Source organism: Leptodactylus fuscus, chromosome 2 (genome assembly GCF_031893055.1).
Source record: "Leptodactylus fuscus isolate aLepFus1 chromosome 2, aLepFus1.hap2, whole genome shotgun sequence".
Classification (NCBI taxonomy): domain Eukaryota; kingdom Metazoa; phylum Chordata; class Amphibia; order Anura; family Leptodactylidae; genus Leptodactylus; species Leptodactylus fuscus.
In genome coordinates, this window is record NC_134266.1 from 53,731,741 (window position 1) to 54,020,098 (window position 288,358).

Sequence of the window (288,358 nt, forward strand, 5' to 3'; positions counted from 1 at the left end):
TAGATACAATACAGATATATGTATATATATATCTTGTAAGTGCACTGACTAGATCATTCAGCTAAGTGGAGGAGTTACCGTCCTGCATAATCAAACCTGGCAGAGGCAGGGTTAATAACAGAGAACAGAAGTTAGGGAATGTCCTAGAAACCAAAAAAAAAAAAAAGTTCTATAATAAGGAAGAGAAATAAAACTGGCTTGGGTTTGTTTTCTTTTGCTTAACTACAGCAATGCGATGACGTCACCGAGAGCGGTGGGATCAACGATGACGTCATGCGGTACCAAGGTTACTGCTCTGGAGCTGCATAATGAAGTCCACTCATTATTACTGTGAGACAAGGACGCTCCATGACTCTTCTAGCACAGTCCTATAGTCTCTGGTCCTCGGCTGTGTTCCTTGCCCTCCTTTTGGTCTTGCTTGGTGATATGGGGGGAGGCCGGGCTTAGCAGACCTCTTTCCCTGTGGTGTTCCCGGGGATGATGTTGAGCTGTGTGAGCTGTGCTGCATGCTCTTTAGCTTTGAGCCTGAGGGCTGCTATACTGGACGCCCGCCTGTCGGCTGCAGCTGTGGCTGGGTCTGATAAGCCGCCAGATGGCACTGCGCTGTCCACAGCGGGGCTGGGCTGTCTGAGAAGAGCGGCGGCAGTGGAAGCACTAGTCAGGGGAGCCATGGTGGAGAAGAGCCTGCGGGGAACAGGGACATTGTGGTCAGAAATCCAGGCAGCGTAATAAGTAGATGCAACGTCAACAAATTTCAGACTAGGGGTACATGGTGACTTTGTCTATGAGCCCTGCAATTTTTTCACTAATGTTAGTGAACAGAGTCGCATTGCGTCTCCTAGTGTGCCACGACTGCAACTTCTAGCCACAAAAAGTGTTCACTCTAAGTTGCAATTGCGTCACACTAGGTCACAATGGGGCTCCAGTTACTAACCTTCGTGAAAGAATCGCATGGTGAACCAGTGATCGCACGACAGAAGTCACAGGCAAAGTCACCATATGCTCCATCCATTTTTCTGCAAATACACCACATACATGCAACGACATACCGTACCATGAACTATGAACAATTACACTATAAAATATATAGATATATATGTATTATAAATGTAGTTGTGTTGGTAAATCTCCCCAATGTTCCTAAACTATGTGTGTTTATAGCAGTGCTTATATGCTCTTAAACAAAATCTGCAATATTAAGCGCTAAACACAAAGTTTTTAGTAAGATAAATAATAATAAAAAAAGCTTTATGATAATATACAATAAATTCATAAATTCACAAATATCCTGAGGTTATCAGGGTACCCAGCTATGGGGCTCAGGCTAAATAAAGTCTTGTTCACTTTGCTGCAGAATTTTTTTCCACAAACAAAAAAGTTGCTCATCTGCAATAAGCGGCCTCAGCCTAAAGGTAAGGACACACATTCAGGTTTGGTTGATGCGGTTTATAAAGTCAAAACCAGTTGTGGATCATACAGAATGGTGTTGGTTTCAAAAATCATCAACATTCATGTGTCCTTACAAGAGCACTTTCACGCGCAGCTTTTTTTTGGGTATTTGTTTTTTAAAGAAAATTCTGCAGTTTTCCAAGCAGTATTTTTGCGCCAAAGCCAATAGCGGATTCACAACTAATGGGAAAGATGACATTCGTCTCCTTCCTGCTGAATTCACTTCTTTGGCTCAAAGAATCAAAAACTACTGTGACATTTTACTAAGAAACGCTAAGTGTGAAATCACCATTGGAGTAAATTCATATGAAACAGATTCATTGCAGAAATTTCTGCTGCTCAAAAGTCCATTTTCTACATCTGGTGTGGTTTCTGTAGCATGTACAGACATTTCGGCAACAGATATGTTGCTCATGAATATATTTTTAATAAATGGCTTTTGTTCTGTAAACTTCTGTTGCAATGTTGATGGACATGCTGCTAAATCCTATATCCCTGCTCTTTGGCCTACAATATGGCATATGATCTTATAAGTGTATCGAGCAGTTTGATAAAATTGGTTGGCCTCCCTATGTCTGACTGTCCTAAAGGAATTGTTTGCACCCTGTACAGGTTCTTCTTCCTTTAAGACTCCACATTGGGAGCTTTGCTGTATCTCCACATCGCTGGACTTTCTCTAGCTGGAAGTAATACGTATCTTTTTTCCCTTCAGCTGAATGTCAAATCCCCATGAGCATCCTGGCACCCCGGCTGAATGACAGGCGAGCAATTATACTTTGCTGTAGATGTTTTACTGCTCTCCCTACAGAAGCCTCCAAAATACAGGTGACAGGCCCAGGAGCCACGGGGAGATTTATAGACTCTCCATTAGCCAGGCTTGTGATCATCAGCTTCCTTGCTGTGATATTTGAAGACTCTTGGCTCTGCTACTGAGAGATACTATGGTGTGGGGAGCCATGAGCCGAGCAATGACAAGAGCACATGATATACACTGCTCTGTTACCAATGACAAAAACACACAGAGGGGCTCATGTATCTGTCATAGAAACATGACTAAATATTGGCCAAAAATATAATAGGGGTAATTGACATTTCATTATGTTAACATATGTATCTATACATTACACTGACTGTAATAAATATAGGTCCTCAGGATTTAATGTATAATATTCCTCCTAACTTGACTACTTGCAGATACCCCCATTTTGGGGACATCACAATACCGAATGTGACATACAATAGTCACTATACATGAATGTCGCCATCATATATTGGCTTATGGGAAATGATAGAAGACAAGTCAACTGACTAAGGAGCTGGTAGAGTTCTTCCAGTAGCACCAAGGAGGATGATTCCTTCCTTCAGTAAGACCATGCAAAGCAGCAAATAAAATTATTTCACTTATTAAGCTTCTGTTCACACCTGCATTGTTCATTTCCATCGTTCTGCTGTGTCAGAGAAATGGCAGTAGTGCCAGACCTGTCACGTGATGGACACCAATGCCCTATAGATCTCTCACTAGAATAGGCAGAGCATTATTTTATCCAGAATTGAACTGATTTTGTGATGGAGGATTATAACGGAGCCTCCAACACAGGTGTGAACACAGCCTTAGAAAAATGCATCAATTTCTGAAAGGAAACTGGTAAAAGTATAACTGGGACTTGTATTTACCAATGTAAAAGGTTGCTGTACTTGTTATTTAGTTGTAAGGTTATTGGCAGCCAACCTTGGCCTGTTGGTTCCCATACATGGCAGGCCATGGGGGGGCTCTTTGGTTACTTTGGTTAGTCATTGTTGTTTATTATTTTCTTAGTGATGAAGTAGAAGATAATAAGATAAGAAGAAGATAGATACTATGCTTAGGCAAGAGATTCATACTTGTAAAGCAACTAGGTTTTATTTATAAACTTTCTATAGAGAAAGAAACGTCTGGCAGATATAGATTCGGGACCATATTTCTCTATTCTCTACATGAAGTATTTGACATATCTGGGAGAGAATAAGTCATGGAGGAATTCATAACCACATTTGGTGACCTCACCCTGATATCCACTAATATAATCCTATGAGATAGCAATGATTGTTTTTGATGGGTAGATACCTGCCGAATGCGGGGCTGATGAAGGCCGGGTGCCGGAACACAGCTGCCCCTAGGAAAGTGCTGAGTCCTAATGGGGTACCGCTTGGAGGTAATGATGTGGAGCCGGGTGGGGGAGGTAGACTAGGAAAGGCAGCAGCAGCGGCGGCGGCAGCGGCAGTCCAGGCAGAGTCCAAGGCAGGATGGTGTGGAGGGAATGGGCTGGCATCTAGGTAGGGGCTCAGCGGATGACTGGCGGATAAAGGACCTGGGAAGGGCAAGCCTGGGGCATGGGTCTGGGCACCCGCCTTCTCCCTTTTCCTCCATTTGGCTCTTCGGTTTTGAAACCAAACCTGAAAAGAAGACAAGGCTAATATTATATAAATGTACGTAATTCTAGTTATATAGCTACTTATGTAACGTTAAAGACTGCACACTATATATACATTATAACATCTATCTATCTATCTATCTATCTATCTATCTATCTATCACATACAGTCTTGTTATTACACTGGAGAACGTCTCATATAAACCAGTGGCAGACTTAATACTATTCTCAGTAATTCATTGGTGCTATAGGGAGCTGTTTGCAGGATGGAGGCTGTAGTATACAGTATTATAGTACAGGAGAGTATAATGGCGGCTGGAGTATATTATAGTACAGTAGCCTATAATGATGACTTGAGTTATTTCTTGCTCACAGTCCCGGCAGGCTGATTAGTGTGAGCGGTGTGTGCCGCAGGTGATTGCCGGGACACGAGCTGTCATCAGATCGCTGCTGCAGCCTGCACTGTACAATAATGCTCGTACCCTGCACCTGCCTGCAGCATACATACATACGTACATAGACTTATCTATATTCATTACATAACCGTAAGGTGTGTATGTGTATTTATAGATCTAACACTATATACACCAAATATCAGTAAAATCAGGGGCCTGGCATATGTGTAATATCTCACGATATTATATCACTGTGATTAAACATAATCATTATAAAAACACACAAAATACAGACCAATGTGAAAGGACATATTCATATTTTTCCTGTAATTTTCTAATTATAAGATGCACTCTTTTTAGCAAGAAAAGTCCCTGTATCTGCTAGTCCAGAGTCAGAGGGATCCCGCAGTGCCAGATCTCTGTGACGGCTTCCTTCCTTACAAAGCTAGATCCTAGAAACAGCCTAGTGGTGCCACAGCCTTGTAGCAAGTCGTGGAGCAGGAGGGAACAATTTGCTGCCAGTCATCCCCTCCTTGCTGCCTCGGAAAGATACTGCATGGCTGTCCAGTTAACTCCACTGCTGCTGATAGACAACCAGGATCAGTCACTGACTTCATCTTTTTGGTTTCGGATTACATTTCAGACAGTTTGGTTCACAGTCTGTGTAGTGACAGTGAGGGGGTGGAGGGTGCGAGCAGGCAGCGCTGGGTACATGGACTCCTTTCTGCGGGGCTCAGTGACTGGGGACAGTCTGTAGAGGTCATAGTATACCTAAAACTGCAAGCCTCTGTGCAGGACTTAGTAGCCACTAGTGTCAGATCTGTATGGACACTCTTCTCCTACAGTCATCCTGATCTTTATACACTTATTGATGGTTTATCAACAGATATCTTCTACCATATATATCATTAGTAAAAGAACCCCAGGCTGCTGGGGAGTGAAGGGGTTAAGTAGGTGCTCTGCAAGCTGGTCATATATACTATATCATTTGATAAAATAGGCCCCAATTCTGCCCTAGAATATTATAAAAGAGGTGCTACCTTACACTAGGGACATTTTGTATAAAAATATTTTTGCCCCTATTTTCTCTGCCTAAAATATAGGTGCAACTTATAGTCCCCAAAATACAGTATATTTATTGTGTTGTGATATGATCATACTATATAACATTAATAAATGCAGCCTGATAGTGCTGCTATATAGTGTGGGCCCTGATGGCGATGTGTGGTGTATATAACAGGAGCACTGGTAGCAGGATGGCGATCAACTATTAAACCAGCTCATAAAATCCTCATTACCGCTCTATAAATACTAGACAGGACACTCTCCGCTGCAACATGTGTCATAAATGATCAGTTTATGTGTCTGTGTATATAGTGTGCGACACTATTACACCCATTTGCTCTGAAATCTCTGCAATGTCGCTCGTATGGGCAATATCACTTGCTTTATTGTTACCTTCTTATTATTTTCTAGCTGTACACTAGTAGCATTTTATTTTATTAGCATACATTTTCAGGACGCATCAAATATTAAAACGAATTTGAAATATATATATATATACATATATATATATATATATATATATATATATATATATATATATATATATATTTTAATTATTTTTAGCTCACATTGCAATAGTTTAAAACAATTGGAAATTAATTTACACATTTTCTATTTTACATTGGAAAATAAACCTTTATATAGATACAGGAATGTGTTATATAGAAATCTATACTAATTATTACACACACAGATGCAGTATATATTATTTGCATCTGTACATATATTATTTGTTATCCACGTGTGTATATTATTTTTGCCATGCATATTTATAGTACATATATTTATCTATTTGGCGCTTAATTCTGAACATATGAATATACAGGCTTAGCTATATAGCACCCACTTGTTAACACCCTGTATAATAATATTTCGGGATCCTCTCTAGTTAGGAGTGAGTTGACTTTCCCACGACTGTCCCCCTGGTGCTAGATCCTCTGGCTTTACTGTCACATCCCTGTTTGACAATGGAGAAATGTGTCAACAAAAAGAGGGGGCCCTATCACCCCCACCTAATGCTGGAAGCTGTTGTGTATTAAATGAGCCATATGGAATTTATGATGCTTTATCAGCGCCTGATTGTACCAGTAAAGTGATTTGCTCGGAGACATCTGCTTAGTGTTGGCAATCAGGGCATCCTAATGTTTATCGTCTCTGTGGTTATGAGCCCTGGCTCAGGATATGGAGAGCAAACACCTCTAATAGCATTGCACTCACTCCCAGGGCAGCCATTAGATCAATGCTATCACAAAAATGGCAAATCAAATAGCATTAGCCAGCTCCTTGGGCAAATCAAACAGCCCTCTGCCATGAAATAGCCCTGTTTGCTCTAGCACTAAGTGTGCTTTTATGGAGCCCGATTGGAGGCTTCATCACAGCCAAATACCTGCCTGGAGCTCAGCACAGTTGTCTATAACAACCAGGTCTCTATTCAAAGGTACCAACTTCTTCATTCACCCATGGTCTGGCACTACTCTTGCCACCTGCCCTCCTCCACCTACCCCAAGCATCCTATATGGGCACTTTAGTGTTCTGCCGGGGCTTCCTCCCCAGTGGCCTTCACACTTATCAGAGGTGGAATGTAATAATTGCACGTTGTTTGATTAATTAATTCCTGGACTCAGGGGAGATTGATTTGTTTTCAGTGGAGCATTTAGCCAGTGATTGCAGGCAGCAGTGACATTGGGGCTGCTATAAATAGGCTGCAAAGGGCATGCATGTGTACAGAAGGAGCTGGCGACAGAGACAAAGATAGATAGATAGATAGATAGATAGATAGATAGATAGATAGATAGATAGATAGATAGATAACTACATCAGGACTTACCTGCACTCTGGCTTCAGTCAAGTCCAGGCGCATAGCTAGCTCCTCTCTGAACACAAAAGGAACAAGACATGGTATTAGATCATACCCATAAAGAGAAACACTACACAAAACTGACTTTATATACATAGTTTATAAAACAATACTATTAACGTCACTGCTATCAATATGGAAAATTAATAATATTACAGATGTGATCGCAAATAAAAAAATATAATAAACGTGTAAATTAATAGTTGAGTATAATATATAAAATCCATACACAAATAGGCAGCTAGACAGTAAAAGTGCCTTAAATTCGTTTCAGTCAATGTAAAGAAAAATACATGAGGATAGTTTTCATTTATTTATAATATTTTTATATAGCTAATCTTATTTTATTTCGATATTTGTACATAAATATCTGTTTAACTTTCCTAAGAACAAATCATATCAGATTTATAGGATAAATACTCGATAATACTGGTATTATATAAATAGAAAATAAAATAATGATATTAGTGTTACTGCTACTAACACTAAAAATTAATAATATGAGATAAATAATAATAAAAATAAAAAGTAATATGAGATAAATAATTGAATATATATATATATATATATATATATATATATGAAATGTGTAAATAAATATGTGAATGTGATATAAAACACACACATGCAAGTGTTAAATTGTATCAAAAAAATAAAAACACGTTTTATTTTATATGTATAATTTTTATCTAGTATATTTTTATATAATCTTTTATATTATTATTTTAATATTTATAAATATTTCTTTATTCTTCCTAACAAGACAGAATATCAGATCTAAGATATTTGCAACATAAATACTATATATAAGTGTAAAAAACAACGATACTAGCTTTACTGCTACTAAAACTGAAACTGAATAATATTACATAAATAAATTCAAATAATAAATACAATAAATGTGGAAATAAATGTGAATAGAATATAAAAATATATAAACACATATTCACAAATATAGAGTAAAATTACATTAAAACACCTTTATATAAATAAAAATACATGTAGACTGTTTTATTGATATTAATTTTATATTTCTTTTACTATTTTATTTCAAGATTTATAAATAAGTATCTTTTTAACTTCCTTAATGTTTGTTTCATTTGGAGGATTTATTCAAAACTAGAACTGTATGAAGTTAATATGTAGATAGCCAGCCTCGGAGGGATACTAAATTCGTTAGAAGTGAAAGATGTGGAATACACAAATAAATATATAATCTCTAAAATGGCAGATTTTAAATATTGTTATCTAATCTGATAATACATAATATAACTGTAGCAATATTCCAAACAAGAAGGAAATTTTGAATTTAGCTTTTTTTTTTTTAATTAAATTAGGTAATTATTTCAATTATTTCCAATTTATGTGATAAGACCATTAAGCTAAGTATATATTGTTTAGTTTTTATCCCAATTAGTGTAAAATTAAGGAGCGCTTTCATACATCTCAACAATTTATAGGGTTCATTTGATGCCAAAATGGTTTCGTTTGCGTTCAGTGAGGGGCATTACAAAAAAATAAAAAATAAAAATCTGCACTTGGTATGAATTTTAGTATATGGCTTATATTAAATACAGATATCCCATTGGAAATGTTTTTTATTCTGTATGCATTCGTAGGTAGGTATGAATTTACCGTATATATGTTCATATATTTATATACACACATATATAAATATATATGTATAAATGTGTATATATATATATATATATATATATATATATATATACTGACTATATATATATATATATATATATATATATATATATATATATATATATATATATATATATATATATATGACTGTGAGCTCATTTCTAGAGCCGATAGAATAAATGACAATGATCAGGTGTCTTGGGAAGGCTCTGGATACTGATCTGGATGCGAGGATCGCCTGCACGCCACGCTGTACTATCTGCACACAATGTAACTCATCTGTGGCATCGCTGACATGAGAGATATAAATACATTGGCCAGTAGTGAAAGTAACATCACTCTGCTCTGGGAATTACAAACATTACCGGGCTCTGTGATCCTGATCATAAAAATAGGAGTCACACACAACTAAATGTCATTTAAAAGCAGGCACGGAATGAAATAATAATATAATAATAAACTGGAAAATACCATTATTAAATTTTTGCTTTGCTAACTGGAATTATTGTTTCTGTGTAACTTGGACTGATTTTTGCAGGCATAGATGTCTTTATATTTAGTATAAATCATATATGTGCACAGCCACTGACTTAATTCCCCCTTCCCCAACCACATAATAAACCCTTCTGAAGATACCTTGTGAAGACGTCTGGGTAGTGGGTCTTCTGGAAAGCCCTCTCTAGTTCTTCTAGTTGGTAGCTGGTGAAGGTGGTTCTATACCTCCTCTGTTTCCTCTTTAGCATGCCCTCCTCTGAGTCACTTCCAGCTGACAGGCATACACTGTCCTCACCATCTTTGCCATCAGCATCTGAAGTATGAAGTAGAAGTTCCTCCTTAGGAGACATGTCTCCATCAGGTCCACATCCTGCTTGCTGCTGCTGTTGCTGCTGTTGTTGTTGCTGCTGCTGTTGGAATTGGGGGTGCTGTTCCTTCAGGAGTACTCTGTTAGGATTGCTGCTGGTGTTATTACTATTGTGCTGCTTATCTGTTTCATCCTCTTCATCGTCATCTTCTTCATCTTCCTCGTCTTCCTCATCCTCTTCTTCCTCCTCTGTGGGATTTTGGGATATTACACCCAGCCTGTCCTGTAGAGAGGCACTGGTCTGGAGTGGCTGCTGTAGACCATCAGGACTACTCTGGTCTTCTCGCAGCAGGGGGGCGCTATTCTCTCTATAGGACTTGCTGCGGCTGATGCTGACCTGTGGGGCCTGGCTGATCTTCAGGCTATGGTTCTCCCAGCTGCTTTCTCCTGCACCGCCAAGTAATAGCAGCCGATCAGGTTTATCAGACCTGGGCACTGCTGACCTGGCATCGGGCAAAGTCTGAATGTGCAATCGCCCGGCTGCCCCCACAGGACCATAGAGTCTTCTCAGTTTTGGAGGTAGATGCAACTCAGCCTCAAAAGTAGAGTTGTTCTTTGGAGAACCTTCAGGGAGTTAGAAAAAGATACAGCATGTAGAAATGTTATTACACTATTCATATTGTATCAGACATTTATTATGGAGGGGATCAGGGTATTGCAATATAAATAGAAAGAACATAAAGTGACCATGAAGAACTATGAGATGATCCCCTCAGCTATCGCTTCCTCCTCTGCTGTAAAGATAACAATTTGGCAGCACACACCCTCCATAGTAGAGCCATTCTCCTGTGCACTAGATTGAATGGTGCAGTTAACATCACACATTCTGGTAATTGGATGCCTCTGGAAACGCTCTAATTACTGTCAACAAGGAATTTCAACACATGTACAAGTAGATTTCACCTCCAACCCTCCATATGTTTATTAAAGCCACAACTGAAGGGATACAGTTACATGGGCACGTTACTGAGAATAGGAGATAGCGGCTCAGGGCTCTGTACATGCCGAGGTGCCAAGACGCAATAATGTGGCAGATTGGAACTTTTGTTATCAAGCAGGCATGGCTCGCAAGCGGAATTTGTCAGACTTAAAGTATAAGATGTATCTAAATTCTGAACAACATACTGAAATTATATAGTGAACATTGTATATATAAATATATCAATAAATCATAATTATTTTTATAGAACGTAATAATATGTATTTAATCTGTCTGTCTAATTTTTATCTGAAATATAAATATTTTTATAATCATATGAATGATCTAATCCGAGATACTTTCCAATATAGATCCTTATAAAGGCATATTATTATTATTATTATTTGTTAATAATTATATTTGTGTTCTACAAACTCCTGCAGTTTTTGCTGAAAAATTGAAGTCCTTTCTCGTCTTTGTGTAAAACATAATTTCCAATCTTTCAGCCTAAAAACGTTCATTCTAAATTGTAATAATAACACAAAAAATAATGTTAATCAATGTTTTACTAATAAAAAAATAATAATGTTTTCAATAGCATCGATCCATGAATTTAAGAAATGTTCTATTTATAAAATTGAAAAGCAGTTATTATAATTTTTTTCTTGCCAGTGTCGTAGAGTTGGCAAAGTTTTTTTTAAATTTAATTCTCATGCCAGCGTAAGGCTGGGCACACAGGCCTGCATGGTACAGGAACCATTTTGGTTCCTTTCTTACCTTCCAAACTTTTGTCCTGGTCAGTCCTGGCTGTCAGCGGTGGAAGGCTCTGGGTGCCCAGGAGCCTCATCTTGCAGGGACTCCTTCTGCCCAGGATGCTGTCTATGCAGTATGAAGATAGTAGGGTGGGGGATTTACTTTTGCACTCCGGCCTCTCAGTTGCCTCCTCATGGTACTGGCTGCTCATGGTTGTGCTGTAGTGACTGATGCCCTCTGTTCCTGTTTGTGCTGCTGCTGTCGGGTGGCAGGCAAGCTGTCAGGGTGGTGGCTGTTGCTGCTGCTACTGGGTATGATAAGAGTGTGTGCAGGATCCCAGCACCACATCAGTCCCCTGTTCCCCCTGTTCCTGATCAGGGCACCAGGCAGTAGTGTAGTGAAGTGCACAGCTCTGCTCCTGAGCCCTCTCCTCCACGTGTTACACAGAGCTACTGGATTGGCTCATGCACACTCTGCTACTCTTCATACACAGATTAGCCAATGGTTGTCACCAAAGTCTGGACTGGAGCCCCTCATGACCATGGATTCCTCTGCTGCCAATACATTATAATAGACTAGGTTCAATCTTCTCACCCAAAGGGCACATCGCCGAGATGAGAAATGGTTGGAAACATCATCTCTTAGTTTATACATTTCATTTACATTCAATATTCTTCCATATAGCACTGTATGTTGCTGCTCCAGGGGAAATCACATAGACACAAGGTAACCTGCAATAGACACAATGGAAACATAGCATGATCTAAGGGTTTAATGGCTGCAATTGTTCTATATTATTAGACAATATATTTGTGTCATAAATATCTTTATTTTACTTAAATGCTGGCAATGTAGAATCCTTATTTCATATGGGTGAGAATATCTAATTCACACGTGTATTACTTCTTAATAAATAGTAATGGTTTGTCAGTGATACAACGTATAATAAACACACAGCAACAATAAATTAGAGTCAAATTCAACCTGTTAAATAAAATAAACCTGTAGATATTATCTATCTCCTATCTATCTATCTATCTATCTATCTATCTATCTATCTAATTTTTACTAAGGAATATACTGCGGTGTAATTATATTATATCTTATATATTTTTATATTGTAATAATTTCAAATAATTCAACGACATGATCTATTCCTGATGACTACATAGGACAAAAATCCTGCATATTACCCCCCTGCTCACATGCCCCTCTTGCTATGTATTTATTGATGTCTGAATTGAATTAACATGGGCTCGATGTGTTTTTCAAGGCTCTAGATGTGATATAGCATATTTAATGTTGGATCCATCCGCATAGTGATCCAGGGCAGGTTTAATGTATCATCATCTGTACCCTCCATCACCCCCCTCTCCTCCACTTCAACGTATCTAATAAAAAGAACATTTTACAAAGACGCACTTGAATCGCTTACAGTCAGTATTTAAAAATACAAGGAGTCATAATGGGAACTTCTTATGAACGTAATCCACATCTGGAGACGGATTTCACATGCTAATATGTCATAGAGTATAGCATTGTCCTCCGTCCAGTCAGAGGTGGCTCTCAATTACACTCAAGATAAGCTGTATATATTTAGCTTCATGTTTTTATAAAATAATATTAAAACATTTGACATATTTCTCTAATTTAATAAAAAGTTTCTATATTCACAATAGTGTTTTTTTTTCTTCTTGTTTGCACTGCTGATACAATTATATTATCCATCAGCAAATTCCTACTGAACTTTAAAATGTACATATATATATATATGTTATTTCTATATGTGTAAGATATATATATAAATTCAATGCATATATATATATATATATATATATATATATATATATATATATATATATATATTCGTGCACATCTTTGGTATCATTCACAGGCAGGTTTTCTACATATCAACTTTATACAGCACTGGTTCTGATAAAATCATCTCTAGATGAAGACAATATTAGGGCAGAAGTTGAAGATATCTATTTAATACTGAAAAAAATAATAAAGGTGATAAAAAAAAAAAATAATGGCAACATTAATTTACACATTTATCCTTTTTATTAGTTGTAATTATTTATGTAATATTACTTATTTTCAGCAGTTACACCAGTATGATTGATTTCTAGACTATTTCTATAAAGCCAGTCTTGTCTAGTGTTTCTCTTGTATATGCCTATGATCTGATACTATGTCTTGTTCTTTTGTGTTCACACAGGAGCTAGCCATGCATCTGGACCTGACTCAAGCCAAAGTGCAGGTGAGTCCTGATATAATATGATGCCTTTCTATGTATAATATAAAATATATAGACATATAAGATATTGTATAGGACACAGTACGTCCATAGCACTTTCACAAGCTCAGTGTGTAGGATGGTGTGAAAGGGTTCTTGTAGTAAAGTGCTTACAAGTAATAGCAGGAGATCTTGTTTAGTGCAGTAGCTGTGTCCACTCGTGACAATGTCGTGATCATGACTATATAACCAGTGAAGAGCCCTGACCACATCCCCAATCTCTGCATGATCCCTTTCACCTCACTCCTTAACCTCCCTCCCCACTACACCTTCTTACACCACAAAACCAGGAGCTGCTATAGTGAACTTCTGTAGTCAGAACAATTCACATTGTATTTGTATTAGTGATTCCAAAATACATCCAGCAAACACTACAAAGGAATACTAAGGAAATAAAGTCTATTGCTACACCACATCTAGTTTATATACCAGCACACACCAACTAAATAACAAACACTACAAGATAAAACAGAGCAAATAATATCTTCTATAGCGCACCCATTCTAAATACCAATACACAAGTAACTAAACAATACTACAACGATATTACATACATTATATATCTAAAACGCATACAAAACTAAAAAAGCGAAAACACTACATATGCACAGATATATATATCTACAATGTCTATAATAATCCCCAATGTACAGCTCCATAGCCTACAACTGTTTTACATATAATCCATAGAAAAGCATTACAGTAACATTCTTCACATAATAATAGCAGCAATAATCATATCATATAATGATATATAACAAAATCATGGAATAGTAACGTACATATCCCAAAACAGCACGTCGTCTCAAATGTAGTGTATATAATACTGTTATAAAGAAATGTAATATATTCTAGTTTTATCACATCGAATTATAAGATGATAATGATGATATAATGATAACGTGGGAACACTGTGTACTAATCTGTTATAGCTATTATTACATAATTAGTTATTTATATTGCTATATATATATATATATATATATATATATATATATATATATATATATATATACATATATATATATACATATATATATATATACATATATATATACATATATATATATATACATATATATATATATATATATATACATACAGAGAGAGAGAGATGTATGTGTATATATATATATATATATATATATATATATATATATGTATATTTATAAATAAATATTGTATATACAACCCACACATATACAATGCATATATACAACACACACACAGTGATATACGGGCATGGTGGGGGTGTATAGATATATTTTATATATAAATGTAATCAGGGGTTAATTGAATATTCTGAAAGATATCAAAGGATCTGCAAACAATGGCATCCTTCCTCATTGCACATGAATTGTGCAGCTTAACCAGTTTAGTTAAATAATATGAAATATTCCCATAAAAGAAGCAGCGAATAGGGGCTGGATGTGGCTGCGATCCGCTGGGGGCCCCATAATTAAGATCATCTTCCCTGTATTTAAACAATAGAATGCGCCTGTTGTTCTATGGCGCAGCATTGTGCGGCAGCACTAGAGACAATGCTCCCTGATTACATGGAAGAATTCTCTGCCCTGTCATAATGCTGCCAAGTTATTCCCTTATTTATTTATTTTTAACTAACTTTCATTCATTGCTGCTGTACCCGCAAGCTGCTAATTTGCCAGTGTTAGCAGAGAGAAAGAAGAACAGCAAACAACAATAGTACAATGATCCAAATGATACAGTAGAATTATAGCAATTATACATATACTTGTAGCAGAAAACCTTGCTGAGATCAGCCAAACAAAGTGATGCCTGGTAAGGATAACAAGCCTGAGGATTGACAGCCAGTGCTGGGAGAGGCAGGAGGGCACAGGCTCCAATATTAACTCCAGCCAGCCAAAATTAACCTCTTCAAATGTTACTTTTATCACAATATTAACATCAGCATCAGCCTGGGACAAACTATATTATTTTTCAACCTGTCAACCTGTGTTTAATAAATGATGCAGGCTTTGTATAGGCATTGTCACTCATATTTGGACAAATAAACATGTGAGGTTTCCTACAAAGCTTTGCCAATAATAACAGTAATGTGTTATTTCTGATCAGGCCTTTCAAACAGTATGAAAACATATGGAAATGTGTATATTTAGGAGCTCAAGTAGTGCTATGAGGAATGCGAGCGCTGCGCCTGCAAAGGTAAACATGGAACTCCAGGGTAACAGAGGTTTACAATGAATGGACCTTCCAGACAGGACAATGGCGGATAGTACGTAGGCCATAGCGACGCGCCAGCTGTGCCTCAACTTCTAGCTAGACGTCTGATCATACTGGGGGAAATATTTGTATCCATGCATCCTACCTATATCTAATAATGTGGTGATCAAAAACCTGGCAGTGCATGCTTAGATTTGTAGTTCCCCGCACGCCCATGAGCCTAGGCGCTTGCACTAAGTATTCAGTAATAGTATAGACACCCCTTATTGATAACAGACAATAAAGCTATAAAATTATACTTATTACCGCCATCTTACGTGGCACTGTACAACCTACAAGAGGAAACTACAGGTCAAAACGCACAAGAAGAGAGATCTATAAAACCTGCTTAGATGTTATATAAAGTTCTAGGATGCATTTGCCTTCTATTTATTTGGTTATCTATAGGATCGCTAACCCTATTACATTAGCTTCATACAGAAGTTATTAGAAAGGAGGCAGAGTAAATAACAAACTCAGCTCTGCTACACCACACACAGTCATGAACCAATTGCTCAGTATTAATTGATAGTAATGTGTCTAGTCTCCTAGCATGGGACAGAGCAGCTCACGAGTAAAGCAGGGCCGACCGCCTCCTCATGGCTGCTGCTGCTGCAGTTTTGTTCCTATAATGTCTTCATTATCCTCCTTTTTGTATCTTGCACTGTCCCCATGTTGTTCTTATTCATGAGGCCTGAACAACATCTCCCCATGCAGGCCACACTTCCCCAGACTAAACACTGCTCTCTCTACATGGTGATTTGTGTACTTGGTATTGATAAAGACATCCTTCACCTCATATTCTCTGCTAAGCGCTCACTCCTGGCATTTCCTTCACTCTGTCACTCTTAAGGTAGCGGGTCATTCTCACCTGTGGGGAAATGATGTATGCTGAGGCAGGTCATGTAATCTCTTCTATTTACCCAGTGGTAGCAGATAAATCCCCAAATAAGCCTATGATTTCCACAAGCCACCACTTCTTTAGAAACAGTAAAACTACTTGCTGGCTTAGGTACCGGCGACTAATACAGAACCATACAAGGCGCAGAAAATAGAACAAGGAACAGAAATGTCATTTGCAGACTAAGAAAAAAAAATAACTTTAGTTTAACTAGCTTTTCCTTTTAAATATTGATATTTATTCCACATTTACTTACATAAGTATTGATGTTTGGTCTCGATTTACTGACATATAAATATTATTTATTCCACATTTACTTACATATATATATATATATATATATATATATATATATATGTATAAATATATATATTTAAATTTTTCTTCCACCTTTACTTGAATATATATATATATATATATATATATAATTTATTCCATATATATATATATATATATATATATATATATATAAATATATATATAAATATATATATATATATATATATATATATATATATATATATATATATAAATTATTATTTATTCCACCTTTACTTGCTTATCCATGATGTAATTTATTCCACCTTTACTTGTGTGTGTATATATATATATATATATATATATTTTATTCCATATATTTATTATTATTATTTATTCCACCTTTACTTACACATGAATATTATATTCACCAGCCTATAGGACTTTGTGCCAAAATTTTTTAATGTACACTAACCAAAAATAATATTTGTCATATACTTTAATTTTGCAAACATTTGTTTTTTTTTTTACTAGACTTAACAATATTAAAAGGATTTGGAAATGTGAAGGAATTCTGCACTTTCCAGTGGTTTAGTTACTGTATCCACAATTTAATCCCCTTAATAAGTATATAATAATTTTTTGGTGAATATTTATCATGTTTTCACCATTTCTGTCCATGGGCATTGGGAAGTCACAAGTTACCTATAAAATAGTGAATAAATCTCTAGTAAATAGACTCACATTTGGACTGGACTGATAAAAAAAATAGGTGAAATCCATTCCATTGATGCTGTGACATTGTATTTGATATAGTTTATTGGAAATTCACTTGATTACTGGAGTAATTACTGAGACCAATTAATACATAATTCCATTTAATTGCACATTATTAGGGAGATTATTACTCCATTTATATTTGTCTTGCATTGGGTTAAATTTACATTGGTGTTTTTGGCAGTGTCTGTCTTCAGTGTTAAAGAAAACATCAAGGTGCTAAACTTATATTAATTGGGAGGCCTGACAGAGTGGCAGATGTAAGCACCCCCTCCCTAAAATATGGAAACTAAGTAACTCTCCACCTGCACCTTTCTGTAGTCATGTCATCCACTGAGACCTGATCCAACCCAAAACAATCCTCACACCAAAGCAATAATTACCAGCCTGGCACTGCTCCTTCTCTAGGACTTTCTCCGCAGGGCAACCATCTTTTCTTGAGTATGCTCTGCTGAGACATATTATCAAGTTAGCAGTAACCACCAGATCCAATGGATTCTAGCTAGTCTGCCGCCTCCACTGGCATCCAGGAACAGCCTGACGCTGAAGCTGCTATATGTACTGAAAGCTTTCTCCAGGGACTGGCAGATAATGATGACATTGCTTTCTTAACTAGAAAAGTGGAAGAAAAGGCATTTGCCACCACCCTAAGGTATCAGAATGCATTCAACTTCAGCTGCTTATAATAGTCCATAAAACCTAAAGAATTTATGAAAATGGATAAAACAGCAGCTGTCATCTGTCCTGGGTTTTATTTTCAGTAATCCATAGGAAAGCTACAATTGTCCATTATATTAGGCATACACTTTCTATGTGTAACAGAATCTATCCATTGCTTTCATGTCTATTTATCTCCCTATCTATCACTTTCATTTTCTATCTATGTCTCACTTTAATGTTTTACTTTAATATCTATCTATCTATCTATCTATCTATCTATCTATCTATCATCTATCTATGTATCTATCATATATCTAAGATCTCTATCTATCTATCTATCTATCTATCATCTATCTATCATCTATCTATGTATCTATCATATATCTAAGATCTCTATCTATCTATCTATCTATCTATCTATCTATCTCTCTATCTTTGTATCACTCTATCTATCTATGGTCTATCTATCTATCTATCTATCTATCTATCATCTATCTATCTCCTATCTATCTATCTATCTATCTATCTATCTCCTATCTATCTATCTATCTATCTATCTATCTCTCTATCTTTGTATCACTCTATCTATCTATGGTATATCTATCTATCTATCTATCTATCTATCTATCTATCTATCTATCTATCATCTATCTATCATCTATCTATCTATCTATCTATCTATCTATCTATCTCCTATCTATCTATCTATCTATCTATCTATCTATCTATCTATCTATGTTTCCATCACTTTATCTATCTATGGTATATCTCACATAGATATTTATTTGTCTAATATCTGTGTATTTATCTCTTTAATACCTATCTATAGCTAACTTGACATGTCAATAAATACCTACTTCCTAAACTTACTAAATGGTTGGATCACCATGAAAAATAATCGCCTCCAGATTCCTGGTATTATATTTCTATCACTGTGTACTCTTTGCATCTAACCCTTACTATAAAATGGAACTTCTCCTGGCAGTATAATAGTCACTGAGTTTCTACAAGTTCACTGTACCACAATCAATATTCCAGGAGAAAGTTGTAATTGAATATCCATTGCTTGGATAAAGATTTGTTTCACAATTTGGAAAATAATGTGTGTTCTTATGAGGGAATACAATAATCTTAATTTCCGTCTGAACGTGCACTTTCTTACAGTTCTGTAAATATTTTTTCCCAGTACCATTAAAAAATTCTAATACAATATATATATATATATATATATATATATATATATATATATATATATATATATACACATACACAAGCTATTAAGAGAAGTAGAAGGGTAGGGGAAGGTTGGATGACTAGGACACATTTTAGGGTCAGTAAAGTGAACGTGCTGAAAATGTTTCCCAGAATAATTTCCTCTTCTGTGATGGAGCGCTCCCCCTAGTGGTTGTAGATGGTAAAAAAAGCAAACACTTATTTCTCTTGTCACTTTTTATTTTTTTTAAAAAGCGGATTAGTAACGATATCTTGAACTGTGAATCAAAGGTAATGTCCCATGGTCCCCGGTCTGTAGGTCAGTGCAATATAATACTGGCTTGAAAGATTGCAATGAAACATATTTAAAATTGAGAGATATTCTATTTCTATTTCTTCTGTATGCTATACACAGTAGGCCTCTGTTTGGGCACATTTTTGTATAGTATTGTATGGTATTGCTCATTATATTGAGGTCAGTCTAGTTCTATGTGAGGTTCTGGGTTTCTCTTTGTAGTAGCAGATGCTGTCTTCTGTTCAGTAAGGCATCTCATAGAGTATAGTGTGATATTTTCTCAGTGTGGACCGTGTATCCATATAACACTGTATTTTAATAAGGTGGCATGTATCGTCTCAGTAAAACCATTACAAATGTTTTGAAAATGGATCTAGATATGCTTGTGAGAAATACCCATTTGTCACACCTTATTGGCATCCCAGGTATGTAACGTCCACATTTTTGTTGCATATGTGGTGTTTTTTTTGCAAAAACTGCAGCTTTTGTTCACTTGCTACTCTTCAAAAATGTACACGGAACATGGAGGGGATGAAGACAGGTCGGGATGGGAACCCTTTGGCCCAACAAGTTTCTTATAACTTGTACAAGATGACTGGCACAAGTTATAGCGGAGACCTGGTTTGGTTTTACATGCAGTGCACAGAACCTCCTGTATTTAATCTGAACATATTTAAAGGGATCCTATCTTTCAAACCCTTTTTTTTTCTACCACGTTGGAATAGCCTTAAGAAAGGCTATTCTTCTCCTACCTTTCGTTTTCTTCTCCGCGCCGCCGTTCGCTTGAAATGCCGTTTTTTCTTGGTATGTAAATGAGTTCTTTCACAGTACTGGGAACGTCCCCAATGCTGCCTGAAAACTCTCCAGCGCTGCCTCCATCTTCTTCCATCTGGAACGATGTCTTCACTGCGTCTTCTTCCGGCGGTGTCTTCTAACTTCTAGGCCTCGGGCAAGCAGTTTTTCTTGTGGCTGCGAGCATGCGCATAACCATCTTAGTGGTGACTAGAAATGAGCAAGTAGTACTCGATTGAGTAGGTATTCGATAGAATACTACGGTATTCGAAATACTCGTACTCGATTGAGTACCACTCGCTGTTCGAATGTAAAAGTTCGATGCAGAACCAGCATTGATTGGCCGAATGCTATACAGTCGGCCAATCAACGCTGGTTCTTCTCCTACCTTTAGAAGTCTTCTCTTTGTAGCTTCCCCGCGGCGTCTTCCGGCTCTTCATTCACTCTGCCAGGCATCGGGCCTGGGCAGAGCTGACTGCGCATGTCCGCTTGTAGTGCGGGCATGCGCAGTCAGCTCTGCCCAGGCCCGATGCCTGGCAGAGTGAATGAAGAGCTGGAAGATGCCGCGGGGAAGCTGCAAGGAGAAGACTTCTCGGAGGATCCAGCCCGACCCTCACTCGTGGACTTGGTAAGTATAATTTGATCAAACATTGCCTACCCCTGAAACGAGCATTTTCCCCCCATAGACTATAATAGGGTTCAATATTCGATTCGAGTAGTCGAATATTGAGGGGCTACTCGAAACAAATATCGAACCTAGAACATTTTACTGTTCGCTCATCTCTAGTGGTGACATCTGATCTTTTGTCTTGTTACCAAAGGATACGACCATGAATGTAGGGAACTTTCTATGGTCTGGAACTTGTCAGAGATTTAGTTATTGTGACTGGGTTGTTTTCCTGCACAAGAAGATCACCCAGGTCACAATAAGAATATCATGGCTGGGTATCTGACAAGTCCCAAAATATAAAAAGTTCCCGTATTGAAGGTCGTATCCATCAGTAACCGATCATGAAAAGACGTATTAGCATAGCACTCATACCTTTGAAGGGTAGCAGTAGAGTAAGTTCCACTTTTCCATCAAGAAGGTCTTATTTGCATATTCCTTACCCAGAATTCTTAACGGGTCATGCATGGATTAATAAATCTCTACGCCATCTCTCCCTAATGAGACATCGTACCCTCTCTGACCCCCCACTAAGATGGTTAGAGAAAATCTTTAAAGCTCTATAAAAATTGTAATTATTTATATTTGCAGAACTGTTTAACTTTTGCTGTTTACAAGTTTAAATATGGTTATGTTTGTGGGAAAACCAGTATAGGCATAAATGCAGCAAAAAAAACCTCAGCATTTTACAGTCCCTGCATAGTGGATGGGATTCTAGCGAATCCCATCCATGCATTGCAGTGGACATGCTGCGATTTCCAAAACTGTCATAGTTTTGGAAATTGCATCATGTCAATTATGCATACAGAAATGCCGTCAGTTTCCCTATAGATATAATGGAAGCAGAAAGTCTTTGAAAAGTGCTTTGGGAAAAACCGCAATGTGTTGCCACTCTGGTTTTTCCTGCAGCGCGTTTTGCTGCGTCTCGCTAGGTGGGGCCTTAAGAGGTCAGAGCTTCTTAATAATTCTGTCACGTCTTGCACCAGTATACAGAGGGATCACAACAGCTGAATAAAGCGCCAATCTACATAAAACCGCCCTGATGTTATATTTCAATTAATTACTTCAAAACATAAGAAATGAATTTTTTGCACAAAAACTTGTATTTTAAAAGTTATTGCTACATGAACGTGGCTGTAGCTACTGAAATGATATATAACATACATAATTATATGATAAACAAAAATTCTGTTTGTAAAATATGTGCAAAAATTCGTTAAACATGTTCATGGTTTACATTTCTTGGCTGTGGACTTCCGCTTATACTGATGAGTTGACAAATCAAGCTGAATCGTCCAACAGTAGTCCGCCATCATCGCTGCACTCCACCGACCCTGATAGCGCGACTCCATCACCGAAATGTCCTGGTGGTGGAAGTGCTCGCCATGTTCATCGCTGACTGTGCCTAGGTTTTCTGGGAAGAAGTCCAGATGTGAGTCGAGTAAATGAATTTTCAGAGACATATTGCAGCCAAGATGTTTGTACGCACTAATGCATTTTTGTACAACATTCACGTGGTCAGCACTTTTCTTATTTCCAAGGAAATTGATTACGACTGACCTGAATGCCACCCCCGCCATCTTTTTCAGCAGTACTTAGAATGTCTTGAACGTGTTCATCAGCCATGATTTCTTTTATTTGTGGACCTATGAATACACCTTCTTTTACCTTTGCATAACTCAGCCCTGTGAACTTGTTGCACAGGTATCGAAATGCATCAGTGTCGCTGTCTAATTTCTTGACAAAATTTTTCATAAGTCCCAAATTTATATGAGGCATGAGAATCTTGTCACGATCAACCAACGGTGGATGAAAAACGTTTTTATTTCCTGGCTACATTCTGTCTCTGATTGGCCAATTCTTCTTGATGTAGTGTTGCTTCCTATCTCTGCTGTCTCATTCGCATATGAAGCAGCAGTATTTATTATTATTATTATTATTGTTTATTTATTTAGCACCATTAATTCCATGCTGCTTTACATTTGAGGGTTTGCATACAGTACAAAAAAAGTACAAACAGATATGGTACTAACAGTGACTGGCTGACACAGTGGGGTAGAGGGCCCTGCCCGCGAGGGCTTACAATCTGTGAGGGAAGGGGGATAGAGACAGAAGGTAAGAGGGGGGAGACTGTTCAGATGGCAGTGAGGTGATAGTGTTATTGGAGGTTGTAGGCCTTCCTGAATAGGTGAGTTTTCAGGGAATTCTTGAAGCCTGTGATTGTGGGGGTCAGTCTTATATGTCTTGGTAAGGGCTCGTTCACATCTGCGCCCGGTCTCCGTTCTGCAGGTTTCCGTTTCCTGCACAAAACAGGGCAGGAGACGGAAACCTGCAGGACTCTTTCTCACCCATTCATTTAAATGGGTTTGAAAGATGTCCGGCTGTAAGCGGCGGTGAGCGTTTTATGCTCTCCACCGCAAAACCGTTTTATTAAACCGGATACAGGGTCGCACATGCAGTACTCTGTGCCCGGTTTAAAAAAAACCAGTTTCGCGGCGGAGAGCATAAAACGCTCACCGACGCTCACGGCTGGACCCGGTCTGACAGGTTTCCGTCTTCTGCATGCAGAAGACGGAAACCACAGAACAGAGACCCGAACACTAGTGTGAACCTAGCGTCAGGAGTTCTAGAGTACGGGGGATGCATGAGAGAAGTCTTGGAGACGGTTGTGTGACTTTTAAGTCACCGCAAATACTCCAGTTGTACTCGCGATAACATATTTTTTCCAGAAGTAGCGACATGTTTTCGTACATCACTTTCATGTGGGCGCAATTCATAGCACAACTGCCAACTAAACTTGTGTCATAAAATCTTATATCATCTCTTAATAAATAATTATAATGCATTATTCATATATATATATATATATATATATATATATTTATTTATTAATATATACATATATATATATATATATATATATATATATGTATATCTGTATGATATAATTTTGTATACTGTCAGAAGCTTGTAGTCCTATTCAAGCAAAATAAAAACATTTACTCGACAATATCTTAAAAATTTGACCTGATAGAGCAAAACGGTTTTCAGATTTGAAATCAGCATAAAAAACAATTTAAGAAACACCTAATGACATTTAAGATATCCACCGCGTGTTTTCGAGTGATATTTTCTTTCACCCAGCTCTTCGGATTTGATCCTGAATGACTCTCTGTACTGTATAGATAATAAAGCATTTTTCTGTCCAGCTATGCTTGGAAACATCTGATAAAATTTCAAATTTACATCACATGTCCATTACTGGCATAAAACAACTGGCTGGATACAGCTGATATATGTGAACACAGTGTTAGTCTTTAGCATAGCATAGAGCCATACGGCCTCCATATGCTGTAAACTGGCTCCAGTGTACGTATACAGAGAAGTTCTCCCCAAAATACAATTCTCCAAGGTCCAATGGAATGTGCTGCTATTATATACTTCTGTATCGGTATGAAATATGAGGGCTATAAATGTATAGCAGATATCCCATATATGTCTAATGGCAACCCTATTAAGCCGTAATATGGGTGTGTGCATATTAGAGATCCTATATCATGTGTACAAGGCTCGTCTCCTGTGAAACCTACAACATAGTTTTCTAAGGACATCTCAGAATTTAATTATTAGCCGATTATTTTTTGCTATGCAGTGATTTATATGCGAGCCTAGAAATATTTGTTTATCAGTGGTTCATGGATTTTACTTGGCAAATCTCTGTGTTTTTGAGAACATCTGGTACAATAGGATTTTGTAAAATATGCATTTAACTCCAGTTTATGATGGGAACAGGAGGAAAAAATCTCATTAATTTATTTTACAGAAATGACAATTAGGGATGATGTATAACTGGTGCAGAAGATAGAGAAATGTTCTTATCCACTTTAGAAACTACTAATGAACCGTTTTTTTCTCTTATTATTGGATAAAACAAGCCTGGAATTATTTCATCATTATCATTCAGGATTATGGAACTGAAAAGAATTAGAACTGGAGAGAAAGATTGTACGACAGCAATAATTTATCCGTTGCTTGCATTTATTTCTATGCATTGAATGATATAAAATATTTAGAATTTATTGGGGCAAAGGACAACTTGATAGATAACAATTCTTAACCTACCTGGCCACTGCCTTATTAAAATCTCATAGTGGGGTCTGCAGCTCAAGACCCCTGTCTATTAGTCAAGGAAGAAAATGGATGAAAAATAACTACTTTTGGGAAATGACAAGTATCCATTGATCTGAATGGGTGTAATACCACATGTCCCCTGTAGTGGCCACTGCAGGACAGATGTGTAACCTGTTAAATCTTCCCTGGCACAATGATCTGTTCACCAGAACTGGAATTATTTTCATCTGATGACATCTATAGCTCTAAAATTAAGGAGACCCCTTCCTGACACCCATCATCTACGTACTGTGGATTCCGTCAGAAGCTCCAACCTGGTGCTATAAAAATTAGCCGCTGTCGCACAGATACCCACCAGCAGAGATAACTCTGATAAGATCTGTGGGGTGTGAACCTGGAACCCATGGATCAGCTGTTTCAGCCAGCACCGTGTGCTCTTTGAGATCCCTTTTTGCTTCACAGCCATGTGATGTCACGTTAGTCACATGACCTAATTACAGCTCAGCCCCATTCAAATGACGGGACTGAGCTGTGATAGCAAACACCATTATACAAATGTACGGCACTGTTCTTAGAAAGTACTGTAGAGGCTGCAGCACTTCAAGACCAAAGGTTATTAATTGAAACAGCTGATCAGCCAGGGACCTGGCGTGTGAGACCCCTGCTAATCTTTAACTGAAGACGTTTCCTATGGAAGGGTTATCAAATATGAAGGCTGGAAAACCCCTTTAACCTTTCACATTTCATGATCAATAGAAACCCCGAATGTGAGAGGTCAGATCCCTGAATGCACTCTCATGATGAGATCACTAAGAGTATGTTAACACAGGCGGAATCTGCCCCAAAATCCACCTAAAAAAACACCTCCTTTTCATTTCAATTGGAGTCATTAGCAGTTTTTTTTCCAGCACTGATTTTTTTCAGCTAGGGGGAAAAAAGAGCAAAGAGCTAGTACACACGGTGGAAACCTTTTCCACCGTCGGATTTTTTGCGTCTAGCGGTAACGGGATGGGCCTAATCAGGAGGGAGTCTTGAGCCGCGGACAATCCGCGTGAAGATAGGGCATGTTGCTTCGCTAGTGGAAAAAAGCTGCTAGTGACTCCCATTGAAATGAATGGAAGGTGAATTTTCAGGTGGAATTTGAGGCAGATTCCACGTCAAAATCTGCCTGCAAAAACATCTGCCCTATCTTCAGGCAGATTCGGCTGCTCGAGACTCCCTCCTGATTAGGCCCATTCATCCAGGCCTAATCAGGAGTGGCATTCCAATCGCGGTTAGCAGCGTGAAACAACAGCCAGCGGAAAAGGTTTTCACCGTGTGAACTAGCCCTACCACCCCCCCCCCCAAAAAAAAATGATAAAAAAATTTATAGAAAAAAAAAGTCTTGTGTACCTTATAATGGTACCAATCAAACTACAGATGCTGCACAGGTCTATACATACAAATATACATAAAAATACTGAAAAGTTTTGTGTGTCAAAATATGACAATGCAGAGCAAAATCCCACAGGTGACAGGTGGTCATGTAAGAAGAAGGTGCGGGCTGAGAGATCTTATATACAGCTGGAGTGGGGCCCTTGCTATTTGCTAGTCTATGGGGTTCACGGGTTTCCCAGGTAACTGCTTTTTTTTTGTGGATAGATTTTCATTTGGGGAGTCTCCAAGCGGACTCCCCGAATGGAAACCCGAATGCAGATGTGAATTGGGCCTTATAGGGGTATACGATAGCGTGTATGATCATAAATCTGCCACACATCATGCTATATCCATTCCCGTGCCCCTCTTAGGAAGATGGTGAGGATGGTGCAAGAGAAAAGTTAAAAAAAAAATCATGCCCATGAGACATCTCCTCATTGACTGCAGAGTGAAACAGAAAGATATTATACTTACTATTGTACACCAGCATGTACCAGCTCACTACTATACAAATACATATATATATATATATATATATATATATATATATATATATATATGACATAGCACAGCCAATAGGAATGGTCTATGGAGCGTCCATGGACATGTATACAAGGAAGGTGCTGAGACTGTCCTGTGTGTAACAAGCATGGTCTCCAACTGGTAGCTAGGAGTAGGAGCTGGACAGACAATAATATGCATACACATATAAACCTGCAATGCTGCATGGTAAATTGTACATACCGCTGATGCTACTGTGGGCTGGGATGAAGAGGATGACTATAGATATTACGGCTCAACAGCAGGATCTGAGGACAATGGCAGCCGGTGAACTTTCCTGGTGATGTCACCAGAATTAGAGGTGATATATACAGAGGCTTCCTTGGGACATACAGGAAATTGTAAACTAAACTGAAAACTGTGTGCAGGAATGGCCACTAGATGGAGCAATTAAAACCTGAATCCTAAGAACAGTATATATATATATATATATATATATATATATATATATATATATATATAATAAAGACTTCTGAAGACAGTCAGTTATGGGGGTGTATGACATCCACTATTTGCTATAGACAACCCAACAGGACTGCATTCATCCAGTCCATAAACGGCTAAAATGTTATAGCTTGAGGAGTCTGACTATATGGATGTCCACTTACAAAGTAATAAGTATTTGCTTACAATTATCATTGGTAATAACCACCATGCAACAAATGTGCTGCGATCAGACAGTCTGTTAGGACTGTGCAGCAGGTGCGGACATGATATCAGAGTCGCAGCCTGTTCCACTGTTTCGACTCAGTCCAGCATCCATGGGGTTAATTCCCTTGCAGCCGATAGGCGTGGTCGGTTTGCTGACTGACACTGGTGTTAGCCTATCGGCATCTGTCTTTGAGCACCTGGGTGGACTGATCGGTCCCGCCTTCCCTCCATTTAAGGAGGCTGTTTTGGGCCGTCGGGTGCTCTTTTCTCAATTTCCACATTGTGCATGTCTGTGCAAGACTTAGTTTGGCAGTAAACTGCCTTAGCTATGTAGGGCTTTAGTTTGTATTGTTGTCCTAGTAATTGCCCAGGGAACTCCTACCTAGCTAGCCTCTAACCTCAATTGTGTGCAAGTCTGTGCAGACATTAGTTGGCAGAGTTCTCCCTTAGTTAGGCAGGTAGGGAGTATTCCCCTTTATGGGTTAAAATTATGGGTACCCTTTCCCTTAGCTAGAATTGTGGAATCTCCCACCTAGCTAGTCTGTTACCTGTGGTACTACAGCTGCAGGTGGCTGTCGTGTGACCTACTGGTGGCACGCTACCTTAGTTTGTTACGTTGTGTTTGTCTTGCAGTGCAGTAACTGCTAAGACTTTAGAATTCATTTGTGGCTGCTCTGAACTATAAGAGCTTTCTCTGAGAAGGTATCAGAGAAGCGCCCAGTTGGTGGTGAAGCCCAGCAGTGAAGATAACTGTCTGGCATTGTTCACACCGGGGTGCCCTGCGGTTCAGAGCCCAGTGGGCTCCGCAGGCTTTTGTTAATTTTGTTGTTTTTTTTAAACACGCCTGACAACTGTAACACAGTCCAGCCGACCACGTGACACTTGAGGCCTAAAATCCTTGTAGAGACTATGAATATAGCTCAGCAAACACTGATGGGTGGAGAGAGCTAATATATGGCAAATAACATAAGTATTAATGTGATTCTGGTCTACTAAACAATTAGGCCTGGTTCACATCTGCGTTCAGTATTCCGTTCAGGAAGTTCACATGGGGACCCCTGAACGGAATACCATACGCATTGACAAGCGGTGAGCTTATGAAAGCACATGGACCCCATAGACTATAATGGGGTCCGTGTGTTTTCCGCATGAGTCATGCGGAGAGAAAAGTACTTCAAGAACTACTTTCCTCTCTGCATTAGTTGTGCAGACACCGTGTGGAAAGCCTTAACATTGGACTTAGATCCAGTTACCATGTTGCGGTGTATTGGACTGCTCACTATTACTAATGGAGAGACTGGTTGTGTCATTTATTCTCTTTTAGATGGTGGCTATGTATGTATTATGAGTAGATCCATACGTATTACTTGTTACTCATAGTAGACATCCATATAGTCAGACTGCTCATAATATTTTAGCGCTCTATTAAATGGATTACTAGATTCTAGTTGGATTCTACAATAAATAGTGTACATTAAATACTAGAAGGATTAACCAATATTGCAAAAACTGAGTATTATGGATATATATATATATATATATATATATATATATATATATATATATATATATCTTTCTATAACATGTACATCAACTGACCCTTGAACCTCGCCAAAAGGAATTCTAGGAGGTTGGTGTTACAAGCAGCCAATGGGAAAACCAGGTGCAGAAATATATTCTACAAAATTGTGACATACATGCAGGTTGGGATACGATACAGTATAGTCATGACTAGAGATGAGCGAGTACTATTCGAAACTCACGTTTCGAATAGAACACACCCATATGAATGAATGGACGCAGCCGGCACGCAGGGGGTTAAGCGGCCGGCTGCCGGCAAAGTCTGCGTGCTGGCCGCTTCCATTCATTCCTATGGCTACGTGCTATTCGAAACGGCTGTTTCAAATAGTACTCGCTCATCTCTATTCATGACTAATAGTAGTGATGTCCACTCATAAAGATAGAATATATCTGGTACAACTAAGTAGTCAATGCTTTTATTTCATATTAAATATATTTTAAATACATTAAAAGAATAATTGTGGAATTATGATCATATATTACACAGTGAACCTGGAATTTTTATATATAGAAGTGAATCATCCATTAAAATGAAACAATGGTGTGATTTCTTCCGAAGCTACTCCACATTATACAAGAAATTAAATGGTGCCATTAGAAAATATAACTTATACCTCCAAAAACAATTCCTCGTACCATATAGTATGTGAGCAGAAAAAAAAGTTTTTTCGGTGGAGGGGAAAGCAAAAGAAACTAATGCAGAAAGTAGTCACCTCTCCTCTACTTACAGATTCTCCTCTACTTACTGTATGCAGCGTGTCAGTAAATTCACTGTATGTAAATGATTAGACCTCAAGTTTAGGCTAGACTTAACTGATATATGTATAAAGATCTACATTAAGATATAACTTTTAATAAATCAGCCGATAAAATAGAAAAAGATCAAAGATGTGAATAGTGCTCAAAATAAGAGTGTGAACGTTAAAGATTTGTATATTACTACTAATATAGGTTTGGTTCCTAATATTTTTTAAAGAATCAAATCCAAGTGTGATTGACCAGGGCATAAACAAGCCATTATGAGAGATCCCTACAGGACTACCGATAGATACAGTAGGAAACTAAGGCCCTATTCACATCTGCATTCGAGTTTCCATTCGGGGAGTCCGCTTAGTGACCCCCTGATGGAAACCTATATGTATTAAAAAGCAGTTACCTGGGAAACCCACGGACCCCATAGACTGTAATGGAGTCCATTTGGTTTCCACACGAAACATGCGGAGAGAAAAGTCCTGAAAGCAGCACTTTTTTCTCTGCATATTTCCCGTGGAAACCGAACGGAAACCACATGGGCCCCATTATAGTCTATAGGGTTCACAGGTTTCATTAAGTACCTGCTTATTAATGGGTATAGGTTTCTGCGCAGGGGGTCCCCAAGTAGACTCCCCGAATGGAAACCCGAACACAGACCCCCCGTTTTTAAGTTTAACCTAAAAAACATATACTTAGTGCACAGTGGGCGTTTCGTGCACTCCTCCACATCATCCATCGTTGATGCCCTCCTCTGGCTTCTTCTCCATGAGACGTCCTCCTTCTTTTGCGATGTTCCTAAATTCACTACACAAAAATGGTGCTGGCGTGGAGGAGTGCACGAAACGCCCATCGTGCATGTTAAGTATACGTTTTTTAGGTTAAACTTAAAAACGGGGGGTCTTTTATTAAATGAGTAGCGGGGCCAGAATAGCCTTTGTTGGGGACATTAAAGGGTCCTCATAAGAGTATGTTGCAGAGTTCCAAATTAAATAATTAACAGGCCTAGAGGGGCTACCACCCATTGGGCCTGGAGAAGCCACACACACACACACGCAGCTGATAGTGTATCAAGTGAGTTCTGATTTATTGTTACAGGGAGTCAATATTTATACAGACAAAAGCAGGTTGGACTTGACATGATTGGTTATAACATAAGCTGTGGCACATGACTATTGGATAAGGTCTGAATCTCATTATTACACTCCAACCTGGGATGACCTTTAAAGAAGAATTTAAAATATTTATGTATAAACCAACATCTTACACTAATTCTAGATGTATATCACAGCAAGAGAGATAATGATCACATACTGGTCCACTCCGGCCTTGGGGCTAACGATCAACAGGTTATTTGAACCGGTTTCTACACCCACCCTCAAAGATGACCACAAATAGATAAGGAGTTATAACCCAACCATCAACATTCCACACGCCTTATCCCCTAAAGGGGTCTCTTAGACTCTAAACAGACATCCTTATGAAGCTTATATAAGAAAAAGTTTACAAGATGGCTGACAGAATACAAGATGGAAGATGTGATCCTAACACCTTTTTAAAAGTTATTCAGCAATATGTCTATCGCATATTGCTGAATTTAAGTAATAGAGACCCTTTAAAGAAAGTTTTCAAAGTTCTGACCAGCAACATATTGGTAATATGACATTTTGGCTGTACAGTAAATACCATTAAATCTAAACCCAAAATGGAACAAGTGCGGCAGCTAACAAGGCGTAAGTAGACTTTTATTTATGTTTTCAGAAATCCATAGGGGCAGTGAAGGGAACAAACTGTGCAATGTACTTCACGAAAGAGAAGTGCCTGTGTCTAACTATTACTCCTGTCTTTACTTATTATCTGATTCTTTCTGTCCCTACTTGTACATAAATCAGATTTATTTATAGTGTGCTGTATGGAAAGGGAGGGGGGAAGAGGAGAAGGAGGAAGACAAAGATATAAGTTTTTATTAGGATACAACTGGATACTAATTCCTGACATCCCAGCTGTGTTGTGAAAAAGAGCTATCTCTATATATTGCTCGTGTATATCTCTGTTTGATTAGCTCTCACTTTTCTCCCCTTCCATAGACTTCTATTGTACAGAGTTGATCAGTGCCAAACATGAGGTAAATAAGTGAAGATAAAGATTTAATGAATATTACGAAGCCTGCGTCCCGGGTCATGTGACATCTGACGTCATTGAAGAATGGACTACTTCGGAGGCCGACAGTGTAGGAGACGGGAGATAGGTGAGTAATTTTTTTATGTTTTTCTCCCCCTGGGTCCCTGATTATTGTACTCTGGGGTCTGAAAAGACCCCAGAGTATAATAATTGTTTATGAGTGTCCACAGTGGGACATAATACTGTATGCAGGGGCCACTATGGGGGATTATACTGTGTGCAGGGGCCACTATGGGGCATAATACTGTGTGGAGGTGCCACTATGGGGGATAATACTGTGTGGAGGGGCTACTATGGGGGATAATACTGTGTGCAGGGGCCACTATGGGGGATAATACTGTGTGGAGGGGCTACTATGTCGGATAATACTGTGTGGAGGGGTCACTAAGGGACATAATACTGTGTGTGCAGGGGCCACTATGGGGTATAATAGAGCGCGCAGGAATGCGTAGGAGGGGGTCAGTCGAAGTCGTCGGTGTCGGTCTTGGGGGGGGGGGCATGTCAAAAGTTCGCCACAGGGCCCCACCATTCCTAGTTACGCCACTGAAGAAGATGTAGTGCTGACCGCAGCAATTCCGTAACATTGTTACTGCAACTCTTATTGCTGGTTTTTATTCACGTTATTTTATTTTTTGACACACAGGAAATGCTTGTTCAGCCAATCACAGGAAGAGGAAAGTGGAGCGTATTAGAGTATTGTGCCCCTCTTGTCACTGGGACGTGTCTGGTATTGCTGTTCAGCTCCATTCATGAAGACATGGATGAACTACAATACTAGACACGGCCTGTGGACAAAAGTCCCAGATCTTCTGGCATGAAAGGGTAAATGTGGTGTATCTTTGGTGTATGGACCTTTCTTGCATCAGAGATGATCCGCATTGTTCCTTCTTTTACGAAAGGGGGACAAAGATCAGGGTAGAGATGGGGACACCCCGAGCTGAAAAATTTACTATAACTCACTCAATAAACTTGGCACGAATTACATCTGAAATCTACGCCGGGTCCTGACATGCATAGACTTCAACTCTGGCACAAGGGACTCAAGGGGGCCAGAACCTTAATAATTCAGGCGTATCTCACTTTAAGACGAGCTTGCAGAACGCCAGCCTTCATAAATCCCCCCTCTGTTGTTTTTGCTCCTACAATGGTACATAATGGCTTCCAGAGGAATAACACAAGGGAAAATTCAAAGAGTTTGAATAGCAAATGTGAAATAGAAGTTATCTACAACAGGCCACTAACATTTACAAATATATTGGGCTAAGGAATAAAGTATACGGGGTCTGAATAACATATACATACATTCTGTATATAGGGATTTAATTCATCCCCTGTAAGTGGGAAATCCAGACGTAATAAAAATAGTTGTTTTTGTTGTGCAAAGTCATATATTCCCCATTAGAGAGTAAGTAGGTGTGCAAATGACAGTCAAATGGGTAATTTAGCAAAAAAATTATACATATTGTGCAGTTAGTGAATAAGCTCTGCAATGTGTAATGGAAATGGGACAATACAGCGGGTAGAATTGCAGCACTGCTGTAACCTGTATCAATACCAGGCTGATTGATTCTCATACCTGAGTCTCGGGATAATGATGAACATTTTCGATATGCAAAGTATTTGCCGTATTATGAGAACAAGAAAATATTTACTGCTGCTTCTACTTTACAAACACATTTTGAGCACATCTAGGTACTTCACTAGAATCGCAGAGCATTACATGAATGTTAATGTATCGTGTAATTTCTATTCAATTTTGTAATTTTCAGTTCTCACAAGCGGCTAAAATGGTAAAGAGGTACCATACATAATAAACGACTTGTGTAGTCTTATTTTACAGGTAAGCAGCAGAGATGCAGGAAAGCAATAAAAGCAATAAAGTCACATAATTGCATGATATAAAAAAAAGGCAGATGGAAAGAATAAACAGATTTCACTGCCTAGGTATGGTAATGATTGTAGTCAAGGCTGGATTATATTATATGAAGAACTATGGGACGCATTTCGGAAAGTTATCTAACAGAAAAAGTAGGCTTTATTGGATAATGTTAATTTGCCATATTGTTACCTATGTTTTTATAAAGAATCCAAAAATTCCAACTCTTGAAACCCAAAATGGTTTGTGACTTCTTTCTCCTGGTGATGGACTCTATTGACTTGTATGGGAGTGTTTTGTAAGCATGCTCTGTGACCTCTACATTGTACAGACAAATGTAAATATGGTAATGTTCATGGAACCCCCCTTTAAAATTTGCTTTTGGAGACTGTGGCTGTGGGGTCATTTAATTCCACACACTCTTTCATATGGAAGTGTTTTGGCTATACATTCCTATTGGAACATAAGCGGAATGGCTTCATTTGCATAAAACTAGTCTATATTTTCTGTACTAAATTTAGTTTTTATTATAGACAACTTTTAAAACCAGCTAAAACAGTAGATGGTACACTATCTACCAATAAATATTTGGACACCCATGCAAGAGAGGATACAGTATCTGCGGTTGTGAGGTATGTCACGCCTTCCGCTGTTAAATAGGAAACAGCATTGGCATTAGTCGCATGCAAGATGCCACGAAGAGCAGAGTTGTCCGATTTCAAGAAAGGGGTAATTGTGGGGTACCAGAGAAATGGTCAATCCTTAAGGGACATAGCAAACCGAATTACCCAACATCGACAGTGGCCTATGTGAAGTGGAAGATGAATGGTGATTGTTGGAATGTACCCCAATTCAGCAGACCCCCGAAACTGGGAGATAGAGACTGACGGGTGCTGGCCAGAGAAATTTGGTAGAATTGCACCCAACCGATGGGCCACATACACCAGGAGTTTCACCAGGCATCCGGGAGTATTGTGTTGATCTATACCATCTGTAAGGAAGAATCTGCTGGGTTCTACCTACTATTGAATGTTATTTTTCTATTCTACCACAGGTGTCCAAATACTTATTGGTAGACAATGTATAAACTTATTATACTATACAATCTAAAGATTTGCCTTGATCTGTTAACACCTTAGATCTTGCTGGGGGCCTGATACCCATATATCGTACTCCAGCGTTGTGAGACTAGTGGGTTAATATGGCACCTGTGGCCAGACAGTAGTAGCCTTGGCTGCCATGTTGTCAGAGTTAGGGCCTAATAGGTTCCTTGAAATGTTTAACTCACAGGCATAATACATTGCAGTACATGAGTATTGCAGTGTATTATACTAATGATCAAGCCCCTAATAGTGAAGTACCATAGGGGTGTTTGAATAAAATGTTATTTTTTTTTATTTATACAGAACCCCCCTAAAACATTGTTACTATTAAGAATATCTTCCTGTAAGAAAAGCTAAAAATGAAAAAGCACACATAATTGATAACGCCAAGTACGTAGAGTCCCAAACTATTGTTACTTGTTTTTTTACGGGAGTGTTAAGAGATTCTCTAGCTACTCAATGTATACCTATATACAGTGATTTCTGAGTGATAGTGTTAGTGAGTGATAACATGTTGAAGTTTATCCCCAGGCCCATATGAACGAAACACAGAGAAAATTACTTGTCACATTTAGATCAAAATAGCCAATGCCCGCCGATATTGAGGCCTCGAAGTCAGGTAAACCATATAAAAAAACCAAATAATATAACAATATTAATACGACTATACCTTTGCCCATACCTCAGTATATTGTATATTGGATTAGTTATGATGTTTTATTTTCCATCTACAGATACATTACAGGTGAAGTATTGCCTGTAGACCTACAGGTTTTGGTTGCTCTCATACAGTTTTATTGGGGGTGATAAAACACAATGGACCATGCAAGTAGGATTTTATCAGTTTTTACAAGATTATCTGCTGCACTGCAAACACTAATTGAATAAATTAGTGCCAATTAGCAACATAGCCACTGAGGGATAGAGCGCCGAGCGAGAGCTGTTACTGACATGAAGAGGAGGAAAGGAGAAATTTCATAACTTGTTTTTAATTCTAAAATAAAATAATGTTCTTGAATTCTAAATAAAATTAAAAGAATATTGGGGAAGTGAGGCTGGGTGGAGAAGGAAGCAGGAACAACCACAAAACGTAAATGGTCACATGGTTGTAACATTAATAGGAGCATATTGTTTGATAAAGACTTATACAAACTGAAATGTTGCTTAATGGTTTATAACTACCAGTATTTTGACTTGGCTTTTGTGTACGGCTTCTGTAGCTTCTTCTTTACACTGTACACTGGGGTTTACCAGGGGTGGGCAATTAATTTTCCCATGGGGCCACATGAGAATTTGAAACGGTTCTAAAGGTCTATGCAAGCCATAGCAAATTTAGCTCCACCCACTTATACATTGACTCCGCCCTTTCTCATCTATTTTTCCATGTGCCTCCACAAAGTATAATTCTTCTATAGTCACCCGTAGGTGACAAGCGCCCACATTATAATGTTCTCCTCCAAATGTCCCACAGTATAAGTCCCTCTCCTCATGTCCCAGTTTAAACTAGCAGAATCTAGAGGGGGACATTAAACTGGGGAAACTGGAGGGGGACATTAAACAGTGGGAGTAGTTGGAGGGAGACATTAAACTGGGGGCAACTAGAGGCAGATATGTCCCCCTCCAGCTACCCCCAAGGTTTAATATCCTCCTCCAGCTGCCCCCTAGTTTAATGTCCCCCTCCATCTGCCTTCAGTTTAATTGGCCCCTACATCTTCCCCCAATTCCCCCCTCTTGCGCCCACATACTGTCTCTTCTCTCCTCCTTATCTTCCACCAGTCTCCATTCCCAGCAGCTTGCTCTTCATGTGTAACACCAACTGCACTGTCCTGTGTGGCTCCGCCCACACAAGAGTCTGATCATATCCTAGTGAGCTAAAGGACCTTTGATGACCTCTTCAAAGGTCCTTTAGCTGACTTGCCATTCAGCATCTATTTTTATCCTACACCCTATGCGGGCCAGTCAGAGACAGGGGGCCGGATGTGGCCCTTGGGCCGTACAATGCCCAGGTCTGATAAAGGCTATGACCTTAGGTTGATGCGCACCAATTTAACCATATCTGAGAGTTCTGTTCTGTTCTCCATTTGGTAGTCATCCAGCATGTGTCTATGAGATGCTAGGTTGTATTTCCCATTGGTGGGCGCTTCACTGGTCTGTATATACTTTTTTTATACACTGTTGTTTCATTGTGCATTTGTTTTTTTATACTGTATAGTTTCATGTTCTATGTGATTTAACCTAGTTTGTTTGAATTTTGCACACTTATCATGACGTTATAGTAGGATTATACTTCACAAATCTTGGCATAATCTATATGGCCCAGTGTAGCATCTTTAATCTAGTGACCCTTCACTTGTTTTATTTTTATTATATTTTATATTGACTTTGTAACATATTTTTCGATTAAATAAAGATTTGTTGATGTTATAGTGTGTTTTGTGTATGGTTTGTTGTGATCTTTCCATTTATAGAGGACCAAAGGAGTTCTTATTGTCAAGCTACGTTACCTTCAGTGGCCAGCCAATGACACCAGGTAATTTTAATAATCGCTGAACCCATATTTTTCCTTCCACCAGAGGATTGCTGTAAGACTCAGTTATCATCCGTTCATCTTTGTAATAGGAACAGAAAACAAAAGCGATGCCAGTGCTAGATCTGTAACATGGTGGACACTGACTATGCCTATCAGATCCTGATGACTACAATTGGGTTCTTTGGGTTTACATGGCCGTCTTCTTTCTGCACAAAATAGATCCGAATAAAGCTCTGTTGTTTCTTGTTTTTTTCTCTCTTAAATATATTGTTTACTAGACAATTTTATTATAGAAAATGTTGGCTGCAAAAAAACTCGGAATAACAAAGTCATAGCAATAAAAGAAGATGCCCAAAAATGATTTCATTATATTACCTCCCACTCTGTTTTTCCATCCTCTCTTATTACTAGTCCTAGCATGTTTTGTTTTTTTTTTTTTTAACTTTGGGACATGACCATAATAGCTCCATTTGATATGGTTATCACTTTACTTTCCCAAACAGATATTACATGAATAATAAGCTCTAAGTATGATTCTAAATAGAATTTCTCTCTACGTTTCAGATTTTGGAGTTCCACTCACTGTATTTAGTCCTTTTGTCACTCTCCTCTGTATATTCTCAACCAGCAGGTTGGAGGCACTCATATACATTACACGCATATTCATACAGAAATACATACACACACATAACATACATAGTTACATAGTAGATGAGGTTGGATAAAGACATCAGTCCATCAAGTCCAACCTATAACCCTACAATCCCTACAGTGTTGATCCAGAGGAAGGAAAAAAAACCTCATGAGGCTCATGCCAACTGCCATATTTCAGGGGAAAAATTCCTTCCCGACTCCAATCTGGCAATCAATATAAAACCCTGGATCAACGCCTATCTATCTATCTATCTATCTATCTATCTATCTATCTATCTATCTATCTATCTATCTATCCATCCATCCATCCATCTTATGTTTCTGTATGTTTTGATAGTGCTTAGGCGGTACTCTGCCTAATTTATTTCAGCGCCTACAATATGTTCCAATACATTAGTATGTCCTTTAGAATTATGAGCAGTATGGCTGCACTATATTCAGTATAGATGGGCTCTTTTAGTAGAACAATGGAAATATTTCCGTTAAGGGAGGGGTCTTAGTTTGTTCGGTTTTGTCTACTAGTTATTGGCATACAAACTGTCTGGATAACATCAATTGTGAAAAAACTGCTGCATATAAAAGCACTGTCTGCACTAGCCCTTGCCCTTGGTTTTAGTCTGCGAATAATATTATTAACCTCTTCTGAACCCTTTCTTGCCTTTACAATATGGAGCCAGCACATGACATTCACACTGTATGATCATTGTGCATATCACAAAGTGCCATAAATGTACAATACTCTTTAATTTTCACACTGCAGAAAGTTTCTCTTGAATGTGATAGTCAGATGTTGGATAAGTAGATATTACTGGCAGTTTCTGAGGAACATAATGCCAAGCCTGCTTAGCTGATGTAAGAAGGTGCAATATTGCCAATTTAGGTATTTTAAAAGCTTTTTGACACAAAGCCATCAAACAAATGAGCGAATTACAGAAAAGATCTGATATGGATGGAGAACTGGCTAATGACAAAATGCCAAACCTTGATTTTCACGTAACCCTTTACTAATGGAGTGTCTCGGAGTTTAGCACTTGACCTGTTCCTTTTAACTATTTTAATTAATTGCGCTAGGATTTCTCTAAAAGTCCAAGCTTCAATGTTTTTGCAATTATTCTAATAAGTAAAATGCTTCAAAAACAGAATGATAAATAACTTCTATAAAACAATGAAAGTGGACCAATCCAAAACTAGGCAAAACTTTAGCACTTGTTTGGTCAAAAGTATATGGACACCTGACCGTGACAGTATATTACATGATGTCAACTTGTTGATATCCCAATTGGAAAGCAGTTATTAGGAATTTGCCCCCTTTTATGCTGTAACAACCCCTTTTCTTCTGGTTAGGCTTTTCACAATAGTATGGGGTATTTCTGGGGGAAGGTTTAGTTTGCAATCGCTCATCCAAATCATCCCAAATGCATTAGATCGTTTGAGGCCAAGGCTCTTTGTATGTACACTGAATTCACATTGACTAACATTTTTATGTATGCCATAGCACTAGCATTGCCCTTCATAAGAAATGAGTGGCTTAGCCGAAACACAGAGAAACAGCCCCAGATCATTATTTCTTTTCCACCAAATTTTATGGTAAGCCCTATTAATTTTGGTAGGCAGTGTTCACTGGGATTCCAGCAAACCAACATTCATCCACAAAATAGTGATGCTAGGATAGCAGATGCAATTCAGAACTAAAGTGAGAACCTGTACTAGATACACCCATTAAAATGGTAAACACGGCACCATGTGTCCAACACCCCCCTGAGCTGCACCAACTCCAACCCCACAATGGTGTTCACCAGAGCCCCAGATGATGGGGATGGATTTGGCTGCACTACTGGGCGGAGCGGCACGGGTCAAGAAACGTCAAACACACAGAGCACCACAAATCACAGTAAACCAGACACTGAGATCTCATGCCAACAGAAGTTTCGGGTTGCGATGTAGGTCCAGGGATTCAGAAGGCTGAAGCAAATGGTCAGCAGGTGGTGGCAGAAAGTAAATCGTAGTCGTATGGTCCGGGTTATTAGCAAGAGTGCAAAAGCAGTACATAGGGAAATCCAAATGGAACGTCAGGCAGGCTGAGTCAGTAGCAGGAGTGGCAGCGAAGTACAAAGCAGAGCTCGGAGCAGAAGCCTAGGGGCAAGTTGAGGTTGTTAACTGGAACAGGCAGAGTACGAAATCAGGAGGCAAAGGCAAGGTCCTCTTTAAATAGGCTCCTGCCTGCCAATAGGCCGAAACCACAAGATGTCCGTCTGGCTCAGGAGGAGACCTGCAACCCCTGCACAATGCTCCGGAGTACAGAGGTTCTGGTCTGCCTCCTGAGACCCGGAAGCCGGGACCTGGAAGCGCAGCGGGGAGAGGGCAGGTCCTACTCATAACAAGTGAAATGTGATTCATCATTCCAGAAAACACTACTTTTCACTATTCCATGGTTTAATGGTGGCATGCACAAGACTTGTGGGCAGCTGGTCGACTATGGACAGCCATTTAATGACACATATTGTTCTATCATGTTTATAGGCAGGATATAGGAGATGTTTGCATGACACATATTTCAGTACTCAGTGGTGCTTCTTTGTGATTTTCTATGGTCCAGCTTCGTGGCATGTCTGTTGTTCTAGATACTTCCACTTTACAATAACAACACTTATAGTTAACCAGGCAAATTTTACAAATGGACTTGTGGTGAAGCTGGCATGCATCCAATGATAGCCCTCATTTAAAGCCACTGATGCAGATTTATTCCGCTTTATGCACAAGTCACTTGTTTTGTTTAAAAAATTGCAACTTTTTTCATTTTACACCATTCTCCCCAAAGAGAGTGTACAAGAGGCATAGTATGGACAGGACCACAGTCATCCCCAGATTGTATTACCATTTCTGCTATTGGATACATTTTTGTCTTAATAAGGGCTCATTCACACGGGGCAAGAGGGAGTGGATTTTGGCGTTGAATCCATCTCAAAATCCGCCACCTCACAATAGAGGTCCATGTGCTAGCGGGAACAAACTGCCAGCGGAAAAAAGAAGCGAGCTGTTCTTTCTTCAGGTGGATTCCGAGGCTGATTCAACCACGGCGTCTGCCTCGCAGCAGCACCCTCTGGACTAGGCCTGTTCATTTGGGCCTACTCCGGAGGGGGAAGCTGCGACAGTTGTGGTAGGCGCATTTTGGTCCCATTTTGAAACGGCTTCCTGCGTCAAAATCAGGTCCCTAGCCCCGTTGAACGGGCCCTGAGACAACCCCTTTATAATACAGCAGCAGATATTGTCATTGTGACACTACTGATAATGCCACTCCGATGTTCTTTTTAGCAATGTATTTACCTTTCCTTTCCTTTGTCTGTATTATAGTTTTTAGCATACGGTATATATTATATGATGCAATTTGACATCCTTTAAGAAAAGAATACAACATACTTGTTACAAGAGATATCATAATAAGGAGAGTTCTTTGTAAAGGCCACTTTGTTAATTGCATAATTAGAAAGACTTCAAAGAGGTTCCAACAAATTAAGAAGAAGGGAAGATCTTATTTGTGGAAAAGACTATCCAAATTAGTCTTGTTTATTGGAATGTCATGGCACCCATGAGAGGATAAGATTACTTCATACAAATATATCCAAGGCCAGTACAAAGCATTCTCAAGTGAATTGTAAATCCGGGGTCAGTATACAAAGTCATCCTTTTGGGATTTTCCACAATTAAAAGTGCTAGAGAGAGAGCTGCCTTTCATCGCAAACATTTTATTTTCCTATTTATTACCCATTTTGCTGGAATATTTCATTTTAGAAACTGGACATTGAACGTTAGAGAAACAGCTTAGACCGTGGAGTCTATAAAGTCATTTGTCTTTGATACTAAACACATTATTGACCATGACCCAATAGAAGTGCGATGTGAGATCGGAGGGAGATATTGAAATATGACACATTTCTCCTTGACATGTAAAACTCATTAGCGAAGGGACATCTGGAACGTCAGAGATACAACCTCTCCTCGACATTTCCCTGAGTGTGTAAAATTATGTGGTGCTATTGGTTATTATAATAAAATAATAGTAAAAACTCGTATTAAATTAGGTGCTTATTATTTAAAATATAAATGTGTCCCCTGCCCAAATTTATCATAGTGCTTTGAACCCGGACAGTGAACATACACTGGACTTCTAGACACGACATTTACCACGTATCATTTTATTGTTGCCCTATGAAGCACCTAGAGACTTTTTTTCACACAAGTTTTTTGGTGACACATTTTTATGTTATTTTCAAGCATATTTTTTCTATATAGAAGTCTATGGAAAACACTTGGAAAAAAATAGCATATAAAAATCATGTACTGCTGACTTTCTTCATACACATTTATTTTAGCAATTGTTTTGGGACTTCTAAAAAAAAAAACCTTGAAATTTTTTGTGATTTTGGGATCTTTTTCTTGGTGGTATTTTATTGGTCATGTATTTTTGCTTAAGTTTCAGACTTTTTTTTTCTATAGAGAAGTCTGCATGGAGTTTCTACAGAATATTCTCCTTATGTTTGTGTGGGCTTCCTTCGGACACGTTGGTTTTCTCCCACAATCCAAAGACATTTTGATCAGGAATTTAGATTGTAAGCCTTACGTGGGACAGTGATTGACAATAATATCTGTAAAGCGCTGCAGAATATGTTGACATGATATTAGCAATAAGAAATTAGAAATTACTATTCTGCTGTTTTTGTTATCCGGGAGTTGGGTACTTTGGGAGTTCAGGTGACAATTCTATTGACGATGATTTATTAGACACACACAAATGTCTGGAGTGGCAACCACTACTTAAAGCCTCCTTGAGAAAATGCAGTAGTGTGACCAGAACTCCATTCACTGCTATGTGGTTGTCGGGTCGGGTAACAACCACTAACACTGCCAGGTTAGCCTGATGAAGACACCAGACCAAGTATCGAAACGTGTTGCCATTGACCTAATAAAGAATTAAAATTCACAGCAGCGCATTTTTTATTCCCGGATTCTTTTTGTTGTTCTTTGTATCTACATTTTTACCAACAGTGTTTCAGTTGCTTGGTCCCCAGGTAATGCAGCAGCTCTCCATCCAGCCACTCCAGGATTAACCACTACTTTGTTGAGGCGCCATTTTTTCTTTTATGATATATTAGAAATTATGTGGAAAAAGCATACAGTGTATTGAACCAGTTTGCTTAAAGGGATTGTCCAGGATAATTTTTAATTTTTTTTTCTAAATTAGGCTTGCACAGATGAAAAAAAAATAACAAATGCCATGCTCACCTGTCCCTGGTGCTCCAGTGTTACTTCTAGTGAAAGCCCTCCCCATTTAGCAGCCCCATTGAAGGACACAGGACACGTTTCTCTTTCCTCATATAGGACCTTTTTACCCTTTGGTATTTCAGTGGTTCTCCACTCAGATATGGTGGAATAACTTGACATGAATTCAGATGCATCTGGAGAAATGGAGAATCTCACAAGGAGACATCAGATTGGCAGTTACAGAGTTCTCAATTTGGGCAAATAGTGTGACCTTTTCAAGAGCAGTCTCATAAAAAGCAACAGATGGCTAGAACTTGAGGCATTTGGCAGACACTTGCGACAGTAGTAGTATGTAGAGATGAGCGAACAGTGTTCTATCGAACTCATGTTCGATCGGATATTAGGCTGTTCGGCATGTTCGAATCGAATCGAACACCGCGTGGTAAAGTGCGCCATTACTCGATTCCCCTCCCACCTTCCCTGGCGCCTTTTTTGCTCCAATAACAGCGCAGGGTAGGTGGGACAGGAACTACGACACCGGTGACGTTGAGAAAAGTAGGCAAAACCCATTGGCTGCCGAAAACATGTGACCTCTAATTTAAAAGAACAGCGCCGCCCAGGTTCGCGTCATTCTGAGCTTGCAATTCACCGAGGACGGAGGTTTCCGTCCAGCTAGCTAGGGCTTAGATTCTGGGTAGGCAGGGACAGGCTAGGATAGGAAGGAGAAGACAACCAACAGCTCTTGTAAGAGCTAAATTCCAGGGAGAAGCTTGTCAGTGTAACGTGGCACTGACGGGCTCAATCGCCGCAACCCAGCTTTCCCAGGATCCTGAATGGAATACACTGTCAGTGTATTCCCGTATACCCGATATATACCCCGATACCCGTTCCAACGGTGTGCCCCCCCACCTTCACCCCAGAAATACCCTGCAAGTCCCCTAGCAATAGAATTGGGGCTATATACACCCACAATTTTTACTACTGGTATACAGTGCCATTGTCTGACTGGGAATTCAAAGAATATATTGGGAATACAAATACCCTCATTTCTTGCTACTGCCATATAGTGCCAGTGTCTGACTGGGAATTCAAAGAATATATTGGGGTTACGTGCACCCACAATTTTTACTACTGGTATACAGTGCCATTGTCTGACTGGGAATTCAAAGAATATATTGGGAATACAAATACCCTCATTTCTTGCTACTGCCATATAGTGCCAGTGTCTGACTGGGAATTCAAAGAATATATTGGGGTTACGTGCACCCACAATTTTTACTACTGGTATACAGTGCCATTGTCTGACTGGGAATTCAAAGAATATATTGGGAATACAAATACCCTCATTTCTTGCTACTGCCATATAGTGCCAGTGTCTGACTGGGAATTCAAAGAATATATTGGGGTTACGTGCACCCACAATTTTTACTACTGGTATACAGTGCCATTGTCTGACTGGGAATTCAAAGAATATATTGGGGTTATAAATACCCTCATTTCTTGCTACTGCCATATAGTGCCAGTTTCTGACTGGTAATTCAAAGAATATATTGGGGTTACGTGCACCCACAATTTTTACTACTGGTATACAGTGCCATTGTCTGACTGGGAATTCAAAGAATATATTGGGAATACAAATACCCTCATTTCTTGCTACTGCCATATAGTGCCAGTGTCTGACTGGGAATTCAAAGAATATATTGGGAATACAAATACCCTCATTTCTTGCTACTGCCATATAGTGCCAGTTTCTGACTGGTAATTCAAAGAATATATTGGGGTTACGTGCACCCACAATTTTTACTACTGGTATACAGTGCCATTGTCTGACTGGGAATTCAAAGAATATATTGGGGTTATAAATACCCTCATTTCTTGCTACTGCCATATAGTGCCAGTTTCTGACTGGTAATTCAAAGAATATATTGTGGTTACATGCACCCACAATTTTTACTACTGGTATACAGTGCCATTGTCTGACTGGGAATTCAAAGAATATATTGGGGTTATAAATACCCTCATTTCTTGCTACTGCCATATAGTGCCAGTTTCTGACTGGTAATTCAAAGAATATATTGGGGTTACGTGCACCCACAATTTTTACTACTGGTATACAGTGCCATTGTCTGACTGGGAATTCAAAGAATATATTGGGAATACAAATACCCTCATTTCTTGCTACTGCCATATAGTGCCAGTGTCTGACTGGGAATTCAAAGAATATATTGGGGTTACGTGCACCCACAATTTTTACTACTGGTATACAGTGCCATTGTCTGACTGGGAATTCAAAGAATATATTGGGAATACAAATACCCTCATTTCTTGCTACTGCCATATAGTGCCAGTGTCTGACTGGGAATTCAAAGAATATATTGGGGTTACGTGCACCCACAATTTTTACTACTGGTATACAGTGCCATTGTCTGACTGGGAATTCAAAGAATATATTGGGGTTATAAATACCCTCATTTCTTGCTACTGCCATATAGTGCCAGTTTCTGACTGGTAATTCAAAGAATATATTGGGGTTACGTGCACCCACAATTTTTACTACTGGTATACAGTGCCATTGTCTGACTGGGAATTCAAAGAATATATTGGGAATACAAATACCCTCATTTCTTGCTACTGCCATATAGTGCCAGTTTCTGACTGGTAATTCAAAGAATATATTGGGGTTACGTGCACCCACAATTTTTACTACTGGTATACAGTGCCATTGTCTGACTGGGAATTCAAAGAGTATATTGGGAATACAAATACCCTCATTTCTTGCTACTGCCATATAGTGCCAGTTTCTGACTGGTAATTCAAAGAATATATTGTGGTTACGTGCACCCACAATTTTTACTACTGGTATACAGTGCCATTGTCTGACTGGGAATTCAAAGAATATATTGGGAATACAAATACCCTCATTTCTTGCTACTGCCATATAGTGCCAGTGTCTGACTGGGAATTCAAAGAATATATTGGGGTTACGTGCACCCACAATTTTTACTACTGGTATACAGTGCCATTGTCTGACTGGGAATTCAAAGAATATATTGGGGTTATAAATACCCTCATTTCTTGCTACTGCCATATAGTGCCAGTTTCTGACTGGTAATTCAAAGAATATATTGGGGTTACGTGCACCCACAATTTTTACTACTGGTATACAGTGCCATTGTCTGACTGGGAATTCAAAGAATATATTGGGGTTATAAATACCCTCATTTCTTGCTACTGCCATATAGTGCCAGTTTCTGACTGGTAATTCAAAGAATATATTGGGGTTACGTGCACCCACAATTTTTACTACTGGTATACAGTGCCATTGTCTGACTGGGAATTCAAAGAATATATTGGGGTTATAAATACCCTCATTTCTTGCTACTGCCATATAGTGCCAGTTTCTGACTGGTAATTCAAAGAATATATTGGGGTTACGTGCACCCACAATTTTTACTACTGGTATACAGTGCCATTGTCTGACTGGGAATTCAAAGAATATATTGGGAATACAAATACCCTCATTTCTTGCTACTGCCATATAGTGCCAGTGTCTGACTGGGAATTCAAAGAATATATTGGGGTTACGTGCACCCACAATTTTTACTACTGGTATACAGTGCCATTGTCTGACTGGGAATTCAAAGAATATATTGGGAATACAAATACCCTCATTTCTTGCTACTGCCATATAGTGCCAGTGTCTGACTGGGAATTCAAAGAATATATTGGGGTTACGTGCACCCACAATTTTTACTACTGGTATACAGTGCCATTGTCTGACTGGGAATTCAAAGAATATATTAGGGTTATAAATACCCTCATTTCTTGCTACTGCCATATAGTGCCAGTTTCTGACTGGTAATTCAAAGAATATATTGGGGTTACGTGCACCCACAATTTTTACTACTGGTATACAGTGCCATTGTCTGACTGGGAATTCAAAGAATATATTGGGAATACAAATACCCTCATTTCTTGCTACTGCCATATAGTGCCAGTGTCTGACTGGGAATTCAAAGAATATATTGGGAATACAAATACCCTCATTTCTTGCTACTGCCATATAGTGCCAGTTTCTGACTGGTAATTTAAAGAATATATTGGGGTTACGTGCACCCACAATTTTTACTACTGGTATACAGTGCCATTGTCTGACTGGGAATTCAAAGAATATATTGGGAATACAAATACCCTCATTTCTTGCTACTGCCATATAGTGCCAGTGTCTGACTGGGAATTCAAAGAATATATTGGGAATACAAATACCCTCATTTCTTGCTACTGCCATATAGTGCCAGTTTCTGACTGGTAATTCAAAGAATATATTGGGGTTACGTGCACCCACAATTTTTACTACTGGTATACAGTGCCATTGTCTGACTGGGAATTCAAAGAGTATATTGGGAATACAAATACCCTCATTTCTTGCTACTGCCATATAGTGCCAGTGTCTGACTGGGAATTCAAAGAATATATTGGGGTTACGTGCACCCACAATTTTTACTACTGGTATACAGTGCCATTGTCTGACTGGGAATTCAAAGAATATATTGGGGTTATAAATACCCTCATTTCTTGCTACTGCCATATAGTGCCAGTTTCTGACTGGTAATTCAAAGAATATATTGGGGTTACGTGCACCCACAATTTTTACTACTGGTATACAGTGCCATTGTCTGACTGGGAATTCAAAGAATATATTGGGAATACAAATACCCTCATTTCTTGCTACTGCCATATAGTGCCAGTGTCTGACTGGGAATTCAAAGAATATATTGGGAATACAAATACCCTCATTTCTTGCTACTGCCATATAGTGCCAGTTTCTGACTGGTAATTCAAAGAATATATTGGGGTTACGTGCACCCACAATTTTTACTACTGGTATACAGTGCCATTGTCTGACTGGGAATTCAAAGAATATATTGGGGTTATAAATACCCTCATTTCTTGCTACTGCCATATAGTGCCAGTTTCTGACTGGTAATTCAAAGAATATATTGGGGTTACGTGCACCCACAATTTTTACTACTGGTATACAGTGCCATTGTCTGACTGGGAATTCAAAGAGTATATTGGGAATACAAATACCCTCATTTCTTGCTACTGCCATATAGTGCCAGTGTCTGACTGGGAATTCAAAGAATATATTGGGGTTACGTGCACCCACAATTTTTACTACTGGTATACAGTGCCATTGTCTGACTGGGAATTCAAAGAATATATTGGGGTTATAAATACCCTCATTTCTTGCTACTGCCATATAGTGCCAGTTTCTGACTGGTAATTCAAAGAATATATTGGGGTTACGTGCACCCACAATTTTTACTACTGGTATACAGTGCCATTGTCTGACTGGGAATTCAAAGAATATATTGGGGTTATAAATACCCTCATTTCTTGCTACTGCCATATAGTGCCAGTTTCTGACTGGTAATTCAAAGAATATATTGTGGTTACGTGCACCCACAATTTTTACTACTGGTATACAGTGCCATTGTCTGACTGGGAATTCAAAGAATATATTGGGGTTATAAATACCCTCATTTCTTGCTACTGCCATATAGTGCCAGTTTCTGACTGGTAATTCAAAGAATATATTGGGGTTACGTGCACCCACAATTTTTACTACTGGTATACAGTGCCATTGTCTGACTGGGAATTCAAAGAATATATTGGGAATACAAATACCCTCATTTCTTGCTACTGCCATATAGTGCCAGTTTCTGACTGGTAATTCAAAGAATATATTGGGGTTACGTGCACTCACAATTTTTACTACTGGTATACAGTGCCATTGTCTGACTGGGAATTCAAAGAATATATTGGGAATACAAATACCCTCATTTCTTGCTACTGCCATATAGTGCCAGTTTCTGACTGGTAATTCAAAGAATATATTGGGGTTACGTGCACCCACAATTTTTACTACTGGTATACAGTGCCATTGTCTGACTGGGAATTCAAAGAGTATATTGGGAATACAAATACCCTCATTTCTTGCTACTGCCATATAGTGCCAGTGTCTGACTGGGAATTCAAAGAATATATTGGGGTTACGTGCACCCACAATTTTTACTACTGGTATACAGTGCCATTGTCTGACTGGGAATTCAAAGAATATATTGGGAATACAAATACCCTCATTTCTTGCTACTGCCATATAGTGCCAGTTTCTGACTGGTAATTCAAAGAATATATTGGGGTTACGTGCACTCACAATTTTTACTACTGGTATACAGTGCCATTGTCTGACTGGGAATTCAAAGAATATATTGGGAATACAAATACCCTCATTTCTTGCTACTGCCATATAGTGCCAGTGTCTGACTGGGAATTCAAAGAATATATTGGGAATACAAATACCCTCATTTCTTGCTACTGCCATATAGTGCCAGTTTCTGACTGGTAATTCAAAGAATATATTGGGGTTACGTGCACCCACAATTTTTACTACTGGTATACAGTGCCATTGTCTGACTGGGAATTCAAAGAATATATTGGGGTTATAAATACCCTCATTTCTTACTACTGCCATATAGTGCCAGTGTCTGACTGGGAATTCAAAGAATATATTGGGGTTACGTGCACCCACAATTTTTACTACTGGTATACAGTGCCATTGTCTGACTGGGAATTCAAAGAATATATTGGGAATACAAATACCCTCATTTCTTGCTACTGCCATATAGTGCCAGTGTCTGACTGGGAATTCAAAGAATATATTGGGGTTACGTGCACCCACAATTTTTACTACTGGTATACAGTGCCATTGTCTGACTGGGAATTCAAAGAATATATTGGGGTTATAAATACCCTCATTTCTTGCTACTGCCATATAGTGCCAGTTTCTGACTGGTAATTCAAAGAATATATTGGGGTTACGTGCACCCACAATTTTTACTACTGGTATACAGTGCCATTGTCTGACTGGGAATTCAAAGAATATATTGGGAATACAAATACCCTCATTTCTTGCTACTGCCATATAGTGCCAGTGTCTGACTGGGAATTCAAAGAATATATTGGGAATACAAATACCCTCATTTCTTGCTACTGCCATATAGTGCCAGTTTCTGACTGGTAATTCAAAGAATATATTGGGGTTACGTGCACCCACAATTTTTACTACTGGTATACAGTGCCATTGTCTGACTGGGAATTCAAAGAATATATTGGGGTTATAAATACCCTCATTTCTTGCTACTGCCATATAGTGCCAGTTTCTGACTGGTAATTCAAAGAATATATTGGGGTTACGTGCACCCACAATTTTTACTACTGGTATACAGTGCCATTGTCTGACTGGGAATTCAAAGAGTATATTGGGAATACAAATACCCTCATTTCTTGCTACTGCCATATAGTGCCAGTGTCTGACTGGGAATTCAAAGAATATATTGGGGTTACGTGCACCCACAATTTTTACTACTGGTATACAGTGCCATTGTCTGACTGGGAATTCAAAGAATATATTGGGAATACAAATACCCTCATTTCTTGCTACTGCCATATAGTGCCAGTTTCTGACTGGTAATTCAAAGAATATATTGGGGTTACGTGCACCCACAATTTTTACTACTGGTATACAGTGCCATTGTCTGACTGGGAATTCAAAGAATATATTGGGGTTATAAATACCCTCATTTCTTGCTACTGCCATATAGTGCCAGTTTCTGACTGGTAATTCAAAGAATATATTGGGGTTACGTGCACCCACAATTTTTACTACTGGTATACAGTGCCATTGTCTGACTGGGAATTCAAAGAATATATTGGGAATACAAATACCCTCATTTCTTGCTACTGCCATATAGTGCCAGTTTCTGACTGGTAATTCAAAGAATATATTGGGGTTACGTGCACCCACAATTTTTACTACTGGTATACAGTGCCATTGTCTGACTGGGAATTCAAAGAGTATATTGGGAATACAAATACCCTCATTTCTTGCTACTGCCATATAGTGCCAGTGTCTGACTGGGAATTCAAAGAATATATTGGGGTTACGTGCACCCACAATTTTTACTACTGGTATACAGTGCCATTGTCTGACTGGGAATTCAAAGAATATATTGGGGTTATAAATACCCTCATTTCTTGCTACTGCCATATAGTGCCAGTTTCTGACTGGTAATTCAAAGAATATATTGGGGTTACGTGCACCCACAATTTTTACTACTGGTATACAGTGCCATTGTCTGACTGGGAATTCAAAGAATATATTGGGGTTATAAATACCCTCATTTCTTGCTACTGCCATATAGTGCCAGTTTCTGACTGGTAATTCAAAGAATATATTGTGGTTACGTGCACCCACAATTTTTACTACTGGTATACAGTGCCATTGTCTGACTGGGAATTCAAAGAATATATTGGGAATACAAATACCCTCATTTCTTGCTACTGCCATATAGTGCCAGTTTCTGACTGGTAATTCAAAGAATATATTGGGGTTACGTGCACCCACAATTTTTACTACTGGTATACAGTGCCATTGTCTGACTGGGAATTCAAAGAATATATTGGGGTTATAAATACCCTCATTTCTTGCTACTGCCATATAGTGCCAGTTTCTGACTGGTAATTCAAAGAATATATTGGGGTTACGTGCACCCACAATTTTTACTACTGGTATACAGTGCCATTGTCTGACTGGGAATTCAAAGAGTATATTGGGAATACAAATACCCTCATTTCTTGCTACTGCCATATAGTGCCAGTGTCTGACTGGGAATTCAAAGAATATATTGGGGTTACGTGCACCCACAATTTTTACTACTGGTATACAGTGCCATTGTCTGACTGGGAATTCAAAGAATATATTGGGGTTATAAATACCCTCATTTCTTGCTACTGCCATATAGTGCCAGTTTCTGACTGGTAATTCAAAGAATATATTGGGGTTACGTGCACCCACAATTTTTACTACTGGTATACAGTGCCATTGTCTGACTGGGAATTCAAAGAATATATTGGGAATACAAATACCCTCATTTCTTGCTACTGCCATATAGTGCCAGTGTCTGACTGGGAATTCAAAGAATATATTGGGGTTACGTGCACCCACAATTTTTACTACTGGTATACAGTGCCAATTTCTAACTAGGAATTCAAAATGCGCAAGGCTCCCGGAAAGGGACGTGGACGAGGCCGTGGGCGAGGTCGGGGGAATGGTTCTGGGGAGCAAGGTAGCAGTGAAGCCACAGGGCGTCCCGTGCCTACTCCTGTGGGGCAGCAAGCATTGCGCCACTCCACAGTGCCAGGGTTGCTTGCCACATTAACTAAACTGCAGGGTACAAACCTTAGTAGGCCCGAGAACCAGGAACAGGTCTTGCAATGGCTGTCAGAGAACGCTTACAGCACATTGTCCAGCAGCCAGTCAGACTCTGCCTCCTCTCCTCCTATTACCCAACAGTCTTGTCTTCCTTCCTCCCAAAATTCCGAAGCTTTACAGAACAATAACCCAAACTGTCCCTGCTCCCCAGAGCTGTTCTCCGCTCCTTTCATTGTCCCTCAACCTGCCTCTCCACGTCACGATTCCACGAACCTAACAGAGGAGCATCTGTGTCCAGATGCTCAAACACTAGAGTCTCCTCCATCTCCGTTCGATTTGGTGGTGGATGACCAGCAACCCACCCTCATCGACGATGATGTGACGCAGTTGCCGTCAGGGCATCCAGTTGACCGGCGCATTGTGCGGGAGGAGGAGATGAGACAGGAGTTGGAAGAGGAAGTGGTGGATGATGAGGACACTGACCCGACCTGGACAGGGGGGATGTCAAGCGGGGAAAGTAGTGTGGATGTTGAGGCAGGTGCAGCACCAAAAAGGGTAGCTAGAGGCAGAGGCAGAGGTCAGCAGCTTAGGCGAAGCCAGGCCACACCCGGAATCTCCCAAGATGTTCCAGTTCGTACCCAGCCCCGAAAAACTCCCACCTCGAGGGCACGTTTCTCGAAGGTGTGGAGTTTTTTCAAGGAATGCGCCGAGGACAGATATAGTGTTGTCTGCACAATTTGCCTCTCGAAATTGATTAGGGGCTCTGAGAAGAGCAACCTGTCCACCACTTCAATGCGCCGTCATTTGGAATCCAAGCACTGGAATCAGTGGCAGGCAGCAACGGCAGGACAAAGGCCGCCTGCCGTTCACGCCACTGCCACTGCCTCTGCCACTGCCTCTGCCTCTGCCACTGCCACTGCTGACTGTGCTGGCGATGCACTCCAGAGGACGAGCCAGGACACCACTTCATCTGCCTCCGCCACTTTGTTGACTTCTACCTCATCCTCCCCTGGTCCTGTTTTATCTCCTTCTCCTGCACCATCAAAGGCACCATCAGGCGTTTCTTTACAACAACCCACCATCTCTCAGACATTGGAGCGGCTGCAGAAATACACTGCTAACCACCCACACGCGCAAGCCTTGAACGCCAACATCGCTAAACTGCTGGCCCAGGAGATGTTGGCGTTCCGGCTTGTTGAAACTCCCGCCTTCCTGGACCTGATGGCAACTGCGGCACCTCGCTATGCCGTCCCTAGCCGTCACTACTTCTCCCGGTGTGCCGTCCCCGCCTTGCACCAGCACGTGTCACTCAACATCAGGCGGGCCCTTAGTTCCGCGCTTTGCACAAAGGTCCACTTGACCACCGACGCGTGGACAAGTGCATGCGGACAGGGACGCTACATTTCACTGACGGCACACTGGGTGAATGTAGTTGAGGCTGGGACTGCTTCCCAAACTGGCCCGGTGTACCTCGTCTCCCCGCCTAACATTCCTGGCAGGGACACGAGAAGAACACCCCCCTCCTCCTCCTCCTCTACCGCCTCCTCCTCCGCCACCGCCTCCTCCTCCGCCACCGCCTCCTCCTCCGCTGTTAGATTGACCCCAGCTACGAGTTGGAAACGTTGCAGCACTGGCGTTGGTAGACGTCAGCAGGCTGTGCTGAAGCTGATCAGCTTGGGGGACAGACAGCACACTGCCTCCGAGGTGAGGGATGCCCTCCTCGATGAGACGGCAATATGGTTTGAGCCGCTGCACCTGGGCCCAGGCATGGTCGTTTGTGATAACGGCCGGAACCTGGTAGCAGCTCTGGAGCTTGCCGGACTCCAACATGTTCCATGCCTGGCCCACGTCTTCAACCTAGTGGTGCAACGTTTCCTAAAGAGCTACCCCAATGTTCCAGAGCTACTGGTGAAAGTGCGGCGCATGTGCGCCCACTTTCGCAAGTCGACAGTAGCCGCTGCTAGCTTAAAATCTCTCCAGCAACGCCTGCATGTGCCACAACACCGGCTTTTGTGCGACGTCCCCACACGCTGGAACTCAACGTTTCAGATGTTGAATAGAGTGGTTGAGCAGCAGAGACCTTTGATGGAATACCAGCTACAAAACCCTAGGGTGCCACAAAGTCAGCTGCCTCAGTTTCACATCCATGAGTGGCCATGGATGAGAGACCTTTGTGACATCCTACGGGTCTTTGAGGAGTCCACAAGGAGGGTGAGCTCTGAGGATGCGATGGTGAGCCTTACAATCCCGCTCTTGTGTGTTCTGAGAGAATCCCTGATTGACATCAGGGATAACTCAGATCACACAGAGGAGTTAGGGATAGCATCCGATCCGTCACAGCTGGAGAGGAGGTCCACACATCTGTCCGCTTCACTGCGTTTAATGGAGGAGGAGGAGGAGGAGGAGGAGGAGGAGGAAGAAGAGTTGTCCGATGATGTGATGGTGATACAGGAGGCTTCCGGGCAACTTCGAATCGTCCCATTGTTGCAGCGCGGATGGGTAGACATGGAGGATGAGGAGGAAATGGAGATTGAACTATCCGGTGGGGCCAGAGGAGTCATGCCAACTAACACTGTGGCAGACATGGCTGAGTTCATGTTGGGGTGCTTTACAACCGACAAGCGTATTGTCAAAATCATGGAGGACAACCAGTACTGGATCTTTGCTATCCTTGACCCCCGGTATAAAAACAACATCTCGTCTTTTATTCCGGTAGAGGGGAGGGCCAATCGCATCAATGCTTGCCACAGGCAATTGGTGCAGAATATGATGGAGATGTTTCCAGCATGTGACGTTGGCGGCAGGGAGGGCAGTTCCTCCAGTAGGCAACCAAGTTCTCACCGGTCCACACAAACGAGGGGCACACTGTCTAAGGTCTGGGACACCTTGATGGCACCCCCTCGCCAAAGTGCCGCCACGGAGGGTCCTAGTGTCACCAGGCGTGAGAAGTATAGGCGCATGTTGCGGGAATACCTTTCCGACCACAGCCCTGTCCTCTCCGACCCCTCTGCGCCCTACACGTATTGGGTGTCGAAGTTGGACCTGTGGCTTGAACTTGCCCTATATGCCTTGGAGGTGCTGTCCTGTCCTGCCGCCAGCGTCCTATCTGAGAGGGTGTTCAGTGCAGCCGGTGGCATCATCACTGACAAGCGCACCCGTCTGTCAGCTGAGAGTGCCGACCGGCTCACTTTGATAAAAATGAACCACCACTGGATAGAGCCTTCATTTTTGTGCCCACCTGTGTAAAGCACCCCAACATGAAACTCCATGTCTGTACTCAACCTCTCCAATTCCTCCGCATCCTCATACTCATCCACCATAAGCGTTGCACAATTCTGCTAATACTAGGCTCCCTCCAACATGATTTCCCCCAACTCTGCTGGTTAGAGGCTCCCTCCACCCTGATTTCCACCAACTCTGCTGGTTAGAGGCTCCCTCCACCCTGCTTTCCCACAACTCTGCTGGTTAGAGGCTCCCTCCACCATGAATTTGCCCAAACTGGGCTGTTTAGAGGCTCCCTCCACCATGAATTGGTCCAAACTGGGTTTTTTAGAGGCTCCCTCCACCATGAATTGGTCCAAACTGGGCTGTTTAGAGGCTCCCTCCACCATGAATTTGCCCAAACTGGGCTGTTTAGCGGCTCCCGCCACCATTAATTGGTCCAAACTGGGCTGGTTAGAGGCTCCCTCCACCATGAATTTGCCCAAACTGGGCTGTTTAGAGGCTCCCTCCACCATGAATTTGCCCAAACTGGGCTGGTTAGAGGCTCCCTCCACCATGAATTGGTCCAAACTGGGTTTTTTAGAGGCTCCCTCCACCATGAATTTGCCCAAACTGGGCTGTTTAGAGGCTCCCTCCACCATGAATTGGTCCAAACTGGGCTGTTTAGAGGCTCCCTCCACCATTAATTGGTCCAAACTGGGCTGGTTAGAGGCTCCCTCCACCATGAATTTCCCAAAACTTGGCTGTTTAGAGGCTCCCTCCACCATTAATTGGTCCAAACTGGGCTGGTTAGAGGCTCCCTCCACCATGAATTTGCCCAAACTTGGCTGTTTAGAGGCTCCCTCCACCATGAATTGGTCCAAACTGGGTTTTTTAGAGGCTCCCTCCACCATGAATTGGTCCAAACTGGGCTGTTTAGAGGCTCCCTCCACCATGAATTTGCCCAAACTGGGCTGTTTAGCGGCTCCCTCCACCATTAATTGGTCCAAACTGGGCTGGTTAGAGGCTCCCTCCACCATGAATTTGCCCAAACTGGGCTGTTTAGAGGCTCCCTCCACCATGAATTTGCCCAAACTGGGCTGGTTAGAGGCTCCCTCCACCATGAATTGGTCCAAACTGGGGTTTTTAGAGGCTCCCTCCACCATGAATTGGTCCAAACTTGGCTGTTTAGAGGCTCCCTCCACCATGAATTGGTCCAAACTGGGGTGGTTAGAGGCTCCCTCCACCATTAATTGGTCCAAACTGGGCTGGTTAGAGGCTCCCTCCACCATTAATTGGTCCAAACTGGGCTGGTTAGAGGCTCCCTCCACCATGAATTGGTCCAAACTGGGGTTTTTAGAGGCTCCCTCCACCATGAATTGGTCCAAACTTGGCTGTTTAGAGGCTCCCTCCACCATTAATTGGTCCAAACTGGGCTGGTTAGAGGCTCCCTCCACCATGAATTGGTCCAAACTGGGTTTTTTAGAGGCTCCCTCCACCATGAATTGGTCCAAACTGGGGTTTTTAGAGGCTCCCTCCACCATGAATTGGTCCAAACTGGGCTGTTTAGCGGCTCCCTCCACCATTAATTGGTCCAAACTGGGCTGGTTAGAGGCTCCCTCCACCATGAATTTGCCCAAACTGGGCTGTTTAGAGGCTCCCTCCACCATGAATTTGCCCAAACTGGGCTGGTTAGAGGCTCCCTCCACCATGAATTGGTCCAAACTGGGGTTTTTAGAGGCTCCCTCCACCATGAATTGGTCCAAACTTGGCTGTTTAGAGGCTCCCTCCACCATTAATTGGTCCAAACTGGGCTGGTTAGAGGCTCCCTCCACCATGAATTGGTCCAAACTGGGTTTTTTAGAGGCTCCCTCCACCATGAATTTGCCCAAACTGGGCTGTTTAGAGGCTCCCTCCACCATGAATTGGTCCAAACTGGGCTGGTTAGAGGCTCCCTCCACCATGAATTTCCCAAAACTTGGCTGTTTAGAGGCTCCCTCCACCATTAATTGGTCCAAACTGGGCTGGTTAGAGGCTCCCTCCACCATGAATTTGCCCAAACTGGGCTGTTTAGAGGCTCCCTCCACCATGAATTTGCCCAAACTGGGCTGTTTAGAGGCTCCCTCCACCATGAATTGGTCCAAACTGGGTTTTTTAGAGGCTCCCTCCACCATGAATTGGTCCAAACTGGGCTGTTTAGAGGCTCCCTCCACCATGAATTTGCCCAAACTGGGCTGTTTAGCGGCTCCCTCCACCATTAATTGGTCCAAACTGGGCTGGTTAGAGGCTCCCTCCACCATGAATTTGCCCAAACTGGGCTGTTTAGAGGCTCCCTCCACCATGAATTTGCCCAAACTGGGCTGGTTAGAGGCTCCCTCCACCATGAATTGGTCCAAACTGGGGTTTTTAGAGGCTCCCTCCACCATGAATTGGTCCAAACTTGGCTGTTTAGAGGCTCCCTCCACCATGAATTGGTCCAAACTGGGGTGGTTAGAGGCTCCCTCCACCATTAATTGGTCCAAACTGGGCTGGTTAGAGGCTCCCTCCACCATTAATTGGTCCAAACTGGGCTGGTTAGAGGCTCCCTCCACCATTAATTGGTCCAAACTGGGCTGGTTAGAGGCTCCCTCCACCATTAATTGGTCCAAACTGGGCTGGTTAGAGGCTCCCTCCACCATGAATTTGCCCAAACTGGGCTGGTTAGAGGCTCCCTCCACCATGAATTGGTCCAAACTGGGGTTTTTAGAGGCTCCCTCCACCATGAATTTGCCCAAACTGGGGTGTTTAGAGGCTCCCTCCACCATGAATTTGCCCAAACTCTGCTGGTTAGAGGCTCAATCCACCCTGATTTTCAAAACAAATGTTGGTGCCAACCTCAACTTACTACAAGGGCCAAATTCACTGCTGGTGACAAGCTCTCCTCACTGCAAGTGCCAAATACACATGTTTCAAGGTGTTTTCCTACTGTCAGAGAGGTGGTATTGAGTGTGTAAAGTGTGTAGTTGTTAGGCTGTGATGTTGGGGTAATAGAGGGTCTTTGGTGTGTTAGATGCCCCCAGACATGCTTCCCCTGCTGTCCCAGTGTCATTCCAGAGGTGTTGGCATCATTTCCTGGGGTGTCATAGTGGACTTGGTGACCCTCCAGACACGGATTTGGGTTTCCCCCTTAACGAGTATCTGTTCCCCATAGACTATAATGGGGTTCGAAACCCGTTCGAACACACGAACATTGAGCGGCTGTTCGAATCGAATTTCGAACCTCGAACATTTTAGTGTTCGCTCATCTCTAGTAGTATGGGCTATTTCAGCACCACCTCAGTCTTGGGCAGTCACTATTACTGCAGCTTAGTGTTATCACAATGGCTCATTCTTATTAAAAGCAGGCCTCAGCCGTTTTCTTTATGTCACCCTATACTAGGCAGCAATACATTAAAGGAATTCTACCATTAAAAACCTTTTTATTCTCGTTTCCTACCTTTAGATGTCTTCTCCCCCCCACCGTTCAGTTAAAATACCATTTTTCACTGATATGTAAATTAGTTCTCTCACAGCACTGGGGGCGGGCCCCAGCGCTCAAACAGCACTGGGGGTGTCCCCAATGCTGCGAGAGAACTCTCCAGTGCTGCCAAGAAGACGAGTCCCAAATTGTTGAAACAACACCAGGGAAGTGGGTATCTAAATAAGGCCAATTTTCCAACATTTCTGTAAAATCCAAGTGCTTTATTATAAATCTAATAAAAATACAGTTAACTTGTCCATACAGGATTGGTGGCAGCCAATGTGTTTCAGGTGGCTCTCCTGACTTTAGGTTCAGTGCACTAAATTTGGCACAGCGTAAAAGTATTGCCCCTCACTGGTGATACATCTGGGTCTTCTTAAGCTACCTATCAATACTCTGCATAATGCTTTTATTGTTCCAGGGGAATATTTCCCTATAATCCTTAGCGCCAATGTCACCACACAATCACACGGAGATGTAACTTATCCTGACAGAACAGAGCCAAAAACATCACACTGCCTCTCAGGCTTGCCTTCATCCCATAGTGCATCTTGGTGCCATGTCTTCCACAGGTAAGCAATGCACATACCATTCACATGATAGCCATCAGATCATACCCTGATACCCAGGTGCCTTTTGTTGGTCCTTTTGGTGGTAGACAAAAGAGATAACCTTCTCTGGGCAAATGTACTACAGGGTACCATACAGAACCTGTGTACCCCCATGTCAAACTAATTTCTTTAATCTTTTAATGTTATAAGTGATGTATATTCCAATATATAAATGTATACAGATTTAGCTTTTTATGGATACAGTGAAAAAAACATGATTTACGGTACAGTAAAATATATATTTTTTTTAGTATATAATGTTGAAATTTAAACCTGCACCCCTATTTTTCGAGGATTTCTTGCGGAAATCTGTTATTTCTCACGTTTTAAATAATATAAACTTTAAACATTTTGGTATTTTGTTGTAATTTATATTTGTGAGATTGTCTGCTTGCTCATGGTTACTCATGAGCTGAATGTATTGCACAAGGATATGCATTTTAGGGCTGAAAATGCATATTCCCCGCCGTTTCAGGATGATGAACACGCTTTGAAACTGCTGCCAAAACGCTTTATTTAGAATGTTTAATTAGTCATATTGTATTCTCGAGATAGATCACTTGTGTTTAATTTGTGTGATATTGATCTTTTCAATGAGCTATTGAAATGTAGTAGAAAAGTCGTGGAAAAAATCCTGTTAGTTTGTTCGAAAATTACCCCCACTTTCTACAAATGATATTAGCATTATACACGTATACAAATATGTATGCTCCATTATTTATTGATGCAGAACACAAATCATATAGCAATCTACACATTCTTATTCCATTTAACACAATGAACGTTACACATTACAGTGTTTAAAGCACTCAAAAGCCTCAAAATGTTGGTTTGCAGCAATACAACAATAACAGAGGAAAAAAATCTTGTTGTTAGAAGTGGAAAATATATATTTTTTTATGCTAACCAAGTTTACAGATGGAGGCAATTAGTAAATGGCACCATGTGTTTCCTGCTAATGGGAGCTTAGAATGTTCTTCTATTTTAGCCTAAAAAGCTTTTAAGCTAACAGTAGGGTCCACTCCAAGACCATGACAAGAGTGCGAGGATTTCAGCCACTTTAAAGAAACACAGGTTGTTAGCAGATTAGGATGCTTTGTAGCGCTTAATCCCTGCATGTGCAAATAAACCAATATTAAAACCACTGGAATGTGTGAACAGCACTAATACCCAAAACAACCTGTGCCCCTTGTCACCGCTGCTTTTTACACGGCGGTGGTAAACAGCTGACATACAGATCCAGACTGAAAAAAAACATTATTTGGCCTCCAAACTGAGGAACCTTGTAAAAATATCAGAAATAGAGTTTTCTGCTAGTAATTTATTTTCAATGCCAAGTAAACATCCAGTGAATATTATATGGCTTTAGATGTGTAATACATAACCACAAATTATATTAGACCAAACTAGTTTCTATGATGGAAGGTATGTAGGGTAAACCCGAACCATTATCTTCATTTTGCCAATGACCTTAGACTTGTGTCCTCTATTAACCAAATATTCCACACTCCTCTCTCAAGCTGCCGTGGTGCTCTGGAATGCTCTACCTGGACAATCACATTAAAGCTAAGGCCACACATTGCGGAAACGCAGCTTTTTTTGTTGCAGATTTTGCTGTAATTTTTTGAGCCAAAGCCAGGAGTGGATTAAGATGAAGATAGAAGTATGAGAACTTCCTTTATACTTTGCATTTCCTTTGTAGCCATTCTTGGCTTTGGTTCAAAAAAAAATCTGCAACAAAAAAAGTTGTGTTTCCGCAACACGGCGCCTAAGGGGCTACATTTGCAGTTTCAAATGAGCCCTAAAACACATCTTTATAAACAGGCTTTTCACACTACCTGAACATGCTTTTCTACACTTCCTCCCATTAAGCTAACCATTCTCACCCTAAGCTACCCTTTCTACTTATTCCAACCAACATTTACTCTATGCACTTAGTATCGTTTTACTCAATTTGCCCCTGAGACACCTGGGCAAGCTGTTTCTATACCTCTACATTGCCGCTAAAGCAATAATTTCCCTGCACTGGAATAATGTGTTCCCCACTACAAGTGCCGCGCTGGTGGCTCACATGGAGGATGTCTGCAGCTTAGAATTTCTGACTTTCACCCAAACAACACAATTGAAGCCTTTCAGGCTATTTGGTCACCTTGGGATACTTATTGTATATTGAGGTCTCTGACAACTACCCTTCCCCCTCTTGTCGTTGTTCCATGTTGTCTCCAATATTTTTTTTTTTTGTAATTATTCATATACTGGTTTATGCATACTTGTTTCCTGATGGTATGAAATACAAACCCTCGTAGCAATTGGATCTTTTATTGAAGCCTACGATTATATTTTACATTGGTCAAATTCTATCCATCATGATGTGATTGTTTATCACCTGTTGTGTAGATTTACACTTTTGCCATTGATTTTGTATGTTGATGTCTGTGATGACACTGACCTTTGGACTATTTTGACTAAGTTCTGTATATCAATGTCTTATTGTCCCCATTCCTTAGCCTTGCTTATTAGTGAATATTTGGGTAATGTCTTTAAACTGCATCTGCCAAAAGACAGGTGTTCTTTACAGAAGAATTTACAAGATTTCCATACACTGTGAAACTATGCGCACCCAGCCAGGCCAAGATCAGGAGTGTGCACACTACATCATCATCCTCCATCAGAAATAGTCAGCAGAGTGAAGGAATTCATTCTTGTATATTGGTTCCAGGCAAGTTAGCATCTAACATCCTCTATTACTCCTTTCCTGCCAGTCACATTTTTCAATTTTTCGAGTCCCCCTGCCTCCCAAACCCCATATGTTTTTTTTATTTTTCCATTCACAGAGCCATATGAGGGCTTAATATTTGTGGGACAAATTGTTCTTCATAGTGGTACCATTTATTATTCTGTACAATCTACTAGGAAGCTGGAAAAAAATTCAGAATGGGGGAATTGGAGAAAAAATCCATTTGGGTTTCGTTTTTACAGTGCTCACTCTGCGGCCAAAATGACATGTCACCTGTATTCTATTTTTCAGTACAATTCCAGGGATACCAAACATGTAGTTTTATTGACCCTTTAACTCCTTAACAAAATCTAAAACTTTGAAAAAATTTATTTTCTAAAAGTCGACATAAATTTTTTATATTTCCAATTACAGGGATGCATAAGGTGTATTTTTTGCAGTCAGGTGTACTTTTTAGTTATACAATTTTGGGGAATGTCTATTGCTTTGGTCACTTTTTAAAAAATTCTTAACAAAGGCAAAACTGCGACAAAACAGTTGGCACTTTTGAGTTTCTTTCCCACTACGGCATTCACCATATGGGAGAAATATTTGTATAGATTTGTAGACCGGACATTTTTGGACACAGGGATACCTAATTTCTATGTGTTTTACAGTAATGAAGTACTTTTATATGTGTTCTAGGGAAAGGGGAGGGTGATTTCAATTTTTAATATTTTTTATTTTTTTTCTTCAGTTTTTAATTTTTTTTCTTGCACTTATGGCATCTAATCATTAGTGCAATGCATTATAAAGCTAATGCATTGCAAAATATTGTTACTTCTATTGCAACCTGCATATATCAGCTTGTAATAGAAACTAATGAAAGACAGGCCTGGGAGCCTTTAAAAGGGATCTTGCTTGCAAAATGCCGTGGCTACTTTGAAGAACCTAGAATATATAAGACATATTTCACTTGTTTCACACTTTTTTGTTAAGTATATAATTCCACATGTGTTAATTCATAGTTTTGATGCCTTCAGTGTGAATCTACAATTTTCATGGTCATGAAAATACAGAAAACTCTTTGAATGAGAAGGTGTGTCCAAACTTTTGGTCTGTACTGTATGTCAGAGCAGGGACTTTACAGCTCCCTGCTCTGCCATAGCAGTCCACATATGGTGTGGATAACACACCTATACACTTATAAATGAGGCTCCCCTGATCCGAGTCAGCAGACCAAATGTCTGGTGCTGCAGATCCTGGGGGACCCTTTGAAGATGGGGCCCTGAGCATTTGCCGAGGTTGCCGCCCCCCCCCCCCCCCCAATGCCAGTCCTGATGGCAGCTGTCTGACTGCCGGGGTTTGCACAGAGCTTTATAACTGGACTTCGATTCTCCAATCCAGATGGAGCACCAGGCCTCATGCTGCTCCATTGGGAATAGAGAAACAGAGCCCCATTATTGGGATCAGTGGGGGGTCACCAATCATGAAGTTATTTCTATCATAACTTGATACAACCATAGTAACTATCATTATCATTTCAAGTATTTTTGCAAATGAATTCTTCAGGTGAATATAATAAACTTTGTAATACATCTTAACATAACAAAATACATTTGTCTCCTATTATCAGTCCTCTTCTGACTGCTAATCTGCTTAATTCACTGCTCAAACTATTCTTCGGTAAAGAAAGGCTGCAGCTCATAGAAATCTATGGATGGGGAAGGGGAAGAAATAAGAGCAGCCAAGTTAGTGAAAAGCAGAGAGATACAGATGGCCTGCTAGAAATACAGCAAGATACCTGTCTCACCAGAGCTGTATTCACATCTATAGGGCTCAGGACTGCTAAAACCTGCTATAGTTGATAAACTTCTGTAGCAGTGGTTGTTTTTGGGTTTGTGATGTCTTACTTTGAGTTTACTTTTGATACTTTCGCTCTCTGCAATTTGATAAGAATGTGATTTATCGATGCTGTATTTAATCTTTGGATAGTATACATAATACTTTGTAGACATTGCCTATTGGCGTCTTCTCTAGTTCTTTGTATTACTTAGGACAATGTGCAATGCTGTACAGTGAATTACAATATCAGTGTATCAAGAACATTTTACTTTCGGTAGTCATTGTTAAGTTTAGGAATAGCACTATTATAGTACAACTTATATTTTCTGGATTTTGTTATATAAGGAATGGCACTTCTAGCCACTGCCTTTATTTTAGCGGGAATATGGCAAAAACTTAGGAAATGTAATAATTTAAATTCATAATATTCAAATGTATTTTTTTCCTATATGTAAAGTGTTGCAAAAGGTCAAAATTAACAACAGAAAGAGTAAATGATTCCAATGGATTATAATAAAATCTTGGAGTACCAAGTATATAAGGTATTTGGATCCTATTTGAGCAGGGATACCACAGAGTACTGCACATCTTGGAAGGGTTTTTATCTACCTTACATGTTCCCCCTGATCTTGAGGTGGAGATGAATAATAGTAACGTTTTTAGAGTCACCATCGAAGCTTTACAGATACGGCTGCTGTCAGGGCCTAGACAAATAAGGGGCCGTATGTCACATGCGGGCTGTCACCCAACTGCTACATGAGTCACTTCAAGCAAATGATATAAAGTTTTTCATGATGAAATATATGGGCTGTTTCAATGGGATACCATGGACATGCTGGTTCTCAACATGGTGCCACTCATGGTTAGCATTCTGATAGGCCTCTCTGCATGGACTTAGCAGGCTGCACAGAGGCTATAGCATTCCCTTTCATTGCAAAATCTGTATGTGAAAAGAATCATAATAGCCTTCCTCAGGTGCCCACCAAATGTATGCAATAGGGTACAAGATGGAGGCTGGCGGACATAATAGGGGGTTAAGGGAACCTGACCATTTGCTCATATGGGGCTCAGATGTTTCTGATGATTTGCCTCCAAATGTTAGAGCAAAGTGGTTTTACATTTCTAAATCATAAAGTTTTCCATTAGGTGTGATTTATATCAATCAGCCCTATGGTGACATTTGTATATGAATTCTGACTGCATTCATGTATAAATGTTTACTGGGTTAAGATGCTCTTTAGATAAAAAAGAGCAAAAAGCCTATGACTTTTAAGAGCCATAAAGCATGCTAAAATAGCCGCAATCATTATTATAGACATCTGCTTTGATAAAGAACCAAGAATGGAGAAGGAGCGAAAGATTATTTTATTCACATTCTAGTATGTCATTTTGATGTAGCTTATTACGTGATTGTATTCTAATGGTATGAATGTTTCATAGAGTTCTAGAAGCTAAGAATGTGTAATGTTGGTAGATTCCTGGAAGACTTTACAGTTTCCGGCAGCAATTGTCAAATTCAAGAGTAGAACAAGTGGAATGCCTACAAAGAAAATGCTAAGAAATATTTAATGGAACTTAGAGACTGTAAGGTACAGTGAGTTTTTGTAAGGTTTAAAGAGTAAATCTGGCAATGAGCTACTGCTTCTTGTGATCTGATCTTAGACTACCCCAATATGAATTGCCTAAAAAATTGTGTCTAACTTTAGTATTTGCTTACTGAGTGAATTTGGGTTATGTTTTGTTGGTCTTCACATATGTGATATAGCAACAATTCTAACAACTCAATTTTGGCTGGAGATATGCTTTCTATATGGCCTCTCCAGCTTCCTACCTGGGAATTCAATCATTGCAGGTACATTTTTGAAGCAATTTTTGGACAATTTCATAATTCCTTGCATATCTAGGAAATTAGCATATCCCTGGAAAGTTGGGAAAGAGGATTAGATGTTGGTGTGTTGGTGGCTGTTGGTACAGAAAGTTAATACTACCTCTTTGTACAGAGTTTTTGAAACGGAATCTACCACCACCAAAACTGCTTTTACATCACGTATATGTTTTTGTAAGGCCCATTAGTGGCACAGTGAATATACCTTTCTTATATAAAGGTACAATCTTGCTGAAATTCTTGAGAAATTCAACTTTACCTCCGAATGCGGATGAGCTGTTTGGTGAACTCGGGATAAGGCCACACCTGCTAGAGCACCATGGTGCTGTCCATGGTACATGTTGGTCTTTCTGCTTTGAGGGCTACACTGGGTGGTGACCACAAAGGAAAATTGGTGCTCTGACCAGCCTCAAGTGCACCAAACAGCTAATTCGGAGGAATAAAAGTTGTATTTCTCAGCAGCAAGATTTCACTTTGGCAAAAGAGCAAAAGGAAGGTCCGTTCATGATGTCACTTAGCAGTCCTATAGCAGGATATACATGGTTTAGATGTGATTATGGTGGCTATAGACTCCATTTAAGAATTATTTTAAAATGCAAATGTTAAAGACAAAAATGAAAATGTCAGTTCATGATTTGATTATCTCAAGAGCACAGTTGTTAGATACTATTCCTACAACTCATAAACCACTTTGCAATTCACCATTTGATTCCATTCTCAATGTTGGAGCCTTCCCTTCTTTCACTGAATTAACGCTCCTCAAGGACCTCGCTTTACTAACTTCCTAACTTATCAATCACTCAGAGCCTTGTACCTAGGAGTAATAAAGTCCACACCACCTCCACCTTAGATGAAAACACCTAGTGCAGAAAACCGCTCTGAAGAAACTCCTTTCTATTTTGTACTCTAATGTCATCCACAATCTAAAACATACCCCACTCTCCTATCTGCAAGGGTCAGAAACCGAAATACAAATCACTCTTATGCCAGAGGAAATGTCCTCCATTTACAACCACATCATGTCTTCATCTCAATGTGTCCAGCTCCGCGAATCTAATTATAAGCTGCTTACCAGGTGGTACAAAACTCTGCTACAACTGCAGTACCTGAGCTTTCCCTCAGATGTTGGTGTTGTCACAAAGATAGTGGTTCCTATTTGCATATATGGTGGGACTACGACAAACTCGTAGTCTTCTGGTCACAAATCCAGCAAATCTTGACCTAGATCTTTTGTGTCTCTACGCCCCTGTCTCCTAAGGGCATCTTTCTCAATATATGGTCCAAAATTCCCTCCAAGTAGTCCCAACTACTCTCGCTGCAACTTTAGAAAAGTTTCTCAGATAGCCCAGTTTGAGGAGCTCTCGCATCTAGAACTCCAGACATACTCCATACTCCATACATACTATAGATTCCACAATATATGATCTCCCGGATTTGCATTCACCAAACATACAAACACCATACTGAGGATCCCATGGTTGTGTACTAAAATATATATTCACAAGTCCCGAACATTTCAACCTCTGCTAAAGTTTAAGAGTTAATTCTACGCCTTAACGTTGAAGGCCATAACTATTATAACTGTAGAACACGAAATGCAAAGTTGTCTTATACTCCTATTAGTGCTATCTGTGTTATGCTTGTCTTAGGGGCAGATAATCCTTCCATTCCTGAACTTTTTCTGGACAGGCCAGCAACTGTAACTCCAATTACTGACTATTATTGCTGTGGTTTGTTGTGTGTGAAACTGATACCGTCCCAGGAAGAACATACAGATATCAAGGTCACAATACACCTGTTCCATTACAAAGCCCATGAAGTAACTATGGCCAAATTAGTGTCCGTACTAGCCATAACAACTATGGAACTACATATTTAGCACCAGATTATGTAGAGATCAATTATTTTTAACACATTGTATATATACTGTATGGGGAAAAGTTCATATGTCAAACTATTAGGCTTTGGAATTTTTATGTAGCGCAATGAAGCACAACTATATGAACTTTCTGTAAACATGAATATTTAAAGGGGTTGTCCAAGATATCAGATTTTATGGCCTAAACTTAGCTATACCTAACTGATCAGCTGTACGGGCCTGCTTCTGGTGCCCGTATTATACACAACTTGGTACTAGATGCAGAAAGCTCTATGCCCTGTATAGTGGCTCAGTGCTGGTACTGCAGCTTTGCTGAGCTTCATTACCATGCTTCCTATTCATTACAGAATACAATATAAACTTACTAGCCTCTGACTTTGACTGCGTGTTGTTGGTGTCAATGATCTACTTATATTCAGCAAATTGTTGCCGTCGATGGTACACCTACTCCAGCATTTCAGCAGCTCTCAAGCTGTCCTGCTGCTGAACTTGTTCCTCACTCCGTGCCAGTGATTGTTCCGGCATCTCAGCAGCTCGCTGAGACACCATATAATGAGCGTGTGTTAGGATTGGGTCCCGCAGGTTGCTATCATAGCACACAGCGCCACCTTCAGGTCAGTCTAACCATCCAGCTTTTACCTTACTGAGCATGCTCAGACGTATTGGAGCTGCTCACAAGCTAAGTGCCATTTCTCCCCTACTGAGCATGAGCGGTGAGGTCATGGCCACTGCCCCTATTGGGCAGAGACTTCCCTTTAAATAGTGTGAGCCGACGCCCGCTGGGTGCTCACACTTTGACTAAAATTTCTTCAAAGTCTACGGAGTGAATGACAGTAGTTTACAGGGATAGGCTCCCGTACTCAGGCAGTTTTCAGACTACGCCTCTGTGTGGGGTTCCTCTGCTTCTCCTGGGTGCTGTTAGTTAGGACCTGTAAACCCTGAACTGTTAGAGCTACACCAGGGCTAGGAGCGGTAGACGCCGTTCCAGCTTGTAGATCTGCAGCAGGTATGGTCTCTGTGATAGCCTATGTGTACTGTCTGACTTCATGTATGGCTCCTATCTGTGTGCGGGAGCATGGGTGTTTGATGACTCCAAGCTGTGTGCAGGAGTATGCAAACTCCCCTGGTAACTCCAAGCTGTGTGCAGGAGAATGTTCTAAACTTCTGTGGTGGCCCCTAGCTGTCGCAGGGGTAAGTGTGTGTGTTTTCTGGCCTGGGGTGAGTGTTAACCCTTGGCAGCCGTGTGTGTTTCACTTGTTCTGGTGCACCTGGCTAGTGAGCTAAACTGGCAGGGTTTTAGTTGCACCTTGTTCACATGGAGTGTCGCACAGTATACACTGTTCACATTGACTTTCAGGCTGCAGTGTCTATGCAGTAATTCACATTGAGTTCAGGCTGCAGTGTCTTTGCAGCTGTTCACATTAAGTACCGCACTGCAGTGTCTTTGCAGTAGTTCACATTGAGTTCAGACATACAGCCACCCACCATTGGGCCTGTGGACTTCGCTGTAGTGTTCTACAGCTAAGAGTTTCTGTAGTTTAAAAAAAAAGAAAAAAAATTATATATATATATATATATATATATATATATATATATATATATATATATATACACACACAGAACCGTAACAGTGTGTTGTTGGTGTTGATGATCCACCTGCACCATTGTTTTGGCAGCTGCCAAGCTGGCCTGCCGCTGGACTCATTCCTTGCAATGTGCCTGTGATTGTTCAGGCATCTCAGCAGCTCTTTAGGATGCCATATAATGAGCATGTTGTTTGCGTTGATGATCTGCCTGGTCTGGTGTTTAGGCAGCTCTCAACCTGGCCTGCCACTGAACTTTTTCGTCATACCATGCCTGTGATTGTTCTGGCATCTCAGCAGCTTGCTTGGACGCCATATAATGAGGGTGTTGTTGGCATCAATGATCCCCCTCAGCTCCGCTTGAGGAGAACTTTATTGACTTCTGACTACTTACATAGCTCTTGTTGTTTTAGAATTTTGCAACAAATTAGATTTTTTTTTTTCCCGGCATGTTTAAAATTGGAAAACCGCCAATTTGGATTAAAGGTGTTTTCCCATCCAATGTGTCAGCACTGCCTGGAGCAGATCAGATAATGTGCAAATGCCTGTACACAATGGACTGAGGGTTAGCTGTGTGTTTACACAGAAATAACAGACCTGGTGTTATCAGCAAACCAATTAATGCTGCTGCCAAGAGCAGTTTAATATAATATAATATATGTACATAAATTCATTCACTGGGATAAAAAGTATCCTATGTTTTAATCAAGGTTACAAATTGTCTATGTGCCAAATCCAAAATGATCAGCCGTTTTTGCATGAAAGAGTAACAAACATCCAAACACACAATACTTCAGTTTTATAATATTAGTAAGATCCCCCTCATCCACAAGGCTCTCCATAATACTGCACCTCCCTACATTTCCTCCCTTTCATCTCTGTCTACCAGCCAACCCGTGCACTCCATTCACTCAATGACCTAACACTTACATCCTCTATTATCAGAACCTCCCACGTTCGTATACAAGACTTCTCCCGAGCTGCACCACTTCTCTGGAATGCTCTACCCCAGACAATCAGATTAACTCCCAATTTCTATAGCTTCAAGTGCAAACTAAAGACACATCTTTTCAGACAGGCCTATCACAATTCCTAATGTAAACCCTTCCGTACTATAATTAGAATCCCAAAAATGAACCCTCCTCTGTTCCAGCTCCCACATTACCCCACATGATATGATGCCGTTTCAGGCTAATTTTATATGTCCAGAATACAAATGGGGTAAAAACCGGGAATAGAGGGAGCGCCACTGAGTGAAGAGTGAGTCCAAGGGTTAATTGGTAACGTCCCAGTAATACACTGACTTTGTCTGCATTCAGTCTCATGTTACAAAAGATGACTGATGTTTTTTTCCGTCATGTTGTTTACATTTGAGTCTATAGGAATGGACAAAGATGGAGGCGGGTCTCTGTGTCCATCACTCTACGGCTGTAAAGTCAATGTGAATGATAGTGTGAATGTCCCCTAATTTGAGCTGCATTTAATTAGTCCGGATGGTTTTGCTGTCACTGCATGGCGAGTAATTAAATGCAATTAAAATTTGTTATTACTTTCACATACTGAGGAGTAACAGTGGCCCTGGGAGTGGCTGTGGCATTGTCGCATCCAGATGACAAGGCCATTAATGAGATAGCTTGGAATCAATGAGGGGTTCACTTACCTATAAGGGAAAGCAACTGCGTACGGTAATGCCTTCAGTACAGTATGGCATCACCCTTAGACTATCGTGAACGAGTGTCCTAAAAAAGTTTGTTCCAGACAGTTGACCTGATTATCAGGCTGTCTAAAATGGCCTTAAATCACTTTGGTTATTTTCTTAGGAAATTACATAATTTTCCTATTATACTATTTCCAAAACAATTTTGTTATCTGCGGTGCTATTCCAGTTTTAATTTACAGATTATCCTCTTTGCCGTCTCAACATGTGCAATGTTCACAGTATGCTTGAGATGTCATATGATTATTACAAAAAAAAAATAGGACTGTTTCCAGCTCGGCAAGAAGCTAATGAGCAGAACAATCTATTTTTGTTTACTAATTAACATTAGAAACCCTCTAAAAAAAAGTCAGATTAACAACAGCGTATACGTGTTTAGGTCAATAATAGTCAGAAACTTCTACGCAATGACAACATATCCTCAACAAAATAACACCCACTCAAATTGTACTTGCCTCACATTTCACATTTGTTGGACTATTTCCAGGTTCATGAAAGCTGCCATGGAGCTAAAACAGTACAAGAGTCAGCACACATAGGCTAATAATGCTTTGGCTGCTTAAACTTTAATTGCATGCTATAGATGATGCCATTAGGAAGTGATATCACTGTTAATTCCATATACATTATTATTTACACTGCTAAATGCTAACCTTATCAAGATATATTTACCAACAGCGTAGGAACCAAGTACTTAACAGCTTAAGCTAGCACTAGACACATGAGATCACGTTACTTATTATTTTTGGTCTTACTGAACAAGGAGAAAATGTAATTGTCTGAATTTGCATTAAAACAACCACAAATTTAGCAAAAAAGAAAACAAAGGCAAGAGCAAAATGTTGATCTTTTCTAAAAATAATACATGGTATTAAGAAAGGAGATTAAATGCAGAGAAATGAGAGAAAAGTCCTCCATTATAGTCTATGGGACCTTGGGGTTTCCATAGGTAACCACTTTCAAAGCAGATTGGGTTTCCGTTTTTCGGGTCCCCAACTGAAACCCAAGCTCAGATGTGAACCTAGATAGAGATGAGCGAACACTAAAATGTTCGAGGTTCGAAATTCGATTCGAACAGCCGCTCACTGTTCGAGTGTTCGAATGGGTTTCGAACCCCATTATAGTCTATGGGGAACATATACTCGTTAAGGGGGAAACCCAAATCCGTGTCTGGAGGGTCACCAAGTCCACTATGACACCCCAGGAAATGATACCAACACCCTGGAATGACACTGGGACAGCAGGGGAAGCATGTCTGGGGGCATAAAAGTCACTTTATTTCATGGAAATCCCTGTCAGTTTGCGATTTTCGCAAGCTAACTTTTCCCCATAGAAATGCATTGGCCAGTGCTGATTGGCCAGAGTACGGAACTCGACCAATCAGCGCTGGCTCTGCTGGAGGAGGCGGAGTCTAAGATCGCTCCACACCAGTCTCCATTCAGGTCCGACCTTAGACTCCGCCTCCTCCGGCAGAGCCAGCGCTGAATGGCCGAAGGCTGGCCAATGCATTCCTATGCGAATGCAGAGACTTAGCAGTGCTGAGCCAGTTCTGCTCAACTACACATCTAATGCACACTCGGCACTGCTACATCAGATGTAGCAATCTGATGTAGCAGAGCCGAGAGTGCACTAGAACCCCTGTGCAAACTCAGTTCACGCTAATAGAATGCATTGGCCAGCGCTGATTGGCCAATGCATTCTATTAGCCCGATGAAGTAGAGCTGAATGTGTGTGCTAAGCACACACATTCAGCTCTACTTCATCGGGCTAATAGAATGCATTGGCCAGCGCTGATTGGCCAGAGTACGGAACTCGACCAATCAGCGCTGGCTCTGCTGGAGGAGGCGGAGTCTAAGATCGCTCCACACCAGTCTCCATTCAGGTCCGACCTTAGACTCCGCCTCCTCCAGTAGAGCCAGCGCTGATTGGCCGAATTCCGTACTCTGGCCAATCAGCGCTGGCTAATGCATTGTATTGGCGTGATGAAGCAGTGCTGAATGTGTGTGTTTAGCTCAACTACACCGGTGGAGTAGTTGAGCTAAGCACACAGATTCAGCTCTGCTTCAATCAGCGCTGGCCAATGCATTCTATTAGCTTGATGAAGCAGAGTGTGCACAAGGGTTCAAGCGCACCCTCAGCTCTGATGTAGCAGAGCCGAGGGTGCACAAGGGTTCAAGCGCACCCTTGGCTCTGATGTAGCAGAGCCGAGGCTGCACAAGGGTTCAAGCGCACCCTCGGCTCTGATGTAGCAGAGCCGAGGGTGTACAAGGGTTCAAGCGCACCCTCGGCTCTGATGTAGCAGAGCCGAGGCTGCACAAGGGTTCAAGCGCACCCTCGGCTCTGATGTAGCAGAGCCGAGGGTGCACAAGGGTTCAAGCGCACCCTCAGCTCTGATGTAGCAGAGCCGAGGCTGCACAAGGGTTCAAGCGCACCCTCGGCTCTGATGTAGCAGAGCCGAGGGTGCACAAGGGTTCAAGCGCACCCTCGGCTCTGATGTAGCAGAGCCGAGGCTGCACAAGGGTTCAAGCGCACCCTCGGCTCTGATGTAGCAGAGCCGAGGGTGCACAAGGGTTCAAGCGCACCCTCGGCTCTGATGTAGCGCTTGAACCCTTGTGCAGCCTCGGCTCTGCTACATCAAAGCCGAGGGTGCGCTTGAACCCTTGTGCACACTCTGCTTCATCAAGCTAATAGAATGCATTGGCCAGCGCTGATTGAAGCAGAGCTGAATCTGTGTGCTTAGCTCAACTACTCCACCGGTGTAGTTGAGCTAAACACACATTCTGCACTGCTTCATCACGCCAACAGAATGCATTGGCCAGCACTGATTGGCCAGAGTACGGAATTCGGCCAATCAGCGCTGGCTCTGCTGGAGGAGGCGGAGTCTAACGTCGGACCTGAATGGAGACTGGTGTGGAGCGATCTTAGACTCCGCCTCCTCCAGCAGAGCCAGCGCTGATTGGTCGAGTTCCGTACTCTGGCCAATCAGCGCTGGCCAATGCATTCTATTAGCCCGATGAAGTAGAGCTGAATGTGTGTGCTTAGCACACACATTCAGCTCTACTTCATCAGGCTAATAGAATGCATTGGCCAATCAGCGCTGGCCAATGCATTCTATTAGCGTGAACTGAGTTTGCACAGGGGTTCTAGTGCACCCTCGGCTCTGCTACATCAGATTGCTACATCTGATGTAGCAGTGCCGAGTGTGCATTAGATGTGTAGTTGAGCAGAACTGGCTCAGCACTGCTAAGTCTCTGCATTCGCATAGGAATGCATTGGCCAGCCTTCGGCCATTCAGCGCTGGCTCTGCCGGAGGAGGCGGAGTCTAAGGTCGGACCTGAATGGAGACTGGTGTGGAGCGATCTTAGACTCTGCCTCCTCCAGCAGAGCCAGCGCTGATTGGCCGAATTCCGTACTCTGGCCAATCAGCACTGGCTAATGCATTGTATTGGCGTGATGAAGCAGTGCTGAACTTGAACTTGAACCCTTGTGCAGCCTCGGCTCTGCTACATCAGAGCCGAGGGTGCGCTTGAACCCTTGTGCACCCTCGGCTCTGCTACATCAGAGCCGAGGGTGCGCTTGAACCCTTGTGCAGCCTCGGCTCTGCTACATCAGAGCCGAGGGTGCGCTTGAACCCTTGTGCACACTCTGCTTCATCAAGCTAATAGAATGCATTGGCCAGCGCTGATTGAAGCAGAGCTGAATCTGTGTGCTTAGCTCAACTACTCCACCGGTGTAGTTGAGCTAAACACACATTCAGCACTGCTTCATCACGCCAATAGAATGCATTGGCCAGCACTGATTGGCCAGAGTACGGAATTCGGCCAATCAGCGCTGGCCAATGCATCCCTATGGGAAAAAGTTTATCTCACAAAAATCACAATTACACACCCGATAGAGCCCCAAAAAGTTATTTTTAATAACATTCCCCCCTAAATAAAGGTTATCCCTAAGCTATCCCTGCCTGTACAGCTATCCCTGTCTCATAGTCACAAAGTTCACATTCTCATATGACCCGGATTTGAAATCCACTATTCGTCTAAAATGGAGGTCACCTGATTTCGGCAGCCAATGACTTTTTCCAATTTATTCAATGCCCCCGGTGTCGTAGTTCCTGTCCCACCTCCCCTGCGCTGTTATTGGTGCAAAAAAGGCGCCAGGGAAGGTGGGAGGGGAATCGAATTTTGGCGCACTTTACCACGCGGTGTTCGATTCGATTCGAACATGGCGAACACCCTGATATCCGATCAAACATGTGTTCGATAGAACACTGTTCGCTAATCTCTAAACCTAGACTATTACTGATTAAATGCAAATGAACGAATTATGCCCTTGTAGATTTTTAATAGTCACTTTAACAAATTTGTGTATGTGGTTTATAAGACGTATTTAGAAAAGAGCCTACATCCTTGGAAAGCTACATTAGATTGCTTTATTTTGCAAAATGATATCTTCATGAATCATTATTGCAGTTGCCTCCATGTGATGATGACATTCCTTCTAGTACTGCCCCGTCTTCAAGCTCAAAATCATGTGTCCTAAAAACACTGTCTATATAAGGCTTCACATCTGCTTTTGTATTCCGTCCGGGGAGAGTCTGCGTGAAGACCCCCCCGAACGGAATACAAACACAATTGCAAGCACTATGCTGTAAAAGCACATTGAGCCAAAGACTATAATGGGGTCCATGTGCTAGGTGCCCGCTGCCCGCACAAATCATGCGGACAGGAAAATAGATGGTGAACTACTTTCCTGTTCGCAAGATCCCTGCGGAGATCTGGCAGCAAGCACTCAGACCCCATTATACTCTATGGGGTCCGTGTGCTTTTACTGCACAGCGCTTTGCACTTGCCTTTGGTATTCCATTCGGGGGGTCCCCATGCAGACTCCTCTGGATGGAATCCAATTGCTGATGTGAACAAGGGGTCAGTGTTGGTAGCTTGGGTCTGCATGTAGCAATGCTTAGTAGTCCTCATGGTAGCTTGGGTCTGCATTTAGCAATACTTAGTAGTCCTCATGTACTTCAGGACTTTAGCGAAGGCAGTATTAACCCCTTTCCACAAAATATATTATTGTATGTATTACATGGCAATGGGTAGGACTGAAGGAGACTTTAGTACCAGTTCTTTGCCCACTAGGAGGCCATGATCAGTATTGATCGTAGTATGATCAAATGGAGAAGCCACCATTTGTCCTGGAACTTCTTGATGTATTTTTTGTCAGTGGAGAGAAGGGAGTTAAATTGTTCCAGGCACCACTAATGGTGGCTTATCTTTCCTCTGAACCATAGGGTTGTCCCTGTTCCCATCACCATCTGTTAGGGAGAGTTGGTTAGCCTCTGTACAGTAGTGATGAGGGGGCATTCACATTTGCGCCCATGTCTCTGTCCTATTCCCTGGGGAAACTGGATAGGGGACGGTCTCCCAGTGGTGAGTTTTAAAATCCATTCATTTGAAAGGTTTTTTAAAGCAAACCACCGGTGTCCGTATGTGGCCTCTCCGTGGAGAAACTGGAGAAACCGTTTGCTTGGACACAAAATCAGACATGCAGGACTTCGTGTTCTTGCAAAAAAAAAAAAAAAAAAAAAAAAGGTTTCCAGGTGGAGAGGCTGAATACGGACAATGGCAGTTTGCTTTAAAAACACATTCAAATGAATGGGTTTAAAAACTGACCGCCGGCAAGCCATCCCCTATGCAGTTTATCCGGGGAATAGGAAGGAAACCCGGCGGGTATATATGGGCGCAAGTGTGAACGCCCGCTCTGTCTTATAACTAGTTGTAAACTTGTATAAAAGTTGGCTGAATCTGCTGGCCTGCTGTATATTGGAACCTCATGACTGTATACTAATAGTAAGTGTAGTCGGAGTGGTGGGGATGGAGGGATCTAATGTTGCCAGTGCCCTAAGACTACGCCTTTCTATTTATAAAGTGGAGAGATATAAAGGTGAGGTGAGCAAGTTTTTGGCCATCAGCTATGTCATGTCAAAGGCTTGCTTAAAATAGCAATTCTGCCGCTTATGTGGCCATATAGAAACAGGAAAGCTAGGCAGGGTGAAATGCCAGGAAATGCTAGACTGGGTGAAATCAACCTGGGTACAGATAAAATGTTCATATTGGTTGCCACCTACCTATCCCCAAATATAATGATTAGAATAGAATTTTGGCCAACTCCTGTGTTGTCTATTGACAGTTCTAAGTAAAGATATTGAAATGCCGCAGTACATCACGGCTTATACTTGATGGTTGGCTCAATATCTCTGCATGGGATACAGTGGTAGGTTAGTTCATCTGAAATACATCATAAATTACTTTTGCACTTAATAAAATGTCTCCTTCATTGTGGATGCATTATATAGTAATGCAAAGTAATGTCAAACAGAATTGAGCCTTGGTCTAAGCACTTTTGAAATCCATGGAAGGTCACCTACCTTCACCATACTGATGTCTATCAGTGACCACAGAAGCTAATGAGATGGACTTAGATCTCCTGCACATTTGTAGGCTTGCCATTGTGTCATATAATTATGTCACATTACACATTTTGATATTTTATTCTCTCTGTGCTGTCTATCAGTAGCGAGAAGGTGATGATCTGATCACTGTATAAATGGTGATATAACACAGTAATCAGAATCCATTAGCACATTATGATTATTAATACTTGCTCTTCTTCTCATTGCATTGATTTACTCTTTATCAAAGCCAGTAATAATACAAATACTGCTAGGACACATAAAACCACTAAAAGCGTGCAACTGTTAATTTGCATGAATTTCATAGCGATGCCTTCCTAGAGTAGAAGCTCTTCTGTAACAAGAGACACATTGACCTTGCTTTAGGAAACCTTACGTGACTGCATTTATCTTCTATTCCTCTTTTAATCAGCGAGAGATGCTGTTCCCATGGTGATACACTATATACATGGCCTTAGCATAACAACCTATGAAGACTTGAGTAGCAATGTGCAAGTATTAGACATGTAAAATGGTAGGAAAGGCTGCATTGATATTAATGGTGTTTATTGTCAAAGTCAACATCAAGATTCGTGACATTGCAGGACAACTAGAGAAGAGAAGGGAAAAGAATAAATGTCTCAAGTTGTTACTTTGCAGTTGATGTAAAAAGATGCAGATCCACTACTACTATTTCTTTCTTTTAATGTAGATTGTGAGCCCCATATAGGGATACAATGTACATTTTTTTCCCCTATCAGTATGTCTTTGTAGAATGATAGGAAATCTACTCAAACATGGGGAGAACATACAAACTCCTTGCAGATGTTGTTCCAGGTGGGATTTGAAACCAGGACTCCAGCGCTGCAAGGCTACAGTGCTAACCACTGAGCCACCGTGTTGCCCCTCCACTACTACTATTTCTATCCATCCTCTAAGGCTGGATTCACACCTGCGTTGGTATCGCCGCACCTAATCCATTAAAAGATCAAAAAACTGATCCGAACAAGTTTTTTTTTTTAAAAAAAACCCCACTGACTTTAATAGGTTTTTAAAGGGATTCTATCATTACAATTCCCTTTTTTAACTAAGTACACATCAGAATAACCTTAAGGCTAAAGCCTCATGGACCGTAATCGCAGCGCTAAGGTGCTGCAGAAAGAACCGCTGCTTGGTTCTTTCCGCAGCACTTTTAAAAGAAATTCACTGAGTTTTCCTCTGCGAACTTTCTCTTAACATTATATCTACAGGAAAGCTGCCGGTGTTTCCTTAGATATAATTGACATACTGCGATTTGCAAAGCTGCAACAGTTTTGCAAATCGCAGTGTGTCCGCACCGTGTTTTTTTCCGCAAAGTGGGCATTGGATTCGCATGAATCAATGGGCAAATCGCAGCGTTTATGTCCCGTGGGGCCCCGGCCTAAGAAAGGCTATTCTTTTCTTACCTTTCTTTTCTGATTCGCACTGTCGTTCCTGAGAAATGTCTTATAATATTATATGTAAATTGATTTTCAGACAGCACCGTCATCGGCCGCATTGTCATCCAAAAGGGCCGACTGCACATGTCCATTGACCATTTTCCTGTGGCATCTTACACGAGCACCCGACATGTGCAGTCGGTGCTTTTGGCTGCAGATGCGGCCCCAGCCCAGAGAGGTGGTCCAGAGAAGAAGACAGAGGCGTCACCGGAGAGTTTTTGGACAGCACAGGGGATGCCTTTATCTTTGTATAACCTCCCTCCCTTCCAGATATCTTAGTTTACATGGTCACCCAGCCATTTTCTCCTTCTGGGCAGCCATACCTTTCCCATTTAGGTAAACCCATCCCTGCCATAAAGCCAACAGGAGAGTCAGCCGAGTTCTTCTTAAACACAAACCTCCCCTTCCTGAACCAGTTTGTAAGTCACTTTAATCCCCTAAACTCTGAATATGTTTCTATTGATGCGCTTCTAGTTTTCTAAGATCAGTTTTAAGGGTCGCCTATCTTATGCTGACTTTGTCTCTGGTACCGATGAGTAACATGACTGCTGGGTCTTACATTATTCCATCCAACAAAATACCGAACCCATGCACCCATAAAACAATATATTTTTAATTTACAGTTTTGGTAGCATTTGATTCTGTCTTTCCACCTAATGCTAAAAAACCCATACCACAAGAATCTGTTTGACCTCTTCTAAGCTTCTATTCAGTCCATTTACAGCAGTCATTCTCCTAGTTGGTACAAGAAACACCCTGCAACATCCCTTATATTGGGCAAACAGGTCTACTGACTAGTATGTGCCATCTTAGGCCTATCCTCCCTGGTGCTTTTAGCCCTACCATTTCTTTTATTTGTTGCCCAGCTTCTTACCACTGGTATGTGAGCTTGGTCACCTCCACCCATCTTATCTTCACTGGTCACATACATGTCTGCTCATAGACCTGTAAACTTCTCTCCAGGTTTGCAATGCTTCCGAATTGTACATGTTACATACTGTATTTATATCCTAACCCTGAGATTCCAAAGACACAACCTGCTGACAGAATGCATCCAATAATGCAAAAGGAAAACTACCAAACAGCTATTTTCCCTATGTGCATGCATTGACCTAGAGTCTTGTGTTTAACTATGTGCTTCTCTGCAAACTCGTGAACCTTGCAGTCTCTATGGCTAGCAGAGTCCATTTACAATACTTCTAAGATTTTCACAAGGTCAATGCTAAGGAGTAATGTGCTTACATTGAAAAATTATGTTATTTATGAATATAAGTCAAATCTGAGGTGGTTGTAGTTGTTACACGATAGATAGATAGATAGATAGATAGATAGATAGATAGGTAGATAGATAGATAGGAAGCCATTAACTATACCTGTATAAGAAGCCATGTTAATGGAAAAACTATAAATATTTTCTGGATTAAAAATATTGATAACCTTTATTAAAGATAGGTCATCAATACTACTTTACTGGGGGTCTGATACCTGAGACCCCTGATCAATCTTCTGTTCTCAGCAGCTGATGTGCAGAGAATAGAGCAGGAAGCAGTCAGCTCTGTTCTCTCTGTAGTGGCCGGACCTTAGATCAGTTCCCATTAATTTGAATAGGATCTAAATTGCAGGGACTCCGTTCCGTCGCTACACAGAGAACAGAGCTTTCAGCTTTCTGCTCCATTCTCTACGTCTGAGATGCTGAGAACCAGTAATTGATGGGGGTGCCTATGTCAGAACCCTTAATAATTCATATTAGTGTCCTATCTTTAGGATAGGTCATCAAAACTCCTTTAAGATTTTGCTCAAAGATGAGCAGATGCCCTCAACTCTCAAACAGTAAAATAATAAAATAAGTAATGATTCCTACTGTATTTCATCACCCCCGGCTCTAGCACCTTCGCTCCATGGGCCTCCCCAGAAATCCAGGTGACTCTCCTCCAGCTCCTACCACCCAGCTCTTCACTCCCAGTTTACATAAGGGTTTTTAAGTGTGAATTCTCTTTATAATTTTCATCAGCAGATCACTTCATTTTATGACTGTTTCCTATGGTTGGACATTGAAAGTTTTCTATACTTTTATAAAACTGCAGTGTTGACTGCTTTCTCCTTCTATGAATATTGTTGTATATGAAACGCTTCGGTTAACATATGAGAAGATATGATTTGCTTTGTGTAGATTATAATCATTAGATCATGTACACACCTTAGTGAGAGCAGCTTAGTGATATGCACTCTAAATATTTAGAGCTGATGTCACCTGGGCAGGTATTAACATGTGATCTGTCAAAAAAAGAGCAGCGCTAACTGTGATAGAAATTTCAACTCCGCCAACCCTTTACTTTAGTGTCAGATTCAATATTTACTAATTATATAGCTACAAGGTGATCAGGGGAGCCGTAGTATTAACTTATCTCGCTGGTTATCACTGTGACTTTTATTTCTGGAAAAACCCCACTGAGCTACTAATAGGCCTTTCTTGAATGTATTACGTGTATGGTAATAGTTACACTGTCAGACATACTTCTAATTGTCACCGTCTAATGACGAAGATCATGAATAGTTCTACAGAGAATCTAGTCTGCTAGGTTTCATGTTTTAACAGTATCATTATATGGTGATTCTTGGATGAAATCCTTATTATTTCCAAATCTTCACATACGATGTCTTTCCTGCTAGCTTCATAATTGTTTGTTCTAGGTTGGGCACTATGGAGGAAATAATTATTATCATTTACTGCCACTTTTTGGCATAAAAGAAGTTGCAAACCAGGACAAATGGTGTTTCTGCTCTGCCTTCACCAATCTACTGAAAATGGGTTGGTGGGGGAAGAGTTTGTGGTGTAAATGATGGCAGAAATATAAACTAGTAAAACTTCAAAACATATAAAACATATTATGTATACTGATTTTGTTAAGTATTAAAAAATACATATAATTAGCATTAAAACATAGAAGTGAATACAACAGTGCAAAGGAACAGTAAGGAACTGGTGTAAATTTTAGCTGAGGCACATAGACTCCTGATTTATAGTGCTGTTTTTTCACCAGCCTTGCCAGGGTAGAGTGTGATGGGCTTGTGTCACATTCATTATCATGTTCCTGTACACCAGGAAGATTCACTGAATTCATGATGAGGCACAGAACTTCTCTCTATGCTGGTGCAGGGGACATCTACAATGCTCCAGTCTTTATTCCCCCATAATATGTTTACTTATATTACCATACACTGTCCCAAACCAATCCTCCATGTTATCTACTGTCAGGGTCTGGGGTTGCTAGGTGGGGTGGCATAGACACACAAGTCCAGTTTCTTTAGTCCAAAACAAAGGTAGAGTTTTACACTCAAAAATATAGTGCAGCAACAAAAGGAAACAATACAAAAATAAATACCTGCCCGGCTAGGCTCTAACTAAACATAGAATAGGCTACCTCACCTAGAATAACAGAAATCAAAAAGCCAGTTGAATCACTCAGGAAACAGCAACAAAAATATGACCTCTCCGTTGGCTCTCCAGCCAAGCTCTGCCCAAAGTCTGCTGCTGGAGCTGGCTTCTTAAGCTTCCTTTATGAGCGGACTCTCTGCAGCTGAGTCGCTGCCAGAAGATCCCCAAAGTGTGGACTGGAGGGGGGTGGAATGACAGGTCCCACTACCAACCTACCTGCCATTCCTAAAAATCCAGCCCAATACTGATCATTTAACAAAATGCTTATCAGACGAAAGTTGTCTGCTAAGAACAAACATTCCTTCTGGAGTTTTCTCATCTCACCCACCTTAGTAGCCTGGGTGAGATGTACACCCCCTCCATTACCTGACCAGTCATCAGCTTACACATCCCCCCCTCTTCTCCAGACAGGAGGGCTGGGCATTTGTGGCCATCATACAATGGACCCGTGACAGGGCATCAGCATTTCCCAATAATTTCCTGGGTCTATGCTCCACACTGAAAGAAAGGATAGGAACCATCTGGTTCTGTTCTTATTCATCTTCATCCATGTAAGAGGAGCATGGTCAGTTATTAACTCAAATTTTCTCCCCAGTAGGTAATACCTCAGAGCATCCAGTGCCCACTTTATGGCCAAGCATTCCCTTTCCACAATAGCATAATTTTTCACAGCGGGGGACAGCTTCCTGCTCAGGTACATTACTGGATGCTCCTCATCATTTACCACCTGGGACAGCAGCGCTCCTAAAACTGCATTTGAGGCATCTGTCTGCACCAAGAACTCTTTTTTTAAAGTCAGGTCAGCTTCTGGAATGCCTCCTCTGCCTCTGGTGTCCAGTGGATCATCACTGACTTCCCTCCTTTCGTCAGGCCAGTGAGAGGCAATAGAGGCAAAGTTTGGCACAAACCTCCGGTAGTAGCCAGCAGTGCCAAGAAACGCTTTGACTTGCTTCTTGGTCAGTGGTCTTGGCCAGTTTTGTATTGCATCCACCTTATTGATTTGGGGCTTTAGTACCCCTTTTCCAATTACATAAACCAGGTACTTGGCTTCCTCTAGCCCTAAAGCACATTTCTCAGGGTTGATAGTAAGGCCGGCCTCACTTATGGAGTCTAGTACTGCCTGCACCTTACAGAGATGACTTCCCCAGTCTGGGCTATGAATGCCCACATCATCCAGGTAAGCCGCTGTGTAGTCACAATGTGGCTGCAAGATCTGGTCCATCAACCTCTGAAAAGTAGCAGGAGCTCCATGCAGCCCAAATGGCATAACCCTGTACTGGAACAGCCCTTGTGGAACAACAAAGGCAATTTTCTCTTTGGCTTTCTTAGACAAAGGTATTTGCCAGTAACCTTTTGTAAGGTCCAGTGTTGTTATGTACCTGGCATTACCCAACTTCTCAATCAGCTCATTAACCCTGGGCATGGGATAAGTGTCAAACTTTGAAATCTCATTCAATTTTCTAAAATCATTGCAAAACCTCCAAGTACCATTGGGCTTTGGTATCAATACAATTGGGTTAGACCACTTCATTTTTGGACTCCTCAATCACTCCCAACTCCAGCATGTGTTTAACCTCAGCTACACTACCTCCCTACGTACCTCTGGTATTCTCTAGGGTTTGAGGTTTTCTTTCCTCCCAGGTTCTGTCTCTACATGGTGCTCTATCAGGTGTGTATGCCCTGGCAGGCCAGAGAGCTGGCGTCTATTTTTCTGCAGGAACTCTCTTGCCTCCTGTTGCTGGGGCACTGATAGGGTCTTATTCACATGGACTGGAGAGATTGGTGGCAACGAATCACCCACCTCTGTATTTAAGGCCACGAAGGAGGCCTCCACAGTAGGCACCAAAATAAGGACTCTGTCCCCTGGGTTAAACTCTCGGACTCTGGCAGAACGATTGTAAATTCTGCTTTGGGCCTCTTGTGCTCTTTGCAGATGTTCTTTTATAATTGGCATGACTGTTGAAATACGATCCTGCATTTGAGCTACATGCTCTATGACACTATGGTATGGTATGGTATGGTATGCTATGGTATGGGGAAGCCTCCGTTTCCCAGGTTTCTTTGGCTATATCAAGTAAGCCCCTGGGGTGTCTACCATAGACTAATTCAAAAGGGGAAAACCCTGTAGACACTTGTGGAACCTCTGTAATAGAGAACATCAGGTATGACACCAGAGTCCAACAACGCCTGGACAGAATGGCCATTCACCACAACTTGGCAGACCTGAGGCCCAGTCTCTAGTCCCAGTGCTGCAGGATAGACAGGTCTGGCAAATAATGACTGACGCCTACCAGCGTCACAGTCCATTGGCTCAGAGGTAAATGGGCACTGGGTAGCAATATGTCCCCGCTCATGGCATCTCCAACATTGTACCAGCCCTGGAGTCCCTTCTTGGGCTGGTGGACTACCTGGAAAACACATCTTGAGCTCTTTTCCCTCCACCCTCAAATATCGCAACAGTCTTACTGGGAGGTGCCCTCCACCGGTTGTTCCTGGGGGATCGTCATGCTGTAAGGTCATCACGGAGTTCCGCCTCAGTCGCCAGGTACCATGATAGGGGCAGTACAAATTCGATGCCCCGGAAGTGTTTTTGCACTGGGAGCTATGCGGCGGAGGTATTCGATCGAGTATATTCGCTCATCTCTAATGTTTATACCAGAAAACTAGCGTTCAGTTGATGTATATTTGGTGCATGACTGTGATTTACACCAAATATGCACCACTTTGATATTTCTGTAGCGAAGAAATTAGCCATTGTTGAGCAACGACATCACTGGTACCAAACATGAAGGTGCTCAGGCCAGGGATTGGTCACGTGAGTCTTAGCACTTCTGCCTTGGCCAATCCTGACACTAGAGGGAATGGGGGGCTATGCTGCCTAAAGAGAGGATCAGGGATAGGTGATAGTACCAACTAATAATGTACAGTAGTGTTTTTCTTCTGGAACAATTCTTTTGCCCCTTTTTCGGTACTCTAAATGAGTTTTATATATGTGACAAGAATCAGAAAGCGAAGAAAATCTCACATGACCAAACATAGAAGAAATATGAAAAAGGTCATAAATAGATCAAAGTATCGAGATGTCTGCTTACGGCTCATTTTGAAAATCTTGTAAATCTATTGTTGTTGAAACAATGAAAGTAAGAGAACATTTTCTTTTTTTACATTTTGACAGACACTTTGAAATTAAACATTTTTCATAAGCGGAAAATAATGTTGAATGTACCCGTTTCTTTCCGAAAGAATTTCTTTCAACCGTGGCCATTGTTTGTTAATAAGAGCTAGCTTTTGTGAGGTTAATCAGTGTGCATAATAAGGACATAAAGGTACGGAGAAGTAATACTGTAATCCTTTTGTTTGGATAATCAGACTAATGTATGCAAATTAAACCTTATTAGTACTAGGGTTCTGTGTCTGCTTATCAAAATGTGCCATTTTCATGAAAATTGGAAGTCCATTATATAAAGTTATTATTAACAATCATTTAGGAATTATATACGGTATGCAAATTAAAGTTGATTACAACTAATTAAGGGCTTTCTTTGTTATTTGACCTTGTCTGCTTTTTATGTAAATATGTTTCTTTTGGTCTGGCATATTTTTAGACTTGAAAAGTATATTAAGACAAGTTACATTATGTATTTTTTAATATATTTTTGCTATTGTATAACTGGTGTATTTCTCACAGGCACTTAAGTCGAAATGGAAGCTGGAACGGCTTCTTAGGCAGAATCTTGAGTCAGTGTCATTAATTGTGCTTTGACTCAAGACCGTGAGATTGAGTGCCAAGTGTCATGTGATGAAATAGTCAAGATCTTTGTATGTATTAATGTAAAAGTAATGTAAAGTATAGTATATATAGTATAGTATGGGTGAAACATTTAGGCAAACATATAATAGAAATGAAGGCAAAAAGTTGTTATGTCTATAATTCTTTTAAGTTTTTAGAGGGAACATATCGCCTGGTTGACGTCACTAGGCTAACGGCATACAAGTCTTAAGTTAAGCATATTAGTAAATTTAGAATTTTAGCATTTTTGTGAAGAATTTTTATGTAGTTTTTTCTAGTCCCTGAAAAACCATTTAAGCTATTATTTTTTAGTAACAAACATGAAGCGGATAGTTTTTAAAACATAATTAGGGCGGGTTCGCACCAGCACCGATCTCCCTTATGCAGGTTTCCATTTTCTGTCGGCCGAAGACGGAAATCGGCATTCAGTGTCCGCCGGTGAGTGCCTGTACAACCGGCAAAACCAGTTTTTGTTTAACCGGACATAAAGTCCTGCATGTCCGACTTTGAGTCCGGTTAAAAAAAAAATGGATTCGCCACAGAGAGCAGAAGACGCTCACAGGCGGACACCTTTCAAACCCATTCAAATGAATGGGGTTTGAAAACTGCCTGCTGGTTTCCGTCTCCTGTCCAGTTTCTCAGGCAGGAAACGGAAACCTGCAAAACGGAGATTGGGTGCTTGTGTGAACCCATCCTCAGAAAACAATTTTATGTACTATCATATTGCAATAAATTATATAGAACTGTACATTATGTTTAGTACATATTTTATCTTGATTTTATCTATCATAGGGTCCATTCACACAGAGTATACGCTCCGCTCATTCTGAACGTAAAACTCGTTCAGAATGAGCGCGTAAAAAACACATTGAAAGCAATAGGGAAGAAAGCCTCCCATTGATTTCAATGGGGAGCGCACGTATGCCGACACCCATAGAAATCAATGGGAGCTGGTTTTTACGTGCTCATTCTGAACAAGATTTACATTCAGAATGAGCGGAGCGTATACTCCATGTGAATGGACCCTTAGAATGCACTCTTCTAACAAAACAAACAAGAAAACCACTAGGATTTGCATTAACCTGAAAAATAAGCAGACATATTACAGTACCTTGGTTAGAGCAGCTTGTGACGGGGTGGCGCACCAAGGTCAGCAATACATATTTTTTATTAACCAATGTAAGTCTGGTTCCCCCTTCTTGTTACTGGCTGATCAACAGCTTACCCTATAGCAATCTGTATACAGAAAAAAAGGAAGAGAAAACTGGGCAATGACTGGGCAAGTGTGTAAAATTGCTTTCTATGTGAAAATGAGCATCAGATTTTAGGGAGTTCATCACCCTCATACTTGGAGCATAGAGAGAGACTGTATCAGTGAGAGAAGAGGGAAGTACACAGATACAAATAAGGGCAGAAATAATGGTTGTAACCAGTTACTATGCATGAATGGTTGAGTTGGCACCATGGAAGCACAATATGAATGGTCCTACTCCTTGGCAGGTAAATATTCTATTACTTTATTGTATTGCCCAATAGTAACAGTTAGCTGGTGGTGCCTTGGGCCTTTCTTGCCTATTGGCGATAGACTGTAGGAAGGTGAAGAGGTTGTGATGACTTGGGGGATAGGAGGCAAGGAGATAACTTAAGTGGTGTCACCTCACCAAGATAATGTTTTCCCTGAACCATCCTCTACCATATGTTATGCTAAGTTCACAATACTGTTTGGGTTTCCATTCTTTAGAACTGTTCGGGGGCCTAAAAAAAGGAAACCCTATCTGCTTATAAAGCGGTTACTTGCGGAAACCAAAAACACACATAGACTATAATGGAGTCCACCGGTTTCCTCTTAAAATTGGCAGATAGAAAGGTCCTGCTTGCAGGTCTTTACTTTCTGAATATTTTAAGCGGAGTGGGGGATGGAATCCCTAAATGGTTACACAACGCTGGTATGACCATAGCCTTATTTGGATATCAGCATGTGACTAGGTCTTTCTCTGCATTGTTCCCCAAAGGCTTCTTTCACTCTACCATTATTGAAGTCTATTGTTGTGATCCGTCATAGGAACTGAGCAACAGACAAGTTCAAAGAGGGCCTGGATGCTTTTCTTCAAGAGAACAATATTACAGGTTATGGACTCTAGGTTTTAAGGACACGTTGATTCAGGGTTTTTATACTGACTGCCAGATTGAAGTTGGGAAGGAATTTTTTCCCCTGAAATCGGGCAATTGGAATAAGCCTCATGGGGTTTTTTGCTTTCCTCTGGATGAACACTGTAGGGGATTGTAGGGTTATAGGTTGGACTTGATGGACTGATGTCTTCATCCAACCTCATCTACTATGTAACTATGACTGAAATGACGATGAGAAATGACTAATGGAGATAGAGAACCCTCCATCCGCATCCATCGCCTTTTGCTGTAATGCCACCTTCTTAACAGGAGAAGTTGTACCTTCTGGAATTTTCTTCTGTTATAAAAGAAAGCTTTTGTCTTGTTTTTAACATTACAGTGAATGACGATGGATGCAGATGGAGGGTCTGTATCAGACATTCTGTTTATTTTTCAGTTTATTTCTGTAATCCTAAAACGGATCTGAACAATAGACTTCAACGATGTCAATGTGTGAGCAGTCTTAGTAAGCACTTTATTCGCCTATTTCTTACTAAGTCTAACCAACTCTGTCCTGTTCTTTTGTGATAATAGGTACTTGGTAGAAGATAAATGGCACCTGCATATTTATCTTTTTGCCAACATTTTACAAGGAATTATATTTGGTTCTACGTTTAGTACTATATTTCATGTGTAGCAGTGGCGTAACTAGGAATGGCGGGACCCGAGGCAAAATTTTGACATGGGCCCCCTGACCGACGACGAAGACCTCGACTGACCCCCTCCTACGCATTCCTGTGCGCTCTATTATGCCCCATAGTGGGCCCTTCACACATTATTATCCCCCAAAGTGGCCCCTGCACACAGTATTATGTCTCTTAGTGGCCCCTGCACACAGTATTATCCCCCATAGTGGCCTCTGCACACAGTATTATGTCCCTTAGTGGCCCCTGCACACAGTATTATCCCCCATAGTGGCTCCTGCACACAATATTATACCCCATATTGTCCCCTGCACACAGTATTATCCCCCATAGTGGCTCCTGCACACAGTATTATACCCCATATTGTCCCCTGCACACAGTATTATCCCCCATAGTGGCTCCTGCACACAGTATTATACCCCATATTGTCCCCTGCACACAGTATTATCCCCCATAGTGACCCCTGCACACAGTATTATCCCCCATAGTGGCTTATGCACACAGTATTATCCGCCATAGTGGCCCCTGCACACAGTATAATGCCCCTTAGTGGCCCCTGCACACAGTATTATCCCCCATAGTGGCTTTTCAGACCCCAGAGTATAATAATCGGAGACCCAGGCGGAGAAAAACATAAAAAAACCCTCTGTTACTCACCTATCTCCCATCTCCTACGCTGTCGGCCTCCGAAGTAGTCCATCTTCAATGACGTCAGATGTCACATGACCCGGGACGCAGGCCGGGGTCATGAGACGTCAGACGACTAGGCCAAAGTCTGCACGGATCGTGGAGAGGTAAGTAACAGTGTTTTTTATGTTTCTTACCTCTCCCGGGCCGCCAATCATTATACTCGGGGCTCCGAAAAGACCCCCTCCAAGTATAATGATAGCAACGGTAGCGGCTGTCACCGGGCCCCTAATGTCCCGGGCCTTGTGGCAGCTGCCTCCGCTGCTATGGCGGTGGTTACGACACTGATGTGTAGTATTGAGATATATCCTGGTTAGATATATATACGTAGACTTGATGGCTTGATATATCCTGGTTATATACATATATATATATATATATATATACATATATATATATATATATATATATATACATATATATATATATATATATATATATATATATATACATATATATATATATACATATATATATATATATATATATACATATATATATATATATATATATATATATATATATATATACCGTATATACTCGAGTATAAGCCGAATTTTTCAGCCCAGTTTTTGTGCTGAAAAAGCCTCCCTCGGCTTATACTCGAGTCAGCAAAAAAAAAATAATTTTTTTTTTTTTTTTTAGGAGGGTGGTAGGGGTCTATGACCAGCCACAATATCAATGTGTAGAATCTCCAATAAAATAGTGCAAAAAAAAAAAAAAAAGATTTAAAAATTACGTTCTTAATCCCTCCTTTCCCTAGAATACATATAAAAGTAGAAAATGACTGTGAAACACAAACACATTAGGTCTCCCTGTGTCTGACAGTTCCCGATCTACTGAATATAGGGGATCTGCAGTGCTCTTGTTCCGTCGGGAAGGGATTAATAGGAGCACTGCAGATACCCTATATACAGCCAGGCTGAATTCCAAGTGGGGGGAGAAAAAACAGTCCTCAAGCTCAGGGAAGGGGCAGACAGACAACCAAAACACCCCTCCCCTTCCCCAGCATCCAGCAACTACTGCACCCAAAAACTCCGACCATTTTAATTTTTGAAAATTTTCCAGTAGCTGCTGCATTTCCCCCATAGGCTTATACTCGAGTCAATAAGTTTTCCCAGTTTTTTGTGGTAAAATTAGGGGGGTCGGCTTATACTCGAGTCGGCTTATACTCGAGTATATACGGTATATATATATATATATATATACACTCACCGGCCACTTTATTAGGTACACCATGCTAGTAACGGGTTGGACCCCCTTTTGCCTTCAGAACTGCCTCAATTCTTCGTGGCATAGATTCAACAAGGTGCTGGAAGCATTCCTCAGAGATTTTGGTCCATATTGACATGATGGCATCACACAGTTGCCGCAGATTTGTTGGCTGCACAACCATGATGCGAATCTCCCGTTCCACCACATCCCAAAGATGCTCTATTGGATTGAGATCTGGTGACTGTGGAGGCCATTGGAGTACAGTGAACTCATTGTCATGTTCAAGAAACCAGTCTGAGATGATTCCAGCTTTATGACATGGCATTGCATTATCCTGCTGAAAGTAGCCATCAGATGTTGGGTACATTGTGGTCATAAAGGGATGGACATGGTCAGCAACAATACTCAGGTAGGCTTTGGCGTTGCAACGATGCTCAATTGGTACCAAGGGGCCCAAAGAGTGCCAAGAAAATATTCCCCACACCATGACACCACCACCACCAGCCTGAACCGTTGATACAAGGTAGGATGGATCCATGCTTTCATGTTGTTGACGCCAAATTCTGACCCTACCATCCGAATGTCGCAGCAGAAATTGAGACTCATCAGACCAGGCAACGTTTTTCCAATCTTCAATTGTCCAATTTCGATGAGCTTGTGCAAATTGTAGCCTCAGTTTCCTGTTCTTAGCTGAAAGGAGTGGCACCCGGTGTGGTCTTCTGCTGCTGTAGCCCATCTGCCTCAAAGTTCGACGTACTGTGCGTTCAGAGATGCTCTTCTGGCTACCTTGGTTGTAACGGGTGGCTATTTGAGTCACTGTTGCCTTTCTATCAGCTCAAACCAGTCTGGCCATTCTCCTCTGACCTCTGGCATCAACAACGCATTTCCGCCCACAGAACTGCCGTTCACTGGATGTTTTTTCTTTTTCGGACCATTCTCTGTTAAACCTAGAGATGGTTGTGCGTGAAAATCCCAGTAGATCAGCAGTTTCTGAAATACTCAGACCAGCCCTTCTGGCACCAACAACCATGCCACGTTCAAAGGCACTCAAATCACCTTTCTTCCCCATACTGATGCTCGGTTTGAACTGCAGGAGATTGTCTTGACCATGTCTACATGCCTAAATGCACTGAGTTGCCGCCATGTGATTGGCTGATTAGAAATTAAGTGTTAACGAGCAGTTGGACAGGTGTACCTAATAAAGTGGCCGGTGAGTGTATATATATATATATATATATATATATATATATATATGTAGACTTAATGGCTTAATCATATTGATATAATTGTGACTAAATTAATTTACATTTCATAATAAATTCTACTATTGTTCTAGTATATGTTACATAAAACTTTCATTTAAAAGTATAAACCCCCTTAATAATTCCTTGGTATTATATGTCGCATAACATGCTAATTAATTTCACTAACAACCTAGTTGGGCAATAAAAATTGCTGCTTTTCAGATTTTCTACAATTTTCCTTAGTTGCCTGTAACTTTACTTGGTCAAAGCTGGTAATAAAAATGTCAAAATACCATCATCTTGGACAAAGTTCAGTGAGTTCATTCTCCTGGGAATTGTAACTGTGACATAAATAGGACCTGCTTTCCAATTCTACCAGCAGGAACAAGCTTAGAGCTAATTGCTTATATACTAATAGATACATTAATATAAAATGTCATCAGCTGGGTGAATGGTCAGGGCAGGTTGCAGATTTCCACCCTTTTTCCTATGCTAAGTGTACATCAGTTGAATCAATTCAATATTATAATTAACATTTATGAGTTGTCTTTTTGCTTGATTTTTTTTAACTCAAGCAAGTTTTAAAGGAAATAGGTAATTTTTGTAATAGAATATATTAGTCTTGTGATTTTCTAAAATCATCTAATATTATATGATTATTGGCGCTTTTTATATTTCCTTTACCAAGTACAATATTCAACGCTAACTATTCCACCACTGTTATTAACAGGCTAAATACATTGGTATGGTATTCATGGGCCTGCTGTGCATTTATGCCGTTACGGCCTTGATAGAAAATGTGATGTGTAGTTTGAAATGCGTTGTTCTGCATATTTGTAAGCAATAAATCTGTATGACTTAACTCACCTAGCCTCCTCCTCTGCTTCCACTGTATCACAGATCTTCCATCTTTACATTTATCTCGTATTTTTGATCTTATTGGATCAACTGGTAAATAATAGATCCTAATGGTAACTGTATGCAAAGTCAGCTCCAAATGCATTGGATCTCTGGGGCCCTGTAATGGGCAGCAAACAATGGGAACACGCTACTGGTTAGGTTTAGGGCCACCTCTGAGGAATTTAATCAGACTTCTCAACGTTTACCCTCCAATTTCCAAACAGGGACCTGGACTTCATTGTGAAGAGTCCACCAGATTGGTACCTCCTGAGGTCACCCAGACATAGTAGCAGCTGACCAAGCAGGTTAGGACTCTGGTGGAGTGCACCACAGATACTGATATAATGAAAGGTCTGAAAACTTCCAAAAAAAGGACAAATGTACATACTAAAAAGTGAGAGAGACATAGGACAGAAGCCAGGACTAAAACAGGAATCAGGTAAAAACACAAGACACTTAGCAGAAGCCCAGAGGCCACAGATAACAGAAACAGAAAGCTATAGGCCAACAGCTAACAGAAGTCAGAAGCCATATGCAATAGGCAAGTAACAGAAGCAGAAGCCATAGGCCAACAGTTAACAGAAATTTAAAACAGGCAATTCAGGCAAAAAGGAGATTTAAACATAAAAACAGGGCAAACAAAGACTCTTGCTTAAAACCACAGAAAAACATGCAGGAACCAAATCATGAGCAGGTAGGTGAACACATTACTTAGTGAGACTAAAGAAGCAGAATTGAAAAAATAAAAGCTGACAGCCATTGACAGGAGGAAGTTAGCAGGTGAGAACACTAATTCTTAAAGAGAGCATTCAGACTTAGAGAGTGCCAGCATTACAAGCTCACTGGAAGATTCTCTGGCACTCTCCAGGGCCAGTCTGACTTTGGATGGTGTAAACAATTATCTTTGCTTTTGTACAGTACTTTGAGATGAAGTCTAAAATTACAGAATCAATCCTGTATTCCAACCTACTGCTCTTGGTACATAACATGGAATTGGCACATAACAAAGAAATCATACTTTTGAGAAGTTGGACTTAGGGAGCAGCAAGACAGCATAACTAGTAATATTAACATGAGACTTTTTTTGTCATAAATCACATAAATGTACACCATAGTTATTAATGAATATATCCTTTATTTCCTATTAGTTAAATCATTATTACTAGAGATGAGCGAACAGTAAAATGTTCGAGGTTCGATATTCGTTTCGAGTAGCCCCTCAATATTCGACTACTCAAATCGAATATTGAACCCTATTATAGTCTATGGGGGGAAATACTCGTTTCAGGGGTAGGCAACATTCGATCAAATTATACTTACCAAGTCCACGAGTGAGGGTCGGGCTGGATTCTCCGAGAAGTCTTCTCCTTGCAGCGTCCCCACGGCATCTTCCGGCTCTGAATTCACTGTGCCAGGCATCGGGCCTGGGCAGAGCCGACTGCGCATGCCCGCACTACAAGCGGACATGCGCAGTCGGCTCTGCCCAGACCCGATGCCTGGCAGAGTGAATGAAGAGCCGGAAGACGCCGCAGGGAAGCTGCACGGAGAAGACTTCTAAAGGTAGGAGAAGAACTGGCGTTGATTGGCCGACTGTATAGCATTCGGCCAATCAATGCTGGTTCTGCATCGAACTTTTACATTCAAATAGCGAGTTGTACTCGATCGAGTATGAATATTTCGAATACCGTAGTATTCAATCGAATACCTACTCGATTGAATACTATTTGCTCATCTCTAATTATTACCTGTAGAATTTGTTTAATGTATTATTGCATCGGAGGTCATTTTAGGTAGTATTATTATTATTTATTTATATAGCACCATTAATTCCATGGTGCTTTACATTTGGGGGTTACATACAATACACAGAATATACAGGTAGATATAATGCTAACAATGACCGACTGGCACAGTGGGGTAGAGGGCCCTGCCCGCGAGGGCTTACAATCTATGAGGGAAGGGGAGACAGAAGGAGAGGGGGAGACTGTACAGATGGTGGTGCGGTGATAGTGTTATAGGAGGTTGTAGGCCTTCCTGAATAGATGAGTCTTCAGGGCCTTCTTGAAGCCTGTGATTGTGGGGGTCAGTCTTATGTGTCTTGGTAAGGAGTTCCAGAGTATGGGGGATGCACATACATAAGGGCTAGATATTGGGTAGGCCTAAAAGGGCAATTGCCTTGTATGGGCCTTAATGTGTTAGTAGCTTATTGCAAAAGGATTCTTCTAGCAAGTGGGGATTATATAAATGTTCATATCCCTTTTCATTGCCAGATGTTTGTTAGTAATTTTGTCATGTACTGTCTAAACAACTAAAACTTTTCTTTCTAGATATGGTTTTCTTCTGTGTTTCAGGACAGATGTGACTGTTTTTGTAGTGATTAGAGATGAGCGAGTAGTACTCGATCAAGTAGGCACTGGGGTCCAGGCGCTTCAAGTTATTCTTTCGGTTCTCCCCCTCTTCACCCCATAGACTTCATTAATAAGTCAATGAATAGGGTCAATGAATGCAAAAAAATGATATAAGAATACACACAATAAAGAAAATCTTTAAAGAAGCAGACATTTATTCTTTAATAAGGTATATTACAAAGTGTTACCTTTACCTGCACTATTGGCTTATACAATCAAAAAAGTTGTAGAAATGTAAGTACACTTTAGGTATTACTAGCTCAAACTCATACAGAAAAAATCCAAAGTGTTCAAATGAATCACAATTATCATGGAGAATATACACTGCTCAAAAAAATAAAGGGAACACTCAAATAACACGTTCTAGATCTGAATGAATGAAATAAGTTCATTGAATACTTTGTCCTGTACAAAGTTGAATGTGGTGACAACAAAATCACACAAAATTCATCAATGGAAATCAAATTTATTACCCAATGGAGGCCTGGATTGGTAGTCCCACCTAAAATTAAACTAAAGTGGAGAGACACACTACAGGCTGATCCAACTTTGATTTAATGTCCTTAAAACATATCAAAATGAGTCTCTCAGTAATGAGTGTGGCCTCCACGTGCCTGTATGACCTCCCTACAACACCTGGGCATGTTCCTGATGAGGTTTTGGATGGTCTCCTGAGGGATCTACAAACTCCTGTGGTACAACGTGACATGCTGGAGGCGCTACCAGGAGACAGGCCAGTACACCAGGAGACATGGAGGGGGCCATATGATGGCAACAACCCAGCAGCAGGACCGCTACCTCCGATTGAGCACATCTGAGACATCATGTCTTGCTCCATCCACCGTTACGTTGCACCACAGACTGTCCAGGAGTTGGCAGATGCTTTCAATCAAGCCTGGGAGGAGATCCCTCAGGAAACCATCCGCAACCTCATCAGGAGCATGCCCAGGTGTTGTAGGGAGGTCATGCCAGCACATGGAGGCCACACACACTACCAAGCCTCATTTTGACATGTTTTAAGGACATTACATCAAAGTTGGATCAGCCTTTAATATAGGGGGGACCCCAAATCCAGGCCTCCATTGGTTAATAAATTTGATTTCCATTGATGAATTTTGTGTGATTTTATTGACATCACATTCAACTTTGTACAGAACAATTATTTAATGAGAAGATTTCATTCATTCAGATCTAGGATGTGTTATTTGAGTGTTCCCTTTATTTTTTTGAGCAGTGTATATAGTTTTAGTTTATAGGGAAGGATTATAGGTAATGTTTGGGTTTCTGGATTGTGATTTTTTTTCTCTAGTTTTTGTGCTTAATTTTTTTAATTTACTTAATCTAACTAGAACAAACAATGCCAACGACTTCAATTTAACAAAATGAGTGATGTTCAATAGTATATCGCTCTTTACATATTGTATAAAGATATAGTTAGGGGGTGAAATTTGATGGAAGAAAGCAGAGCCTACACAAAGAGAGAAATCCTGATGCATCTCTTGAACATATGCTGCATACATTTAGTTTATGTGTCATGATTTGGCATAGACATTTAAAAGTGCAATTGCCACGCAATTACAGTCCTTTTACCACATAAGTCTTATGACAGACGCTGTAAAAGCCTTCTTAAAGAAGAATGTATTCATGTGCTTGTAGCTAGGTTGCGACAACAATCATTATCCCACAGAACCGGTGAATGAATGTTTAATTCTGACATATACCGCTAAAGTCATATTTTCAGTTTTTAGATATTGTAGGTGTTTCATCCTACAGGAGCGTAGTAGAAATGTCATCTTTGGTACAGGTTTTCACTTAAGAAGTCGAGAGGGTAAGATCTAAAAGCTGCCTTCAGTAAAGAAAACAAAATAAAGCTTAGCATTGCCCTGCAACCATTGCGATCGGCCTATTAGGGGAGTTTTTTATGGCCGCTAATGCATGTTTCATACTGATGACTTATCAAAAGGATTATAAGTTTCTGGACACCGCACAGATCAGCTGTTTGGACTCCCATAGTATGTAACCACATTTACATTTAGGCTTTTATGTATTTTGGTACCAGTTTATTTTTTTTTTGCAGGGGGAAAAACAGTATGGGCCTTTTCCATCATGTGACTTCTCCGCTCAGCTCGATGCAATGGGGTGCCGGTGCAGTGCATCACTATCCAATGGCGACATTCTGCTCCTGATTAAACCTGAATGAATGGGCCTAATCAGGAGGGAGTCTTGAGCCGTGGACAGGCTCGGAATGGCCCACCGGTGTACCGGGGAATTCCCAGGTGGGCCCCCGAGCCCTGACTTAAAGTTTTGATTTTTACCAATGCAGATGCATTGGTCGGTGCCCGATCGGGATGGCCAGGGGCCCCAACCGGGCACTTGGCCAATGCATCTGCCTCCACACACAGGGGCCCCCATTAGCTGATGCTGAAGAAGTACACATCGGAGTACAACGTGTCTCTTCTTCAGCATCAGCTAATGGCCTCTCCCTTCACTTACCTGCAGCTGCTATGCTTCTCTCCTGTGAGATCTCCCCTGCTGCACGCACTTCCTCCCCCTCCCCCTTACACTGAGTCCTCTTACATCGCAGCGTGTGGGGAGGACAGGAGTCGTCTGCTGAGTTCACTACTGCTGGAATAGGTGAGTAAACTCTTTTTGCAAAATCTGTATGTTTAATATGTATATATGTACATTTGTGTAAAGTATGTGACTTGCATACTGTGTGAGTACTGTATGTTTGTATACAGGTATGTGTGAGTATATACAGTATGCTATAATAATGTGTATGTATATATGTGTGTGTGTGTGTGTGTATATATAGTATTCATACAAGTATATATATGACTTATATGGTATATGAATGTATATAAATGTATATGTGCCATAGTATTGTATGTGTATATTGTATATTGTATTGTATATGTGTGAGTATATATGGTATATGTATAAGGCCTGGTTCACATCTGCGTTCGGTGATCTGTTTGGGGAGTCTGCATGGGAACCCCCTCCCCCTTCCCCCCGAACGGATTACCAAATGCATTAGCAAGCGGTGTGCAGTGAAAGTACGCGGACCCCTTAGACTATAATGGGGTCCGTGTGCTTTCCACGCGGTGTCCGCATGAGTCATGTGGACCGGAAAGTAGATTGTAAAGTACTTTTCTGTCCGCATGTTCTATGCGGACACCGCACGGAAAGCACATGGACCCCATTATAGTCTATGTGTGCTTTCACTGCACACCGCTTGCTAATGTGTTCGGTAGTCTGTTTGGGAGGGTCCCCATGTGGACTCCCCGAATGCATTACTGAACGCAGTGAGTGCAATCCCATCCACACATTGCAGAAAAACACACACGGCGGACACACTGCAATTTCCAAAACTGTCGCTGTTCACTCAGGTTCCGGACCAAAAATCGGGTAGCCGCGACTGAATGCCGGTGCACTGCACCGGCATCCAGTCACGCACTCTGCTCCAGATTAGGCCCAATAAATGGGCCTAGATGGGAGGAGGGAGTGTCTTCAGGCTGAATCGCGAGGCGAAACGACCTGAAGAATGAGCATCTCGCTTCTTTTTCTGGGAGCTGGAACAAACCGGCTCCCGGAAAAAAAAGAACTGACCAGCTCCCATTGATTTCAATGGGAGCCGTCTTTTTGGTCAGGATTTTGAGGCAGATACAGCCTCAAAATCCTGACCAAAAATCCCCGCGTGAACTTACCCTAAAGGAAACAAAGTCCTCAGAGGAAACTTCTGCGGAGTTTCTGCAATAAGCACTGCAGGAAAAACTGATGGTTTTTCCCGCAGCGCTCTTTGCTTTGTCTTGCTACATGGGGCTTTAGGCTGACGCTAGGTTCACACTAGCGTTCGGCAGTCCGTTCTCAGCTTTCCGTCTTCTGCATGTAGAAGACAGAAAGCTGTCAGACCGGGTGCGGTGGTGAGTGTTTTATGCTCTCCGCCGCAAAACCGTTTTTTTTTTAAATCGGACACAGAGTACTGCGTGTTCGACTCTGTGTCCGATTTTAAAAAATCGGTTTAATGGCGGAGAGCATAAAACGCTCACCGCCGCTCACAGCCGGACATCTTTCTCACCGATTCAAATGAATGGGTGAGAGAGCCTCCTGCAGGTTTCCATCTCCTGCCTCTGTTTTGTGCAGGAAATGGAAACCTGCAGAACGGAGACCGGGCGCAGATGTGAACGAGCCCTAAGGCTGAGTTCACATGGAGTTGTTTGGTCAGGAATCCACCTCAAAATCATCCTCCAAAAAAGCCTCCCAATAGAACTCTAACCCAATAGAACCAAATTCCTGACCAGAAAACTCTGTGTGAACTCAGCCTTATAGTATAATGCTCAGTCTATTGAGATAATAAGGATGAGGCCCAACAGTGAGACACGGCTAAAAAAATAGCTGTGGAAAAAAATAGCGGCGAATCTCAATGTATTTTTTTCCACAGTGTTTTTTTCCCCGCACTTTCTCCCAATTGCACAGCTGAAAGTAACCGGCCATGTTTTTAGAAGCGCTCACATTTTAGAGTTTGTGGCTGTTCCACATCTTTTTTCCTGCAGTGTGCGGATGAGGTAAATCTGATTATATTTCATACACTTTGCTGTTTTTTTCTGTAGTAGCCAAAGACGTTGTGTTTCTGCAATGTGGGGTTTGAGGTATTTATGGCCTATCCTGAGTATTCTCCTCTTTAAAATGCAATTGAAAGCATCAAGATATGTTGATGCAGTCCAAAGATATAGAGCTCCAAAGTGTCCCCCCCCCTCCTGTCTAAGCAAGCAATTTGCGATCTAACAAGAAAGGAAGAGGGACACGAGCAGTGCAGCAGAGGGAGAGACACACAGAAACGATCTCTCTCTCTGCATAACTTGTATGTGACAGCAGGAGGGGGGTGGCAGGGACTCTATTGTCCCTATTAACCCTTCTCCTGCCAACTAGAGCGTATACTATACATTTGTCTGATTGTCACATACAGTTATAATGTAATTCCCCCCTGAGCTTTTCTAGTGGGGTAATTCTTATGTTATACCTCCTGAACATAACCAGGAAGTTTGTTGGCACTGTGACCCAGACGTTTACCATTGTCCAGGTCGCAAGCCAAAAAAAAAAAAGTCGCACCAAACACTTGCACAACATATACATAAAGTCGCAAATAAAGTTTACATTTCACCCAATCCCTGTCCTGTCTATACCTGAGCTTTCTACAGTAAAATACGTCTCTAGTGATATCTGTTACACACTAAAATAATAGTAATAACGATTATCACTAGAGATGAACGTATAGATTGCTAAAATTATTATAGGGGGATGGAAAAATTTTTATGTAAAGTCCTATTTAATTTGCATGCACAAAATGGGATGGCGCATTTCTGCGATTTTGGCGATTCTTTAACACCCGCCCCTGTAAATATATACATGTGTGGTATGTATGAACTCCTCACATATTGCAGTTTTATGGACAGTACATTATGTTTGCAGAAAGGGATTTCTTGAGCCGCACTTTAGTGGCAAATTTGAATTTTTGCGCAATTTTTGCTAGCAATCTCTGTTTGTGGCAAAGTTGAATGAAGGTGGTTGTATATATAAACTATTAAATTGTGTTTTTATATACAGTATGCTGTGTACTCTGAAAAAAGTTAGATTTTGGTATCACAGTCACAGTTTGGTAGGTGCAGTTTAGCTTTTTAACATATTAGTGAACAACAGCAAAATCCTGCTTGTCTTCTGTATTCGTGTTTTTGGGAGTCCGAGCTCTTGTTGTAGTTGATGTTTGCGGTACATATAGTATATATACACATTGTATACACCATAAGCTATTATTTTAAAAGTATTTTGTATATGAATCTGAGATTGAACATGAGTTTTAGGTGCAAATATGTGTTTTAGCGTATTTTTTCAAAAAAATTATTTGTGTTGGTCGCAAAGTTGCATGAAGGTGGATGTGGCTATCGATGACCCATTAAGACATTTGTAATCTTCAGATTGTCTACTTTCAAAAAATATATAGGGTTTAGGGGTTCACTTACTTTTCATGGTGTGTAATCCCTACATTTTATAGGATGATACTTTTTTTAAACATTTCCAGCTTCAAAGCAGAATTTTGTTCCTTCCAGTTCTAGCGATTTTCTGAAGACACGTGCATGCTGGTGCAGGCTATAGTGCTATGTATGAACTCTGCACATGTTGAACTCTTATTTTTAGGAGGTTTGGTGCATTTAATTTTTTGTTTGGTTTCAGCTTTTAACAACTAATATACATTTATTTGCATTTTTTCATAAAACATTCACTTTAAATCAAAATTGCATGAAGGTGCCTGTTCGTATACAGTACCAAGTGGCATTCTGACAATGCTGCAGGTGTCTACTTTAAGAAAATATATAGGTATGGGGGGGGTTGGATGCTTTTTTAATGTTGCAATTTAGGTTTGATTTGTCCATCTCAAAACTGTGAAAATTGCTCTGGCTACTGGAGGTGCAAAATTTCCAGAGACCCTTGGCAGCAAAAAGGTTAAAAAGAGCCTTCTCACCTGTCCCCAGCCCCCGTTGTCCCTGCCTGTGTTTGGTCTCATGGCCTCATTTCTGGAGTTCCTGTACCTAATTGGTCTCAGCGATCACATGAGGTGCAGGACTCCCAGCAAGTAGTGCCAGTACGAGACTGAATGGACACTGGCGGCAGACAACGGAGCGCCAAGGACAGATGAGTATTCTTTTTTTATTTATTTGTTTTTTATTTTACACCTCCCTCCCAGCACATGGGTCGTTCCAATTCCTGGACAACCTCTTTAAAGGATTTATCCATCTTTCTAATATTGATGGTCTGTCCTTAGGATAGGCCATCAATATTACATCTGCGATGATACAACAGCCAGGACCTCTGCAGATCAGCTTTTCCAGGACACTTCAGCTACGAGTAATGGTAACATTTCTAGGAGCCATGCTGTTCACTTGCCATACAGGCTGTAGCAGTAGGTATATGTAGTGCACATGGTATAGTGCGTGAGTAGCATGGCTCCCAACATGTTATTACCTTTAACCGCCCTGTCTCGGTACCGCTGATCTGCAGGGTCCTGGCGGTGGGCCCCTAGAAACAATTCCACTGGTGGGCCCTAGACATCCCAGTCCGACCCTGGCCGTGGACGCCGTGGCTGACTAAGCCGTGGAATACGCGGGAAGATAGGGCATGTCGCTTCTTTTTCTTGCTAGCTGAAAAAAAAAATCACTAGCAGGAAAAAGAAATGAGCCATTTTTGCAGACGGATTTTGATGCAGATTCTGCATCAAAATCCGCCAGCAAAAGACTCTATGTGAACATACCCTAATACATTATTATTTTAGTTATGTTTTTACTATGCTCACAACCTTGGATAAATAGCATGATTATTGTATAGTTAAATGTATTGTTTATTATAAATATAATAGAACTTTTATGGGAAAAACGTAAAAAATAAAAAAACAGACATATATTATATTATAGTCCATGAGCCAAATTAGAAAACTTCTGTGCATAAGTGACTGCCATTCAGGTGGGCTTGAGCCATCTTTGTATTGCAAGTATCTGATCATCAAACGCTTGGCTGTCCTTGGCTTGCTTTGATAAAATCAGTTATTTACTAGGAGTGAAATCCGAAATGATCAGCTGATCACCCCAGCAGATGTATTCTAAAAGCAAACATCACCCTCATTCCTCCCTGCCCACTGGTCCACAGATTCCAACATGCCCCACAGGACTGGTTATCCTTCGCCTCTCCTTCCCAGTATTTGTCTCCAAATACTGCATCACCTACACTGATCAACACAAGCCAATGTAAATGTAACATCCTTCCATTGATAAGAAGGTAATATATTCCGTATCCAACTTTTTACTATAATCTCTACGGAGTTGTAGGGTGTGGGTCTCACACTTTTCCCATAACACATATGGCCAACACTTGCTAAGTAGCTATGATTGGTTTACATATTACATTACAACAGTTAGTTGAAGTTGAAGTGGACTCACCATGTGAAAATTTAGGTAGTATCCAATGTTTCTTTGCCAGAGAGCCCAGGAAATTTTTTTTTTTTTAATAAAATGCTTTAAATAATAATAAAAAAAACAAAAAAAAAAGTAATGCTCAAAGCAACGTATTAATTCAGCTCCAGTTTATTTTGATCAAGGTCACCCTTGAGTCTAAAATTAATTTGAGCTCACTTGTGCTAGAGGTGATCCAAAGGATAAAGTGAGGCCCTGAAACATGACACAGTGTGTGAACTAGATGTAAGTCGACTGGGCCCAATAGCAGTAATAATACCCCCTTTACTGGTCCTTACATGGTATAATGCCCTACTTCTGGCTCCCACACAGTGTAATGCCCCCTTTCCTAGCCCCCATACAGTATAACACTCCCTTTTCTGACCCACACATGGTATATTGCCCCGTTAGTGGTCCCAGGTGGTGTAATGCCTCCTTCACTGACCCCCAATATAGTATACTGCCCCCTTTATTGTAACCGACACAGAGTACTGCCTGTTTATTGTTCTGTATATATATATATATATATATATATATATATATATATATATATATATGTATGTGCCTCTCTCACTTTTGAGGCAGGAAGACATAATTTTATTCTTCAAAATCATACAGTTGGTATACTGCTGGCTTAATAAAAAATAAAAATTAAACATTAAATTGCTTCCTTCAATACTGCCATGTTGGTGCATTATCTGCTTCCAAAAAGGGATAATTTGGGGTTTTTATTTGTTTTTCTTACAAAAGCAACATCTGTTGGCATAATAAAAGCGAAATAAAACAGCAACAAAAAAACATTGCTTCTTCCCATAATGCTATGTTTGTTCGGCATCTGTTCAGTAAAAGTTAATAGGATTGAATAACCGATATACAGGTCACCAATAACACACCCATATATGATGGATGTCTGTAACAGTAATGATGGCCTAGGCAAAAACCATAAATACAACCCATTGGGTATTAAAGTGCTTCCATGTGGCAAGAATATCGGTGGTATAATGTTATCCACCAGACTACAGAGAGTGGCAAAGTCCAGAAAATAACACACAAAAAAAGCCAATTTGCGGGAAGAAGGAACGGGGAAATCGAAAAGAAGTGGGTAAAAAGGTAGAGATGGTAACTTCACCCTGTTAATCCCTAATAGATGCCTACTAGGCCCTCAATTCAAAACTTCAAAACTGTGGCCCTAGATCAACATGATCCAAACTATAACAAAAAAGTTCCTGTTACACCCAGCCTAACACAAGAGCAAAGAATATATACAAAAAGAGATAAACAGAAAAAATCCCCGCCAAGGGCCACCATTACAGTGGTGTTCACAAAACACACACCTGACATGTATGTTTTGTCTCCAGTGTATATAGTACTCATCAGAGAAATAAACCAAAAGGGAAATAAATAACGCCAAGATAACAAGCCAAAACCTCTACACTAAAATATAGCAATAACACATATGAATAGCAAGATAAAAGTAGAAAATAAATATTTGACAGTCAGTGAAAGAATAACAGTAAAAAATAGAAAGCCAAAAATAACAATGTCCAATATCCCAGAGGCCATTGTCCATCATACAAAAAGTCTCACTATGATGTGAATTAAAAAGTATTCAGTAAAGATGGTCTGGCCAGCAGTGTACTCTCTGTATGACTTTTGGCGGACACTCCCTTTCCGTGATGTCATTTTCGAGTAAGTTGGACTAGGCGTAAGGAACGTTAATATCATAGTGAAACGTTTTGAATTACACATGCCTTACACAAAGCTGACATAGACCAGTATAATACCCTAACTGCTAGCTATGGCAATGCAATAAAGTTGCAACGAATACATCTTAATTAGATAAAATTAATTAAAGGCATAACATCTAGATAAAGAATTGAATCTAAAGAAATGACTGGCACTCTTAAACCCTTCCCGACATCCGCTGTAATAGTATTACAGATGTCAGGTATTTAAATATGATGGTCGCTCAGGAGCTGATCGATTGCTATAGCCATTGGGTCTCTGCTGTATTATGCAGCAGAGACCCAGCGCTAATGCCCACAATCAGTGCCTGCACTGATCATGGGCATTGAAACAATCTCGTCTTTACTGACATGTTGATTAGGTAATACCTCACTCAGGATTTCCTTGAGTTGGGCTTGATATATGTCAGAAAGGTCACATGGCTTCAGTCTGGAAGCAAAGATTCAAATATAGTTTTATAATGTATACAATCCAATATTACAATATTCCCACTTTTGTCCGATGGTTTTAACCACCACAGAGGTATATTGTAGCATCTGCACACAAAACGGGATATTTTTTGGCAGTTTTTTTTTTTTTTTAATTAAAATAGTCACAAGTTAATATTTTCTTACTAAAGCAATTTTTTCTTTTATTACCAATGCCATATTGGTGCAGCTTTTGCTCCTGTTAAAAAATTTTGACATCTGTTTTTTTTTGCATTAAAATATCATTGAACCTGTTGCATTTGCAAGTCCCCAAAACAGGATTATTTTTGTAGACTTTGTAAAGGCCATTATTTCTTGCAATTTTAAGTCATGTGTCTATGAAAAGGCGTGCAGGTACCTTTCCCCCAAACTGGCAAATTTTTGCAAATAGTTTAAAAAAGTGCAGTGTATGGTTAAACAAGCAGTTGGTCTTGCCTATGTACCATCCGATGTCCCAAATATATACTTGTTACTGTCACTTTGCCTTACACATACTATGCTTTCAGCTAATTTAAATCACCGATTTGGACTGCAACAAATCATGGGACTGAATCCTACATGAAACCAAACTTCACTGGTTCGTCCATCTCTAGGCTCACCATATCAGTAGTGAACAGTCAGTAAATACTAATAGCGAAAATTCACCACGTGTAACTGAGCGTATTTCAGCATTGATAGTTATAATGAAGCCATAAAAACTCTAAGATGATTTGTTTTCTTACATGTGTCAAAATTTGGTCCTGTAAAATTTTTTAGCGCTTCCTCCAATAGTCAGTTCATATTCAAATCTAATTAATGCCATAGTGAATTGATGGGTCAAGGAGATCAATTGTATTGTTAGAGCCAGTGAACCATGATTTAATATCTCAGGATGATAAATTAATCATGTTTTACAGTATCTCAAATATATACTTACCGAAGATGAATATTTAATTGGTAATGGCTTCAAAGGCATTTAAGGACTGCTGAAAGGATAATTATGAAAACCACATATTATCTGAAAATATATGGATTTCTGATAAAAAGCCTTTTAGTTGCTATGGTGAACAAAGGCTTCATTTTCTTAACCTCTGAGTGATGACATGTTGTTGACACATTTGCTGATTGGAGCTCAATGGGTTTTCTTTCTTCCCTGCCTTCTAAGATCAAACCAACAATTCTGTATTTAAAATATATCAAATATATAATAAAAATATAATATATCTGTTTTCTGCATGACTTTCTTGACATGTGTTGATGAAAGAAAAAAAAAATAAGCCTTGAGATTCTGGCATTACATTGATATAACCTGGAGAACTAATCTATATGCATTGTAAATGCTGAACAATAGATGTGATGAGAAATGTGCATTCACATGTATGATTCTACCTAGTATAGGCATTACTGCTGCAAGGACAGGGGAATGCAAAGACAACATGGGTACGCTCGAAATTATGCAGTGGCTTCACATTCTGCCTTTATTCATCCATTGAAATGATTACATTTTCTTACTATGGCTCACTTTCTTATATGTGCAATATCTTGCATTTACCCAAATCTATAAAGATAACTGTATAATTAGGTAATGTGATCACCATCGCCTGGGTTAGCAAAAGTTACTATGAAAATTCAGTCTAAACAACAATATCCATTTATGGCTTTAATAAACTATAATTTTTTTTACATTTTTAGAGGTGTAACTTGAAGCTCTTGGACATCAACGGTAAGGGGGAATTCACACGGAGTAATCTGGTGCGCGATCTGGCATGTATACGGCATGTCAGAGTTTGCATGCTCAAAAAGATCCCATTGCAAAATTACGTGGTGTATACTCTCGTAACTCCCATTGAAATCAATGGGATCTTTTTGAGCGCGCAAACTCTGACACGCTGTATACATGCCAGATCGCGCGCCAGATTACTCCGTGTGAATTCCCCCTAAATTTGTAATGGGACCCCTTCCTATCTCCTACCATTGATAATACCAGTATATTTTACGGATCAGATAGACCTCACAGTCCTTTGCCTGGTAGCAAATGTCACCTCTGTACCCTATAGCTACACCCCTGTACATTATACAAATAACAGATAAAGTATTAAAAGGTTTTTTGGAACAATTTAACTGATGTCTTATTCTTTGAATGGGTCATGAATTGCAGATTTGTGGGGATTCGACACCCTGTACCTCTGCTGATTATATGTTTGAAGCAGTAGCAAAAGCTCACATGTCATGGTTGCTGCTGCATGCCCATGTGTCTAGGTGGTGAGAACATAAGAACCAATAGGATGGATGGAAGCACGTAGAAGGCACAGAAACCTTGTGATAGGAGCCACACAACGATTTTGGATGATGTAGCATGTGAATAAATTTGATTTATTCAATAGATCTCCATCAGAATCCAAATCGGGATACACAGACCCCTTTTTTAAACCAATAGAGAATGTGTAAATAGAATCCTACTAATATTATAAATGTGAAAGTTTAGATGTTTGGATGTTTGTTAATCAATCACGCAAAAACGGCTGAACGGATTTGAATGAAATTTGGCACATAGTTTGTAACCTCGATTAACACATAGGCTACTTTTTATTCGGTAAATGACATGGCTTCATGACTGTTATGAATTTATTTTCACATACTATATTACACTGCTCTTGCAGCAGCTTATCTCAGGTTCTGATAAAGTCAGGTCTGTTATCTCTTTATGTAAACACACGCTAACCCTCAGTCCATTCTGTACATGCATTTACATATTATCTGATCTGCTCCAGGCAGTTTGCCAATTTTAAACATGCCCGGAAAAAGAAAATTTAATTTGGCACAAAATTCTAAAACAACCAGGGCTATGAAGGTAGCCAGAAGTCACATAGTTCTCCTGAAGCGGAGCTGAGGGGGATCATCGACGCCAACAAAGCACTCATTATATGGAATGCATGGAAAAGGGTAAACATTCTTGGGTTAAAACCTGCAACTTTCTAATTAAAATTCATATATATATATATATATATATATATATATATATATATATATATATATATAAATGTCGAACTGTATACACAGGGAAAAAAATACATCTTTTGTAAATGATGGAGTATTAGAGCTAGTTAATATGGTGTATTAATTTTGGGTTTAATATTAAAATGCTCTTAAGTGTCTCATTGAGACCATACAATGAGACTGTGTTGAGCTTAAATATCAAGAACATTTCTATTTTGCGTAGTTGAAGAAATCTGTCAAGAATATTGGCCAAAATTTGTTCAATTGGCAGGATTTTGAAATCACTAAATGTATAACTCTGGATTTGTATGGCATACTTAGATAAGCTATGCATCGGATATTCCTTTGTCACGGTGTGGTTATTAATACAGGAACAGAGGTGTTGTGTGGTACGACCTAGACATTGTAAACAACTAGAACATTCAATTGAATATACCACAAAGCAGTATCACAGTTCAGAAAGGATTTGATATGGAATTTTTTCCCCATATTTTTCTGGTAAAGGATTATTGTTTATAATGAATGTTGTAACACAATTTGCATCCTCTAACTGCATTTGTAACTCCCCATCAGTTTGGGAGATAGTGAGGTATTCATATTATTCTGATCTAACTTCTTTTTCTGTAATTTACTGGGAGCTTGGATTTTCTTTAAGGTTTTCGATCTTCGGAAATTTATCCCAAGTTGAGAGTTGATCTTGAGAAAAGGGGTCCTTTAAGAGAATGAGACAGTATTTATGTAGTATTCCATGGATAGTTTCATAGTTCATGTTGTATGTTGTAATGAATTTTTGGATTCTTTGGTGTCTGGTGTTATGGGTTTCTTGAGTGAGTTTCTCTGGGTATTTTTTTTAGCTTTGAACCTTTCTTTTAATGTGTTGCTCTGAGTGTTAGGGTTGTGATGTCTGCTGTGGTCCCTTTTAAGTCTGCTGGGTCCACAGAGATGAATTCTCCTTTAAGAAACTATGCTTTAATTTATGTGCCGATCCAGGTCTTTATAATCCCCTCCATTTCTCACTTCTATGCCGGCTATTGGATTCAACCTGGTTTTGGCTTCCATCCTGTTGCTTCCTGTTTGCATTTCTCTGCGTCTGACCATCGGATTGTGTACCTCGACTTCTCTTTGAATTGCGGCTTTGCTGAACTTTCTCTCTCTGGAATTTGTCTCTGGCAATATACTGTACATCGACCTCTCCTTCCATCACTCGCTCCTGTACTTCGCTGCTATCTCTGCTGCCGACTCTGCTCTGTCATTTACTCTTTGTCTGATGAGTTTCTTGCGATTCTGCTCTCTGGCTTCTGCTCGTGGTTAAGCAATTTGTGGCACATTCCTCTGTGTTGTCAACTCTGGTCTTGGATTGCCGAGTCCATGTCCAACTGAGACTGGCTTTGGCTCATACTGGGTGTATAGCAGTTTGGTTACGGTTTCTCCACTAAGGATCACTAGGTTCAGTTCTGCTGCTTCTCTCTATCCTGACTACTCTGGATCCAGTACCCAAAAACAGATGTGGTAACCAAAAGTAGTAGAAAATTATTAAGCTTTATTATTACAAAATATCAAACAATCATATCATATTATATGGTACTTAAAGGTAAGCATACAGTGTAAAGGTCACAAAACCACAACCAATACTCCTGGAACCACACCCCCTAAATGTCTATGGAAGATTCTACATAGGCTAATGTTATATAAATGTCATGTAGTAATAAATAGATCAGCATGCAAAAAACAGTAACAGAATAATAGGCAAAACTATGTAAAAATTGCACCAGAAATGCACCTGAAATATACCTGAATTCATGATGCTAGATAGATAAAAGTGCAACACTAATGCAGGAAAATCCCAGGAAAAAGGGGGTGTAAGGCATGCTAGTATTCGGTGTGGGTGGGGAATGGGTGGGTTGAATGGGTTCAGTATCTGTATTAGTAAGTGTCTCTAGGATTGTATTAGTCTTTGGAGTATTGGAATGGGTGACCCACTGGACATTAGCCTTTTCTGTTGTTCCAGACGTGAGGAGCAGTAGTCCATAATGGATGAGGATGTCAGTGAATACGAATGATTTAGTAGAAGTCTGTAGGACTTTCATTGGTGGATTCCTTCCTAGAGCCGCTTGCTGAGAAATTCAAATGTGATTGAGATGCAATTAACCGATGGGGAACATGTAGAGAGAAACAAAACCCTCATAGAGTTATAACATTAAGGACAATAGAAGAAATTACTCCTTTATCATAAGGTTGGGTACTCATCTTTGTTAAAGGTTGCAGTTGTGTGTGAAACCACCCCAATACGTTGGCCATGTGTCCATGTGGTGAGATCATAAGTACCAGTGGGACGGATCCGGGAATCACACAGGAGGAGCATAACCTTGTAATAGGAGCCACATAAGTATGGATGAAGGGATTTACGGTAAACGGTATGTACAATTATTTTATTTACATTTTATTATAATTGTAAAGAATACTATTTGATCATTAGTAGCTTCTTGCTTTTTTTGTAATTTTCTGGGGTCACAAAAATTTTTTAATTTATTCTTGTAATTTTGGGAAATAATTTGCATTGTAAAATATACAAAGTCATTCATTATGTTTATATACTTTTAAATTTTTTATTAATATTAATTTCTATTCAGTTTTTTTTAACATTAATTTCTATTCTACACTTGTTTTGAAGTAACATCCTACTAAATGTAGCACAAGCAAAGGAAGACAAAATATTACATGGAATTTGCTTCATCTGACAGGCTTCAGTCAGTTAATCTGTTAGAAGTGTATAAAATATATAGGAAGCATATTACAAAATAACACGTAAAATGCCTTAGCAAGACAGGCATGAATGCAGTGTGAAGGATGAATATACATAAAACATATAGTAAGATATTACATATAATGACTCTTCTCAAACACAGTGCTAATGTGCCTTAACCTTTCATAGCATGGATAGGACAGAGAGTAGAGTGTTTCATGCAAACATGCTCTAGTTAGACAAGAAAATAAGGAAGTTACTTACCTGTAAAATCACAGCGTGAGGGCTAATATATCTAATGTGAACCATGATAGCTGGAACAAAACTGAAAAGGAGGGCATAGATAGACTGACATATACATACATATTATATATATATATATATATATATATATATATATATATATTTATATATATATATATATATATATATATATATATTTATATATATATATATATATATATATATTTATTTAATATATGTGATTTTGTCAAAATTAATCCTTTAAAATTAAAAAAAATAATCAGGAATTCATCGCTGTGATTTTTTTTTTTTTTTACTCTCCGCCTTCCAAAAGCCATACCATTATTTTTCTTCTGATCAAAGCCATACAAAGACTTATTTTTGAAGGACAAATGGTACTTTATAAGGGTGCCATTTAACATTCTGTACATGTACTGGAAACTTGCAAAAAAAAAAATGAGAATTGGGTCTAATTGGAGGAAAAGCACAATTGTGCAAATTCTTTTTTTTTTTTTTTACAGATTTTGTTTTTGTGACATTCACTGTGCTTTAAAAATAAAAAGTTAGCTTTATTGTTTAGGTTGCTACAATCCAGTCATACCAAATTCATGTAGATTTTCCCATATTTTAACAACTTTCCAAAAAGTCTAAATTAGAAAAAAAAAATCTTACAATCTTGCAATATTCTGACACCTGCAACATTTTTGTGCGGCAATATGTAGTTTTCATTGATCCCATTTTGGGAAATGTATGTTTTGATCACATTTTCATTTTGATTCCAATTTCTTGGGAGGTGGAGTGCAAAGAAAAAGGGCCATTCAGCCATTTGAATGTTTTTCACCAAATGGGACAATGTTTTTATATTTTAAGATTTGGGGCATTTTTGAACTTGCTGGTAATTCTAATGTGTTTCTGTTTATCTATCTATCTATCTATCTATCTATCTATCTATCTATCTATCTATCTATCTATCTATCTGATCTAGAGAATAAACCCCCAGCTTTCACTGTACTATTATAGTGCATGTCATGAAGGGGATTTTTTTTTCCACAGCATTTTTCAACTGAACTCCGCAACATAGGGGCTTTAGCTTAAGGTGAGTCAAGTCCCCACGTTACAGAAATGCAGATTTTTTTGTTGTAGATTTTGCTGCAGTTTTTTGAGCCAAAGCCAAGAATGACTGTAGAAGGAATGGGAAATATATAGGATGTTTCCATACTTGTCTATTTTGTTGAATCCACTACTGACTTTGGCTCCAAAAAAATGCAGTTAAACCTGCAACAGAAAGAGCTGCATTTTTGCAACATAGGGCCTCAGCCTGAATCACGAAAATCAGCTAAAATCTTTACCTGCACAGATCCGCTGCTGTTCCCTGTTCTTCTCGGTCTGGTCCTCTTCATTGACATGCCTTCAGAGTGCCCTGCGTGCCCCCACCTCCCTAGACTAGTGTTAGAGATGCTGGGAGAAGGCGGGGCTTGTAGCTTAGGAGTGAGTGGGCAGGTACTGGGAGGGCAGACGTGAGTGATGCACTCATGTCTCCCCGCCCACACTCTCCTAAGCCACAACAAGCCCTGCCTACTCCCATCATTTCTAACACTAGCCTAGTAAGGTGGGGGCACACACGGCGCTCTGAAGGCATGTCAATGACGAGGACCGGACCTAGAAGAATGGGGAGCGGCAACAGATCTGTGCAGGCAAGCAAACACCAGGGCTGCTAAGTAGCCGGGGGATTTTTTTTTTAATCACTACACAGCGTAGAGTCCAAAAATGTAAAAAACTTTTTGACTCCATGCTGTGTAGTGAATAGGATTGTTTAGGATTGTTTTTAAAATCTGATCTTCGATTATTAAAAAAAACCCCATTGACTTGCATTAGGATCGGAATTGGGATCGGGATCTGGTTTGAATGGAAAATGATTGAAAATCGAATTTCAAAAACGATCCTGAAACTTCAAGATCGGCTCAACCCTATTGCAGACTTTTGAGGAAGTTTTGCAAACTAGAGAACACCTAGGCCCTGGAATGAGAACTGTCAAGTTTTAACTAAAATGATAATTTTGCATATATCTACTATACTTCATTCAGACCAATCAATCCTCATGCCTAGCACATCTACCAGGAATAACCTTTTTAGATCAACTTGAATTTGCAGGCCCAGTTAGAAAATTCTGATACCAATACATCCATGGTGTGTAAAGACTATGTAAGATTTGTATTCTGTTGAATGAGAGTTCCTTTGGTAACTTCTAAGATTTGGTTGTGGTCAGCACCATATGGAAGAATAAACATAAATGAATGTCTGACTTTTTCCCATTTAGGGTTTTAAATAAGGGGAATATAAGAAGAGATGATCCCTTTAGACCAAGGCCCCACCTTGCGGAAACACAGCTTTTTTTGTTGCTGATTTTGTTGCAGTTTTTTTTAGCCAAAACCAGGACTAGATTGAGCAGAAGTTAGAAGTATAAAGACTTACTATATATTTCCTATTCCATTTGTAGCCATTCTTTGCTTTGGCTCAAAAAAACGCAACAAAATCTACAACAAAAAAAGCTGCATTTCTGCAATGTGGGGCCTCAGCCTTAGGCTAAGGTTCCACATTGCAGAAACGCAGCTTTTTTTGTTGTAAAATTTGCTGCAGTTTTTTGAGCCAAAGTCAGGATTGGATTGAGCAGAAGGTAGAAGTTTAAGGACTTCCTATATATGTCCCATTCCTTTTGTAGCCACTCTTGATTGTGGCTCAAAAAACCGCAACAAAATCTGCAACAGAAAAAGCTGCATTTCCGCAACGTGGGGCCCCAGCCTTACACAGACTAAATTCTTCTTTTTATTTCTCAATATCTAATTCTTTTCCTAAAATTTTCCATTTGGTTGACAGATTTGGCTTACAGATTGGCTATTATTAAAATAAGATTATTACTTAAAATTCTATATGTTGTTTTGCATTAATCTGGCTGAAAACCAATTCCTTCATTGGCATTAATACAATTTTTGCAGTTTTTTTATGGAAGTAAAAATCACCGTGCATTGCAATTTAGAAACTGTTCTTGGGTAAAGCAGATGGAAGGTTTGCAGTCTTAAATTTGAAGTGTTACTGTCTCACTGAATTCATGTTAAGCTTTGGGCAGATGTACCTTCAAATTTCTGCTATATTCACTAGTAAAACTTGGTTATAACTTATTTCTTGACAATTTGTTGTGATGTCTGCCTTTTACGTTGTCAATTTTATTGTTGTTGAGCTGGACTAGAATGCTACCTGGAAATGTGAAGCGGCTATGGTTAAATACATAGATGTTGCCTATCCTAGCACAACTGTAGTAGATATTGGCTTCCACCCTGAGAATGGGTATAAAGGTCTTCTCTGGTTAAAGGGGATGTTCCTGAACTCATTCTCTGCTGCTCCCTGTTGGTGTTGGTTAATGGGGCTGCAGGGGTGATGTCACGTCCGTGGTAGCTGCCATGGTTAAATACATTCATGTTGATAACTAGTGTTGCCCCTACTCTAACACAATTATAATAGATATTGTCTTTCTTCCTGAGAATGGGGATAAAGGTCTCCTCTGGTTAAAGGGGTTGTTCCTGCACTCATTCTCTGCTGCTCCCTGTTGGTGTTGGTTAATGGGGCTGCAGGGGTGATGTCACGTCCGTGGTAGCTGCCTCTGGTTAAAGGGGTTGTTCCTGCACTCAGTCTCTGTTTTCCCTGCCTGGTGTTTGTTGATGGGGCTGCAGGTGTGATATTACGTCAATGGTATGTGACAGCCACTGCAAGTAACCCACTTTAGTTGCCACCCCCAGTAATGGCCGGCAGCAGTCTTGCTCCATTGATGTGCCATCACCACTGCAGCCCTTCCAAGAAATTCCGGCAGGGAGCAATAGGAGACTCAGGAGGTAAGCACTGCTTGGATTGTATGTTTAACCCTTTCCCAGCCTGTGTCTGCTTTAAATAATGAGCTGAACAACCCCATTAACGGAACCTACAACTCCTTTAGAGCGCTGTGATTATTTTTGTTTCCAGATTTATCACGTTGCCCTGGTTAGCAACCCCAAAATATAACTTCATAGTGCCCCCCAAAAATCCTCCTCTACGTCAAGCTTCAGAATAGTGTTTCTTTGACGCTAAAGTATAGTTGTTCTATTATTAAAGTTTAGCCCTGATAATGTGGAAGTAGCAATTTTATCTTATCGTGCTCATCACTGGTCACTATGGAAGACGACTTTCAGGGTAAGGGTCATTAAGGTGACAATGACACGACACAAAAAAACATAACAAGAAAAGCATAGTAGGAGGACATTTTTATGGATATCCTTCTTGTTAAATACCGAGGGTTTCCTTTATAAAATATATTAACTGCATTTTAATATGAGGTAATTAATCAACAAAATTACAGGTAATTTTGACCTTTTTGTGCTTTTGTAACTTAACAGGAACAGTGTTGTCATCTCAGCTCTTGCAAATGACAAGGGGTTAATTTGATTGGCTTGTAGTTGTGCATACTACATGCACTGTAAGCTGTCAAAGTATTAAGATAATTGTCAGCTGCAATCTAGCAATTAGAACTCAATTATCTGAGTTATTACAGCAGCGTTATAGCTAATTTTTTGTTAAACAGTGTGAACTATATTTTACTTTCCTGAAAGTACCCTTATTGAAAGCTTATACTGATAAAACATAATAACATGAATGTACAGGGTACATGTGTGCCATAAATATATATATATTTTTTTATAAATACGTAAATGGTTTTAAAGTGCACCCGTCACCATTAACAGGTGCAATTAACATCCACCATCAGCTACATACTATATATAGTAAAGAATGTTAACACATGTATTAAGGACACGCGATCATGATTAGGTAATTACTTCTGAGTTTCCTTCCTGTTGTTCCACCTTCTCAAAGCCACTGGCATTCTCTGCAAACAGTCACAAAAGACATTTTAGTAGTCGTTTATGGAAAATGGCTCATGTATCTCAGGAGAATGGATTGCAAAATGAAATGGCTTCTGTATTTAGCACATAGTCAAATAAATAGATTTTAATTAGTCGGTTTCAAAACAAATATGTGCTTATATGTGCTGATACGAAGTCAATCTTAACATGTTGATACGCGATCTTCAGCTAATTTGTGCTAGTTTGTAGTTTCTACCGAAACCTCCAGCTGTTTCACCAAATGGAAAGCGTGTTCCATATATTCTAAAAGCAACTGTGGACGCAGAGACGTAGGCACAGTACTTATCCTAAGTGGGCACCTAATCATCTACTGTACACTTCTCGTTCCCCTGCAGTAAGTGGACAACTAGGGAATAGCAGCAGGGAAGCTTTATATTAACCGTATCCAGCAATCCAAATTGTGTAGAATTAGAATTAATTGTATTAATGTGCCAAATAAAAGTTCAAAAGTTGACCTAATGGTGTCATACGTAACCCTACTACACGAAAATAACATTCTTAAAGTATCAAACATCTCAAATATTCCTTGATACAAAGACTAAATAAATAAATAAATAAATAAATAAATGTAATAAATAAAAAAAATATTCCTTGATACAAAGACTAAATAAATAAATAAATAAATAACTAAATAAATAAAATATTCCTTGATACAAAGACTAAATAAATAAATAAATTAAATATTTTAGGGTGCATTGACATCATGTTTTTTTAGCAGATCCATTAGATACAATCCATTACATAAAATCAATGTAAAAAATAAACTAAAAAACTGATGTGTGTCTCTGCATTTTGTTAATGGACACAAAGGTTTGATATATTATATTTTTGTGACCTTCAATAAAACCAGAAAAGGATCCATTTCTGGATCTGTCTATTTGTATGTGTTTGCACGGGTGAAACGGATTTGCTAAAAACATATAGATCAGAAGAGGTCATACTGCAGTGTACAGGGACGTATTAGACCATTCTCTACTTAGAATCCTGGGGAAGTAATATGCAAATACAGTGAGTCTTTCTTGGTGAAAAAAGGAAAACTTGCCCTTGGAAGAGAGCTCCCTACAAGTCAATGCCTGGTTTTACTGAAACCTAGTGGTATAATCTGGGAATAAAACCAAACCAGAATTACTTGAATCCTTCAGTGCTACAATACAGAGCAGTGAACCATAAATAGTAAGACTGTACTACCCCGAGAGTATGTGTGTATGTGGCATCCTTAGGGGTAATTGTACAGTCCCAAAATTACAACTTAGACCAATTCATAAATCTTAGTAAATACGAGAAATTGAATGCTGAATAAATGGTGTAGAGGTCTTCTGAGCAGCGCTTCTTCCTCCTTTCTCATGGCATGGCAACTGCTAATGTTCATTAAGACCAACAGTGCATGCGCGGCTTCCATAATGTTATCCTTATACTAAGATTAGACACAGTTTATTACAGTACATGCGCAATGAAGTCACACATATATGGTATAATATTAGTGAACAAGAAAGCCGTATCTATGAGGCTTCTGTTATGATGATGCTCCATCACTAGAAAACAGCTATACTGTTTCTGTAACTGTGGAGCGCAGCCATGCTATACTGTTGTCTTATCTATAAATCATTTCTATGGGAAGTGCAGAAACAGTATAAAGCACTTTCTGGAAGCCCTGCCTTTAAAGAGTGGCATACTGGTATGCACGTTATCTGTTATCCACATAAAGTAGTAACCCGGGTCCAACAGTGGGCACATCAAATCCCACACTATTTTCCCACTAAGGGCTGGTTCACATCTGCACACAGTCTCCGTTCTGCAGGTTTCCGTTTCCTGCACAAAACAGAGGCAGGAGACGGAAACCTGCAGGACTCTTTCTCACCCATTCATTTGAATGGGTTTGAAAGCTGTCCGGCCGTGAGTGCTGGTGAGCGTTTTATGCTCTCCGCCGCAAAACGTTTTTTTTTTAATCCGGACACAGAGTCAGAAATGTAGTACTCTGTGTCCGGTTTAAAAAAAAAGGTTTTGCGGCGGAGAGCATGAAACGTTCACTGCCGCTCACGGCCGGACCCGGTCTGTGGTTTCCGTTCTTCTTGCATGCAGAAGATGGAAACCACAGAATGGAGACCCGAACGCAGGTGTGAGCCTAGCGTTACTCCTAGCAATTGGGAGGGAGGAGCCTAATTTAGTCCTGCAGTTAACCCATAACCTTTTGCTGTACCACAACATATATCATAATTTACATTCTTTGCCCTGTTACTTGGATATCGAAAGTCACTATTTGGGGGGTGTATGCCTCTGCACGTTTGCTGCAAAAATGGAACAGGAACATCTTAGACCGGGTTCACATCTGTGCCCTGGCCTCCGCTTTCAGGTTTCTGTCTTCTGCCAACAGAAGACAGAAACCTGGCAGACAGTGAGTGCCTGTGAGTGTTTTGTGCTCTCCGCGGCAAAACCGTTTTTCTTTTAACCGGACACAAAGTCCTGCATGTCCAGTTTTTGCCACGGAGAGCACAAAACGCTCACAGTTGCTCACAGCCGGACACTTTCCAAACCCATTCAAATGAATGGGTTTGAAAACTGACTTCAGTTTTTTGTCTCCTGTCCAGTTTAAAGGGCAGAAAACGGAAACATGCAAAATGGAGATCGGGTGCTGATGTGAACCCGCCCTCATGTATATATCTGTATTGTTTTTGCTTCTCTTGCAGGTCTGGCAGCTTAGCAAGCAAACATATGCTATATTTTATAATGATGTTGCTGTAATAATCTGTTAAGACACGGTATCTGAAAAGAGTAAGTAGATGGTGCTGTTACACTACTGGTTCAACATAATACACTGCTTCATGGAGCACTGAATACAATTTCCAGTCTTCTTAGATTGTCAGAATATGTGAGGGTCTTCTGTTAGATGTTAAATAGAGGGTTTGCAGCCCTCGGATACTAATGTAAGGCGGTGGCATCTTGTATCTGCGATGCCTAGATCTGGAAGGATTATGGACAAGTCCTACAGATCCTGGGCTAAAGTGAGATTAATGGTGAATGAAAACAGGCAATACCTTTCAAAACATGATGCACTATTGCATCAAATGTAAAGTAGGGGTTAAAGAGTATATATCTATACTAAGTGCATCGGGTGCAGGGTAACCTCTGGATGGATGTGTCAGATTCTGAGGAATAGAGTAGAAGAAATAACTTAGAATAAGAAACTTTAGCTTAGTGGAAATGGACATTTAGGTTTGATCAGGAAGTGTGTTAAGTCTGCCTACAAAGATGCGTTTTTAGGGTAATGGTTGAAGTTGGTTATTAATCTGATTGTCTAGGTAGAGCATTCCAGAGCACTGGTGCTGCTCAAGAAAAGTCTTGGAGGTAGAAGTGGGATGTTCGATAACAGAGGATACAAGTCTAAGGTCATTGGCAGAACAGAAAGGGCACGTAGGGTGGTAGACAGAGATAAGGGAGGAGATGTAGAGAGATTTGTAGATCAGGCATTAGTAATACATTTCCTGGAGGAGAAATCTCATGGGAAATGCAAGGGTTTACTCTAATACACATGTCAGGAAAGACAACAGCTATTCTATTAACCTGGGGAAAGTGACATGTTCTTTTATTGTAGGCAATCTCTTTCCTTTTTGTGCCCATATCCCCAACAGTTCTATGATGACTTCTTCTGATGACTGCAGGATTTGCTGCTGAAATACCTTTGGTCCTTGGATATGCAGCTACCCCAAGGCTCTAAAACAGCCAAAATAATTCTACACATCATCCCAGTCCCATAAATTATTTCAGACTTCAGAACAGATCCCTAAGAACGGTCAAAACTCAGATCAGACCCCAAAATGAATTGTAATTCCAAACCAGACTTTAAATCATTTCCAATCCCAGACTGAGCCCCATTAAAATCAATGGGAGCAGAGCTGCAGAGACTAGGCCATAAAAAAAAAAAAAAAAATCCTGGAGACCCCTTTAAGATCCCAGATTACCAAACACAGAACAAACTCAGATAATACAGTTCCCACACCTCAATAAACAAAAACAAAAAGGCCTCACAATAGACCCTTCTCAATTAATTAGGGTCATTGATTAAATATATAAAAAAAGTTCACACTCCATGAGAGAACACAAATTTTATTCAGTCCCCAAACCAAATATATTAAAAGCCCAGAACTGAAAGCCTAGACCTACGATGGGTCATCAATACTGGATTGGTGGGTATCTTATAGTCACATCCTACATCTTATCCTATCAACTGTTTTCTGCGCAGTGTATGGAGCTGGGAATAGATGACTCTGTACACTGTGCTAAAAACAGATGGGTGTTGGACCCCCATTGCTTTGATATTGATGACTTCTTTAACTATTGCAGTTCCAATCCAGATCCTTAAATTATTTCCCATCCCAGACAAGACCACTGAATTAATGTAGACTTCAGACCAGACGCCTAGTGGAGACCTCTACATTTTAATCCCAGACTAAATTCAAACAAATAATATGGTACATCAGGGTCAGGAACCCAAGGAAAAAGGTAGGACAATGTGCATACTTGAACATATGATATGTCTGAATCTGAAGGTTTGAAACCAGTTACAATATTCAGGTACCAAGTACTACGCGTTTTGGGAAATATCCCTTTTTCAAGTATATACGATAACTAGCAGATGCTGCTTCAAGTGAGAGCAGGTTTCTAAATTCAAACAAAGGACTAAATTCAGACCCCAGACAAGACCTCTCCTCTCTTCTGGGCTCCTCTAAACCTTTTATAAAATAGTAAGTATTGTAAGTTGGAATCAGACTTGCAAAAACTCTCCTAAGTGACAATAACAATTCATATATAGCCTTGCGGAGAATGTCCAAAGAATTTCCTATCCCTCCAGCTTCAGATTAAGTCGTTAATTATGACTCCCCATTAAGAAGACTTGACTTAAGTGGGATTCACATGGCAGCAGAAATATGTAAATCACTCTTACTTAAGAATCCTCTCTGCCTGATTGGTGAATTTCTTCACTCTGGAGATCAGAGTGGATTCCTATCTCTCATAATGAGGAGTTTGAAAAGCCTATGAGCTCTTACCCAACAATCTTCATGCGGATAACAGCTGGTGGTCACCCATTGTGACCCTGTCCGCATGAGATTGCTAAGAACCATTATCCAACCCGGATATATTTTTCCGTAAGTGTCCAATGAATGTTAGAAGCCTCCTCTAATCACAGTATAATATTGCATCACGTATCTAAAAGGAAATAAAAAAAATCTGATTTCAAATAGATGGAGAGAATAAATAGGATAAAATGGGGAGGAAAATTTGAAAGGTTGAGGTTGATGGTTTGAATGATTTTGCTTGGGATGACTGAATTAAGGAATAGGATCTGAATAGGTAGAAAAGGATAAAAAGTTATGCAAATTTCATTTGAAAATTATTTTGTTTTTTGTTGTTTCATTTTTTTTTTTGTATACCGAAAATTTGTGACAAACTGAATATTTAATTATACTGCGATTTCCTAGTCTTTTTTTTCTTTTTTTGAAAAAATAATATTCTTTTGTGCAAAAAGAAAAAAAACATTTCATTTTTATATAAACCAAGTAATAAAGGTAATAATTTAGATTGCGTGTTATGTAACTACTTTGGCTTCCTTTGTCTAATATTACAATGTCTTTAAAGCTTAAAACCATTTGCCTTGACAAATAGTATTGCAAATATGCGATAATGGGAGTCAATGCTTTTTGGTGTCACTGTATTTACTTACAGTAGGTTAGAGGAGACGTAACCTCAAGGGACTCTTTTAACAAGTAGACATATGTGTAGAACGGATCTGTTTAGAATGTTTAGCATGTGAGGTCAGCAAAGGCAAGCACATATTACATAGCACCTGTCTTATATGCTGTACCAGTCACTACGCGGGCATACTATACAGGAGCGTGGTGGACACACCAACACATGTACTGTATATACAAAGCATAATTATTACTTAATTAGCCAATTATCATTTATGTATATAAATTACATTTACAGCATTAATTAAACATGGAACATCTGCAAGAAAACAAATAAATTGACACCTTAAGAAATCAGGCACTTTTAATTGTAATATGGATGTATTAGATATTAATGGTAGATGGGGAGGTATCAGATATTAATGGTAGATGGGGAGGTATCAGATATTAATGGTAGATGGGGAGGTATCAGATATTAATGGTAGATGGGGAGGTATCAGATATTAATGGTAGATGGGGAGGTATCAGATATTAATGGTAGATGGGGAGGTATCAGATATTAATGGTAGATAGGAAGGTATCAGATGTTAATGCTATTGTTTTCAAAACCTTAAAAAGATTGTCTGATTGTCATAATATAGCACCATACTTGCTCAGGGGTCATTTCTGACCCTTACCAGACAAGGCCTATGGACAGGCACATTTTCTGAACAAATCTGTTATTCTAAATTTAAAACTATGCTAGAGGGCCGCGCCGCAGTAAATTTGGCTTCACCCACTTCTACATTGACTCTACCCATTCCCAATCATCTTTCCATGTGCCCCCACAAAGTATAATCCTCCTACAGTCACCCATACATTATATGTCCCCACATTATAATGTTCCCTTCCAACCGTCCCACAGTATTAAGCCCCTCTCCTGGTGCCCCAGTTTAAACTGGGGGAAACTAGAGGGGACATGAAACTGAAGCAGCTGGAGGGAGACATTAACAGTGGGGGTAGTTGGAGGGGGGCAATAAATTAATGACAGCTGGAGTGGGACATGAAACTGGGGGCAACTAGAGGGGGACATTAAAATCGGGCAGCTGGAAGCAGACATTAAACTGTAGGGGTAGCTGGAGGGTGACATTAAACTGGGGGCAACTAGAGGCAGACAGGTCCCCTCCATCTACCTCCACGGTTTAATGCCCCCTCCAGTTGTCCCCAGTTTAATGACCCCCAGTTTAAGTGCCCCCTTCATCTACCTCCAGTTTCATGCCCCCCCTCCATCTGCCATATCTGCCCTAGTATAACATTCCCCTTCCATCTCTGCCCCTAGGTTACTGAGAAACACATACACACAGACAGACAAACGCACACACACAGACAGACACATATAGACACACACACACACAGACAGACACACACACATATAGACACACACACTCCACCCTGCATCTCACATCCCCCTCTCAGTACCTTATGACACACACCACATGTCTCCATCTTCTTGCACTGTCCTGCCGACACTAAGACACGCCTCCCTAGACAAGTTATGCAGGCCAGTCTGAATCAGTCAGAGGCCCGGATATGCCCAGATGTGCTCTATACTGTCAGTTAGGCAGTGTCAGGCTGGAGCAGGAAAGGGGGCGTGATTTAAAGCTCTAATCAGAGGCAACCAGTGTCAGAGCTCAGAATCACACCCCTTGTCTGCTCCTGCCTGACATTGCCCTCCTGACAGTACAGAGCCTAAATAGAACAACATGTACCAAAACTAATAGCATTTATTGATTTTGGAATGGGAACTGCCCACAGTTAGTGGAGCCCTACTTTATATGATGCAAAGAGCTGAACTTAGTGGATATGGTTAAAGGTTAACTTGGGATCTAAGAAGTTTGACAGAGGAGGGAACTCCCTATATCAGCCCATCAGACCCCACAACTCTATCAAGGGTAGGGGGCTGATGATTTTAATGGCATCTAGGGATCTAACTCTATCTTCCACGTCCACCAGAGAAATATGTCTATTAGCCTGCTTGTTAGTGGTACCCTATCAAACAATAATGCCTTGAAATACCATGTAGTCCAAAACACTATGTAAATCAACAAAGGCTGTGGCTTCTCTTTTGCTATGGGTCCAAAAAAATCTAAGAAAATTGAATTAGTATAAAAGACCTTGCCCCTTTTTTTTAAAAAAAAATCTATATTATTTATTTAAAAATAGTAAAAAATATTCATACATGTATGGTAAACCCACTGTAGTAATGAAAAATGGTAGAAAAAAGATTTACATTATTTATCCAACATCAATAAAAAGAAGGGAAAAAAAGCAGGAATGATGTTCCTATTCCCATTGTAAAGAAATCAGTCAATAAATAATATATTCCCAAAAAATGTTACTAGGAAAAAAATAGGTTGTAAAAAAAAGCAATCCCCAAAACAGCGATATCAATGAACAAATAACAAATATATGGGTCTCAAAAAGTTAGGTCATATTAAATTTCCCCCATAAAATATATCTTTGTTTAGTAATATAAATAAAACATAACTTTTTTTTTTTATCAAACCCGTAACATGATATATATATATACAGTCCTATGAAAAAGTTTGGGCACCCCTATTAATCTTAATCATTTTTAGTTCTAAATATTTTGGTGTTTGCAACAGCCATTTCAGTTTGATATATCTAATAACTGATGGACACAGTAATATTTCAGGATTGAAATGAGGTTTATTGTACTAACAGAAAATGCGCAATATGCATTAAACCAAAATTTGACCGGTGCAAAAATATGGGCACCTCAACAGAAAAGTGACATTAATATTTAGTAGATCCTCCTTTTGCAAAGATAACAGCCTCTAGTCGCTTCCTGTAGCTGTTAATCAGTTCCTGGATCCTGGATGAAGGTATTTTGGACCATTTCTTTCTACAAAACAATTCAAGTTCAGTTAAGTTTGATGGTCGCCGAACATGGACAGCCCGCTCTCAAATGATCTGAAAACAAAGATTGTTCAACATAGTTGTTCAGGGGAAAGATACAAAACGTTGTCTCAGAGATTTAACCTGTCAGTTTCCACTGTGAGGAACATAGTAAGGAAATGGAAGACCACAGAGACAGTTCTTGTTAAGCCCAGAAGTGGCAGGCCAAGAAAAATATCAGAAAGGCAGAGAAGAAGAATGGTGAGAACAGTCAAGGACAATCCACAGACCACCTCCAAAGAGCTGCAGCATCATCTTGCTGCAGATGGTGTCACTGTGCATCGGTCAACTATACAGCGCACTTTGCACAAATAGAAGCTGTATGGGAGAGTGATGAGAAAGAAGCCGTTTCTGCACGTACGCCACAAATAGAGTTGCCTGAGGTATGAAAAAGCACATTTGGACAAGGCAGCTTCATTTTGGAAACAAAAATTGAGTTGTTTGGTTATAAAAAAAGGCGTTATGCATGGCGTCCAAAAAGAAACAGCATTCCAAGAAAAACACATGCTACCCACTGTAAAATTTGGTGGAGGTTCCATCATGCTTTGGGGCTGTGTGGCCAATGCCGGCATCGGGAATCTTGTTAAAGTTGAGAGTCGCATGGATTCCACTCAGTATCAGCAGATTCTTGAGAATAATGTTCAAGAATCAGTGACGAAGTTGAAGTTACGCCGGGGATGGATATTTCAGCAAGACAATGATCCAAAACACCGCTCCAAATCCTCAGGCATTCATGCAGAGGAACAATTACAATGTTCTGGAATGGCCATCCCAGTCCCCAGACCTGAATATCATTGAACATCTGTGGGATGATTTGAAGCGGGCTGTCCATGCTCGGCGACCATCTAACTTAACTGAACTTGAATTGTTTGTCCAAAATACCTTCAGCCAGGATCCAGGAACTGATTAAAAGCTACAGGAAGCGACTAGAGGCTGTTATCTTTGCAAAAGGAGGATGTACTAAATATTAATGTCACTTTTCTGTTGAGGTGCCCATACTTTTGCACCGGTCAAATATTGGTTTAATGCATATTGCACATTTTCTGTTAGTACAATAAACCTCATTTCAATCCTGAAATATTACTGTGTCCATCAGTTATTAGATATATCAAACTGAAATGGCTGTTGCAAATACCAAAATATTTAGAACTAAAAATGATTAAGATTAATAGGGGTGCCCAAACTTTTTCATAGGACTGTATATATACATACATATATAACACCAAGTCAATTGGCTTTAAAAAAATGCTAAAAAAAATAATGGCAATGTAGGCATTTTTTTCTATTCTCCCCTTCAAAAATAACAGCTAATAAATTGTATAAAAAAGGGCCAAACAACCCACAAAAAATTCTTGCACAATTATGCTGATGCAAAAATAAAAAAAATAATGTGCTGGTTGAAAAAATGGGGGAAAAAAAAATCTGTTTTGTGCCCCTCACCATTTATTTTGCATCCTTGTCATTTCTATTGCACCAAACTTGTCGGCCCCATAGACGCTAGGAAAACTATAGGATTTGTCATTTATCAACAGCTATTTAGTGTTTATCAGCTATTTACCCCAATAATGTATATTAATGAACCATGTATTACAATTCCTAATACAATTGTGAATATAACATTTTCTTTCATTTCCATTGATATTTTAAGATTATGTTAATTAATTTTAATATCAAATTGCGGTGATACAAAATTAAAGCAAAATATCCGTACTTCCTTCATTATCTAATTTCTGTCTGCCAGATATTAGAATTAATATTTCAGCACTGACCTTGTATTTAACTTTCAGTGCTAAAGATAGTGCTGTCCCCAGCATGTATATGCGAGTCCTCGCTGCTGTTTACTATTAATTATATCTTTCCTTGAATTGTATTTAATCTAGGGTGAAATATTCATGTTGTAACAAATCTGTTAGTTTATCATGAGCATGCTCTGCCCTCTGCTGGTGAAATGTGCTAATGCAGTGTGTGTGATTGAGCTGTTTGTCATTGACATGAAACGCGTATAACTGATCGCACTGACAAATGACTTAAATACAGAGATATTTATATAGCATGGTCTATAATCTAATAGTTCAGCGTACATACTAAATGATACACTAACTATACAATTTTAATAATGCTAACATGAACAACATTTCCATAATCCTAAATTATTTATACACTGTATAGTATAATAGTCAATATAACTGATCAATATCTTTATATATATAATATATTGCGTTTTATTATTTATATACATCATTTATTATTTTCATATATAAAATACATGTCATAAAATATACCAATTTATTAAAGTAATATATCATTATGGCAGTTAAACTGAATCATTACAAAAAAAAATTGTTAAAAATATTATAAATAATTTCAGTGTATGTTGTTACATGTATAATGCAGCATAGAATACATTAATACGTATTTTAATATTTATGATTAGCTTAATGGTGAATCTTTAAAATATTACCTGTTAGGGCAAGGGTTAAAAATGTGTCCATGAGAAAGAGCAAAACATGTCCTTAAGTGGATGATAGTGATGTCATTAAGGATATTTTAAAATCAGTGATGTCACTGGAGAGGTGTATTTTGTCAGCAGTGCATTCATTGTCAAATCATCTATTTTATCAGTTATTACGTTTGCTTATTTGTTCACCGAAACAAATAAATTTAAATTTAAATAATTAAACGCTTTGTAGAGTTTTAAAAGTTTTCTCTAACCATCTTAGGCCCGGGTCACATCTGCGCATGGGTTTCTGTTCGGGAGTTCGCTTGGGGACTGAGCCACTGTGTTGCCCCTTTCACTTCTGTTTTGTGATGAACTCATGCGGCGTTCACACTTGCTCCTTGTACCTGTTCATCGTGATTCCGCCTAAATCCTGGGAAAAACTGCTTGGGAAGCGGTCAGTTTAAAGACCATTTATTTTAAAGGGTTTTTGAAGCAAAGTCATGCATATCTGACTTTGTGTCCATGCAAAAAGACTTGTTTCAGAGCGGAGAGGCTGCATATGGGCACTGGCGGTTTGCTTTGAAAACCCATTGAAATGAAGGGGTTTTTAAAATGACCGTTGGCAAGCCGTCCTCAAAGAGTTTGTGCCAGGATTTAGGGGGAATCACAGCGGACAGGTGCAAGGCGCAAGTGTGAATGCCACATTATTTGACTTGAAACAAATCTTTGGGTTGAACTATCCAAACCTGAAATGAAACTTCAGAAGTTTGTCAATCTCTAGTCATTTCCACTTCATTATGTATATTTGTGTGTATTTGCAAAAATGTTTAACTTTTATTTGTTCACAAATTTAAACACGTTTATGTCAAAGGAAAACCCCCTTAAAAAGTCAGTGGAATTTGAATTTTTCCCCAAAAAAATTTCTTGCGAACCAAAAAAATCAAGTACACATATTTCACATACTTTTGTGAACCTATCCTGCTATATTTGTACCTAAAATCCTACATTTTGTGCAAGATTTATATACCTACCTGTTACTGATAAGCCAGTTGAGAAAATTTTGCAATGTGTTGCTGATTTAATATATATATATATATATATATATATATATATATATATATATATATATATATATATACAGTCCTATGAAAAAGTTTGGGCACCCCTATTAATCTTAATCATTTTTAGTTCTAAATATTTTGGTATTTGCAGCAGCCATTTCAGTTTGATGTATCTAATAACTGATGGACACAGTAATATTTCAGGATTGAAATGAGGTTTATTGTACTAACAGAAAATGTGCAATATGCATTAAACCAAAATTTGACCGGTGCAAAAGTATGGGCACCTCAACAGAAAAGTGACATTAATATTTAGTAGATCCTCCTTTTGCAAAGATAACAGCCTCTAGTCGCTTCCTGTAGCTTTTAATCAGTTCCTGGATCCTGGATAAAGGTATTTTGGACAAACAATTCAAGTTCAGTTAAGTTAGATGGTCGCCGAGCATGGACAGCCCGCTTCAAATCATCCCACAGATGTTCAATGATATTCAGGTCTGGGGACTGAGATGGCCATTCCAGAACATTGTAATTGTTCCTCTGCATGAATGCCTGAGGATTTGGAGCGGTGTTTTGGATCATTGTCTTGCTGAAATATCTATCCCCGGCGTAACTTCAACTTCGTCACTGATTCTTGAACATTATTCTCAAGAATCTGCTGATACTGAGTGGAATCCATGCGACCCTCAACTTTAACAAGATTCCCGATGCCGGCATTGGCCACACAGCCCCAAAGCATGATGGAACCTCCACCAAATTTTACAGTGGGTAGCATGTGTTTTTCTTGGAATGCTGTTTCTTTTTGGACGCCATGCATAACGCCTTTTTTTTTTATAACCAAACAACTCAATTTTTGTTTCCAAAATGAAGCTGCCTTGTCCAAATGTGCTTTTTCATACCTCAGGCAACTCTATTTGTGGCGTACGTGCAGAAACGGCTTCTTTCTCATCACTCTCCCATACAGCTTCTATTTGTGCAAAGTGCGCTGTATAGTTGACCGATGCACAGTGACACCATCTGCAGCAAGATGATGCTGCAGCTCTTTGGAGGTGGTCTGTGGATTGTCCTTGACTGTTCTCACCATTCTTCTTCTCTGCCTTTCTGATATTTTTCTTGGCCTGCCACTTCTGGGCTTAACAAGAACTGTCCCTGTGGTCTTCCATTTCCTTACTATGTTCCTCACAGTGGAAACTGACAGGTTAAATCTCTGAGACGTTTTGTATCCTTCCCCTGAACAACTATGTTGAACAATCTTTGTTTTCAGATCATTTGAGAGTTGTTTTGAGTAGCCCATGATGCCACTCTTCAGAGGAGATTCAAATAGGAGATCAACTTGCAATTGGCCACCTTAAATACCTTTTCTTATGATTGGATACACCTGGTTATGAAGTTCAAAGCTCACTGAGGTTACAAAACCAATTTTGTGCTTCAGTAAGTCAGTAAAAAGTAGTTAGGGGAATTCAAATCAATAAAATGATAAGGGTGCCCATACTTTTGCACCGGTCAAATTTTGGTTTAATGCATATTGCACATTTTCTGTTAGTACAATAAACCTCATTTCAATCCTGAAATATTACTGTGTCCATCAGTTATTAGATATATCAAACTGAAATGGCTGTTGCAAACACCAAAATATTTAGAACAAAAAATGATTAAGATTAATAGGGGTGCCCAAACTTTTTCATAGGACTGTATATATATATATATATATATATATATATATATATATATATATATATATATATATAAAATCAAAATATATAAAAACTAAGTCCGGGGGTTATATATGCAGAGAACAATCCTGGCACTCATATACAACATGACTCTTGACAACATGACAACAATATGACTCTTTTGCACTGGTGTGAGTCCTTGTGGCACATGGCTGGGGCTAATTTGTTGGCATAACTTTATCTTCATATTGTCTTGTAAACTTTAGTAAATGGAATGTTATATACGGTAATTATATTATATAGGAACCTATGGGTGCTGCATGTAACTGTATGGGGATTTTGATCAATGTAACGTTTTTATTATAGCTCACATGATACAGATTTCTCAAAAATGGATGATAGATTTCACATGAGGACAAATGTTGTCCCTTATGCTTCCATCAGAGATGAACTAAAGGTTCCTTGGTTCATCAATATGCTATGAGTCAATTTACCTATTATTATCTTTAATTTGCAATATGTGAATTTTGAGCACGGTAGTTTACCATACGTTCTAATTGCGAAATGATGAAACTGATCAAACCGAATATGTTGACCTTACAATGTCTATATTTTAAAGCTGATACAATTAGGAAACAAGGCAAAAAGATGGTCCTTTTATTCTACTATAGATAAATGTCTTCTGGATCTGTGTTAGAATCATGAGGATGTCCTTAAAAACTGAGCCTTCCAAAACCACACCTCCAATGTCATTTATAGAATATCTTACAGTGCAACATATGGTAGGTTCAATCAATATGTGTATAGCAGGGGTTTGATTTATATTCACACTGAGCACATGTGACAGACGTGACAAAGTCTGGAGATGCCATGGAGAGCGATCTGCTGCCTGCAACATCCTTCAGCATGACTGGTTTGGCAGTGGGTCAGTAATGGTGTGGGCTGGCATTTATTTGGAGGGCCGCACAGACCTCCATGTGCTCCCCAGAGGTAGCCTGACTGCCATTAGGTACCGAGATTAGATCCTAAGACCCCTTGTGAGATCATATGCTGGTGCGGTTGGCCCTGGGTTCCTCCTAATGCAGGACAACGCCAGACCTCATGTGGCTGGAGTGTTTCAGCAGTTCCTACAAGATGAAGGCATTAAAGCTATGGACTGGCCCACCTGTTCCCCAGACCTGAATCTGATTGAGCACATCTGGGACATCATGTCTCGCTCCATCCACCAATGTCACGTTGCACCACAGACTGTCCAGGAGTTGGCAGATGCTTTAGTCCAGGTCTGGGAGAAGATCCCTCAGGAGACCATCCACAACCTTATCAGGAGCATTCCCAGGCATTGTAGGAAGGTCATACAGGCACATGGAGGCCACGCACATTACTGAGCCTCATTTTTACATGTTTTAAAGACATTACATCAAAGTTGGATCGGCCTGTAGTGTGTTTTTCCACTTTAATTGTATGGAGGGGTTACTCCAAATGGAGGTGTTGAGGGGTTACTCCAATGGAAGCCTGGATTTGGAGTAACCCCCTCAACACCTCCATTTGGAGTAACCCCTCCATACATTTGATTTCCATTGACGATTTTTGTGTGATTTTGTTGTCATCACATTCAACTTTATACAGAACAAAGCATTCAATGAGAATATTTCATTAATTCATATTTAGGATGTGTTATTTGAGTGTTCCTTTTATTTTTTGAGTAGTGTACATAGTCATGTGTATGGGGTCATAGAAATTAATGGGTCAGTGTGCTAGCCATGAAAAACAAGGCTAGTACACAGTCGTGTGTATAAAGCCTTAGATTGTGATACCAGCTAGGGACACTGACAGTTGAGAAAGTCTTTAGAGCACTGTGGAATATGTGTGCGCTTTCTAAGAAACATAAATAAATCAATTTCCTGCTAAACTTATGCACAATACTTTTTTTTCCCCCTGGAAACCCCTTTAACTCAAATGTATGATCCTTTGGTCTCTATGGGATTCCTTTATCCTCAATTCTTCTTTGATATGTGTTGTATGATGTTTAGATTCCTCCATGTGACTCTATGGCTTGACCCTTTCACCCCGTTCCACTATCTGCTTTTTCTTTTAGCTCTTTTTGGTTCTTTCCCTATCAATTAGATGACATGTCAGATGCGTTTATGTTGTTGGATTCAGCTCATACATTGGATACTTTCAGACGTCCTAATTTGTACTCATGTTTTCTTTACAATACTTTCTATTAGTTCTGTTTTTGTTTTTTTGTTTTTTTTTAAATCTTTATTGAGTTTTTACAAAAAATGTTTTGAATACAAAAGTGAGGCAGTGTATGCAAAATAAATATAGAGTCTGGGAAGAGAAAAAGAGGAAGGAGAAAAAAATCTAGGAAGAAACATCATAGAATATTCAACTAAAAAAACAAAACAAGGGCAAACAAAACAAAGAACACAACATAGAGAGGGTGGGGAAACAATGAAGAAGAGGAAGGGAAGAGGGCAATCAGAGACCATGAAGGACCATGGGGACCAGACCACTTGGAAGTCATCTGTTGTGTTGTTGAGTGTGGCGGTAAGGAACTTCAGACTGTGCACATCATTGATACGGGTGTACACTTTTCCAGTGTCTTAGCAGCACTGCAAGCTCTTCCTGTTTTTATGTTGGAAAACCTAAAATAATTTAATAATTATTCAATGCAAAAGAAGGATACAATATATCACTGTCAGGAGCTCTGTGTGTGTGACAAGGTAGCTTCTAATCTTATTCTGCCTTGCATTTCCAGCTATACGCAATGAGGCAGCTAATTCTGCTTGTTTTCCCACATACTTGATTAGGTTGAGAACCTCCTGAGGTAGAGACCTCTCGCATTCATCTTATTTATTTGTATATTACATATTTCCTGTAATTATCTACAGCTCTTTGTACCTAGTAAGGCTTGCAAATAAACATACACATGCGTGTCTGATCTCAAAGAATAGTATCAGAGCAAAATCTATGCAGTTCATCTTTGGTCAGTGAGAAGTGTAACTATAGCTCTTGTAAAATACTCACTACTATATACTTGGTATCATGTCTCAACTCCGACCGATTAGTTGTTATCACCATGAGAAAAATGGCGGGTGCTTGGTGTCCCGGAGCTGGAGATTCTCTTAGGCTCTGTTTATACCACATTAAGGCTAGGTTCACATTTGCGATTTTCTCTTCGTTGTTTGGGTTCGTGGGAACCCGTACAATGGAGATCCAGACCGCTAAAGCAGCAGTTACCTGCGAACAGTTGTGGACCCCATAGACTATGATGCCCTTTTTGTATTGAAACTAGACTTGCACGACTTTTCTCTACACCAATTTTTGCGGTTTCTGGAGATTCCAGCTCAGATGTGAACCTAGCCTGAAGTCTTTTATCAAACGTAAACACCAGGAGGATCTCCCCACATATACTCCATTGGAAGGCTTCAGGATATCCCCTTGTACTAGCACATAGTGGAATTCATTGCCGATAGACTTCCTCAAAAGACATTATTTTGGCATCTCTTGGGGAAATGGAGCCTATAGATATTTTTGATGTTTACACTGGATGCTTTCCTGGACTCTAATGTGATGTGAATAATAGGGCAAGTACACATTGACTGTCTTAAGGAAACAAACCATTTATAACTAAATATTTATTGTTCAGAACAGAAAAAATCTTAGATTTGACAGATCATTGATATTTGTCTGCATTAGACAGCTCCTCTATACATTAGACTTGTGGTTCACCGTGAGAATAAATCAGTGTGAAACTTGGTCCGTGTGTTGGTTGGATTTACCAGTCTGAACAGTGTGCTGGGAAAGGCACCTCCTGCCACATACTGCCCCGTAGTGACTATACACTGACGAGCAAAAGGGTAACAATGTTTTGTACTTTTGACTTTCAGGTTCCATATCTCACCCTCCACTACAGCTTCCAATGTGAGACTACCATTGTTTTATAGACAGTCATCTTGGCTATCTCATACATAAACTTGACTTGCAAATAATTAGAATATAATTAGTTATGCAGATTCTTATCATGTAACTGTATTGTTACTGTTTTGTTCCTCATCGTGGAAATAAAACTTTTTCTTCTTGTATACTACATATTACAAAGTGTTCTCACATCCCTAATAGCTCAGTGTGTTTTTAGGTTCACTCCCAAGAGAAAGGTCACTGGTTCATGTGGAAGATCAGCAATGAAGATTTCCCAAGAAATGAGAAACAGCATTATCCAGCTCTTGGCCAAGAAAATTGCCAAACAGCATCATGTGAATGACATGACAGCTGGAAGTATACAAAATGAAGTCCGTCCATCCATTCAAAAGCAAGAGGTGGACATTCATGAAAAATATTGGAGTCAGCATATCTCACCATCAACTACAGCTTCAAAAGTCAAACTATCATAATTTTTTAGACAATCATCTTGGTGATCTCAGCATATAATTAGTTATGCAAATTCAAGTATTACAGTAACATTGTTACTGTTTTGTTCCTGGTGGTGGAAAATCTTTTTCTTCCTATATTATACAAATTACAACCTGTTTTCACATTCCCTAATAGCTCAGTGTATTATAGTGGATGACTATTATACTAGGAGTCCCTCTCCCCCATACTATTCCGGCCAGTAAATCCAGCCAATACATGGGTAAAACCTGGTTGTGTGAATGTGGGATAACTGTGGTGCTACAGACATGGTGTAACTCATATGTGCAATGCTGTTTTATTGGCAGCACTATTCCTACTAATGCTGGTTTGGTTATGGAGTAGTTTCCTTCTATACTCTGGTGTAGCCAATAGTTTAAATGCTCCGACATTCTATTGTAGTAACCTTTACTAGGTATAGATAGATTAGCAAGCATACATTTATTCATTTCTTTGGCTTTTAGGACTGTTTTAGCATGTATTATTAATAGAGATGAGCGAACAGCATTTGATCAAGTACATGTTTGATCGGATATCAGGCTGTTCAAGATGTTCAAGTCAAGTTGAACACCAGGTGGCAAACTCACAAAAACTTTGATTCCTCTCCCACCTTCCCTGGCGCTTTTTTTGCACCAATAACTGCGCAGGGGAGGAGGGACAGGAACTACAACAACGGAGGCATTGAAAAAAAAATTGGAAAAAGTAATTGGCTGGCTAAATCAGGTGACCTCCAATTTAGACAAACAGTGGATTTAATATCCGGTTCATATGAGACTGTGAACTATGTGATTGTGAGACAGGGACAGATGTACAGGCAGAGTTAGCTAGGGATTACCTTTATTTAGGTGGGAATGTTACTCACCCATATCTTTGGGGCTCTATCTGGTCGGGATCCCTGTCAGCTTGCGATATGCGCGAGCTGACTTTTTCCCATAGGAATGCATTGACCAGCGTTGATTGGCCGAATGCCATACAGAGTACAGCATTCGGCCAATCAACGCTAGTTCTGCCGGAGGCTCGTCTGTGAGGAGGCAGAGTCTAAGATCGGACCAGAATGGAGACTGCTGTGTACCGATCTTAGACTCTGCCTCCTCCGGCAGAACCAGCGTTGATTGGCCGAATGCTGTACTCTGTATGGCATTCAGCCAATCAACGCTGGTCAATGCATTCGTATGCCGAGATCTAGCAGCGCTGGCTGTGCGCTCAGCTTGACTACTCCGATGATACAGCCGAGCTGAGCACACGGCCAGCACTGATATACCAGAGAACCGCTGAACCCTGCTGCACACTCAGCTCTGTTGCATCAGAGATGCGCTGAACCCTGCTGCACACTCAGCTCTGCTGCATGAGCGAGGCGCTGAGTGTGCAGCAGGGTTCAGCGCATCTCTGATGCAGCAGAGCTGAGTGTGCAGCAGGGTTCAGTGTATCTCTGATACAGCAGAGCTGAGTGTGCAGCAGGGTTCAGCGGTTCTCCGGTGAGCTGAGCGCACAACCAGCACTGCTACATCTCCGGAGGCTCGTCTGTGAGGAGGCGGAGTCTAAGATCGGACCAGAATAGAGACTGCTGTGGACCGATCTTAGACTTCGCCTCTTCCGGCAGAACCAACGTTGATTGGCCGAATGCTGTACGCTGTATATAATTTGGCCAATCAAAGCTGGTCAATGCATTCCTACGCCGAGATGTAGCAGTGCTGGCCATGCGCTCAGCTCGGCTACTCCGGAGATGAACTGAACTGAGTGCACGGCCAGCACTGCTACACCGGAAATGTAGCAGTGCTGGCTGTGCGCTCAGCTTAACTACTCTGGAAATGAGCCGATCTGAGCGCACGGCCAACACTGCTACTCCGGAGATGAAGCAGTGCTGGCTGTGTGCTCAGCTTGGCTACTCCGGAGATGAGCCGATCTGAGCGCACGGCCAGCACTGCTACTCCGGAGATGAAGAAGTGCTGGCCGTGCGCTCAGCTTGGCTACTCCGGAGATGAGCCGATCTGAGCGCACGGCCAGCACTGCTACACCAGAGAACCGCTGCTACACCAGAGAACCACTGAACCCTGCTGCACACTCAGCTCTGCTGCATCAGAGATGTAGCAGTGCTGAGTGTACACTGAACCCTGCTGCACACTCAACTCTGCTGCACACTGAGCTCTGCTACATCTCTGATGCAGCAAAACTGAGTGTGCAGCAGGGTTCAGTAGTTCTCCGGTGTAGCAGCGGTTCTCCGGTGTAGCAGTGCTAGCCGTACGCTCAGCTTGGTTGTATCTCTGAAGTAGCCGAGCTGAGCGCACGGCCAGCTCTGCTTCATCTCCGGTATCTCCGGTGAAGCAGTGCTGGCCGTGCGCTCAGCTTGGCTGCATCTCCGGAGTAGTCGAGCTGAACTCATGGCCAGCACTGTTACATCTGGGCATAGGAATGCATTTGGCCAATCAATGCTGGTTCTGCATCGAACTTTTACATTCGAACAGCGAGTCGTACTCGATCGAGTACGAGTATTTCGAATACCGTAGTATTCGATCGAATACCTACTCGATCGAGTACTACTCGCTCATCTCTAATTATTAACTGTAAAGTTTTATCAAACCTTATTGTTCCTCTTTTTCGACAAATCTCACTGTTACGGTTCTGTATATATATATATATATATATATATATATATATATATATATATATATATATATATAATATATTAAACAACAGAACCTCTAGTCTGCAAGACACTGCAGCGAGGTCCACAGGCCCAATGGTGGGCGGCTGTATATCTGAATAGTCCTCTACCAGTTAAACTGCACTGGCAGATATGTGACACAATACTTAATGTGAACAAGCTGCAAGAAAGCCCTGCCAGTTAACCTCACTGGACAGGTGCAACGTACAGCTGAAACAGCAAGGCTGCCCAGGGTTAACAGTCAACCCAGGTCAGCAACTAAACATGCTCCTGCAACAGCCAGGAGAGTAAATGAAGTTTGACAGTTAAAGAGGCTATCTGAGAGCCCAAGCCTGCTGCAACTCTATGGGCTGGAACAGTGTCTAGCGCTCCTAGCCCAGGTGTAGAGATGACAGTTCAGGATTTACAGGGTACTAACTACAGAGCAGATAGAGCCTAGAGAAACCCCAGACAGAGGCCTAGTCTGAGCACCTGCCTGGATACTGGAGCCTAGCCCTGAACTATTGTCATTTAACAAACTTCAGTCAAAGTGTGAGCGCCAGGCGGGAGTCGGCTCACGTTATTTAAAGGCAAGTCCCCGCCCAATAGGGGAGGTGGTCATGACCTAACTGCTCATACTCAGTAGGGACGAAATGGCACTTAGCTTGCGAGCGGCTTCAATAGGTCTGAGCATGCTCAGTAGGCCGAAAGCTGGACTTACACTCCAGACACCTCAGTATCCGAGGCCTAGGGTGAGAGTTAGATTGACCCACAGGTGGCGCTGTGCGCTGAGCGAGAACCCTGCAGGACCCAATCCTAACACTCACATGCTCTTTCAGTGGAAAATGTATTTTATATATAATGTAGAAATGACATATAATGCAGTTCTGTGTCTAAATTCCAATACATGGATGCATCAGTGGCATAATTAGGAATGGCTGGGCCCCAAGGTGAACGTTTGAAATGGGTCCCCCCAACTCGAACCCCCTCCCTCCCCTGCACAAACCACATTCCTGTGAATACTATTATGCTCCATAGTGACCCCTACACACATTAATGTGTCCCATAGTGGCCCTTTCAACATTATTATGACCCATAGTGGCTCCTACACAGACTATTATGCCCCATAGTGACTAGTTATGAACAATTATTATACTCTGGGGTCTTTTCAGACCTCACAGTATAATGATTGGCGATCCAGGGGAGGTGACAAACATAAAACACAATCTTACTTACCTCTCCTGGGCTCCGATGCACTACCCGCTACTTTCAGCCAACTTCAATGTTGGAGCAGACGTCACGTGAGCCAGGCCTGCGTTGTGACGCATAATGATGCCGTCCTGGCCCTCGTGACATCTGGGATGTCACTAAATAGGTCTGCAGACTGCCGGAGCGCAGGAGAGGTAAGTAACAGTGTTTTTTTATGTTCCCTCAGCTCCTGAGAGCCTCCGATTATTATACTCCATGCTCTGAAAATACCCGGAGTATAATTATAGTAGTGTGTGTTGGGGTTTGTGGGGCCACAGGCTCACTTACAGATCCCCGCTCCTGATCACAGCCGCCTGCGCTTCCCCAGAAGGGGAAGCGCAGGTGGCCTTGAACAGGGGCGAGGATTGCTAAGTAAATAGGCAACTTACCTATCTGGGGTTACACTAGCAAATAACGGCCTAATGTACCCCCTAATGTACCGGTCCCTGTGGCAAAAACTACCATTACTAACCCGGTATTTACACCATTGGCATGCCTCTAAGACCGAAAAGCTAGAGAATCAAGCACATGTTTTTTAAGTAATTTATTGTTGCATAGTAGGACATGTTCCATGGACTCTTGAGTAAGTGGTCTTCAAATTATATGTTTAATATTGATTAAGCCTATAAATAATATTAATTATGATTAAAACCACCAGCAGTTAAAGATCATGTTTTATCCAATTCTCTATAAATTGTACTTTGTTATGTTTTTACATTTTAAATCGCAAATCATCAATAAAATACATTTTCCAAGTAGATTTTTTTTTTCCTGCAAACATCAATGATGTTTCCACCTCACTAGCCACAATCTCTTCCTTTTTTCTTGGATCAATACACACTGTTCTATTGAAAATTATGTTAACTTATTTTCTAAGGAAAATTGCAAATTGTTTCAAACAAGAAAATAAGTTCCATACATATGACACAGTGCCTGTCAAGAGAGAGAAATAATCGATGATCATACGTGAGAGTGACAATTGCAGCACAATGCAGAGACAGGCTACTTACAGATGGAGGTGATTTCTATTCTCTCTTGCTGACAAATAAAGTGTAGATTTGTACATGTATATTAAGCTTACATCTAAACTATAATTGGAGATACATTATGGAAAAACACTATATACACAAGGAGAGTGACATTTAATGCAGAAGAGAATGGTTTTTACATTATTGAAACACGTTTGTTAACACACATTTATCTAGTAATTTGTTAATATTTTGGTACAAAAGATTAATATATTAATTTTAATGATTAACAAATTGAAATGACAAAATCACTGAAAGAACCTGATTGTAGGATATGATGTAGGACTTGTATGATATTATATTACTTTTATTATTTTAATTCAGCTAATTCTTATTATTTCACTTAATGACCTGCATTTGGCTGTGCACCCTAATGGGCTAACATTAGAAACATCTTTACAGTAACAGACTCTTCTATGAAAAACTGGCAACTACACAGTGGCCAGTAGCTTGCAAAAGTATTCATACCCTTTTTCACATTTTGTCACCTTACAACCACAATCTTAAATGATTGTGATTTTAAGGGGATATTGTCATTCCTTGGGGAGAGACCACCATATAGGTGTGTGGAGACTTATTAAGCCTGTAGCACTCCACTTCGGAAAGGACCATGGGAAGAATATGCAAATTTGTCTTCCATGATGTAATTAGGAAGTCAGCTGCTGCCTCAGTATTGCAAACCAATAGAGGGAGCTCACTGGAATGTGCAAGCCTGTCTTCCCTGATGTAGTTAGGAAGACAGAATCCCAGTGAAATAACCCAATAAAGGTTGCTCCCTTTTGCATCATGCTCGACCTTCCAAGAGGCCTTTGTTTTGCAATGACGCTGGGATTATTACCAGGTATAGTCTCTCAATCGAGGACGGGCGTTTCGATGTACTTGCATCTCATCAGCTCGATGTAGAGAGGACTATTACCTGGTAGAGGTGAGAGGCTTAGACAGGGTTAAGGGGATATTTTCACTCCTTGGGGAGAGACCACCATATAGGTGTGTGGAGACTTATTAAGCCTTTAGCACTCCACTTCGCAAAGGACCATGGGAAGAATATGCAAATCTGTCTTCCATGATTTTAAGTGAGAGACCAACACAAAGTAGCAGATGATTGTGAAATAGATGGAAAATGAGACATGGCTTTCAAAATTCTAATCAAATAAAAATCTGGAAAGTGTGACGTGCAAAAATAGTCAGCCCCCTGTACTCTGATACCCCTGAATATAATCCAGTGCATCAATTGTCTTCAGAAGTCACTTACTTAGTTAATAGAGTCCAGCTTTGTGTAATTTAGTCTCAGTATAAAGACACCTGTTCTGTGAAGGCCTCCGTGGTCTGTTAGAGAACACTAGTGATCAAACCGCATCATGAAGATCAAGGAATTCACCAGATAGGTCAGAGATAAAGTTGTGGAGAAGTTTAGATCCCAAGGATTTCAACGGTGATTCTTGGAATGTGCCCCAAGTTAGCAGACCCCCGAAACTGCAGCTGTCCAAAATCGGTGAAAGAACTTACCTGTCTTCTCCAAGCTGAATGGAATAATATACCACTAGCTGTCATACAAGGACTTATGGAAAGTATGCCCCGGAGGATTGAGGCTGTAATTGCCGCTCGTGGAGGCTCTACCAACTATTGAATATGAATAAATGTTGTTTTCTATTCTACCACAGGTGTCCAAATACTTATTGGTAGACAGTGTATAAGTTTATTGAGAAGCTGGATGGAGAAAAATACAGGGCAATCTTTGAAGAAAACCTGTTGCAAAAGACTTTAGAGTGGGGAGGCAATAACTCGAAACATACAGCCAGAGCTACGGAGGAATGGTTTAGATCAAAGAATATTCATGTGTTAGAATGGCCCAGTCACAGTCCAGACCTAAATCCCATTGAGCATCTGTGGCATGGAAATTACTGTTCACATACGTTCTCCATCCAATCTGTATCAACTTTAGCTACTTTGTGGAGAAGAATGGGCAAAAATCTCAGTTGCAAAGCTGGCAGAGACATAACCCAAAAGACTTGCAGCGAAAGGTGGCTCCACAAAGTATTGATATAAGGGGGGGAGCTGAAGACTTTTGCATGTCAAACTTTTCAGATTTTTATTTGATTATAATTTTGTAAACCATCTATCATTTTCTTTCCACTTCAAAATAATCTGATACTTTGTGTTGGTCGATCATTTAAAATCCCAGGGAAATACATTAAAGTTTGTGGTTGTAAGGTGACAAAATGTGAAAAAGTTCAAGGGGTATGAAGACTTTTGCAATGCACTGTATTTTGAGGATGAAGAAATCAACTGAATTTCATTTAGAGATTAGGTAGGGGAAGTGTTCTTAAATTATGTATAACAGAATATATTATTCAAGTTTAACAATTATGGATGCATATAAATTGTAAAAATATTGTTTTGACACTAGAATTTACACTTGGAAGTTTCTGACGAATTTTTAATAATGTAGAATTTTAAAGTTAAAAACATTTGCTTTCTGGTATGCATTTACCACACATGATTTCCGTGTGTTCACTTCTATTATTTATTTATCTATTTATTTATTTATTTTAGTTATTTATTTAATGTATTAAAATCTGAACTTTTTTTAACCTTTTAAGTACCAGCCTAGTCAGATCTTTTTTTTTTTTTCTGTTGTCATATTTTAAAAGCCATGAGTTTTTTCACTTCATATTGGTACATGACGATTACCAGGTGAGTTTTCTATTATAATACATGGCAGTGCTTCTGCATCACCATGTATTACAGTATGAAAATGAAAGACTCATTATAAAACTTTGCTGCTGGCAAAGTTTTATAGAGAGACTTGTGAGGATGACAGGGGGCCTTCAGTAGACTTCTGTCAATGTGGTAATGTATTGTTACCCCGCAATCACATTGCAGGGGTGTTGTTTGGGGCAGCAAAAACAAAGAGACCCCTTAGATGCCACCTTCATTATTGATGGTGGCATCTAAGGGGTTAAACAACAAATGGTGTTTTCACAGCTGACATCCTCGCCCTTAACTACTGTAATGTAGGTCCTGCAATTATGATAATCTTTGCTATTTGCTATTAACAAGTGGGCATAAGTGTTTTTCGGATTCAGCACTCTTTATATTTATTCTATTAAGTATTTAGAGAGAGACTACATTATAAAACAGTTACCCTCTTTTGATAGTGGAATACAGACCATTTCTGATTAAATGGATGTTTAATGCTGGAACGCCTGGTGAGTTTTCCACAGAGGGCATTCTTGGTTAGTGGATGTTGATCCAGTATATCATTACTGTTAGCACTCCTCTACCTCTTTATATCTCCTAGTTATGTAGGTGTCCTTTCACAATTTGTTTTGTTACATTTTTTAATCACTTATTTAATAAAGATTAATTTCATTTTTATACTGTAAGTCCTAAGATTAGAGAGTGACTCTCTTAATAGCATCGCCATCTTCTTCAGTGTGGCCTACTGGGGGGAGTAGTATACCATCCAGGGATAGAAATAGACTTGACAGGTTGGTTAGAAGGGCTAGCTCTGTCCTCGGGAGCCCCCTGGACTCCTGCAGGTGGTGGGTGACAGAAGGATACTGTTCGTGGAGTGCTCCATGCTGGAGAACAACTCCCATCCCATGTATGAGTCCGTGATAGCACTGGGCAGCACTGTCAGTGACCGACTGTTTCACCCAAAGTGTGAGAAGGAGCGTTATCAGAGATCCTTCCTTCCAACTGTGGTCAGGCTGTATAATCAACATCAGGCTAAGTGAAGATCACTTCGCACAGAGAACTAAATGATCCTGAGTCTTTCTCTTCTTTTTTAGTTGCTATCACTCCTAGTATCTTTTCTATCTGCTATGAACTTGTATGTGTTCTTTCTTGTAATGTATTACTGTATATTGAGGGGCCACATGGTGCCTCAGTGGTTAGCACTGCAGCCTTGCAGCACTAGAGTCCTGATGTTCAAATCCTGCCAAGGACAAAAAAACCCATCTGTAAGGAGTTTGTATGTTCTCCCCGTGTTTGCGTGGATTTCCATCCCATATTCCAAAAAAAGACATACTGATAGGGAAAAAATGTACATTGTGAGCTCTATGTGGGGCTCACAATCCACAAAAAAAAAAAAAAAAAAAAATAAATATATATATATATATATATATATATATATATATATATATAAAAAAATATATATATATATTACTGTATATCCATGCGACTGTAACACACTGAATTACCCCCTGGTGTGACTATTAAAGGATTATCTTATGTTATCTAAAATGATTTTGGAATCTACTCTTAAGCATGTAATACTTATTTACTATCCTATCTATTGTATTTTATCATAGTATATAGTGAGTTAGAGATATGTAAAATTAAAAATATCACAAATTCTTAAAAGGATATTTATAAATGGAACATATAGTTCCTAGATAACCTCGGGATCTGCGCTTCCTCAAAATCAAATGACTGGAATGTCAATGGATAATAAATAATTCCGACCTAATTAGATAACGCGTTTTGGGGTTTACAACATTCAGAAGAACGTACCCCTTGGTCAGATCTTTGTATGTCTGTGTGTTGGCTTACTGATTTTTTAAAAAATATGTTTAATGGAAAACAGGATTTAAAAAATAGACAATTTTTTGTTGACATTTTCCACTTAACTTCACACCAACTCTAAATGTCTTTCTCGACCATTTGTCTTACTTCGAAATAAAAAACAATCCCTTCTAACTGTATTTGTAGCAACCCTCTGAACTGATTTACCCTTAGGCCAGGTTCACACCTGCACCCCGGTGTTACGGTTCTGTCTATATATATAAAAATAATATTTTTAACCACGACAGAACCGCTAGGCTGCAAGACACTGCAGTGAGGTCCACAAGCCCCCAGGAGGGCAGCCGTCTGCCTGAATGCGAACTACCAGTTAAACTGTACTGGCAGTGATGTTGCGCGGTTCTAATGTGAACAGACTGCAACATACTATCACCAGTTAACTTCACTGAGAAAGCGTGCCTGTATATAGCTGCTGGGTGAAGTTGAATGAAGCCTTGCAACAGACCTCTGCTAATTACAGCAGAGGGATAGGCACTAGCAATGATTCACCCTGCTACACAATAAAGAGTGCCAGGGGTTCAACTCCACTCCTGGTCAGTAACATAAAGGACTCCTTTAACAGCTAGGAGCTACACAGAAAGTAGACAGTTCAATAGGCTTACTGATTCCCACTGGCGGAGCCAAGGAATCCTAAATAGATCCCTAGACTGCTCCTGCCTTTCACTGGAACCTAGCCCTAACCTCCTGTCTCAAGGTATTTTAGTCAAAGTGTGAGCACCCAGCGGGCGTCGGCTCACACCATATAAAGGCAAGTCCCCGCCCACAGGGCGGCGGCAAAACTTCTCCACACATGCTCACCTTGGATAGAATGGGACTTAGCCTCTGAGCGTCTCCAAAAAGTCCGAGCATGCTCAGTAGAGGGAAAATGGGACTTAGCCTCTGAGTGTCTCCAAAAAGTCAAAGCATGGAAAACCTGTAGGACCCGATCCTAACACCTGGCCTCCATTATGCAAGTTTCCATTTCCTTCCCGAAACAGGACAGGAGACGGAAACCTGCAGTCATTCTTCAAACCCATTCATTTGAAAGGGTCTGGAAAATGTCCGGCCGTGAGCACCGGGGAGCGTTTTTTTTTTAACCGGACACAAAGTCGTACATGCAATACTTTGTGTCCGGTTAAAAAAAACTGTTTCGCTGTGGAGAGCACAAAACACTCCCTGGTGCTCACGGCCGTACACTGTCTGTCGGGTTTCCATATTCTGTGTACAGAAGACGGAAACCCGACAGATGGAGATCGGAAGCAGATATGAACGAGCCCTTAGCATGTGAAATATTACTGTATATCTAAAGCAGATATCCAGTAATATCCAGTTGCTAAAACAACCTTATGTCACAATAGAAAATACATAGACACGATGCGTAAGCAATATTGGAATAAATCGATGTCATATACTTACGCTAGGTTCACACTAGCATTCGGGTCTCCGTTCTCAGCTTTCCGTCTTTTGCGTACAGAAGACGGAAAGCTATCAGACCTGGTCCGGCCGTGAGCGGCGGTGAGCGTTTTATGCTCTCCGCCGCGAAACCGGTTCTAAAAAATCGGACACAGAGTACTGCATGTCCGACTCTGTGTCTGATTTTAAAAAACCAGTTTCACGTCGGAGAGCATAAAACGCTCACCGGCACTCACGGTCGGACATCTTTCAGACCCATTCAAATGAATGGGCATGAAAGAGTCCTGCAGGTTTCCGTCTCCTGTCTCTGTTTTGTGCAGGAAACAGAAACCTGCAGAACGGAGACCGGGAGCAGATGTGAATGAGCCCTTAGCTGTACATTACCAAATCAACTTTTAGGTGCAAATCGCCCTTAGTTCTAGGTATAACGGTGAATTGGTCATGGGCTTTCCGGATGGTACATGAATACTTATGAATGGGACAAATCTGTGGAGTTTAGTTGAACATTTAGTTTCATAAAGGATTTATACAATACTATTTATATACACATGGAGAACTTACAATGAGGTACAGGGCAATCCTTAATGGCTTAACCATGATTTTAGCAAACCCATTTTTTTTAATTTAAAGAAAAATAAAAAAGGGGATCATCACTTCAATTTTCAGAGAGAATGATAGTTTATTGCATGTTCATAGAAGTTCCATGGACCCTTCTGTGTGGAAAAAAAATACAACTAAAGATGTGGTGATTATTATAGAGGCAGTTAAAGATTTTAGCTATTTTTATCAATCAAGTCACTTTAAAAGAAAAAAAAAATCTAAAGACCCATTAACTTTCCTGTATAAATGTAATGCTTTCTAAAATGTGCACAATTTATTAAATATACTACCCATTAGAAGCTTTAACTTCTGCATTATTGACTTAATGTAGCACCTTCATTCCTTTAATGGGATTCTGTAACTGCTGAAGATGGGAAAGTCACAAAGTGAATTCTCACATATTTCTTAAGTGAAGTTTCCAGTTACACATTACAGTAACTTTGCAGCCTTGTGTCCATATTAAACATTAAACTGACCTATCAACACTTTGTTAATCGGGAGAGCTAGGCTTTTGCCTTGGGGATCAGCAGTTTTACTCATAAAAATGAGTTCACCTAAAAATATTAAGACATGACAGAATTTTAGCTAGGTTTAGCTCACGACCTTAGCCCTCTGGCTTGCTCTCCCGGACAAGTGTTTTTTTTTTTTTTTATACAATAAGTTTGGCACACATATGCCCCCTATGGCTATGCTCTTAGAAGAAGAATATGAACAGGGATTACTCTTCCCAGTAAAACATAACTTTTTACACTCTTCTTTCATTCTGCATTCAGTATTTTCTGCTCTTTGGCACGCAGCAGATTGTTCACATTCTCCCTATGGCTATGCTCCTAGACGAAGAGATTGGAGAAGGAATTACTCTTCCCAGTAAAGGATAATAACGTTTTACACTCTTCTTTCTTCTGCCTCCGACTGGTAGTTTATTTTTCTCTTTGGCACACAGCAGAAGGTGCACATACTTCCTTTAGCTATGCTCCTCAAAGAAGAGTTTAAACAAGGATTACTATTCCCCGTAAACAATAATAACTTTTTAAACACTTCTTCCTTCTGGCTTCCATTGTTAGTATGCTCTTCTTCTCGGTACCCAGCACAAGGTGCTCCTGCTCTCCTAGATTCATTTCTCTAGTGAGCAATGATAACACTTTGCACTCTTTTGTGTCTGCACATGCTCCCTACACCTACAATCCTAGAAGATGAGTCTGAGCAGTACAATTGTCACCATTCTTCCTTCCTCTTTCCTCCATTGTTAGCACATTGCCCTTCCACACCCGTTCCACCCATCAGACACTGCCTCCTTGAATGAGAGCTGAGGCTTCTGTAATCACATAACTTCATTAAATACAGTCCTATGAAAAAGTTTGGGCACCCCTATTAATCTTAATCATTTTTAGTTCTAAATATTTTGGTGTTTGCAACAGCCATTTCAGTTTGATATATCTAATAACTGATGGACACAGTAATATTTCAGGATTGAAATGAGGTTTATTGTACTAACAGAAAATGCGCAATATGCATTAAACCAAAATTTGACCGGTGCAAAAGTATGGGCACCTCAACAGAAAAGTGACATTAATATTTAGTAGATCCTCCTTTTGCAAAGATAACAGCCTCTAGTCGCTTCCTGTAGCTGTTAATCAGTTCCTGGATCCTGGATGAAGGTATTTTGGACCATTTCTTTCTACAAAACAATTCAAGTTCAGTTAAGTTTGATGGTCGCCGAACATGGACAGCCCGCTCTCAAATGATCTGAAAACAAAGATTGTTCAACATAGTTGTTCAGGGGAAAGATACAAAACGTTGTCTCAGAGATTTAACCTGTCAGTTTCCACTGTGAGGAACATAGTAAGGAAATGGAAGACCACAGGGACAGTTCTTGTTAAGCCCAGAAGTGGCAGGCCAAGAAAAATATCAGAAAGGCAGAGAAGAAGAATGGTGAGAACAGTCAAGGACAATCCACAGACCACCTCCAAAGAGCTGCAGCATCATCTTGCTGCAGATGGTGTCACTGTGCATCGGTCAACTATACAGCGCACTTTGCACAAATAGAAGCTGTATGGGAGAGTGATGAGAAAGAAGCCGTTTCTGCACGTACGCCACAAATAGAGTTGCCTGAGGTATGAAAAAGCACATTTGGACAAGGCAGCTTCATTTTGGAAACAAAAATTCAGTTGTTTGGTTATAAAAAAAGGCGTTATGCATGGCGTCCAAAAAGAAACAGCATTCCAAGAAAAAAACATGCTACCCACTGTAAAATTTGGTGGAGGTTCCATCATGCTTTGGGGCTGTGTGGCCAATGCCGGCATCGGGAATCTTGTTAAAGTTGAGGGTCGCATGGATTCCACTCAGTATCAGCAGATTCTTGAGAATAATGTTCAAGAATCAGTGACGAAGTTGAAGTTACGCCGGGTATGGATATTTCAGCAAGACAATGATCCAAAACACCGCTCCAAATCCTCAGGCATTCATGCAGAGGAACAATTACAATGTTCTGGAATGGCCATCCCAGTCCCCAGACCTGAATATCATTGAACATCTGTGGGATGATTTGAAGCGGGCTGTCCATGCTCGGCGACCATCTAACTTAACTGAACTTGAATTGTTTGTCCAAAATACCTTTATCCAGGATCCAGGAACTGATTAAAAGCTACAGGAAGCGACTAGAGGCTGTTATCTTTGCAAAAGGAGGATCTACTAAATATTAATGTCACTTTTCTGTTGAGGTGCCCATACTTTTGCACCGGTCAAATTTTGGTTTAATGCATATTGCACATTTTCTGTTAGTACAATAAACCTCATTTCAATCCTGAAATATTACTGTGTCCATCAGTTATTAGATACATCAAACTGAAATGGCTGCTGCAAATACCAAAATATTTAGAACTAAAAATGATTAAGATTAATAGGGGTGCCCAAACTTTTTCATAGGACTGTAGCTATTTCCCTATACTAACCCATACATATTTCAGTGATCTTTTTCACTTTCTTAGCAGGAATGAAGTAGAGTGCTGCTATATTAATGATACCTCATACTGTTCTCTACACTGAAATGAAGAGTGTGCAGCTTACAACCTACTGAACAGTGTAGGGCACATTTCTAAAAATTCAAGAGTACAAATTTGTTTTTACACACTGAGGTGTATATAAAGTTTTACTTACTTATTACTGGGTTTATGAGAAAAGTAAAAAGTGGAGCAGAAACTTGAAGTTTAGTTAACAAAGTTACCATTCGAGGCCAATTCTAGCAAAAAAGATGTTATAGGACATTGTCTGAATTATGTGATGATCAGTATGCGATGGTCTTAAGCATTGAGGGCTGTTTCAATCTTGCTACTTTCCACTGAACCCTACAACTCAAGATCCCTACAAATGTCACATTCTCATTGAAAGTTTTAACCCCCCGGATGAGTTTCATGCCTTCTCCATATGGAAACAAAGTTTTTTGGGGGGTTAAGCCCCAGAGTCTTATAAATGGCCTTATTGCTCCATTCTAGACTTACACAATTCTATGACTTTCTTTGTCAACTGTTACAGAATTTTGTGTGATCATAGTATATATCGTTGTAGATCTGTGATTCAAAAATTTTTAAAAAAACATTTCTACATTACATAGCCTTATTGTATGGGTTAGGGGTAAAGCAATTTTAGACGTTTTCTGTTTCCTGGCATTACTGTAGAAGTGATAGTGTAGATCTATCTGCTGCTTCCTTTGGCAGAACCTCTGACCAGGCTTTCAAGAATCCTAAATTTTCAGAGAACACTGCTTGAGAATCACTTATTGATGTATGGTATAGTAGACCCAGTAGACTCATGGCATAGTCCCCTCCATCCAGTGGCATAACTAGGACTGGCGGGGCCCGTGGCGAACTTTTGACATGGGCCCCCACCTGACTGACGCCCGCTGAAGAACCCCCCCCCCACACACACACATTCCTGCGCGCTCCATTATGTCTCATAGTGGTTCCTGTACACAGTATTATTCCCTATAGTGGTCCCTGCACACAGGATTATATTCCATAGTGGCCCCGGCACACAGTATTATGCCCAATAGTGGCCCCTGCACACAGTATTATATTCCATAGTGGCCCCTGCACACAGTATTATATTCCATAGTGGCCCCTGCACACAGTATTATGATCCACTGTGGACACCCATGTACAATTATTATACTCTGAGGTCTTTTCAGACCCCAGAGTATAATAAATATAATAAACGGAGACCGGGGGGGGGGGGGGGAGGAATAGAAACATAAAAAACCCACTGTTAGTTACCTATCTCCGGCTCCCCTGCAGTCCTCGGTGGCGTTGGCCTTCTTTAATGACGTCCGGGATGTCATATGACCCGGGACGTCACATGATCGGTCCCTGCGTCTCAGGTCATGTGACATCAGGGAGCATCTAGAAGTAAGTCCTAACCTGCCCGGAGCGTGGAAAGGTAAGTAACATGTTTTTTTATGTTCTGTTACCTTTCCTGAACCTCCGATCATTACTGTATACTCGGGGGTCTGAACAGACCCCTGAGTATAATAATGATGTCTGCGGGGCCCGTGGCCACTGCCAGGATCGGTAAGTAAGTAGGGCTCGTTACCGGTTGGAGTAACTCCACCTGGTAAAGTGGAAAAAAACCACAGCAGTAGCGGCTGTTGCCAGGCCCTGTGGTAGCCCCTTCCCCTGCTACCCCAGTAGTTATGCCACTGCCTCCATCACTATATTGTTGTAAGGTCAGTTTAGTCAAGTCACATTCAGTATAGTCGCGTGACATTTTTGGATGGTGCAAACATCTTTCATGGTTGATACTGTCTTTCTATAACTTCTCCCAATTCCAAAAGACATTTCTGAAAATTATCTACATTTGAATAATAACCAATACCATATTCCCCATAATAGCAGTGCATGAAACTGATATGGGACACTTAATGAGCAAGAACCCATTGCAGTTTGGTCTTATGCCCAATTTAATAAGTGTTGAGAACATACATAAGGAGATGGTCTCCATAGGTGCTGAATGTTTGCAAACAAGTGAAGGAAACATGAAAATGCTAGGTGGTGAGATGTTTGCTGGTATAAAGCAGCTAGCTTCATCCTTTGTATATGTCACTTGAGACAACTCAAATTATTATTTTTTTCTTTATGGATAGATTGGCACATAGGTACGTGGTAGATAGGTGGATATGCAATTCTATAAGAATGAAAGAAAGAAGATAAATAAATAGATGTGGGTAGACATATGGATAAATTGAAGCAGATACCTAGACAGTATATGAGACAGTATATAAATAGATTTGAGATGAATGACTAGATGAAGTTAGATTTATTACTGTTAGCTTACCTAGTGTCAAACATTCCACAGCACTGTACAGATATTCTCAATATTCACCTCAGTTTCTGGCTCATAATCTAATATCCTACTTTTAGGCCTCATTCACATGGACAGCACTTGTTCAGTGATTTGTATCAGTTATGGTGCGCCAAAACCAGATGCAGGTTAAAAACATAGAAAAGGTGGAAATCTTTATATTTTCCTCTATGTAGTCTCCACTACTGGTTTTGACTCAACAGCCACTGATGCAAATCACTGACCAAAACACTGACATGTAAATAAGAGCTTAGAAACAGAGGTAGAGCAGCAGTGGAAGTCACTTACCCATTTTAAGCAACAGAACCTCTAGTCTGCAAGACACTGCAGCGAGGTCCACAGGCCCAATGGTGGGCGACTGTATGTCTGAATAGTCTCCTACCAGTTAAGCTGCACTGGCAGATATGTGACGCAATACTTAATGTGAACACGCTGCAAGAAAGCCCTGCCAGTTAACCTCACTGGACAGGTGCAAGTACAGCTGAAACAGCAAGGCTGCCAAGGGTTAACAGTCACCCCAGGTCAGCAACTAAACATGCTCCTGCAACAGCCAGGAGAGTAAAGGAAGTTATGCTGTCAGTTCAGGATTTACAGGGTACTAACTATAGGCCTAGTCTGAGCCCCTGCCTGGATACTGGAGCCTAGCCCTGAACTACTGTCATTTAACAACTTCAGTCAATCTGATTCAAAGTGTGAGCGCCGGGCGGGCGTCGGCTCACACTTTTTAAAGGGAAGTCCCCGCCCATTAGGGGCGGTCGTAGTGACCTCACTGCTCATGCCCAGTGGGTGAGAAATGGCACTTAGCCTGTGAGCGGCTCCAATAGGCCTGAGCATGCTCAGTAGGCCAAAAGCTGGACTTACACTCCAGACACCTCACTACATGAGGCCGAGGGCGAGGGTTAGATTGACCCGCAGGTGGCACTGTGCGCAGAGAGTGAACCCTGCGGGACCCAATCCTAACACACAGATGTAGGTTGAATACAAAACCAGAACACTAGCACTGCAAGGCAACAGAGCTCCCTCTGCACTACCGTGCTGTCCATAGAAATAACTAAACAAATATATATTACCAATAGGGTTGAGCGATTGGGATCGGAAAAGATCGGATTCCGATTGGTGATCGAGCAAATTTCACGATCGAGATCGGCTGGAAAATTATCAGAAATCAGATTTTAAAATTGATCTTAAAATCTCAAGATCGGCTCAACCCTAATTACCAATTAATTAATTCAATCAATTGCTAGGTAAGTCATTTTCATATCCTCCTCTATGAATCTTGCCAGGTTTACAGCATACATGTTAGCAACACAAATGGAACCAACAAAGCAGAACGGGATAATAAAATAAAAGAGAAAAAAAAAATGATGAGGAAATCAGGCATGTAAATAACATAGTGTGCAAACAGATCGGTCAACAAGGGCCCATGATAGACCAATAAGACCAACAATGAGACAGGAGAACAAGAGGGGAAAATAGGGGAGGGCATCCAGGAAAAGGGGGACAATATTTCAACCAGGTCAGAGAGGCTGAGTAGCCAAAAACGCATCTCACGGTTCCTAGATTAAATGGAACTTCCCCTACTCGTTATTGAGTAAGGTTGTCAGGTACTCCAGGGAGTGGGCATCCCTAATCCTGGAATATACCTCCTCAAAGACTGGGGGGTCAGGCGGCTGCCATTGTTTAGCATTCAGGCATCTAGCGGAGGTGAGGAATAGTAGCAGAAGCTGGAGAGTGGGCTTCCACAATTTGTCAAAGGGAAGTTTAAGAAGATAAGTTTTAGGGGACAGGGAAAGACTAACACCCAGCACCGCTCCCTTAGGCCCTGGACCCGGCGCCAGTAGGATTGAAGAAGAGGGCAGGTCCAGAAAAGATGGAAAGTATTCAGGACAGTCCTGCCAATAGAGTGGAGTAGAGTATCCAAACTAAGAGAGATAGAAGATAAATATATACAGATAAAACAGTATAGGGAAATGTACTGCATATGTTAGAAAGGACTGGAGGTGGCACATGAACCACCATAGTGAGGCCTGGTTCACATATGCGTTTGCTATTCCGTTCGTGGAGTCCGCATGGGGAACCCCCCGAACAGAATACCAAACACATTGACAAGCAGTGAGCAGTGAAAGCACACGGACCCCATAGACTATAATGGGGTCCATGTGCTTTCCACGTGGAGTCCGCACGAGTCATGCGGATAGGAAAGTAGTTCATGATAGCCAGGAACTGATAGCCTTAAAAGTTGTTTTTCTCTAAATCTGCAAAAGTGGAATACATAGCAAAGGTATGTTGTTTATCACTATAATGTCCTCTGTAACATGGTGGTGGCAATTGACTATGCTTCAGGATACTGTTAGACTCATGGTGATTTGCTCATTCTCACCAAGGCCTGAGGGTATTTTAGTTGCTTAGGTTGTACTAGAGGACAAATAGAATGGACCCTTGGCTGCAGTATTGAAAGCAAGGGATGCAGAGTCATCTAGGGTGGATGACTAGGGTAGTAGTCACCCAGTCAGTTCACCTTTAATGTGAATTGAAAGTCCAGAATATAAGGGTACATTAATCCAGGGAAACTTCAATGCAAGAGCCCAGAACTGAACAGCATATTCTACTAAGAGACGGCATTGTTTTAGTCACAGGATTGATTCCACAATAGAATGGTTGTATTAAGTCTCCTTAAAAGAACTTCGGGGGTTAACTAGGGAGATGTCCACACAGCAGAATTTGGTTCTGAATTTGATTCTGTTTCAAAATCATCTATAAATTCCACCTGAAGACCTCCTCCGTGGATTTTTATTGTGAAGCAGATGCAGATTTTATCCTCTAGTTGATTTTTTCATGCTTTATTTTCAGGTGGATTCTGTATGACAACCCTCAATGAAGTGAATGGGAGATAAGAAATTGTGCCTGACAGATGCGGAATTTGACATAGAGTTTGGTTGAGTGGAAACATTCAGTTTCAATTTCCTGAAACTGAATTTATCAGCTAGGAAACATTTTGTCATATGAACATACTCTAAGTATGTGAGAGTATACACAGGCTAAGAAAGCACCAGATAAAAAGGAAAATATATAGCTTTAGACTGGTCAGAAATAAAGACGGGCAAACTGCTAAAGGTTCATTTTGTTTCAGGTTCGGATTATTAGGCCCAAAGACTCCAAACACTACCTTCAGCGTGGAACCCCGGAAGAGGACCCGGAGAGAGCCACGGATGCTGTGAGGAGGCCCAAGACAATACAGAGTATAATAATCTCACTTTTGGTTTGCAGGTGATGAACCCCAAAAGTTTGGTATTATGGTCAAACCTGAAATTGTTGGAAAGTTCAGGTCAAATCCAGTTCATTGCAAACTGATCTCTAGTCAGAAATCGATTGCTGAGAACACAATTCATAGTGGTCAGTACATTGATTGATGACACTATTACATGCTTTTAGGCCACTGTCATTGCAGAACAGGGTAGGCAAACAAGGTTAGACATCAGAAGCAGAAAGGTCCTTCTGTCAGGCCACTTGAGGTGAACAGATTGCTACAGCTAGGAACAAAAACCACCAACAGCACCCTGGGACTCTTGGACAACCAAAAAGTGAACCAGAGTATCCTGATGCAAGTCACCAAACCGTAGCCAAACTTGGAACTTTATTGACACCAAAAGCACACGAGTGGATTACAACAACAAGAATTTGCTATGATTTCACTACAATTTGGTGAGAGCGGTAACATGCATCAGCATTCCTGGTTCACCGTTTGGTTGTCCAAGAGTCCCAGGGCGCCGTTGGTCATTTTTATCTAGTTCTATACGCCATTGTGGTGACGTCACTGTTTGGTTGTCCAAGAGTCCCAGGGTGCCGTTGGTCGTTTTTATCTAGTTCTATACACAATTGTGGTGATGTCACGTATTAGACTTCAGCTGCTCCCAAGCCCTGTACCTGGATAATAGGGTGTTTAAAATACGTCTGAGGTTGTTGTGTCTATCACACATCCAACTAAGGTGAGAGTCTCACTCATGGTTTCACAAAGGCCCATTTGCATAACTTATTACTTACCATTTATACCAATTACCTGAAATAAATCACAAACACACCAAATTCTTCATTGAATAAAAATTGGCCGCGATGCCTTTATTAAGGGGTTACATGAAAAGTTAAATAACCATAAAATAAATATTTTATTAAATAATAAATAACCAATAATTAACCAAAATCAATATTAACCAATGAATGATCACCAAATCAATTAATTAAACACAGTCCCCCCAGCATTAGCTGGGGGACAATTCCCCACTAACAAAGCATCGCGACAGGTAGGAAAATAGGATCTTCAAGGGAGGGGGGGGGCGGGTGCTGCTCCATCTGGATCCTGGGTAAGCTGCCACAGATCCCTCACAAACTGCTTCTTATAAAGCTCCATTTTCGCGCCACTGAAGCCAACGGACCAATCATCTGCTGTATCCGCTACCAGGCAGAACACCCTCATAACCTGCTGATGCCTTAGAGACACAACTGACCCAATCAAAACCTCTGCCACAGCTTCCAGCTGTCCAATCAGCTGATGCTCCTGCTGCTGGGCAAACTTCAAGAAACTTCTAGAACCTGCTCATGCCATGGCACAGCTGACCCGAAAATGACCTCCCATAAGGTAAAATCACTGTGAACATAAAATAGGGAGGGAGAAACACACAGAAATACCATACCATATAATTAACATAAATTCATCATTAAGACACCGTGCCAGGGCCTGTGAAACCATGGGGCCCATTCCTTATGATTCCATGGGCCCTAACATTCTCCTTGTTTTGCCGTCTCAATTAGGACGGTATCCCGCTATGCACAGCTCGGTGCTCTCTTCTTTATTTTTTTAGATTACTACAGGTGGAATGGTTTGAGATGCAGAACATAGGATATCAGTACAAGTAGACAACCCCCGAATACCTTGAACCACCTCATGTTGACAGGCAGACAACTGATCCATTTGCATAGCCATCTCTCAGAAATGTATGTGCCTTTTTGGTGGGATGCCTATGGGCTTATTCATAGTGTTACACTTCGGGGTAGTGGTGTAGCCTCTGGATTTTGTCTCTGCTGTGTCTCAGACCCTGATATTGGTTTCTCCTTGGCTCTGATGACATCTCTATTGCTTACCTGACATATTCCTGGGTTACATATAATTATACTCTATCTGGTTTGCTTCATCAGACCTGGGGCAAAGTGAAGATCCTTGTACAGAGGTTAAGTAAAGAAAACCTGCAGTACCTTAGAGTCTGCTAATCTCAGTGTCTCTAGCCAAGTCTACCTGACAGCAGCTCTTTATAAAGCAGAACAACTGGTCATCACAGTAATATTAAAATATTATACCTATCATTAACTTACTTGTATTTAAGGTCCTTTAAAGCGCTGCAAAAAGGATAGGTGTGGATGCAAAGTTCCTGTGTGTGGCACTGTTCTCCATCATAAACCAGACACAGAACAAATTGAAACTGTCCTCCATGTCTCCGCTTCTATTTACTTGTCATGTTGACACTTTCACTCCATTTTAGTAAGCCGAGCAATTCAGAATTGAATTTCCCATTGCAAATATATTTTTCTTCTCACTAGATCTGCTATACCGGTGTGACAAGAAGGAATAGGCAATGAAAGCATTATCAGGAACAAGACCTGACAAATGGATCTGACTTGGTATTTGTACAGTTATTATTCAGATACCAGGCAATGCTTAAGTAGTATTAAAATGCATCAGCCCAAGCCGTGGTTATTTGATAATTTGTACTGTAGACAGTATATCAGCAATTGCATATATAATATATTCACATAACATATATTGTGTAATATAAAATATGGTATATAATATCATCAATCACAGATAGAACATACTGGGGGGATTTATCAAGACTGGCGGTGAGATCAAACCTGTTAGGAGGCTCCGGCCTCTTAAAAATTGAGGCCCATACTCATGTGCCAGAATTGAATTCTACACCGGTCAGGAACAGGCACAACCCATGCCAGCTTTCTGGTGTGAGTTATAGTCAAATTGCCAGGCCAAGGCACAGATGCCTCGACCCAACAAATGTATTACAACTCACTCCAGAAAGCAGGCCTTGCTTTGCCCACTTTTGTAAAAAGGGACAACATGATGTATCGTTGATGCAAGAAAGAGCTTTGTTACAAGTATGTGCCCCATTTACACCAATCCGATGTAGATGACATAGTAAGTCTCCCCCACTGTATTTACAAATGATTTTTAAAACTGAGTTAGTGAAATGACGAGAAATTTCCCAAACTATTTCCTATGTAAACCATCTTTATTGTGCTACTTATTTAAGGGTGCATTCACACGGAGTAACGTGCCGCGTGACCTGGCACATATACGCCGTGTGAGATTTTGAGCGCCGTATACGCTCCCATTGATTTCAATGGGAGTTAGTCTCGTATACGCCGCGTTATTTTGCGGCCGTGATTTTGCGGCGGCAAAATAACGCGGCGTATACGATCCAGGCTCCCATTGAAATCAATGGGAGCTTATACAGCGCTCAAAATCTCACACGGCGTATACGTGCCAGGTCACGTGGCACGTTACTCCATGTGAATGCACCCTAAGTTAAAAATGCTTTACTGGCTTTTACCATCATTTAGGTAGAATCCTAAAATAATCAGTTAATAATACAGTTGCACAAGGAGTGAGAAGAAGGGAACATGATCATCTAAATGCGTGAAATTTATTAAGGTATCGTACAGTATCTTTACTCAAAGCAAAACTCTCTTTAGGTAAAGTGGGGTTAATATTGTAAGGTGTTTTTTTTTTTTCATTTTTTTTTTTTTACTGCAATGAAACATATTGATGCAATTTCATAAATGTGTTGCAATACATTGTACCATGCCATGTTTCGTTGCTGTGGTCATGTGACATGACATCTTCATGGATAAGAAGGCATGGTACATGAAAAACTAGGATGTGCTTCCAAATTCTTTGCATGATACATACCATTGGTGCCTTATGGACTTATTGGGCTACATTTACTGACAGTCAGACTTAAAATACACCAGATTTATCACCGTGACTGATGCTGGATGATAAATCTGCTGCATATTTAGGCTACATTTATACTACCTTTTAGTTCATTCACTTTGAGGAGAGGTGAACATAAGCTAAAAGACTAATTTTTCTTACATACAGGAAACTAAAGGGTTCTACAAAAAAACTTTTTTAGGCCGGGGCCCTGTATGACATAAATGTCGCGGCTTGACCACAGCAGAAATGTCGCAGCAACAGCCACAGTGTTCTATAGTCACTGCAGACATTGCAAAAAAATACAGGCAGTGATAATGTTGCAATTCCCAAAACTTTTGCAGTTTTGGAAATCGCAGAATGTCGATTATACCTACAGAGACGCTGGCGGCTTCCCTATAACTATAATGGAAGCAGAAACCTCTGTGGACCTTTTGTGACAAGAACTGTGGGAAAAATGGCGATGCGTTGTCACCATGGTTTTTCCTACAGCGCTTTTTTGCTCTTGCCCGCTGTATGGGGCCTTAGCCTCAGGGTATGTTCACACATTGTAGATATGCTGCAGATTTCACTATTACAAACGATGTACTATGTTAAATCTACACTGTAGTACAGTAACGGGTAAGTTTATGAAATTTTACTAAATTTCATTCACACATGGAAGAAAAAACTGAAAATTCACCTTTACTGCAGAATCTTCAGCAAGTCAATTTATGCTACAGAATTTCAGTTCAGATTTCCCCCCTGGTATGTTCACACAGAGGAATTTGGCACTGAATTTGAGATGGATCCTCCCTCAAAATCAGCTCCAAATTCTGCCTGAAACCAGCCTACATTTAGCTAGCAGAAAAAATAAGCATCATGCTCGATCCTCACGTGGATTCCTCTTGATAACTCCTATTGAGGTAAAAGAGGGGCAGAATATTCCATCTGGTAGGTGAAGAATTTGACGCAGAATTTCAGCTTCAAATTCCTGAGGCTGAATTTTTCAGCTAGGAAAAATTCAGTCATATGAACATCCCCTTAGGGTGCATTCACACTAAGTAAACGCTGAGCTGATTCTGAAAGTAAAACACACGTACAAAGCAGATCCTATTCATTTCAATGGGAGCCGGCACACGAGCGCTCCCCATTGAAATGAATGGGCTGCTTTTTTCCCTATTGGTTTCAATGTGATACGCGCGTACTACATTGAAACCAATAGGGAAAAAAGCAGCCCATTCATTTCAATGGGGAGCGCTTGTGTGCCGGCTAACATTGAAATGAATGGGATCTGCTTTGTACGCACTGATTCTGACCGTGTTTTACGAATCAGCTCAGTGTATACTTAGTGTGAATGCACCCTTACAATGCAAAGTGGAATTTTGGGCCTATCCTCAGCATTTGTATAATGTTATATAAGTGGTGTTCCGCTCTTATCCTTTAAAGGTGCATATACAAAGAACTAGATGCAAACACAGTACGGGACATGTGGAGGGAGGAAGAACACAATCGCCCCTACAAAGTGTTCTTGGTCATTGAATTGCCAAAGATACAATCAAGTTCTTAAATGGATGAAGATTAAATCCAAATTGCAGGCCAATAAATATGGGACTTGGTATTTCAAAAACATGATATTAATTTTAAAAAAATGTTCTTATATTTTAATTTTTTTTCAGTGTGAAGTTAGAATCTTCCATAGTGCAGTAAACCTATAATACTGTAAGTGACAGAAAGCAGGAAAATGTAGACTAAGTACATGCAACTAAATTAATTACTCTTACAAGAACAAGCAATTAATTCTAAAGATATGCAGATATATGCGTCAACCCAACCTCTCAAATTCACAGTTCTTGTAATTGCTGCAGACATTGAGCTTGTAATCCTAATTTACTCAATACCGTTAAACATTTTCCAATAATTGAATTGACTGAGCTGGAAAGTGTTAGATTTATTGGAAACTTTGCCTGTTTGGGAACTACATGAGCCAAGTATTTGTTATGTACCTTGTTATGAACAAAGGACAGCAAATGAACGAACCATGATAAATGCACATAATATTTAATAGAAATTATTATCAATCATAAGAATATTATTATCACCAAATAAATCAATTTAAGGGATTGTTCTATCAGGATGACAGCTATTCATATGCCCTGTTCTTGGTGTATGAACGCAAAGCAGCAGAAACACGATCACCGGGATCACCTAAAAAGCAGATGGGAGATTATAAAGAGCAGATCTTATTTTTGGGAAGTCAACATTAATGTGTATCATATTCTTCAACTGTTATTTGAATAGGAGCCGTATAATATCTGTGTACATAACCATAGTATGAAGTATTTAAAGGGGCTCTATCAGCAAAATTATGCTGTATGAACCCAACATATGCGTGAATAGCCTTTAAAAAGGTCATTCAGGCACCGCTAATGTTATTTTAACCTCCCCATTTTAAAATAAAACCATAAAAACATATATGTAAATTATACTTATCATGCATTCTGGGCGGTGATGCACGGTCCGATGTCATCTCCTGGCAAGCCTTCCTCTTCTTTCTTCTTTCAGCGATGCCCTCCGGTCCTGGCTCTTCCCCGGCTACATCGTCCTCTTCTTCCGGCGGGATTGGTTCAAATCTGGCGCGTGTGCAGTATTGCTCCCTCCGGATCGCTACTGCACACAATCCGGTTCTCGCGAACTGCCATTGGGAAGAATGGCATCGGAGTGTGCGCAGTAGCACTCCGGAGGGAACGCTACTGCGCACATGCCGGATTTGAACCAAGCCCTCCAAGCCCTCATTCCTACATGGTATAGCACCCCTTTTCCTGGACCCCACATTGTATAATCCCCCATTTTACACACACTATAATGTCCCACAGTGGCCCCTTCAAACAGTATAATGTCCCAAAGGACTCCACATACTATAATGTCCCATAGTGGCCTCCACACAGTATAATGGCCTATAGTGGGGCCTCCACAAAGTATAATGTCCCATAGCAGCCATTTCATAGAGTGTAATGTCCCATAGTGGCCTCCACACAGTATAATGACCCATAGTGGTCCTGTACACAGTATAATGTCCCATAGCAGTCCCTCCACAATGCCCCATTGTGGCACCTACAGTGTTTGTTGCAAATATTTCACCCACAAACCATTATTATATATTTTCAGACCCTGAGTATAATGTTCAGAGGCCCAGGGATGGTGATCAAAGATAAAAAAAATATTACACAATTCTCCTGGGGTCTGGTGTGATTCCCTGCTGTCTTCGGGCCACTTTAATAACTTCACAGGCATGACGCCGGCCTAGCCCACGTGACATCTGTGATGTTATTGAAGAGGCCTGAAAACAGCATTGAGTCGTGCCAGAGTCCATGAAAGGTAATTAACACTGTTCTTTATGTTACTGTTATCCCTCCGATCATTATACCCTGAGGCCTGAAGAGACCCTACAGTATAATAATAGCAGTTTCGGTTCTGACATGTTTGGACCAAACAAAACCGCTAGAGTTTATACTAAATTTGAATACCTTGCTCTATAGGAATGCATGTTAGCGTCCGGCGCTTAACCCCTTGGTGTTCGGCCGCTTCCATGCATTCCTATGGGAGCGAGGTATTCTAAACTATAGTTTGGAATACTATTTGCTCATCTCTAAAATCCGCCAGGCAAACCTTGCGAGATAAATCTCATGCAGAATATATCACACAGCATATAGTTGTTTTCTCCAATAAACTTTTCCTTTAGCTCTAGTATTGTAATCACTTACGTATATCATAAATATATTCGCACATGGAAAGCTTCATTTGATTTCAATAACTTTTTTTTGGTATGTTATTTTTTTGGCAATGAGTATAAAGTAAAGTTTAAATACAATATGTTGTAGGGTTGTGGGTTAAACATTACATATTGTACTTTGATATCTGTCTGTGGACAGGGCAGGTCCTGTAGACTGAGAGATGCTCTTAGTAGCCACTTTCTATCTGTAGCTAAGACATGAGAATCCTGAGTAAAGGACCCTATTCAACAAGCCTGGCAAAATGTATGGAAACTATTAAAGTTAGCTTTTTTACTTAGTAGCAAATACACCAAATACTTGTTCTTTGCAGTGTTGGAATCCCAAGTTTGGTTCTGACCAAAGACAACATCTGCAAGGAATTTCTATGTTCCCCCCACGTTTGTGTGGGTTTCCTCCAGGTACCCCGGTTTCCTCCCATATTCCATAGACATTCTGATAGGGAATGTAGATTGTGAACCCTATATAGGACAGTGATTTACTTCGTCTATAAAGCGCTGCAGAATATGATGGCGCTATAAAGTAAGCAAAAAATAAAGAAATTAAAAAAAAATTAGAAGCTGAAATGAAATTATTCTAATTAATAGTATATGATTTCTATGTTACAAGGGTTCCACCTATCCTTGGTCCTGGTGCTGTACATGGATCTCCACTAAGGCTTTTGTTTGGATGCAGCAGTCGCCTCTTACAAACGGGACATTTCTGGTGACATCAACTAGGGGACCTGTAAACATCAGCCATTGCTGGAAACAGAGGACCGCTGTGTACATTTTTATTATTTTACTGGCCTTATTTGCAGCACCTATTAACTTTAAAGCATACCTCAAATTACAAACCAACTTTCCATAAACATATAGGACATGTGAATATACTAAACTTTATTTAGGCAATATGGCCCATTCTCCATTTATCAAGGTGAGTTACTATTTTACATATTAGAAGAGGGGAGGAAGAGGGTGCTGAAAAAGACACATCATTGCAGAGACTAAACTCTGCTAAATTGTGACTCGGGGAGCTCTTTTGACATTGGTATGTTTGAAGATAAGAGACTACTAGTGCACAGAATGAGAAAATAAATAAATTAACAACCTCCTCCCCTCTCCATAGAGTTCTGTGTCTGACACTGGATACAAAAATGGATTTTTTTGTATGAATTTAAGAAAAGGAGAGCAATCTAAGCTATGGTACAGTTTTTGTCATTTGATCGTGACCATCATATTTTTGCCTTTTTTTGGCTACTGAAACAGGCTAAGTGATTAGAAAGTCTCCAAGTGGTTGAGATTATTTACTATGAAATGATAGCATGAAGAGAGCACATAAAAGAAAGGAATATGACTGTGTATACTGCTAGTGCATTAAAGCTAAATATAACTTTAGGAAATTGAACTACTACATGTTAATTCTAATTGAGGTAAATAATGGTGATCATATTTAGAGCCGCATAATCTCTTCAATTATTTTGACTTTCAGAATTTAAATTAAATTACCTCATTAGAATTATTTGGTTCCATTAACCTATTTAATGTCTGTGAATAGATTTGGAAGATTGCCAGTGAAGCAATGTGCCCCAAATTGTCTGACCAGATTAGCATATTCAAAGTAATTGGAATTTTTATATAAGAAAGATATTTTTACATGTAGAAAGAATAGAAGTGCTTTTTATATTTCAAGCTTGTACTTATTTGAGAGTTGATACTTCTTTCAGGAATTTCACGAATAACCCTATGTCTAAGGCAGCAACCTTGTTAATATTGTATAGAATGGGTTGGCTATTTGGTGGGGTAAAGATTTACTGTAATATTGCATAATATATATGAATGTTTTACCCATACATGGTGTTTTGGCCATAAAATATACTTATTTGAAAGGAGTTATATCATAAAAAATGGCTGCCCCAATGATCAGCTCTCTGCAGTCGGTTTGGCTCCGAAAACTCTTAATACTTTTCCCCTGATAACATTAAGTCTGTCTGACCATGCATTCCCTCTGGACATGCTACAGGGTAATCATAGTAGTATCATAACATATAACCATTTAAATGGGGAACATGGGAAGACCATGTAGAAATATTATAAAAATATGCTTTTCTGTTATCCCTGTTGCATCTGCTGATCCAGGCATAAATCCACCAACAGTCATTTTAATAGGCCATCCCGTATACACACACATACAGTCATGGAGTGTGGCTCTCTAGAAGGCTTGAGGCACCATGTGAATTTCCCAACTCTCCTGAGAGTTTGGAACTTCTTTGCCCAGTCATTCTTGAGCTGTCCATGCATTCCCTTGCAGAGGCTAATACAGGTCAGAAAGGACTTCCACTGAGTTTTTGCTGGATTACTTCTATTATTATATGTGTGTCTTATTTGTCTTTAGTTACACTCTTCTTATTCGTGTATGTTCATTTGAAAACCAATAAAAACATATTGCAAAGAAATTAATTCATATTTACTAATACAATCCTAATTTATTTTTTTTAACTACTGTTAATATAGTATGTTGTACTACTACAATTTGGAGATGGTGCTGGCCAGTGGTGGAACTAAAGTATTGTGGTCCCCGCTTAAGTCTTTAGTCCGGGGCCCCTACCTCATTACTACAGCAAATTCTTGATAGTGATGGTTACGGGTGCTAAAGAGTTTAATCAACCTTAGTAGGTTTAGGGTAATCTGTGGGTCTCCTGGGCTTATGGGTCAGATGGAAGCTGCAATCTCATTACTGATGCCAGTGCTTATGGGCTTACTAAGGCTCCTGGGCTCTGATTCGACTGCATCCTCTGCACCCCCTCAAGTTGCGCCCTTGGCGCTGGCTCAGAAGAGGATGCCAGCTGTATGACATTCTTGGCATCCTGCTTTAGATTACGAGTGGTGAACACACCTTTTGTGGCCTTTAAAGGGATCCTATAATTAAATCGCAATTTTTTGTGACTAACACGTATTCTTCTCCTACCATTAGATGTCTTCTCCGCGCCACCGTTGAGTAGAAATACTGGTTTTCGTTGGTTTTCAAATGCTGTTCTCTCACAGCACTGGGGGAGGGCCACAGCACTCAAACAGGGGGTCAAACTTCTAGGCCTCGGGCAGAGCCGACTGCACATACCCACAGGCCACAAGAAAATGGCTGCTTACTTACTTTATAATTATCATATGGAATTTAACATTTATATCCTCTTCCACATTATCAACTTCTCTATAAACTGATCTCTCAACACCCGGGAGAGCTCACAGCCAAAACTCATCCAATTAAAGAATCCAGTCCATCGCCAGTTTTTGTATGATTGTGGTGCTGCAGCCCGTTTAGTTGTATTGAATGAGACAAACTTCACATGGATGAACTGTACACAATAAAAAAATTGGCCTTTTCATTGTACTGATTGTCTGGTCATTTAAGTCGGCCATCTCTAATTAAACTTTAATGAGATTTATTATTAATACATAAACCTTAGGTAGTATAAATAGTATCGCTTTAAGTTACATAAAATATAGAGCAGTAGGTAGTATAAATATTACATGTAGTGTGATAGGGAATTGCCTCTTAACCAATTCACCGGTAGCTGCTGCTGGAACCCTTGAGGAGGGGTAAAGATGAGGACAGTGAGCCCTGATGCTAGACCCACTCAGAAGTCAATTCCTACTTGCCTCAACTACCCTAAACAGTAGAGTACAACTGGGCGACGGTCCTTTCCTATTATAAGTGAAACACTGAACGCAGACAAGACAAAGAAGAATAGAAGGTCAAACTAGCCAAGGTGTCGGAATCTGATAGGCAACTAGGTATAGAAGTGGAATCAAGAATAGTCAAGAGTTCAAAGTGAAGATGAGAATACAGATATCAGAGAAGAAAGTACTAAGCTATAACATGCTCTAAGAGACTACTAGCAAGCATCCATGTGTGGACTAATGGGCTGTACATGGGAAACCCGGAACCCACCCCTGACATGATTGGGGGGTAAGATGTTTATACATTGAAGCTAAATTCCTATTAGAGTAACAAACGTTAACTCTTAGCAAACCAGAGGGAACTTAAAGAGGAAACTCAAAGTACTGACTGGACTGATAATATTGAAACAAACTCTCAGCTGTGCTAACACAGAATACAACAGGAGACCCAGGAGTAGAGGATCATGAGTGGGCACACCTCCCGCGCCGTACCATGCGGCCAGAGGATGGTGCAGAAGTCTAAACGGACAAGGATGTTACATAGTGCAGATTTTGCGTGTTTCTTTTTTGGGTTTCTTTGCAGGCCCTCTAAAAGGTATTTACTTTTTCCATAACTACTGAAAGGGCTAGCTGCATGTGTCTCCTCCACAGGAGGATGAGGTCTCACAGATACAGAAAGAAACTGCAGCTGCATATCCCTCTTCCCTAATCAATGTTTTTAGCACTAAGCTTTTTGTTTTAAAGGCTATAATATTGTTTTGTTCGGGCTATTAAAATAATTTTTGTGGTGTTTTTTTTGGTGATGAATATGGCTTTACTTTTATGTCATTTTTATTTTTTCAATTTTTTTTTTTTTTAAATGGGTGAAAATTAAAAAGAAAGAGGGCAAATGTATCTGTTTCTGTTGATAAATTTTTTTTTAATAACACACGGTGCTACTAAATTATTTTTTTTGTAACTTGTTTTATCTGTCCGCTACAATAATTTTGATAGAAAGGACACAGTTTTGTGTCACTGGGGATGGGCTCGAACCTTGATTTAAACCAGAGATGGATCTCAATATCTGTGCTCCTGCTTATTCTATTTGTATTCATCATTCTTTTCAGTCTTTTCATCATCATTGCTTGTGTATGATTATCCCCTGACCCTGGTCTATAGTCTCTCACTCTGCCAAATCAGTATCCATGTGCTGTGCTGAGGAGGCCTAAAAGACCGAAACAGCGCTGTCCATAGCTGGGAATCTGTTCCTTTTGGAATAGAAATACTAATTTGGCAATAAACTCTGCATCATGTCAGTAGGCTTATTATCATATCATGCATGATGTTAAGGATACTGCCCTCTAGAGGGCAGCATACAGAGTGCACTGTTCTAATTACATCCTGGAGAATAGATTTGCATATTTTTTACCTAGAATCCCTAGCAGAGCAGGAATGACTTGTAAGTCTCCGTACGCCTATGTAGGCACACACTCTCCCTGATGTGTATGATTATCCCCTGACCCTATATTTATACAATGAAGCTATATTCCTGTTACGCTGTGTTTTCATGTTTTCTTTGACAGCCAGCTTCATGCTCCTGCAGCTGCACAATCTTGTGATAAACAGCCATTGCCTGGACCATTGGGTGGTTGTCAAGTAGTTAATCTACCATAGTAACATTATGACATAGTTAATAAGGTTGAATAAATACACAAGTCCATCAATAATTAGATCTACCAAAGTCATATCGACGTAGTAACATAGTTGATAAGGTTGGATAAATACACCAGTCCACAAGTCCAACCTAAACTATAAACCCACCATGTTGAGCCAAAGAAAAAAGCCCATAAGGTGGATGCCAATCGCTCCATCACGGGAAAATATTCTTCGCAACTTCAATAATGCAAATCAGCCATGACAACATCCTATGGCAATGAGTTCCATGGTCCCACCACTCTTACCGTAGGAGTAAAAAGATCATTGGAAAGATCTCTGTACCGTCCAGTCATTTGTTCATTGTGATTAGGTGGCCCCTAAGCCAACCCCAAGTTTGATAACCCATCTTTGTCCTCTAATTAGTCCTTCTTAATTACCAACATTTGAAAGAAAGTTTAATTACTTTTAATGAAAAATTTTGGTACTCTAATAGACAAAGTAACAATTCTTTAAAGGGATTCTACCACTAAAACACTTTTTTTTCTAGTTACCACGTCGGAATAGCCTTTAAAAAGGCTATTCGTCTCTTACCTGTGGAAGTGCTCTCCGCCGCGCCGTTCGTTCAAAATACCGGTTTGTACTGGTATGCTAATGAGTTCTCTCGCAGCGATGGGGGCGTCCCCATTGCAGCTTGAAAACTCACCGCAGCGCCGCCTCTCTGGTCTTCGGTGTCCTCCCCTTGCTTCTTCAGCGTACTGTCGGACGCCTGCGCAGTACGCTGTGTTCGACGAAGATTGCCGAACGTACTGCGCATGCGCGAAATTGCGATCCCAGCCATAATGCGGGCATCGAACTTTCGCGCATGCGCAGTACGTTCGGCAATATTCGCCGAACAGAGAGCATACTGCGCAGGCGTCCGACAGACGCTGAAGAGGCAAGGGGAGGACACCGAAGACCGGAGAGGCGGCGCTACGGTGAGTTTTCGAGCTGCAATGGGGACGCCCCCATCGCTGCGAGAGAACTCATTAGCATACCGGTACAAACCGGTATTTTGAACGAACGGCGCGGCGGAGAGCACTTCCAGAGGTAAGAGACAAATAGCCTTTTTAAAGGCTATTCCGACGTGGTAACTAGAAAAAAAAAGTGTTTTAGTGGTAGAATCCCTTTAAACAAATTATTTTACTAATTATATCTTGAATGGGCTATGAAGTAAGATTGGAACTATCGATGATAGAGTCATAACAGATCCCACATCATTAACAATCTATGACTAATTATATTATATTTTAATGAGAATACATTATATATTATTTTATTCTAAAATTTTATTGAACATTGGATTCAGAAATGATCATCTATCACATTATTTTTGCCTTTGAAATGATTCAGCTCTTCAGATAAACCTTTTGTGAGTGCGATGAAATAGCCATGTGCCTCATTACATTTTACATTACTTATTCAATGTATTCTCAATTTTAGATGCAAATTGTACAGCATTTATCTCTAATGAAATACCCTAGTGAAGGAAAATGTTGAGACTTTCTGGTACTCTAAGAGGTTATATCACTTTTCTGTGACTCTACTGATCCACTCCATCAGTTCTACCCTAATCCAGGCAGACAAAGGGCATTTACAGAATATTAAAGTCTATGTTTTTTTCTGTGCTGTAAATGTGCTTTAAACGTTGGCAATTTATAAACCCGTGACTTTATGCAGATGTATAAAAATAGTTCCAGAAATGATGTTGAAATCATTGTAAACCGGAGCTAATTGACCTTTTTGCTGAAATGTGGCTCCAATGAACAAATTAATAATTACACTTTGCATAAACTAATGTTTTGAGTGACATATGGAAGATTTTTTTTTTATTCATTAATTTAAGGGTCACTTCGTTTAAAAGATTTAATGATGCATTGTGTGTCTGTATTTGCTCTATTTATCAACATTTAGAAAAGAAAACCGGGTAATTTAGATGTATAATTTTAATTATTTGTTTTTTATCTGTCGCTCCGACAACACCTTTATAATAAACAATGATGGTTACTAATCAGGATTCTGTGGAACCTTTGGGGTTCTTGAAACCTGGTAAGGCTGGAGTTGTTATCTTTGCAGTAAGATTTACAAGCCGATTTCAACCTTCTCATGGCTGGCTTATCTTACATGGCATGCTATTGTAGCCACATATAGTAGAGGTCGTTACACATATGACTGGTCCTTTCCATCTATATATATATATCTATATATATATATATATATATATATATATATATATATATATAAATCATGAGAGAGCCAAACCATTGATTCTTCAAAAGAATGTAAGGCTCCTCTTCATCTCTTCTTGAATGGATAGCCATATGGAAGGATGGGTGACAAAGACTTCCTGAAGCTGCTCATACAGCTACCCAACAATCCATCATGGATGACCAAGAGGTGCAGCCTTCAGCAGAGCTTATTTTCCCAATCCACCACCACTTAGCCTCTTAAAACCTGCAAATCATCCTTAAGAATACAGAAAACTGCTACCATCGACTATTAAAGTACCAGAGCCCACCAGGGCTTTGGGAACTGCCATTTTTAATGAAATTTTGTTTACTTATCTTGCTCCACTTTGTTCATCTTGCTAGCTGCCTAGACTATCTTCACTACGTCTCCCGATGAACCCCATTTTATACTTAGTGAAGAAGTGTATACAGATAATAATCTATAGTCAGACCATGTCAGATTATAGTAGATGTAGATATTAACTACATCACACACTGCTACAGCAATCTTTGCTCTGGATATGATAACTAATAGCCAGATCATGACATACTAACGCAGATATATATTATTACTCCATACACGCCTATACCGCTTTTTAGTCTTCTATATCCCTTACACCATATTTATATTGAGTAATCCCCTCACTCGCCATTGACCAGCTTCTAGCGATGAGGTTTAACACTTACTCCTATTTATTGAATTATTTTGTAGTGGCGCTGAATAGAGCTGTCTGTAGCTGTTGTTCCACTGCCATTTTTATACTAAGGCCTTGCTAACAGTCAGTGACAATATTAATACGTACAGATGGCTTGTTTGTCTCTCTCAGTGGAATTACACCAACAATAACTGATTTGACCCATATATTTTTATCCACTACTGAGTACCTTTGGGAGAGGTTTATGTGAACTCATTGGTATAATAGTGTCCACATGTTTTAGTGTTTTTGACACATTAGGCCACACGTTTTTCTAGATGTTCTATTAATGGTTATGTTTTATTTATCCACTGTTAATGTCCCAACCCTCCTGTGATTTTTAGATTAGAACAATTATTCTCAAACTTCATTTCCCATGATTCTTCTGCCTGCTCTCACTCTCATTGTTTGTTGCTCACAAGGGAGAAATTAAGCTTGCAAATGAAACATCACATCAGCATGTGACCTCAGATGTGGGAGGAATTTATTGTCTGTGATTTTATTGCAGGGGAGAGTGTAGAAGGGAGGGGCACACAGAGAGTGAGTGTAACGGTCTGGGTCTGATTCGGAGTCTAAGGTTGCTACCGCGTGGAAAGTGACTTACTTGCAAGGCAGGTAACGTAGTCAGGAGGAAGTCAGGGCTCGATGCACAACATGAGCATCAGTGTTGGTGGAAAAGGCAAATACCGTAGTCAGGAGCAAGCCAGTGGTCAATGCACAAGATAAGCGTCAGTGTTGGAGGAGAAAGCAAATACTGTAGTTAGGAGCAAGCCAGTGGTCGATAAACAAGATGAGCATCAGTGTTTGCAGGAGAGAGAAGCTAGATTACAGGCTGGAAGCACAATAATCTCACAAGGCAGGAAGTGCAAGGCTGGGTTTATATAGGAAGTTCAATTAGAGAACAGGGTGGAGCAAACCAGAGAGGCGGGAACTGAAACTAGAAGTACTGGCAACTAGTCTCAAATCAGCACAAGAGCTGTCCAGGAGTCTGAATAGCTCAGTTAGAAGAGCTGCAGCCTGGGACAATGAAGTCCCTGGGTTCAAGTCCTGACAGTGAGAGCAGGCATATGAATCACAGGAAATGTAGTTTGTCCACAGACTTACTGAAAAGAAATTACAGTGATATAAGAAGCAGCAAGTAAAATAAAGCCAAGTATAGTGTGCACAGAGGAACAGTGAGTATTAAGCACTGCTATGGATGTATCTGCAGATAACGTTTGGAAGCTAGATAACTTCTTTATTGTTAAATATTATATATTTACAATATTCTCTAGCAGACATGGGGTTAACACTCTACTGACATCATAGTCTTATATTCTGGGGACATGGGTGCGGTTAGAGTAGACCATTTTAGAAATCTCCTTACATAGCTGTAACATGGAAGGTAACACCCACTCTCATGAACATAAATGAGTGACAGACACACACGTCGGGGTCGTCATCCATGGTCTGTCTTTGGGAAGACCAGGGGAAGACCAGGAGGTCTGTCTTTGGGAACACCAGGGTGGGTGGTCCAGGCAGATGGACATCCATGGACGTCGTAACCAGCCCAAGTCCACCAACCAGATGACAAGCATGAACCAAGCTGTAACTACAAGATATCCAGATGATTTAACTTCTCTGAAGATGTAAGCTATTGACAATCGACTGATATTTGTGTTATTTGGACATTTTCCCTGTTCCTGTGTTTTCCTTCAAGATATTAATAAACCTCTACACTGTTTTATAACAAGCTGACTTCTTCCTATCGTGGATAAGGCCTACAACACGTGACATAAGTCTATCCCACAATTTCAAGGCCAGGTACGGATATTTAACAGTGGACACAAGTCTCACCGGCAAATACAAGATATTTAACATTTATACTCCTGTCTTTTCCTACACCTTTTTTTCCTGACAGGTGTTCAATATGAGAATTGCTCTGCCTGGGATATTAGTTGATGTCTGCACAGTTAATCTGATAATCTGCGTTTTACTGTTATATGTTTAGCTCTTTTGTTATTCATTTTGTACCCAATAAGCCACTTACACATTTGGCCCTGCTGTGTAGCCGTTCTAAGTAGTTCCCTTTGGTCCCCACTGTTGTCACACCTCTTAATATTCCGTCACGTGTAGAATGTTAAGCCATAAGAAGGAAAGCATTCCTTTCATACATTAACCAGTCCCCTAAGTATATCTAGAAGAATCACATTTCACACCACTTACTGCTTGAAATATTTACGACCTTTCTATATCATTTTTTAATCATCCACATTCCATGTATGGTCACCTTAATTAAGAATTCCTTCCCTTTTCAGGTTACTAATGCCTTGTGGAGCTATGTTGTACTGATAGGGTCCTTACATGACATTCAGATTTGACTGGTCAACTCATAGATCCTAAATAGTGACCCTATACTATTTTCACCAAACAATGCATGACGTATTATCTCACTCTTGATAGATCTTTACTACCCATGTCTAAGTACCTGGAAGAGAATAATAGTTTGCAAGGGGCTGTTACACTTACTTCTCTCCAGCCCATTAACTGTATATACAAATAGACAAAGACATAAATTACCACTGCATTGTCACTTTCCTTTATGACATATGCTAGATTTGTAGTTTTTGCCTACAGGTTATGAAATGCTTCTTACTGAGTTTGATTTTAGACATCGGGGTAGAACTCTACTTTCATGGAGACTGAATAGGTCTTTGATATTGAACTAGAGCTACAGAGTTTATCCAATTTTTACAAAAAAATACAATGCATGAAGCAGACCAATATTATATTCGGCTTGCTCGTAAAATGTTTATCAAAGATTGGCTTATAGCCATTTCAGCTAAACTTAGAGAATCACTCCCATGTACAATACACTGCCCAACTTGTGACAGCTAAACAGGGAATCTCTTCATTATATTTACTATGAGCTACCAAGGAAATTAAATTGCAAATAGATATGACCCTTAGGGCTCGTTCACATCTGCGGCCCGGCACTCCGTACTTAGGTTTCCGTTTCCTGCCTAAAACACAGGCAGGATACGGAAACCTGCAGGAGTCTCTCTCACCCATTCATTTGAATGGGTGAGAGAGATGTCCGGCCGTGCGCGGCGTTGAGCGTTTTAGGCTCTCCGCCGCGAAACCGGGTTTTATAATCCGGACACAGAGTCGGACATGCAGTACTCTGTGTCCGGATAAAAAAATCCGGTTTTGCGGCGGAGAGCCTAAAACGCTCACCGCCGCGCACGGCCGGACCCGGTCTATAATTTCCGTCTTCTGGCATGCAGAAGACGGAAACCATAGAACGGAGACCCCAAACGCAGGTGTGAACCCAGCGTTACTCACAAAACTGAGGAAGCCCTTTCATGGACGCAGTCTAAACTCTATTAATGGGCCAATATACCAGATAGTCTCCTCGCACAACAGCTAAAAGGTGCGTCAACAGATCACAGATCACCTGCCGCCCTAATCACATATATGCTGTTTTCTACTCCTTGTACTAGAAGTTGTATGTTACCCCAAACCATACTCTGGAATTATGGTGGGAGACTTTCTTGTGACCATCCCTATTTCACATCATATTCAGGTTTCCCTCCAAATTTTCAATAAGGAGGTTTCTGCCAAAGAGCTCAAGATTTTGACCAAATTTTTCAAAACTAGGTAAGGCCCTGGACTTGTTGCCCTACAGCCCTGTACTGTAAAAAGTTTTTCTCCTACCTAGTCCCACATATGTTTAAGTATTGTAATTGACTGATGCAGGGACACCCCACACCGGTCAAATACTTGTGTGCTATGAACACAGTAATGCAAAAATAATCACAAACCAATTTCTCTTCTTATTACTGTATTAACACAAATCTATTCACGATCATAGTTGCTGGCACATTGAATAGGCTTCTGTCTGATTTGATTTTGTAATATATTTTGTTAACATGTTTTGGCTCCTTTCTGTGAAATCCTGCATTTCTTTGTTTTTTTCTCTTGATTCTGTATTGAGATCTGTCTCTGCTTCTTACTGTGTATGGTGTATGGGCTTGCATGTGCAATGAAGAGAAAATGAGGGTGGGGATAATTTAAAGAGTTATATTCCAGGCATTATAAAACATTGAAATGTATATCTGGTGTCATATGAAAGAAGAGATTTCAATCTTTCATATGACACTAAGATTGCAGGACAGTGTTTTCAACTGATGATATCTCTGGAAATAATACAGGTAAAACAGCAATGAGATGAAAATCTCTTCTTTCTTAGCTTCTTTCTTAGGACACCAGAAGCATGTTTCTACATTTTATAATGCCCAGGATATAAGTTTGAAGTGTAACCCCCACCCTGATTTTCACTGCATTACACACAAACCTGTACACTCTATACAGTGAGAGCCAGAAACACCTCTATTTAGAGTAGCAAGGGAGAGAATAAAGAAAGAAGACAGCATTTGTTAAAGGGGCTCTATCATTGGAAAAAGTCATTTTTAGCTAAGCACATACTTGCATAGCCTTTAGAAAGTCTATTCCACACACACCTTTTGTATGTAAATCACCTCAGTAGTTTTTGAATGAGCCGTTGTTATTCATATACTAACTTGCCTTCAGCGTGCACCAGGACATCTCAGTGAGCACTATGTGCTGTATGTACAGTTGTATGTACAGCACGGGCTGCTGCTGATGACTCATCTCTCTGCTCTCACACACACATAGCAGAGAATAGCAGATAGTGCTCACTGAGACTTCCGGGGTGCAAGCTGGAGGCTAATTAGCATATGATTAAACACAAGCTCATTCAAAAACTACTGAGGTGATTTACATACAAAAAGTACGTGTGGAATAGCCTTTCTAAAGGCTATGCAAGTATGTGCTTAGCTAAAAATGACTTTTTCCAATGATATTTCCCCTTTAATAAGGTGTAATACAAACTTTATTAAAGACAATAATGCTGCCAGAAAATGAAAAGTTGTTTGAACGTTTAGTTACACTGTCAGGGTGGCACAGTCATAGGTGGTGCAGGGGCCTCAGGCACCCCCCCACCCTGCAAAAAAATACAATGATTTTGACATATTCTATAGCGCAGTCTCTATACAATACCACAGAATCTGTCAGTCATAGTATTCTTGGTGGATACTTGGACTCCCTTGAAACATCATCACAGGAATGTATCTTCTATGGTAATATTCATCAGCAAAAACACAAATAAGATTGAGTTTTGACATTGTGATCACCCCGTTTATCTGTCTAGAGTGTCAATCTCTCTACATTGACAACTAATGTGTTGTGCAATAGAACTTGGGACTAAGGAACCACAGCCTGGCACTGAGACTGGATAGACATTATACAAGGCAGATAAACATGAGACTATGTGACATATCTAGCTGATAGCTTATTGGTAAGTTATCTCATATTGTGTCATTAATAATCGTTATGATCCTGTGAAATTTTACCTCGGTGCATCTTTAAAAATATTGTAATCTACGGTGTATCTTTCAAGAGAGCAGACTGCAGTGATAATGTTGGTTTTTCATGTCCATTGTAACATATAATACATTTTTCTTAGCTTTTAGACAAGATAATTTAATTAATTAAAGCAGTAATTGCCTCATCCATGTATGAATTTGTCATACTGAATTACTTCTTCTTGAGTAACTGGTGACAAAGTATAATCTATTACTTGTCATTTATTACATAAGATTATTTATGGTGTTATATAAATAAATAAATAAATAAATAATAATAATAGTTATTATTATTATTACTATTATTATTATTTATCCAAATGTATCTAATTTTAAGTTCATGCAAATACAAAAATTTCTGCAGCAAATATTAGGCCCTATTCACATCTGTGTTGGGGTTTCCATTCAGGAAGTCCACTAGTGGACTCTCCGAATGGAAACCTATACGCATTACAAAGCGGTTACCTGGGAAATCTGTGGATCCCCATGGCACTTTTCTCTCTGCATGATTCGTGTGGAAATCGAGCAGAAACCACATGGACCCCATTGTAGTCTGTGGTTTCCTTAGGTAACCGCTTTTTAATGCGTATAGGTTTCCGTTTGGGGGTGTCCCCAAGGAGACTCCCCGAATGGAAACCCAAACGCAGATGTACCGCAAATGGTCCGCAAATGGTCGCATAATTTTCTATGAGGCCTCTTACACGATCATAGATTTTGTCAGTGGTCCGGACAGTATACCGCATGTCCGTAATGGCCGTGCTTTTACGGCACAGCACGGCATGGAAGGTCCAATAGAAGTCTATGGGCGCGTGCATTTTTGCGGATATACACTGAACATACATCAGTGTACATCCGCAATTGTGGATATCAACATGTGTGTTTTGTGGTGTGTTTTTTTTTTTGCGGATCCGCATAATACTGATACACACGAAACGTTGCGGATGCACTTTGCGGATGTCTGTGGAATTAATTTTTAAAGTGAAATTTGTGTTGCGGATCCGCAAATTGCGGACCGCAAAAACCACTATGGTCGTGTAAGACCAGCCTTAGTGCTATGTTTTCTCTATATAGTAACATACACACACTTTGATCAAACTGTGAGAGCCTACCTGCCAGCAACAAGATGACCTCTTTAGATGGGAACCTGCTACAGGAAGACTCACCTCTCTCTGGATCTAGACCTCCAAATGAATTTATGGGAAGAATATCTCACCTATATTCAGCTACGATTTAAGGCATCCTATAGTCACATAAGTGGTGAGCATGACCAAACATGGAGTCACAAACCCATATGCACAATACAACAAAGAAACACACTTGGTCAGCACTGCCAAACAATATGGCGTATCTGTGTAGGTACATGCTGCATTTGGCCACTATACACCTGCTAAAAACAGACAGCTGCAGCAGCACACTGTACAGTACTATGCAAAAGTTTTTATGTAAAAATTCTGCAAAATAATAATGCTTTCAAAAATAAAAGTGTTAATACTTTATTTTTGTTATTTAACAAAATAAAGTAAATGAAACGAAAAGAGAAATCTAAGTCAATATTTGGTGTGACCTTTACCCTTTGGAGGAGGAGTCCTGGATGTGATGATATTTTCCCCGAGGAGCCCCGATCTCAACATTATCCAGTCTGTCTGGGATTACATGACATGACAGAAGGATTTGAGTAATCCTACATCCACAGAAGATCTGTGCTTAGTTCTCTAAAATGCTTAGAACAACCTCCCTGCCGAATTGTGCAGGTGTACCCAGAAGAACTGCTGCTGTTTGAAGTCAAAGGGTGGTCACACCAAATATGGATCGTTCATGTAACTTTGTTAATTGACAAAAAATCCCTAACTATTATCTCTTCATTTATCACTTCTATTACTAGTACTCTATTATTACTATTACTAGGCTATTATTCTATTACGCACCATTTTATCCAGACCTGCCTATTATTTGTACAATATCTTATACATATGAAAATGAGGTTTTTAGTGAAATCTTCAATCAAATTGACAGTTTTTCACACGCCATTTTTCTATTATCTTTGTTATAGTACAGTCCTATGAAAAAGTTTGGGCACCCCTATTAATCTTAATCATTTTTAGTTCTAAATATTTTGGTATTTGCAACAGCCATTTCAGTTTGATATATCTAATAACTGATGGACACAGTAATATTTCAAGATTGAAATGAGGTTTATTGTACTAACAGAAAATGCGCAATATGCATTAAACCAAAATTTGACCGGTGCAAAAATATGGGCACCTCAACAGAAAAGTGACATTAATATTTAGTAGATCCTCCTTTTGCAAAGATAACAGCCTCTAGTCGCTTCCTGTAGCTTTTAATCAGTTCCTGGATCCTGGATAAAGGTATTTTGGACAAACAATTCAAGTTCAGTTAAGTTAGATGGTCGCCGAGCATGGACAGCCCGCTTCAAATCATCCCACAGATGTTCAATGATATTCAGGTCTGGGGACTGGGATGGCCATTCCAGAACATTGTAATTGTTCCTCTGCATGAATGCCTGAGGATTTGGAGCGGTGTTTTGGATCATTGTCTTGCTGAAATATCTATCCCCGGCGTAACTTCAACTTCGTCACTGATTCTTGAACATTATTCTCAAGAATCTGCTGATACTGAGTGGAATCCATGCGACCCTCAACTTTAACAAGATTCCCGATGCCGGCATTGGCCACACAGCCCCAAAGCATGATGGAACCTCCACCAAATTTTACAGTGGGTAGCATGTGTTTTTCTTGGAATGCTGTTTCTTTTTGGACGCCATGCATAACGCCTTTTTTTTTATAACCAAACAACTGAATTTTTGTTTCCAAAATGAAGCTGCCTTGTCCAAATGTGCTTTTTCATACCTCAGGCAACTCTATTTGTGGCGTACGTGCAGAAACGGCTTCTTTCTCATCACTCTCCCATACAGCTTCTATTTGTGCAAAGTGCGCTGTATAGTTGACCGATGCACAGTGACACCATCTGCAGCAAGATGATGCTGCAGCTCTTTGGAGGTGGTCTGTGGATTGTCCTTGACTGTTCTCACCATTCTTCTTCTCTGCCTTTCTGATATTTTTCTTGGCCTGCCACTTCTGGGCTTAACAAGAACTGTCCCTGTGGTCTTCCATTTCCTTACTATGTTCCTCACAGTGGAAACTGACAGGTTAAATCTCTGAGACAACGTTTTGTATCCTTCCCCTGAACAACTATGTTGAACAATCTTTGTTTTCAGATCATTTGAGAGCGGGCTGTCCATGTTCGGCGACCATCAAACTTAACTGAACTTGAATTGTTTTGTAGAAAGAAATGGTCCAAAATCCCTTCATCCAGGATCCAGGAACTGATTAACAGCTACAGGAAGCGACTAGAGGCTGTTATCTTTGCAAAAGGAGGATGTACTAAATATTAATGTCACTTTTCTGTTGAGGTGCCCATATTTTTGCACCGGTCAAATTTTGGTTTAATGCATATTGCGCATTTTCTGTTAGTACAATAAACCTCATTTCAATGCTGAAATATTACTGTGTCCATCAGTTATTAGATATATCAAACTGAAATGGCTGTTGCAAACACCAAAATATTTAGAACTAAAAATGATTAAGATTAATAGGGGTGCCCAAACTTTTTCATAGGACTGTATTTATATATCGGTGTTATGCACTGTATATGTCTTTGTAAATCGATTACTTGTTATTCATGTTTTAATATACAATGTCATGGAAAATTCCGAAACTATAAATATATATAACATAAAAAGGTTGCTAAAATGAGAAGATAATAAGTTGTATGTAAAAAAAAAAAGTGTCTGAAACACATAATAAGTGTGGTGTACGACATGCACATAAGTTTACAAGCAGAAACCAAGCCACAATTCTGACACTTCTAAATCCTTGTGTTGTTATACCTACAGTGATGGAACATAAAATATATATGACATATATATATATATAATACATAATGAAATATAAGTCTGCTCTATATAATATACCTACATGTTCAAAGATATGCTTTATGCTATTATTGTATGTACTTCAGAAAGGTTTAAGCAACATTTCAATATATTGATGTGTTTACTATATATATATATATATATATATATATATATATATATATATATATTGTATCAACCCTGCCTTAGATATATAACTAGGAGTTGTATGTACTTGTCATATTGTGACAAGTAACTACCTAAAGTGCGAGATTTAGGTACTTGCTCCGAGAAAAAAATTGCTGCGTTCCCATAAGTGGCCACCAGGTGGCCATCATCTATACACCTGCAGCATTTACATCCTGTCATCTAATGATCCTAATGTTTCTTCATGCAGATTAATCTAGGAAATCATATGTGCTCATTTTCTCCATTCAGAAGACACTTGCACATAATGCAACACTGATCTTGCTATTTCAATCAATGCCACATTTTGTGCTAATGTCTTTCAAATGAAACACGAGGAAGAACTTTCATTTCCTGTAATAATTAGCATATTCTTCAGTTCAGACGGGAACTCGGCAGGAGGCTTCATGGCTTTCATAAATACTGTCTGTATTTGTGCAACCGTAATAAATGAAGCTATTATGATGGGGAATATGTTATTATAACTCTGCAATAAACGATAGTAAAACAATATGCAAAAAAAATGTTAAATGTGCACAATGGTGATGATCGTGTGCAGGAATTAGGAAGGAATACATAAATAAATATAGTATTTCTACCAGAATGGTAACCAATGGACAATCAAGCAAACAATACATATCTTAATGTTAAATTCTCACTTCATGGCTGCGATGGGGCATCATTTTATGATAATCTCCATGCTACATAATGTCACTTTGGTAGAATTGGACGGTTAGAAGTAAAGATCCAGATGACATTTAAAGCAATTTATGCTAGGATAGATACATCAGGATTGCCGCTAGTGTGGAAATTGGTAGTGGTTACAATACTTAATTCTGTTTTGAAAAATCGCAATAGATGGCGTTCAGTTGTTCTATCACTGAATCTTATCTGCTGTCCTATCATCTTGTAAAATAGCTGAAATAAATAGACTACGTACTCACTTTCCTTCACAATTAACCTGCTGACATATGCTACACCGACATCTTAGTGTATAAGTGCTCCATCTAGAGAGAATCCTGGGGAATTGCATGGCAGATCCATCATGTAAGGGCCGAGGAGGTGGATAACAGGAACTGCTGGCTACTAGGAAATGTTCAGGTTCTAAAAAATTGAATATATTTTGGGATATGGATATGAAGAGATTACGCAAAGAGGAAAACCTGCAGTATTTGTCACTCACAGCTCACTTACATGTACAAGGTGCTTCAGTAATAGCAGCGTCTAGTTATGTAACTGTAGCCATTTACATTTAAAGCAGGAGACTATTTCCAGACATTGCTTTATGCCTACCACACACAACAGTAATTGGGCACCAATGTGGCCGCACTGTAACTAAAAGGACTCAGAGGCGTATAGACATACACAGGATTTTTTTTCTATCTGATTCCAATCAGAACATACAGTAAAAATGTGAAACTTATTTGATGGATCATATGTTTCACATTCAGCATAGTATTCAGCTCCTGGTGTGACACTGCTGTGACTATAGGGTTTGCAGTGGTCACAACTATGACTAAGCTCAGTAGCCAGGGAGACTCACAGGTCACTCTCAACACACTAAAGATGGATGAGTTCCTTGGAAAAGCCCGAGCTTGTAAATTCATGACCTTCGCCCTTTGGTGAACTGGTTTATGACACACAACCTTCTACTGTCAGAAAGGTGAAACATAACCCTTTACTGCAAAAAGAAAAATAGCACATGAGCAGAAGCAAGGAGGGATTCTGTAGGGGAGACTGTGGCACAAAAGGAGGTATGATTATCATATAGGGGGCACCAACAGGGGATGGCAATGATGGGATCAGTGTGTTCTGAACAAGTTTACTTGGTGGTCTGGATCCAAATAGAGAAGGAAAGGGAAATGTAAATGCTGCTAAAATGTACAGATGTGAATCGACTGATCACTGTGAGGAGAGGTTGGCAGAGATACCCAAGCTACTATATAACTTTCTGCACCTCTTGTAGACTTTCTGAAATTGTCTTGCATGTGGTAACTTGCAAAATTTTGGATCTCTATTAGAGATGAGCGAGTACTGTTCGGATCAGCCGATCCGAACAGCACGCTCGCATAGAAATGAATGGACGTAGCCGGCACGCGGGGGGTTAAGTGCGCCGGCTATGTCCAAGCGGAAGTACCAGGTGCATCCACTCATTTCTATGGAGCGTGCTGTTTGGATCGGCTGATCCCCACAGTACTTGCTCATCTCTAATCTCTATCTAAACAGACGCTAAAACTTTAAGGGGAGCAGCACACGACCATGTTTTCACACCGGTCCGTTTGTCAGCCAAATTTACCAGATTGAACTTCGTGGTGGGAGCAGGACTCCTAGCAGTATAGTTATCTAAGATGGTAGGAGTCCCTGCCTGTCAGCAACATACTGTCCCATGTCAGCTAGAGTACAGGACTGTAAGTTGCTGGGCGGCAGGGACTCCTACCATCATAGATAACTATACTGCTAGGAGTCCTACTCCCAAGCCGGTAAGTCTGGCTGAGACACGGACTGTGTTTCACAGGTGCAGCTCCCCAAAGATTTTGTCGGTTTTAAAAAAAACTGGTATTCTGAACAGAAAAACTGCAAGTGAAATCTAAGACAAGACATATGAACCTTAGAAGAAATCTAAGGCTGACACTTGGACTTCTGTTACACATTTGCTTAATGGTTATCCTTATTGTCATTTAATGGGGCTAATTCGCAGTTATTATCATCTTGATATAGAAGTACATAGCTTTAAATTGTCACTGCTATTGGAGTGGAAATGATATCAGCACTTCTTCACACAAGGCAAGATTCAAGAGATGCAAACACACATTTGGGGCATTTACTATGGTGACAACATCTGGAATATACAGTAAATAGATACATTTTAGACACATATTTGCTGCATCTAGTTTGAGCTTGCTAGGGGACCTTGGCTTACAAGAAGAAGTAGTAACAAAAAGTAGTAGCTAGTGGTAACATTATAGTGAATACACTTCAGTAACATTTTGTGACTTACAGGAGACGGCTCTGACTAATCGATTTCCTGTCTCTTCCCTTAGATCTGCCAAGACCACTTCTTCCAGCTGTTACTTGTTTTTGTAAAGTTTGCAACACAGACATCTTTGCCTCCTCACATTTCCACACACCCGACTCTTACACATTACCTATCCATACCTCCCAACCGTCCCGATTTCCACGGGACAGTTACGATTTGGGTGACATGTCCCGCGGTCCCGGTTGGAGGGAGGTATGTCCCGATTTCAACTCAGATCTGCGTCCAGAGGACGCAGATCTGAGTTGAACACATATGCGGCTGAAGCAAGGAGCTGACACAGGTCAGCTCCTCGCTTCGCCGCTACCCGCCTCTCTCCCTGACACATGCGGCTGAAGCTGCTCGCGTGCTCGCTTCGCCGCTGCGTCTCTCTCTCGCTGACACATGCGGCTGAAGCGAGGAGCTGACCTGTGTCAGCTCCTCGCTTCACTGCTGCCGCCGGCTCCTGGCTTGTAGACGCGATGTACAAGCCAGGAGCCGGCGGAAGCGGCGAAGCGAGGAGCTGACACAGGTCAGCTCCTCGCTTCAGCCGCATGTGTCAGCGAGAGAGAGACGCAGCGGCGAAGCAAGCACGCGAGCAGCTTCAGCCGCATGTGTCAGGGAGAGAGGCGGGCAGCGGCGAAGCGAGGAGCTGACCTGTGTCAGCTCCTTCCTTCAGCCGCATGTGTCAGCAAGAGAGGCGGGCAGAGAGCGGCGAGGGAGCGGATGAGAAGGTAAGTTTAATGTGGAGGTGGAACGTGAATCTGGGGGCAGATGAAGGAGAGGACGGCATGACACTGGGGGCAGAGATGGAGAGGACGGCATGACACTGGGGGCAGAGATGGAGAGGACATGAATCTGGGGGCAGAGATGGAGTGGACATGAATCTGAGGGCAGAGATGGGGGACATGAATCTGGGGGCAGAGATGGAGGGACATGAATCTGGGGGCAGAGATGTGGGACATGAATCTGGGGGCAGACATGTGGGGACATGAATCTGGGGGCAGAGATGGAGGGACATGAATCTGGGGGCAGAGATGGAGTGGACATGAAACTGGGGGCAGAGATGGAGAGGACATGACACTGGGGCCAGAGATGGAGAGGACATGAATCTGGGGGCAGAGATGGAGAGGACATGAATCTGAGGGCAGAGATGGGGGACATGAATCTGGGGGCAGAGATGGGAGACATGAATCTGGGGGCAGAGATGGAGAGGACATGAATCTGAGGGCAGAGATGGGGGACATGAATCTGGGGGCAGAGATGGAGGGACATGAATCTGGGGGCAGAGATGTGGGACATGAATCTGGGGGCAGACATGTGGGGACATGAATCTGGGGGCAGAGATGGAGGGACATGAATCTGGGGGCAGAGATGGAGTGGACATGAATCTGGGGGCAGAGATGGAGTGGACATGACACTGGGGCCAGAGATGGAGAGGACATGAATCTGGGGGCAGAGATGGAGAGGACATGAATCTGAGGGCAGAGATGGGGGACATGAATCTGGGGGCAGAGATGGGAGACATGAATCTGGGGGCAGAGATGGAGAGGACATGAATCTGAGGGCAGAGATGGGGGACATGAATCTGGGGGAAGAGATGGGAGACATGAATCTGGGGGCAGAGATGGAGAGGACATGAATCTGGGGGCAGAGATGGAGGGACATGAATCTGGGGGCAGAGATGGAGGGACATGAATCTGGGGGCAGAGATGTGGGACATGAATCTGGGGGCAGAGATGTGGGGACATGAATCTGGGGGCAGAGATGGAGAGGACATGAATCTGGGGGCAGAGATGGAGGGACATGAATCTGGGGGCAGAGATGGAAGAGGGACATGAAACTGGGGGCAGATGAGGGGTGTATATGAAACTGGGGGAGAGATAGAGGGGGGACATATAATTTATGGGTGACTGTAGGAGGATTATACTGTGTTCGGGCACATGAAAAATTAACGAGTGGGCGGAGTCAACACACACGTGGGTGGGGCTAAATTTGCCACGGCGCGCTACGCGCACCGCACATTTTGTCCCTCTTTCGGTTCTTCAAAAGTTGGGAGGTATATCTATCTATCTATCTATCTATCTATCTATCTATCTATCTATCTTTATAAATGATGCCCCTTTCTATTCATAATGTCCCCTAATGAACACTTTTATAAATGTCCCTTTCATGCAGAATTATGCCTCACAGTGGCCCCTGCAACCTCTATTATGCCCACAGTGGCCCCTGCAACCTCTATTATGCCCCACAGTGGTATAATAGACTGTTGGGCATAATAGAGGTTGCAGGGGCCACTGTGGAGCATAATAGAGGTTGCAGGAGCTACTGTGGGGCATAATAGAGGTTTCAGAATCCACTGTGGGGCAAAATAGAGGTTAGAGGGGCCACTGTGGGGCATAATAGAGTTTGCAGGGACCATCCACGTGACGTCTGGGACATTATCATAAAGGCCTGAAGCCTGCTAGGAGTAACACCGGATCCACGAAAGGTGAGTAACACTGTTTTTTTAAGTTTCTTCGCCTCCCCTGGGTCTCCCATTATTATTCCCTGGGGTCTGAAAAGGCCCCAGAGTATAATAATAGTGGTAGTTGTTGCTCTCCTCTTCTACGTCTTATAACAGAAGGGGAAGCGGGGGTGGCCATGAGCAGGTAGCAGCCTATTAAAAAAATAAAATAAAAAATATCCTCACCTACCTGCGATCCCTTGATGGAGCCGCCGCTGCTGCTGCCTCCTCTTCTTTTACCCACACATAAGATGTCTGCGACTCAGCGCAGGAGGTGTGACAACATCTTAGCTGCCTGCATTGAGACGCAGAGATCTAAGCCAGCCCAGGACAAGTCCGCTCAGCTTTCTTTTTTCAGATTGGCCTGCCTTAGGCTAGTTTAGTTAAAAAAAAAAAACCTGGTAAAATTGCCTAAGTAGCGGTGCGTCCCTGCAACTGATACATTACCCCAAAAATATATTTTAAAAACTGACTCATAGGCTTGCGTTGGGTCTGCCAGGCTGGAAAAGCAGACACAAGTAAGATATCTTATGTTATAACTAACAAATAAATGTATAGGCATGAACAGGGTTATAAAGTTCTCTCTCTTCCAGTCTTGTAAGTTTCTCCCTAACTAACCAGCTGAGGTCACAACTACTAGAGCAGGGGTAGGGAACCTTTAGCTCTCCAGCTGCTGTGAAACTACAACTCCCAGCATGCTCCATTCACTTCCATGGGAGTTCCCAGAACAGCAGAGCCAGTATGCATGCTGGGAGTTGTAGTTTTGCAACAGCTGGAGAGCCGTACGTTCCCTACCTCTGTACTAGAGAGTCATTTTGTACATACGTGAGTTATAAACATTCTGTTTAAAAGCTGAAAATCTAGTTGACATACATGTACCTGCTTAACCCCTTCCTGTCACAGGCGTTTTTCAATTTTGTTTTTTTGACTCAAAATCTCAGAACTTTTTATTTTTCCATTCACTAAGCAAGATGAGAACTTAATATTTATATTTACGAGACAAATTTATATAGTTTTTTATGCCTTAACCCTTTAAAATAAAACTAAAACGTTTGTAGTAGTAGCCATTAGTGTATTCAAAACTATTCATCTAATACCTCGCTCCCATAGGAATGCGTGGAAGCGGCCGAACACCAAGGGGTTAAGCACCGTCAAATATTCATGCCCGCTAACACGCATTTCTATGGGAGCGAGGTATTCGACGAATACTATTCGCTCAACCTAGTAGCCATATTTTAACAACTGTAACTTTTTTTATATATACTTGCATTTTTTTTGCACTTTTTTACATTTACTTGCATTTTATATTTACTTGCGTGTATTTTTTTTTACACGGTCAGACGTACATTTTAGTTTTACTATTTTGTCTATTGCTTTGCTTTTTATTTGAAATTTTATGAGAGGTGAAACAGCGAATAAATGGTGGTTTGTTTCTTTTCATTTTTTTCCACACTATGGCATTCACTGTACAGGAAACTATTTAGCAACGCTGTTATACAGCAGAGACCCTGTGGCTATGGTATACACACAGTCCCTGACCAAAATACCCCGTGTGAACTCGGCCTTAGCGTTGTGACGTCTGCTGTGGCCCCTTTTAGACTGCTGGGTCCACAGAGACAAATTCTCCTTTAATAAATTGTTCTTTAATTAATGGGCCGGTACTGGTCTTTATAATCACCCCCACTTCTCTTCTCCTTGCCGGCTATTGGTTTCACCCTGGTTGATTTATCTATTGTTCATGTTATCCTCTTTTTATCTATTTATTTATATATCGTGGGTCATATGTACTACGTGGTTTCTTTTGGTGGTTAGATATTATTGTGTAAATATTTTATTTTTTAGGTACATTACTATGAAATTACTATATTATGAAATTTTTTAATATATTTATTAGCCAGTTTGGACATGAAGAAAGGAGCTGTCCAAGGTATTAATAAAAGTTGGAATTCCTGATGTTTAAATAAATATGAAAAATGTCTTAGGGCCCCTTCACACTACGGATACGCTGCCTGATTCTGAATGTTAAAACACGGTCAGAATCAGCGCTTATAAAGCAGATCTCATTCATTTCAATGGGAGCCGGCATACGAGCGCTCCCCATTGAAATGAATGGGCTGCTTTTTACTCTACGAGCGCTCCCATTGAAGTGAATGGGAAGCGCTCACGTGTACAGCTTGCCGTGGAAGGGGCCCGGCGCTCGACTCAGTCCGAGCCATACACGTGAGCGCTTCCCATTCACTTCAATGGGAGCGCTCGTAGAGTAAAAAGCAGCCCATTCATTTCAATGGGGAGTGCTCGTATGCCGGCTCCCATTGAAATGAATGAGATCTGCTTTATACGCGCTGATTCTGACCGTGTTTTAATGTTCAGAATCAGGCAGCATATGCGTAGTGTGAAGGGGCCCTCAATTACATTTTCAGGAAGATAATTTTCAGAGATTTTGCTTTTGTGAAATCTATGGGTATAGTTTAGGGGTTTATTTACACTGGTGAATTATGACTCTGTAAAACTTTTTAGCTGTAAACAGCCATACTGGATTCCTCTAGTTTTGTACATAATAATGTAGAATTGTAACATAGTTAAAAAAAGACCTGTCCAGGTCTCTGTGCCACCTTCCACTTGCACAGGAGGCATGTTCAGTTTGATTCTTTACTTAGAGTTTTTCATTGCGCTATGTGAACACTGCTCTATTACCTCTTCTCTTAAATTGAATTTCCACCACACCCATTTCCTGCACCTTGTTATGCACTGTTCAGCAAATAGTTAATTCTATCCTTGCCTCCGTGATTAACAGCCTGTCTACCAATCAATCCTAGGGCTTGCTGGCTATTGTGGCTATTGTGACTCTGTCCTTGCCTTTGTCAATGCTAAGCTCCTCTTCTGCTAATATTGTATTACTGACCTCTGATCTTGACTTCCCTTGTTACTGCTCTTTGGTTTATGATTTTGTATTGCTTTGTCTCTCTGGCTTTGACCCTTGGCTTGCTGACTCCTCTTTTGTGTTGTTTGTTGTCTGCGTTCTGTGTCATCACATATATCTAGGAAGGGCTTGTCGACCAGTTGTCTTCTGTCGGCTAGGGCAGTGAGACAAGCAGGTAGGGGCAATGGTGGGTTCAGCTTAGGGCCCACTGTTGTGCTTCTTTCCCCAAGGTTCACCAACAGCTACTGGGGAATTGCTCCTCTAGCAATTCCCTTACATTATGTACATTCATTCCAGCCTATTGATCCAAAATGTTAATCTGAAGAAATGCAAACCCTAGAGAACAAATGCCAATTTTCCGAATCAGAATTGCCTTTGGATCTAAAAACTTCATCTAAGAACCTAAATGTGTGAGAACCCCCCCATTGTTACCAATAAATTCCAGATGTTAGTTTTCAGCTCCCAAATGGAAACCCAGTAGACTCAGATGAAATAAACTTGTTATGTATCAAGGCATTTGTTGCGTTCATTACCATTCAGTAAATAATAAATTTCATGCTAATCTTTTGATTGCAGGTTGAATTCATTACCAAATTACATGCCATCAGAATTTCTCGCAAAGTAACTTTCAAACTTTAGAACACAACACGGCTCCCTTCCCCATCATAAATTATATGTAACGATTGGAAACAAATTAAACTTCATTATTCAAATTACTGAAATGGAAAACACTAATGATACTGATACATCTTGGAAGAATGATGTCTTTGCCACTTTTAGACGTTGCAATATTGATAAACTGTGTTTGCAGTCTCATTATGAGCTGAATATATTTTACTCTACTTGCTCTTGGACAGCTTGACCCTATAGAAAACTATAAAAACCCCTTCGATTCATTTTGTGATTAGAAAAAAAAATCATGTATGCTAAAGTTTTATCAAGCCAATTAACATCAGTTAGGAAGTACATAGGAAAATGAATACTAATTACAAGCACAAAAAGTGTACAGGCAAATTAGTGGTACGGCATTCCAAGGCATGTGCATTGAACTTACAAGTATGCATTTATCATTCCTCCAAGGAATTTAATATGCTAATGACTTTCTACTAGAAAATCCAAAGAAATTATCATGTAAACATAAACTTTTGTAAAACATAATTTACATTTGTTTTTTTTTCTTCCACTTCAGCAAGTTTGAAATGCTGTTTAGAGTAAAACACAAAATGGTACTCAAAATAAATGGATTTATAGAGGAAATCTTTCTCCTATTTTTTGCAATCTGTATATGGCCTTATTAAAAGCACTTTAATATTTTAGATCTATTTTGATGCTCCATTAACTATTTTATTCTCACCACGGCTTGCAAGTCCAGTGCCATAAAAGCCATTGATATTGCATTCATATCCAAGATTAGGTTTACATCAGGTTTGGCATATTTGCTTCCTAGGGACCAGACATATGCCCTCAAAGTTGTCCACCTTTGACTCCTATTTTTCAATCCAGTAGAATCAACTGTAGTATAGTCCGATTTATAGCAGCTAACTTTGCTAAAAACAGGTCTTGTCTCCTACAGCAGTCAGCACAGTAAAGCCAAAGGCAAAGCGTCCTAAAGGGAGATGAAGTGCCCAATGGCGAACCTTCGTCCCTACCTGTGTTTGCAGTTCTGCAGAATGTGATACACCGCTGCTGTCACTCATCTACTTTGAATGACAAATTCCTGACTTCATATTTTTAATAGAGATGAGGGAACAGTAAAATGTTCGATATTCGATATTCGTTTCGAGTAGCTGCTCAATATTCGACTACTCGAATAGAATATTGAATCCTATTATAGTCTATGGGGGGAAACTGCTCGTTTCAGGGGTAGGCAACATTCGATCAAATTACGCTTACCAAGTCCACGAGTGAGGGTTGGGCTGGATCCTCCGAGAAGTCTCCTCCGTGCAGCGTCCCCGTGGCATCTTCCGGCTCTGAATTCACTCTGCCAGGCATCGGGCCTGGGCAGAGCTGACTGCACATGCCCGCACTACAAGAAAATGGCCGCTTACAGTCAAAGCGGCCATTTTCTTGTAGCGCGGGCATGCCAGTCGGCTCTGCCCAGGCCCGATGCCTGGCAGAGTGAATTCAGAGCCGGAAGATGCCACGGGGATGCTGCACGGAGGAGACTTCTAAAGGTAGGAGAAGAACCAGCGTTGATTGGCCGACTGTATAGCATTCGGCCAATCAATGCTGGTTCTGCATCAAACTTTTCCATTCTAATAGCGAGTGGTACTTGATCGAGTACGAGTATTTCGAATACCGTAGTATTCGATCGAATATCTACTCGATCGAATGCTACTCACTCATCTCTAATTTTTAACTAATTTATTTAAGTGCAATATATTCTGCATTGATTTACATAGTGTGCATTAGTCACATTGAACTGTAATTTCAGTTACTGTCACTTTTCATTTTCCATTGGTATTCCTCCTTTACAAAATACTTAAAAAAAATAACTGGTTCTCAATGGATGACTTTTGTCTAGAAATTGTTGAACATTTTAAAAAGCAGGCACTGAGGTGCTCATCCTTATGAAATTTGGCCCCTTTGTTCATTTGCGGGTCCAAATTAGTATTAATTGTATGGCAAATCGGAAAGAAGGTAGCACATGAGTCTAAAAGCTTGTGTATCCCCCGAAGAATCAATAATTTCTGAGAAGACAAAATATTTAGAAGTTTCGATTGCTCAAAGTACAAACAATTCGCAGTATAAAAATGGACACCCAAAGTTCACTCGTGCCTTCACACATACTAGTATACAGTATATGTGTCAATCTACTATTCTTCATAAGACTGTTATTGCTTACAAATCATGACCTTGTAAATGGGATAAAATTCATCTATATATTTAGCATATGTTTTATAATAATAAGTATTAGTAGATTATGGTCATTTACTTTGATGATATTATCTCCCAAATTTACCCAAGTTGTAAAACCACCTGACTGTTAATGTATACTCAGCGATTTTGAAGAATACAAGCATACATCATGTAATGTGTATACTTTACAAGTATCATCATACTGACATCTCTTTGAAGTTATGGTGAGTCCAAACTGAGATTACTCCACCAGGACAGTTTAGCATGTAACCTGGTATCAATATCATTGCAAAAATATTGCCAATATGTTGTTTGGTATTAATCGAGCATTTACAGCATTATCAAATGTATTTCACACCTTACCATAATCTCTCAGATGATCTTATAGCCACTGCTGATAATGTGGATAATTCCAGGGTCTATGAATCATAGGACACCCCGCATATAGATTATACAGCTGTGAATGACCAGACTGTAATGAAAGCTGCTGGCAGACGGCATTCAGTTTAGGTTGCTGAGTTGGTGGTGCTTCCCGAATTCTGCACAAATGATTGGTTACAGACTCTTTGCAGATGTTCTCCTTGGCTGGACTTCAACACTGCAAGGCAACAGTGCTAACCACTGAGCCACTATGCTGCTATCTGCCTAAGCCATGGCCACAATCACATGCTTTGCCCACATGACAAATGATTCCATCATTAAAGGGATTGTGTTTGCTTATTAGGTAGGTGTTTGAAGAAACACATTGTTAGACTGAAGCCTAACTTACACAGGACTGTTGCCTCTCACTCCATGTGAAGCAGATATTTCAGTTACATATTGCTGCCTCCTTTATATGTGAAGTAAGCAGTCCTATGTAAGTATAATAGTAGGTAGTGGGGTCAGGGTGGCAACTAAACTATACAGGTATATAGGTGCAGCAGCAACCAACAAGCTCACAGTCTACCTACTACTCAATTCAGAGGCTCTAAGGCAGGGGTGCCCAATACGTCGATCGCGATCTACCGGTCGATCGCAATGGACGTATGGATCGATCGTGGGATGCAGCCAGGGATCCCCGGTGTCTGCTTGTTCACAGTGCAAGCTGAGAGTCGACTCTCAGCCTGCGCTGTGAACAAGCACTCCGGACACTTGCAGGCCGCTCTTAGGGATGGAGGGAGCCGGGGTGCTGCTTATTCACAGCGCAGGCTGAGAGTCATTTACGGACACTGGCAGGCGGGGCACCGCCCACATGCCCGGCCCCGCCCACAGACACACCCCGTCCACCCACAGACCCGGCCACAGGCCCGCCACGGCTCCGCCCACAAGAAGTGGGTAGTAGATCTTTCGACTTTGTCATGTTATAAAGTAGCTCACATGCTGACAAAGTGTGAGCACCCCTGCTCTAAGGAATTGGGACAGATGTAACATTAAAAACAAAACAAAACAAAACAAAAACACTCCTTAGAGCTCTGGAATCTGCTGCCATCTGTTTGGCCATGCCCAATGACTCAGTCTCGAAAGCCATGGACACTGTGTGACCATTGACTCCAATTAGCAGCCTGGGCGATCTCAGGAGAGGGACCAGTGATGTATTTGAGTGACATCACTGGCTATTCTCCTTGGTCTCAGCCATCCTGAGAGGTGCAGGGCTTCTGGGGATTAAGGCGCTCTGCAGCAATAGCCGGGTTAAGGGGCCCATGTTCTATAACCCATCGACCAGCCCTTCAGGAAAACTCCCGGTGGTATACTTTGCCAATCCGCCTCTGATGCTAATAACAAGATCATTAAAAGGAGACAAAAATCTACTATGTATACTATGTATACCAATTCCAGACTTTAGCTGTACTGTTGAGACTATCAAATACTGCTCCATTTACGTCCAATAGTGAATATAAGACATAAGTGAGGTGCTTTATTTGTTGACTTTGGAAGTATATGTCTACGGTATAGTATGTGGCGTAAGTGTCAAGACATTGCTGTCATATTTGTTGTGGGAATTTTGTAATTGGATGTCAAAAATAATACTGCACATACTCAGTTGTTGACTATAATGCCACCCCCTGGAGTTCCCTTTCACAGCTTGGGCAAAAGAACACATATCACTTTCAGCCATTATCTGTGACATTTATGACAAAGGAAAAGGTTACACTGATAGATTATTTCTGCACAGGATTATCTAAAGGCATCAAAGCTATTTTACTTGACGATCAGACTGAGAAATGCTTTTTTCCCCTGTGAAAGCATTTTTCACGTACATAGATATGCTGAAGTTACCCGTATTTGCAGAAGCATAAAACAAGAACTAAATTGGAGTGACAATTGCAGTTTAACTGGTCACAAACCTGCACAGAAAAAGCAGAATAGCAGATTGAATGGAAGATGACATATAAGAAAATAGCTGGAAATTCCAAAATAAAATTGTACGAAAATAAGGCTACAAATGATACTTAAAATTGTAAGTGAAATGATTGGGAAGAAAATATGTAGAAAAGTTTAAATGTACTATTTTATTATATTACTTAAATACATATATTAATTTATCTATGTAAGTATTACTACTCGAGTGCATTAAACAGGTCATATCCCAAACTTATACCAAAACCATAGAATGAAAGATAAATGTCAGTGGTGGTCGGAATGCCAAAATCTCCACTGACCACTAGAATAAGTGATGTGAGCTCCAACATTTGAATAGAATGACTGACGTAAGAGAGCATTGATCCATTCAACATGGCTACAACTGTAGAATAAAGGGGACTACAACACTCTTTTTTCTTTGGATCAAAAACATGGAGGTCCCAGCGATTAGCATGTCACCTATCAGATACCTGTCTCCTGTCCTGTAGATTGTGGTTCAACCCCTTTACTGTTATCATGAGATTTATGAAAGTTAAAGGGATCCTATCATTGAATACCCTTTTTTTCAGACTAACACTTAAGAAAGGCTATTCTTCTCCTACCTTTAGATGTCTTCTCCATGCCGCCGTTCGGTAGAAATCCAGGTTTTCTTTGGTATGCAAATTAGTTCTCTTGCAGCATTGGGGGCTGTCCCCAGCACTCTAACAGCACTGAGGGCATCCGCAAAGCTGCAAGAGAAATCTCCAGAAATCTTCTTCTGTCCTGGGTTTCAATCTTCTAGGCATGCACAGTCGGCTCTGCTATCGGGCCTCAGGTAGAGCCGACTGTGCATGTCCACGGTCACAAAAAAATAGCCACTTAAACGAGCTTACTGTGTAAGCAGCTACAAGAAAATGGCTGCTTACACAGCTTACTGTATAAGTGGCCATTTTCTTGTGGCTGCAGGCATACACAGTCATCTCTGCCTGAGGCCCGATGGCAGAGCCGACTGCGCATGCCTAGAAGATTGACACCCAGGACGGAAGAAGACACAGGGAGAGGGCATTCCAGAAGAAGATGGATGCGGTGCTGGAGATTTCTCTTGCAGTATTGGGGATGCCCCCAGTGCTGTTTGAGCGTTGGGGACCGCCCCCATTGCTGCGAGAGAACTCATTTGCATACCAAAGAAAACCCGGATTTCTACTGAACGGCAGCGCGTACAAGACATCTAAAAGTAGGAGAAGAATAGCCTTTCTTAAGGCTATTCCTACGTGTTAGTCAGAAAAAAAAAGGTATCCAATGATAGAATCCCTTTAAAGATCCTGAGCTTGATTCAAATATAATTATATTGGTTTACTGGTTTGTCCTAATATTATTGACATTCAGAGAATTCTTAAAATGAAAATAAATAAGGAAAAAAAAAAGATAAAAATCAATCCAATCGAAATACACATTCCTTGACTATCATTCCCATTAGCAAAGCCCATGAGCATTGCTTAGTTAATTATCCTTAGTGTGGTGAAAGATACATTGTCTCTTGGCCATTTCTAATTAAAGCCCGTGGATGGATTTTCATGGCCCTTTCAGATTTGGAGCATCATCTGTATGCCATCTTCTGACATCTTTATATCACTATCTAAGCCCATAACTATCAGTACTGTTACTACTTTGAACTTGCTGCTGCTGGTTATACTGTTATTAGAAGCAATTTTCTTCTATACGAGTCATTTTATTTTCCTCCTTGAGAAGATAAATGTTTTTCTTTTCTTGAAAATCCACTGTCCATGATATCAAAAGACATCTTGCTTTATCTCTTCATAGTGTCACAAATACAGTACACATGCCATTTGCCATGAGGCCCAAATAACTAGGTAGATAAGTATACTGATACATTTTATATAGCTGTCCGCCAAATTCTCCTTCGGCCAATAGATATTCCTTCTGACCAATGCTCTCTGAATAGAGTCCCAAATACTGTATTGTATATATATATATATATATATATATATATATATATATATCACTTGCCACAAGGCCTAAATAACTAGATAGGTAATTGTATCAATAAACATTGTTTGTTACCAAGTAACAAAATAGTCAGCAGATTTTATACACACACACACACACACACACACACACACACTAGCTAATGCTATAACAGATGGGAAATGAAATGGGATTTGAGTGAGTTTTTGACTATGTAATGATTGTCAGTCTAAAGCTGGCCATTCACTTTACATGGCTGTTGACCAACAGGTACTCTTCATTATTCCTCACTATCCCATGGCTGAGTAACTGACAGTAAGATACAAAGACAGGGTGCTCCTCCCTTTCTTGACCATTCCAACTTGATTGATATATGATGTCATGACCACCCTGACGATAGAACCCATACTCATTTTTCCCTTTCTCATCTTTCCTGGTCACAATTTATCCATTTCTTCTCCCAAGGGTACTAGAAACATCGATAGAGGATCTTGTAATGTCAGATCATTCAATACTTATACTTGCAATCACCAATTCTACACCTAGAGGCCATGATATAACCCCTTTAGCCCAAACTGCCTATGTTAAAGTATTACTAAAACCAGGTAAAGATTCCCTCCATTCTGAATCGTATTGACCAATATCTTTAATTAATGTTGATATCCTGTCTAAGATTATGGCAGATCGTATGTCATTGATAATGCTCTCCTTAATAACTCCTTCCCAAGTAGGATTTATTCATAGCCGCAATTCAACAACAAATATTAGGAAGGTTCTTTCAGTCTTCAGTGATGCTAAAAGGGGGTTTGATAGCCAGGTGCAGCTCTCCCTAGTCTCCGTAGATATTGAAAAAGCTTTTCATAACATCAGATGGTGATGGCTGCAGTTGATTTTGGACCATATGGGATTATTGGGTGAACATACCTAGATAAACTATATGAACCTCCCAAAGTAAGCTTTTACAATCTTGGTTTTCTTTTTGTGCTGATCTTACTTTCAAAAGGTATGAGACAGGGTAACCATTGTACTGTTTACCACCTGTTGTTCAATCTGGCACTTGAAATGCTGGCACACATTTTAGAAAGAGGTAAGATATTTCAGGGTATACAAGTAGGGTCAAAGAGTGCGATGGAGACGCAGTTTGGTCAGTATTTGGGATTTAAAATAAATGTGTCCAAATTTGAGCTTCTGAGGCTAGAGGGGGCTCCCTTTCCAAGAGATGTCCATATGTTCCTTATCTTCCATACTTGGAAATTATAATGGGTAAAATCCTGGAATCAATCTATACCTTTAAATACCCATCTTTAATAACACGATCTGTGCGGACTTGCAACACTGGGCATTTTTACTCCTGTCTTTCTTGGGGAGATGTTATTTGATCAAAATGATCAGCTTCGGGGGCCACACGGTGGCTCAGTGGTTAGCACTGCAGCCTTGCAGCGCTGGAGTCCTGGTGTTCAAATCCCGCCAAGGGCAAAAAACCATCTGCAAGGATTTTGTATGTTCTCCCCGTGTTTGCATGGATTTCCATCCCATCTTCCAAAAAAGACATACTGATAGGGAAAAAATGTACATTGTGAGCTCTATGTGGGGCTCACAATCTACATTTAAAAAAAAAAAAAAAATGATCAGCTTCGATAGACTGTTATATCCAATGCAAACAATCTTACTTCTCTTACGACTTGCCATTGTCCGGCTCTGTTAATAGGCATTTATGGGCTTTATATGCAGAAAGAGGTTCCAGAGAATTTCTTTGAGCAAGGTGATGTTGCTGAAATGCGACGGTGGGGTTCAGTTCACAGGTATTAGAGGATAAAATTTAGTATGCATGCTTCGACATGTTTCTGAATAGATATAATCAACTAGCTAGTTTTCCCAATTATGCCTTAGAATCAGACCTGGCCTCCTCGTAGAGCCTGTGTGCCCTGCTTGGCTCCCCAGGGACGTCAGGGGGTCCCTGGTATTGAGAGACACTATTGCTACATCAAATCATAAATGATTTGGTCTACATGTCGGGTTTTGCTGTCCACTTGAAAAGTCGGACATCTTTGGGAACGGACAGTTAAGGACAGGCACGGACTGTAAAAGAACGCACCCGATCTCCATTTAAATCAATACAAAATGTCACGGACACAGCTAGTGTCCGCTGCTAATGACCGCGCAAGATTTTGAATGGACATTAGCAGCGGACACTACCTGTCGGACACCGAAGGTAGTGTGAACGCCCCCTAAGATGGCGTGCTGTGAGTATCCCAGAAACTGATAATCTCCAGGGTCTTTAACATACAAGAGAAAATCCCAGAAGATCGTTCACTCATACAGACATGTATGATAACGCAAAAAGCAAATAATGTATAACATGGGGATGAAAACATCTAGGTGATGTGAAAGGTTGGAGGCCTGGCAGGTTTATGTGAACATGTATCACTCATGAATACGTACAAGTACTTCAAGTCTTGAAGTGAAAATACCCAAAGGGATCCACTTCTGTTAGACTGTCAGTCTGAATCTGTAGATGTAGAGTATACCATATGAACCCATAGAACTATTTTGTATTGTGTCTGTTGTACTGGCTAATGCTTGTGTGTTAGAGTGGTGGAGAAGTGATTTATTGCCATAGACTAGCTGAATACCATTGCTCATTGTTTACATCGTTTTACGGCCACAGTCTACATGTTTTTAGTAAGCTATTTCTAATAGAATAACATGTCATATCATAAAGAACACAATATATTAAAGAGATCCTATCACTCAGCCACAATTTTTTGTAGGTACCATGTCGGAATAGCCTTAAAAAAGGATATTCTTCTCCTACCTTTCGTCGTCTTCTCCGCTCTGCCGTACGCCTACAATCCCATTTCTTATTGGTATGCAAATGAGCTCTCTCACAGCACTGGGGGTGGGCCCCAGTGCTCAGACAGCACTGGAGGTGTCCCCAATTCTGTGAAAGAACTCTCTCCTGTGCGCAGACTGCGCATGCCCTCAGGCCACGAGAAAATGACCACTTGCACAGTATTGTAAGTGGCCATTTTCTCGTGGCTTGTAGGCATGCGCAGTCTTCTCTGCCCAAGGCCCGTTGCCTAGAAGTTACAAGCCACTGCCGGAAGAAGAGGCTGAAGATGACGCTCCTGACGAAGATGGAGTCGGTGCTGGAGAGAGTTCTTTCGCAGCATTGGGACGCCACTAGTGCTGTTTGAACGCTGGGGCCCACCCAAAGAAGATGACGAAAGGTCAGAAGCAAATAGCCTTTCTTAAGGCTATTATTATTATTGTTTATTTATATAGCACCGTTAATTCCATGGTGCTTCATATTTGGGGTTATTCCGACATGGTACCTATAAAAAATTGTGTCTGAGTGATAGGATCCCTTTAAGATGAATTGGATATATTCCAAATACCTATATCACTTGTTTCCATAACCCTATTTGACTTTACTTGGATTTCCCATAGAGAAAACACATGCGCTGAAAACAAAAAAATTTGTACGATACTGAAATATTTCTATGCCACAAAAAAGGCACAAAGTTCTGATTGCAGAAGTATATCTATGGTATCTATGGTATATCCAGTACTATAGCACTTAACCAAATAAAGTGGCCACAGTGTACCCCCACTAGTTGCTTAGGATAGCTCTTTGCAAATCATATGATGTTTCCATGAGACTTCTTCCACACAATATATAATGTATACTGATGCATATCATGGAAATGCCACATTTTTGTGCTTAATGGGAAAATGCTTCAGTTAAAAATGCAAGGTTCATGGTGGTACCTTTGGTTAGAGGACTGATTAGTTTAAGGCCCTGGGGTCTAAATTTGTTTTGGTGTCCGATGCCTTTCCAGAGAGCGTATGGTACCACTGTATGTTTTTTTGTCTATACCCTTAATGTTATTTCTGGAGGCAGCCCACCAAACATGGAGGAACTTAGCAGAGCCTTTACAGATTGCAGTACTGAAAGAGAAAGCTTGACAAGAGTGAGTAGGGCTGGCTTGGAGGTTTGCTATTGGTAGAGGAGGAGGATAGACTGTGGCTACCAGTGTTTACACAACGGGGGTGAATAGAAAGGGACTGATGAGGGGGTAGCAAAAGAAGGGATCTTAGGGTGACCCTTTAAGTAAAATTTCTAGGTGAGCCCCTACTTTTTTAACCATTACCAGTAATGGATCCTAATAGAATGAAGAGCATAAATTAAGGATACATAAAAAGCCTCACGTTGCAGAAACACAGCTTTTTTTGTTTTTTTTTCGAACCAAAGCTAGGAGTGGATTGAGCAAAAGGTAGAAGTATAAGTGCTTTCTATATATTCTCAATTTCTTTAATAGCCATTCTTGGCTTTGGCTCAAAAAACCTGAACAAAATCTACAACAAAAAAAATCTGCATTTCGGCAAAGTGGAGCTGTAGCCCTAAAGGGGTTTCACCAAAAACATAACTATATTTAAATTTTAATACATTTTCAGGCACTGGCTGAGAACTACTCTGCCCTCTCTGGTTTAATTTCTACAGGAGCTTCTCCTAATAAGGAGAATGGAGGCCTTGATGGAGGAGGATTCCCCGACCCCTCCTTGAAGCTCTTTGGTGGCCTTGAGTGGTGTTTCAGGAATCATCCAAACTCTTCTCTTTCTTTTCTTGAACTTGAGATACTCTCCTATTTCCTACTCTCTTTTCTTTGAGGAGGTTGCTGGTTGCTTTACCATCCTCCAATGTCTTCCCTTTCCCTTCTCCCCCACATGCATCTTCCTGGTCTCTGTTCCCTCTGTGTGTTTCTCTTGTCTGTTCATTTGTCTTATACCTCTCTGAAATTGGTAGCTTTATGATTCTATATACCTAAGCCCTCGCACTCTTGCTGGTGTATTGTGCCTTGAAACGATGGGCGGGTTCTCCCCTGGCCTTTTGTATATCGGCAAGACTGGGTGCTTTTGCACCTTCTGTTTGTTTATATTGTGTTCTTCTTCTCCCTTTTATATTGTATTTGAAAAACCTTTAATAAACATTGATTACACATAAATTTGAAGACAATTAAAAGTTAGTCATTTTTACAAACATAATTAATTAAAAAATGCGCAAAATTTTAAATATTTTTTGTAAACATCTTAGTGGTTTATTTTGTATTGATTGGCTGCCAAGGGATATGACCAAGAATGCATGAACTTTCTGTGTCATGAATTCCTTATTGTGTCCCAGACCATAGAAACTTCCAGAATTCATGGACGAATCCTTCGGTAACTGATCAAGACAAGTGACTGTCAGCACTAAAAAAATTTCAACTTGTTTATATTTATACAAAAATTTAACTTTTAATTGTCTTAATTTAAATATGATTATGTTTATGGAAAAACTCCTTTAATCAAAACTATTTGCAGCTGATATAATCTGCATATCAGAAAGCATACTATATATATCTAGCATATCCACCACGCTAAATATCTAGCTGTCATACGTGTTAGTCAGGCACTAAGAGATTAAAAGCAGTAGCAATCCAAACTGCATAACTTGCATTACATGGGCAATATCTCTGAGCCACGCTTATTTATCAGTGTATACATATCACATCTGCTGATGTTCGATAACCATGTCAGCACATCTAAATAAAACATTAGGATTTCAAAGCACTTATATAGCGGCATCAGGTAACAGCTTAACTGCGTAACATTTGCTCAATACATACTGTAAGAACATGTGCTTAGAACAAAATGTAGTTGTCCTTGTTACTTTGTTGGTGTAACGTTAATGATGTTATCCAACTCATCTCAAATGCTGTTTTAATGCATCAAAGTGTCGGACTACCATATATAAAATAAACAGTCATAGCCATAAGTGTTGGTACCCCTGAAATTTTTCTAGAAAATAAAGAATTTCTACCAACAAATAATTAAAGGGGCTGTATCATTGGGAAAAGTCATTTTTAAATAAACATATGCTTGCATAGCCTTTAGAAAGGCTATTACACACATACCTTTTGTAAGTTAATCGCCTCAGTAGTTTTTTAATGAGCCTGCTTTTATCCATATGCTAATTAGGCTCCAGCATGCATCTGGAAGTTTCAGTGAGCACCGCCTGCTATTCTCTGCTATGTGTGTGAGAGCAGGGAGGCTGCTGCTGATGACTCATCTCTCTGCTCTCATACACATAGAGAATAGCAGGCGGTGCTCACAATCACTTCTGGAATGCACGGAGAAGGCTAATTAGCATATGAATAAAAACAGGCTCATTCAAAAACTACTGAGGCAATTTACATACAAAAGGTACATGTGAAATAGCATTTCTAAAGGCTATGCAAGTATATGTTTAGCTAAAAATGACCAACATCAAAGATGGTAAAATGTAATTCATTTTCAGTGTTTTCAAGATAAGGTATCTTATGTTACAACCCAGTAGAAAAATATTCCTTCAGCACAAGAGGTCTATAGTAAAACTTGACTTTTATTGGAAAAAATATAAAAAATAGGTACCAGACATAGGAAAAAAGATGTAGAAAAACTTACATGGTCAATTCCAAGTATGCATGTATGGTTGAAAACAGACAAGCCTACGCGTTTCGGGACATCCGTCCCTTACTCATGGAAAACCGAATGCATTGGCAGCCACACGGACCCCATAGACTATAATGGGGTCTGTGTGTTTTCCACGAAGTGTCCGCACTGAACATGCAGACAGAAAAGTACGCCCTACTGGCTGGGTATAGGGGTGGATGATGCCACCATCCACCTTCTTCACAGAGCTTTCTCTCACCTGGAGAAACCCGGGAACACTGTGAGAATAATGTTGTTTTATTTTTCCAACACCATTCAACCATGGCTACTGAGGGACAAGCTGGACCTTGTTGGAGTGGACCATCACCTGTCCAACTGGATACTAGACTAGCTCACAAACTGACCTCAGTATGTGAGAGCCCAGGACTGTGTGTCAGACACTGTGATGTGTAGTACAGGGGCACCACAAATACAGTTCTTGTCCCATTTCTCTTCACACTGTACACTGCTGACTTTAGGAACAACTCATCTAACTGTTACTCACAGAAGTACTCCGATGACTCTGCAATAGTAGGCCTCATCACTGATGGTGATGATAGGGAATACAGAGACTTAGACTTATTTTGTTGAATTGTGCCAGCCGAACCACCTCAATATTTAATGCTGGGAAGACCAAGATTATGGTGGTGGACTTAAGTAAATGGAAAAGTGCTCCGATCCTGGTGGAGATCCAAGGGACTTTCATTGAGATAGTCAAGACCTATAAGTACCTGGGTGTGCTCCTCAATAATAAACTGGACTAGGCTGATCACCTGGGTGTGCTGCACAGAAAGGGTCACAGCAGGCTCTACCTGCTCAGGAGGCTGAGGGCCTTTGGAGTCCAGGGACCACTTCTTAAGGCCATTTTCAACTCTGTGGTTGCTTCAGCCATCTTTTTCAGTGTAGCCTGCTGGTGGAGCAGTATATCAACCAGGGATAGAAAGAGACTTGACAGGTTGATCAGAAGGGCCAGCTCTGTCCTGAGGAGCCCCCTGGACCCAGTACAGGTGGTGGGTGACCGAAGGATACTGTCTGTGGTGAGCTCCATGCAGGAGAATAAATCCCACCCCATATATGAGACCTTGACGGCACTTAGCAGCACTGTAAGTAACCGACTGCTTCACCCCAAGTGTGATAAGGAGCACTATCGCAAGTCCTTCCTCCCAACCACGATCATGCTACATAATCTACACCAGACCCAGGGCCGCCATCAGGAATTTTGGGGCCCCATACAGCCTAAGTGTCTGGGCCCCCCCCCCCGCCCCCCGCCATTTTAAAACGACCTTATTTTGCGACATACCAATTCTGTATCACATTTCCCTTTATTTAGCAGCATTACAAGGCTTAATCAGATTCTATTTGCAGGTAACATCTACTATGTGTAGAGAGCCAGCACCATCTATAAGAGCCCTCCTAATAAATCCTCAGGGCTTATTCACATTGCGTTTTTGGCCTCCCTTGCCGGGATACGTTGGTAACCAGTCAGAATCAGCTGTCAACTTATCCCTGCACAAAGAACTGGCCATTAAAAAAAGGGGGGGCCTGCAGTTCTCCGTGCAGGGATAAGTGGGGAGCTGATTGTGACTGGTTACCAACGTATCCCGGCAAGGGAGGCCAAAAACGCAATGTGAACACTCCTTTAAAGTGAAAGTCCCACCCCCAAACAGGCTGCTATGCTAGTAGCATAGCAGCCTACATCATTATTAATACAAAGCACACATAGCTTTGGAGCTATTGTGTGCTTTGTAGTTCTCCAGCTAAAAACTTATATATTATATATTATTGCCCCAGCTTCCTCTTCGCAGTGCCGCACACCCGATGTCCCAACAATCCCCCTCCCCCCCCGTCCACCCTCTAACATCTTTCCACTGCCCCCAGTACCCATATCTCCCAACTTTTGAAGAACCAAAAGAGGGACAAAATGTGCGGCGCGCTTTGCGCGCCGCAGGAAATTTAGCCCCACCCACTGTTATGTTGACTCCGACAACTCATTAATTTTTCATGTGCCCGCACACAGTATAATCCTCCTACAGTCACCTGTAAACTATATGTCCCCCCTCCGTCTCTCCCCCAGCTTCATATACACCCTTCATCTGCCTCCAGATTCATGTCCCCTCCATCTCTGCCCCCAGATTCATGTCCCCCCAACTCTGCCCCCAGATTCATGTCCCCACATCTCTGCCCCCAGATTCATGTCCCCCACATCTCTGCCCCCAGATTCATGTCCCCTCCATCTCTGCCCCCAGATTCATGTCCCCTCCATCTCTGCCCCCAGATTCATGTCCCCTCATGTCTGCCCCAAGATTCATGTCCCCTCCATCTCTGCCCCCAGATTCATGTCTCCACATCTCTGCCCCCAGATTCATGTCCCCCCAACTCTGCCCCCAGATTCATGTCCCCCCTCCATCTCTGCCCCCAGATTCATGTCCCCTCCATCTCTGCCCCCAGATTCATGTCCCTCCATCTCTGCCCCCAGATTCATGTCCCCCCCATCTCTTCCCCCAGATTCATGTCCCCCCATCTCTGCCCCCAGATTCATGTCCCCCCTCCATCTCTGCCCCCAGATTCATGTCCCCTCCATCTCTGCCCCCAGATTCATGTCCCCCCTCCATCTCTGCCCCCAGATTCATGTCCCCTCCATCTCTGCCCCCAGATTCATGTCCCCCCTCCATCTCTGCCCCCAGATTCATGTCCCCCCAACTCTGCCCCCAGATTCATGTCCCCCCATCTCTGCCCCCAGATTCATGACCCCCCATCTCTGCCCCCAGATTCATGTCCCCATCTCTGCCCCCAGATTCATGTCCCCCATCTCTGCCCCCAGATTCATGCCCCCTCATCTCTGCCCCCAGATTCATGTGCCCCCCATCTCTGCCCCCAGATTCATGTCCCCACAGCTCTGCCCCCAGATTCATGCCCCACATCTCTGCCCCCAGATTCATGTGCCCCCCATCTCTGCCCCCAGATTCATGTCTCCACAGCTCTGCCCCCAGTGTCATGCTGTCCTCTCCTTCATCTGCCCCCAGTTTCATGTTCCACATTAGACTTACCTTCTCCTTCGTTCCCCCGCTGCTCTCTCGGCGCCTCTCTCTCTTACTGGCGCACAGTTGTAGACGCGATGTGACGTCATCACATCGCGTCTACACTGCCGGGTAGCCGGCGGCAGCGCTGAAGCGAGGAGCTGACCTGTGTCAGCTCCTCTCTTTGCTGCTGCCGCCGGTCTCGCTGACACATATGCGGCTGAAGCGAGGAGCTGACCTGTGTTTTGTTTTGTCTGCAGCTGCACCTTGGTTTCTGTAGGGGTGACCACCTTAGTATCCCCAGTCCCTAACTCTCTTGCAGCTCTTGCCCTATCTGTATGCTAGGCCTTCGTATTAGAGAGCCAGGAGTTGTCAGGGCCAAGGCTAGCTTGGGTACAGCTGACCACCACCTGCAGGCAGGGCTTAGCTAGCTGCTGTAGTGTCAGGGAAAGTCTTCTTCCCCTGTTTCCTTTAACGGTGCAGTCTGCAGTCCAGATTCTGGGTCTGGGCATAGACAAGAACGTAACATCTTCCTTCTTTCTTCTCTTCCTTAGCTGCTATGGACTCCAGGTATATCTTCTTTTTCTCAGCATATGTGTGTCTACTTCTGTAATATATTACTGTTTATTATCCTGTATCTGTATTACTATGCTGCTGTAACATACTGAAATTTCCCCACTGTGGGACTATTAAAGGATTATCTTATCTTCATGAACTACTTTCCTGTCTGCATCACAACGTGCAGACACCGCGTGGAAAGCACATGGACCCCCTTATAGTCTATGGGGTCCGTGTGCTTTCACTGCTCACTGCTTGCCAATGCGTTCAGTATTCCTATTTGGACATATCCAACCAAGAGAAAGAGTAAAGAAGGATAAATCTGTAAAATAAATCAACTTTATTTACTGAAAATGTAATATCTCTAATGACTGAAGGAAATAAAATAGAAGCTTTGCTATCACACTACAGGATATGCTTATTTGTTTTATATGTGAGCCATGTAGAGCCATTAATATAACTCGGAAGCTACACAGAGCATCAAGATGGATGAGTGGGCAGAAAAAGGTTTAATTAAATGTTAAATTATGTTAAGTAAAGGCTTAATAACACAGTGGTTAAAAATAGCCAAGAGGAGATGGGTCTAAAGTATTATGGGTTGGGAAGTTGTATTGTGTGCATTTTATATATTTAGAGAGTGTGGGTAGGCAGAGAGAAAGTGTAATTTAATATTCAATTTCATTCCCTTCACATTCATAGATATAATATGTAATTTTGCTAATACAATGTAGTTCTAAGATTTATAAATACATATAATGGGCTTAGAAAGTATGTGAATTCCATTGATCTAAATACTTGGTCCTTGTCTCCTCGGAGCACAATGCTTTTATACCATTACCATGTACTGCACAATTCTTTTTTAGACAGCAGGGAGCATGCTAATAATTAATCACTCAATTAGCAGCTCACATGACAAATGTTTAGAGGAATTAATGCACAAATGCAAATATTTCAGATAAATATTTAACTATTTTAATTTTCTGCAATCAAATACAATGAGATGAATTTTGTGATATAAACCTTAGTGATTAAAGAGCTTGTACGGGATGAAAAAAAAAACATGGCTGCTTTATCTGAGAAACATCATCATTCCTATCTACAGGTTTTAGGTTGTATTTCAGCTCCCAGCACCTGCTTCACCCGGCTACACAGGAAAGGCTGCCAGGGGTTAACCGTCATCCCTGGTCGGCAACACAAAGGACTCCATAATAGCTTGGAGCTACCAAGTTGATGGACAGTTCTGTAGGCAATTCAGGTCCCTACCGGCAGAGCCAAAGAATCCTAACTTAGATCCCTGACCTGACAACCTGCCTTTCACAGGAACCTAGCCCTGACCTCTTGTCTCAATTTTACCATTAAACTACCTTTTTTTCTAATGAACACTTTGGAATAGCCTTAAGAAAGGCTATTCGTCTCCTACCTTTAGACGTGGTCTCCGCCGCGCCGTTCCGTAGAAATACCGGTTTTAACTGATATGCAAATGAGCTCTCCGCAGCAATGAGGGCGGGCTCCAGCGCTGAAACACCGATGAGCGCGTCCCCATTGCTGCCCAGAGCTCTTTCCTGCGCTGTCTCCTTGTTCTGCAGCAACTCCGCCTCTTCTGGCTTCTCTTGCTCTTGTAGTTCTATACAGGAGCATAGAGAGGCCACCCCAAAATGGCCGCCGGCCAGCTCCTGTATTGAACTGCAAGAGCGGCTACCCCAAAATGGCCGCCGGCTGGCTCCTGTATTGAACTGCAAGAGCGGCTACCCCAAAATGGCCGCCGGCCGACTCCTGTATTGAACTGCAAGAGCGGCTACCCAAAAATGGCCGCCGGCCGCTCTTGCAGTTCAATACAGGAGCTGGCTGGCGACCATTTTGGGGTGGCCTCTCTATGCTCCTGTATAGAACTACAAGAGCAAGAGAAGCCAGAAGAGGCGGAGTTGCTGTAGAATAAGGAGGTGGCGCAGGAAAGAGCTCTCGGGCAGCAATGGGGATGCGCTCATCGGCCTTTCAGTGCTGGGGCCCGCCCTCATTGCTGCGGAGAGCTCATTTTCATACCGGTTAAAACCAGTATTTCTACAGAACGGCGCGGCGGAGACCACGTCTAAAGGTAGGAGACGAATAGCCTTTCTTAAGGCTATTCCGACGTGGTAATTAGAAAAAAAAGTAGTTTATTGGTAGAATCCCTTTAAAGTGTGAGCACCCAATGGACGTCGGCTCACACTATATAAAGGCAAGTCCCCACCCAACAGGGGTGGTGGTCATGACCTCACTGATCATGCTCAATATGGGCAAAATGGGACTTAGCTTATGAGTGGCTCCAAAAGGTCTGAGCATGCACAGTAGGCCGAAAGCTGGACTTAGACCCCAGACACCTCACTGTATGACGCTGAGGGCGAGCGTTGGATTGTCCCGCAGGTGGCGCTATGCGCTAGCCGGGAAGCCTGCAGGACCCCATCCTAACACCCATAGAGAGATGAATCATTATTTCTGGATGAATGCAGCCATGTTTTTCTAATCTAGAGCTTCACCTTAAAAGAAAACCTATTGGTTCCCTTGGCATGCATTTTCTTGTAAATATATATCTTTATTATAATATTACTGGGGCTGTTCTGGGCCGTTTTCTGTTAAAGCTCCTGTTATTCCTGTTAGAAATATATGAATGAATTCACAACTGGGTGTTATGTATTTGAGGTGTGCAGGAGCAATTACCCAGTAGCTGCTGGTGAACCTGGGGGGAGGGGCACAACAAGACAGTGAGCCCTAAGCTGAACCTGCCCCCATCCCTTCCTGATTGCCTGTCTTGTCCTAAGTGACAGGTGACAACTGGTCAACAAGCCCTTCCTAGAAATGTGTGATCAAACAGAATGCAGACAAGACAAAAAACAACAAAGGGAGGTTAGCTAGCTAAGGGTACAGTAATAGTTGAGCAATGCAGTACAAAATCAGAATCCAAGACAATAGTCAAAGGTAAGGCAGATAACAGGAATAATAATATAGGTAACAAAACAGCGAGAGTAAATAGCCAGTAAGCACAAGACAATAGCAAGCAACAATGTGAATAAAGAATAAATAGGAAGGAAGAACTCGCCCCAGACCTGATAGGAAGATAGGCTTTCAATCACACAAGTTTGCTAAAATTAACTATAAGGGTAAGTTCACACGTAGTTTTTTGGTCAGAATTTTGAGGCCGTATCCACCTCAAAATCCTGACCAAAAAGATGGCTCCCATGGAAATCAATGGGAGCTGCTGAGGAGTTTCAAGAAGCGAGATTCTCATTCTTCAGGCTGATTCACCTCGCGATTAAGCCTGAAGACAATCCCTCCTCCGGACTAGGCCCATTCATTTCAACCGCAGCTACCCGGAAATCAATGGGAGCTGCTCAGGAGTTTCAAGAAGCAAGATGCTCATTCTTCAGGCCGAGTCGCCTCACGATTCGGCCTGAAGACACTCCATCCTCTGGACTAGGCCCATTCATTTCAGCTGCGGCTACCCGGCTGAATGAATGAAGATGAACTGACCACATTTCGAAACTCAGAACTCATTCCAATGAGAGTGAACTGACGACCTTCAGAACTCAGAACAATAATCTTCCACTGAATGGCAACCTTGGCAGAGGGCAATCAGATTAGACTTTTTGACGGCTGTAAAGTGAGGTTCATCGTAGAGTAAACCCAGTGCAGCAAAAAACGGTCGAGGAAAATTTTTTCCAGAGCTTGGGGATTTAGTGAAAAGGCCCAAGGCTAAGGGTCTGGTAAATTTATTTTAGGTTTCTTGGGAACAACAGAAGCAAATGGAACTTGAGACAGAGATTTCTCCTGCTGTTGAACCCACACACATTCTGAAGGGTATATTTAGGTATATCAATCCATGAATACTTATGTAAATATTACACTATACATTTGTATATCTAAAATTTGGGATAAACGAATATTTTAAAAAAACATACAGCAAAAATGTGATCTGAACACAACCTTATAAATGTTGCCCAGTACAGGTATGAGTAAAAAAGAACGGAGTCGGAGATCAATCAGTCTGTTTGATAGGTGAAACATGTTAATGCAGTATGTTAAATAAAAATAATTGTAATTTGTATTTTTAGTAATATATAAATGTGTAATCAGAGTCTATGTACTTGAGAAAGGTCAATGTACACCTAGTTTTCTTTGTTAATTGCCTTATGTATTTTTCCATTTAATTATAAACATTTTCATTTGACTATGCACCATAATTAATAATCCACAAGAGTGCAAGCAATTATAATTAAATAAACAAATAGGTATGATTGTAGAACTGAACTAATCAGCAATTTTTACAACAGGAACAGCTGCCATAAGGAAAATAACAGATTTTCTATATATATGTCCCTGATCATTAACTTTTTGCGCAGGAAACATACTGTTTTTAATACTGTTTTCACAATCTAACAAATGGCATTATTTTTATGTTTTTTTTCTTTTAAATGAAGTGTGTGTGAGAATTTTGTTGTTTACTCTTTGCAGCCCATCAGTTTTCCAACATAAATGTATAATAAATTGTATCATAATTCTATAGGGTTTGTTGAGCTAAGAAAAATATTTATAACCAGTTCAAGACTGATCTAGCTTCCTTGATTCATGACCAGACACATTGTAGATATCTTAATGTTTGTGGTTTTAAAAGTGATAGTATTTTTTATTCAGTTATTCAAAAGATTTTTTGGTGTTTTTTCAGTGATACATAGAGGTTTATTTCTTTGTAAATTTTATTTTAGTATTTTTTTATTGTTTTAGCATGCAGGGAAATGTGAAACTTTGATTTTTTTTTAAATAGTGTAATTAAATACTTTTGTCAATTTTTTCCCCCTTTCTGTTATAGTGATAAAGAGGCTATAAAGAATTTGAATTTTTTTATTTTTTATTGCTGTGTTAGGGAACTTTGGAGGGGGCAGGGAAATGACAGAGATAGTGAATCCTAATGTTAGACCCACCCACAATCCCTAAATACATGCCTTAACTACCATAACGGTAATTGACAACTGGGTGACAGTCCCTTCCTATAACGCAAGTGAAACACAAAACGCAGACAAGGCACACAAACCAGTATAGATAATCAAGAGAGCCAAAGGTCAGAGCAAATCGGGCAGAGCAGTACAAAATCAGAACAAGAAGAATAGTCAAAGGGAAAAGCCAAGGTCAGAAATATAATTCAGTAAACAGATAATAGCAAACACACACAGAGAAGCTAATAGCAAGCAACCAACCATGAGAGGGTTGGAAAACTATATAAAGGGTAACAAGAACTCACCCCAAGCTTAATTGGAAATGCAGAATATCAATCAAAGGGCTACTAGCATTAACTCCTTAGTAACCAGAGGAACTCATAGCACTGGCTGGACTGACACAAAGCAATGAATACTCAGCTGTGCTAAACAACAGGAGTAAAGGATCACAAATGGACATGCCTCCTGCTCCATAGCATGTACTCAGAGGATGGTGAAGAGGCCCAAACAGTCAAAGATGTTACATGCTGATGCTGATTGTAGTTCCATGAGAGACACTGTGGAACTAATCTGAACCTCATGGTTAAACTTTATGAGCTTGTATCTTCATCCAGGTTCATCAGGGCCATGTTCTGCAGCTGCTGGACGAATGGGGATCACATGACCACCAGGATCAGAGCAGGGAGAAAACTTACCACTTCCTGAACAATAAGTACTGTGTATATAGCGAAGAAGGTAGGAATGGTAATAAACCATCTCTGTCTTCTCTATGGAATGTGCTGTTATCACTGTCCCCAGAAACACAGCAACAAACTTTGCAACAACTTTTTACCAATGATATTGCAAATTTTCTTTTCAGCCTGCCTAAAGTTTAAAGTTTATGATTAAAATGTTCTGACGAAACCCATTTAACCCTATACACTGTCTACCAATAAGTATTTGGACAGCCAGTAAATTTCGGCAGAGATATGGTCTGGGGGTGTTTCTCCTGGTATCGACTGGGACCCTTGATCCCAGTGCATGGTAAACTCAATGCTGACGCCTATTGCAATATTTTAGGTAACAGTGTGCTTCCTACATTATGGAGGTTCTATGGGTTGGACCAATGTTACTTCCAGGATGACAATGCCAGCTGTCATGTAGCAAGGTCTACCATGGCTTGGTACAGTGACAATCAGGTTAAATAACTGGATTGGCCTGCCCAGAGCCAAAACTTGAACCCTATCGAGCACCTCTGAGATGAGTTGAATCGCCGCAACTAAGGGGTGCAGCAGCCGACCAAAATCAGTAAAAGAACTTACGTGTCTTCTCCAAGCCAAATGGAATAAAATACCAATAGCCGTCATACAAGGACTTGTGGAAAGCCCCGGAGGGCTGAGCTGGAATTGCTGCTCGGGCCACTTGGACCACAGGTGTCCAAATACTTATTGGTAGACAGTGTATGTTACATTTTTTATATTCATTAGGTTATAAAGAAATCAATAAATTCATTACTATATTGCTGTAACATGCAGTGTATCCAGAAACAGTAGCAAACCAATTGAGGTCCAAAGACAGCAAAGCATAATATTTAGTGCTTTGTCCACTTGCAATAAAAATATAAACTATAACAATTTGCTGAGCATACTAGGGGAAATTTATCATGCCTTGTACTCCGGATATTGTGCAAAAAAATACATTTGTTTCGTTTTTTGGGTAGAATTTAGGGCAGGAGCAAAGCTCCAAACGGGAATTATCAAAACTGGCATTATTAGAGTAAAATCTCATTTGCTGCTCTTTGTTCATCTGCGGGTTCAATGTAGTATTGGCTTGTATGGTATACTAGAGAGAAGCTAACATACAGGTCTATGAGCTTGTTTATCAAGACATTTCTCTTATTATTAAAAATAAGACATCAGTATCTATACTTTCATATAATAATAACCAATAACCCTGCCAGAGCATGCCCACACTATTCCCCATTTTTAGGGAAATTAAAAAAAATTCTAAAATAGGTGTAGTGTCTTTATAAATAGCCCCAAAGTGATGGAAGTAGGTATTATATAGAATGTCTGTGTTTTCTATAAAAGGCCTGGCACATAACTGAAAGTTAATTTATTCTGACCTTCTATTCTTTCCTTAGGATAATATAATAAACATTAGGGGGCATGTTATTAATGAATTAACGCATGTGAAACAGAGTGATTACAACAGAATATTACATAATTACATACAATATTACAATAATAAACAACAGAAATGAGGAAATGTAAACTAACTTGTATCTGAACCCCAACACTGCATTCTTATAGTTTTTTGCCTTTTATTGCGTCTTTAATGACATTTTTTTCAGAGATGAGAACATTTTATTAATTGCCTATTTGAACTGTGAACGTTGCACCATTTTAAATCATCAATTTCTTTAATTAATAATAATATGTATATTAGTGCTACGGTTAATCTTAGAACAAGTGCACAGATTAATAGGATTAGGGTTAGTAAATGTGTAGTAGGGTTAGAAAATATGTACACACTCATTTATTAGAGTTAGGGTTAGGAAATGTGTGCATATTAATTTGTTTTATACATCACCTTCAGGTTAGGAAATGCGTACAGATCCTTTTCTTTTTCTCGAGCTGAATCTGCTAAATAAATCAACAGCCTGGCCCAGATAAATACCTGGAGGCTGGTGCTGGTGTTTTACTTATACAGAGTATATGAACTGTTGGTAAGGGTTAATTTTCAAATGGAACATTTGGGTCTAGTCAGGGCCATAGGGCCATACAGTAAAACACAAACACATTAGGTATCCCTATGTCTGAAAATGCCCAATCTACAAAAACATTTTTCCCCTATGGTGAATGCCGTAGCAATAGACATTCCTCAAAATGACATAACTAAAAAGTGCACCTGTCCCTGCAAAGAAGACTCCCTATACATCCCCTTACACAGAAATGTAAAAAGGTTACGGGTGTCAGAAATGGCAACTTTAACCACTTCAGTACCGGGCCAATTTGTGGTCCAGGACCAGAAACATTTTAGGTTTATTTTGTATGTGCGGTTTTGAGGTCTGTAACATTTTTCTCATATGTCTTATTCAACTAATGTTTGCGTCTTTTTTCGGGGACACATATGGCTTTATTTTTATGTTGTTTTTATTTTCAAATGTGTTTTAATTTTTTTTATATCTGGGAAAATATAAACAAAGTAGGAGGGAAATTGTGTCTGGTTTTCAATTTATTATTATTATTTTTTATTTAATAACAAAGTGTCACTGAAAAAATTTATAATATAGTTTTTCCTCTCCATTACAGTAATTTTTATTTTGTATGGTGTCGTCGGGGGTGGGGCTATAACCTTCAATAACGGCGTTTTATTAGTGTATTATTTTATTATTATTATTATTATTATTATTATTATTAATTTATTTACTTTTTTTTTTTTTTTTAAACTTTTTTATTATATTTTTATTTAATTTTTTTTTTTCAGATTGTGTCCCCATAAGGTGATAAGAGACTTTTGGGGACATCGGATCACTTTTTTTGTACTGGAGGCTGATTTCTCCTATAATTAGGGCTGGTACATTTAGCCTCAGTTACAGGAGGAATACAGCCTCCTGCACGCTGCTATACACAGTATACAGAGCTAATGTGGGTCCTGTAGGACCCAGTAGCTCTTGCAAGACGCTGCTCCTGGATCACTTGACCGCTGGGTCAGAGGGCAGCCACCCATAGCTGTGTATACAGCGCTCATTGAGCGCTGTATACACAGTGATTGAGAAGGCAGGGGAGGTAATAAATCTTCCCTGCCATCTCTGTGGCAGCTCCGGCTGAAGCTACAGCCGGCTCCCAGCTTCAGTAGCTGCACGATCTCCGTGCAGCTACTGTGTTCTGACTGGACGTCCTGGTACGTCCTTTCAGAACTAGGCAACCACTTCCCGGATGTTTATAGTCTATGGGCGGTCCGGAATAAATTTTTATTTTTTTGCAAAGCTTTAGATTTTTATTAAGGGGTTAAAATGTAAATAAAAGTATATAAATTAGGTATCCCCAGTATCGTACCAAAATATAGAATACAAGCGATATATAATTTTGGCTGCAGAGTGAACACCGTAAAAACAAAACCCGTAAGAAGGTCATACAAATGCACTTTTTCTCCAATTTCACCCATTTCTGATTTTTTTTTCCAGCTTTCTAGTACATTTCACAGAATAATAAATGGCACTACTATGAAGAACAATTCATCCCACAAACATTAAACCCTAATATGGATCTGTGAACGGAAAAATAAAAAAGTTATGGGGTTTGAGAGGAGTGGAGTCAAAAAAGAAATTCAAAAACTGAAAAATGGCACTGGCAGAAAGGGGTTAATGATAGAGATGAGCGAGTAGTATTCGATGGAATACTACGGTATTCGAAATACTCGTACTCGATCGAGTACCACTCGCTGTTCGAATGTAAAAGTTTGATGCAGAACCAGCATTGATTGGCCGAATGCTATACAGTCGGCCAATCAACGCTGGTTCTTCTCCTACCTTTAGAAGTCTTCTCCGTGCAACTTCCCCGCGGCGTCTTCCTGCTCTGAATTCACTCTGCCAGGCATCGGGCCTGGACAGAGCCGACTGCACATGTCCGCTTGTAGTGCAGACATGCGCAGTCGGCTCTGCCCAGGCCCAATGCCTGGCAGAGTTAATTCAGAGCTGGAAGATGCCGCGGGGACGCTGCATGGAGAAGACTTCTCGGAGGATCCAGCCCGACCCTCACTCGTGGACTTGGTAAGTATAATTTGATTGAACGCTGCCTACCCCTGAAACGAGCATTTTCCCCCCCTAGACTATAATAGGGTTCTATATTCGATTCGAGTAGTCGAATATTGAGGGGCTACTCGAAACGAATATCGAACCTCAAACATTTTACTGTTCGCTCATCTCTAGTTAATGACCAGGCCTCATTTTTCAAATCTGACATGTGTCACTTTAAATGGTAATAACTTGCTTTAAGCGATGAGAGTGATTCCGAGATGCTTTCAATTTTGGAAATTGCATGCCTTTCATATACATACTCGTACTACCCAAATTACTTCTTAAATATAATTTACCATGTCTCTGCTTTATGTTGCAATCAAAATTTGATCACCCTTTCATTTTTCAGACATTATAAGGCTTACAAGTCAAGCAGTAATTTTCCAAATTTTCAAGAATATTTCCAAAACACATTTTTCAAGGGACCAGCTCAGTTCTGAAGGAGCCTTGAAAGGCCTCTCTAATAGAAGCCCCCATAAATAACCCCATTCTCAAAACTGCAGTCCTGAAAGAGTACAAAACAGCATTTGGAGGTCAAACTTACACTTTTCAATTTCTGTTACTAACATATTCATTTAGACCTAGAATTTACACATTCACAAAGGGTTAAAGTAGAAAATGAAATCCACAATCTGTTAGGTAATTTCTCCCGAGCATGAAATGATCTCACATGAGGATGTAAACTGATGTACAGACAAACAGTAGGGTCAAGAACGGAAGATGCACTATTGGGATTTTGGAGAGCAGATTTGACTGTAATCTGTTTCAGGCACCATGTTACATTTGCAGAGCCCCTGAAGTGCTAGAACATTGGAAACCCTCCCAAAGTGACCCGATTTTGGAAACTGGACCCCTCAAGAAATTACTCAAGGTGTATAGTGAGCACTTTGACCCCACAGGTTTTCACAGACCCTCAACAAATGACCTCAGTTTGGAAATTACACCCCTTAAAAAATGTATCAAGGGGTGTACCAAGCATTTGGACCCCAATGGCATGACATTAATTTAATTTCCAGAAATTACTGTATAACAGAAGATGAAAGGTAAATCTGTGCAGAGTACATCAAGGTGCAAGGCGGCGATATACCATGGAAAGTAAATTCTAAAATGAATAATCCATGGATGAGTTGTACAGTCCGAAGCATTCCTACATGCACAGGCCAGGATTTTCAGGGTGAGTGTCACACTGATAAATAGTGCCTTTCCTTGTACCTCTTGTCAAACACACTCTGCACTTTTTTGACTGTCCCCTTTCTTTGCAGTTTGTGCGACTTCACTTGGAATTTGATGACCTGGTACAATATGGGCACCTTAAACTTCAGAAGTATTGGGGCCTGGCCTTTCCTGGTCCCAAATATCAGAGTTTTAATGACTGCTTCCTGAAACTCAAGCAAAAAAGTTCCTGTTCTGCCGCACATTGTGATAGTATATAAGAGTTATACATTGCAATCTGTCCGACATGCACGACCAGGTTTTTCCCAGGCACTATACAGCTCCAGGACTTGATCACCTAGATCAAACCCTCTGATGTACTTACTGTATGCTAGGACGCAGTCTGGTTTAGAGGTAAGAGTACTGGTATCACGCAGACATTGACCAACAGCATATTGTCATTGCAAACTGTCCTACTCTCACCCCTTCTGAGAGGCTGCACGATCTTCGTCCTTGGAAAGCCTCAAGACTAAGTGGGTTTATTAACCATTGCTTCAACCCTTTCTAGTTTTAGTAACTGGCTATGAATCTCAAGACTTCCATAGTCCGTGATCAGGAGTCTGACATACATAAAAAATGTTTCTTATAACTGTGATGGCTTTCAGATATATGGATTATTTGGGTGAATAGAGGACATATCACATTGTAGATTTACCAATACTGCTGGAGCAGAATTAGTGGACAGAAGTGATATCTGAAATTCTTCATAGGACTATATTTACACCTCTGGTTAAAGGTAGTGGGTTGTTTGGTTGTTTTTTACTTTAAGTTTCTTGGAAGCTTATTGGAAAAATTGCCACCACCTCTAAAACTATTTAGCTTACGGGTCAAGGCCTGGTAGTTGTAGTTGACCAAATGGTTGATACTAAATGTTTCTGGTAACTTTAAATGGAAACAGAACCTTTTACCAATAATGCCCAGACTGCCATGAAGAGCCTTGTCCTAATACCATACACTCTATTAACCCTTGTTTTAGCACTTAGATAAAATACAGAAACAGCAAATACCTTATCTTGAATATCTCATGAAAATAAGTAAATACATTGTTTAAACATGCTAATAAGAAGCTCGGCAGGTTACCATTCTATAGACATTCACTGGGTGGCTGCACATGGACAATTATTGAATAAAGTTCTCTTCACATTTTATTTTGTAAAGGTGGTGTTCTTGTGACTCACATATCTGGATATATCCAGTCAAGAGGAAAGCTAAGGTAGGACACATATGTAAAATGATGAAAAGGTCATTGCCAACTCTGCAAATTGCCACCAGGATGGGAATAACTGGTCCCCATCCAGTGCTACTCTATACTGTTCTCATAACTGCTATAGAGGAGAATAGGAGCTAAATACACAGTCCAGTCATATTAATGTGACCACCGCCTACTTTTGACGTCAACATTAAATAACCAATTGTAGAAGCCACGTGTCATCATCCATCTGGGTGCACTCATCATTGTGGAAGGCACAATGGATCAACACAAGTATGCATCTATCCTTGCGGACATTGTTCACCCCTACATGCGAATTGTTTTTCCTCAGGATGATGGCATCTACCAGCAGGACAATGCGACATGTCCTAAAGCTCGAAGTGTGGTGTGTGGTTCGAGGAGCCCAGGATGAGTTTACCGTACTCCCTTGGCCAGCAAATTCCCCGCACTTGAACTTAATCGAGAATCTGTGAGTCCACCTCAATCAGGTTGTTTGTGCCATGGATGCTCAACCGCTTAACCTAGCGCAGCTGGACACGGCACTGGAGTCGGCATGGCTCAAAATCCCAGTCAACATCAACACAACATTGCCTCTCTTCCTGCATGTCTCGCAGCGGTCCGCTCTGCCAAAGGTGGTTATTCTGGATTTTGACAGGTGGTCACATTAATGTGACTGGACTGTGTATGTAGTATAGCACAACTGTGTTAAATTTACTTGCTGTTTCTGTAGCTCGCATTCCCCTCTTTGGGGGTTTGGGATCATAAGTTGTCTTAGGATCATTTATTCCCTTTTAGGCAGAATTTAAATAACCCTTTATCCCCTGTCAGTCCCATTAAAATTTGAATAACCCTCCCAAAAATGTCAAATTTTTTATTGTAGATTTCAAAATGATGTTTCAAGTAAATATGCTTGGCCCAAAATTAAGGTGTTTAAGTGCATTTTAACCTTAAGTGGACCAAATGCCTTTAACTGGTTAAAAATTCCTCTTCTTTGTTACAGCAGTAATAACATTTTTAATTTTATTTCAATATGTACTAGAGACCTTGTATTATGCAGGATTAATGTAGTTTTATATCTTTTCCACAATGATTCCTATAATATATTTAATAGCTTTTTTGGGGGGAAGGGATAGGATTTTTTGAAAGAGGCAGATCCACAATTGCTTTTTTTGGGTTTGTTTTTACAGTGTTATATAAATTACATGCTAACCTACTTCTAGGGGTCATTACGATCACAGTGATACCATATTTATATAGGGTTTTTAAAGTATGCCCAATAAAAATATTTTATATTAAAAATTCAGTTGTTTTTCTGGTACCACATTCCAAGACCCACATTTTTTATTATTTTTCCATCAATGCAAAAAAACCCAAAGCAAACAAAACAGGATAACTTGTAATGGCTTGTAATTTTCAGTTTGATGTACACGACTTTATTTTAGCAATTTTTCTTTTACTTTTTGGGGTTAGGACAAATAAAACAGTTCTGCCACTTTAAAAAAACTTTTTTGTGAATCACCTAAATGTGTGGGATTAACAATATTCATTTATAATATGGATTATTACAGATGTGATACTAATTGTGTGTAGTTTTTATTATCTGTATTTATTTTTTCAATAATAAAAAGTTGTGTTTTTATATTTTCTACTTCTTAAAAAAATATTTGGAAATACTTTTTGACTATAAATTCAATTAAATACTATGGTCAGTATTGATGACAGCATCTGCTGGATCAATGGTCATTTTAACCTTGTAAGGGTGGGTTCACACCTGCGCCTGGTCTCCTCTTTCAGGTTTTCGTCTTTTGCCCGAGAAACTGGACAGGAGACGGAAACCGGCAGACAATTTTCAAACCCATTCATTTGAATGGGTTTGCAAAGTGTCCACCTCTGAGCGTCTTCTGTCCTCTGTGGTGAATCCATTTTTTTTTAACCGGACACAAAGTTGGACATGCAGGACTTTGTGTCCGGTTAAAAAAAAAACCAGTTTAACTGCGGAGACCAGAAGACGCTCATGGGTGCTCATGAGCAGACACTGAATGACGGGTTTCTGTCTCCTGTTGGCAGAAGACGGAAACCCACAAAGCGGAGACCGGGCGCAGGTGTGAACCCGCCCTAAACTGGTTAGAGGAAGAAGAAGAGATATAATAGAAAAAAAAATAAGAGGACAGTAATATTTATTGCATGTCCTTCTGGGCATAAACTCGAGAAGAGAAGCCAAAGGGGGCTATAATACAGAAGATATCAAGGTTAATAAATTTAATCCTGAACTCTCCTACTAGACAGCACAGACAATGCAGGGGAGACATTAAATCCATGTATAAGGAGAAGTTAAATCCTTTACATAAAGGGGGTAAGCAGATGCAGGAGGAACGTTTTATTATTGGATAGGTAAGAAGGCATAGAAGACAATAATAAATTACTTTAGTGACAGGCCAGACAAAGGTTAAGATGGTAGGCATGGCTAATAAGCACCATTCATGGAAGATAAGTTTCTCTTATAATAGAATGGAGCACAAAACAGAGAAGATGGGGACACTGCAGCTGAACCTTGGTGGAGTGGACCATCACCTGTCCAACTGGATCCTAGTCTACCTGACAAACCGCCCTCAGTATGTGAGAGCCCAGGACTGTGTGTCTGACACTGTGATCTGTAGTACGGGGGCACCACAAGGTACAGTTCTTGCCCATTTCTCTTCACACTGTACACTGCTGACTTTAGACACAACTCATCCAACTGTTACTTACAGAAGTACTCCGATGACTCTGCTATTGTAGGCCTTATCACTGATGGCAACGATAGGGAATACAGAGACTTAAACCGGGATTTTGTTGAATAGTGCCAGCAGAACCAGCTCAGGATTAATGCTGGGAAGTAAAGTGGACTTTAGTAAACGGAGAAGTGCCCCGACTCCAGTGGAGATCCAAGGAACATGTATTGAGATAATCAGGACCTATAAGTACCTGGGTGTGCTCCTCAACAATAAACTAGACTGGGATGATCACCTGGAGGCGCTGCTCAGAAAGGGCCACAGCAGGCTCTATCTGCTCAGGAGGCTGAGGGCCTTCGGAGTCCAGGGGCCACTTCTTAGGGCCTTCTTCAACTCTGTGGTTGCTTTAGCCATCTTTTTCGGTGTGGCCTGCTGGGGGAGCAGTATATCAACCAGGGACAGAAATAGACTTGACAGGCTGATCAGGAGGGCCAGCTCTGTCCTGGGGAGCCCATTGGACCCAGTACAGGTGGTGGGTGACAGAAGGATACTGTCTGTGGTGACCTCCATGCGAGAGAACAAATCCCACCCCATGTATGGGACCTTGATGGGACTTGGCAGCACTGTAAGTGACCGTCTTCTTCAGCCCAAGTGTGAGAAGGAGCGCTATGGCAGGTCCTTCCTTCCAACCGCGACCAGGCTGTATAATCTACATCAGACCAAGCGAAGATCACTCCGCACAGAGAATTAATGATTATGACTATGAAGTCTTCCTTCTTTCTCTTCCTTTCCTTAGCTGCTATGGACTCCTAGTATATCTTCTCTTCTCAGCATATGTGTGTCTACGTCTGTAATACTGTATATTACTGTGTATTATCCTGTATCTGTATTTCTATGCTGCTGTAACATACTGTAATTTCCCCACGGTGGGACTATTAAAGGATTATCTTATCTTATTTGGCCAAGCATTCCTCTGGAATACTTTTTCTAAGCTTTATTATACTTTATTATACTCCCTAATAGTCAGAAGAAGAATAGAAGTTGCAGGGAAGTTGCAGCTGTGCTCTCTGCACTTACACGTCTACTCTTTTAGGGGGTTAATTTATGTTATACTTGGACTTAAAGTTTTAGGCATTACATAGAATTCCCATATTTCACACATTGCCAGTAAGATGTACAATACATTAAAAACATCAAAAGTAATGGATTTGTTGAGACAGTATACCTAAATATATTATACCAACAATAACATGTATATGTCCTATTTGCAAATGAAATACTTTAGCTTAACACTGATACATCAATGGCACATTAACATATATGACACAAAAACTTAGCAGGAACATAGCTTTGGTGTGCTATATACTGTAATGTCTATCAAAAGAATAACCAGCCAGACATGAAATGCATAAAAAATGACTAGGAACATTGTATTATTATCTAAATAAAAGCAATAGTGATGAAATATGAGTTCTCTTTTTATTATTAACATTTGTGTTGGTTACATCTGCAATTCTGTAGATTCTGTCAAGAATAACATAGCATACAGTACTATTTGTGTGTCAAAATGATGGAAAACCACAACTAAACCCTGCCAGACCCTGCATTAAATCAAATGACGGATCCTAACAGTGCTAAGGCTTTTGTTATAAGCATTGCCTCAGTCAGCCAGTGGAAAGAAAGTACTTTCAGTTCTCTGTTTATGTTTGTATACATGCATAGAAGAATGACAAATTAAAAATGAAAGTTGACCTGAAATGTTCTTCACTTTTGAAACTTAATCTTAAAACTGTTTTCTTTTGCTCAACAGAATATGTGTCATTGTAAAATGTTGTGAAGGTTCCTTTTGTGCCACCAAAACAGCTGATATGTCAAGGTGTAAACCCCACAAGACCTCCGAGTTGGCACAATATTAATATTTTCTGCTATTTATGCATAAGTAGCCTTTCTGTAAAATTACAGTGGACAACAGCCAAGACCCTGTTACTGGTTTACCAATTGTCCTGCACTAACCACTGCAGACTGCAAGCACTTGGCAGCTATTGACATTTGTAAAATTCGCTTTGATTCTTACAGGAAACATGGGTAAACACCGTTCTTTCACCACATCATTTCCTAAACTGATTGTTTACTTGCTGCCTTCGAAAATATTCTACCTGTTTGCTGTGTCCTTACAGTATATATATATATATATATATATATATATATATATATATACAGTACAGACCAAAAGTTTGGACACACCTTCTCATTCAAAGAGTTTTCTGTATTTTCATGACTATGACAATTGTAGATTCGCACTGAAGGCATCAAAACTATGAATTGACACAAGTGGAATTATATACTTAACAAAAAAGTGTGAAACAACTGATAATATGTCTTATATATTCTAGGTTCTTCAAAGTAGCCACCTTTTGCTTTGATTCCTGTCTTGCACATTCTTGGCATTCTCTTGACGAGCTTCAAGAGGTAGTCACCTGAAATGGTCTTCCAACAGTCTTGAAGGAGTTCCCAGAGATGCTTAGCACTTGTTGGCCCTTTTGCCTTCACTCTGCAGTCCAGCTCAACCCAAACCATCTCGATTGGGTTCAGGACTGGTGACTGTGGAGGCCAAGTCATCTGGCGCAGCACCACATCACTCTCCTTCTTGGTCAAATAGCCCTTACACAGCCTGGTGGTGTTTGGGGTCATTGTCCTGTTGAAAAATAAATGATGGTCCAATTAAACGCAAACCGGATGGAATAGCATGCCGCTGCAAGATGCTGTGGTAGCCATGCTGGTTCAGTATGCCTTCAATTTTGAATAAATCCCCAACAGTGTCACCAGCAAAGCCCCCCCACACCATCACACCTTCTCCTTCATGTTTCACGGTGGGAACCAGGCATGTAGAGTCCATCCGTTCTCCTTTTCTGCGTGGCACAAAGACACGGTGGTTGGAACCAAAGATCTCAAATTTGGACTCATCAGACCAAAGCACAGATTTCCATTGGTCTAATGTCCATTCCTTGTGGTCTCTTCTGCTTGTTGCCTGTCCTTAGCAGTGGTTTTCTAGCAGCTATTTTACCATGAAGGCCTGCTGCACAAAGTCTCCTCTTAACAGTTGTTGTAGAGATGTGTCTGCTGCTAGAACTCTGTGTGGCATTGATCTGGTCTCTAATCTGAGCTGCTGTTAACCTGTGATTTCTGAAGCTGGTGACTCGGATGAACTTATCCTCCGCAGCAGAGATGACTCATATATAGAATATAATTCCACATGTGTTAATTCATAGTTTTGATGCCTTCAGTGTGAATATACAATTGTCTTAGTCATGTAAATACAGAAAACTCTTTGAATGAGAAGGTGTGTCCAAACTTTTGGTCTGTATTATATATATATATATATATATATATATATATATATATATATATATATGGACAAAATTGTTGGTACCCCTGTGAACCCAGAATGTTCACAGAAATAACTTGAATCTGAGGAAAGTAATAAATAAAAATTCCATGAAAATGAACAAATGAAATTTCTTTTCACGTCAACAGAATTTAAAAAAAAAAATAAAATTCATGAAACAGGCCCGGACAGAAATGATGTTTCTCTCAACTTAATATTTTGTTGCACAACCTTTTGAGGCAATCGCTGCAATCAAACGATACCTGTAACGGTCAATGAGACTTCTGCCCCTCTCAGTGGGTATTTTGGCCCACTCCTCATGAGTTAACTACTCCAGTTGTCTCGGGTTTGAAGGATGCCTTTTCCAGATGACATGCTTCAGCTCCTTCCAAAGATGCTCAATAAGATTTACGTGAGGGCTCATAGAAGGCCACCTCAGAATAGTCCAATGTTTTCCTCTTAGCCATTCTTGGGTGTGTTTAGCTGTGTGTTTTGGGTCATTATCCTGTTGTAAGACCGATGACCTGTGACTGAGACCAAGCTTTCTGACACTGGGCAGCACATTTCTTTCTAGAATCCCTTGATAGTCTTGAGATTTAATTGTACCCTGCACAGATTCAAGACACCCTGTGCCAGATGCAGCAAAGCAGCCACAGAACATAACAGAGCCTCCTCCATGTCTCACAGTAGGGACAGAGTGAACATAGAGCTGATGTTAGCTGAAGTAAGATTTTTGTGTCATCTGTCCATAGGACATTCTCACCAAAGCTTTGTGGCCTGTCAACATGTAGTTTGGTTATTATTAATTTTGTCAGATTCAAGTTATTTCTGTGACCATTGAGGGATTTTCTTTCTTTAAACAAGGGGTACATATATGTATATATGTCACCTATCCACAGAATAATTTCCAATTGTGGAGCAACCCTCTAAAACCTTCTCACTTATACCAAGATATATAACTAGAGAATAGATTTCCTGAATGGATCACAAACCAGCCAATATTATTTTCATTTCTTTTTCTTCTCCATCCAATTTTTTCTTGAATACCAAGACTTATAATCATATTTTGTTCCATACATAATGCAATACAATATACAGCACGTCCATTGGAAGTCATCTGAATAATTAAAATGAAATGATTATATAATTATTTAAGGATCATATGTGAATTCACTCCAAGCACCAAGTGAATAACTCTAAAGTTATCTCCGCACATCTCTCTATTTTGGTGGGCTAATGTTACTCTGATTAAATAGATTTATCAGTAAAAATTCAGCTCCTACCCCCAGAGTTCACCAGCACCTCATAGGCTGCCAATATATCCTACGGCACCTGCAGTGTGATGAGTCTGATGACAGATGGAGGAAGAACTGGAGGACAAAACGCTTCTCTTTCAATTCACATTTGGCATTACCTATCCTACACACAAATAAGATTGCATTATTTCTTGCACAATGTGTATAGTCTATCCTGATATTGCCTTACAAGCAAAACTTTTATTTCCCTTGAATTGATTTTAATTTGTGTACCGTACTATTTCTTTGACTTGGTAAAGCTCCGCCAATTTAGAATTAGACAGGAGTTAACAGTTTTGCTATTTAGCAGTCTTAAAATGATAAAAAGCAATCAACGTTCGGTACATTATCCATGGCGCAAAACAAACTGAAAACCAGCCGTGGACAGGCAACACATTTTTTTTGTAGAAAAAAAAAAATACCCTAACAAGAATGCAGCAGGGTGAAAAGATCACAGGCACTTTATACACATTGTGCTAATTACTGCAAGTATTTAAAGTTGTAATTAGCTTATTATGCTGCAGAGAACCTAACATGGCATGTCTTTTAAAAGAATTTCTCTCCAGATCATTAGTGGGAAAGCTAACAACATCTGCTTCAAATAAAATCAACCAATTAGCACCGGCAACTTCATATAGTTTGCAATCAGAGAATTATATTGTGCCAAGTGCTAATTTGAATGTGAACACTATCTTCTTTTCACATCCCACGCTTATCTGCCAGCACAGCTGGTATTTAATACGACCAACTTTAGTACAGCCTCCAAAAACTTATGTTAATTTGAAGTAACCTCTGTAATCAGAAGTGTACAATACAGGCTGGGTTGTTCTTGTCTTAATTAAAAGTGGCCTTGTTATTCCTTTGCATAGAAAGCTCCATTATCTCACCATTTAGTGAACAAATACAGTAAATATTCACATTACAAGTAAAATAAAGCACGTGTTGTATCCTCAAAGTCAATCTCACGTTTCACAAATGCAGACGGTAAGGAGTCTTGAACGTGCTTCTCGTTGGAAGAGTGAAGTTATGTTAAAGTAAAGATGTGTCCGCCCTTGGCCTAACTCAAACTTAGTTAAGAACTCATCAAACTGATTCCATGTAATAATGTGTAAATAATGAACCGTCACTCGGTGGTTAGGCAGGTTCCCGGAAATGACTCCTCACGGCCATCATAATGCAGTAAACAAAAATTTCCGGCACTCTATGAATGTGCTTCCAAAGTGAATTTTATTCCGACAAATAAACGTTTCGGTCTGAAAGACCTTCCTCAGTACGTCGGTAGGAAGAAATAGGAAGCCAAATAGAATGGATAGGGAATCCTGCTGGATTCCCTATCCATTCTGGTGGATTCCCTATCCATTCTATTTGGCTTCCTATTTCTTCCTACCGACGTACTGAGGAAGGTCTTTCAGACTGAAACGTTTATTTGTCGGAATAAAATTCACTTTGGAAGCACATTCATAGAGTGCCAGAAATTTTTGTTAACTCCATGTAATATTGTGATAGAAAAATACTTGAGAGACTGCAGTATTCAATGTTGCTATTGAGTGGCTACAGCTAGAAATGTTGGATAGACGTCTTGTGACAGAATATCACAAAATTGAGTTGTTTTAAAAAGCTGCTCATTCTGTGGCGCAGATATATGGACATGACCAGAAGAGAAAAAAGATAAAAAGGAATATATTTGTAGTTAAAGTGGTAAAAACTGCATGAGTTTTGACAGGATGGGTCATCAATATCAGATGGGTCAAGGACTGACACCTAGATCCCTTCCTGATTAGGTTTTTAAGGCTCCTGAAGCCATCAGAAGCAATATGCTAAGTATATGGAAGAAGCCCTGTTCATATTATAGTGAATGGGAGTATATTGAGCTCTGTACACAGCTTCCAGTCTGTACAATGTGTACTGGCATCTGGAACTGCAGCCGAGTTCCCATTAACTTGAATAGAAGGAGGGTTGCTTCTGGGTATGACTTCTGGTGGTTGAAACACTTGATTGGGATGGGGTCCTGGTTTTGTACCCCAATCAATCTAAAACTGATCACCTATCCTGCAAATTACCTTCATTTAATGGACAACCCCCTTAACAGTTTATATTTGCAGACAGGGGTGTAACTTGAGGGGGTGCAGAGGGTGCAGTCGCACTGGGGCTCAGAAACCTTAGGGGGCCCATAAGCCCTGGCATCAGTATTGAGATTGCAACTTCCATCTGGCCCATAAGCCAAGGAGACCCCTAGATTACTATAACTACACTAAGGTGGATTAAACTCCTTAGCACCTGTAACCATCACTATCAAGAATTCGGTGTAGGGATGAGGTAGGGCGCCCTGGACAAAAGATTGAATCGGGGTCCACAAGACTTTACTTACGTCACTGTTTGCAGAATTCAATATATGTGGAGCACCAAAAATTATTTTGATTTCCAACTTTCATTCAAAAATGAATGTTTTCATGTTTTCATTATTTTAATCTTGCTTTTTAATTCACATTGGTCTCGTGCGCAATATACCTATTTAAAAGACACTGCCACTAGCTACATACATAGCTCTTTTTGCCAATCTTATGAAGCAAACCTAATTTTGTATTGAGCATTTTTCCGTATGCTTACATCCCTTTGTATGTATTTATTCCTATATACAGTACGCAGCTCTATAACTTAAAAGTAGCTGTAGAAAAGGATTAAAATAAAGTACTCGCTAAGAGTAATATCACAAGACTGATGAAAAGGCCAGCTTTCAAGAGCAGCAATTCACTGATACATAATAATGACTGGAGACTGTGAACTAGCAATTGTGGAGTGTATAATTGCTAGTTCTGAGCCTCTACCCATTACTATGTATCAGTGCTTTTATTAGAGATTAAGTACCATGCTTAACACTGTTTTAATCGCTTTTGTGTCAGTACCCTAAGGGTAATGTCATACAGAAGCGTAAAACAACTATGCTTATGTCTAAAGAAAAAGGGATTTCATTGTTGAATTTTCCCACATATAATACATAAACTCTGAGAGCGGCCATTACGTTACAGCGGCCTCAGGATACAACATCTTTTCTGGATCATTGTAACTTGAAACCAGAAACAACTTACAATTCTTGAAATATTTATTTCACTAGTAAAACCCCTGTATTAGTGAAGTACCTGCACTGACTGAGTGATGAAGATGATACTCTATTAGTATAACATGACTTTTATGTTTGTCTCCGAACAGAGTAATATCAAATGTACTTGAGAAATGAACTAGTTAATCTAGAAATGCAAAATATACATAAACAGGCAAAATAAGAGAAAACCTAAACACAGTAGGAAAGTGGATAATAGCAGGGGAAGTTTCCCTATCACTCACTCTGACTTAGGGCTCGTTCACATCTGCGCCTGGTATCCGTACTGCAGGTTTCCATTTCCTGGACAAAACAGAGGCAGGATACGGAAACCTGCAGGATTCTTTCTCACCCATTCAAATGAATGGGTGAGAAAGCTGTCCGGCCATGAGCGGCGGTGAACGTTTTATGCTCTCCGCCACAAAATCGAAATCAGGTTTTTTTTTAATTCGGACACAGAGTCGGACATGCAGTACTCTGTGTCCGAATTTAAAAAAACAGTTTCGCGGAGGAGAGCATAAAACGCTCACTGCCGCTCACGGCCAGACCCGGTCTGTGGTTTCCGTCTTCTTGCATGCCGAATATATAGAGAACAATGGAACCGCACACTTATAGACAAGGAGTATGGGTGCTAGCAGACAAAGAGTCCTGCGACTCAAGTACAGTATAGATAAATGCTGCTGCACACCGTATAAACGTGAGTAGTGAAAAATTTATTGGTACATATACGCCATGAATAAGTTTGAAAAGCATATAGAAAGCACTAGATCATTGTAGTAAACATATAACGTTTCGGTCATAACAGACCTTCCTCAGATAGGATCTAGAGGTTAGCAGAGTGCGCAGTGGAGTCACCCACAAATACCACTATACAGACACTCACAGTTGGCCAAGGAGTAAACAGACAAAGCACGGTAAGATAAGATAGGATAAAATAAGCTAAGATAATCCTTTAATAGTTCCAAGTAACAAGACTAAACAGACAGTAGGAAAACAGGTCACAGAAGTAGCTAATCACAAGAGTATAACCAGCACTGGACTGGTGCCAGAACCCAGCTTAAATAGGACACCAGATGGTGGGGCAGAACCTCAGGGAAAAACCCCTCCCAGGGTCCATTCACATGGAGGAAAATGGTGAGGAATTTGGTGTGGAATTTCAGCACTGAAGAAAAAAAGCCTCCCATTGACTTCAACGGGTTCCTTTTTCTGCTAGCATAATTGTATTTGAAATTCAACATAGGGTGTACAGATGTAGCAAAGCTTAAGTTAATGTTAAATTGACTGTGCAGTGAGTTAAGGCACTGTAATAATTTATCAGATTCAGAGTAAACTCACAATTATGGAGGCAGCCACTTCCATTAAAACAATGCTGCTTTACAATAACCAGATGAACTGCAGAGATACATAAACTGGAAATGTTCAATGGCATCTATAGAAAAAGCATAGCTTGTGACGTGTGCTGGAGTCATTGTGTAGGAAGGGGGAGGATATAAGTTGTGACATTAACTTTTGCATTGCAATTTTGTAATGATAATGAGATGACTACTGAAAACTGATCTCTATAGAACAGGAAGTATCCACCTATCATAAGGCTCAGTAGCCAGAGTAACTACAAAGGTTTTATAGATGTTATGTTATTCATTTGGGACGGGCCAGCAACCTCCTTTGAGCTCTTTACCTCCTATTTGAATTCCAACATATGGGGTATTGAATTATTTGGGAAATCCGATACCAAACACATTGAATATCTGGACCTATTATTAAAAGGATAAACCGAACAAAATTATAAAAAAAACAAACAATTTTTTAAAGTCTGTGGACTGTAGCAGTCTTCTTGACTTCAGTAGTCTCCATTATAGTAAATGGAAACAAAATGTTCTGTTTGAAGAGATTCAGGGATAAGAAATACTGTAAAACCATTATCGCAGCAGCCCGGTCTTGGGCCACCAACCTCACTCAATCTGACTGATTTACTGATTATCCATCGCTTCGCTTACTATGATTGTCTGATGGATTTGTCCACAACATACAGGCATAAACAAGCCCCCTGTGCTAGCCAGTTTGTTCTACAAGCTAAGTGTGCAGGGACGGTTGGGTGCGCATGTGTGGCTTTTTTCCTTTTTACTCAGTAGTTGTACTTGCAGTTCCCTACTGCGCATGCGCAGAAAGTGAGCTTGAGCATGCACACACATCTAGACCACATGCCAATACCACACGGCGGTGTGACGGTCTTTGAGCTTAGTTTGTTCCCATAAGTGGTGGGCCTTCTGATAGCGGACTGCTCTCTCTGGCCCTCGTTACAAGGTATCAGTTAGCTCTCACACTATACGTATCCTGAAGGATTCTTAGGTCCGATGCTTTCATAGGTCAGATGTATTGCACTTTATATTATTACTTGCAGGACTGCCAATATGTTTAGCCCTAGGGGATACTCGGATGATTTGTAGAGATCCCCCATGTTTTAGACATGTACACCAGCAGTTCAGGTCACTGCTCTCCTATTGCCTTTCCAGGGGTACAGATATGGTTTTTTAACATTCTATGATTTTACACTCATTTTGTCCCTTAGTATGATTCATTGGGAAAACACCTACCTTCCATGTTTTCGTTTTACCAGGGGTTGTGCCTATAGATGGGCACAATCCTATGGGTCTTTGCTCCTCTGCATCTTTATAGGTTTTATGCATATATGCATTTATTTTTCATCTGTATCTACCTGTCACTGCAATGTAATTTTTACAGGGGTATTGAATTGAGTTATTATTTATAGATTTTAATTTTAGGTTTGTTTTAATTCATTTGTATTTTGTCAGTTTATGCACTTGAAAAAGGGCTATGTGACTGCCCGAAATGCATTTGAATTTTGTCGTTGTCTAGTAAAGTGTATGTTCTTTCTACTACTGCTTGTCCATCCTCATTGACTAGAGGGCGCAATCCTAATCTTTCATTTGGGGTTATTGTCTACTTCTCACCTGTTCACGTGCTGGTGTCTGGTGCTGTTAGTGGGATTTGCTGCTGCCTCTACTTTGGTTTTATATCTTACATGTGGCTGTGTCATTTACACAACCCCAAGAGGTGAGAGACCAACTGGTCATACACATCTACTTTATTCATCCATCCAATTGAATTATCACATGGATCTACACTATATGGTCGAACAGAATTTTATTTTGGCAGCTTCTCTTAACCAGCTTAATAACACGCAGCTGAGGTATTGAAATGGATGTTACATTATTGTGCCCAATTATTGGCCATTCAATTCTCAGAGCTTTTCTGATGGATATCCAGAATTTGGGAGTGGTTGAATAGCTAACCCCCAAGTGACTGTTTTGCAGAGCATTGTTAAAGCACTTTGTGCACTAGGCCGATTAGTTGCTTTGAATGCTAAGCAAAAACAGCCTAGAACTTACACATTAGAATTTTGGAATATTTTTATGCATCTCATATTTGATTATCTGGAAATTTATATATTTAACATTTATATATTTAAAGATTATATATATTAATCAAATTGTACTCCTTTAATCTCTACTTACAACTGAGGTTCTCCATGCTCCTTATCAATTTTGTGGCCCTCTATTGTACCTTTTCCAACTCTAGGACATCCTTTCTATGAACTGGTGCCCAAAGCTCAACAGCATATTCTAGATGGGACATACCAATGATTTATAAAGTGGTAATATTACATCTCTGTCCTGCGAATCCCTACCCTTTTAATACCTGACAATATACTGTTGACTTTGATATTGCATTCTATTGTTCAATTTATGTTATTGTTCACCCAGGTCCTTCTCTACCCTTCTCTATTCCCCTTAGAATACAGATTATTTTATCCAGAAGCATAATTTAGATGTATCCATATTGAACCCCATTTGCCGAGTGGATGCTTGAACACTCAGTCTGTCCAAATCTGATTCTAAACTATGGAAATACTCTATGGACTTTACTGTACTATATATCTTGGTGTTATCTGCAAAGATAGCAACAATGCTATTAATCCCCTCATCCCCTGTATCATTTGTATCATTTTTCCATCTCCTTCATTCGTCAGTTTTCTTCTTCTTCTCACTTCCTGTATTCGTCAGCATGCTGGTTGTTGGGCTTTGACGTTTTGATGGACAAGACACTATCAAATACTTCAATGTTATAGGCGTTGCCTTTACCGTGAAATATTATTTGTTATCATTACTAAACATCTGTAATAATTATAACAATATGCACAGTAAATTTATATCACATTACACAGGTTTGGAGAGAATAAGAAATACACATGCTGTCAGGACTGACAAAGGATGTGCAATAAACTTAATGTTGTCTGTGTGTTTACATAGAGAAATAACTGACACTGTCTGAGTCTTTAGCAGCAAACTGCAAATAGCTGACCTGTTTGCTTGTACTGTAAAGCAGGAGATAATCGGTTTGAGAGCAAGGCTAAGCCAATGAACTCATCCTTCTTATTTCCAGAGAGCAGTGAGTTAGGTCGCCCATCCTATAATGCTAAATAAGGAGAGATACAGGCCAGGATTCTTGACAACATTTTGTAAATAATGAGAGAAATAATTTCATTGAATTTACATAAATTATCAGTTTAGATAGAATTCTTAAGATGGGAATACCCCCTTAAATAACAGCAGACCCAGCAGTGAAGCTTGGGTAGCACCATTCATAACAGAGTACCAGTAAGAGTAGCAGTCATTGAAGTCTATGAAGGCCTATAACCAGTTTTCCAACCAATTACGAACTAAAATTTTAAGCCAATGGACTTGATTTTATCTATTAAATGTATATGAGGACCATGTCAAACACCTTTGCAAAGTTCAGGAACTTTATTTCCACCCCCCTCCTCTCCCTATCAAGGTTTCTACTCAATTCTTCATATAAAAAATTCAAGTTAGCCTGAGAAATATGTCCTTAATAAAACCATGCCGTCTACCACTTCTGTACCATCAAATACACCTGTATAATCCGCTTAAGAGCCCATCAAATAGTTTCCCCACAATGGATGATAAACTTACTGGTCTGTAATTATCTGGGGAAGAACAACAGCCCTTTTGGAAAATAGGTATTTGCCTTGAGCTAGAAAATCCCATTCACTAGAAAATCTCTAAAAATGAATAAAGGTACAGAAATAACTGGACTGGGTTCTTTAAAGTGTGCCTCCAGTTATAAATAACTATTAATAAGTGAATAATACATGTTAATTTATGAAACTTTGTAATATATCATTAAAGAAATATGTTTTCCTCTCCACTTTTCTGGCATTTACTTTTCCCATATTAGTCTATGAAGAGGGAAGGTGGAGAGAAAACACGCTCAAATAATTGCTGCTGTTCCCTGCTTTTTTAACACTGCTAGATTGTAGATAAGAGGCTACTAGTACACAAAATGGGGCAGGAAATCAATTAACTAGCTGCAGGAGAATCCTACTAAACCACTGCTCCATAGAGTCATATGTGTGAGGCTGAATACAGAGATGGATATAATACAAACAAGAAGTCACAATGACGATACAGGGCAGGAGCTTAATAAGTGCTGAAGGAAACAGATCTCCTTAATAAGATATATTACAAAGTTTCTTAATGCACTTATGAAAAGTTGTTTGATAATTTTGTGTTACAAGACAACAGTATTGTTGGTATGATACCTTTATTAACTAACCTGAAAAATCACATTTACATGCTTTCAAAGGACAGAGGCTTCTTCTTCATTTCATTTGGAAATTGCATTTTCATGTTTTCCTCTGCAGACTTTCTGCTCTTAGGGCCCCTTCACACCGCATATACGTATACACGTGTCCGAGCGCGGCGCTTCAAAACAGCCCATTGATTTCAATGGGAAGCGCATGTATATCACATATATGCTGTGTGAAGGGGCCCTTATTATGCCTATTTGGAAAATGCCAGCGTTTCTACAAGTATAATTAACAAGTATAATTATAAATGATTTTCAAAAATGTAGGCGTTTTTGAAAACACAGCCTTTCTGCTGTGGACTTTTTTCCCGCAATATGCGGATTGGATTAGCCAGAACCCATTTTATTTTTCAGGTACTCTAAAATGCGGCATTTTTTTACTGTGGTGTTTCTGCAATGGCAAAAACACTGCATTTTAGCAATGTGGGGCTTCAGCCTCGAGGTGATTTTTGAATCTAGACCATTATGGAGTAATGTCCAGGCAAAACTTTTAAAGTTTAAATCTACTGGGGGCAGTGAAAAAAACAAAACAAAACCATAATCACCTGTCCCCGTTGCTTCAGAGTCATTCCGCGCCTCCCGGTTTGTCTGCTCTCCCAAGTCTCTTCAGGCTTTATGCTGAAGCTGCTGATTGGCCTCAGTGGTCATGTGACTGCAGGCCTAAGGAAGAGAACCCGTGATGTCACAGGTAGTGACATTCAGGCCCTTCATTGATTGGCCTCAGTGGTCATGTACCGTTAAGGTCAATCAGTAGCTTCAGCACAAGGCCAAAAGATGCCCCCGGAGCAGATGATCCAGGAGGCATGGGAGGATGCCAGAGCCATGGGGACAGGTGAGTATGCAGTTTTTTATTTTTTTCACTGCCTCCAGCTTATTTAAATTTTAAAAGAGTTGTGCATTTTTGCCTGGACAATCCCTTTAAAAGAACTTTTTCTAAGAAATCTTTTTGAAAAATAAAAAGGGAATCACATTGAAAGTGTCTCTTTTACAATTCTTGTAGAACTCTGTAGTGAGCATTGGGTGGAACTATTTAAGTGTTTACAACATTGCGCTGAAAGTCATAAGTTTTCTTTATTTTTCTATTCACAGAGCCATATGGTGGCATTTTTGGTGGATCAAAATTCACTTTGTAATGGTTCAATTTAATATTTTTTACAATGTACTGGAAAAAAATTATAATGAGAGTAGTTTCATTTTTACAGTGTTCACTATAAAGCAAAAAATGACATTATCTACATTCTGTTTGTAAAATCCAAAACTTTGAAAAATCTAAACGTTTCTTGGATTCCCCTATTCTGACAATGTACTGTTTTGCAGGGCAAGTTGCAGTTTTTTTTTTTTTAAATATCATTATTATTATTATTTTTTTTATAGATTTTAATTAGTTTTGGTGGGTTGATGGGGTGTGGGCTGGGGGAATAAAGCTTGATAGTGATAAATATTTTCTAGTAGAGAGTATGTAGGGATGCAGGCATTTTTCAAAATGGATTATCAATTTGATTATATTTTCATATCACTAAGAGCAAAATTGCTGTTAAGAAGAAGTCTAAGATTGCAGGTATTCACCTTTAAAGCTTGCATTTAGCTGACCAGACAAAAAGAATTAATGGACATGGTGTATTACTGTTATGAACCTGATGCAACAATAACGGACAATTAGTGTTGAGCAACCAGAATCCCCAAACACCGAGGTCAAAAGAGTCCTGAGTGTACAATGCTCTCCTAACCAGAGCAGTAGCAGGCCCCAAAGGTCTTCACCAGAGCTCCTATTACTTAGACTTGGAAAATTCTAGGATCTAGAACCACAACTACCCAGAGAGTGCTGCACACTTAGCACACCCCAAGTAGCAAAAGACCCAGAAAACCCAGAAACACTAACCTCAGCAGATGAAGAAATGGGAGAGCCGATCAGCAAGGAGAGAGAGAGATGTTCTTAGGTATGCCAAGAAATAGTGCAAGCACCACGGGAGGGTCGTACAGGCCAATTCAGTACACAGGAGGTCTCACAGGTTCCAGGGGATAGCCAAAACGAAGTCAATCAAGCTATGTCGGTACATAGAAGCCATGTCGGTCAGAAGGTAACCAAATCAGGAGGTCAAGTAGAGGTAGTCTGGAATGCAAGCCATGGTCATACACAGGAACACAGAAGGACAACAGGAGGCTCAGGGGGTCAGGATAGGAACAGAAGCGCAGGAGGAGCTGTTACCAGGTAATCTGAATAACCAGCGACGGACTGGAGCCAGAATGAAGCCTAAAGCCCGCCGCTGAACCCCGACCCTGGAGGTAGGCCTTTCGGTCCCAGGAGGAGACCAGAATTCCCGCAGACTATTGCAGAGGTTCCGGCCCTCCTCCATAGGACCGGAAGTGCCGACATGCGCCAATAACAGAGCGGGCCGGCATCGCGATGCAGTGGAGGCTGAAACTCGAGGCATTAACAATTACATGCCTTGAGATCTTACTTTAAGTATAGTCTGTAACTAAAATATGCATGACTAGTACCCCTTTAGGCTGAAAAGCACATTAGGAATCTGTATTGGAGGGTTTCGAGTAAAAGTATTAATGACCTTGTTATGCTACATAACCCCATTGCTCCATTTTACTAATTATACAAATGCACTTTATGTACAGTTCATGTCACTTCTAATATTTTGCCAAATCGTACACCATAACATTTGACATATTTGCTATGTAAGCCTGCTAAACTTGCTGCTAATTTGTATACCCGTAGCGCATTACACAGATATCAAATCCCAATTATTACATTTGTTGCTAAAATTATAAATGTTAGCTCAACAAAAAAAATTGGATGTGTTTTAAAAAAGTTTCAAAATGTTGTGGCTAAAACACTATGAAACAATTTCATTGCCTAATACAAAGCAACAATTTGCAAATTACTGATGGTTATTTTTCTATTTGCTATGTTTTAGCAAATGCACTCATGTGTGACGTGACTTTCCCTTAATCTCAAAGGGTCACTGTTCTGCTGCGGTGTTTTTATTTTTTTTATTAAGATTGTGTGCAAGTAACCCTAAGTAATACATTTTATGTGCATAAATCAAGTCTGCTAATTAAATTCATGCCTATTAACTATAATTACCTTCTAAAAAGGAGAGAAATTTTGCCGCAAAGTAAATTTAAACATATATTAAATAAATACTAATAAAATTAGCTTGTTCATGTTTTTTTTTTAGAAATACAATTCGTTATATATAAATGCAATATAATTAAAGTTCATCAACAGATTGCTATTATTTTATATAATTTGTCTTGTTTTCAATGGATATCAAAGATTTTTCGCTTTGGAAAGGTTTCATCCAGTGCAAGTACTATTATTTTCAAGCTGTTCATTAATCCCTCAAAGACTGGGCCAATCTTGCCTCCCAATATTTCAAGAGCCATAACTTTCATTTTTCAGTTCAGAGTCACATGCAGTGGTGAACCTAGCCTCTCTGCTGCTTGAGGTAGAGGATCAAAAGACGCCCCCCCCCTCCCCAGTATTGAGTCCAAGGCGTGTGTGGGGGGGTATGTGTTCATCTTTTGGTCATCCGCCTCAGAAAGCAGGGGAGTTGGGGATGCTGGCGGTAACATTACAATAAATACAATGCAGTAATATTTTGTGCAGTAATACTCACAGGAGACGTCTTCCAACATTTCCTGTCTCTTCCCTTTGAACCGCCATGACCACTTCTTTCAGCTGTGACTTTACTCTGTAAAGTTTGCAACACAGACATCTTTGACTCCTCACTTCTCCACCCACCCAACCCCATATATAATGTCCCACAGCAGCCCCAGCAGCCTATATTATGCCCCACAGTGGTACAATAGACTGTGGGGCATGATAGAGGTTACAGGGACCACAGTGGACCCTACAAGCTCTATTATGCCCCACAGTTGCCCACCCAACTTATGCCCCACAGTTGCACACCCATAAACTATTATTAAAGATGACCTTTCGTGAGTTGGGGTATATGCTGTTTTATATACTGCTGGGAAGCTGACAGTGCGTTGAATTCAGCACACTGTCGGCTTTCATGATCTGTGCCCTAGTTGAAGAGCTATCGGTCCCGATACCGTAGCTCTTCACCTTTAGAAGGGTGTTCCTGACAGTCAGTCAGGAACACCCTTCTTTACAGCAGCGTCTATAGCGCTGTACAGTGTGAACAGGTAGGAACGCCCCCTCCCCTCCTGGTAGTACTTGTCCATAGACTAGTACTGGGGAAGCATTACTCCCCAGTCTCACAGTACAGTGCTACAGGCGCTGCTGTGAAAAAGGGTGTTCCTGACTGACTGTCAGGAACGCCCTTCTGATGGTGAAAAGCTATGGTACTGGCACCGATAGCTCTTCACCTGGGGCACAGATCGTGAAAGCCGACAGTGCACTGAATTCAGAGCACTGTGGGCTTTTCAGCGGTATATAAAACCACAGGTGCCCCAACTCATGAAAGGTCCTCCTTAACCATGACAAAAGAAGAAGTCCTCAAGCCCAGACAGACATCCTTAGGATAAGGGATAAATACTTGGAAAATCACTTTTTGTACTATATTTTTGCAGCAGAAGCTTACTTACTTCTGCTCTCCAGCCTGCACAATGGTCTTATGACTGGAGACTGCGTAGGAGCGCAGACACACGTCGGGTGCAGGCCTGATTACGTGGCTATGCCACCTGGCATGTATGTGTATGAGTGTGTGTGTGTGTGTGTGTGTGTGTGTGTGTGTGTGTGGGAAGGGGTGGGAAGGCAGGTTTTAGACAAAGTGGGGCCCTGGGAAAAATTAAAAGTGGGGCCCCAAATTTTTAAATATTAGGGGCCACACGGTGGCTCAGTGGTTAGCACTGCAGCCTTGCAGTGCTGGAGTCCTGGTGTTTAAATCCCACCAAGGGCAGAAAACCATCTGCAAGGAGTTTGTATGTTCTCCCTGTGTTTGCATGGATTTCCATCCCATATTACAAAAAGACATACTGATAGGGAAAAAATGTACATTGTGAGCTCTATGTGGGGCTCACAATCTACATTATAAAAAAAATAAATTTTTTTTTAAATATTGTACCTACTACATAGTCATGAGGAGGCTGGGAAAGATGAAAAATAAAATCCAAACTCACATGTTCCTGGTTCTTCTACCCCTGTCTGGTCCAGCGGTGCCCCAGGGCTTTTTTCCAGCGGCAATCCTCACCACATCCTAGATAGCCTCGGGCCGATCGCACGTCCCCGTAACGGCGACAATACATTCGGGTGTCTTCCCTATCAACTTTCAATTTCACAGAAAGGAGACACAATTTCTAGCATATTACAAAAATTACTAATGATAAAAATGCCTACAAAAAAAATCAAAGGTTGTTCAAATATTTACATTTTAAGGTACACACAGCCTCAGAGTACAGTAACAAGTGCCCAATGATAATTATTTTTTTTCTTCAACAAGTCCTAAGAATTTCCAGTGGAATTTCCTTATTTTAAATATTTAATGATAAGAAGGACATAGATTTTTAGTATTCTAGTATTCTCACAAACATTGGACACTTCATTGGTGTACACGAGAAGGCAGTTTCACTGTTAAAACTGCCCCCTTGCTGACTCCATCCATTTACAGCATTCCTCAATGATTGCTCTTGGCATGTCTGCTCTGGATAATGTAGCTCACTCTTGGTGATGTTGAACACATGAAGCATGTCAGGATATGACAATGGTGGCCACCCCTTCCACTTCATGATCTTCATGCCCATCTCCTAAAGTCTTGATGCAGTAGAGCAATGGTGCTGGCCCTCTTACAAGCTCTCTCATCTTCTGTCATCTCAGGTCATATCTCTGATGCCTGATATCATACACTGTAAGCTTCAGTATACAATGCAGACATGCCAGTAGTCGCCATATACAGGTAACCCCTTCACCTATTTACTGCCCCTCAAATGTCCCCATGATATACTGCCTGGGCTGCTGTGACATCTCCTCTTGACAGGTCACTATACACACACAGTGATAGATGGACTTGTTATGGTGGAAGTTTCTTGCAGTCGTGGAGTGCACTTTGAGGCTCATCAAGAGAATGCCAAGAGTGTGCAAAGCAGTAATCAAAGCAAAAGGTGGCTACTTTGAAGAACCTAGAATATAAGACATATTTTCAGTTGTTTCACACTTTTTTGTTAAGTATATAACTCCACATGTGTTATTTCATAGTTTTGATGCCTTCAGTGTGAATCTACAATTTTTATAGTCATGAAAATACATAACACTCTTTGAATGAGAAGGTGTGTCCAAACGTTTGGTCTGTACTGTATTTCATATTCAGTGGTTACAGGGGTGACCCTAGGGTTTGTGCCGCCTGAGGCGGACGTCAGAAATCCGCTTCCCCGGAGGAGTGGAGGGGGCGGGGCGGAGCAGAGCGAGCATTGTTAGCAGGCAGAGAGCAGGCAGGGAGAGGACCTGCTCTCTGCTAAGCGTGAGGGTCAGCCGCTGGAGCAGCGCTGCGTCCACAGGGCCGCCCCAATCCACCGCCGGGCTGCGGAGACGGTGACGCTAAGCCAGTCCAAGACAGCTTGTCCTGGACTGGCTTAGGTCAGCAAAAATGCTGCCCTCCTCTGGGGCTCCGGCATAGCGCCGCCTGAAGCGGTTGCTTCAGGTCACCTCATGGGAGGTGCGGCGCTGAGTGGCTAACACGGTACAAAGATATTGTCCCTTTGCTATCTGAACCAAAAGAATTGTGCATTTTCTTTATTCCTTTTTAGAAATTGGTAACTGCAAATGAATGACCCTGGAACATTCATTTGTGATAGGATGCCGTTTGGACCTTAAAAAAATATATATTCAGATGATTATGATAATGGGTGAATTAAAAACTATTCAATCAACGACGGCATGAATAAAAACGGGGAGCACTCATACGATGATCTACTTTGACTATCTAAAAAGTTTGGAGATAATAACATCGGAGGCTTAAAAGAGAGATATAGTAAAGTAAGCAATATGAATGAGACAAATGAGCCAGTTGGAAGGGAAGGGTGAGGGCAAGATTTGCAAATGAGCCTTTCTGAACGCATTAAATAATGTGTTTAGACTAGTGGCTCTAATGATAGACTATGTTTAATTTGAAACATGGTTGGGTAGCTTTGAATGAAAGAGCCATTATTAATAGTCATAAGGTCACTGTGTTTAAAATTAAGAACGCTGAAATAATGCAATGTGCTAGGTTAGCTAGGGGATATAATATGGTGTAAATTGGGCAAAGAGAAAGGAATTGTTATTGCTCATACTCAGAATAAAATATGAAATCACAAGGAAAGAAATAAGAGTGTTGAATCACCTGCTGAGGAAATTCTAAAGCTGATTGCAACTGAATAGCTCATTATAAACAAGGACATTGTAAGTAATATTAAAGGAATACGTATCCTTTACAGAAGAATTTTCATGAAATGACATATTAAAGCAAAGCTATTTGATAGGATTTGAGTATGAGTTTATAAAATATATAATCACTGCACCAATTGTATGGAGATACGATTAATGTATTCATATTATAGGAAGTTCTTTAACAGCTCATTTTGCATAAACTACGTTTCTACTAATATTTAGTCATCTCAGTTATAGTACAATGACCTGAATCACCAATCAGTCTCCCAGCTGGGGTGAAGCAGGTACAGGAGCTATCAAGAGGCTTTACAGGAAATTTCTAAGCTAATAGCTCAATGTATAAATGAATAATAATTCCAGCTTTCGCTACCAATGAATTATTGTATAGTTTAATTAACATATGTGTCATTTTGGTAAAGGGTCAAACATCTGTAAAAAGATTTTTTAATAATTTGAGATGAATTAAAAAAACAATACGTCAATAGAGGCACAATCTCAATAGAACTGCATATTAAACCCAATACCAGTTTAAAATACACAATGTTATGTTAAAATGTTCAATACAAAATACATAAAGTGTAAGTCTATTCTAGGGAAATGGGGACAAAAAGTATTAAGTCTTTTACACCGCATATCAATTATCTGTAATATGAGTACTTTCTATTGTATTTCCAACCAATGGTTGGATTCTGTAGAAAACTTCATGTAAAAGATACTTTAATTGATTTTAATCAGACCATAGTTCTGAATCTAAGATTACTGCTCTTGTAGCCTTTCTGATTTCTATGGACAAAGCATGAACTTTCCAAAAGAATAAGTGTTTTGCATTTGTGTGTAAAATACGCAGTCCATAGAATGGATCCGAACATAATTACAGTCCTATGCAAAAGTTATGGAATCACGTCAATTTCTTGAAATGAGGTAGCTGGAAGTTAATATTGCCCTGGTAATGCCACAAGGTCCAATAATACTACCATAACATACCAAAATTGCAATACATAACAGTGCATATACATTGCCCAAAAGATACAATATCCTACACCGTAATGAAAGCTTGCGACAAGTCAAGATATTTAGGCTAAGCTCCCACATTGTGGAAACAGCTGTTTTTGTTGCAGGTTTTGCTGCAGTTTTTTGAGCCAAAGCCAAGAGTGGAATGAGTAGAAGGTAAAAGTATCAGAACTTCACATTTGTGTTCAGTATTCTGTTCGGGGAGTCCACTTGGGGACCCCCTGAATGGAAACCTATATGCATTAAAAAGTGGTTAGCTAAGAAACTACATGGACCCCATAAATTATAATGGAGTCTGTGTGGTTTCTGCTCGGTTTCTGCACAAAACATGCAGAGAGAAAAGTGCTGCTTGAAGTACTTTTCTCTCCGCATGATTTGTGTGGACACCGAGCAGAAACCACACGGACCCCATTTAGACCCCATTGTAGTCTATGGGGTCCCTGTGGTTTCTTAGCTAACTGCTTTTTAATGCGTATAGATTTCCTTTGAGGGAGTCCACTTAGGTTTCTGTATAAAAGTGCAAGCAGCACTTTTCTCACTGCATGTTCTGTGTGGAAACCGAGCGGAAACCCCACAGGCTCCATTATAGTCTATGGGGTCTTTGAGATTTCTTAGCTAACCACTTTTTAATGCGTATAGGTCTACATTCAGGGGATCCCCAAGCGGACTCCCCGAACAGAATACCGAACACAGATGTGAACTGGGCCTTAAATATTTCCCATTTCTTTTGTAGCCATTCTTGGCTTTGGCTGAAAAAACCTCAACAAAATCTGAAACAAAAAATGCTGCATTTCCTCAACATAAGGCCTCAGCCTTAAAGAGGGCTACTTGTTTAAAAAAGTGAAATCCAAACCTTATGTATTTCTTTTCATCTTTTTTTTTTTTTATCCAGTATAGCTTGCTATGTATTACTCACAGATAATGTGACACACAATGACCAATTTCATACTAAATCAACTGATCAATATTTTTATGGAATGTCTTAGTGTATTCAAATTGTGGTTTTTGCACAAAACCAAATAGCAAATACTTCAACTTTTTGGGAAATTTGGCAAAAAGTGCACACAAACAAGTTTTGACTCCACCATGTGAGTAGGGAAAATCAATAAACATGGTGAGACATTACAAGCTACATCTTGTAGATTATGATCAGAATCAAAAGCAGGACCGCAGAGCTGCAAGCTATGCCCTATTCACATCTGCGTTTGGATTCCATCCGGGGGAGTCCACATTGGGACCTCCCGAATGGAATACCAAACGCAATTGCAAGCGTTTTGCTGTAAAAGCACACAGACCCCATAGACTATAACGGGGTCTGTGTGCTAGATGTACGCTGCCCGCACAAATCATGTAGACAGGAAAGTAGATTACGAACTACTTTCCTGTCCGCAAGATCCCTAAGGAGATCTGGCAGCAAGCACTTGGGCCCCATTATAGTCTATGGGAATCCATGTGCTTTTACTTCACCAGCACTTGCAATTGCGTTTGGTATTCCATTCGGGGGGTCCCGATGAATGGAATCCAAATGCAGATGTGAATGAGGGCTTAGTAGAGCTGAGCTAAGAAAACAAGACGCATCATTTTTTTCACCTCCTATCTGATCACAAGAAGTTTTCAAACTGAGAATAACGTGGATGTTAAACTTTCTTAGTAAGTAGCAAATCTACAGGATATAACTGACTGGCACTGGCTTTCCTTATCTTTATGTCTGTGGGTGATAATCTATTTTCACATTTGATGTTTTCAGTTTTTTATCCCTCTCCTACTGTTTAAGCAGTGGATTTTATCTGCCTATCTGAATGAGCACAAAAACTGAAAATATAGGACACAACTGAAATGTTCAGCCCTGAGGAAACTTGTTGTGTCAATGGTAAAAGGTTTATCTATGAGGAAATACAATGGTTAAATTTATGGAATGTTTTGCATTTGTCTGTGGAAATATTTCATTTGTAATCCTGGGAGATTAGTATGTACATGGCTGAGGGATTTATCAATGCTGCCAACACATCTTTGTAATTGATGAAAGGGAAAAACCCTGCTGCTTAAGCAGAGTATTAAGTGGGCTCACCTGTGTTCTTCAATTAGCAAATACAATATATGGAGAATGGGCCATATGCAGGTGCAAAGACAAAGGAATTCTGTAAATCGTCCTGATTAAATGAATATTTTATCAGACTAGATTATACATTTTAGGCTGAGGCCAAGTGTGCACACAACTGATGCCAGTCAACAAACATGTCTGAACCAATACACACATTTTACAATCCGTTTCCTAAATGTGTCATAGAAGGATATATGAAAGTTTTTACTTTCCTCCATTGATTCCCTAAAATTTGAATCCCTCTGTTCTACTGAGCCTCTGAAACTCGGTAAATCGATTCGACCATCTCCAACGGGACTCAAATCTTCAATGCATGTCATTCTAAACTTATTCAGAAATGTTGAAATTTGGAATCAAGGAGGCCAGTCCATTGTTCTGAGAACACCAGCGGTTTCTTAAGTACAGATAAGTACATCTTGATTTTCACAGCAGTGTGCTTAAGATCGTTACATATGCTTTAAAATTATTTTTCTCATCCAAAAATTTTCCAGAGGGTATTGTATAATGTTTCTTATCAGTAGACATGATGATTCTGTAAAAAACACATGACTGACTTCAATTTCTATTGTTGCATATTGCCTTTTGTAAATGATTTTTGAATCACCGCTTCGAAAACCCGTATTTCACATTGCAGGTGTCTTGTTTTAGTGTTTCAGTCTACATTCTCTATTGTCTATTTCCTTTTCAGTATATTGTTTCTTATGAGCTGAGCATTCTGTCATCCCAATAGTATTAGGCCTAAAAAATGCTACAAAACAGTAAAAACAAAATACAATGGCACAAATTTACTGTTGTGGTTACAACTAGTTATCATGGAGTATTTTTGACACATTGCCACACAACTTTGGTGCAATGTGGTGCGTCTTTGACACTAGAGATGAGCAAACACTAAAATGTTCGGGGTTCGAAATCCGATTCGAACAGCCGCACACTGTTCGACTGTTCGAACGGGTTTCGAACCCCATTATAGTCTATGGGGGGAAATGCTCGTTTCAGGGGCATGCAACATTCAATCAAATTCTACTTACCAAGTCCATGAGTGAGGGTCGGGCTGGATTCTTCTCCCTGCGCAGCGTCCCCGTGTCCTCTTCTGACCTTGAATTCACTCTGCTAGGCATCAGGCCTGGGCAGAGCTGACTGTGCATGCCCGCACTACAAGCGGACATGCGCAGTCGGCTCTGCCCAGGCCCGATGCCTGGCAGAGTGAATTCAGAGCCAGAAGAGGACGCAGGAACGCTGCACAGGGAGAAGACTTCTAAAGGTAAGAGAAGAACCAACGTTGATTGGCAATGTATAGCATTCTGCCAATCAATGCTGGTTCTGCATCGAATCTTAACTTCGAACAGCTAGTAGTACTCGATCGAGTACGAGTATTTCGAATACCATAGTATTCGATCGAACACCTACTCGATTGAGTACTACTCGCTCATCTCTATTTGACACATCTTTGTGGCACATCTTTGGTGCAATGTGGTGCATCTTTGTGGCACATCTTTGGTGCAATGTGGTGCATCTTTGGTCCATCTTGACACATCCAGTTTGGGCTAAAATGTTTCAACTTGCTAGACTTGGGGGTGTGAATCCTCAGGAAACAGTGCGTGACGTAAATTTACCAGAATGTGTCAAAAATATGCCAAAATTTGAGCAAAATTGTAGCTCAAAGTAACCCAACTAAATAATATATAGATATGTCAAATTTATCATCTAGGATCAATAAATCTAGTATATGTTGAGACAGCCTGTTTACACTGTTGTTGAGCTATTGGTAAGTAGGAATAAAAGTATACACATTTTTTATTAGTTATTTGCTATAAAGTGAATCCTATTAATATTATAAATGAAAGTTTGTGAGTTTGGATGTTTGTGTGTTTGTGTGTTTGGATGTTTGTTCCTCAATCACGCAAAACCCGCTCGACCGATTTGGCTGAAAGTTTCCACAAACATAGTTAATACACCCGATTAAACAATAGGCTACTTTTCGTCACAATAGCACACATACGTTTGTGCCAGGACCCCCACAAAACTCAAACTCACACCACCATCTCTGCAATCTCACACACTTTGGACCATAGCAAGCCACAAAATTCATATTGCCCTCTACAGCCTAGCCCCTAACCCCACACAATCACATATACATATACTTTACCACTTTGCCCCTCACCTTAACGATACTCCAGGAGGCGCTCAATAACACTCTGGAGCAGCCATGTTTGCCGACCCCAACCACTCTGACAATCCGCGACACCGCCCACCCATGTCAATACCCCTAGGCGGTCTAATAAATGCAAAAACAAAAACAAAAAAAATGGGAAAAAAAATAAAATAAACAATAAAAAGTATTACAAATTCAAATCACCCCCCCCCTTTCCCTAGAACACATATAAAAGTAGTTAAATACTGTGAAACACATACATGTTAGGTATCCCCACGTCCGAAATCGCCCGCTCTACAAAGCTATACAAATATTTTGCCTGGACCCTTAACGCAGTAGCGGCAAACATACTGAAAAGTCCAAAACCGCTGTTTTTTCACTATTTTCATTATCATACAAATATCAATCAAAAGTGATCAAACCAATAGCATTTCCCAAAAATGCAACAACTAAAAACTACACCTGGACCTGCAAAAAAAGACATCCCCCGACACAGACAAATAAAAAAGTGACTGCTGTCAGAATATGGCAACTTTTAAAAACAAAAAAATGTCAACACACTACTGGCAGAAAATAACAAAGCATACAATGTCGTATATCGAGGTACATTAACTTATAATACCTCTGTCCCAAAGACACTATGTACAGTTTCTCACAACACTGTATAGCAGCTCAAATACAAATTAGCTTCAACACAAAAGTCTCACGTATTCTCTGAATTATAGCAAAAACAAGATACAAAGTTACATTTCATATCCCATCCCTTATACACAGTACGGAAACCTTACCCGCGACTGTATTTACCCACTTATACAATCACCGCAGACGAAGACGGGTACCAGCTAATATCCTATTAATATTATAAATGTGAAAGTTTGTGAGTTTGTGGGTTTGTGGGTTTGTGTGTTTGGATGTTTGCATGTTCGGATGTTTGTTCCTCAATCACGGAAAAACCGCTCCACCGATTTGGCTGAAATTTTCCACAAACATAGTTAATACACCCGATTAAACAATAGGCTACTTTTCGTCACAATAGCGCACATACGTTTGTGCCAGGACCCCCACAAAACCCAAACTCACACCACCATCTCTGCAATCTCACATACTTTGGACCATAGCAAGCCACAAAATTCATATTGCCCTCTACAGCCTCGCCCCTAACCCCACACAATCTCATATACATATACTTTACCACTTTGCCCCTCACCTTAACGATACTCCAGGAGGCTCTCTTTAACGCTCCGGAGCAGCCATGTTTGCCGACCCCCACCGCTCTGACAATCCGCGACACCGCCCACCCATGTCAATACCCCTAGGCGGTCTAATAAATGCAAAAAAAAAAAGTTTAAAAAAAGTAAAAAAAATATAAAAACAAATAAAAAGGATTAAAAATTCAAATCACCCCCCTTTCCCTAGAACACATATAAAAGTAGTTAAAAACTGTGAAACACATACATGTTAGGTATTCCCACGTCCAAAATCGCCCACTCTACAAAGCTATACAAATATTTTTCCTGTTCGGTAAACGCCGTAGCGGGAAAAATGGTCAAAAGTGCCAAACCGCCATTTTTTCACTGTTTTGATTCTGATAAAAATTTGAATAAAAAGTGATCAAAGCAATAACATTTCCCGAAAACGGTACACCTACAAAGTACACCCGGTCCCACAAAAAAACACGCCCTATACATCCCCGTACACGCACGTATAAAAAAGTTACGGCTGTCGGAATATGGCGACTTTTCAAAAAATAATTTTTTAACACAGTTTTGGATTTTTTTTAAGGGGTCAAAATGTAAATAAAACCATATAAATTTGGTATCCCCGGAATCGTAACGAAACACAGAATACAGGGAACATGTCATTTTGGTTGCACAGTGAACGCCGTAAAACCAAAACCCGTAAGAAAGTTGCAGAAATGCATTTTTTCTTCTAATCCACCCCATTCTGAATTTTTTTCCTGCTTCCCAGTACATTATATAGAATAAATAATGGTGGCATCATGAAGAAAAATTTGTCCCGCAAAAATTAAGACCTCATATGGCTCTGGGAGTGGAGAAATAAAAAAGTTATTGGGTTTAGAAGGAGGGGAGTCAAAAACGAAAATCAAAAAATGCCATCGGCGGGAAAGGGTTAACTTCAAATACTTCTGTCCCAAAGTCACTATGTAAAGTTTCTCACAACACCGTATATATAGCAGCTCAAATACAAATTAACTTCAACACAAAAGTCTCACGTATTCTCTGAATTACAGCAAAACCAAAATACAAAGTTACATTTCATATTCCATACCTTATACACAGTGCGAAAACCTTACCCACGCCTGTATATACCCACTTCTACAATCACCGCAGACGAAGTCGCGGGTACCAGCTAGTAATATATAACTTTCAATAGATGCAATTAAAAATCTGAAAAAAATGGCAAGCTACTTTAAAAAAACAAAAAACTTTACATAATATGACGTTGCAGATTTATTATATTGTTACTTGTGGTGCTTTTTTTGATACTAGTTTTAGCGGCTTGTGTTTTAAATCCTAGTATTTGAGGCTGATACAGTGGGGCAAAAAAGTATTTAGTCAGTCACCAATAGTGCAAGTTCCACCACTTAAAAAGATGAGAGGCGTCTGTAATTTACATCATAGGTAGACCTCAACTATGAGAGACAAAATGAGAAAACAAATCCAGAAAATCACATTGTCTGATTTTGTAAAAATTTATTTGCAAATTATGGTGGAAAATAAGTATTTGGTCAGTAACAAAATTTCATCTCAATACTTTGTTATATATCCTTTGTTGGCAATGACAGAGGTCAAACGTTTTCTGTAAGTCTTCACAAGGTTGGCACACACTGTTGTTGGTATGTTGGCCCATTCCTCCATGCAGATCTCCTCTAGAGCAGTGATGTTTTGGGGCTGTCGCTTGGCAACACGGACTTTCAACTCCCTCCAAAGGTTTTCTATAGGGTTGAGATCTGGAGACTGGCTAGGCCACTCCAGGACCTTGAAATGCTTCTTACAAAGCCACTCCTTCGTTGCCCTGGCGGTGTGCTTTGGATCATTGTCATGTTGAAAGACCCAGCCACGTTTCATCTTCAATGCCCTTTCTGATAGAAGGAGGTTTGCACTCAAAATCTCACGATACATGGCCCCATTCATTCTTTCATGTACCCGGATCAGTCGTCCTGGCCCCTTTGTAGAGAAACAGCCCTAAAGCATGATGTTTTCACCCCCATGCTTTACAGTAGGTATGGTGTTTGATGGATGCAACTCAGTATTCTTTTTCCTCCAAACACGAAAAGTTGTGTTTCTACCAAACAGTTCCAGTTTGGTTTCATCAGACCATAGGACATTCTCCCAATACTCTTCTAGATCATCCAAAAGCTCTCTAGTAAACTTCAGACGGGCCTGGACATGTACTGGCTTAAGCAGTGGGACACGTCTGGCACTGCAGGATCTGAGTCCCTGGCGGCGTAGTGTGTTACTGATGGTAGGCTTTGTTACATTGGTCCCAGCTCTCTGCAGTTCATTCACTAGGTCCCCCCGCGTTGTTCTGGGATTTTTGCTCACCGTTCTTGTGATCATTTTGACCCCACGGGGTGAGATTTTGCATGGAGCCCCAGATCGAGGGAGATTATCAGTGGTCTTGTATGTCTTCCATTTTCTAATTATTGCTCCCACAGTTGATTTCTTCAATCCAAGCTGGTTGCCTATTGCAGATTCAGTCTTCCCAGCCTGGTGCAGGGCTACAATTTTGTTTCTGGTGTCCTTTGACAGCTCTTTGGTCTTCACCATAGTGGAGTTTGGAGTCTGACTGTTTGAGGGTGTGCACAGGTGTCTTTTTATACTGATAACAAGTTTAAACAGGTGCCATTACTACAGGTAATGAGTGGAGGAAAGAGGAGACTCTTAAAGAAGAAGTTACAGGTCTGTGAGAGCCAGAAATCTTGATTGCTTGTAGGTGACCAAATACTTATTTTCCACCATAATTTGCAAATAAATTCTTACAAAATCAGACAATGTGATTTTCTGGATTTGTTTTCTCATTTTGTCTCTCATAGTTGAGGACTACCTATGATGTAAATTACAGACGCCTCTCATCTTTTTAAGTGGTGGAACTTCCACTATTGGTGACTGACTAAATACTTTTTTGCCCCACTGTAGGTGGTGACTTTGATTATTTGTTCATCTATTATGTTATTGTGAATATTGGTGGATCAGAGGTTATTTGATAAATGGTTCATTTTCTACTGTTCTTGGAATGGAGTTAAACAAAAGATTTGGCATTGGTAGTTTTGGCAACAAAATTCTGATAAAAGACAAAACAATGTGAAAAATATCTAAAAAGACCAGATTATGGGGATAACGTCCATCCTTATGGAGAGACCACCTTTTCAGCCTTATACAGCCATACTGTAGTTGCTCCACTGCAAGGGAACATGGGAGGAATATGCAAATCTGTCTCCCAAAATGTAAATAGGGAGACAGTGCCTCTGTTATGCTGCCCTCTAAAAATCTCACCTCATTGCCCCCAACTCTCCCATAAATAAGTCTTACACTGTGCCAGTTGGTGCCTTTATTTTGAATAACATATGGAATGCCAATCTCAACACTGTATATATGTCCCAGTCCCAACTATGGCTGTATAAGTCTCCACACCCCTGAAAAGGTAGCCTGTCCCTAAGGATGGACGTTATCCCCATAATCTGGTCTCTCAGCCTCTCACTTCTACCAAATCAATTTTCTCTAGGCTTTGCTGATGAAGTCCAACCAGACAGAAACGGTGCTGTCCATAGCTGAGAAATTGATTTGGTTATAACCCCGCATTATTAAGACTTCTGGGAAAGTCGGGTATGATGTTCAGGGTGCTTCCCATAGAGGTCTCTTCCTCCCACCAGGGAGTGCTAAGCTGAGTATAAAGCCTAACCTGATAATATTCTAATTTTTCTTTCATTTGGGAAGCAAGGAATAATTATCTATTTTGACTTTATTGTGAGGGCTTATCCAGTACTCATCCCTTTGTTTGATGTTAATAATACACTTTGTAAGCATAGGAGCATACAGCTTGACCCAGGGGTCCACCATGCTTGGTGTTCTTAGCTAGCGTGGTCATTGCCATGATCTTGAAAGAAATAAGAGTCAGCCTTCTCCCCTGATTGTGTGTGTGAGACATGTCAAGAGCCCACTCAGCACCCAAAGGGGAGAATCTTCCACCTTCTTCCCCTCCTCTTACAGTCTAGGAGTCCCATTTATTGGACTACTAGCTGGTACCCGCGACTTCGTCTGCGGTGATTGTAGAAGTGGGTATATACAGGCGTGGGTAAGGTTTTCGTACTGTGTATAACTGTGTTGTACTGTGTTTCGTTACGATTCCGGGGATACTAAATTTATATGGTTTTATTTACATTTTGACCCCTTAAAAAAAATCCAAAACTGTGTTAAAAAATTATTTTTTGAAAAGTCGCCATATTCCGACAGCCGTAACTTTTTTATACGTGCATGTACGGGGATGTATAGGGCGTGTTTTTTTGTGGGACCGGGTGTACTTTGTAGGTGTACCATTTTCGGGAAATGTTATTGCTTTGATCACTTTTTATTCAAATTTTTATCAGAATCAAAACAGTGAAAAAATGGCGGTTTGGCACTTTTGACCATTTTTCCCACTACGGCGTTTACCGAACAGGAAAAATATTTGTATAGCTTTGTAGAGTGGGCGATTTTGGACGTGGGAATACCTAACATGTATGTGTTTCACAGTTTTTAACTACTTTTATATGTGTTCTAGGGAAAGGGGGGTGATTTGAATTTTTAATCCTTTTTATTTGTTTTTATATTTTTTTTACTTTTTTTAAACTTTTTTTTTTGCATTTATTAGACCGCCTAGGGGTATTGACATGGGTGGGCGGTGTCGCGGATTGTCAGAGCGGTGGGGGTCGGCAAACATGGCTGCTCCGGAGCGTTAAAGAGAGCCTCCTGGAGTATCGTTAAGGTGAGGGGCAAAGTGGTAAAGTATATGTATATGAGATTGTGTGGGGTTAGGGGCGAGGCTGTAGAGGGCAATATGAATTTTGTGGCTTGCTATGGTCCAAAGTGTGTGAGATTGCAGAGATGGTGGTGTGAGTTTGGGTTTTGTGGGGGTCCTGGCACAAACGTATGTGCGCTATTGTGACGAAAAGTAGCCTATTGTTTAATCGGGTGTATTAACTATGTTTGTGGAAAATTTCAGCCAAATCGGTGGAGCGGTTTTTCCGTGATTGAGGAACAAACATCCGAACATGCAAACATCCAAACACACAAACCCACAAACCCACAAACTCACAAACTTTCACATTTTTAATATTAATAGGATAATGACCCTGATTCTCATCCTCCTCCATCAACCTATGGCAAATACAGTGACTAAGAGGTGGAAACTATTTCTCCTCTTCTGTCTCTCATCACATAAGTGTGTTTCCTGTAAGATAATCAGTAGAGGTATCATTGATCCTTATGTTTTTCCTGCTGAAAAACTTGGTGGCCTCTTCAAAGGGCTTGAAAAACCAACACACTTCCCTCATGAGCCTCCAATGACGTATCTCAAAATAACATATTGTGCCCGTGATCTGCTGCATGCAGTAATCATTCATCACCATCTTCTGTTCACACAGATGTTCCAGCATATTTAAGGTGGAATTCCCCCTAGTTGGAATTGTCACCGGCCAATAAGGAGGTGAAAATTAAGACCTTTTTGTCTCTGCAAATTGAGTAGGGTGTTTTTGTGACATAAGAATAGTTGAAATGCACATAGACTTTTCTGGCCATGAGGAACACCTCTTTTATGCCACTGTACATGCTAATAAGGCTGCATACCACCAGTTTAAGGACATGCACCATGAAGGGACAATGTGTTATATTTCTTAATTGCAGTGCTGCAAAAATATCGATGCCATTGTTGTTGGCAACACTGCTCAGGAGTTGGCGAGAAGCCATACAGTTGGATACTTGCTGCAGGGTATAGAGAAGCAGTTCCTCCACTGTGTGACTTTTCTGGTCCAAGCTCATTAGTTAGAAAACCTCATGACAGTGCTTTACCTTACACCTGTGAAATGGCTTGCTCTATGTCCAGGTGAAGATGGTAGTAGGAAATGGTCCTCTGGGGAGGAACAAGAAGAGATAGATGGGCCCTGCATGGTTTCAAAACTGAGTCTGCAGAAACAGGGTAGAACTACACCTGAGCTTGCTGTGTTTCTAGACTGTGGCTACCCTACTGCTGCTCAAAACATTGACCCAGTGGGACATTAAAACCATGTACTGTTCTTGTCCATAATTGCTGTTCCATGTGTCAATGGTGCTGTGTAGAGATGAGCGAACACTAAAATGTTCGAGGTTCGAAATTCGATTCGAACAGCCGCTCAATGTTCGTGTGTTCGAACGGGTTTCGAACCCCATTATAGTCTATGGGGAACAGATACTCGTTAAGGGGGAAACCCAAATCCGTGTCTGGAGGGTCACCAAGTCCACTATGACACCCCAGGAAATGATGCCAACACCTCTGGAATGACACTGGGACAGCAGGGGAAGCATGTCTGGGGGCATCTAACACACCAAAGACCCTCTATTACCCCAACATCACAGCCTAACAACTACACACTTTACACACTCAATACCACCTCTCTGACAGTAGGAAAACACCTTGAAACATGTGTATTTGGCACTTGCAGTGAGGAGAGATTGTCACCAGCAGTGAATTTGGCCCTTGTAGTAAGTTGAGGTTGGCACCAACATTTGTTTTGAAAATCAGGGTGGATTGAGCCTCTAACCAGCAGAGTTTGGGCAAATTCATGGTGGAGGGAGCCTCTAAACACCCCAGTTTGGGCAAATTCATGGTGGAGGGAGCCTCTAAAAACCCCAGTTTGGACCAATTCATGGTGGAGGGAGCCTCTAACCAGCCCAGTTTGGGCAAATTCATGGTGGAGGGAGCCTCTAAAAAACCCAGTTTGGACCAATTCATGGTGGAGGGAGCCTCTAACCAGCCCAGTTTGGGCAAATTCATGGTGGAGGGAGCCTCTAACCAGCCCAGTTTGGACCAATTAATGGTGGAGGGAGCCTCTAACCAGCCCAGTTTGGACCAATTAATGGTGGAGGGAGCCTCTAACCACCCCAGTTTGGACCAATTCATGGTGGAGGGAGCCTCTAAACAGCCAAGTTTGGACCAATTCATGGTGGAGGGAGCCTCTAAAAACCCCAGTTTGGACCAATTCATGGTGGAGGGAGCCTCTAACCAGCCCAGTTTGGGCAAATTCATGGTGGAGGGAGCCTCTAAACAGCCCAGTTTGGACCAATTCATGGTGGAGGGAGCCTCTAACCAGCCCAGTTTGGACCAATTAATGGTGGAGGGAGCCTCTAACCAGCCCAGTTTGGACCAATTAATGGTGGAGGGAGCCTCTAACCAGCCCAGTTTGGACCAATTAATGGTGGAGGGAGCCTCTAACCAGCCCAGTTTGGACCAATTAATGGTGGAGGGAGCCTCTAACCACCCCAGTTTGGACCAATTCATGGTGGAGGGAGCCTCTAAACAGCCAAGTTTGGACCAATTCATGGTGGAGGGAGCCTCTAAAAACCCCAGTTTGGACCAATTCATGGTGGAGGGAGCCTCTAACCAGCCCAGTTTGGGCAAATTCATGGTGGAGGGAGCCTCTAACCAGCCCAGTTTGGACCAATTAATGGTGGAGGGAGCCGCTAAACAGCCCAGTTTGGGCAAATTCATGGTGGAGGGAGCCTCTAAACAGCCCAGTTTGGACCAATTCATGGTGGAGGGAGCCTCTAAAAAACCCAGTTTGGACCAATTCATGGTGGAGGGAGCCTCTAAACAGCCCAGTTTGGGCAAATTCATGGTGGAGGGAGCCTCTAAACAGCCCAGTTTGGGCAAATTCATGGTGGAGGGAGCCTCTAACCAGCCCAGTTTGGACCAATTAATGGTGGAGGGAGCCTCTAAACAGCCAAGTTTTGGGAAATTCATGGTGGAGGGAGCCTCTAACCAGCCCAGTTTGGACCAATTCATGGTGGAGGGAGCCTCTAAACAGCCCAGTTTGGGCAAATTCATGGTGGAGGGAGCCTCTAAAAAACCCAGTTTGGACCAATTCATGGTGGAGGGAGCCTCTAACCAGCCCAGTTTGGACCAATTAATGGTGGAGGGAGCCTCTAAACAGCCAAGTTTGGACCAATTCATGGTGGAGGGAGCCTCTAAAAACCCCAGTTTGGACCAATTCATGGTGGAGGGAGCCTCTAAACAGCCCAGTTTGGGCAAATTCATGGTGGAGGGAGCCTCTAACCAGCCCAGTTTGGACCAATTAATGGTGGAGGGAGCCTCTAACCAGCCCAGTTTGGACCAATTAATGGTGGAGGGAGCCTCTAACCACCCCAGTTTGGACCAATTCATGGTGGAGGGAGCCTCTAAACAGCCAAGTTTGGACCAATTCATGGTGGAGGGAGCCTCTAAAAACCCCAGTTTGGACCAATTCATGGTGGAGGGAGCCTCTAACCAGCCCAGTTTGGGCAAATTCATGGTGGAGGGAGCCTCTAAACAGCCCAGTTTGGGCAAATTCATGGTGGAGGGAGCCTCTAACCAGCCCAGTTTGGACCAATTAATGGTGGAGGGAGCCTCTAACCAGCCCAGTTTGGACCAATTAATGGTGGAGGGAGCCTCTAACCAGCCCAGTTTGGACCAATTAATGGTGGAGGGAGCCTCTAACCAGCCCAGTTTGGACCAATTAATGGTGGAGGGAGCCTCTAACCACCCCAGTTTGGACCAATTCATGGTGGAGGGAGCCTCTAAACAGCCAAGTTTGGACCAATTCACGGTGGAGGGAGCCTCTAAAAACCCCAGTTTGGACCAATTCATGGTGGAGGGAGCCTCTAACCAGCCCAGTTTGGCAAATTCATGGTGGAGGGAGCCTCTAACCAGCCCAGTTTGGACCAATTAATGGTGGAGGGAGCCGCTAAACAGCCCAGTTTGGGCAAATTCATGGTGGAGGGAGCCTCTAAACAGCCCAGTTTGGACCAATTCATGGTGGAGGGAGCCTCTAAAAAACCCAGTTTGGACCAATTCATGGTGGAGGGAGCCTCTAAACAGCCCAGTTTGGGCAAATTCATGGTGGAGGGAGCCTCTAAACAGCCCAGTTTGGGCAAATTCATGGTGGAGGGAGCCTCTAACCAGCCCAGTTTGGACCAATTAATGGTGGAGGGAGCCTCTAAACAGCCAAGTTTTGGGAAATTCATGGTGGAGGGAGCCTCTAACCAGCCCAGTTTGGACCAATTCATGGTGGAGGGAGCCTCTAAACAGCCCAGTTTGGGCAAATTCATGGTGGAGGGAGCCTCTAAAAAACCCAGTTTGGACCAATTCATGGTGGAGGGAGCCTCTAACCAGCCCAGTTTGGACCAATTAATGGTGGAGGGAGCCTCTAAACAGCCAAGTTTGGACCAATTCATGGTGGAGGGAGCCTCTAAAAACCCCAGTTTGGACCAATTCATGGTGGAGGGAGCCTCTAAACAGCCCAGTTTGGGCAAATTCATGGTGGAGGGAGCCTCTAACCAGCAGAGTTGTGGGAAAGCAGGGTGGAGGGAGCCTCTAACCAGCAGAGTTGGTGGAAATCAGGGTGGAGGGAGCCTCTAACCAGCAGAGTTGGGGGAAATCATGTTGGAGGGAGCCTAGTATTAGCAGAATTGTGCAACGCTTATGGTGGATGAGTATGAGGATGCGGAGGAATTGGAGAGGTTGAGTACAGACATGGAGTTTCATGTTGGGGTGCTTTACACAGGTGGGCACAAAAATGAAGGCTCTATCCAGTGGTGGTTCATTTTTATCAAAGTGAGCCGGTCGGCACTCTCAGCTGACAGACGGGTGCGCTTGTCAGTGATGATGCCACCGGCTGCACTGAACACCCTCTCAGATAGGACGCTGGCGGCAGGACAGGACAGCACCTCCAAGGCATATAGGGCAAGTTCAAGCCACAGGTCCAACTTCGACACCCAATACGTGTAGGGCGCAGAGGGGTCGGAGAGGACAGGGCTGTGGTCGGAAAGGTATTCCCGCAACATGCGCCTATACTTCTCACGCCTGGTGACACTAGGACCCTCCGTGGCGGCACTTTGGCGAGGGGGTGCCATCAAGGTGTCCCAGACCTTAGACAGTGTGCCCCTCGTTTGTGTGGACCGGTGAGAACTTGGTTGCCTACTGGAGGAACTGCCCTCCCTGCCGCCAACGTCACATGCTGGAAACATCTCCATCATATTCTGCACCAATTGCCTGTGGCAAGCATTGATGCGATTGGCCCTCCCCTCTACCGGAATAAAAGACGAGATGTTGTTTTTATACCGGGGGTCAAGGATAGCAAAGATCCAGTACTGGTTGTCCTCCATGATTTTGACAATACGCTTGTCGGTTGTAAAGCACCCCAACATGAACTCAGCCATGTCTGCCACAGTGTTAGTTGGCATGACTCCTCTGGCCCCACCGGAAAGTTCAATCTCCATTTCCTCCTCATCCTCCATGTCTACCCATCCGCGCTGCAACAATGGGACGATTCGAAGTTGCCCGGAAGCCTCCTGTATCACCATCACATCATCGGACAACTCTTCTTCCTCCTCCTCCTCCTCCTCCTCCTCCATTAAACGCAGTGAAGCGGACAGATGTGTGGACCTACTCTCCAGCTGTGACGGATCGGATGCTATCCCTAACTCCTCTGTGTGATCTGAGTTATCCCTGATGTCAATCAGGGATTCTCTCAGAACACACAAGAGCGGGATTGTAAGGCTCACCATCGCATCCTCAGAGCTCACCCTCCTTGTGGACTCCTCAAAGACCCGTAGGATGTCACAAAGGTCTCTCATCCATGGCCACTCATGGATGTGAAACTGAGGCAGCTGACTTTGTGGCACCCTAGGGTTTTGTAGCTGGTATTCCATCAAAGGTCTCTGCTGCTCAACCACTCTATTCAACATCTGAAACGTTGAGTTCCAGCGTGTGGGGACGTCGCACAAAAGCCGGTGTTGTGGCACATGCAGGCGTTGCTGGAGAGATTTTAAGCTAGCAGCGGCTACTGTCGACTTGCGAAAGTGGGCGCACATGCGCCGCACTTTCACCAGTAGCTCTGGAACATTGGGGTAGCTCTTTAGGAAACGTTGCACCACTAGGTTGAAGACGTGGGCCAGGCATGGAACATGTTGGAGTCCGGCAAGCTCCAGAGCTGCTACCAGGTTCCGGCCGTTATCACAAACGACCATGCCTGGGCCCAGGTGCAGCGGCTCAAACCATATTGCCGTCTCATCGAGGAGGGCATCCCTCACCTCGGAGGCAGTGTGCTGTCTGTCCCCCAAGCTGATCAGCTTCAGCACAGCCTGCTGACGTCTACCAACGCCAGTGCTGCAACGTTTCCAACTCGTAGCTGGGGTCAATCTAACAGCGGAGGAGGAGGCGGTGGCGGAGGAGGAGGCGGTGGCGGAGGAGGAGGCGGTAGAGGAGGAGGAGGAGGGGGGTGTTCTTCTCGTGTCCCTGCCAGGAATGTTAGGCGGGGAGACGAGGTACACCGGGCCAGTTTGGGAAGCAGTCCCAGCCTCAACTACATTCACCCAGTGTGCCGTCAGTGAAATGTAGCGTCCCTGTCCGCATGCACTTGTCCACGCGTCGGTGGTCAAGTGGACCTTTGTGCAAAGCGCGGAACTAAGGGCCCGCCTGATGTTGAGTGACACGTGCTGGTGCAAGGCGGGGACGGCACACCGGGAGAAGTAGTGACGGCTAGGGACGGCATAGCGAGGTGCCGCAGTTGCCATCAGGTCCAGGAAGGCGGGAGTTTCAACAAGCCGGAACGCCAACATCTCCTGGGCCAGCAGTTTAGCGATGTTGGCGTTCAAGGCTTGCGCGTGTGGGTGGTTAGCAGTGTATTTCTGCCGCCGCTCCAATGTCTGAGAGATGGTGGGTTGTTGTAAAGAAACGCCTGATGGTGCCTTTGATGGTGCAGGAGAAGGAGATAAGACAGGACCAGGGGAGGATGAGGTAGAAGTCAACAAAGTGGCGGAGGCAGATGAAGTGGTGTCCTGGCTCGTCCTCTGGAGTGCATCGCCAGCACAGTCAGCAGTGGCAGTGGCAGAGGCAGAGGCAGTGGCAGAGGCAGTGGCGTGAACGGCAGGCGGCCTTTGTCCTGCCGTTGCTGCCTGCCACTGATTCCAGTGCTTGGATTCCAAATGACGGCGCATTGAAGTGGTGGACAGGTTGCTCTTCTCAGAGCCCCTAATCAATTTCGAGAGGCAAATTGTGCAGACAACACTATATCTGTCCTCGGCGCATTCCTTGAAAAAACTCCACACCTTCGAGAAACGTGCCCTCGAGGTGGGAGTTTTTCGGGGCTGGGTACGAACTGGAACATCTTGGGAGATTCCGGGTGTGGCCTGGCTTCGCCTAAGCTGCTGACCTCTGCCTCTGCCTCTAGCTACCCTTTTTGGTGCTGCACCTGCCTCAACATCCACACTACTTTCCCCGCTTGACATCCCCCCTGTCCAGGTCTGGTCAGTGTCCTCATCATCCACCACTTCCTCTTCCAACTCCTGTCTCATCTCCTCCTCCCGCACAATGCACCGGTCAACTGGATGCCCTGACGGCAACTGCGTCACATCATCGTCGATGAGGGTGGGTTGCTGGTCATCCACCACCAAATCGAACGGAGATGGAGGAGACTCTAGTGTTTGAGCATCTGGACACAGATGCTCCTCTGTTAGGTTCGTGGAATCGTGACGTGGAGAGGCAGGTTGAGGGACAATGAAAGGAGCGGAGAACAGCTCTGGGGAGCAGGGACAGTTTGGGTTATTGTTCTGTAAAGCTTCGGAATTTTGGGAGGAAGGAAGACAAGACTGTTGGGTAATAGGAGGAGAGGAGGCAGAGTCTGACTGGCTGCTGGACAATGTGCTGTAAGCGTTCTCTGACAGCCATTGCAAGACCTGTTCCTGGTTCTCGGGCCTACTAAGGTTTGTACCCTGCAGTTTAGTTAATGTGGCAAGCAACCCTGGCACTGTGGAGTGGCGCAATGCTTGCTGCCCCACAGGAGTAGGCACGGGACGCCCTGTGGCTTCACTGCTACCTTGCTCCCCAGAACCATTCCCCCGACCTCGCCCACGGCCTCGTCCACGTCCCTTTCCGGGAGCCTTGCGCATTTTGAATTCCTAGTTAGAAATTGGCACTGTATACCAGTAGTAAAAATTGTGGGTGCACGTAACCCCAATATATTCTTTGAATTCCCAGTCAGACACTGGCACTATATGGCAGTAGCAAGAAATGAGGGTATTTGTATTCCCAATATATTCTTTGAATTCCCAGTCAGACAATGGCACTGTATACCAGTAGTAAAAATTGTGGGTGCACGTAACCCCAATATATTCTTTGAATTCCCAGTCAGACACTGGCACTATATGGCAGTAGCAAGAAATGAGGGTATTTGTATTCCCAATATATTCTTTGAATTCCCAGTCAGACAATGGCACTGTATACCAGTAGTAAAAATTGTGGGTGCACGTAACCCCAATATATTCTTTGAATTCCCAGTCAGACACTGGCACTATATGGCAGTAGCAAGAAATGACGGTATTTATAACCCCAATATATTCTTTGAATTCCCAGTCAGACAATGGCACTGTATACCAGTAGTAAAAATTGTGGGTGCACGCAACCCCAATATATTCTTTGAATTACCAGTCAGACACTGGCACTATATGGCAGTAGCAAGAAATGAGGGTATTTGTATTCCCAATATATTCTTTGAATTCCCAGTCAGACAATGGCACTGTATACCAGTAGTAAAAATTGTGGGTGTATATAGCCCCAATTCTATTGCTAGGGGACTTGCAGGGTATTTCTGGGGTGAAGGTGGGGGGGCACACCGTTGGAACGGGTATCGGGGTATATATCGGGTATACGGGAATACACTGACAGTGTATTCCATTCAGGATCCTGGGAAAGCTGGGTTGCGGCGATTGAGCCCGTCAGTGCCACTTTACTCTGACAAGCTTCTCCCTGGAATTTAGCTCTTATAAGAGCTGTTGGTTGTCTTCTCCTTCCTATCCTAGCCTGTCCCTGCCTACCCAGAATCTAAGCCCTAGCTAGCTGGACGGAAACCTCCGTCCTCGGTGAATTGCAAGCTCAGAATGACGCGAACCTGGGCGGCGCTGTTCTTTTAAATTAGAGGTCACATGTTTTCGGCAGCCAATGGGTTTTGCCTACTTTTCTCAACGTCACCGGTGTCGTAGTTCCTGTCCCACCTACCCTGCGCTGTTATTGGAGCAAAAAAGGCGCCAGGGAAGGTGGGAGGGGAATCGAGTAATGGCGCACTTTACCACGCGGTGTTCGATTCGATTCGAACATGCCGAACAGCCTAATATCCGATCGAACATGAGTTCGATAGAACACTGTTCGCTCATCTCTAGTGCTGTGCACATTTTCCCTATCATAATGGCCTGACATATCCAAGGAAAGCTTCACGTTCTCCATTGAGGTTGAACATAAGCCATCAGTTGCTGAAACTCAGTGGAATCCACTAAGTTGTATGGTAGCGACTGCATTGCACCACCAACAGCTTGGCAAAGTGCGAGTTAAGTTTCAGAACCACTGGATGACTGGTGCATATTCCAGTTTCCTGGACACAAATTCCTTTATGGATGACTGACATTGGCATGGAAGAGGAGGAGTAGGAGAAACAGTTGGTAATGATGATGATAATGATGATGATGATAACAACAACCATGTGCTAGATCAGTGCTTCTCAAAGTGGGCAATAATGCCCCCTGTTGGATGCTGGAGGCCTACAGGGGGGCGGTAAAGGGCCCAGAGAAAATTGGGGGTATTGAAATGGTTTAGGGGAACAATGGCTGATTTGTGTTTTTCTAATATTTTAAACTAAAATCAAAACCTACCTACTACACTACATCGATTATCTTGTTCTTATTCCTGCCCTGTTTGATTGCATAAAATAAATAATTTGGATTGGGGTTGATTGTTCAACGATTTTTTGATAGCATTCCCATCGTCGTATTTGTGTGAACGTGGATTTAACGCTGCTAACTAAAAAGAGAAATCATTTGCATGTTACTGAACATGGTGATTTACAGCTGTTTTTGAGTAAATTCGAGCCTATTAAGAAAATTTTTAAAAATCAGATTCAGCCTTCACATCAGATTAAATTTAAATTGAAATGTTTGTTTTAATTTAAATAAAAGTGTTTCCAAATATTATTTATAAAGTTGCTTTTTATTGCTCTCATTCAAACAGCCTCATTTAAAATGTAAGTTTGAACTTAGAAACAGGAGAAGACTCATATGGCCGCTATAATTAAATTAGAGTTATGACTGTGATTATGATTTTAAGATGTGGTAAAGTTAAAAATTTAAGGGTCGCTAGAAAATAATTGATTCTCAAAGTGGGCGGTAGACAAAATAAGTTTGAGAACCTCTGTGCTAGATGTACATGTGTCCTGCTGCAACTAAGATTGTGAGGAGAAAGAATAGAAGAGTCTTGCTCACTTCCCCTGCCAGTGCTACTGACAAGCTTATTTTGCTAAATGATATGTTGATACCTTTTCATGAGTATGTACAGCAAATGTTTTTCTTGCAGATCTTGCACATTGCCATGGATTTCTTGATTGGAAATAAAATTCCCACATGGGAGATGACCACGTGTAGTAGTTGCCACCAACACCAGCAGAAGCTGAAATGTGTTTGCCACTACCACCCAGGGAGCTTCTCCTATGTCTGCCCCAGGCTGACTTTTTGTATGTTGTGCTTGCTAAATGGCTGGAATCTTTTATATCACCACTACAACCAATTTCTTCATCTGATGTCACTTTATCACCCTGACCCAATTGTCCTATATGCAAGAGAATTATCTTCATTGGTAATATCATCATTGTCCCCACTTACTTTCTGATACATCATGGTCATGCGATTCTTGCATAGTCTCAAAATTTCCACCTCTTGATTTCCCACTGGCTCCCTTACTAGAACAGTTGTACTACATACCCTGCCACTATTACCCCCACAACCAACAGTCATTTCATCCTTGCACACAGTGCTGACTGTTATCATCGAAAAGATAAGAAAAACTGCTCTGTCTAGGAGAAATAGATTTCTCAACAGGTGTCATATCACTACCAGGAATCTGTGTCAGTAAAGAATATGAAGGACACACGGTTGGCAATCCAGAAAAGCTCTGTGCTAAATTATGTGTTATGTAGGAGAAAGAGGAGGAACATACAGAAGCCTGATTCAAAATTCCATTATTCTCAGATGCAATATCCTCCTGTGACTGAGATAAGTGAGCTAAGTAATCAAAATGTCATCTTCATTCTCTGGAAGTCTAACTTTCATACTGTTGGTGCCATCAAAACAGATGCAGTGTTGCTGTTGACACATACATTCTTATTGTTAGTACTTGCACGCATATTTAATCTGAATGTGTGCAGGCTGCTATACTGTATATATAAGTTTGAACAGCAACAACAAAAACAATAAAAATATTTTTTTTTTTTTCATATTTACACTCTGTACAGTTACTCTGTGTATTGGTAATTAGAGCAGAAAAAAACATTAAATAACAGAACACTTTTTTTTCAGATTAGCACAGGATAATAGTGTAAGACTATATATCGGGCAAACAACAACCAAACAAAGGTTAAATAATGTATTTAAAAAACAAAACAAGAAAAAAAAAAAAAACTTGCACAGGCTGCAAAACTGATTCTGATGCATTTAGTGGTTTTCAATGCACTTCAATAAATGTTGACTGTAGTTCACTTGCATACAAAGCACAAGAGATTAAATCTTCTTCGGAGAGTAAAAACTCAAGGTGAATTCAAGGTGAATCACACAGCTGACAGGCAGCTTTTCACAACTGTATTTATTATATAATACTATAAGTTCCTGGCACTTCCCAGATATAACGTATGGGTCTCAAGGAATCCACTGAAGTCAGAAACGTTCCACACCTCCTTCAGGACTTATCAGTTATCAGTGAAACCTTTAAAGGTTTTATCCAGTTTGTAGGATAAATCTGTGGGGGGTAGACATAGACTTCAAAAGGACAGCACTGCAGTACCTACACTTGCCACTATAGTTTGTATGGCGAGTGAGCAGTGCAACATTGCAGTACATAAACATTATCGAGAGCCACACTGTATCAGTGCAGGTGATAAGAACATACCATATAATAAATGTTTGGGGTGCATTTTAAATGTATTTTTTCATTGACATTCCCTGTAATTGAGACTCATATGTTAACCTCAGTTAGAGGAGGAATACAGCCTACATGCACATACTGCAGCGCTGATATGCCTTCTCCAGGACCCAGTAGTTCATGGCACCCAGAGGATCACATGATCACTGACCCAGAGGGAATCCACATCATGGTGGCTTCCATAGCTGTAAACAAAGCACTTATTGGGAATTATAAATACAACAATTAGGAAGGCAGAGATTTTTTTTTTTAAATCTTGTATTTATTAAAACAAAACAAAGATATAAAAATAAACTACAACAAGCATCTAAATTAGAAGCGAGGGGTGGATGAAAAGGGTTAGGAAAATGGATCTAAAGATGAAGGATGCCCTTAGGGGTGTGGAGATAAACCATCCACGTCTCTCTGAGCTTCAAATATAATATCAAAGTGTTAGGGTAAGTTCACACTGAGTTTTTTGGTCAGGGTTTTGAGGCCGTAATCGCCTCAAATCCCTGACCAAAAAAGACGTCTCCCATTGAAATCAATGGGAGCTGCTCAGGAGCTTTTTCCGGGAGCCATTTCTTCCAGCTCTCGGAAAAAAAGAAGCGAGATGTTCATTCTTCAGGCCTCCGCCTCAGGTTCTGATCCAAACAACTCCGTGTGAACTTACCCTTAGAAGTGCAGGGATTTGTCATTAAACTGTCCCAGCCTTTTCTTGGGGGAGTTAATCTCTAACCCTACAAGAACATATGAGTACATACTTACAGAGTAAATAGCCACTGCTCCAATGTATAAAGTCAATGGGTGGTCGGCTATTAGTTAAGACTAGAGATGAGCAAACACCCAAATGTTCGAAGTTCGAAATCCGATTCGAACAGCTGCTCACTGTTTGACTGTTCAAACGGGTTTCGAACCCCATTATAGTCTATGGGGAACATATACTCGTTAAGGGGGAAACCCAAATCCGTCTCAGGAGGGTCACTAAGTCCACTATAACACCCCAGGAAATGATGCCAACACCCTGGAATGCAACTGGGACAGCAGGGGAAGCATGTCTGGGGGCATAAAAGTCACTTTATTACATGGAAATTCCTGTCAGCTTGCGATTTTCGCAAGCTAACTTTTTCCCATAGGAATGCATTGGCCATGGTTGATTGGCCAGTCTCCAGGATTCAGCCAATCAGCGCTGGCTCTGCCGGAGGAGGCGGAGTCTAAGATCGCTGTACACCAGTCTCCATTCAGGTCCGACCTTAGACTCCGCCTCCTCCGGCAGAGCCAGCGCTGATTGGCCGAATTCTGGAGACTGGCAATCAACGCTGGCCAATGCGTTCCTATGGGTATGCGGTGATGCAGCAGAGCTGAGCTCGGCACACACTCACCTCCGCTGTGCAGAGACTCAGTAGTGTTGAGCCAGTTCTTCTCAACTACACCGTGTGCCGGTCAGCTCTGCTGTGCGAGCTCGGCACACACTCAGCTCTGCATCACCGCTGGCATTGGCCAGCGTTGATTGGCCAGTATACAGAATCAGTATACAGAATCAGCAGAGCTGAGTGTGTGCCGAGCACACGGTGTAGTTGAGCAGAACTGGCTCAACACTTGTGAGTCTCTGCATACCCATAGGAATGCATTGGCCAGCGTTGATTGGCCAGCCTTCGGCCAATCAGCTCTGGCTCTGCCGGAGGAGGCGGAGTCTAAGATCACTCCACACCAGTCTCCATTCAGGTCCGACCTTCATCACGCCAATATAATGCATTGGCCAGCGCTGATTGGCCAGAGTACAGAATTCGGCCAATCAGCGCTGGCTATGCTGGAGAGGCGGAGTCTAAGGTCGGACCAGAATGGAGACTGGTGTGGAGCGATCTTAGACTCCGCCTCCTCCAGCAGAGCCAGCGCTGATTGGCCGAATTATGAACTCTGGCCAATCAGCGCTGGCCAATGCATTCCTATGGGAAAAAGTTTATCTCACAAAAAACACAATTACATGGGTGATAGACCCCCAAAAAGTTATTTTTAATAACATTCCCACATAAATAAAGGTTATCCCTAGCTATCCCTGCCTGTACAGCTATCTCTGTCTCATAGTCACAAAGTTCACAGTCTCATATGACCCAGATTTGAAATCCACTATTCGTCTAAAATGGAGGTCACCTGATTTCGGCAGCCAATGACTTTTTCCAATTTTTTTCAATGCCCCTGTTGTCGTAGTTCCTGTCCCACCTCCCCTGCGCTGTTATTGGTGCAAAAAAAGCACCAGGGAAGGTGGGAGGGGAATCAAATTTTTTTGGAGTTTGCCACGTGGTGTCCATATGGAATCGAACATCTCGAACAGCCTGATATCCGATCGAACATGTGTTCGATAGAACACTGTTCGCTCATCTCTAGTTAAGACAGTTTTCATAACTCTGCCCCAGTATATTCATTATACCGTACTTATAGCTAATTTCACTTTCTATGCTACAATTCAGAGTCACATAAGACTTTTGACGGACAGTTTCTATTATGAAACCATAATAGATTAAATTACTAAATAATAATAATAATAATAATAATAATAATAATAATAATATAATGTAGTTCATGACATGGCTTGGAAAACTTCCACTTTACAGTCTGTAATAAATTCTTGCCATACGGTTTTAAACAACAGTCCATACAGCTACAAATCAGAATGACACATTTGCATTTGTTGTGCATCTCTTTACCTTACCTTACAAATAGACTTCAAAATTATACAGAAAGAAACCATAAAATTACAGTTTAACCTTTAAACCATTACAGAGCATTCACTAATACCACAGATCAGTTATTTTCTGTCAAGGTCATACAAGCCAATTTGCAGTCCAGGAATTCACTGAAATAAACAAGTCATCTCATTAGTAGTGGAGAAGATGTAATATAGATGTGCTGTGTGAACTACAATTAGCTTGTCATCATTAAAATAAATGGTGCAATTTTTGTGCATGCCCTTGTTTACGTACATTAGGAAGCATTCAAATCATTATTCTGAAAATCCTTAAACACTTGTATTTTCTCTGTCATAGACTTTGTTCACAGGAAATCTGCTTCATGAGTAATTATTAGGGAGAGCCATTTAATTTCATGGTAAAAACAATACCGTATAAATAACAGTCAATTTGTTCCAATTCTTTCTGTTTGGAGATGTTTATTTAGGCGTGAAGCATAAGAAACCGGTTTGACAGGGCAGCACATTTTCAAAATCTGTTAAAAATTAGTATTCGCTTTTCTGATTGAGATACAATTGCGTGTTTTATATTATCTAAATTGCTTAGTTAATTTACATGTTCCACGGATTTTTTTTTTTTTTTTTAAAGTAAGAAGTTTAATTTGATTCTGTTATTACAAAGAAGTAATTTGGGTTACAGTGAAAAAAAAAGGAAAACTATTGTCAACCTTAGAAAGGAACGCAACCTGGAAACAATAATGTGGGCAGGTTAATGTTCTAATTGACTAAAGATTTATGTATTATGTAAATATACCAGCTATTATTTGGAGTAAAGGTTATACTGTAGCATTTTATATGTTCAATGGGATATGTTTGCAAACAGAAATCAGGAAAAAAATCAACATAAGTACTATAGTTAATGCATTTACTATGAAGTTGACCATATTTGCTTCCCCCCATCTCTAGAGATGAGTGAGTAGTACTCGATCGAGTAGGTGTTCGATCGAATACTACGGTATTCGAAATACTCGTACTCGATCGAGTACTACTAGCTGTTCGAAGTTAAGATTCGATGCAGAACCAACATTGATTGGCAGAATGCTATACATTGCCAATCAACACTGGTTCTTCTCTTACCTCTAGAAGTCTTCTCCCTGTGCAGCATCTCCGCGTCCTCTTCCGGCTCTGCATTCACTCTGCCAGGCATCGGGCCTGGGCAGAGCCGACTGCGCATGTCCACTTGTAGTGCGGGCATGCGCAGTCGGCTCTACCCAGGCCCGATGCCTAGCAGAGTGAATTCAAGGCTGGAAGAGGACGTGGGGACGCTGCGCAGGGAGAAGAATCCAGCCTGACCCTCACTCATGGACTTGGTAAGTAGAATTTGATCGAATGTTGCGTACCCCTGAAACGAGCATTTCCCCCCATAGACTATATTGGGGTTTGAAACCCGTTCGAACAGTCGAACATTGAGCGGCTGTTCGAATCGGATTTCAAACCCTAAACATTTTAGTGTTCGCTCATCTCTACCTATCTTATCTCCCTTACAACAACATGAGGTGCCAAAGTATGGGGAAGCTTACCATACTGAAAACTTTAGGGTGGCTATAGCAATGGATTATGTTTTGAACAGTAGGAGTTCTTCCCCAGTTTCCTCTCCAACCAATTAGTTTGATATATTGGTTGTTGGCCAACTAACATGACCAATAACAGGAGGCTTGAACTCATTTGCAGACATTTAATTGATCCATTACCTGTTTTTTTTTGTTTTTTTTTTTTTTTATTATTATTTTTTTAAATGTTCTCAATAATTCCTGACAGAGGCAGATTAAGAGTGACATGAACCCCAGGATGTTCAGTAAGCCCTACATTTACACCAAAGATCCTTCTGACAAAATAATGTCCCATAGCTGCACTCCATGCAGTATAATGTCACATAGTGGCTTTTCACACAGTATAATGTCCTATCATGGCCCTCATAATGGACCTTCTACACAGTATAATTTTCCATAGTGCTCCCCACAGTATAATGTGCCATAGTGTCCCCCCCCCCACAGTATAATGTGCCATAGTGTCCCCCCCACAGTATAATGTGCCATAGTGGCACATACTCGTTCATACATTTTCCAAAAATTAATTATTTGGCCTAACAGAATTTTTAGGGTTTTCCATCTATATACAACTATTATATTTTGGGGACTCTTCAGACACCAGAGTATACTAGGTAGAGGTCTAGAGGAGATGTTTAATCATAAAAAACCATTGTTACTCACCTCTCCTGGGCTCCGGTGTGGTTTCCTGTCCTCTTTCTGCCTTCTGATTGATACCAGGTTCAAATAGACTCGTATGCCCTGCTATAGTAATCAACTGTATTTGTTATAATGGGAACAAATGTGCAAATATTTGCTGTTGGGCCTACTTGCAGACATATTTCACCCTATTATAATCTTCCCCTGATTCCTGGTTTCATTTTGGCACTATTGTTATATGTCTTTAATCCATAGTGATATTAATGCTTCCATTCTTTGTTTCCAGTCTAACTAGTGTTCCTACTGTAGCATTGCTAAATTCAAGTGGTATTTTCTATATGAAATAATTTTTTTTTGGAGACGTCTTCTGTATTTGATACCTTTATTAATGGCTAACTTAAAAAAATGATGACATATTTGTATTTTCTAGTTTGAGTTTTAGTTTCTGTCCAGGTATGTTTGTGTTTTGTTGTTTTTTTTGGTCTTGAAGGCCTAGTGCTCCCCTGTTTTAGTGTTAGGGTTAGTATTGCAGATGGGAGTTTCCATTAGGGATACCTGCAGGGACAGTAATGTTTCAGTTAGGCATAGTTATGATATTAGGGGGATTTTGTGATAGTTGTATCTTCAGTTATAGTCTGATCATTGTACACTTTTAGCTTTAGTTATAAAACTTCAAAGAAAGTTAGTATTAGATAGTATTGGCTATCGTCTGTTTGTTTAATGATCCATTCACAATACCATTTCTATCATCTATTTGTTCCATCAACTTATTTCCATCATTAAAGGGGTTATCCAGGCAAAAATGGACTTAAAAATTATTTTTTACATCAGCTAGGGGTGGTGAAAATAATAATAATAATAAAAAATCATACTCACCTTCCCTCCCAGCACGGTATGATCCTCCCGGCCTGTTGTTCTCTTCTGGTGGAAGTCTCTACTGCATGTGATGCTGAGGTCAATCAGCGGCCTCAACAAAGGGCACGTGACATCAATCCCTGTGATGTCCTGAGGTCTCTTCCTGAGGCTGGTGATTGGCTTCAGCAGTCATATGACCAATGAGGACATTCAGCTGCTTCGGTGGAAGAGATCTGGGATGTCACAGTTGGCCAGCAGTTTAACTGAGGAAATACTGGAGCAGCTGGACTGGACCACACTGGGAGGGCCCCAGAAACAGGTAAGGAGGGCCGGCGTCAGCGCACGATGGACGCCGATGAGCTGAATACATAGGCGATTGAAGCAGGAGCTGTGACAGCTCAGCTCCTGCTTTAACGCTGCGGCCCGGCTTTGGCATGTGTAGGCGCGATGTGATGACGTCACATCGGGCCTACAACTATGTGAGTGGAGTGAGAGTGGAGAGAACGGCGGGGGAGCGATGGAAGGTGAGTGTTTGTTTTGTGTTAAACATTAAGTTGGAACATAATGAAGGGGGCCCATGAAACTGAGGGGCAAATGAAGGGGAGGGGGGGGGGGAACGGCATGACACTGGGGAAGATGAAGGGGGTGGGGAGAGAATGGCATGACATTGGGCAGATTAAGGGGGGGGGAACGGCATGACACTGGGCCAGATGAAGGGAGGGGAGAATGGCATGACACTGGGGCAGATGAAGGGGGGGGAGAACGGCATGACACTGGGGCAGAGATGGGGGGACATGAAGCTGTGCAGATGAAGGGGGAGAAGGGCATGAAACTGGGGACAGAGATGGAGGGGGGCATGAAACTGGAGGCATAGGAAGGGTGTATATGAAACGGGAAGAGATGGAGGGGGCATATAATCTACGGGTGACTGTAGGAGGATTATACTGTGTGGGAGCATATGAAAAATGAATGAGAATGGGCGGAGTCAAAATAAAAGTGGACAGAGCTAAATTTGCCACGGCGCGCAGAGCAGAGCGCGCCGCACATTTTATCCCTCTTTCTACTCTTCAAAAGTTGGGAGGTATGGCGTTGGTGAAGCCACACTCCTGCATGACGTCACTCGCTTCATCTGCAACGCGCAGTGTCCTGACTCCCCCGCCTCCTCCACAAGGGGGCCCACTGAGGCTATGTCGCCCAAGGGCCCATAAAAACCTGAAGCCGGCCCTGCAGGTAAGTATGATTTTTTAAAATTTATTCACCTCCCCTGGCCCATTTAAAAAAATAATAGTTTTTCCCGGACAACCTCTTTAGGTTTGTACCAAGATTAAGTCAAAGTTTAACATGGCTCTTGTGAGGAACGATGGGAAGGTGGAGAAGCAATTGGATCACTGATGATCAAGTACCAGAAAGATGATTTGTAACACTACTAGGACTGTGTTAGGGTTAATCAATATGGTGAAGAAAAATGGAAGGGCCCTTGCTATGTGGCGTCACGTCCTGTTAACAAAGTGTAGTATCTGTGGGAGGTTTTGAGAACTTGAATCTTTAATAATAAAAAAAAATCTTTTAAAACATGAAAATGTTACATACATAATCTAATACATAGGGAGGAATACAAGAATTAACACTTCAGAACTTCAAAATGAGAGAAAAAGTCATGTGTAATTTTCTTATGCATTTTGTTTTTACGGTGTTCACTATTTTCTAAAAATGACTCATCCCTGATGTTCTTTAGATTGGCAGAATCATAGAGATATCAAATTTATATAGTTCTTGTTATGTTTTAATAGCTTTTAATATAAATGCAAAAAATTATTTTAGTTGTCATATTCTGACACGTATCTTTATCATGTTTCCATGTAAAGTGTCTTTCTTTCTTACACAACAAAATGTAGGATTGATTTATGACATCTTAAGGAATGTTTGACATTTTGATAATTTTTTATTCATTTTTTTGGGTAAGGGAAATGGCAAAAAACCCCAGCAATTTTGTTATTTTTTTATTTGTGATCTAGGGAAAGAGAGTTGATTAATTTTTTTTTATATTTTTTAATTTTTTTAAGTAATTTAAAAAACTTTAAGAACTTTTTTTGGCCTCCAGTGGGAGCTTGCACTTGCGATCTTTAGATCACTTTCACCATATACTTCAATACAATTGTATTGCAGTTTATTGAGAAACACTGTATAACTATTGAGGTCTGCCACAGGCAAGCCTCAATGGTTCTAGTTCTATGACAGACCTGGGAGTATGCCAAAGGCTCCCGACTGTATTATACAGCGGACGGCTTCTGCGATATTACTGCACAGGAGATGTAACAGCATAACGTATGTGGAGTGAAGAGGTGGGGTATAAGATCATATATATATATATATATATATATATATATATATATATATATATATTGCAATTCATGATCAAATGAATAATAATAATAATGACACATTTTATTTATATAGCGTCAGCATATTCCGCAGCACTTTCCAAATCTGAGTGGCCAACTGCAGACAAAATAAGACATTACAGGTTAATAATTCATTTTCCATAATAGGAGTGAAGGCTTTGCTCACAAGAGCTTACAATCTATGAAGTAAAGGGGATGGCACAAGAGGTAACAGGGTCAACATAAGGAGTTCATTTCTTATACAATGGACCAGGCATTTTTTATGAAGAAGGTTTAGTATAATTATTCAAATAAAAAAGCTGTGTAAGTCGGTCATCAGTAAGTGTTCTTTTATGAACAGATCCAAAGTGATCTAGCAGATCAAACAGATCCAAAATCAGCAGTTTGGGATAAAATGTGTTAAGTTAATAAAAGTGAAATAAATAACCATAGTTTATAAAAGATGGTATAAAAATAGTGTAATGATTTTGCATGAGAATTGCAAAAGCAAATTAAAAGGAGTATTGTTATGACCCAGTCTCTGCAGTCTCAGCCTGTTAGGTTCAGGCGTGGAGTGTCTGAACAGCATTCGGCGCATGAATCGTCTGATGCGTGGCAGGGGAGTGTTCACACTAGGCATGCTGTTTCTGCAGTAGCACTGAAGCATGGATCACGTGATGAGTTGCCTTGAGGATCAGTGCCTGGTGTGTCTTGGCCTCTGAATGGGTTAAGTCCTCTGCAGTGCTGAAGGGTTACAGACTGTGGGCGGCTCTAAATCCTGTTCCTTCCTATTTAAATCCGCTGTTCATGCTGTCTGATGCTGGTCTTAATCTCCAGTGCCTGTGTCTGAGACATGGTCTAGCTAAAGCCTGTAATTCCATCTGCATTTCAGTCATGGCCCATTCAGCTTCCTTAGCTGCCTGTTCACACTATCTGGATCTTTTGTTAAATATTGAGCTCCAGTATCCAAACAGTTGTTCTGGGTGCAGGGAACCCTAGTTTAATTTTCTGTTTGGAGGTTTGGATTTTTTGTAGGCTTTTTGTGTGTGATACTAAGTTCTGTTTATCTTATCCCTTTGCATAGTGTCAGTATTTCTGTGTTTCACATTTATTTTCTGCACTTTGTGTTCCTCATATTCACCGTTTGTCCAGTCGGACACCTGTGGGTTTTTTTTTTCTGTATCTTCCCTCTCCTCATAAGTGAGAAACTAGTCAGAGGTTTCTGTTTCCCTATTAGGTTAGTTATCTCTCCGGCTGTGTCCGCGTCCACTCAGGCTAGTTAGTCGGGCCCACGGCTACTTCTAGTGTGCAAGTCAGGGTATAGGAGTATCCACACTAGCTATTCCAAACTGCTCATTACTCTTGTTTTTTATGTTTTCCATTTTACTTGACTGAGAAGTTATCAGTCAGGGGCCAGTCCATGGTTAGAGATCCCCAGACCATAACAAGTATGAAGTGGTATGCTCTGAACTGTTCAATGTGGAATGTAGCCTTTAGATGTCAGAATGTTACAGATAGTTCCTATTATAGATATCCATTGTGATATTGGATTCTATGGAAGATTGAATGTGCCAAACTTTAATGCACTGCATTTAAGTAACATTACTATACCGTCTACCAATAAGTTAAATAGTTAGTAGACCCCAGCAGATGCTTCCTTACAGATGGTATTGATTGACACAATACTCCCAGAACCACAGGACAATCTGGTGTGAACAAGGCCTGACAGTTAACCTCACTGCCGGGCTATACCACCAACTGATTGCTCGCTGTTACCTCATAGGGCAGCTGCCATTGCAGTACAAAGCAGCCGCTTAAATTAATTAAAAAAGTCTTGCAGTTACTGCACTGCAAAACTAAGAAAACCAACTAAGACAGTGTGCTCCCAGTAGCTTACCCACAATTTTAACACATAAAGGGGAAATTCTCCCTACCTGCCTAACTAAGGCAGTACTCTGCCAACTAAGGTAGGTTATAACAGAGCACACACAGTGCAATTGTGAAATGATACTAGGGCAGCGGGCTGAGAAACCTCTTAAAAAGGGGAAGGGCGGTCCAATTCAGTCAGGCCAGCCTGCTCAAGGCGGAGGTCATTGGTTGACACGACTGTCAGTCACAGCTGGACCACACCCTTCGGCTGCAAAGGGCTTAACCCCTGCTAATCCAGACTGCCAGCAACAAAGAGGGAGTGACAAGCGGCAAGATGCTATCGCAGAGGAACGGGCAGCGACCCGACCCCTCGTCCACAGCTGCTGCACAGTGTTACGGTTCTGTGTACTTAATATAAAAAAATAGTGTTTTAAACACGGAACCGCTAGACTGCAGATCACTGCAGTGAGGTCCACAAGCCTCTGGGCGGCCGAGTGTCTGAGCAGATGCAGTACTGCACTAGTGTGCACAGGGGCAACACACATACACCTCCAGTTAACTTCACTGGCGAGTGTGCTAGTACAGCATTCAATGTGGACTGGCTGCAAGGGGAAATTCACTCCAGTTAACTTCACTGGGTGTGTGCTTGTGCAGCATTCAATGTGGACTGGCTGCCAAGGGTTAACAACACCCTTGGTCAGAAAGACAAACAAGGACTCCTACCAACTGGGAGTGACTATGAAGGTAGGACAGAGCAGAAAGGCTAACTGAACTGCAAACCTTACCTGCCACCAGGTACCACAGGCTGGAACAACGTCTGCTGCTCCCAAGCCCTAGCGTGGATCTGGTGGTTCAGGAATTACAGGTGCTAGCTAAAACAGTCCCCAGATAGGCAGAGGTAACCCCACACAGAGGCCTAACACTGACCACCTGCCTAAAACTGGAACCTAGCCCTGCGCTGTCATTCCCCAGATTGGGTTTTAAGTGTGAGCACGGGCGGTGGAAACTCAACCTATTTAATGGGAAGTCCCCGCCCAGCAGGGCGGTGCCCCTGACCTCCCCGGAGATGCTCCGTGTGGCCAAAACAGGACTTAGCTTCTGAGCAGCTCCACAAAGTCTGAGCATGCTCAGGGAGAAAACTGGACATATCCTCCAGTCATCTCACCATCTGACGATGAGGGCGAGGGCTGGACCGGCCCGCAGGTGGCGCTGTGTGCCTGAAGCCAAACCTGCGGGACCCCATCCTAACACACAGTCCTAACAGTGAGCCATCGGTTGGGTGCGATTTCTCTGGCCAGCACCTGTTGGTCTCTATCTCTCAGTTTTGGGGGTCTGCCGACTTGGGGCACATTCCAACAATCACCGTTCACCTTCCACTTCGTAATTACATAGGCCACTGTTGATTTTGGTAATTCAGTTCACTTGCTATGTCCCTTAAGGATTGACCATTTCTGCGGTACCTGACAATTACCCCTTTCTCGAAATCGGACACACTGCGTTTCATGACATCTTGCATGCGACTAATGCCAATGCTGTTTCCTACACGATATTTAACGGCGTGACATACATCCCGACCGCAAATATCTTCATTTGCATGAGTGTCTGAATACTTATTGGTAGACAGTGTAGTTTACTGCAAACAGTATCACACGGAGTTTAATAGCAATAGAGGAAAGTATGACAATAGTTAGAAATTGTAGACTATAAACACTAGAATAGCAGAATATGATGGCTAGTTCACTCTGGGCAAGTTGACAGCGGATTTTGACATGGAATCCACCTCAAAATCTGCTGCTCTCATTGACTTCAATGGGAGCCGCTCACTACTTTTTTCCGCTAGCTAATAGTGGAAAAAAGAAGTGAACTGCCCTATCTTGATGCGGATTCCGTGTGCTGAATCAGTAGCACTAAAGGACCTCCCCTTTCATTTAATTTATGCCCTTGCATATCTCTGTGCTCCGTGGACCATGAATCGAGTATAAGCTGAGGGGGGCTTTTTCAGCATAAAATCTCTGCTGAAAAAGTCGGCTTATACTCGAGTATATATGGTACATATATAAAGGATATACAAAATCATGGGGATCAAAGTCCATGCCACAGGTGGCTAAAGATCATAAGAACATAGTTAACATTCAGAGTTGAATATATGAGCAAAATACTACAATAAAATGTAAGTTAGAAAATAAGAAAAATAGATGTCCTCCAATTTTATCATGAGAATGTGATGTATAGTATATTACTGTACAAGGCAGTGGTGTCCATTATACCAAGGAGATGGGCTTTCTCCCATGTATGTGTTGATAAATTCTATATCGAGGGCAACAGTCTTTCAGTTAAGTTGGGCCATGTATTTTAGTAAAAATACAAATTAGTAGAAGCACAGTTTGTATTTGACATGATCCAATATCTCATTTTGTTTGTTGTAGAGATGGGCGAAAATCAAGATTAATTTCAGGTTCAGATGGTCAGGTATCATTTTGGGTCGAACAAGTTCGGTACGAACCAGAAGTGAAATTATTATAGCCTTGGGTCTCTTAAACTGTCAAACAGTCTCCTCTGTCACCACTGAGGCATATGATTGAGCTTTAGCAGTCACATGGCCACACAAAGTACCATGACACTCAACATGACCATGTGACAGCTGTGGCCCAATCACAGTCCTTAGCAGTCACCCAGGTGTATGACATTACCAGTGGAGTGCTGGGTGCCATAATGTTAAATGTTTCTTTTTTTTCACCTCTCGTGGGTTTCCACCTATTATACTATGGTTTTTGATGAGACCCAGAGTAAAATAATTTACTGGAATCCATGTTTCAGCAGCCATTTCTATATGAATCCCAAATTGCTTGGTTTAAAACCAATTTGGGATATTCAGTTCGAACTCAGCTTGTGCCGAAGCAGTTAGCCCATCTCTAGTTTTGTATATTCTTATGATGTTTTCGAGAATTATATAAATATGGTCTATAATGAGACATTATGATAAATTTAACTTCAAAATTGCGTTATGTGAGAAGTGTCACGGAAAGTTCGGGAAAGACGCTATACCTCGCCAGATACCTCTCTTTTGTGTGGTGAGTTAGGGCATCACATAGCTTTACCAAAACCTTGCCTGTGAGTTTAACCTCTTGTTATCCTACTGCAGGAAGGAGCTTTCGTACACAGGTGGAAGCTGGACCTCATTACAGGCCTCTAAAGCATCTCAAGACCTCAGTCCTGGGCAGTTCCTGGGGGAGAGTGGTGGAGCCAGGTCCTGTCCATACAACCTGATATCTGGTGAGACCAGTGTGTGCACCACAGCTTCTGCTTTTGTTTGGTTTTTCCGTGTAGCTGAAGCAAGCCACATGTAAAGCTAGAGTGCTGTTGTTTAGTTAGTCGCCCAGCCGGACAGGTGTTTGTAGTGATATTTTTGCCTGAGGTTAAGGCCTGTTTATTTTGTCTGCCAATTCTTTCTTTTAGTTTTGTTGCAAAATAAACACACAGGTATAAAACCCTGTTGAACCTGATTTTGGTGTCTATCTCTGACTGTCTGGGTCCACTGCTGCTACCATTGAGCATATCTCCCCCACATTTGGTGGAGGATGCGGGCAAGCCCAATTTAAAACAGCTCTTAAAGAAAAACATCAGCAGAAAAGCTGTAGAATGTTAATTCTATCTGAACAATTGTTATAATTTTCCCTATGTATTTAATAGGAGAAGAGAAAAATGTAACAAAAACTCAAAGAAAAATGCTGCAGAAAAAACCCAACATTTGTTATTGCTCTTCCTAGCATTGATTTTGGCTAGGGTTTGCAGTGGTAGTTTTCAGTGTCAAATTTCAATGATGGAACTTCTTCACTGATGTTCTTTTTGTGTAGCACGGCTGATCCCCCCCCACACACACACTAGTCAGACATAATTATTTTTTTTATTTATTTATTAACAAATTGATTTTTTTTTCCCAAAGAAGAGCAATTCATACTATTTTCTGAATATACATTATATTCCTCTCAGCTTTGCAATGTTTTCATGGAGAAAACACTGACCCAAGTTTTGCAAGATTTTCTAAATGATTATGGAAATTTGTATAATTTTCATCATATGAAGATATCTTAGAGCCAAGACCAAAAACTTTCTTATATGTCAATTTAGCAGTAAAAATACAAAGAATATTCCAAATGTTCTGTATTGTCATGAATGGCAAAATTTGTTAAAGAAAAATGACAGTTTCTCGCGGTCATTTCATTGAGTGCCTGATGCAATAAGAATTCTTATCTGATTCTATTTTGCTTAAGGCATGAGTGACAGCAGCATTCATAGTCTCTAATTATACCGTTCATGATACAGCATATAATTTAGGTGCATTCATTGCCTGTACCCTAAGCCGATCTCTTCTCTCTGTGTTTGTAATCATTCTAGACAATGGCGTTCTTTTTTTTTTTCAACAAAGGCAATGAATTATTTTAGAGATTGGAAACATACAGCATTCCAGCTGTCTACTAACAATAACTCCCATGAATCTACCAAGTCAAAACTAATATATCAAAACATATGAATTCTATCAACTCCGCCATTCAAAGTAGGCTATTGGCTTCAATGCAAATGTAAAATCAATATAAAAGTAAAGCCAAATATCCTCATCCAAAATGATGAATCATTGTATACAAATAATGGGGGGACTGTTATAGCATTTGTTTTAGCAAAGTTCCAAAAAGTAAAAAAAAGAAACTTAGAACTGTATTTCTTTTTTTTTTTTTTTTTTTAAATTTTTTTATGTAGATTGTGAGCCCCACATAGAGCTCACAATGTACATTTTTTTCTCTATCAGTATGTCTTTGGAATATGGGATGGAAATCCATGCAAACACGGGGAGAACATACAAACTCCTTGCAGATGGTTTTTTGCCCTTGGCGGGATTTGAACACCAGGACTCCGGTGCTGCAAGGCTGCAGTGATAACCACTGAGCCACCGTGTGGCCCCCTTAGAACTGTATTTCATTGCATGACTAGAAACCATTACTCTAAGGAAAATTAGCACCTGGTTGTCAAGCCCTCAAAATGTCAACCAAAAAAAAGTAAAATTAAAATTTTAGCAATTGTAATAATAAAACGGAGCTACTGTCACCTGAAGTCCATATGATCTGCTAGTCTTGACAAAGGCCATTAGAAGGAAACTAGATAAAGCTAGATAACACATTAAAATCACTTAATATTGAATAGGTAGCAGGATGAGTAGATGGTGCCTGGTCTTAATTATTTAACCGTCACACCATTTGTCATTTTGGATCTGTCACAAAGCCAACATCAGAGTAGTAAATCCAAACTAGTTGAAGGTATGGTAGTAAACTTCACAAATGGAAGCCCTAGTAGACAGTTATGGAATATTGTGAAGAGGAAGATGAGAGTCCCCAAACCCAACAATGCAGAAGAGCTGAAGGCTGCTATCATACAACCTGGGCTTCCATAACCCCTCTGCAGTGCCACAGGCTGATCCCTCCAGGCCACATTGCCGCATTGATGTCATCATTCATGCAAAAGGAGTCCCGACCAAGTATTGAGGGCATTTCCAGGACAGACTTTTCATTTAGCCAACATTTCTGTGTTAATTTTTTTTTTTTTTTTTTTTTACAGTTGGTCTTATATAATATTCTAATTTTCTGAGGCAATGACTTTTGGGTTTTCCTTCGCTGTAAGCCATAATCCTCAACATTATCAGAAAGAAACACTTGGAAAATTTCTCTCTGTTTGTAATGACTCAATATAATATATGGGGTTCACTTTTTTTTAATTGAATTACTTAAAAAAAAAAAAATCTATTTTTTTGATGATATTGTAATTTATTGAGAAGCACTTGTATGTTTTTAAGGTTCTCTAGCTCTTTTGCAGTTTGTGAGCTTTGCAGCACTCAGTGCTTTCAATATCATGCATTGAGAAGAATAACACATCCATCCCTACATCCACCATCACTAATATGCCTCTTCATGCTTACAGCACCTTATATAGTGGATATGACAACTACTCTGTAAGGTGTCCACCTTCCACTGTCTATTGGCTGAGTGCAATAAAAATAATTTGTATAAGGCCATGTTGCGAAAATGTGGAAATATTGCGAAAAAAAAACTGTTTTACATTACCTGCAAAGTGAATGGGATTCTGACTACACTTGCTGATTTGTTACCTGTACTCATATTGACCTCTGGTTTTGCCTTTGACTATTCTTTTGGATTCTGATTCTGTACTAAGTTGCTCGACTTTTACCATCCCCTTGGCTAGCTGATCTCCCTTTGTTGTTGTTTGTCTTGTCTGCGTTCTGTGTCATCACAGGATTTTGGACAAAAAAATGCAGCAAAATCTGCAACAAAATAGCTGAGCATGCTTCTAGCCTAAGGAATAGAGGCAGCATGTGCCAAATTAAAAGGCTATGCTGAAATATTTCTTAAGAACTTCAATGCGTTCATATTTCCTTAAAAAAAAAAGTCCCTTTAACAAAAGCTGCAACTAAACTTTTTGACACACCACAAGACAAACCTTTCCTTAATCCATTAAATTCTTTTCCACTTCAAACATACACAATGCTACAAAATACTTTCCTGACCCTATGTACTTCCCCAGTTGATGAAGAGGTACATTAGTAAGTGGAAATATAACTTAAAATTCCAAACACGTTCCTCTGAGAAGAGTTGTAAGATCGCAAACTACTGAGGTCAGGAATAAGGCTGGCCAGAAATCATCGTTAGTGACCCGGGTTAATTGAATCTGTTAGAAACTTCCTGATTTTCGACATCATGAATATACAATGAAAATATACATATCACTCCAGAATGACAAGACGTAAACTCATTTAATCAAAATCACAGTTGTATGCAAGGATTTACCTGTGGTCATTTACCTGCCGTAGCCCCTAGAAAATTGATGGCTTAAAGGGAACCTGTCACCATGAACTTGCTGTGTACTCTGAGGACAACATGTTATAGAGCAGGAGATGCTAAGCGGATTGATATACTATAGCTTCTAGGAAAAGATCAAGTACAACCTGCTGTGTATTCATTTATTTTCTCTGTTCCTTGTGTGCTTAGGAGTAATTGACTGCAGTGGGCGGACCTTACAGTAGCACCGCCCACTGGACTCAATTACTCCTTACAAGAATAGAAAAAATGAGAAATATATGGATAAATGGCAGGCTATACTGATTTTTTTTTCCACAAAACTATATATCATTTTGCTCAGCTCCTCCTGCTCTATAATATGCACTAGTGGTTTGGATTGCACTTTTATTGTGACATTAATTACATTTCCAATAAACAATGGCATATGCAGAGAGATGGCAGAGTTCTGCCCACCTAGTATCAAAGGAAGGGAACAGGAATAAACAGGGCTCAGCTATCTCTTTGCTAGCACTCAATAACAGCTCAATAACAGTTGGGTCTCTTCGACGGTTCATTTCAACGAACTGTCAAAATACAGGTCATGTCCTATTTTTGTCCATTTTCTTGGATTCCTCCAAATGTTGTATTGTATGGGGATCTGTGAAAATGGATGCCTATCAAGTGAAAGACAGCTGTGAAAGGTTTTTTTTTCATGGATTTTTTTTTGCACCTTGGTAGTCTAAATGTAGCTTTCGAGTCCATGCACATGGCTGAGTGTGAATTCTAGTTGAGGACCAAGTTTGTCATAAAATGCAGTTGGATAACACTTGGAATGACATCTGAGTGCATTCAGTGATGCATTCAAGTCTATGTGACAGATCCATTCTGTTCTGATAACACAGAGCAGAATAGAACCTGTTCTACAATCATCCGTGTATTAGAATGGAATGGATCTAGAGCCCCTTAGACTTGAATGCAACACGTAATGCACTCAGATGTCATCATTCCGTGATAAGCTTGGACCTCAACTCTGATGCACACTTGGTCATGTGCATAGAACCTTAGGGGCAGATTTACTGTTGAAAATGTGCCAAAAACATGTCATGTATATTTTACACTGCATTCATGTACAAATTCATGCACTTTCCACATCTATGACAGATAGGCAGGGTTTACCTAAAAGTAGTGCAGCTTGTCAGAAAAGGGGTGTGGATTAAAATATACTTTTTTTTTTTTTTGTCCCAAATGAAGCAAATCATGGAAAAGAACAAAATCTCCTTATGGGCAACTCCAAAAATATAACAATATAAAACTTTACTTTTATTAATAATACAAATAAAATAGTGCAGCCAGGTAACAAATTGATAAAAATGTGTAATCAGTGGCCGGTCACCTATAAGGCAACTATCAAAAAAGACCAACCATAAATGTGTGGGAGTCATGCATAGGTCCAGGCAATGATATATTTCACTCACCACTGTCCCTAAAGTATTTGTGTGCACCTATTTCCCTGAACACATTTAAAGAGCAACTGGCAGGTCCATCATGGCTATGTTAGATATACAGAAATCAAGCAATCCCTCAAGGCTGAACAGATGTAACCCCCCCGAGGATACTGGCCTTGCGCCACACCAACAGGGAAAAGGGAGGAAATCAGCTGCTCCTAGGATCCTTGGCAGATGGACCCCCATGAAAGCTCAGCAAAATGGTTGTTGAAATAATATCCCTACGCATTTCATCACTAGGACTCATCAAGGTCTAAGACTCAATGCACAATAAGCAGTAAAAACTGCTGTTTGGATCACACAATTAGCAGTAAATGCTCTGACCGCTGGCAGGACCGCTCTAGTGTCAGCGGCTGACATAAAGTGCTGGACTTGGGTGCCTATGGCACACCAGTAAAAATTATTCTGAGGGCTTACTGTACAGCTACATGCAAATATTACCTGACAAGAGTTCAACAAATTCTTAAAAGTGCACACACACACACACACACACACACACTGTATATATATAAATATAAATATATATATCTCAGGCTACGACTAAGGAACCTAGTTCTGAAACGTGTCAGCTGAGACGTTCCCTTTTTCTTTTTTCACGGGGGTTACTACTGCCATACAAAAAGTTTTTTTGCATGTTTTAATTGTATAAGTTTAATAAACACTGGATTTTAGAAACTTATGGCTGCTGGATTTAGTCTAAGGGCTCGTTCACATCTGCGTTCTGCAGGTTTCCGTTTCCTGCACAAAACAGAGGTAGGAGACGGAAACCTGCAGGACTCTTTCAATCCCATTCATTTGAATAGGTTTGAAAGATGTCCGCCGCGAAACCGTTTTTTTTTTTTAAATCGGACACAGAGTCGCACATGCAGTACTCTGTGTCCGATTTAAAAAATCCAGTCCGGCATAAAACTCTCACAGCCGGACCCGCTCTGACAGGTTTCCGTTTTCTGCATGCAGAAGACAGAAACCACAGAACAGAGATCGAACGCTCGTGTGAACCTAGCGTCAGAAGTAGCCTTGCTTAACAAGTGCTCCGGAACATGGAGCTTCAATCCTGTGCACCATGTTTTCTTTGGAGGATGTAAGTGTATGACACATATTCTTATTCCAAATATCCAGTTTAAGTGGGCTGTGTTTCTCTCTCTCCCCTTGTCCTACTTTAATATATATTTATTTTTGGCTGTTTCTGTCTCTGGCGCAGAAGATCTGGCATGATATTATATGACATTGAGAAGGTGGAGCTGCGAGGTAGGGTAAGGGTTGGTCTGCCTATGGCCCTAGATGTCATACTAAATGCATGGCGAGTATATATAACAATAAATTAGGGAGTTTGGTGAATAATGTGGCTGAGATGTTGTAATATCCATATCTAAACAAGAAGAAAAACCTGCATGTTACCAACAGTGGAATTTGTTGAGAATTTGCTGGTCTGTGCATGGCTATAAATCCTATGACTTACTTAGCAAGTTTTATACTTCTGTTCCCACTTCATTGTTTGACTCAGAAATTGCACCAAAAACTGTCGCAAAAATGTGCAAGTTCCGTATAAGGCTTGGTAGTATTTTGGAAATATTGTACGAAATATGGTGGTAGTGTATTACAAATGGAAGATTAAAATGGGTTTTCTGTCCCTAGATGTAGTTTTTTTACATATAGTATGGCATACTATTTACTACACTGTCTACCAATAAGTATTTGGACACCCAGTAAAGTTCTGTGGAGGTGGAGTTATGGTCTGGGGGTGTTTCTCCTGGTATGGACTGGGACCCTTGGTTCCAGTGCATGGTAAACTTAACGTCGACGCCTATTGCACTATTTTAAATAACAGTGTGCTTCCTACATTATGGCAGTTCTATGGGTCGGATCAATGTTACTTCCAGGATGACAACGCCAGCTGTTATGTAGCGAGGTCTACCATGGCTTGGTACAGTGACAATCAGGTTAACCGACTGGACTGTCCTGCCCAGAGCCCAGACTTGATCCCTATCGAGCACCTCTGGGACCCATTGGATCACCGAACTAAGGGGTGCAGCAGCCAACCAAAATCAGTGAAAGAACTTACTTGTCTTCTCCAAGCCGAATGGAATAAAATACCACTAGCCGTCTTACATGGACTTGTGGAAAGCATGCCCCGGAGAGTTGAGGCTGTAATTGCCGCTTGTGCCGCTCAGACCACAGGTGTCCAAATACTTATTGGTAGACAGTGTACATATACATATAGTATAAGGGTAATAGTGAGATCTGATATACAGAATTCCTATCCATTGGTTATTACTCAGCTTTCCTGAAAGATAAATATGCATAATATTCAAGAACAGAGAAAAGAGCAGAATTATCAGAGCATAACATCACTCATTTGCCATTCAGTTTGGAAAAGTTGGATGATTCTCGCTGGGTAGCTGTACGGGGTTGTATTGTAGTCACTGTGAATTAAATGAAGCATAGCTGACTGGTGTCACTGCATGTACGCTACAGCTGTCACCATCTATGAGGCATATGATGTGATTGTACCATGTTATTGTCATGTTTGCTATTTTTTGTATTTTTGCTACCTTTGCTTTAATTTGCAAGTAACATGTCCTTGCAGGCACTAGATGGTGCTGCGTCTACACAGATGTATTGATTGCTTGCGATAATAGTAAAACTGAAGACATAGCCCTCAATCGCTTCGGCTTGAGCTTGTTAGATATAAATTAATTATTGCCGCACTAAAGAAATTATGTGTCTCCAAGAGAAAGAATAGGCTAATTTACAAATCACTGTGCTAAGCTGAGTCATTATGTTTATTGTATTTCTCTCCCGTTTTACTGTAGGATTCAGCTTTGGTAGTCATCATATTCTCAATTACCTCTTTACTGTTTGCCTCTATTTATTACTATATTTGGGAATCATTAGTTTTAATGTTACATTGTTCATATGTGCGGTTAGTAGCACTTGAGTAGAGGAGATTGTAATGAATGAACAATTATGGATAAAGCCACAGCGCACCTTTTTAAGGACATAAAATGTGTAGTTTGTGGTATGAAAGCTCCACAATACAATCTATAGTCAATGAGGGGCTTTATGTGCACATGTATTAATTATCTATCCAGTCCTTTACTCATACTGAAAAATGCCGCGTTAACCACATAATGGCTGGTAAACTTTGGACGTGATAATATGGTTTGAAAGGTTCTGTGTACGGGAATGTGATATATGTGATATAATGTATAGTCCTCATAAGAAAGTTCCATGTATGCCACACATGGAGACTTTCATATGGCGGTACTAACAGTCCCATTGAAGTGCAGTTATGTATATGAGGACTTACCATTTTCCACCAAGGATGGAGCATATCAGCATCATAACAGTGTGGATACAATATAAGGGATGGTGGTTAACCCCTCAATATTAGAGATGAGCGAGTAGTACTCGATTGAGTAGGTGTTCGATCGAATACTATGGTATTCGAAATACTCATACTCGATCGAGTACTACTAGCTGTTCGAAGTTAAGATTCGATGCAGAACCAGCATTGATTGTCCAAATGCTATACATTGCCAATCAACGCTGGTTCTTCTCTT

General features: G+C 40.7%; 1 protein-coding gene across 1 annotated transcript in view; it reads right to left on the reverse strand.

Moving 5' to 3' along the window:
* The window catches only part of ARX (aristaless related homeobox), a 12,173-nt gene extending 383 nt beyond the window's left edge, over positions 1–11,790 (reverse strand). The window contains exons 1-5 of the mRNA XM_075263710.1: positions 11,393–11,790; positions 9,471–10,260; positions 7,149–7,194; positions 3,554–3,882; positions 1–684 (exon numbers count right to left, since the gene is read on the reverse strand). The exon at positions 1–684 is cut by the window's left edge and continues 383 nt beyond it. Of these exons, the coding sequence (XP_075119811.1) occupies positions 444–684; positions 3,554–3,882; positions 7,149–7,194; positions 9,471–10,260; positions 11,393–11,579 (1,593 nt within the window). The 5' untranslated portion in view covers positions 11,580–11,790 and the 3' untranslated portion in view covers positions 1–443. The remainder of the gene's footprint in view (positions 685–3,553; positions 3,883–7,148; positions 7,195–9,470; positions 10,261–11,392) is intronic.
* Positions 11,791–288,358: the final 276,568 nt, after the last annotated feature.